The following is a 269,139-nucleotide window of genomic DNA, read 5'->3' as shown; positions in this document are numbered from 1 at the left end:
TTTTAGAAAATCCTTTATACGAATACAGAAAATTACTATTCTGCTGCAATTAAGGTACCAAAAATCAGAATTCGGGATCGGCTACTCATTTTGTCAGCGCAGTGTCCAGACTCCCTCTGCGACCGTCACTCTCTGACCCCCCCGGCTTGAGATGATTTGGAAGAAGAGGAGAAGCAGAAACTGCCGTTTGGGCCTCTGCAGGGGAGGAACTTTGGAAGAGAAGATGCAGGAGACGACTTTCCAGGCTGCGTTTCTCTTGAGCCCCCTGCGTGGAAGAGTTTTTAAGGCCCTCGAGGGAAAGAACGAAGGTCCCTGGTGGCATTTGTTCCAGTCAGCCAAAGGTGTACGCTTTTGAGTTCTGCAGAACTCTTCAGTTCAAGGAGGGGAGGGGAGCCAGAAAGGGACATTGGGGGTGGGGGGGGAGGTAGAATATGCCAGTAGCTGAAGAGGAACAAGCCCCCCTCCCCAGCAAGGAGGAAGAGGTGGCTGGCCCTGCCCGGAGGAGCATGCCCTCCCCTCCCCTGGCATGAAAACCCAGGACCCGAGAGGCAGGCGGTGGTCCCAGCAGGGCCCAGGCCGATGGAGCCAGAGCGGAAGAGCTGTAGGAGCTCCCTGGAGGTCTTGCTGCCCCCTCCCCACGCCGCCAGAAACAAAATTAGGTGGTCCAGGAGAAAGGAAGCCCAGATTCACAATATCCAGGCTGGATTCCGTTTTGTGAGTCGGTTGTGACATCACATTCCCAGGTGTATCATTGCAATCAATTGGACCCTTTTCCTGAGTTTTTCTGTTTGGCGGGAAGGCAGTCGTCTTCCCACCAGGGGGCGCTCTCCCACTGCCAGTTGGGGAAGCCGCTCAGCTGCTTCTCTGCTTGCCCCTGGGGCCCCCTCTGCCCCCCCTCTGGGTGCCCACAGATGCCAGAGAGAATGGGCAGCCCTGTGCGAGGCGGCTGCTCCAGGAGGAGGCCGTAGGGATGCCGTGTTTCCTCCTCCAGGTCAGCCCAGTGCTTCACTCGCACGCAGCTCTCCCGAGCCTCCCTGTTAGGAGCTGCACCGCTGAGAGGCAGAAGGTCTGGCCAAGGCTCCTGTCCTGGCAGTGTGGATGCCCCCCCACTCCTGTTCCCCGGCTGCGTTGCCACTCTTCCCCCAGCAGGGACAAGGGGAGCCCTTCTCCCTTCGCATCCTAGGCAACACAATGGATTCCTCTTCCTGGTGGAGATTGGTTGAAGCAGCCCAGCCAGAAACAGATTTTTGCCCTCAGGTGGGGACTTTCTCTCCGCCACGCCAGCTATGCTGCCGCCACAGGGGGCCTCGGGAGGAATAGAGGCCTGGGGCCGTGGAGATGCTGGCCTCCCCCTCCCTGCCCACCACGGCTCTCGTCACCTGAAGGGCTCCTGCCGCGGGGCCCTCCTGCCGCCTCTTCTCTTGGAAGTTGGCACTGGAGAGGTTTGGGGCCCCAGAAGGCCCCATGGAGGAGCAGGACGAGGCCGGCTTCGTGCTCTGTCTGCGCACTGTGTGCTCTCTGGTTCCAGTGCGTGTTGTGTCCTCGGGCTCCTGGGCAGCCCGGGGGCTTCATGGGTGGCCATTTAACTTTCATGTATACATTTGGTGAGTGGTTGTCTTAAGCGCATTTGATGGTGATCTTGACCATGGTTGAAACTCTCCTAAAATATATTCCTCTCCACGTTGCCTCTGAAGTCTTCTCTGGGCTGGGCTGGGTGGGTAGGGGAGCGTTGCCTTGATGGGGGCAGGGAGGCTGGCACTTGCTCTCAAGAGCAGCAGCTGGGGGCATGGGGGCTTTGTTGGAGGTCAGAACTGAGCCAGCTGTGATGTGAGCTGCCTTTGCACAGCTGGCAGGCTTGACCCATCGCTCTTTCAGAGCTGCTTTGCTGGGCGTTTGGGCTGCTTTAGGGTTAGGGGACAAGGAGCCCGAAAGCCAGACTGCCCCCTATTGACCCAGGAAAGAAAATGCAGCCCCACCCCCCAAGTGCCCTCAGCTGTGCGTAGCTCACCCGGGAATGGGCCAGGGGTGCACTTTCTCCTGCAGCATCGCCAGCCGAGGGGCAACCGGCTGCTCCAAGTGGGCGCCAAAGAGGACTTGCCCGGAGGCCTTTTGTGGCGTCTCAGGGCTGGTCTGGCCACCGAGGGCCCAGGGGGGGTCTTCCTGCTCTGCCCCACGCCTTGCGCTGCACCTGCTGGTGACAGCCGCCCGGGGGGGGGGGAGAGCACTGAAGCCCAGCAGCCTCCAACTCCCGTTTCCTGTCCCCAGCACAAGCCAAATTGGGGGCCTTTTCCTGTCCCTGCAGATGGGTTCTCTGTCCTGGAATTGGGTTCTGGCCGAGGCCCATTGACCTGAGCTGAAGCCGACAGGTTCTCCATAGAAGTTGCCCGTCTGGGTTTAAACGCTGAAGTGGCCCTTCGAAGGCCAGAGGGGCCGAAAGGAGTCCCTGCACAGGGAGGCGAGAGGGAGGCGAGAGGGGGGGCTGGTGCCTTGTCCTTTTTTGAAACTTCTCCCAGCTGGCAGCCAAAAATAGCTTCCATTCCACACCATATTTGTGCAAGGGATCTGGAGCCTTTGGAAGCTGATTAAGCCCAGCGCCCCGCGTGCCGCTGCCTGCTGCCTTTGTGCCACAGGCACCCCAAGGCAATGCGTTTGACGGAGCTGAACTGGGAATGCCTCCTGCACCTCTTCTCCTTCCTGGACAAAAACAGCAGGAAGAGGCTGGGCCAGACGTGTAGCCAGCTGTGGCGGGTCTTCCAGGACCCCTCGCTGTGGCCTCTGCTCCACTTCCACTCGCCGGCGGAACTGACCAAGGAGAACTTTGTCCTGGGGCCGGCCTTGCGCCACCTCTCCATCTGCTGGCATTCCAGCCAAGTCAAGGTCTGCAACGTGGAGGAGTGGATGAAGAACGAGCTCCAGAGGAGCATCTGCAGCCTCCACAAACCTCTGGTGAACGACTTTCTACTCCAGGTTTCCAACAGGTAGGAAAAGAAACATTGCTTGCTAGGCAGGTGCAGCCTACGTTATGCCCTGCTTGTGGGAATGGCTTTGGGTGCCCCCCCTCCCCCCAGGAAATGGGGAGAAAGCAGTTTTGTTTACACGCACCCCTAAACTGCTTCTGCGCCCCAGGAAGGTCCCCCAATGCTCCCCTCCCCAAGGATTCTTAAAAGCAAAAAACCAAGCATTTCAGTTTTCAAACAAGCTTGTTCTGTGCGTCCTAATCGCAGAGGCTTTTGTGCCACCAACTGCTGCTCCGGGCTCAGGCATTCCAAGCTTATTTCCAGCAGAGGCTCTTAGTCCCCTAGCTGGAGACATGTGATTTCTATCCCCTTCTCCTCCTCTCCCCCACTTTGGGAACGTTTAACTCTTTCCCTGGTCTGAACAAAGGGACAGCAGCACACCCACACACACCCCTGGTTAACCCTGGAGCTCTCGATCTTCTTTGTGACACTGGTGCCCGTCCTGGGTTGGAATGAAAACTATTTTTTGTCAAAAGGAGTTTACAAGCATCATAGCAGTTGTAGTTTTTCAACATTTCATTCATGTTATTTTTAAAAGGTGACCAGTACAAGTATTGGGGACAATAGAAAGACACCATGGATCAAAAAATGAAATTGTAAACTCTACTCCTGTTCCTTGAACACTACCTTAGTGAGTGAGCATCAACACAACCGCTTAGCTTGTTTTTAGAGTCTTTAGATGTAGCTAAAAATCCTTGATAGCCTGAAGGAGGAGAAATGACTCCAGGAGGACAGGAAGCAGCCAATCTCTCTCCCTCCCTCCCTCCCTCTCTCGGCTTCATTGGAAAATGTGCTCCAAAGACAATGCAGCCATTCATAGTTTTTGCTAAGCATGAAAAGCTTCCCAGGTGCTGAGCGTAGACTGACTTCTTATCCTCAGTTCAGGCTGGACCTTCCCGCTCCAGCCAGGCACGGCCGCTTTTGGCTTGGCGATATCCAAACCATCCTTACAAGCCCTGGTGCCTGCCTGTGCCTGTGAATTGACCCGAAGTCCAGGTGAAGGAAGAGACTGCCACCCACCCCTTCTAACCTTCCATGCTCCCACTTCTTTCAGGTCCCCCGGCTTGCTGTCTCTGAAGCTGTCTGGATGCGGCCATGTCACAGACGATTCCCTGGTGCTGCTTCTCAAAAGCTGCCCCGGCCTCCGGACTCTCCAGTTGGAGAACTGCGTCCTGATCACTGACCGGACCCTGGAAGCGGTTGCTCTCCATGCCGACTCCCTAAAAACTCTGCATGTGGACTTTTGCAGAAACATCACAGCTGCTGGGGTGCAGCGAATCCGGAAGATGCGCCCGTCCCTGACTCTCCGTGCGGAAAGAAGCGCAGACATGATTCCGGACAAGCGGCCAGGCGGCTGGGCCTTGGAGAGAGGCCTAAAGAGGATGCTGTGGCATTAGCCACGCAAGGAGCCACGCTGGGGAGGGGGGGGGCTGCTCTGTTCTTTCTGTTTGTGGATTGAGATGCTGTGCGCATTGCGAGAGAGACGTAAAACGGGGCTACTGGAAGTTAATTCTACTCTAACCTGCCATGGATGTAGCAAAGGGGCTGTTTGCTAACAAAAATTGAGGCTGTCCTTTTAGTGGGCTACTTGTGGTCTCTTCCATTTCTCAAACTAGCAGTGATTATTTTGTGAGATGGAGCTTCTAAATTAAAGGACAATATTTGTACAAACCATCTTTCCTTTTGCTCAGGTACTTCTTTAGTTAAACATGCTAGATTTTTAACACAACTTAAATCCAAGAATTGTATATCTCAACTCATACCGACTTAGTTTTTCCATGTGTGGGTGTAGTTCTCTAAATTATTCATTGTACATAAAACCTTCCCTCCCTCCCTCCCTAACTGCTTGGGAATGTCAATTTCATTTTGGAAATTGTGAGCAAAACCAAGAGAGAGCAAACTCAGAAACGAAGAAATTAAAAACAAAAGAAAAATAAAAGTGTCAGGGCAGACAGAAAGGATAATCATCAGAGGCCCTTAAAGAAGAGAACTATTTGTTTCTTGAATCTGCTTTATTTGAATAAGGAACCCTGCACAGGCATTTCAAATTAAAACAAAAATAAATATATGAATATTCATGTAAAACTGTCCTTTCTAATGAACAATTATACACAATGTACAGCTCTTCAGATTCACTGGGAAAGGGAAACAAGGCTCCATTCCCCACAAAGTGCACCAGGAAGGCTCCATGCAAACTTATCGAAAGTGAACAAAAAAGAGGGGAGAAAGGGGAAAACTTTACTGATCTCACTTTTTTGCATTTTTCTGCTTACAGTCACAAAAAATAAACACATCTAAATTTTGTTACATTTAGAGTAACTAAAAAGGTGGCCACTGTTTATATTCCTAAAACATCTATCTTTACCGTAAAACCATGTCACCACTGAAATCCGGTGTGGGCATTCTTTGAGAGAGATAGAGAGCGAGAGATAGAGAGGGAGGGAGGGAGGGAGAGAGAGAGAGGGGGGGATTTTGTCCACAGTTAATAGTCCGTGTCGGAGCCCTCGGCATTGTCCACGTTTCGGGACAGCATATAATTGTCCATATCGATCGACCTGCAATTGTTGATTGCATAGCGCAGCCGCTCGGCCATGACCAGCTGACTGGAGTAGGGTGGGAGACGCAGTTGGAAGAAGCAGGTCTGTGAGGTAGGCAAGCTGTCGTAAGGCTGGCGGGGAGAAGAGCGGGAGGGAGGGGGGGGGGCAGGTTAGGCCAAGCCCGGGGGGGGGGGTACTGGTCAATGGAGGCCCCCCCCCCAAACCTCCCGGACCTCCCGAGGCAGGTAGGAGAATGTCGGTGGGCCTTTGGAGGAGCTCAGGGTTCCCAGTTTAACAAGCTGGTTTAGCGTTTCTCTTTGAGATCCCACCCCGCTTTTGGGGGCGGAGCATTTGTTGCCCCAGACCCTTGCAATTCTGCTGTGGCCCTTTTGCTGAGCTTCATCCTCCCCCCCCCCCCACTCCCACCTGCTCAGCTTGTGGGGCTCCCCCTCCTCTCCCCAGGTGTGGCCGTAGCTGCAGAGCCCGGCTTAAAAGCCCCCCCCCCCCTTGAAAGCCCGAGAGCCTTGGGGGTCTGCTCGGCTGCCCAGGAAATGGACGAGTGGCCGTGTCAGGGGCAGGGCCCCCCCTGGTCTTGCTGCTGATCAGGCACCAGAGCAAGCGGGAGGGAGAAGCGCCATCTTACCCTATCGACCTTCATGATTTGGAACCGCTGAGAAATATCCGCCGTGTTCGCTGGCAGGCGAGATCTTCCGGACACGAACCTCATGAAAAGGACCCTCTCCTCGTTGGAGAACTCTTCCAGCGTGTGCCAGAACCACTGGACCAGCTGGTGCTGCTCGTCCACCTCGCGGTAGCGCACCACCTTCTTCAGCACGTCCACCGAGATCTCGGGCATCCCGCAGACCATCTGCTCCAGCTGCTTGGCCGTCAGCAAGGACAGCAGAGGCACCGGCACGATCCAGGACATCCCTTCCCGCACGGCGGCCACCTGCAAGGGGAGCAGACGCTCAGCGGCCACGAAGAAATTCAGGAGGAACAAACCGTCTTTGGGGACAAACTGGGAACCGGGATAAATCTTTCCATCTCGGGGGTGGAGCCTATGAACCACGTCCCTTCCATGACGCCGAGAGGCTGAGGCAGATTGTGCCGCAGGAGGGCAGAAGTGGCCCTTCAGGGGGCACCCAGGACGGCCGCAAAGCAAAGCAGAGACCCCCGCTGGGCTTTACCTGGCGATCCATTTCGTGCAGCCGGTACTCGATGGCTCTTTCCACGTACTCCTTCCGGTTTGAGAAAGTGAGGGGGATGCTGTTCCCACCGGGGATGATGGGCACCATTTTGCCATCGGCACTCTGGCCAATAAAGGAATCTAGAGGAATCATCTAGCAGGAAGGAAATCAAGCCACGTCCTTTGGTTGCACTCTGCAAAGCGGTGCTGCCTTTCACGCAGACGGATCCCTCCAACCCCCTCCCCCCCCCCAACCCCTAGGAAAAGCCCCTTCTGGAGACCCCCCTCCCATGCCCCACCCCCCAAGGAGTTCAACTGGCAAGAGCCGCAGGCCAATCTTGCTCTGTCGTCAGGAAAGCCATGGCCGTAGCTGGGCCCGGGCGTGGCCAGCCGCCTGGGGGCTCCCCTCACCTCGTGGAAGTTCTCCTCGGTGATGCCGCTGTCTTCAATGTGAAGAATGCTATTCAGCGTCTGCACGTAGAGCAGGTCCACCTCCTCCAGGTCCTCCAGGGCCAGCGGGATGCAGCAGAGCTGCTTCCAGGCCAGCGGGGCCAGGTGGAGGTCCAGGGGCTTCTTGGTGCGGATGGCCACGCCCATCAGGATGCCCAGGAACTTGAACTGCATCAGGTGCTCCTCCAGGCAGGCCGAGGGGTTCAAGAGAAGCCTGGCAAGACGCAAGGCTGCCATTGGCCCAGACCAGATCCCCGGGGGCAGCACCCAGTTCTGTGACCAGGGAGAAGCTCCCAGTATACAGAGCCAAGGAGGAGCCAGGAGATGGACTGGCTGCCAACGGCTGGGCCCCTTTCCCCTCCCCCGGGCAGCCGGCGGGAAGACAGAAAGTTGGGGAGGGGGAGGGGCTGGTGGCAAATGGCTGGGGACCAACCTGTCCACTCCTGGCCCACCTTCCAAAGGAACAAACTCCAAAACAGGCTCCCTAAGTCCCCTTCTTGCCTGGTCAGAAGGTCAGAAGCCCCCCCTCTCCCCCCGGTGTCTTTCAGAGGGCAGCCGGCTAACTTACCGGTCCCTGTTGTAGCCGACTTCGGCCGTTGCGTTTGGGGAAGGAATCAGCAGGTCTACAATCCCGGTTTCAAGTTCCTTACGAATGAAAGGGGAAAAGGGGTTTCTGAATGATTAAATGGCTCCCAAAAGCAAGTCCAGCAACAGCGAGAGGACGCAGAGCAGCCCCCGCGAACTCTCCCCCCCCTCCCTCCAGTCTCCCAACGCTCAACCGGCCTTTAGGGACCCAGCATGTGGCGGTAAAAAGCTGGGAAAACCTTAGCAAATGTTTTATATCCTTTTTCCCAAGTTGGCTTTGCTGACTGCCGGCTGCCCGGATGCTGGACTGCTCTGGGTGGACGTCCCATCAGTGTGGGGGAAGCACACCAGGCGCCCTGGGGCAGCTCCAGAGCTGGCTCAAGTACCGGCCGCTGGCATTGCTCTGTGTGCTTTGGTCCCGGCCCAGAACAATATGTTCACGTGCTCTGCCTACTTTAGAGTTTTAATTGGGGAGAGCAAAGACGTAGCCCCTCCCCTCCACTTTGGCCAGGAAGAGGAGGAGGAGGAGGGGGGGGGAAGTGCTGGCTATCTAGCTGGGTCCTCATTCCCTTTTCAGGGGCCGGGCCTGAAAGGGAAGCGATGCCAGCTGGCATCCTGGAATCCTGCCGCACCTGGCACATCTCTGTGATGGTGTCGTCGAAGACGCCCCCGGCATCGTCAGCGCCTTCGCCCACCAGCTTCACCTTCCAGGCCCGAGAGGGCAGCCGGAGATCGGAGGCGTTCAGCTTGACCACCTGCCTGGCGATCTGTACCAGGATGGGCTTGCACTTCCGGCCCCTTGGGAAGAGAGGGAGGAGCGGTCAGCCACCCAAGCGTGCCCGGCCACACCCACGTCGGTTGCACGTCCCTCCCGGGGCCGGAAGGCTGACCTGGTGGAGATCCTCTTGACCGTGATCTGGGGGCCGTAGTTCTTCCCCTGGACCATCGTCTTCCCAATGGAACGCACCATGGGCAGCGTGTAGACGCGGGGCGCCAGCAGTGGCCTCAGCTGCCCTTGGACGATCCCCCAAGTGCCGGCGTTGTAGTGGGATGTGCTGCTCTGTAACCGGAGGGAGACCGAGAGCTCTACCCGAGACGGAGCCCCCAGACGGAGGGCAAGGGGGGAGGGGCTCTGAATGGGGGCCACCATGGCAAGGCTGGCCTCAAAGGTCAAAGGTGGGCTCCTCTGCCACTTCAGAAAGCAACCCCTTTTCTTCCCTCAAGGGCCAGACTGACCTCCCTCCCCTCGGCCCCTCCCCCCTCCTGGGTCCGGCCCTTCCAAATGGCTGGAGGTCCTGTGCCCACCCTCCCTTCCTCAGCACCTCTGGAGGGCAATCTCGGTGCGACTCCTTGCCCAGGGGAGCTGCCAAAGCCTTGCCCCCCTCCCTGAGGCTGTCAAATCCCTGAGCAGGTTTCCTGGGAGGGGTGTGCATAGGGGGCTGGGCCTAGGGGCAGAGGCAGGGGCCTCACCTGATTGTTGGGACTGAGGTTCAGCAACCTCCAGGAGGAGTACATGAGGTCGGAGAAGTGGTAGAGGAGCCGGAGCCTGGCCCGGACGGTGTGGATGCTCACTTCCTTCAGGGCCCCGTACTGGGGAGGAATGGCGTCCGGCAAGCCCAGCTGCAACGGCACCGACACCCCTGCAGAGGGAAAGAGGCCGTCAGCCCCAGATCCTCTCGCAACGGCCGCCGAAAGGTCCATGGCAGGAGGGGAGGGGCACCATCCTCCGCCCACAGCCCCCTCCCCACCAGAAAAGCCTCTGCTCTTTGGGGGAGGGGGAGCTGCTTCAATGCAGATGGGAACTGGCGTGTGGCCCCTCCCCTCTCGAGGGGCCACAGCAGTGAGGCTGGCCCAATGTGTGTCCTGGTGGATGGACTGGCTGAAGAGCGCAGCCCCCCTTCCCCGCCGGCCCTTGTACCTGGCGCTCGAGGGGGGACGGGCGGGGCGGTCCAGGCAGCGCTGTGACATCGCCCAGCGGAGATCTGCCGGATGTTCTTCCCTTGCAGCCCGGTGACCAGGGTGGGCTCCCGGATGTGGTTGGTGTGGCCCAACCCCAACTAGATTCGGAGAAGGAAACGCTCAGCCAGAGCGGCCTCCACCGGGCACCTGGCCAGACTCTGACACGACACTTCCCCGCCTCCCCCCTCGCGTCTCCCGGGCCCACCTGGCCTTCCGAGTTGCTGCCCCAGGCGTAGACGTCTCCGGCAGAGGAGAGCGCCAGGGTGTGCTCTGCTCCCACAGCCACGTCCTCCACGAAGACCCCCGAGAGGGCCGGGACCTGCTGGGGCCGGTTGTGGTTTCGGGCTCGTCCTTCCGGAAGGCCAATCAGCCGGTCTGGAATAAAGGAGAGCCCTGAGGGAGCCGCAGGAAGCCCCCAGGACCGGCTCCGGCCTGCCTCTTGCCAGGTCTCCTCCCGCCCCCCCCGAAGGCCGAGCGCTGGCGGCTCTTTGCCTGGACTCACCTTGCCCAAAAGTGTAGATGTGCCCGTCCTTCGTCAAAGCCACGGAAAACTGGGTGCCACAGGCAACCTTCTTGATTCCTATGCCACAAAGAATGTCTACTTTCTGTGAGAGAGAGAGACAGAAAAAGGGAAAGCCTTAAAGAAAAATGGCAGAAGAACGGATAGCATGAGAGAGAGAGAGAGAGAAAAGAGAGGGAGGGAGGGAGGGACATTTTCATTTCTATTCAGGAGGGGATGCAGCGTGATTTGCACATGGATAATAGAAAACATTGGCAGAGACTCCGTGTTTGCTGCAATACAACAACATCCTCTCCCCCCCCCCTTGAACTAATCCTCCTTTCAGCTCTCATGACAGACAGCAGGGAGGGAGACCTTGAAGCCCCCCCACTAGGATCCCACCCCGGGGACAGACTCTCTTGGGGAAGCCCATTTCTGAGCAAACCTGCCAGGTGACTGAGGGGGGTGGGAGGGGCCACTGCTGCGGGGGGGGGGGGGCTCACCTGCGGGGAGGACTTGGCTGTTGAGTTTCCCAGGCCCAGCTTCCCGTAGTCTCCGTCCCCAAAAGCCCAAACCATGGAACCGTCGGTAGATACGACGATGGTGTGATTGAGTCCACAGGCCACCTGACGTTAAGAGAGAGCGGAGCGTCTGCTGAAGAGCCTCCCGGAGCCCCACGGCCGCCAGCAGGACTCGCTCGCCAGCTGCGGGGCTAAAACTCTGGAGGCAGCTCCAGCTTTCCCTACGAGGTTTCTAACCTCTCCAATCTGGTAGCCCTCCAGCGCCGTCACCCTCTCCGGAAGCTTCTTGTTGGAGGTGTTGCCCAAGCCCAGCCGTCCGTAGTCGCCGTTCCCAAAAGTGAAGAGTTTGCCGTCTGCAGTCACCACGGCCGAATGCTTAAAGCCACAGGACATCTGGAGAAAACGGCACCCCCTCATCAGTGGGGCTTCTGGGAGACACTGGGAGTTTCTTCAAGCCGGCTACAATTTTGGACTTTTCATCCCCTGAATTCAGAGCCAAGAGCCCCCAATTCTTGCCAGAACCGTTGAGTCGATGTACCTGCACGACTTCCTCTCCTTGCAAAGCTTCTATCTGCCTTGGCCGGCGCTGCCGGTCGCTGTTTCCGTGCCCCAGTTTGCCATAATCTCCGTCTCCCCAGCTGAAAACTTCCCCGCTCTCCGTCAAGGCCATGGAATGTCCATCAGAACCGCAAGACGTCACCAGCTGGGTGACCACAAAACCTTCACGTAAGCGGAAGAGCCAACATTAATAATTCCCTCCACTGCTCCCGCTCCCCCCCAGCCCAAACACTCCTGGATCCTTCCCCTGGAAATCCCGAGGCCCTGCGGGGCCCCTTCTGGGTTCCTCTCCAGCTGGACCAGGCCACCCTCTGCCACCTGGCGAGGGCTGTGGCAGATGCCAAGCTTAGCCAGGCCCTGCTTGCCCAGAGGTGGTTGGCCGCAGGCTCTGCCAGGGAGGAGCCTAGAAGGGACTCCGGGAACTTATTTCCGGACTGTTCCCGATGGTGCCATGTTGGACTCTTATCTTGGGGCTGCCCCCCTCTGGGCTCTGGAAACAATCCGGAGCCCAGTTTGCGGGATGGAGCTCTGGTCACTTGGTCGAATACGCGACGCTGGCCAAATCCTCAGTGCCGAAATATTCAAGCTACCCTGCAAAGCTGAAATGACGGTGAGCACGTGGAGATCGTCGGAATTTCCTTGTCCCAGCCGGCCGTAGCTGCCTTCTCCGCAGGCCAAAACTGTACCGTTCGCTTGGATGACAAATGTGCAGTTTTGGCCACAAATGACCTGGGGAAATTAAAAGAAAACTCGGTTCTTAAGGCAGCAAAAATCTGCATCCGAATAAAGGCAAAGCCCCCCCCCCTCCCTCCCTCTCTCTCTCCTTCCCTCTCTCTCTCTCTCTCTGCACAGGATCCCCTCCGGAGCCTCACACCTGCGGCAGTCCCCCTGCCTCGTCTGGCCCTGCTCTGCCCTCTCCGGGGGAGCCTCAGGATGGGTCTCGCGGGGGAGGGAGGGTCTGAAAACTCCCGACGGTTACCTGTTGTGCTTGTGAGAAGGAGGCGGCCAAGACGGGCACCAGGACGTTCCTTCCGGCCTCTGCCAGCTGCCCATGCCTTCCGGCTCCCCAGAGGCACACATCACACTTCCCGCCAAGGTGCCAGTCCTAAGGGGCAACAGAGGCTATTAGATCTGGGGGCCCTTTGGGGCTCTTTCCAACCCATCACCCACGGCACTAACCTCCGGGCGTGAGGTTGCCCAGGACATGATCTGCTCATCCAGGCTGTTCATCCATTTTCCGTTGTCCTGCAAAGAAGACACTTCTTGCCTTACGGTCAAGCCGGGCCCTGAGGCCGCCCCCTCCTCTCTCGGCCCACTCTGTCCCTGCTTAGTGGAAAGGATGCCCTGACTTTGCCCAGAGCTGCTTATGCAATTATGACACCCCAAACTCTAGTTCCACGCAAGGCAAGGAGCTGCCCCTGCCAACTCTGGAGCCCCCCCCCTTCCCCCCCCCTTGTGCACCCCACGGTTACCATGAGGAGGGCCAGCTCTTCTTCCGGCACCGGTTCCAGGTCTGGGACCGTGAAGGACTCTGGGAAGGTGTCTCCCTTGGCCAGAGCCTCCGCAGCCTTGACTGTGGTGGAGAAGCACTCCAGCCAGGCCCACTCGGTGGGATTCCAGGCCGAGGGGTCCGGGAGGCAAGCCTGGTGATGGGGAGGGACGGGTGGGCTGCACAAGAGCCGGTCCAGGCGCAGCCCCACGGCCAGGGAAGCCAAGCACTGCATGTAGGGGCTGTGAACCAGCTGGTCTCCACAAACCACGTAGGGCTAAGAGGGAGAGGAAGAGGAAGAGGGTTACCCCCCATGTTGTCCCTTCACTTCATTAACTGTACAAAGTCCAAGAGAACCGGCTTCCCTCAGCAAAACAGAGCCAGGATTACAGTCTCCAACGCTTCTTCAAAAGGAAACTGCGACAGCCAAGAGCCGTGTAAAAGGCGGCCAAAACAGTGAGCCACATAATCCAGCACACCCCTCTGACCCACTTGGGGGGCCCTGGAGCCCAGAACTAGGCTGGGCAGACCAAGTCCACTCTTTCCCCAATGGCCTCCGTGCAGGTCAGGAACAAGCCCCCCCCGGCCCCCTCCCTCACCCTCCAGGCCTTCCCACCTTCTCGTAGGTGTACTGTTCCTGCAGCATGATGGGCAGCCGTTCCAAGAAAGCCCTCATGCACGGGGCCATGTTTAAGCCGAAAATGCCCTGCTGTTTCAAAGCGCTCCTACATGTGGCTAAGACGTGGTTGGAGGAGACCCATTCCGAAGTGCAGTTCACCACCAGGACATCCTATCAAGAGAGGAGGAGACTATCGTGCCTGTCCAAATACCACGGCAACCACAATCGACTGCCCGTCGTGTGGCCTGGCGGCAGGTGAGCTCAGAGCCCCACCGTGAGGGGGGGGGGCAGTGAGGGCTTTGCTCGGAGACAATACCTTGGATCTACTGGAACAAGCAGCAACTCCAACCTCAGGGATCCAGACCACGGTCTGAATAGCTCCAGAACCGATCACCACACTCTGCAGGACGGACCCATCCTAAGCAGGAAGAAGCAGGAAGACAAGGACAGAAGGTGTTTGTGTCTGTAGGGCCGAAAAGGTATCGACAGCAAGAACAACGTCCTTGATGTGGGCTCTGCCCAACTCCCCAACCGAGGTGGTACACACCGATCAGACAATGAATTGTCTACGACTATTTGCCCAACTTGAGCCTGCAAACTTGTGTTATTTTTAGCCGCTGAAGAGGGAAGGGGAAATGGCTTCTGGGGAGCCTGCTTACCCGCAGAGACCAGAGGTTGATCAGCCCCCCGAGGCCCCCAGAGACCAAGGTGAGTCCGTCAGAGCTGAAAGTCAAAGTCCGCACAGGTGTGATGTGTCCTTTTAGCTGATAAATACACTTGGTTTCTGCTACTTTCCGGAAGGCGTCCTGGGAAGGAAGGGCGAGAAATAATCCCAGAGCTTTTCGTGCTGAAGAACTGAAACGCAGAGGCCTCTTTACGTAGGCCAAATACTTTCGGACACGGCCATTTGTCCAGCTAATGTGATTCAGCTTCCTCCACTTCTGCAGGGGGGTCAGTGTCCCTCACCCTCCCGAGCGTGGGGTGCTACAAGGAGCCTCTTCACGCAGCAGAGGAAGCTCCGCCAGAGCCGAGCGCAGAGGCCGCTTATTTCAAAAGCTGCCTCGGCTCCTCTCTGCCTTCCGCCCTGCACCCACTCGGGGCCGTCCTCACCTTCCCGCCGAGGTCTTCGTCCCACCACTCTTCGGAGCAGCCCAGGCTCGACTGCAGGAAGACCCGCTCGTCCTGGGGAACTGTCCAAACACAAACCAAGCCATTCTGGCACCCGCTAAAGAGAAGCGAAGAGGAGGAGAAGCTGCCATGAAGAGCCGCCGTCCCGCACCCGGCTGAGCGGGGCTTGTAGGCGCTTGCGAGTCACACGGCAGCCGATGGAAATGCGGGCGGGAGGGAGCGGAAAGGGAACCCCGGAGCCCAGAAAGGTCAGACTGGTTTTTATTTATAGCTAGCAAAAAATCTGAAAACACAAAATCCGACAATTTCCATCATGTGAGCAGGAGACGCGGCAACCAATTTGGACTGCCAAGCGCCCAAATTGGGATCGCGTGATGGCAGGGGCAGAGCGAGGGTGGTAGCTTCCGAGGATAGGTCAGAAGTCCCTTCTTCCAAGACCGTCCTACCTTTGAGCTGTCTTTAAATGAACGGTTGTAGGTTGAGGACTACCCGTACAGAATGAATCCTCTTTTGACTAAGGCCAGATGCCATTTTAAAATTTAAGAAACCCGTCAGTACCCCCCACCCCAGATCTTCTGTCCATGCCAGGCAGGTGCCACCAGGGGCATCGAATCTTCCAACTCACGTGGCCAGCAGCAGCTGCGGCTTGGGGCCTTTCCCTAGGAGGCTGCACCAGACCAGGGCGTTCACCACGGACTGGTGGGGGAGGCTGCACAAGTGCCGCCAGCAGCTCCCCGAGGAGCCCCAGAGCTTGACCGACTCTTCCTTCGCGCAGGTCATGAGGATCTTCCCCGTGGGGTCCCACTTCATGCTGACCAGGGTGTCCTGGAGGAGGGAGGAGCACAAAGGACCCCCATTCGGCCATTCGGTTCCCTTTAAGCACAAGACGGAAGGCCCCCTCCCCAGCTGGCACCCGCCCTCTTCTTCTTCCTGCCCTCCTGGATTCTCAGGCCCTTCAGGCAGGCCGGAGCAAGCGGGCTCTGCGGTACCTTGTGTGCGTCCACCAGGACAATCCCTCCGCTCTCCCGGGCTTCTCGCGTGCCTATCAAGAGCTTCCCGTCCACGTAGCCGACGGCAAAAGGGGTCTCCTCACTGAACCAGGCGAGGCAGGTCACTGACACTGGAGGCCAGCAGAAAGAGACGGCTGAGTCTCCCGAAGCCTTTTCAGCGCAGAAAACACTGGGGAAACGACATCTCCCCCTCCCCCCTTCACAGCCCAAAGGCCTGCAGCCCCCGATGGGGCCGGAGCCTACCGTCCTTCCTGTAGCAATGTTCCAGTTCAATCCTGCGCATGGTGGACACGTCCAGAACCTCAATCAGTCCCAGAGAGCCGTCCATCCGCCCCACCAGCAGGAATTCCGGCGCATCTCCGGTCCAGGCTGCAGAGGGGCTTTCTCCGGGCCAGGTGAGGGCAGAGACCCAGTGGGGCTGGATGTCCAGGAGCCCCTTTCCTCCTGGGAACAACACAGGTGGGGGCTTCAAGGACCACCACTCCCCTCACCCCGAAGGGCAGTGGCTCTGAGAGCCATTTCTAGGGGGCCTTTGCTGCCGGATTCTGCTGGCGCCCTGGGCAGCTGGAGTTTAGGGCGCTGCCTGGGAAACCCATGGCAACAGACGGGCCAGCCCACTGATAACAACCAGCAGAAGAGGAGGGGGCCGAAGGGCCAGAGGGGCTGCCGGTGCTTGACCAAATGGAAGGGCTGCACTGCAGGTGATGGGAGCTTCTCCCTCCCTTCCCCCCATTTCCCTGCCTGTTGCCTGGAAGCTCTGAAGAGGCAGACCCTCCCCCCCCCCCCCCCAATGGGTTTCGTTCTGGCCAAGAGACAAACCCAAAGAGAGGATTGGGGGGGACGGAACTCCTCGTTATTATTAGGCAGGACACAGGTTGGGATATTCCATTTCACAAAATAAAAACGCCCGTCACAACTTAATTCTGCTTAGTTTCGCCTCGCTAAAAACGGCTGCTGTTTGTACCGTTGACCTGCCAGATGTTCACCATCTTCTCCAGGGCTCCCGCCAGGTACTTGCCACTCACACTCCAGCAGGCGAGAGAGAAGCCGGGGTCACCAGGAGACCCCAAATTTTCTTCTGCATCTCCTTCGCTGCAAGACAAGGCAGAAACCGTCTCCCCCTCCTCTCTGTAGGCCAAGCAGTCAAACACCCTCCCTCCCGCCGCCCAAATTCCCCGGAGGCCGAAACCTCCGCGCGGCTCCTTCTCTTTGCCCCCCTGACCCACCGAGAGGAACCCAAAACTCTGCCCCAAAAGGGCCGACTTGCCCACTGGCTCTGTGGCTCCAGCCGGGGCATCCGAGGGAGCCGTCGCTCCTTCCAGCCCCGGATTCCCCGCCCCCCCCCTTTCGCTCGGCCCAAGGGAACCGGCCGCCCAGCCACCTACAGTTTGCTGAAGACGCAGGTCTGCTGCAGGGAGTACTGCTTCTTGGTGACGTTCCACACGCGGATGGTTCCGTCGCTGCCGCTGGTGGCCAGGAGGCCCTTCTTGTTGCACCAAATGCAGGTCATGACCTGTTCGAAGGGAAGGCGGGGGCCAAAATGGAAGGGAGGCCGGAATCGTCCCATCCAGCCGCTCCGGGAGAGCCCAGGTGGAAATCCGGCCAGATTTGGAAACCAGAGCAGGAGATTGAAGAGAGATCTCGGTCCTTTTGGGCCCCACCACATCCAGGTTTGTGCACCAGAGCCGAATCCAGGGCTGGGAACTTATGGAGATGGAAAAGACACACCCACCCCGCCCGCAGCTGCAGAAGGCTGCCTGGGGGTCGGCTGAGATGGGCGTCTGGAGAGACCCAAGGCCCTCTGGAGACGCCGTGCGTGTGTATGTGTGTCTGTGTGGGGACATTACCCTGTTCTGATGAGCCTCCAGCTTGATGGAGGAGCACTTGCGCAGGTCCCCTCCCACGTCGGCCAGGGTCTGCGGGCTGCCCTGATTGTCACGGTCGTGAGCGGCGAGGGTGCGCACCAGCTGCTGAGCGGCCCACTGCCGGTGCTGCGAGGACAGCCGGGAGGAGAGGCAGCAGGCGGCCAGGGCGTTGGCCAGCTCCAGGGGCCCTAGGGCAGGAGGAGGGGAGCAAGGCTGGTCATTCGGAGGGCCCACAGGGGCCCCAGGCCAGGGGAGGGAGCAGGACAAGAGGGCTGGGCAGCCTCCTCCCCACCCCCCGCACCCGAGGCAACCACCTTTCTTCTCCATTTCTGCTTTATCGTAGCTGGGCCTCAGTTTGGCCCCCTTGTCGGCCAGGAGGGCCACCAGGGCCTGGGTCACCACGAAGTTGGGGGAGGTGATCAGTTTGTTCTCCTCGGCTATTCCGCGCAGAAAGCTGGGCAAGAACTTGCGTTGCACGGGGTCGTCCACTGTCGTTAAGTTGACCCCGGTAGCTGCTGAAATCAAGTTCTAAAAGAAGGAATTAAAAAGCAACGATCAATTCTGACTTTTTCAAACACAGAGGCTCATTCGCATCACGTTGAGTTTTCCAACAAGACATTAAAGCAGATCCAGCATTACGTTGAAAGCAAAGTCCATTCTTATTACACATGAAAGGAAACAAGGAAAGGGAGCTGCTTTCAAAGAGACTGAATTTTTTCTCATCATTCCCATCATCAGGTATAATAGATTTCAGAGATTAAAAACGTAATCCGAATCCGGTGATTCAAATAAATTTACTCAGATTAAAATGATGCTAAACAAAACTACGTTCCCGTATTAATCAATTCGTGATGGTGTCAAGGTTTTCCTTCTTCAGGGCCTCTCCAGGTGGAAGGCGGCCTGAGGGCTGAATCTGTCGGGCTGAGAAAGGCTGCTGAAGCCGCTGGTTGCTTCCTCCCTTTTCCTTCCAGAAACCACTTCCTCTTCCCTCACTTACCGACCGTCCCCCAAGCGCTGCCTGCGCCAAAGGCCCCCTTCCCCTCCGGCCTGGCCCAGCCAAGAGACTCCCGGGGTCTTTAGCCCCGAACGCGGAGTGTCCCGTCCCCCCCCGCGAGCGAAAGGAGAGGCTGGGCAGCGGAAGCACAGCCGGCCCCCTCACCTGAGTGCACAGCTGGACCAGGAGCTTGGCAGCCCCGGGGGTGTTGGAGGCCAGGCAGCCGACGGCTGTGCTCAGGTAGGCCAGGCAGGAGATGGGCTTGGTCATCTGGCTCTGGATGCCTCGCGGCCTCTCGGAAGGGCCCAGCCCGGAGCAGGAGCCCGTGGAGAGGCCGGCCCTCCCGGCTGCGGCCAGGCACATCAGGCGGACCAAGGTGCGGATGTCCGTCAAGCCCAGGGACTCCAGCCCTGCCGCCAGGCTGCAGCTGGAGCCGCTGCAAAGGGCAGGAAAAGTCAGAGCCTCCTTTGGGAAGACCAAAGCCCCCCTCGCTCAGCCCTTCGCCCCCCCCTCCTGTGCTCCCCCCTCCCAGCCCAGCGGAGTCTCCTCACCTGACCGAGAGCAGGGAGAGCGCTCGCATGACCATCGTCCGGGCCAGGAGCACCTGGGCTGCTGCCGTCACCCGCCTCAAGGCCATGATGCGGTCGTGGGGATTCAGCAAAGCGGCCGCCTGCTCCCCCAGAGTCATCCTGCCCGAAGAGCTTTTCTCCACCGAGCCTTGGCAGCCTGTCAAGGGGCAAAGGGGGGCCGGGTCAGCAGAGGAAGAGACCCCACGGCTGCCTTGGAGGCCCCCTGGGGAAAGGCCCAAGGTGGTACCAGGTGCCCTCAAGGCTTTGCAGCCAATGCTGGGCCCCTCTGGCCGCCTCCTCTCCCAGCCCTGCTCTGTGGCACGAAACCTGTGTGGCTGCGGTGGATTCATTCCCTGAATCCCTTCCCTGGTTCCATTCCTGTCAGCTGGGCGTGAGGGGAGAGAGGCTCGGGGTCCAATCCAGGGGGCTCTCCCTGCTGCCCCCTGTCTTTTCTGTCGCTCTTCCCAGGGAACTGTGGGCTAAAGGCCTCTATTTCCGCGCCCGTCCAAATCCTCGGCTTCCCTGACCTGCCAATCCTCCTTTGATCATCCTGAAGAAAAAGGGCTTTGGGGGGCCCTTTCCAGCTTTCCACGAGGTCTCCACCCCCACAGGGACCGCCTCTGCTTCCTGCCCCCAGAGACGGCGTCTCAGCGTTGGGCGCACAGAAACGGCCCCTCCCTCCCCCCCCCCAGCTTACCTATTTGCATCAGGGTCTCCTCCATGCTGTTGATGGCCGTGACCATGGCCACAGAGGCCCCCAGGGGGTCACTGTCCGGGAACTGGACAGGTTCGGGCACGATGCGCCGGTCATTCAAGCCCAGGGGTCCAGCCAGCAGCTCAAACTCCTCTTCGCCGGTCAGCTTTTCCTCCTCGTCCACCTCCAGCATATCCCAGTCTTCTAGCGAGAGGCAAGCAAAGGGCGGTTAGGCCTTACCTCTCCACGGAGGCCCGAAGTCGACGCTCGTGCCGTGAGGAAGTTACCTTCGTAGACGCTCTCCTGCTTGCCTATCAGATCAGGGGCCTGGCCTTTGTACCTGCGCCCAAGAGAGAAGGAACCCAGGTCACCTTCACAGGCCCCACACCTCCTTAGCCGGCCCTCAATACTCAGCTCTTTCCCTGTTGTTGGCTTCCACACCCTCCTCCTCCTCCTCCTCCTCCTCCTTCCCTGCAGCCGATTCCACTCCTTCCGCAGGAAGAAGCTGCCCCATCGGAGGAGACCCCATCGGAAGCTCCAGCAGGGCCCCAGCAGGGCTCCTCCAGAGGCTCCTCGGTTTCCACTGGCGTGAAACTCCTTCTAAAGTTCCAGTGAATGGTTGGGCTAACTGAAGTTTCCCATAGAAAAACACACCAAACCTACCAAAACTCAGCCTATTTTAGACCCCCGATTCTGTCCCTCAACTCTGGGCCTCCCAAGAGCGCCTCTCAGGGGACGGGCTGAGCTTTGAGCCTCATGAAAGGGCAAGAGGAAGTCTGGAACCTTCTTCTCCCACAAGAGGAGGAGAGGCTGACCAAGATTGGCGGGTCTCCTCTTGGCCCCCTACCCAACCTTTGCCCATCCAGCCCCCTCTCTGCTGCCCCAAAGAGCTCCCAGGTCTGGCTGTTGGACTCCAAATGGCTTTTGGCCACAAAGGAAAGCCCAAGGGGCAAGAGGAGCCTGGACAGGCCACGAAGGTCAGCCTTCCCTCGGCCGCGCTCCCACCAGACAGCCCACGCACGGGTGGGGGGGGGGCAGGGGGCGGAGTGGGCAGGCCGCCCCACAACCTCCCATACCTCTCCGAGGCCGAGGACTTGTTCTTGCTCTTCAGGGACGCCAGGTATTTCTCCCGGCAGCTGCCGCAGAGCAGGTAGTAAGGGTTCCCGCTTCCACACTCGCCACCAAACCAGCCGTCCACGTAGGAGCCGTTGCTGCGGTAGCCCTGGCGGTTGGCACTGCGCCCACAGCCGGGGTGGCTCCTCTTCATGTGCTGGTTGAAGCTGGCCACGCTGGCTTCGCACAACTCGCACACCACCACTTCGTCCCTGTCTTCAGACTCACAAACATGCTGCACGACACAATGAGGCTGTTATGGTTTCAGGCACAAGGAAGCACCTCGCGTTCCTACTTTCTCCTCCACACCCCCATGAAAGCCAGCCGACGTGTTCCACTCCAGCTCAGTGCCAGAGGCGCAGGTGGCATTGCCCCTCTGTCCCCCAAGAGCTTCCCACCCCCCCCACCCCCAATAATCTCCTATAGACGCCAGCCAGAGGCAGACAAGAGAAAGACGATGTGCAAGGGAACCAATCAACAGCACCGATATTGGTGTCCCCATTAGGTGTTGCTCCTTGGTGGAAAAGTCCTCCCAAGTGCAGCTTAATACACGGTACAATCTCACGGGAGCAATTTCTACAAGTTCAGTTCCAAGAATTTTCTTTTCTGGAGGCCTTGAGGAAGAGACCCCAGGAAAGCCAGGCTAATCGCCTTCCTATCAGGCAGAGCTGAGCCTGCCTCTAGGCTGCCCTCTCTGTGGGGAGTTCTGCTTGGGACCTTTGACAAGCGACTCCTGGTTCTGCTTCTGGCCCAGGAGGGAATCTGCTCTGAAGAGGCCAGGATTCCCCAGCTTTGCCTGGATCCTTGACCTGAAGGAGGCGGCAGCGTTGAGCAACAGGGTGAACTGCCCGAGTTTAACTCCACTTTTAAAGCAAGCAGCCTCTCCGTGGCAGCTCCATTTAAATCAGAGAAAAAGCATTAGGCTTCTATTTCTGATTACTAAATCGTGGGGTTGCACCTATTTCTAAAAATGCTTTTAAAGAACGGAACGCCTGAGTCGCCCACAGAGAAGAGAGTTGGCCAACAGAAAGCAGCCGCAGTCAGAGAGAGAGAGGAGAACCTGTGCTAGTTTCCCACATTTTAGCCGCAGCCACGTTAACCGCGGAGGCTGAGCGAGGCACAGAGTTAAGTCACGTTCGACAGAGCAAGAAGGAAGCAAAGCAGCAGCCCCAGCTGCCGTCACACACACCCAGGTCGGCCAGTCCAGTACCTCTGGGATCCACATTCCCAGAATGTCATTGTCCCCGGCCAGGTCCGGCCCGAACATGGCTTCCATGGCCTCCTCGTCCAGCTCCAGCTCCAGCTCCTCGTCCAGGTTAAAGTCGTAGAGGGCGCCGGGGTCTTGCGGCAAGGAGATCCCTTCCCTCCGGCTCTGATTGCGGTGGGCCTGAACAGAGCGGTACAATCCCGCTTCAACCAGGGAGGGAAAACCACAGAGTTTACTGGGCAAGTCAAAAGCAGTCTGTGTGTGAGTGTGTGTGTGTGAGAGAGAGAGAGACAGACAGACACTTCCCAGGAATACTTTATCCCAAGCCTGAGCCAGGCCTCTGGGCAGGGAATGAAGAGGATGCCCTTGAGCGGCTGCTACCAAGGCTAGGTGTTGTAATATAGTTGCAGAGCCACGCTGAACCACACAGGAGAAAACAAACTCCTAGAACGCCATAACATCCTGATAGTGCATAACATAACAGTCTGAGATGTACCAATGACGTCCAGGATTTGACCATATATAGACAGAACTTCTCTGAGCAGTAGATTAGAAATTGTACTTTTACAGGCTGTTTTTAACCACATGCTATTGCTCCTCCTGCCTTTGTCCTATCTCAATAAAAGGGGCTCTCAGACCCCCAATCTGGGTCGTCGCTCCATCCCGAGAAAGGTTGTCTCCTGTCTTTTCTCAACATTGGCCTCATGGGCGAACCACGGGAACGTTACAGCTAGGATCAGAGGGGGCCCCAAGCCCTCAATCCCCAGGAAGAGGCAGCCCATCCACCCTTGCAAGATTCTGTTACTAGAGCTGCCCTACAGAGAGCAGCAGCTTTCGGTCTGCAGGGCGTCTGCTCCTTAGCCTGGCCATCTGGTGGGGGTACCACCCGGAAACCCCAGGAACGACTACGCTGGACTGAGAGGGGGAAGAAGGTAACTGCCCCCCGAAAGGAAGCTGGTGCCACATTAGCCTCGTTTCCTTAGGCAGGGCAGGCTTCCCACCCTCAACTCTGGGGCAGCCTTCATGCGTGGCCCCACAAAGCTGAAATCTTAACAATTTTCCTTCAGCTCTGGATGAGCAGACTTTATAGCTGCCTTTTCTGGCCCATTTCTTCTTTTACGAATAGCTGGTCAGCTCTAAAACAGGGCAAGCACCTTCAAGGAATCAGAGGAGGAGCGGGGAAGGTGTGATGTAGTATTTGAAAGACTTACCGGCACGGGCCAGCAGCGTTCGAGCAGCAAGATCAAACTTGTGCCTCCTGGTCACTGCCGAGCGGCCCCTGGCCACAGGCCCACTGCCGGACGCTGCGTTTTCTGCATGATCCGTGTTCTCCTGGCTGGAAGGACAAAAACAGCTCAGAAACGCTGGCGCGGCTTGAGGGGGAGGCACAACGCTCTGGACCGGAAGGCTGCACGATGGGCTCAAGAGACCCCCCAGCAGCCATTCAAATGTGGGCCTGGTCACCTTTTCATGTTTCTTTAACAGAGCCTGGAATAGTTTCAATCACCCCCCCTGCTGACGGATGAGGTGGCAAAGGAATCCTTCCATTCCGCGCAGTGAGCTCACCTTTCCCCAAAGCCTTCCTCCAATTCAGGGGCGTCAGCCGAAGGCATGTCTCCCGGAGACTGCAGGTAGTTCTGGTCGCTGGACTTGCCCCCCCCTCCTGGGCCTAATCCTCCCTGCCGGACATCCACCATTTCTTCTGACTGAGGCTCTTCATCTTCCTCATTCCCGGGATGCTCAATCATCCACATGGCCAGAACGGTGATGTTCTGGGCATCGGCTTCTCCTCGTGCACCTGTGGGAACCAGAAACCTTCACCTGAACGGCCCAGCAAAGCCGCCTGCTGCAGCCTTGGAAGGAATAAAGGGAAGCATCGTTTTGCTCAGCCCAGAATCCCCTACTGATATTTCACCGTCCGTAATTGTCCCAGAAAAACAGGATGAAACCCAGCACTAGGCGCAGAGGCACAAGATGCACACGCAGAATGAATTCGGGCCAAAGGAATGGCGGAACCCAGATTTTCTGGCCTTGTGAAATGCAAGAAAGGGGAGGACAAGGCTTCCCTTTGGGGGGCGTGATCCCTCCCCCCCCCCGTGCCACTCGTGGGCCCCCTGCAGGCCCTCTCCAGCAGCTCAGGTGGATGGACGGGCAGAAGAATCCTGCCTGGCCCAGGTGTGTCTGCTCACCTGTGGTCTCCATGGCTTTGGCAATCTGCCGGAGGGAAAAGCCCATTTCCAGCAGGGGCACGGCCACAGCAGGAGGAGGGGGAGAGGTGGACAGGCGGCTGCTTGGGTCGGACAAGGCTGGAAGGAGGAAGGGGGGACAAAAATGAACGCCTGCGTTTGCCAAACACAAAAGTCGACACTCGTTCAAGGAGAGCCAGGCGGCTGTGCTGGGAAGGCCCACCTGTGCGATTGGCGGGTCTGGCGGGCTGAGAGTCGGGGGAGGTGAGCGACTGGCGCCTGCCCACGTCGTCCGAGGGAGAAGTCGGCAGGGAGGAGATGGGGGGCGTCTGGGCCCTTCTGGTGGGAAGGACGGCCGTGGTGGGGTAGCTGGAGAACATCTGCCTTTGGGGAGACAGGAAAGGAGGCAGGGAGTAAGACGAGGCCGCCCGCCCGGCGGATGGCGGCCCCAAACAAGGAGGCCTGGGAATCAAGAGGTACCTCAGGAGGCTGAGTGGCAGAACCCCCGGGGACTCTGAGGCGGGCACGGTCTCCGTGTCGGTCACGGGGGTGGTGGCTGTGGTCGTGTCTTCCAGAGAGCTGCTCATGAACGAGGTGGTGCTGGAGGCAGAGGGGCTGGTGGTCACGGGGGTCTGGGCCTGCTGGCTCTGGTCATTCTCTTCGGTCTGCTGGTCTATTTCTGCAAAGCAAAGGGAGACCTTTCGGTCGTGCCTCCTTGCAAGGCGCTGGCCGGGGGCCCGGGGGCGATGGGCCTGAGCCACCGCAGGACGCCTGGCCTTTCCACTTGGGGCTTCAAATCAGCAGCACTCAGAGAGGAGGCCGGCTCCTCAAGGGCCGCCCGGAAGCAACTCTTTGGAGGGGAGGAGCAGCATCCCTGCCTACTGCTGACCCAAAGGGCCCTTCCGGGACCGTTTCCTGCGCAGCGCCTCGGGTCAGGGCCCTGCAGGAAGCACCAAGGGGTGTTGCCTCAAATCCAGCTGCTGCTGCTGCTGCTGCTGCTCTCTGCGCCTTCCTTCTGGCCCACCAATCTCTTTCCTCCGAGACCTTCGGAGCCCCCAGCCACCCTCACCTGACTTGCAGAGAGAGGCAGGGGCTCTTCCAGGTTTGGGACTAAAAAGCTCCCTTTGTTTTTCGGTAGCTGAGCCGGAGGAGAAAGAGGGGAGAGGGGCTCAGGCCAAAGGCAGCCACAGGCCGTGGGGCCAAGCCAGGCGCAGAGCCCAGGTCTGCGTGTCCTTCTGAGCCACAGGGGGGGCCTCGCGCTGACCTCCCACCCCCTGCAGCCTTCCGGGGACGCACCTGGCTTGGGTTTGGAGCCGCCCGGCTCTTCCAGCAGCCCCTGCACAACCAATTTGTAGATCATGGCTTGTGCCCGCTCCAGGTGTGCCAATCCCAGCGCCCTCTTGATGGGCGAGCGCATGACTGCCCGCTTCACCATGTGGCGCATCAAGAACTGCAGGGCCGTGCGCATCTCCACCTCCTCGTGGACCACGGGGGAGCTGGCGCAGTCGGAGTTGTGGCCGTTCTCGGCCAGGACTTTGGGGATGAGGAGCATCTCCGCGTACTTGCTGCAGCTGAGCAGCGTGCTGAGGGACTTCATGGCTCCCAGGTAAAGGTAGGACAGTTGGACGGCCCTGGTTTCCGACTGCGCGGCCTCGTGATTCTTGGCGGCGTGTTCGTGGTTCTTTTTCTTGCCCTCGGCGCTCAGATGCTGGCACTCCATGCCCAAGGAAATGGCGTCCAAAGAGAAGGAGGAGCCTTCGCTCTCCAGCCTGGCCCCGGGGCCCTTCGGCTCCTCCGTGCTGGGTGCGGCCCGTGCCTCGGGCGCAGCGTCGCCTTCCGTCTTCTGATCTGGGTCTCCTTTCTCTTCCGGGTCGTGTTTGTGTCTCTTCTCGTGCCGCTTAATACTCTGCTTGCCCGGGTCTTCGTGGATGCCGGTCAGGTAGGTGAGGTCCAGCAAGACGGTGGCCGTCAGTCCCCGGAATCTTGCAACGTCAAAAGGCAGCGGTTCGCAAGGTTCCAGGTTATAGAGCGGCGTATCACTAGGCGACCAAAAAGTTGGGAAGCTTTAATAAAGACCAGAACGACACAGGAAGAAGCAAGTGAGGGATAGACGAGAGGAAAGCACAGGAAATCACACAGGCAAAACCAGAGGCAAAATGTACCACAACCTCCTAGAGGGGTGGACGGTCTAAAGGTCAAGGTGAACCAGGGAAATGAGATTATGGGGAGGGGGGACATTCAACGCAAAAGTAACAAGCCGCCTGTCTCTCTCTCTAAAACGATGTATTTCATTCCAACTGCCTGAGATGGTTTACCCTGCACTAACTTTCCTAAACTGCCTTTGGAAAGTGCCTCTCAACAGCCACAGCCGCCCCCATGGCTGGCACCTACCTGGGGTATCACCCCCCCCCCCCTGGCAGGGCACAGCCCAGCCCTGTATTGGAAGAAGCCTCGGCCTCTGGGCGGTGCTGCACTACTCTAATGCAGTCTTTCCTTTGAGCGAATCGTAAACGATCGGCTCTCCGGACCCTTAAAATGCCAGAAGCAACAAGCCCAGAGATCAAACTCAACACCCCGTTTCCTGGACTCCACCCGCTGGCCGCTTGCTGAAGACCAGCACTGTACCTGATGGTGATCTCAGCCTCGTCCCACTGGACCTTGGCGGACGCGCTGCCTTCCTTGACCACGCCCAGTAAGGTGGCATGCCGCCCGGTTTGCTTGTGGATGCAGCGTCCCCCGACTCGAAGTCCGGCGTCCACCCCGCCAATCACCGCCAGCACTGGCCAGACCTCCACGCAGAGGGTCTTCAGCTGCTGCTCCGAGAGGTCAGCCAGTCCGTGTGGGCGGCCGCAGGGCTTCGTCTTCTCCTCCTCCTCGCGCACCTCGTTCTCCTCCCGGCTCTGCAGGGAGCGGCTTTTCTTCAGCCTCTGACCGCCCTCCTTCAGGCAGCCTTTGATTCTGCACAGCCTCTCCACCATCTTTTTGTTGATGCAGTGCGTCCAGCGGTCGGTCCGGTGCAGGATGCGGATCAGCTGGATCGTGGCCTCCGCCAGCACCGTGGCCACCGGGCTGCAGATGGGATCCCCCGGCAGCAGGTCCCTTGGGGTGCCCCTCATCTGCATGTCACAGATCTTCACCTGGGCAGACAGAGACACCCCGGAAGTGGCTTCGCTGCCCCTCAGGCCTTCGAGACCCCTGCACCGAAGGCCAGAAAGGCCCCTTTCCCAATTAGAGCCGCCCTTCAGCAGACACAGAGGTACCGGCCTTCGCAGTGCCCCGGGATGGCAGAAGGGAGCTAAGGCTGGGCATAATTTTAAGCGGGCGGAATGGGAAAGTGGGTGGAGGAGAGAGAAGGCAGGCGAGCTCAAGCAGGGAAGAGAGCCGGGCTCCTCACCGCTAAGAGCCACGGAATTTCAGGCAGCAAAGCTAGAAAGGTTCCTGGATGAGGCTCCAGGTAGATTTGGCCAGCCCAGGCGGCTTCCATGAGCCCAAAGGAATTGAACCCACTTCTGGGTGTCCCGGTCTCCCTGCTCCCTCCCCAGTTGCTACTTCTAAACCCGTTTCCCTTTCAAACTGGCCGGGAGCTCATCGGCTCCAAAACCTTGGAAGTCTCCACATTACCTTTTCTCCAGGGTTGCTACTGTAAAACATCACACAAGGATACAACTCTCCAGCATCCACGTCTTCAAAAGCCAGTTTGGGTTCCTAATGGAAAAAGAAAAATGAGGAGGGTGGAGACCTGCATTCACAAGGGAGCCCTTCTCCTTCGGCTCCAGGTTGGCTATGAGATTTCTGCCTGCTTAAGATGAGGCTGGGAATTCACTTCCCTTTCATTTTTGGTTAGGTCATCTGTTCACGAGATTAACTTTCCCATGGGAATGGACCCGCTATAGGCAGGAAATGCAGACTGTGCCACTCTTCCTCTGTTCAGGTTGAAACGTTGCCACCGAGGGGATTTTTCAACCTTCACCGTGAACCGCTTGTGAAGCAATAGGCAGATCTAGCAAGGCAGCACTAGGCCAAAGCCTCTCACCTCCCCATTTTTGCCAAAGGAAACGGTCCTTGCTTCCATATCCAAGACGCAGGTGATGAAGTCCCCCTGGGTGAAGCTGGTCAGGGTCAGGGCCTGCTCCCCGTTGTGGTAGAGGTTGCCACTGTAGGCTCTGTACAGCCACATGTCGGAGGTGGTGCGGTGGTTGAAATCATGAACGGGCCAACGAGAAACCCCCACGCACGTCCCTTCGTTGCCTCGGTTTTCCTTCACAATGTAAAACTAGAAAGTGCAGAACGACTGTGTGAACTTTAACTATGAACACGGGGGCGTCGCATGTAAGAATGGGACAAAAGAAAGAACATCTGGGTATGGCAACCCGCTCAAAATAATAGGACCCCCCCCCTTTTTAGCAAAGAAGCAACTCTTCGATTATTTCTTCCCAAAATTAAAATTTGAAATATATGCAGTTGAAATATATGTATTCCTGGGTGAAAACCTCCCCTTCTTGGGATCAAATACCACTGAATCCATTATTTCTAATACACTTTCGGCATCATCCTGAGGAGCCAGAAATGCCGAGAAAGCGAACCAGAGTCGCCCGGCTCCAGCTGTGATATTTTATCGTCCGCCGTAGGCCTGAGTCTGACCTGTTCTTTTCGGTCTACGCACCTTCCACTGGTAACACCCAGACGAGACGCCCGTGGATGCCAGCCCGTAGCCCTTTCCCCCGCTGCCGTGAGTGAGAATCTGCCCGCTTTCCACCAGGCAGCACTGGGCCTTCTCGGGGTCAAAGGAGACCTCCTGGATGGGGAGGTTCTCGTCCTCCTCTTCAGACTCCCCCTGCTTCTTCAGGAAGAGAGGGGAAAGCTCCGTCAGTGGGAGGCAGCCCACCAGCACAATTTATTACATTTCATTGATTATATTTGTATGCCGCCCTATCCCAAGGGACTCCGGGCGGGAGGAGGTGAAATGGTACCTGCAGCTTTATTTCTTGCTCTTTCTCTTTCATCTGAAGCACCTGCTTGGCTTGTGCGACTGGGCTCTCCCACATGCAGTCGGCCAGGAGGGAGAACAGCCGTTCGATCACCTGTGGGGAGCATCAGCACAGCGCATTCAGTGCAATGAACTGCAAGGGGAAGGCTGCAACTAGGCTTCTCCATTCTTCTTTCAGGTCGAAGGCCACCTCTGAAGGTCACCAAGGGGGCTGCGGGGGTCCCTCGTAGGCTACGTAAGGGCTTCAATGCACCCCCCCCATCCCCGTGGAAGGAACACCCACCAACTGTTGCAAAATACAAGGCGGCCAGGGATGACCCTGAGATACGGGATGAGGCCTCTCTTGCTGCCAACTGAGGTGGGAGACCCCTGACCCTGTTTGGGGGAAGGCAGCGTCTGATGCACAAGTGAGAAGTGAGCCAGAGGTGTCTGTTGGAGGCAGAGACCTAATTTTGAGCTTAGAGATGCAAATGCTAAATTCTCTCCAAAGTATCAACACCTGAGCCATCTGGTCATCCTCCACACCGGATTCACAGGCCGGCAGCACGGCTTCCAGGACATGGAGGGCCAGCAGCCTGGTCCTCAGTTTGCCAACCAAGGGCACACCTGAAAGGGAAAGGGCAGAGGAAAGGGATCTGAGCAAAGGGCAGCCTCTGTCGCCCAGGCGGTTTCTAAAGCGCTGCCCTAAAGCCCGAGCGCCGCGTAGCGATGGAAGAATCTTGGTTATTCACTTGATGCCAACGTTCCTTTGCCACCTGGGTGGGCCGTACCTGAGCAGCACTTCTGAGAAGCTATATTCAGGAGCACTTCTGTCCACTTTGGAGAAGCCATTTTGGACTGGATGGCTTTGGAAGAAACAACTCTTCGGAGGAAAACTAAGAAATCCCCTAGATGTAACTCTGCAGCGTGCTGTTTTCGGAGGGCAACTGCAAAACCAAGCAGAAAGAATGAATCTCTGCCAGCCAGAGGAGGCATTCGTGCCATAGATTCCCTAATCTGCAAAGCAGGGCAAGCGAGGGGCAGCAGGGATTGTTCCGCTGGCAATCACCGTGGCCCAGGAGATGGGCGCTTGAGAGCAGCCGAGGGAGCGTCTCCTGCTGCCGAGGCCTCCCGACCATTATTCTCCCTTCCTTTTAAAAAGTCCCGTACCTTTGAAGTCCTTCCTCTCAGGGTCACCTTTGGACTCTGTTTTCTTTTCATCCTGATCGCTGACTTCTTTTTCTCCGAAGGAAGAGGTCATAAGCATCACCCCTGCTTGTGACAGCAGGTTCTTCAGCTGGCTGCACAGAAGGTCCAGCAAGGACTGGACCACTTTGGGGCTCAATTTATCTGCGTACGTCCTAGGTGAGAAAGGTGGGAAGGGGGGGGGGGAGTCAAGGGTGGTCACACAGAGGCGGCCAAGCCCTGGGAAGAGATCTGGAGGACGTTCCCGGGATGGGGATTTCCTGCTCCTCTGCCTGAACTAACCGTCCATCGAGCTGACTTGCTATTGGAGGGGGACGCGGCTTCCTGAGGCTGCCCTCGTTCACCCAAGGGCAGCTATTCAGTGGCCTGAGGCTGACCCTGAAGCACCCACCATGCCGACCTCAGGCCCGATTTATTCAACCACCAGGATGTCCACTGGGGATCCGTCTTTCCACCAGGCTGGGCCTTCAAGGAGCCCCTCCCGAGGTGCCTGCAGACGGTGGAGGGATGGGGCAAGGGGCAGGGGGGGGTTGGGGGAGGAGGCCAGCATTTCCTGGTTTTGCAAAGGAGGCAAATTTGGGGCTTTCATCACAACTTCAGTATTTCAACCAGTCCGTTTTGGGGGGTGAGTATGACCTCGTGAGTCCTTACCCGGTGGTGATGGCCAGAATCTGTAGGAGCCTCGTGCTGGCCACTTTCAAAGCGGTGCTGAGCTGGGAAATGCCACTCTTGGGCAAGAGCTGCAGGGGCTGCCCAAGGACGGTGTCCATCCCGCATAACTGAGAAAGGACGTTCAGCAATCCGGTGGAAATGGCCAAGGAGACATCGGCCGGCTGATAATGCACACTCAGGGCAAAGACAGTCACCAACAGGAGCCGCTGTTGTGCCTCTAATACACACACACGCAGGCACACACAAACACAAAGGGAAAGCCAAGGAGGTACTTTGAGAGGGTTGAGCCAGAGGAGTCTCCGGCGTATTTCTTCCCAGGAATAAAAATAACGCCGGATTCAATCCGCTCCTCTTACCGATGTGGTGTTTATTTGCTTGAAGGGCCCTTTCCAAGGTTGCCGACAGCTGCTGGTAGATCTTGTGCACCGCCACTTGAATCTCGGTCTGGATGCTTCTCTTGGCTGCTCTGATGCCATCCTACAAAAAAAGGATGCCAGGGCAGTCAAGCCGGCCCACTTGAGGGCTGGCTCCAGGGGTGAAATGCTACCGGTTCTGACCGGTTCGCTCGAACCGGTAGCAAAAAAAAACCTTTGAAAAGTGAAAAAAAAAAGGTTCTGTGACTCTCAGCTGTGCCGGGCGATTGTTGGAAACTCCCCCACACACAAACGCACATTTTAAAGCACTTTTTACTACCGGTTCTGGGTTCCAACGACGGCAGGGCACAGCTGATGGCGACGGAACCTTTTTTTCACTTTTCAAAGATTTTTTTACTGCCTATTCGGCAGAACCGGTAATAAAAAAATGTTTTAAAAAGTGAAAAAAAAAAACGCGTTCCAACGATTGTGTGGATCAGCTGTGAGCCATGCGATTGTAGGAACCTCTTTTCTTTTCACTTCTTAAAGCATTTTTTCCCCCTAGTGGTCTGGACGAATAAGTAGGGGCAAAAAATGCTTTAAGAAGTGAAAAGAAGTTGGCCACGCCCAGCCAGTCACATGACCACCGCCAAGCCACGCCCACAGAACCGGTGGCAAAAGATTTTAGATTTCACCACCGGCTGGTTCTAAGGAAGATCCGCCCGCCAGTTTGCCATGAAGTCGAGACCAGCAGGCGCACGCACGACGGCCTCCTCTCCTCAGGGCTCTTACCTGGTAGTGGTGCAACCGGACGCTCTCCCCTTTGGCTCCCGCGTGCCCCACGCTTCCCAAGCCGAAGCAGCCGGCCAGGAACTGCAGCCTCACCGAAGTGAGAAATGAGGAAGACTGGAATCCCAGTCCTTGGCGGCTGCCGAGGGAGGCCGGGCCGCCCTTCTCTTCCATTCCCGAAAGCAAAACCAGGATCTGGTGCAAGGCCTCCAGGCGCAGCTGAGGGTGAGGGAGAAGAAGGGATTGGGGGCGGCTGCTTGGAAAGCAAATTGCAAGGAACAGCAACAGGGATGCTTGAGCCCCTGGCAAGTAACTGCCCTGAAACAGAAGGGCAGGTTTCCAACCGGCTGGGCTGCGCCTGCAGAACCCCAGAGGACGCTGGGGACAGGACTTAAACACGTGCGAAGGCACATCCCCTCCTGAGGTGCACAGAAAATACCCCGAGTCCGGGGTTTGGGACAGCAGCCACGTCAAAAGGAAACGGAATGCAGAAGCCACAGGGCCATGCCCGTGGCTTGGGGGGGAGGCGACTCTTCGTGAATCCCTGGGGGGCTCAGTGGCATTCAGTGTGCCGAGAGTCTCTGGTATTTCGTGGTGATGTATTAAGGCCGGCAGAGTTTGACCCAGAGCCTGTCGTGTGGGAAGGCCAGTCTTACTTTCCACAGCGCAAAGGCCCAACCAACCAACCTGCCAGAGTGGGGGGACCCGAAAGGGGCCCTTCCAAGCACAGAGGCCGCTGGCCACACACCTCTGCTCTCTGCTGCTGCTGCTCCATGGCCACGATGTAGGCCTGGGGGTTGGTGGACATGCTTTCTTCGGGCTCCTTGAAGCCTGGGGGGCTCCCTACATCCCCACTCACGAAGCTAATCATGTTGTCGATCAACGTGTAGATGCCGACGGACTTTGTGAAATCAACCTCAGACTCCCTGAACAAACAAGAAGAGCTGGAGAGCCAATCGCGCTGCTTTAGCCGAGTCCACGAGTCGCTGAGCGTTTCAATCGGGCTGTGGAGCGAGCCTAGAAACACACAGCAGAGTTCCGTCACCGGCAAGGCAACGCAGCTCTCCAACCGGCAGAAGTGAACGCGCGGCTTGCAGTTCGAAACGGATGGAAATGGGGATTCCTGTCAATTTCATGCGCATGGTCAGCAATGCTTCCCACATCAAAGGCCAAAAAAAATGAGAGCTGTATGTTTTGCTGGCAAATCTCCAGGCAACAGGTTTTGCCTCACCAGGAAATTAAAAGCACAAGCCACTCAAACTGTTTAGCTTAAAGCTGGAACGTTGGCAAAGGGCGATACGCAAATAAAACAACATAGAGGTAAAGAGGGGGAAAGAATATTTGCCACACACAAAGAAGAGAAACTTTTTTCTTGACATACAAATGCAGAAAAAGGTTTGTGTTCAACTTGCATCAGTGTAAAGCAGGAGTGGGTGATTTATAGCTTTCCTGGACGTTTATGTAAACAGAGGGATGCCTAAAGGTCAAGTAAACAGGCACGAATGGTGGGCTGGCTGCAGGCTTTGGCTTCAGAGCAAAGTGGCTGAGCTTAAGCAGCCACCTATAGAGAGTCCCTGACTCTCTGCCACAATTAAGCCCAGAATTGTGGTCGTAAGTTGAGGCATCACGTAACCAGATGCAGAGTTGAGAAGACCCTGTCATTTCAAAAAGCTGTCACTCTTTAAGTAAATGCACAGGGACCAAAAGAAAAGGAATGTTGAAGGGCAACCTTGTCTGCACAAAAAATATGAAACTTTCAGAAACCGGGGAGTGGGGCAAAACCCTCAGTTTTGCAATAATTTTAATTACTCCACTGCTCAAACTCTCATCAGTCGTAATTCTCCTGCATTCTAGAGTTCCAGAGCAGCGATAAGTGCATTCAACTCTACAAAGGCTTGGGAGATTTTATGTTGTGAGCCTGAAGCCACCTTCCTTTCTCTAAATATCTTATTATCTGAGCATTAGGAGAGCTGCACAAACATGGAAGCCGAAGGCAGATGCCAAATGCTGACCCCTCCTCAGTGAAGAGAGAGAGGGAGAGTGGTCTGAGGAAGGGCGAGGAAGAGGAGGAGGCAGGGGCCACATAGTATCAGGGCACGCAGCCACCACCACCAGGGCCCTGTGATTCCCCCCCTCCCGCAGGGGCTTCTTTGTGCTCCTCTGGGTCCTGGGAGGGGAGACGGGCAAGCTCAGCAGAAACCGGCCTTACGGTCTTTGCCCTGCATTCAGCAAGCTCTGAGGGGAATTCTCTCCCTTTCCTCCACCTGCTGGGTGGGTGGAAGAAAAGGGAGAGGAAATGGGGATGCTCCCTTCAGCATCCTTGATTTTAAAAAAGCAATGCCCTTTTTTTAACTGCAGAGCCCAGAAGAAATGTACTAGGGCAGAAGGGCCTGGGTCCAGCATGTTCCTTACCAAATATATTCTTCAGAGAAGGGAGAACCCACAGAAACCATCCAAAGAAGTGACTTTTCACACCTTTCACAAAAAGGAAAAGGCCACCAAAGGGGGGGGGGGTGTCTCCAGGGTCCAGCAGATTTGGGGTCTAAGCTAACCCACCCTCTCCTGGAAGCCCCGGCTGGGCAGCTGCTCTTTCTGGCTCCCTGGGTGGAGCCGCAGGGCCAAGAGGGCTCTGCCGTGGTCCAGGGATGCCCCTGGCAAGCGGAAGGGGAGGCCTGTGCTGGAGAGAGCCTGAAGGCAGCTCCAGCCTCTCCTTGACAAAAGGGGGGTGGGTGGGGGGGAGGGGAACCACCAATGTTTACTTGTCCTTTTATGCCACTTTTCTATAATGCGATATTCAAGATGGACGTGTACATATTTTATGCTTTATAAAGTATGTAGGCGAACTAGAGAGAGAATATAAAATCAGAACATGCCATCATGTACTTGCTTGAAGCTCTTCTTTTTCCTGGGGCTCAACTGGCCCAAAAGGAGCAAACACACTACCACACAAGAACCAGAAGACAAAGAGAGACGTTGGGTACAGAAGACAACATTCAATCTGCAATCTGTCCATACAGGGGAAATGGGAGGGGGAGGGGGGGCTGTGTTCCCATGCAAGCAAAGGCCATCAAGGGGCACTTCCTGGAACCTGAGAGCTTGGATTGACAGGGGTCTCCAGTCGGGGCCACCCGGAGGCTCCTGAACGTTCCCCAGCGTAGCCGGCTGAGGGATCTGGAGGCCGAGAGCTCCCCCTCGTAAAGCAACCCGTGGAAGCAGGCAGCCCTTACGGACAATCTCTGGCCATCAGCCTGCTCTCCAATGCAACTCTGACCGCTGCTGGGTAAGGCTGTGGCCAGCAAGGCCGCCTCATATGCTGGCGAACCCTCCGCTCAGCCCCTTCTCAGAACCTCCCACACTGCAACGGGGCCACACGACAGCCTCGGAAGGTCGTCTGAAGCTGCAAAGGGTCGAGGTCACTGCTTTAGAGCAGCCGTCTCCAACCCCGGCACCTTTTAAGGCCTGTGGACCTCAACTCCCAGCTGGCTGAGGAATTCTGGGGAGTCGACGTCCACGGGTCTCCCCGTTGCGAAGGCCGGAGAGCCCTGCTTCAGAGAGCGCCAGGGCTCCGAGGTGGTTTACCTTTCTTTCTATGCGACGATGCCAAATCCAGATCCACATTTCGCCTTCCGCTCTAAAGAGAAGAACAGAAAACGTTATTCACAACCCCGGATGACGACTGGAGAGGGGTAGCATGGAAGCGGACAGAGGGAAGCGAAGGCCAGGAACACCGGCTGGGAGAGGAATAGAAACACCGGTGGGGCTTTTGAACAGAGTCACCTTTGGGATCGCATCAGTTCTGCTCACCAGCGAGTAATTTTCTTCGTCCGATTCAGGCTGAGAGAGGTCAGATTCGCTCCTCGATTTCATCAGTTTATAGCTTGACGTAGTGTGGCCCGAACGACTTTCTGCGCTGAGACTTTCACTTCTGCCTCGCATAAAGGTACAAGAGAGAGGGAAAAAAATGACACAAGGATGCAAAGACCTTTTCATTTGCCTGGAGTCTCAGGGCCTGCTCTATGTTCCGTTACAGGCCGTGACCAGGAGAAGCTTCCCAATTCAGAGGGTTTCCTTCCATTTCCACACAGGCGGCTTCCCTGCCTGGCCAGGAATCGCCCAGAGCTCTTCCACTGAGCATACTTGAGAGACTGCCTGCTGCCAATTACCTCCCAAAGACCCATTAGATCACACAGAGCAGGCCTCCTCCGGGTTCCGTCTACCAGCCAATGCCATCTGGCTACCACCCGGGGGAGGGCCTTCTCTGTGGCGGCTCCGGCCCTTTGGAACGAACTCCCCGCAGAGATTCGGACCCTCACCTCTCTCCAGGCCTTCCGAAAAGCCGTCAAAACCTGGCTGTGTCGGCAGGCCTGGGGTTGATGAGCTCCCTTCCCCTCTCGACTCGTGTGGCTGTTGCTATTTTAAATGCTTGTCTTGTACTTTTGTGTTCCCTTTCCCCTTTGAGTTGTTCGCCGCCCTGAGTCCCTCTGGGAATAGGGCGGCATATAAATAAAACAAATCTCAATCTCAATCTCATACTGAGGGCTTCTGGTGGCATGAACTCAGCCACAACCTCCTCGCCTTTGCTTAAATCTACTCTCCCGCAATACCTAAGTGCATCAGACGGGCAACGACCCCACGGACAGCCCTGCGGGGAGTTTTTGAAAAAGAAGCACCCCCGCTCGGACAGCCACAAAGGGCTCAGGTGCAGCCACAGGGGCTGGAGAAGAGGGCCGAGCTGCTCGCACCTGGTCATGAGGCCGCCCCCTTCCGAAGTGCTGCCCGAGAGCGCCTGCGCCTGCCCTTCCTCCCTTCGCTTCTGCAGTTCCTCCACCACGGGGCTGACCCCCAAGATCAGCAGGGCACAGCGGTGGATCACCGAGTTGCAGGCAGCCGTGTACACATCCTGGCCTTCCGGGAGGTCCCTGCTGCCGCGCCGCTCCTGCTGGGCCTGGGGGGGCTGATCCTCCGCTTGCGGCCCCAGCCCGCCATTTATTCTCTCTCGGTCTCGAGTGCGAGCTACTTCACGGGCTGATAGGAAACATTGAAATATTTCTGTAACATGCAACACAAAAACAAAAGGTCTTAACTGCTCGGCAGAGCTCAAGGAGGAGAGTAATTCTTCAGCCGAATGTCTCGGTCCCCGGGCAAAGCTCTGCCAGAGGCGCCCGGCCCCAGCGCCCACTTACTGCCGGCGGTCATCACTTCGTGCTCTCTCTCTTCCTCTTCCTCCTCCTGCTCTGCGTGCCCCTCCTCTCGTTCCCTCTCGGCCTGCTCTTCCATTTCGGCTTCCTCGTCAATGGTGCGGGTAAAGGGGCTTTCCTGAGCATCGATGTCCGACGATTCTGGATTATCCGACAGCTGGAAAGAGGGCAAAGGAGAGGTGCTGTGAACGGACCCCCTGCTTCAATTAGACGGGGAAAAAGCCATTCCTCCAATGGAATAAAAATAACCCATTGGCTCTCACACCAGGCTTTCAGCCATCGCTTATTTCAACAGGATTCCAGTGTGAAATACTTCAATTGAAAAAGCAAAACACGGAGAAATGCTCACGTGGGTTTCAGCGATCTTTCACGTTAAAATGCCTTCCCTCTTTAAGAAAAGGAAAGGGCTGCCCGTCAGGCTTACCCATCTGTCCCTGGAAGACGAGCGGGTCGGAATAAGTTCCATGTTCTTGCAAGCAAGCAAACGATTCCGAACTTTATACACACAGCGATAGATTTCTACTAAGGTTTTTCCTGGCTGGTACCTAAAAACACAAGCCCCCCCCACACACATGGTTCAGGCCAGAGACCACATGACCCCAGTCGGAAGATAAGAACCTCAGACTCTGCTTGGGATACTTGCCTGCTTTCGCCACTTGCTTGACTGAGAAGATTCGTGTGCTTCAAAAGGGCAGCAAGAACGAATCGGGAGACGGTGTCCAGCAGGGACTCACTGCTCAAGGTTGCACTGTCCCAATCTGGGCCGGAGGAGAGGAAGAGAACAAAACACCTTGAAAGCATCCAGAGTGGAAACGGCCTCAGAGGATCCACAGTGGTTCCCTTGGGGGAACTCTTTGGGGAAATTGGCCACCCCCAGCCCCGCGAAGAGAATATAATTTGGGGAGGGGGCTCGAAGGGGACATTGAAAGTGTTTTGCCACCCAGAGGAGTCCCCCCCCCTCCTATTCCCAGCTGGATCAAAGCTCTCTGCACACAGGATGGAAAACTGGACGTCTGCTGAGGTTCCCTGGAGATCAGAAGGCTGAGTTTGCCCCCTTAGGAGGCTCAGGGGACCCATCCCCCGAGAGAGCCAGGAGGGAGGGGGGGTCTCAGGCTCCCTCTCCGTCTTCTGCTCCCCAGCGCTGACCTTTGCTCACGGCGTAGTCCTGCATGCTGACCCAGAGGCTGCGCGACGGCTCCTTTGCGCAGCCCAGGGCCAAGTCCACAAAGGTGGAGACCTCCGGCCGCAGGCGGTAATCGAAAGGCTTCTGCTCCTCGTTTCCGGAGAGGGCCACCTCCAGCAGGGAACTCACCGACTTCTCTGAAAGCAACAGAGACACAAATCCAGCGTTACGCAGCGTTACCAGCTCAACTTTCCAAATCCCTCTTGAGTTTATGGGAGCTGCAGTTATATGCGCCTGAAACAGGAGCAGATCAGAGACTTGGTGATTAAGGGGAACCAACCGGGGTTCGGAGGAGCCCCAGCATGGCTACTGAGCATGCTTGGCCTTCAACTGCTCCCTTTTAAAGCCACTGAAGCTGGTGATGTTTCTTTGGGGCTAACGGCCAGGAGAAGTGCTTGCTTGCTCCCATCTGTCCAAAATCCCGCCCTGATGAATTTCTTTTCCACAACCTCAATGGGTTCTAATACTGTACAATGAGGACAATGTTTTTTCTCTGTTTTCTCCAACCCGGTGTATATTTTTATACTTCTCTTATTCTGCCCCACTTTCCTAACCTAAAAAGCCCCCACCATCGCATCTTTCCACCCTTTCCCTCCCAATTCTGGAAACTTATTGGATTATTTTGACAAGCATTATTCCACTGTGACTCATTTCTGCAAATCTTTCAGGCTGTTGACCAGATTACCTAACTGGGGAACGTCCACTTCTACTCCGTCGCTGAACAACGGTGTTTTCAGCCAGTAAGCCGTGTCCTGCTCTTCGGGAGACATCGGCGACCCTTGCAGCATCCCACCCAGGCACCGTCCAATCAGCAACGCGACGGTTCGCTCGAGGTCCACAAGCCACACCCACACCTGGGCCGGCTGAGGTAAGGGGATTCCAGCCGGGTCGACCAGTTCAGGCCCACCTGGGAACGTGGAGCAATCCGCTTTTTAGAAAAGTGGGATTATAAGCCCATTTCCGCTCTGGAATCCCTCCCCCCCCCCCACACACTTGAAAAGGGAAATATTGAGTCAGGCTTACCATGAAGAGGCCACTGTAACTCCTGGTCTTCTAGAAGCACCGCAGCCGGCAGGAGTCTGTTAAGGCAATCCAGAGGGGGCAAGAGATCCAGAAGGTAGCTCAGTAAAGATCGGGCTACCGATACAGGCAGCAAAAGCAGGGAATTCACGATCTGGCAAAGCATGCTTCCTGCTGCAGACACATAGATGACATCTGGAATGGGGGGAAAAGACTCGTGAATGAGGGGCAGGCCTGGAAGGCTGCAGCAGGAGAGAGGGAGGGGGGGGATGATGTATCCCTGACTACAATTCCATGGGCAGCCTTGTCTCAGTCTGTCTGGACTTCAACTCCCAGAATCCTGGCTGCAGAATTCCTCCCTTCCTTCAATTGGAGGCAGGCAAGTCCCAAGAATCCCCCCGACATAACTTTGGCGCCCCTTGACCAGACCCAAAAAGCAGCCCCAGGGCTCCCATGTGGCCCCAAGACACAGGCTAAGCCTTTCCAGCGGTGACTCCAAACCAGGACTAGGACCAGCCAAGCCAGACCTGACCAGTTTTGGGGCATTTCAGCATAGAAACACTCAGCAAACCCAAGATAAATTGGAGAAAAAAAGAGTCTGATAAACGTAGTTCTGTCACTATAATCTCTGTTGAGCCCAGTCAGATGAACAGCGTGCGCACACACACACACGCACACACCCCTACCTCTCAGCTTGTCCCCTACGCTGCCGTTCCAGGAGCTCTCCTTCAGCAAAGTAGCTGAGCGGGAATAGATCTCCGTGGCGTGAGGCAAGAGGAGCTGCAGGTGCTTGTGAAGGAGGGCCACACTGCTGGAGTTCTGCAGACAAGAGGGAGCCGTGAGAAGGGGCTCGACACCAACGAGGGGCTCCTCTGCTCCCCCGATGACCTCTAGCCAAGAAGGGTGCACCTAAAACTCCCCTCCAGCGGGTCCTTTCCTCTCTGGCTTTCTCTGGGGGTGGCTGCAAGGACCGTGGCACTAACCTCGCCAACGCTGTTGATGTGACAGTAGGCCAGCAGCTGTTTCTGCAGGGAGCAAAGCAGTTCGTGGAGATGAGCAGGCTGGCTGTTCTCGGAGGAAGACGTCCCAAGGAGGAATTTGTCACTGTTTTTCTCCAGCTCTCCAAAGGCTTGGTCCTGCCGGGGCAGAAGATTCACACACACACACCCCCAAGTTTAATATGCCTCCCTGCGTGCATTTCCCCTCCTTCATTCCCACATTCCTATAGGAGCCTCGCGTCTATCGATAAAAATGCTGCTTTCTATACCTGCTTTAAAAAAAACCACATTGTGTCCTTGCTGTAATACAATTCTCACCGATTAGGAAAACGCAACCATGAGATGACATAACCAAATTATGAATCCAATTGAGAAGAGTGTGGACAATAAAACAACTGAATAAAAACAGTTGTTCCCCCCTCTGCACCCCCTCCCCCATCAGCCCTCTGGTCGGGCCAGTGTTTCTGGAATAAACTATTCCAGGGGGGGGGAGAGAGAGTAGGTTGAGAAACCCAGGCAGAGAACTCACTGTATAGAACCCCAAATTGCGCAGGAGAGTCTTCATTAAGATTTCGGCCAGGTGAGTATCGGGGTGGTGGCTCTGGGCCCCGTAGGCCGCGTCAGAGAGATTCCCGTAAGCGAGGCAGAGGGAGGAGATGTCTGTGGCGTCAGAGGGGGAGCTGTAGCCCAGCAAGGAGGCCACGTGAGTGTGGTCCTGCAGGCTGGTCAGAATAATATCCAACTGCATTCGCTGAAGGAAAAGAAGGAAAAGGGTTTCCTTCACTTAGAAATCTTCTGATAAGACCTCAAAGCAACATCCCTCACACATGGTTTCCAGCAATATTACAGCCAATTGTGTTGACTTGACCTTCACACTGCCCGGCAGCACAGAAGGTGGTTAGTTTCTCTGAAAGATAAATTTCACCCTCCCTTTTCAGCTGTTCCGAGAACTTGCAATTCAGGAGCAGAGTAAGCATCGGATCCTCTGCAGCCCCCGCCCGTAAACGCTTAGGACGCCTTACCTGCCCTTTGGACAAGCTCTCCCATCGGTCGGGGCCCTGGGGAAGGAGGGAGTGCAGCAGCTCCATCCTCTCCCGCAAGGGAGGCAGCAGCATCGTCGCTCCAACTGACAGGGTCTCAATCACCACCTGCAATTGGGGGGGGAGACCAAACGGCGTCAACCTTCCACTGAAAGCTGCAAAACAGACTTGATACGGTTCAGCAAACATGTTTTGAAATGGTTGCTCCTTCCCACTTTTTGCCAGGTTTCCCCTCAAGGCTGTGGTGAAATTCAGAGCTCGGTGCTGGGCGACTGCCGAACGGGTCGGAGGAGAGTCAAAGAGATCCAGAATGGAAGCTACAGTCTAAAGGGGGCTTCCCGACCGAGACTGACCTCCTGGATTTCATCTGGGACGGAGGAATCCATCAGGCGAAACAACAAATTCCGCAGGGGCCCGGCCTGCCTGCCCAGGATGCTGGTGGCCACTCCGCCGGCCAACGCCAGAGCCAGGTGGTTGGAGAGCAGCTTCAGGCAGAGCTTTAAGAAAGTGTGGTGCTCCCTGCAAAACCAGGCGTCGCCATTAACAGAGGCCTCTCCTGCCCCCCTTTCCAAATGGGCTTCCCCCTTTGACTTCACTGCTGAAAGCACGAATGGGGGAGCCCCCCACCCTCAAGCTCCGGTGGGCCTTGTCCCACGCTCTGTGCTCATGCTACGGCTGAAAGAGGAACTAGCAAGCGTCCTCTCCCACCCGGCAGCAAAGCCTCCGGTTGTTCACAGGAGAGCCCATACATTCCTGCTAAAAATCAGAAATCTTGAAAAGGAGGAATTCTAGTTCTGCATTCATGATAAAAGAAGACGAACATGCTGAAAACACCCTCCGTACTAGTAACGGTAACCGCAAGAGAAGCAGCCGGAAGGATTTCTATACCTCGAGGAAGGAAAAGGAAGAGGAGGGATCTCACTGTTGATTTTGTCACAATACTGCTCGAGGAAAGAACGGAGGTGGGAGAAGGTGCTCTCTTCAAGATCCACACAATACGGCCTGTGCCAGGCCACAACCTGCCTGCAATCGAAGAAAGGAAGGTTAAGGAACACAGACACCCGTCCCACTAACAGCCCCTGAAGGGCAGAACCAGGCACAGCCAAGAACAGGAGATCGGAGATGAAATGCATCTCCGGGTTCCTTCAAAGGCAGCTCGTCTTCAGGGGAACGTCCGAGCGGCTCTATTGGAAGCATGGCAGCAGAGGGTGCCACGGCCTTCCTCCAGGACTCTCAGCTGCCCGGTTCTGCCTCCAAACTGACCTGCTGAGTGTTTTCACCTCAACCCTAACTAGCCAGAGCCAAACCTAAAAGCTTCCTGGTAATTCTCACAGCCATTTCTGTTTCTCTTTGTCCTTCCCGTTTATTCCGATCTAGATGCTGTGCTGGAAACAGGTGCTTTTTTGGGAGGGAGGGGGGCGCTACCACTTTTCCCCCCAACAACCTTCCGCTATCTTTCTTCTGTGTCCAATACACAGAGTGGTTCAGAAATAAATACAAGCAAAACTGAAATCTAGTATAGTTTAAAATAGCAATAGCAATAGTTAGACTTATATACCGCTTCATAGTGCTTTTACAGCCCTCTCTAAGCGGTTTACAGAGTCAGCATATCGTCCCCCACAGTCTGGGTCCTCAATTTAACCAACCTCGGAAGGATGGAAGGCTGAGTCAACCTTGAGCCGGTGAGATTAGAAACGTTGAACTGCAGATAGCAGTCAGCTGAAGTGGCTGCAGTACTGCACCCTAACCACTGAGCCACCTCGGCTCTTAGAAGAAGGCAGTTAATGCAGAATCACACTGCGGTCCCTGGTGACGAAGGGTCCCAGGAGGAAAAGGCCCAGGGCTCAAAAACATCAGGCACTACAATTAGGCGTTGGCAAGGGAAACACGCCGCGGAAGCTCCCACGGGGCAGGGATGACTTGCCTATCTCTGGGAAGGGCTGTCCAAGCCAGGCTGTGGGAAGTCCCAGCCGAAATCTGCTGAATGGCGACTCCATCTAAGCCGCTGACTTTCTTTGGCTTAGTGATGGGGCCGGTGGAGTTCCCTTGGCCACACTGGCCCATGGAGTTGTTTCCCCAAGCGTAAACTTCGTTATCTACGGAGAAGCAGTTCAGGGTCGTCACAGAAGTCCTAAATGCCGGGTTCAACTGAGCCGGAGGACGAGGGGCCACATCCTCTTACCGTGCGAAAGGGCCAAGCAATGGCTGTCGCCAATTGAAATGTCCACGATCCGCGTGGCAGCCAGCTCTTCAATCAGCTTGGGCCGGAGGGCCGTGGCTTCGGAGGAGCCACACCCTAAGCATGCCCCGCAGCCCCAGGCAGACACCTGGATCAAAGAGGGGCAAAGAAGGGTAAACCTCACAGTCCAGACTCCATAAGGCCCCGACTACAACCCAGATAAGGACTCTGGCACGGTTACGGAAATCCTGCTCATTTAATTGACAAAATCCGTGCAGATGTTTCCAGAGTCCGCCATCGTCCCCTGCAAAGAATGAAGGCGGAGCCAACTCTGGGCACCTGTTGACCACTTAAAAGCAGAAAGAGGCGTTGTTACGCTTTAAGGCTCGGTTGTCTTATCAATGAGTCTTTGCCCATTTTTGGACTAAACAAACATCAGGGAAGCTCTTTATCGAATTATTTCTTCCCTGTTTTGCAAGTGGCTCCGACTGAGCGTGACGGGGGAAAGAAGGAAGCCAAGCGCAGCTTCCCTCCGGCCGCTGCGGCTGCTGAGACACAAACGCCTTCAAAGGACCAGTGACGCCGTTTCTTTTGTGTGCTGAGTCACAATTTGTTCTGCTTACTTGTCCAGTTGATGTCAGGGCCAGCGAAGACTGGCTTCCGGCACAGACTTTCCGTATGAACATCCCCTGCAGAGCTTCTATCACTTTCGGCTTATACACTCGGTTGGTGTCTCCGTGACCCAGTTTGCCTGTTGGGACCACACACACACACACACACACACACACACACACAAAAGAGAATTGACAATCTGCAGATCGAGGCAACTGACATCCAGCTAAAATAAACTGCCAACTTCAATCACAAATATTTAACCATGACATGAGAATTCAGCAGCAGCAAACCGCAACGATGCCACAATGACTAGAGCCAGGGTTGCTCCCCAACCTGCATGCCAAGCTCTTCCACGGATTAGCTGCACTGGCCGTCTCCGCAGTGGGCAAGTGCCACGACCTGCTGCTCTCTAGTTCACGTTCACTCAGAGTTCCCACCTATCTCCCAAGTGCGCATCCCTGGTCTTTGTGGTGCTAGTGAACCAGGATAAGATAGACCTAATATTAACTGATCTCAAGCTGCCTCTCTCCAGTCTGGCTATAGCAGGGACCTCTAGCCAAAGATCCGTGTAGAGGAAAGAGAGAGAGAGAGAGAGAGAGAGAGAGAGAGAGAGAGAGGGAGGGAGGGAGGGAGGGAGGGAGGGAGAGGGAGAGGGAGAGAGAAAGACTAAGCAGCAGCTACTGCATTTGTTCATGTTCAGATTGCTCCGTAATAAAACAAATGTTTACAATTGATGATGGCTTAAAACCTGAGCAAACCTTTCTGCAGATGAAAGCAACAGTCCAAATAGGAGTTTGGCCTTTTTCAGGCTTTGTCCTTCCTTGCCTCAAGCAAGACTGTCACCACTCAGCCGAGGCGCTTACCATTATCTCCTCCTCCAAAGGACCAAACCGTCCGCCCATCTTTGGACAGGGCTATGGTGTGAGAGCTGCCGCAGGAGACTTCTCCAACATTGCTAATATCTTTGACGAGCGTTGGGATGTTACGGCTGTTGCTGTCACCGTGACCTTGTGAGAGAAAGTGGATTTACAAGGTTGTGTCTCTTTATGCCTCGCATTCTACCAGGCGTACCTTAAGAGCCAGTTTCTAACCTGTTTTAAACGAATTCTTTTTAATTAGCGCTGTTCAAAGGAGGTGGGAAATGAGATTAGTCCTCTTACCTAGCCGGCCAAAGTCTCCTTCTCCCCAGGTGTACAATTCACCATCCTCGGTGACAGCGGCACTATGCCGGTAGCCGGCTGATACACAAATCACCACCTGGATAAGAGGGGAAGAAAGTTCTCCCTTTAGACTCCGGCCCCACATGCAGAAGCTCCTTCATGAACTGGGCGACAGGATGGCGACGTGCACAAAAGGGCAGAAGCAGAGGAACGAAAGCCTCAGGTACGCGAACAAAGGCGGGCGGTGGCTTCATTGCTACGGCATACCTTTCCCTGCAAAGGTCCCTGGATCAGCTTGGGGTATTTCTGGGTGGAGCTATTTCCGTGGCCCAGTTTCCCGTAGTCGCCGTCCCCCCAGCTGAAGACTTCTCCTTCGGTGGTGAATGCCAGCGTGTGGCCATCTGAGCCTTTTGAAGAAGACACCTTTTTGATGGACCGGTGAGGCTCAAAAGTCAATTTCTTCAGAGTGGACTGATTGTTGGAGTCACCCAGTCCCAGCCGGCCGTAGCTGCCTTTGCCACAAGCTCGAACGGACCCGTCCGTGGATATGACGAAGGTGCAATACTGGCCAGCTTCAATCTATGGCGGGGAGAAAGAAAACAAGAGACTTAGTGTCAGCACCTCTTCATTGGGTAATTAGGAAAGAAGACCACGAGACTTCATAGGTAGAAATCAAGTGTACTTTTACTAATTATAAATGATTAAAGGCGTAGCGAAGCGAAGACTGATTATTTAGGCGCGAAAGCGATTGATATATAGAATAACCCATTCCCCACCCCTTGGCATCCCAGTTACAGTCCAATCATAATTCTCCCAAGTGTCAGGTGTGAGATAACTTCAAAAGGCATCACGAAGATGGAATGTCGGTGCCGTTAGTCCTGGCGGGAACCTCCTCCGCATGCGTAGTCCGACAGGCAGCAGAGCTCCAGAATCTTCCTCCAGCACAATTAGTAAACCCCTCCCAAATACCATGCCCTCCCTCCCCGTTTCATGGCAGCCGAAGCAGCAGCAAAGCAGAGGCTGACACTTAGGCAGCCGGCCCCTTTTTCTACTACGCCAAGCGATCTACTCTCCCCGACCACAGATACTCACTGTCTGCGCATCAGAGAAACTCGGAGCCAACTTAGGCTGAAGGATTTTCTCCTGGGTCCCTTCCACAAGTTGGTGGCTGCTGTTGCTGCCCCAGACGTAGACCTCGCAGGTCTCGGAAACCATGGGAGTCTCCCCAGTCTGGATGCTGTCGGGACTGGCACACGTCCTGGAGTAGTCCGAGGCCATCCGGCAGACCTAGTCAAAGAAGCAGGCCTTACAGGAAACGTCTGGAGGCAACTGCCCAGCTGGCTGGTTAACTCAAACGAACCCCACGCCTTCCCCTACTTGGCCCTGGCTGTACTGTCAGGTTCCAGGAATTCTCAGACACAGGACTAAAATCTCGGCGCATCTGAGCCCACTTTTCCATCTCAGGCACGGAAGCCCACCGAGCGCATTAGATATGACTCTATTAAGACGGAACTCTCTTTTAAGCTTTAACCGAGATTTCTGTGCCCCCCAAGGCCGTTCTCCAAAAGGAAAGATCAGGTGGAGTCCCTTCTCCTAGAAATTGGCCTCGGCTAAGCAGAGGCAGGGCTGCTCTGACTGGTCTTGTTTTCATCCTTTTTACTCTAAAGCCAGGCCAAAATTCAATAAACATAATTTCTTCTATATTCTGTAACAGTTAATTACCTTGAATCTTGGGAAGGAGGAGGACAGGAATTCAATAAATATTGAAGTAAAACCCAGGAGTCAAATACACAGAATCAAGGACACATACCAAGTTCCCTTCACACTTTTAGAGGAGTGAGAAATTCACGACTGGAAGAATGTGAGATAGGCTTTTTACACCCTTAACTTGTGGCTAGGCAGACAGACAGACAGGCAGACAGACGTACCTCCTCGAAGAGACACAAGGCTGCCTCATAGAGCGAGCACAGTCCTTCCGAGGTCCTGGTTGGTTCCCTCCACTGGCTTCGGTCTGCAGACGACCCCTGCGAAATAAGTTGCAGAAGAGTAATGACTGAAGCATAACCGCACGCATATTAAGGTATATAAACACACCTCACCAGCCAAGCAGTAGAATATTTCCCCAAATAAAACAGACTTAAAAGGAATTTATTTCCTCAAAACAGCAGCACTTTATGGCACAACAGTCTGCGAGAGAGAAGTTCCCTGAGGATGAGTCCAAAAGGTTGGAAGACTAAACCTCTGGTCCCGGTGACCGGCCCAGATTGGATTCAACTCTTCATTCTTTTTGCAAATAATTGTATGCATCTTCTTCGGCATTCTACTTTTAATTTATTTTGGTTTCACACCAGAACGACTGTATTTTTATTTGCTTCTTCTGAACGAGAGACAGGCAGGACAGGGGCCAATGTTTCAAGCTACTAACATGAGAAGAGCATTTTTTTTTGCTATTAACTAGAAAATAAGCAGAGGCACCTCTCAAGTAATTAGGAATAACTAACGCAGTTCTAAGTTGCTGCTGATGCTATTTCTGTTTTGCCTATTTTATTTAACATTTTATTGTGATTTCCTATGTTCGAATCAGAAATAACTGATAGCAGAACCAAAAGCAAACATTTAAAGTGGGGCTTTAAAGACGATCAGCTCTTTTAAAAACGGTTCAAATGCCACCAACCACACACAGGTGAGGCCGACAGGACAGACATTATGCCACCTCTGGTTGCAAAGAAGCCACAGGGGCCTAGATCTGCTTCCGTTCCCACCCCCAGAACGTACGTACCAAGGACCGCCTCATTTGCATCAGGATCATCATGAAGCAATCGAAGCTGATCAGGCCTTCTGAGCTCTGCAGCAGCTTCTTCTTCTCCATGGTGTGGACCACGGCCGATGCGCTGAGGGCCATCTCAATCCACTCCAAGAGGTACCGCAGGGAGCCACGCTGAGCCGCCAAGCCCAGCAGCAGCTCGGAAGCCAGCCTCCGCCCGAGGGTGTCCGCCCCGGAGTTGGGGATGGTTACTCCTTTAAGAAAGACTGTGACTTGAGAGAGGCAGTCCAGGCCCATGGGGGGGATCTTGCTCTCGTTGGCCAGGGACAAAGGAGGCAAGGAACTGACCACCTCAATCGCCGTGTGGATGACGTCATTGCAAAGGCTGATCCCGGGCCCCGCGGCCGGCATCATCCAGCTTTGCCTCAGCAGCGCGAAGAGCAGGCTCAGCCCGGTCCGCACCCCCATTTCGATCAGCGCGTCCGTGCTCGACCTGGGCCTCTCGCTGACCGAGTGGATGTCCGTGGAGCCCGAGCTGCTCTCCGGCGAGTGCTGCTGCTGCTTCACCCGGCCTTTGTCGTGGTACTTGTTGGAAAGGGCGTAAAAGATGCGCTGCAGGACCAGCAGGCGCTTCCGGAGCGCCCCGGCGAAGGGGGAGTCCGAGCAGACCATCTTGGCCAGAGCCAGCTGGCTGCTAAGGAGCGCGTCCAAGTAGTGGTCCTGCTCATCGCTGGAGAGGGACTCGCGCTCAAAGTCCGGCAGCTGCGGCCCTTTGAGGCAGAAGACCTGCTGAGGGAGGGGCACCACCTCTTTGTTACTGACCAGCTTCGCGTAGAGGACGGAGACGCCTTCCCTGGTGGCGATCGACTCGCTGTCTTCCGTGATCCAGGAGCTGTTGAGGTGCTCCAGCCACTTCAGTTTCACAGGGGGAACCATGGTTGCCATGCTGGCCTACCCACGGGCCAGACGTCCTAGGACGCAAAAGACATTGGTGACTAAACGGCGGCCGTATCCTCCCTCGCCTTCGGGCAGCACGACGGGCGGCACGTACATTTAAGTAATAAGTTTAAGCAACAACAACAAACCACACCTTCCCGATTTGTGCATTAACAAGCAAAATCAAAGCCTGAATTAAGAACCTCTTTCCCTCTACAAGAGAAAATATTCTTGTGTATCTGCTGCATTAGGACCACAAAAGTAAAGCTGTGTGAAGGAGCCTAGTTGCCGTTTGCTCCGCTGACTCCTGACAAAATGACAGAGGAAGCAATTGCTTCAGTCGGAGGCCTTCTCTGCTTGTCGAAGTCCTACTGCAAAGCCCCCTCATCTACTAATTCAGGGATTCAGTGTTGAGACCGAGCAAAGTAAACCACCTATTTTGCACCCCTGGGAATCCCAGCACACATGCAATGCCTCCTTCCTGCAAATTGGGGATTAAGGGTTGGCTGGCTGAATTGTTGCACAGGCAGCAGGAAAGTGGTTCTGTCAGCAAGTCACCCACCACCAGCCCCAGCTTCTCTGAGCTCCCGCTCTTCTCCCAAATCCCTCTTCACCAACTCCTTAGAACTGGACGCTCACTGAACGTGAATGAAGCCTGGTAGGTTAAAAGAGCCAAGGTGGCGCAGTGGTTAAATGCAGCACTGCAGGCTACTGCTAGATCAGCAGGTCAGCGGTTCAAATCTCACCGGCTCAGGGTTGACTCAGCCTTCCATCCTTCCGAGGTGGGTAAAATGAGGACCCAGATTGTTGGGGGCAATATGCTGACTCTCTGTAAACCGCTTAGAGAGGCCTGAAAGGCCTATGAAGCGGTATATAAGTCTACTGCTAAAATGAAGCGGCAAGTGTATGTCCCAAAAACCCAGAGCTTCTTTTATGAAGCGGCATTTCCAGACCCCCCCCCCCCAATCTCAGACCTCCTGGATTTCCATTCTCCCTGGTGAAATGCTGACCACACAATTGCCAGGGGGAAGAAACGCCCACTGATCACAATGGCTGGGACTCTTCAGATAGCCACGATAAGGCTATAGATTATTCTCCCCAAATAACCCCAGAACTGGGCCTCCTTCGTGCAAACTCCTGCTTGCGTACCACAACCACACTGTCCTCAAAGCACAGTGTCATTCCTCTGCCCAGAGGAGCCGTCTTCCCTCCTTGACCCTTGCCTTGCTTGGATGACATCCCGCTGCATATGCACATATTTGTCCCAAAGTGTCAATACCACCAAACGGAGAGTTTTATTTGCATTTCAGCTCATTCCAGTCACCACTAAAACTAAAAACATAAAGGGGAGGCTAGCAGTGGGACAGAGCAGAGCTGTCCAACCATCGTTTTCCATGATGGCCAATGGTGCTTCTGAGACATTCAAGATAACCAAGAGTTCGTCTCTCCTCTTTTCCGTACTATCTGCTTTAAAGCAGCCGTTTCCTAAAATGAGAAGCAAATCAGATTGGAAGAGATCCACATAATAATCAACACAGCCAACTGGCATTTGGGGAAATGAGTATGACTGATCACTTGGTGTCAATGAGCAGAAAAGAAGATCTAAATTAATTCCCCCACTGGTGGTCTTATTATATGGATAGGTACAATGAAATGGGACAATCCTGCATTAAAACTCACACAGACAACTTTATGTACCTTCATGAGAAGGTCTGTAGATACGTATGCATACAGTTGTATGATACACCTGAATGCCAATGCAGACATACACAAAGCAAACGGGGGGGGGGGGACGGGGGACAGTAACCGCTGACATTAATACAGGAGGAGGAGGAGGATTTATGCTAGAGATTACACTCTTTTCCCTGCTTGTTGTGTGTTCTGCATACCAACACCCATGATGAGGACTGCAGAAAGAACCACTGTCACACGTCCATTGCTATAGCAACAGGGCTGTAAGGAATCCGCCTGAAAAGGCTCAAACAGGACAAGCTTCATTACTCGTCCCCAGAGGGATTCAGGGTGGGGTGACCGCACAATAAAATATCCAATATCTCCCAGGGTTAAAGGGTTAAATATGATTCAGTCATCAATATTTGTGTATGATACTAAGAAATGTCCTTGTTCTTTGGCCAATTAATGTTTAAATTATTTTTCCTGGGTTCATTGTTCTTTTTAAAAGGACAAGCTTTCTCGTAAACAACACTATTTATAAACAATATTTAATGAATAACTTCTTGCTGTACACTAAAGGGATTATAACCCAGAGACAGATTTTTTTGTCCAGAGTTATGAATAAAAGAAAAAAAAAGGATATTGAAGCCCAAATATGACTCAACCATGAAATTCATAACTCAACAATAGGCAAAGATATTGCTGGTATTTTATAATCAAACGGAAAGATGCTAGACTGCATCGGATGTCCCCAAAGAGCGCTTCCTTTATGGCGAAACCTCAGGAGCCAGAACCTCACCTGCAGGGCAGGTGCGTATGACATAATCCAACAACTGGAGGTTTCTTGCTTTGCCAAAGGAGACAGATAGCAACCTAGGGGCAGAATGGAAGAGTAACAGGATTAAAGCTTCCAACAGTGCAGCAGCTGATTTGTGACTTTTTATAGCCACATGAAATGGGCTTGTTCCACAGGAGAGAGAGCAGGGCAGGAGCAGAGCTATGGAGCGAGCACTTCACCAAAGGAGGTTTAGGCCAGACACCAGGAGGAAGGACCTTTTTAGAGAGAATTTTCTAATTTTGCAAAAATATTCTAATAAACAATGGATAATCGAGATATGCTAATGCAGTATAAATCCTATTTAGAGTTTACATTTCATTTGGACAGACTTGGGCTCTGGTCAAGCTAGGCAGCTCTTTGGATTAAAGCATTTCATGGACTCCTGAATGGTCAGGATGCTGCCCAATCCTTTACATTAAAATATATATATATCTCAATATCTAAAGTAATGCAGGGATCCCTGAGCTGAAAGCATCCATCTGGCATCTTTCCCCTTTTCACCAAAGAACAAAGCAGCCAAGATGATGTCATCACAATGAAAGTCCACCCTATGTGGATGTTACATCACATGCTGAGATACAGAAACTCTCCGAAAGAAATTGTAGCCGTACATTTTCTGAATTATCTAGTCTTCCTTCCAGTTACCTGTGATTGCATTAGCTGACTGTCATCCTTTATATTGTGAGCTAGCAATTTTTCTCACTCGTCAGCCTAACAACAACATTTAGGTCAAAACAAGGAACCACCTGCCTTTGTTTTGCAAAATTCCCTCTACAAAAAAGGACAATGCATAAATGGACAAAACCAATCATGGTTACCAACCACTACAAGGGTATTTTTCATTGGATCAACACATTTCTAAAGATGCAAGTAAAAAATGTCCTAAATGATGAGTCACCAATTAGGATCTGAACAATGATTATATTTTCTTATAAAGTGTTTTTTATTTTAAATAATGCAAAAGCTTCTCAAAATTAACGGTCTCTAAATCTTTTTAATGCTCAATGCCGAGAACTAGATGGCTCAATCGCCATCCTTGAAGTATGAAATTTAGTTACTACATAATACAGACATTTTTGGGGTCCATTAAGGACAAATTCCCAACATTGCAGAAGCCCAAACCAGCTGTCATTTCTGGCCAGATAACTACATATTTCTAAGACTAAAGAAGCAGAGGAGACAGATCTATATGTCCCAAAGAGGAATGAAGATTCAAGGTTAGCCACAATGTTCTAGCAAGTCTCAGTAGCCGCCACAAAGCTTGTACGGACTTCATAACAGAAGATAGAATTCTACTTCAAGGTGAATTCACCATTTTGATATTGTATTTTCTTTCCTCTGAGTTTCCAGCTCTGCATATGCCGAAAACAATTTAAAAATAGAGACACAAATTCAAAATTAAACATCTTAAAAATGGAGTAAAAACTATAATTTGTATTGATGCTGCTAATTACAATTTTCAACGTGCAGAAAGAGTTCAAACTAGCAGAGATTACAGAAAAGTTGGACTTGTGTCATCATCAAAACAAATACTTAATTAGAATCTGATATGTTGATAAGCTAAGAACGTCTGACACTCCTTCAGGTTAGAAAATATATTTGCCAATATATTCTCTGTGAAAACTGCATTTACAGGCTTGTATTTTGAAGAGTACGAGAAAAAAGAGCACTCACTTGTGCTTTCTCTTGCAGATATGCTATCCTGCTGTTTAAGACTTCTTACACTATATGTGTACACCAGAAATGTATGTGTGTACACACTTAAAGATTACATTTGCTCCGCTATCCTTTATTTATTCACAAGACAAACAAAATCGTTCCTTCGAAGAACAAAAACGAGGGCAATCGGTAAGACACAACGAAGGTGAGAGAGAGGGTTGAATTCCAAACCAACCTCAAATGAAGGCAAAGGAGTGACTTACAAGGTAAATAGAAAAAAAAACTATCCCTGTGGAATGCAGCTATATGTATGAAGGGATTAGGGGCTTGTGCGAACTGTGCATAGCAAATCACATCACCGGATCATCTAGTCCAGCCCTGGCTGTATCATCTCTGACAAAGTTGCAAAAGAAGTCTCTTCTCCTATTTATAACCTTTGACCGTTTCAGTGTTCTGCCATTGAATAGCCAACAAAGACCTTCCCACGGAGGAGCATCTGTGCGTCTTTCATGCTACGTGTGGATTTGCAAAGTTTAGTATCGGTTGCTACATTTCTATACAGCCGATTTACATAATTAACGATGCTTTCAAACTATGAAGTTCCCAACCAACCAATGTCAACCAACGTGGGCCTTGGGAGCTCTTTAAATGTGATGGCCCATCCCCTCCAGTGTTCCAGAGAAGAACCCTCTCACCAGGGTTGCCTGGAAACGTTCCAGTTGGCTCCATGACCCTGGACCGGTCACAAGAGGCAGGCACGGAAGGCAGGCTGCCATTGGCCGATTCCCAGGCTCCAGGGAACCCTCCCAAAGGGCCCCCAAAGGGCCCCCAAAGGCTCCGGGCCTTTCCCCTTCTCCTTACCAGCCTCCCCCCCCCCCGCAGGCGTCCACGGAGCCCCCAGGGGAAGGTTGAGCTCCAGAGGGTCCTTCCCCCCATTTCTCTCCTGCTGCTGCCGCCCCAGAATGAAAGGAGAGAGACGTCTGCCCACCCACCCCCCAAAGCGAAACCCCTGATTCTCCCACCGCAGGTTCTCCAGGGGGCTCCGGGGCTCCTCAAACTCTCCCTCCCCCCCAAAGCCTCCATCCCTTTGCTAAAGCCCGACCGGCTGCGGGAGATAAACCGGCCTGGAGAGACTCGCCCCCAAGGACGGAGCTCCAAAGGCCTCCCTGGGCGGCCTGGCCCACCTCGGGCCTCCCTCCCGTGGTTCCCCACCTCCCCTTCTCCCTGCGGGCCTCTTCGGGCAGCAGAAGCGGAGACAGAGCCGTAAGGACAGCTCCGTCCCCAGCAGCCCTGCCAGCCTCGGCCCAGGCGACCCTCCCTCCCTCGGGGCCCAGGGGCTTCGGCTGCCCTGGAGGCTCAGAGCACCTGGAGGGCGTCAGGAGCGCCGCCGCCGCCGCCGCCTCCCCGCCGCCCCGACAGCCCAGGCTGAAGGCCCGAGAGGGGCGCCGGAGGACGGGCAGCTGCCACACGGGAGCCCGGCCCTCCCTGGGCCCGTCCGGGGCGCCCGAAGGGGCCGGAGAGGCGCAGGATCCCTCCGAGGAGCCCCCGGGAGGCTCCCAGCCAGGCGGAACCGCTCCGGACACACCGAGGGCCGCCCCTCCCCCTCCCTCCCCCCTCCCCCCAGGAGACGCTCCTGTCGCGGGGGGGGCTGTCGCGGTGGGGGGGCTACCTGGGGGGGCGCGGGGGGGGCCTGTCCGGCGGGGGGGCCTCCTCGGAGCTGTCCAGCGCCGCCGCCGCCGCTCCCTCCCTCCCTCCCTCCCACAATGCCTGGCGGGCCGACGGGAGTTGCAGTCCGGCCGGCCGCCGCCTCAGCCCAGCCGCGCAGGGAGGGGCCGCCAGGGGGCGACGCTCCCGCCCTCCCGACCCGACGACCATCGCCCGCCCGGCCCTGCCTACCTGTCCCGCGGCCGCCTCTCGGATCCTCCCGCGGCTGCTCAGGCGGCAGGAAGCCTCCCGCGCGGAAGGGGGGGGGGCAGGGAGGGAGGGGAAACCCAGCCAAGCCTCGCGAGACTCGCCGCCGGCTCGCGCTTCCGTCGCGCGGCAACACCGCGCGGAGGGAGGGGCAGGCGGGCCGGAGGACCCCGCTGGCCGCCACGGCGCCCTCTGGCGTTCGGCGACTAGAGTTCCCATCCGCATAAAGGGAACGGCTCCGTCCCGTCCCTTAGCAAGAGGGGATGGGAGGGATGGGCTTTGTAGTCGGTCCTTCCCTCCTGCCTCCCCCGGACAAGCTGGGGCAAGTCCGTCTCCCATCAGCCGCCATCCAGTGGCTGTGGATGATGGGCGCTGGAGTGGGCGCCCCTGAGCGACACCCCCCTCCTCCTCCGCCATTGGGCTGGAATTCGGATTCCGAGTCTTCGTTGGATTTGATTCTCTTTTGCCTCCTTTGATCCTTTTGGGAGCCGGTTTGCCCCGAAGACCCCTCCCCACTTCAGGCCCCTCAATCCCCGCAGTTGGACCCCCCCCCCCGCTGCCCCCTTTGTCTCTGGAAGAGGCGGGCGTGGAGGGTCCGCTCCTGCATCTTTGCGTCCCGTTTTCCAAATGTGTACATTTTATATAGATATTGCATACATTTTTCAAATGCATTGTCTATTATGTGTTACATAAAAGAATGTGCAGCGTCTGTGATAACTGGTGGAGGAACCGGGGTTTGTAAATAGGTGAGGAAAGACAAATCCAGGTTGACAAGTTTGGAAAGTTGCTTTCCTGTGAATTGTTTCCTCCACTGAACTTCCGTGGGACACAAAGGATGTGTTGGGGTCCCTCCAGAGGGTGGACTAGGCTCCTTCCTTCCACTGGATCTTTCCTCCTGGGCAGCCCCCTCCCCAGAAGGCCTGGCCAGAGAGGACAGGGCCCTCCGTGCCTTCTCCTGGCCAGCCCTCTCCTTAGCTGGGTGGCCCCAGAAACGCCCGGCTGCGCATTGCTGCAAACATCTGCTGGTGGGCCAAATTCAGCCCAGAGGGACGCAGCTGCATCAGCACAGGGGGACGGGATGGGCGGGGAGTGTCCATGGGATGCCCGTGTCCCAAGATCCCTGGCCTAAAATCCAGAATCTGCTTCCAAACTCCATCCTCTGTTTGAGTAAAGGAGATCCTCAAACGAACACGGAGAGAAGGGCAGGAAAGAAGAAAAATAAAGCTAGTCTGGGGGGCTCCTTTCTCACCCCCAACGCAGAATCAATCCCAAGTGTGTGGGGGGAGGGGTTCCCAGGGAAAGTATAAGACCCCCCAGCCAGCCTCCCCTCTTCATTCCTGCCATAAAGGTGCCCCTTTGGCAGAGGAGAGGCTGCCTCCCCCTGGCTGCAGAGGCTCCAGGAGGGGTCCTGGCTGCAGAGAGCATCTCCCCTCCCCGCCCCAGCCATGAGCGGCTCAGGCGCCCTGCCTGTCTTTGGGGCAACCCTTCGCCTGCCAGGCTCCCAGAGGGGCAGCATTTGTCAGCTGGGGCTGCTTGGAATGGCAGCAGGGCAGCTCTCCCTCCTGCAGATGGCACAGGGTTAAAAGAGGCCGCCTTTCGGTCATGGAGATTGGGCCGACTCTCTTAAAGACGCTCCTTCATCAGGGCAGAGGACCCATGATGCACAGCCTATCGGGAAACCCAGACGTTTTAGAGACATGTTGCTAATAAAATTGCTGAACCTGCTACACCATATATAACTTTTATTTTTGCAGAAACCTCCTCATTAGAAGGAAACACGGGACGGACACACACACACATGGACACAGACAGACAGACAGACAGAGACAGAATCAAGAATGAAATCCACATGGGGAAGATCCCAGATTTGAAGCATGAATCTCACCAGGTTTACGGAAAATCCTGGGCTCCCTTGGGGGTTGCTGTGTCTTTCCAAAGGTGGCCGAAGGGATTCAGCCTGCTTGCCTGGTCATCCAGCTGAGCTTCCTTCCTTCCCTCCCTCCTTCTCCCCCCCCGTCCCTCCTTCCTTCCATCCTCTATGCCCAACATTGCACCATGTGTATTCTTAGCATTTAGGCTGCTGGCAAAGGGGACCCGGAGCAATCCCGTGGCATCCTCATCTCTTCCAAAGGTCAAAAGGAAGGGAGAGCAGGTTGTGTGCCTGTCCTTCCGCCCTCTGCCCAGGCTCCTCCTGTCCTGGAGCAGCTCCTGCAGGAAGCTTTGGGTTCTATGTTGTCCCTGGGTGGAAGGCCACCAGCCCAGCCCATGAGCTTGGCTCTGGGCTGCCACCGTCCAACCGTCGGGTCCCAGTTATGAGATGCTGCTCCTCCGCCTCAGGAGACAAGGGGAAGCCGCCGTTCGGCTGGGCAGGTCTTCTTCGTGGTCACTTTCGCAACGGCGCTGAAACAGAGAGCAGTGAGATCTTCAGGCTGGGGACCTGCTGCGGCTGGAGGAGAAGTCCTCTCTTTCAGGACAATCCAGCTGACGGGCACAAGGACCAGCCCGAGGGCCTCTTCCTTGGCAAGACCAGCAAGGGGAGCCTGAGCCAAACTCCTCACCAGGACCAAGCAGGAGTGAAATCCTCCCGGTTCGGTCTGGTTCAGCCGAACCGGTAGAGACGATTGTCCCTGGTTCTGCAAACCGGTAGTAAAAAAAAGTTTCCAACAATCGTGTGGCTCAGCTAGAAGCCACGTGATCATGGAAAGCCCCCCCTCCCCGCTTTTTAAAGCATTTTTTTCCTACCAGTTCGGTTGAATAGGCAGGAAAAAAATGCTTTAAAAAGTGAAAAAAGGTTGACCACGCCCACCCAGCCACGTGACCCCTCCTCCCACCAAGCCACGGCCACAGAACCCGTGGGCAAAAAAAACCTGGATTTCAAGGCTGGGATGAAGCTGGGTTGCTGCTGCTGAGAGAGTTTTGTCCTGCCCTACAAGCTTCTGGGACATGGAGGGGAAACTTCCGTCTCCCAGGAGGTGCTGAAGGGCATTCGGGGGGGGGGGGGGTTAGCAGGTGCAGTCCAGCTGGCCTGGGGCAGCCAGGTTCCCAGGCTGGTTCTAAAGTCGGCCACGTCCCTGCACCTCTCAAGATCTCAAGAGGAGGAGGAGGAGGCATTGCCAGACCCCCAGGGAGCCCAAGTGGACTCTTCACTTGCCAACTCTTTGTGCTCGACCCACTTACCAAACTGTCTTCTTGCATTAAGCGAACTTTCCGCACCAGCGAGCGAGATAAATGGTTGCAGAGAGCCACGATGCTGTAGGTGAGCTGGGGAGGAAGAGGCAGTCGGTCACAGCCCAGGAACCCAACTCAGGGACCCCCTCATGCTAATAAGCAATAGCCGCCCCTGGAAGCCACGGCAGGAAGGTTTATGCCACGCTCTTCCCCCACCTCTTGGCTGCCTCTCTTCCTCCTCCTGAAAGTCTAAGGAGCAAGGCAGGCCCTTCTCCAACAAGGCTTGAGTTCAGAAACCTTCCCCCACTTTACAACCAGGAGGAGGAGGAGGAGGAGGAGGAGCAGAGGAAGGCCATGCCCTCCTCAAGGCCTCCTCTGGCCAGTCCAGACAGGATCCAGAACAGCCTCTAGCCGAGGTCCCAAGGAGCCGGGCTGGTTGCCTTGACCATCGCTCTTGGGCTGGGGGCTTCCAGAGAAATCCTCTCCCTCTTTTGACTGGAGCCCCTGGTTCTCCCCCGGGAAGGAAGGCTGTTTACAGGCTCCCAAGGGAAGCTGCGTGGCACGGACTCCCTGGCAGCTCTTGGTGTCTCTGTTCCCTGGGGTCACAGCTCAGGTTCTTACCTTCCACCGCCTCCTGGCATACTGCTTTTTGAAGTTCTCCAAGTTAATGAGCGATTCTCTCCTTACCATGGCTTGGTGGCTGTCCATGGGCTGGAGACAAGAGGCGACAAGATCAGGCACAGCCTCCCCTGCCCTCCCCCCCCCCGGAGAAAGTGTTCAAATGCGCCGGCCATTGCCTGGTTCACATTTAGGTGAAGATAAAAGGTTCCCCTTGCACATGTGTGCTAGTCATTCCGGAGCTCATCTCTGTTTCAAAGCCAAAGAGCCAGCGCTGTCCGAAGACGTCTCCGTGGTCATGTGGCCGGCATGACTCAAAGCCAAAGGCGCATGGGACGCTGTTCCCTTCCCACCAAAGGTGGTTCCTGTTTTTCTACTTGCATGTTTTACCTGCTTTCAAACTGCTAGGTTGGCAGAAGCTGGGACAAGTCATGGGAGCTCACTCTGTTGTGCGGCGCTAGGGATTCGAACTGCTGACCTTTCTGATCGGCAAGCTCGGTGTCTTAGCCACTGAGCCACCGTGTCCCTGGTTCACATTTAGGCTGGCTTTTTTCTTAACCTCGGCCACCTTGTTCCCCCGTTTTCTCTCCAGTCCTTCCCATACAGGTGTGAGATTTTAATCTTCCAGTTCCTTAGAGGAAGACGCATCGCCTTGTTTCTGAAACGTGCTGGACACACTAAATTCCCCGTATAAAATCACCGTAGTACCGTCACCCTGCCCTAACTACAGATTTAAATGTTTTGCCCCTGAAATAGGAGCCCAGATCCAGGTATATAAATCTTGGCTGAGGAAGAGCCACAAACAGCTGACCAAGCTGCTCTCTCAAGGATTTGTTCACTTCCTGTGTTTTTATTTATTTACTATATTTATCTGCTGCCCAACTCCGCAGGACTTTGGATGGGGCATAAACATTAAGAAGCAGCACAGCACTCAGGTGGAGGAAGCTTCAGGCCCCAGGAGGACTTTGCCTGGGTTCAAGGCTCGAGAAGATCCGAGCTTCCTTCGGGGGCTTTCCTGGGCTTGAGAAGAAGGGAGGCCACCAAGCAGCTGGCGTCTCAGCCCCCCACCCACCCTGCCCCACTTATTTCAGCCTTGGTCCCCCCCCCTTATCTGCTAACAGTCCCCTCCCTTTTCACCCCCTTCATGGAGCATCTTTTGAACCTTGAGTGTCCATTGCAGCCGAGCCGAGAGGGGAAGGAATCTCTGCGTGAGGAAGGCGGGGCCTCTGAACACAAGCTCTGCCCAGAAAGCACATTGCACAAATAACAAATATTTATTGAGTCTCCTTCTCTGAGACGAGGAGCAGAGTCGGCAGAATGGAAGCTCCCTGAAGGAGGCGAGCAGAACAGCCATCCAGGGGGTGCTCCTCGCGTCTCGCTGCCTCTTTCCTTTCCCAATTATCCGAATACAGAAATCAGTTCTCCCTTTGCAGAGAGATCCGATGTCTTCCCTGTTGGTTGGTTTGGGGGGAGATGAAAGTCCAGGCTGAGGGTCCTGCCTTCCGCAGCAGCCCATGTGGGGGGGACAGGGATGGGAGCAGCTCCATTCGGAATCCTCCATTTATTCTCCAAGGTATTTGCCAGATTGGCGTTCGGCTAGAGAGCCTGCAGAGAGAGAGCTTTGCAGAGCCCAAGCGACTTCGCATCTGGCTCCATTATTAAAAATAGTTTCATACGGAATTTCAAAAGAAGAGGAAATCAATGCCTATTTACAACGTCAACTCAGCAATAAATAAATAAGCTTTTAAGGATGCTGAACTGCAGTCAAGTCTTGAGGAGGCCTGGAGAGGTGAAGGTAAGCCCGGGACATCTTCCTAAGGATAAAAATAGGGCCAGCTTTGAAAAAAAAACAGGCAAAGCCTCATTAGAAATTCATTGGGACCCAACCACAGCATCCAGAACCGAAGGCATCTCCACTGGGACGTATTTTCACAGGGACAAAAATATGTAAAAATGCGGTGGTAACAAGGGCCTGTCAAATAACATTGTTCAAAAATAAACCCAATCGTGTGAGTTCAACACGCAGGCCTCCTGAATGGGGCAGGCTCCCGTCCAGGCAATTCCTCACCGATTTGGACCGAAGCAGCAGCAGCAGCAGCAGAAATCTCTCTCTTTTCAGCAGCATCACTGGCTGGATTTTGTCATGCCCAGGTTTAAGGCCGCCAGGAATTCTTCGTAGCAGGACCTGTTCAGCAGCTCGTTGAGGTCCTTCTGGAAGACGCAGCCGAAGCTGGCCGGCGCGTAGCCCTCGTTGCTGCCCTCAGAGCAGAAGCTGCCCGTCAAGTCTTGGATCCACCGGAGTTCTTCCGACAGCTCCTTGCTCAGCCGTTCGTAGTGCGACTGCAGGCCCCTGTACCTCCCCGCCACCCCAGTGAGGTTGGTGCCCACCACCTGGACGTCCTCCTTCAGGTGCTTCTTCAGGGAGTCGATCTTGCGGTATTCGTACTTCAGCTGGGAAAGCTCGTGCTTCACGCTTTCGTGCTCCTCCTTGTACCAAGCTTCCTTCTCGTCGTAGATGGAGACCAGCGTGTCGAGATCCCCCTGCAAGGAGTCGTGGGAGGCGGCCAGGGTGCCGAAGCTCTTCTCCATGCCAGAGATGTCCTCCACCAGGCGGGCAAAGCGTTCGAAGGTGGCATAGGTGTTGTTTGGAGGAATGCTGGAGTGGCTTTTGATGGTGTAATCTCTCAGCCACTTGGTCTTCAGCGGCCTGTGCTCGGTCCTCCTGTGGCCTTGGACTTTGGAGCCTTCTTTGGACTGGAGAGAAGCCGGAGGAGGGTTATTGACCAAGAACTTCTCACGACAAGGGTCTAAAGACACCACAACACCAACATCATCATCATCACAACAGGGTGCAAATACACACACGTGCAGGTGCCAGAAGCAAGCACCCCTCCTCCTGCCTCCTCTTCATGCATTTGGTATCTTTCTTGCAAAATGTTTGTGAAACAGGAGCCTTCCCACAAGGGAAAAGACATCCACATCTCTACACAACTCTGGACTGACCTCTGTAAAAAGAGAATCATTTCTGGAACCAGAAATTTCTCCCACCAGCCTTTACAGCAGGGGGGGGGGGCCCAGGAAAAGCTAAATTCCAGCCCTCGAGAGGGAACACGCACTTGGGGCAGAGCCCGCCTTACACGGGATGCCCAGCAGAGAGAGAATTGTGCGCCAACTCATTTCATGGATATCCAAAAATAAAATAAAAATTCAGATCCGTTTATAGGTGACTGACTGCCAGCGTTGATAGGCTTTTGATATTCTACATTTGGTTTGGAATTTCCAAAATCCACCTGGGAAATGCTGACCTCAAGACGCCCCTCCCGGCTTCGGCATGCAGGCCACGAGGAAGGGGGGACTGACCCCCAGTGTGGGTCTCCCTTCCCCGAGTCCTTCCTGGAAAGTTGCACTTACAGGCAACCAGAAACGCCAAGAAGGGCAGGAGGGGAGAATTCGGCATTCAACGAGACCCAAACAAGCGAAGCCGAGATGACCAACTGCATCATTCCATGCCAAGAGCCCAGACGGGTACGGACAACTCCGTGTGTGCCAGGACAGAAAATTGTATCTCAAATATGGAATAAATAATATGTCCAAGAAAAGGATTTTTTTTTTAAAGCTAGGCCTGATTGCTTTATTCCTTTCCTCTGAAAAGGACCCCAGAAGAAGCCCCTGGGCAGGCTTTGCAGCCGGGAAGGATTCCCCCAAGGGGCAGCTGATTGGCCTCCCGCTACTGAAGGATGAAAACCAGGGTGTGAAACTGAGAGGAGGGGGGCTTCCCCTGCCCAGGTAGGGACGGCCATACGAAGTTCTGTCCCGCTTCAGCAGCACCTGGATGTCCTCCTCCCGTCCAGGGTAAAACCTCCGGGCCCCTTTGTGACTCACCCTGATCCAGGGGTGCTTGAGTGCTTCCTGGATTGTGAGCCGTTTCCTAAAAGGGGAGAAAGAGTGAGTCCCTTGTGGGAAAGAGCTGCCAGCGAGAAGCATGTGTCAAATGCCTCCCCCACCTGTGGAAAGGAGACCACCCGGTGCCTCCCTGGGCTTAAACAGGGGCAGTCCAGAAAGTGCATGGGAGGGGGGGGCACCTAAGCCTGTTTATCTACAACCGATGCATCTTCCATGGCTGAAAGCCACACAGGCGCTCACGGGAAATTCATTCTTAGATTCGGGGCCCAGGAAGAGAACCCCATCAATGCCCAATTCTTCCTTTTCGGCGGGTCTCTGGCAGCCCCGATCAGCAGAGCCCTTGGCCCCCCCCCCTGCACTGAACCGAGACGGCCTTCCCCTTGAGCCCCTTGAGCCCCAGTGAGGCATCTTTAGAGCCCCCAGAAGTTCTCCTTCTCAGATGCAGGGATCATCTAGGCACTGCCTGGGCTGGATGCCGGACCCTCAACCCAGGCCATCTTCTGTCCAAACGCTCAGGACGACGTACCGCGTATCTTTCACCAGAAGTTTCCGGATGAAGTCTTTTGCCAGGTCGCTGGTATGGCTGAAGAATTCTTCATCAAATTCATAGCTGACGGCGGTGATGTTGGCCAACGTCTCCTGCTTGGTCTCCCCCAGGAACGGAGAAGCACCACTCAGCCTGCAGGGGGAATTGGGGGTGGGGTGAGTGGGTTGCAGGGAGGGAGGGAGCGAGGAGGGGGCAGAGCATCAGGAGCAGATTTGGCAGGCCGGTGGAGGCAGAAGGCGCCAAGTACCATGGGCAGAGGAGAGGGCCCTGGAGAATCTGGTTATGAAACCAAGACAAGCATTTGTGTTGCCCAGGGAGGCTCCCTGGTGGCTCAGTTGGCACAGGGAGGGAGGAAAGGAAGGAAAGAGGGAAGGAAGGAAAGAGGGAAGGAAGGAAGGAAGGAAGGAGGGAAGGAAGGAAGGGAGGGAGGGAGGGAGGGACCAACTGCAGCCCAGATCCAGAGCTCTCTCTCCTCTTCCTGCCTTGGTAGGAATTTGGGCACACCCAACAGAAGCCAGGAAGAGGGGGGGGGCAAGTGCAGCCTGCTGGGCTGGGAGGTCCATGCCAGGGACCCCCAAAGCCCTCCTCCCTTGACAGGCAGCCGAGGTTCCTCTCTGGCCTGCAGCCTTCCCAAGACAGCTCCACACTGCCACCTGGTGAGCACCCTGTGCAACTGCGGCCAGGGATTCCCAGCGGCCTTGTGGGCTCACTCACCTGGCCAGCTGTGGGCATTTTGCTGCGGCGACTGAGCAGAAAGTGGGCAGCCCTTTATGGAGCATCTTCTCCCTCCCCTGCCCAAGGACCCTTGTGGGGCCAGCCTTGGCTTCCCACCACCTTGCTGGTCTATTAGGATGTTTTTAATTGCAACAATTAGTTCTATGCAACTCCATCCGATCTGCCTAATTCCTCCGTTTCGGCCTCTTCTGTTCTGCAGCTCAATTCTTGTCTTTTTTCTCCCAGCCCCTCCCCATAATTCCCTCCCCTCCCAGTGCCTGTGCAGGCTCTTTCTCGGGAGGGGCTGGGGGAATGGAGCCCACCCCCCACTTTTGCCATCAGCTGCCTGAGACAGGATTCTTAGTGACTGACCTTACTGGGTCGTTGTGAGGATAAAGTGGGGAGGGGCACTGATTGTCATCTTGCAGGAAATGTGGAGGTGAAAATAGCAGGGAAGAGATGAATGCATAGTAGAATAAATAAGGGGAACGAATAATCCAGTACTTACAATATATAAGTGATGACTCCGATGCTCCTGGGGAAAAGGGGAGAAGAAAGAAAACCCACAGATTTAGGCTAAAGCCAATCACTCACTCGGGTGGGCCGTAAGGAAAACAACAACAAACTTCTCTTCTCTTGGCTGATTTGCTTTCCGACCCAGCAGGCAATCCGTCAGCCGGACCGAAGGGGACCAGGGTCAGGAAGGAGGCAGGAGGGGCGGCCAAGACAGGCAGACAAGACTCACCACAGATCAGCTGCCAGTCCCAGCGGCTCGTAGTTTACGATTTCTGGAGCTGGAAGGAGAGTGGGGACCCCTTGGTCAGAGAGTCAAAGGCTTCCTGCCCCGACTTGAAGGCTCTCAGACGTGTTAGGGACAGACGGGACCCATCATCCTCAGCCAGGAAGGAAATTGCACTCCTGGCAGACAGAGGCAGGGCCCCCGGACTGAGGGAGCTTGCCACCCTGGGCCCTGGATCAGTGGAGGGCAAAAGGGCACCAACTTACCTACGAATTCTGGCGTCCCAAAAATATTCTTAAACTCCACTCCGTCTTCTATTTCGTGGGCCAGGCCAAAGTCGATCAGTTTTATGTGAGGGATGGGGAGGGTCTTGTCCAGCAGCATAATATTCTCAGGCTTCAGGAGGGGGAGGAAAGCAGAGAAGGGCAGAGCATCAGCCCTCAGGCTGAGCCGGGGAAGGGGGGGGCTCAGGGGGGCTGCCCCCCCGGCTGGACTGTCCGGACAGGAGGAAAAGGGCTGGAGCGGCAGCCGCTCCTCACCTTTAAATCAAAGTGGGCGATCTTCTTCGCGTGCAGGTAGTTGACCCCGTCCAGAATCTGCTTAATGAACTGTGTGGCTTCCTCCTCACTCAGCGACTCCTTCTGGGCCAGGAAATCAAAAAGTTCCCCTCCGGATACTCTGCGAAATAAGGGGAGGAAGCGCACGGCGGCCGCGTGTTCACTGCGTGTCTGACGATTCCTCCCAAGTGAAATAACATCATAGACAGACGGGGAGCAACTTATACAAATCTCAACTGGGGGAAGGAGAACAGCCGGGACGCCTTCCTCTGCCTTCCCTTCCCTGGCCTAGAAGATGCCCTGAAATGATCCGTCCTCATAAAAACACCCGGGAAGGTTGGAAGGGGGCTTCCCTTTCAGCCAAGGGCTGCTGCTGCTCCTGGGAAGATGCTGCAATTTGGATGGGGCTCCTCTGGTTCACGGCGTTTCCCTTCTTCTTTCCTCAGCTGAGCCCTCTGTGGTTGGGTTTAAGCCCTCCGGTTCGAGGTTCACGGCTCGTCTGGATTTGCTGGGACAGGTCCGTCCTCCGACCAACCCAAGGCTCCTTCTGCAACCCCCCCACCCCCCCCAGATTGGCAGCCTGCCTGTGGGAACAGCCTCTGGAAGGACACCACTTCCTTCCCCAAATCAGGCATCCTTCCTGCCCTCTGAGGAATGAGCTACAGCAATCCTGAGGGTCTCGATTAGTCCCAGAACCATCGAGACAATCAGAAATGCCCCAAATGCTCCTGCCTGTTGCAGGACTGTTGCCGGGTGACAGATCTGCAACTGTGACCAGAGACTTTGCTTTGCACTCCGTCAAAATCCAGCAATAATGGAGATCCGGAAACTTGGATGGAGGAATTTACGCTAAGCTTACGTGAGTGACGTTTATTGCAAGGCGATGCTCAGCGTTGATCCAGGCTTGTAGAGACCCTCTCTGAGCATCTCAACCCTCGCAGAGACCCCAGACCCATATTTACCTGGAAGGACTGAGAAACTTGGGCATTTTGCACTTCAAAGGACGGCTGGGGGTTTTACATCCTTCTCTAGTTTGGGTTTATAGCTTCGTCTTCCAAGCCCCAACCATTTGGGAGAGTCTCCCTTTGTTCTGAACCAACAACCTGGAACAGTTTCCTTCTTGTTGAAATGATATTCACTTCATTAAAACTTTATAAGTTTTATAAACAAACAAGGGCAGGGCAGAGGAGCCAAGTGGAGGCACAATGGGGTTGGTGGGAGGCCCACAGGTGGCTCAGCCATTGCCTGGGTGAAGGGAGAAGATCTCCATAAGCAGAGCAGGAACCCTCAACTGATCTGCAGCTAGATTGATTTTTATTCTAGGCAAACAAGAAGCAGAGACCCAGAATCGCCTCATAAACTGGAGGATTCTCCGTGTGGAGGAAAAGGGGTTTTCTCAAGCTTTAAGATCGGTGGACTTCAACTCCCAGAATTCCCCAGCCAGCAATGAAAGAGTTAATGCCCTCCACCTTTCCCAGAGACTCCTCTGAGAGGGGGGAGCAGCCGACACCCCCCCCCCCCAGAGCCCCCACTCACAGCTCCAGGATGAGGACCACGTCCGTCTTGTTCTCATACACCTCGTGCAGCTGGATGATGTTGCTGTGCAGAATCGGCTGCAGGATCTTCACCTCCCGCTCAATCTCCTCCCGCCGGACCCCGCGGCGACTGGGCCGGCTCTGCCGCTTCTTGATGAACTTGGCCGCGTAGTCCAGCCCTGTGGCCTTCTCCCGGCAACGCTTCACGATGGCGAATTGCCCGCTGCAAGCAAAGCCCCCCGGGGGGGGTTACTGGGGAGTGAGGCGGAGGGGCAAGGTCTGGTGAGGCAGAGGTGGGGGCTCCCTGGCTGCCCCCCCCCCCGCTGCACCTCCTGGCCGAGATCCGGGAAAGGGCTGCCCAAGGGGGAGGATTCCAAGACCCCAGTGAAGACTCCGTCATCCGGGCCAAAAGCTTCTCCCGGGTGATGCTTTTCGTGGCAACTGGACCAAAGTTGATTAAAACAGAGACGTTTCGCTGCTCCTCCAAGTCTTCCGTCCCAAGGAGACTTTGGGCAGGCAGAGAGTCCGAGTGTTATTTTCAGTCAACTTTAGTCCGGTGGCCACGATTGAAGCTTTTGAGGTACTTTTGGCCTGGATGATTGAATCCCCCTTTACACGTTGCTTTTCTTTTCTTTCTTTTTTTATTAAATTTTTTTAAAATTTTAATTTAAAACAAGTACAACATCTTTCTTTACATGCTATAGAAAGTGTATCAGTCGGTCACAAATAGACTTTTGTGCATCTCCTCCACAGTCAACAAACAAAACTCATGTTAACTCGAGCATTTTAACTCAGATATTCATACATATCACCATCATCATATATCCATTTTCATTTGACTGTAATTATTATTTAAAAATATTAATAATAATAATAATACTCTTGAACAATACATGCCCAGACCAGTGGGGAAAGAAAAAATCAAAAAGAAAAAAGAAAAAAAAAGAAAAAAAAAGAAAAAAGACAAAAAGAACAAAAAACAAGGCAGGGAAGAAAAAAGAAAAAAAAAAAACACAGGTATATATTATAAAAAAAAAGTATATCAGCTGGTTACAACATGTTTTGGTGCATCTCTTCCATTAATTCATATTAATTCAAATATCTTAACTCAAATGTTTACCATATTGACATCATTATACCTCCACTTTTAGTTAACTACAGTTATTTAAACATCCTTCAACCTTAACTATGCCAAAGAGTTAATCCATAACCAGCTGATCTTAGACCAACACAGCCAAGCAATAAAAGTGTCGGATCGTGAAGGGCCAATTTGTAGTAGGTTAGTTTTACAACCCACTTAGAAAGGACACCTTGCTTTTCATTGTGGGGAGAAAGGTTGAGAAGGCTGGACGGGGCAGCCTTTCTGCCCAGCTGCCCATCGGAGTCCCAAGGTCGCCCCCCCCCGGCAGGCCAAAGTCAGAAACAGGAAACCAGATGAGGGGGGGGGGCTCCCTCTTTCCTCCAGGTGTGGATAAATATTCCTCCAGGGGCCTCCTGGCAGGAAGCAGCTCAAAAGGAGCCCAGGCCAAACACGGAGGAAGCAGCTGCACAAACTTTCCTCCGATGGGCTCCAGAGTTGGGGAGGCTGGAGAACAGGCCCCCCTCCGACCCCTCCTCAGAATATCCCAACTCTCAAAGGTCCCAGGTGCACCAGGCGCCGGCTGGGTGGGCAGTGCAGGGATGCAACTGAGACACCAGATGGCGCTAGGCTTCAGGGCCTCCGGGGAATAAGCAAAGGGGGTGGGTGGGGGCTCTTTCTGGCAGGGAATAAGCAGAAGCCCCCCCACCTTTGTCTGAAACTGGGGAACTTGAGCGCTCTCAGCATTTGAGACCCGGGTTACAAACCCATCTGAACTGGGAAAAGCATATTCAGATGACAGGCGGCTGAGAACGCAGCTCTTGCAGCTCGCATGCCATCTAAACATCGGCATCACATGCTGGGCATGAAGGGCAGTGGGTATTTTTGGAGGCGCCTTAAGAGCCCCGATGCTCAGCAGAGGCAGCTGCTCCGAGCTGGGAACACAAAATCCCGGCTGGGCCAAAGTGATGCTCAGCTCCAAAGCAGAGAGGAAAGCCGGGCAGGGGAGACCCAGGGGTGGGGTGGAGGGGACTGGCAGCTGCAGTGGCACCACCCAGAGCCCGTCCGAGAGCCCCAGACGACAGGGGGAGGCTGTCCAGCCGCTGCCCTCTTTACGCTGGCCAGGTGACCTCAGCAGGAGAGCATTCACACGCTGCAAAACAGGCTCCTTGGCCCACCTAGGCTGGCTGGGGACGATGGGACCTGTTATCCAACCTAGCTGAGGTCACCCGGTTAGAGGCCCCCACCGCAGGAGATGGCAGGCCTTCCTACATAAAGGCGAGAGGTAAAGGGACCGAGGGGGGGTCGAAGTTGCACCGTAGATTGCAACCCCCAGCGTGGAGGCTGAAACCATCATTGTGGCTGTGCGAACCCACTAAAAGGGTCAGCCAGCCCCCCCCCAAAAGCAGGTCTCCCAGGTCTGTTAGGGCAAATCTGTCTGGGCTGCTCCTCTGTCAAAGGGGTCCCCTAAGACACCCCCCCTCCCCCCGATAGATTGGTCCCTCCTTAAGTGAGGCGGCTGGTTCTCTCCCCCCCATGGCCATGAGGGGGGGGTTCTTTCCCCCTGCGGGAGCAGAGCCCCCCACACTGAGCAGTGCCCAGACATCGTGGCCCACCCACCCGGCCCCCCTCGGCCGCCCTTCCGGCACTCCGGGAAGCTGGATTGGGTTGGCCAACTCCAAGGCTGCCCCCCCCCCGCCCCCGTTGCCAGCCAGGCTCCCTGGTGCTGCACAAGAGGCCTGGGGGTGGGGGTGGGGGAAGCTGATCCAGCCAGCCTCCTCTCCCCCCCCCACTGCCTTTCCTATGGCCAGAGTGACCCTCCCAGAGGCTAAAGATAGACGGGAGCTATGCTCGGAATGAGAGGCCGTCCCTCGGAGGGTCCCAGTGAGGCCAAGCGGAAGACCGGCCCCTCTGAGGGAGCCACAGCCGGACGGGGGGGTGACGGAGCCAAGGGGCAAAGGGCAGCCCCCAGATTCCCCCCGGGAAACCTCCAGAAAGAGCCCTCCGAGGAGAGGATGCCCAGCCCTGGCCCCTCCCTCCTGACACGGCTTCAGAGGAGCAGCAGCAGCAGCGAGAGCGGGGGGGGGGGGAAGCAGGGGGGGACTCTTTTATTAGTCCATTCATTGGCCCAAAGGCTGCCCACAAGGCGCCCTTTGTAGCCAAGAGGCTCCCTTTCAAAGAGAAAAAGTGCCAGGGGGGGACGGGGGGAGGACCGGGGGGGGGACATAGAGCCCCCCCCCGTCCGGCGGCACAGCAAAGCCGCTCCTGTGAGGCTGGACGGGCACTTTGTGGGCCAAATGCCAGGCTAGAATCCCACTCCGAGCCCAGAAATGCAGAGCAAATCTGACTCGGCCCCCTTCCCACCGAGGGGGAGGGCAAGGGAGGGGCTGGCCCGGCTCCGGGGGCCAAATCCTGCTTGCTGTGCTCTTTGCGCCTCTCTCAGTGGACCCCCCTTCGCCCTCCAGCCCCTTTTCTCCTGGGCCAGGCCGGTCACTGACCACCGAGGCTCCTCCAGGCTGACGGGGGCTTACGGGAATCTCAGCTGGGATGGGGAACCCCAGCCTGCCCCCCCCACCTCCAGACTGGGCCGGCCACCACCTGCCCCCGTGAGAATCTGCCTGCTCAGCATACGCCCAGCCATTGTTTGGTGGGACACAATGCTCCTCCAGGTGCTCCTGCCTCACCTGGGCGCCCAGTGACTCACCACACCTTCCTTTGCACAAGGCACCACGGCCTGGGATCCCGGAGAGAGCCAGCCGTACTTGAAGCCCCCCCCCCATCAGCCATTCCCAAGCCAGACCCCGCGGGGGCTTCTTCGGAAGCAGCCCCCGTCTCTCCAACCGCCAACATGAGCACCCCGGAAACCAGGCTCCTTGGGGTGGCCAGTCACCTGGCAAGGGGGGGTGATGGGAACTGTGGTCCCATCACTTCTGGAAGCTCCTGCCCGGTGTTCTGACTGTGCCTGGTGATGGCTACTCTTTGCCCCAATTCAGGCTGGCTTCCTTCCGGCAGCGGCCTCCGTGCTCAGGAGCCAGCCAACGCCCAGCGTGACCTTGGCCCCATCGCCTCCTCCTCCTCCCTTATCGCGGCTTTTCCTTTGGCGGGTTGGTTGGGATTCAAAGGGTCCTCTGGCAGGGGCTGAGCGGGGAAGGGATCTGCCCCAATCCACCCAGCCCTTCCCACTAACTGATTATTCACGGGATCCAGTGGAGCCCTTCGGGATGCCAGGAAGGACTTTCCCGCCCCAGAGGTCCTTCGTGGGGCGAGAGACGCCCATCTCAGGGGGAAGGAGGAGGGAAGTGAGGAGGAGGGCAGGGCAGGCCGGCCGAGCCTCCTTGGTCAACAGTTGGTGGCAAAGTCTTCCACCACCACGACACGCCCACCTTCTGACTGCAAACAGCCTCACCTGGAACCCCTCCAGAGTCAGGCGTGAAGACCCCCGGATGGCTGCTGCCCACAGAACCCTGACATCGAGGGCATCCTGGGTGGCACGGTCCTAGTGCCCAGTGCAGCCAGCCCCCTTTGGCCCCCCAAAAGCTGCTGAATCTGCACCAGCCTCTGGCTAACCATCTGGCAGCCCACTGGAGGGGGCAGAGTCTGAACTGGGGCGCCCCCAGAACTTCCCAGGCTCATCCTGCAACCGGCAAGGGAGGGGCCACCTGCAGTGGGGCAGAACTGCAATTCCAAAACCTTTCGGGGCTCAGGAAATCAGGGGACCGGAAGAAGCTTTGATTCATGCTCTGAGCGGCTTCCTCTTCCCACCACTTGACAAAGGCTCACAACGCTGGCAGGGGCAGCAACAGGCCCCGAGCGCCCAGGTGCCAGGACAACTTTGGGCAAGGAGCACCGACCGGCCGCTGCCCCAGAGGAAGCCCCTGCTGTGGACGCCCTTCCACGGGGAGTCAGGTTGGGCTCGGGGGCCCATGCCAGGCAGGGGCTCCTGCGGGGGCCTTTCGGAAGCGACTGCTGTGCCAGGAGAAGGCAGCCTCCGTCTCTGGTGCCAAGAACAAGGCGGGCAGGGCAGTCACCCCACTTCCCGACCCAGTCAGCTGCTGGCTGAGAGCCTCTTCGCTCCGGGAGGCTCCTGGCAATCCTTTCGCTGGCCAGACGCAGCTGTCACCGCCTGGAGCTGCCACATGCCCGCCGGGGAGCCCGCCAGAGGCTCCCTTGGAGGAACCAAGCAGGAGGCAGGAGTTTTCTCTGATGCTGGCTCCTTCCGACAGCATGGGGGCTCTGGCCCCAGAGAGCCACCTTCAGACCCCAAAGGCCAGAAGCTCTGCAGGTTCCCACGAGGAGAAAATGCTTTTCCATCTCTGCCCAGGGAGCCCAGGATGGGGGATCACGCAGCCCAGTTCAGGCCAGCGAATGTCTTGAGAAGGTGCATTTCAGGGATCTTTCAGGGCCCCCCCACTCCTCCCCCCATCAGTGTTGAAGTATCAGGCAAGAATCCAGCAAGAGAAAAATGAGTTTGCCATCCGAAGCTTTTGCAGCCCCAAAGCTCTCTAAATAGACCAGCCAGCCTTCCACACAGCCAACCATCATTCTCCCTCACCTCTCTCCAGGCCTTCCGAAAAGCCGTCAAAACCTGGCTTTGCCGGCAGGCCTGGGGGTGATGAGTTCCCTCCCCTCTCGACATGTATGGTTGTGCGACTGTTGCCTACTTTTATTATTTGTATTTTGTCTTTTATGTTCCCCCCTTTTTTCCCCCCTTGAATTGTTCGCCGCCCTGAGTCCTCCCGGAGAAGGGCGGCATACAAATAATAAAATTCCAATTCCAATTCCCTTCCCCTTAGCAGCCTCTCTCTGCCAGGCAACCCCCTGGGAGCCCCCACCTTGGGGGCTGCATTTCTGTGGCAAGGAAGTGGCTGAATTGAGACGAAAGGTTGGAAGCGGGTGGGGCCAAAGGGAGGTTCGGGCTTACCTGCCGAGCTCCTCCCCGATTTCGTACAGGTCGTCCACCTTCTGCTGCTTAAAGACGGCCATCCCGGACTCTGCGCAGAGAAGCTGGGAAGCGAAGGGGCCTTTTTAAGCCTTTGCTCCTTTCCGTCTTCCTTGGCTAAACGTCCCTCCTGCTTCCCCCCCAGGAGCTTAAAGGCCTGCATGGAACGTCAGGCTCCCCTTTGGATTTCATTTCCTGGACTGATGCACATCGTAACAATCCAGTGTCACAAAAGCCTGGATTAGTACAAGAGGGGCCGGGGTGGCCTGCTTTACGTGGGACCCCCCCGGAGGCCACCCCACAGCTTGGCCTGGTGGGGCTGGGCAGAAGCCAAAGCTGACTTCCGGGACCCGACTCCTGGCCCACCCCTCGTCACAAGCCCCTTCCTCTCCCAGGGTCTCCCTAATCGGCCCTCCCGCCTGAGCCGCTCTGGCCAGGAGAGGCTGAGCTGCCTGCAGAGGGAGACTCCTTTCGGGGAGAGAGCGCCGGACAGATGGGCCCCAGGGGGGCTGCAGAAGATCAGAGCCACAAAAGAGAAGGGGCAGAATCTCTTCCTGGGCACCTCCTGAAGCTCTCTGGGGCAGAGAAGCTTCCTTACTTAGCCTCAGTTTTCAAACTGCGAAATGGGGATAACCTAAGCAGCCTATTTGAAGGGGCCTGTCTGGGTGGGTGGGGGGGGCAGGGCCTCTGAAGGACCAGGCATTTCTGCCAAGGTGGGTTTAATCCGGCAAAGGGCCCCCCTGCAGCAGCATGGTTGGTGCTGATGCCCCTCCTGACCCCTGGAGCCCTCCAGCTTTTTATGACCCAGTTCTGACTCAGTGCAACCAACCCCCCTTCGTTCACCTGCCTGAGCCCCCCCCCCCAATTCTCTGATCTGTTGGATCTCTAACAAAAAAGGTCTCAGCCAGATTGGAAGATTCCCTTTAAGGGGCCTTAAAAATGGATTTTGTTCTAATCTCCTTAAAATGTGGCTGATCCACTTTTGGAAGCCCTGGAAGAATGAATACCTGGGATTATCTTTGGCTGAACCAAAATGAAGCAGCAGCCGAAAGCGAGGGACAATGAATTGGGGGGGGGGGAAATGGGGCATCCAATCAGGAAGCAAAATACAATGACGGCCCAAAGAGGAACCACAGAAGGACTCGGATCGGTCCTGGCAAAAACAAGGGCGCCTTGGCTGAGATGCCCTCTGAAGCGGCAACGAGGAGGGGGTGAAAGTCCCCTGAGAAAGGTTGGAAGGGATCCGGGGACCTCCTTGGGCTGGGATCCTTTTCCCGGAAACTCTCCGGAGTCTCCTTCCTCAGCCCTTCAGCCTAGAAGGCAAAGGGAGAATCTGGTGCCCACCCATTTCACGGACGTTGGAAGGAGACGGCTGAAGCCGACAGAGCCTGTGCCAGATCTCTAGTCAGGGGAAGATTGCAAGTCAAGACAGAAGGAAATGAATCAACCGCTTCCAAGATCCTCTCGGCTTCAGCCTGTCGGGACAAACGGCCTGGGCAAGAGAGAGCAGCTCCTTTCCGACCCTTTGCCAAAAGCCGCCCTTCCCTGTTGGCAGTTCCCCTTGGGGGGCCCTGAGGGCCTCCTCCTCCTCCTCCTGCTTCCTTTCTAGGAGACTCCCAGCCTCAGGGTCCCATCAGCCTGCAGGGTGCAAAGCCTGGGAGACCCCACAGCCTGTGACGCCTCCAAGGGCTCCTCTGTCCCAGCACAGGACGTCCCCAGCGGGGGCCACAATGGGGCCCCCGTCCCGCCTGTGGTAACCAACTGAGCCGAGGGAGCCTTAGGGAGCAGAGGGTGGGAGCAGAGCCCCCGAAGGGCCTGGGCAGGGCTGAGGCAGCTGGGCCCCCTGCGCAGAGTCCATCCGACGCCCTCAAGCCACAAGAGGAGACAAACTGAAAGAGAAACGAGCCGGGCGGCTCAGAAGCGCCTTACAAGGCAAAGAGAGAAGCTTCCCTTTCGAGGGGGTGCTGGGTCTCCCCCTCCAACGGAGGAGCTCCGGGGTCAGCCAGGGGGCTTTGGCCCCAGGGAGGAAGGGCTCTGGCGAGGCCCCCGGGGGGCGCAAGAGCCACGGCGGCCAAGCTGCCTTGCAAGTGCCTGGGAGAAGCCCCCCCCCCCAGCACCCCCCCCCCCCTGGGCGTCAGGGGATTCCCACCAACTGAGCTGCATGGCCGGCGGTGCCTGAGCCGCTCTTCCCGCGGGGTGGGGGGGTGGGGGGGGGTCTGGAGAGGGGCGAGCCCCTTCGCCGCCTCCCGCCCGGGGATTCTCCGGGAGCAGAAACGGCCCGTCCCCGCCGGGACTCCCGCGACCCTCGGCAGCTCCGCTCAGCAGTTCGCCCGCTTCGCCCTTCGACGGCTTCCCGCTCCCCGGCCGTCCTCCCTGCCCTGCCGGGGCCAGCGCACCTGCAGACCCGCCCGGAGAGCCTACCTGCGCGGCACTGCGAGCCCAGGACGCCCGGAGCAGGAGCGGTGGCGGCTCTCCCGTCCGCCTCCTCCGCCTCCGTCTGGGGCGCCGGGGCGCGGAAGAGCGGCGGGCGGGCGGCGGTCCCGGGCGCCCCCTGCAGGCAGGCAGGGGGTCGCCCAGCGGAGCCTGTGAAGGGCGGCTTCCTTGGGGGCGTCCGAGCGGATGCAGCCCCCGCCGGGACCCCCAAGGAAGGGGAGGCCGGGGGGATCCTCGGGGGCTGCGGGGGGAAGGAAGGGGGTCGCCTCCCCTCAAACGACTTGGGCCAAAAGGGAAACTCTTAGGAAAGGCGGGCAGAGGCTCCCACGGGCGGAATGCGGGGCGTGAGATCCGACCCCCCCCCCAAGGCCATTTGCTTCTGCAAGTCGTTTCTGCTTTCCAGAGGCTCCGGTTTCAGTCCTGGGGGGGCAGGAATTAGGCAGCGCTTCTTCAGGCTTAAAAACCGCTTCAGTTTTAAAGCGCAGAAAGCTTGGGCTGCATCCACGGCTCTCCTCTTACTTAATTCCATAGATTAAGCCAGGATTAAGCCAGGTTAGTCGTTAACCAGGGAAGTGTCCTGACCTGGGTCAAGGGGGCTTAAGCATGAAACTAGATGGCTGGCTTTAAGTCGGTTGCTTTCTCACAGGGAGGTTGTGATGGGGAAAATAGCAGGCATCGGGGTTAGGAATGTCCCCTGCCTTGAGTTCCCCCCCAAATACCCCAAGCATCACTTGGGCGTTGACAAAATGGTCAGCTTCAGAAGGTGGCTTGACTCGGAACCGCTGCCATCTTGCAAAGCCATCTGGAGCCCCATCCGTCACCCACCTCTGCCCATGCTTGGAAGGGCTCCGTGAGTGGACAAAAGGGCCAAATCCAGCCTGAACATCCGGCCGTGGACACAACAGCTGCCGACCCGAGTGGGGACGAGGCTTGTAGGTAAAAGGCGCAAACAGGAAAAGCTCCTTTCTCCCCTTGGCCAGAAAATCCCTCCCGTTTCCTGCCTTTGGCCTGGACTGCAGCCGCCGCACCCAGCCGGGACCCCTCGTGACCCCCACAGGGGCCCCTGTGCAGGGAGGGGGGAGGCAAGCGGGCTGGTTCTTTTGCACCAGCGCCCCCCCCCCCCCGGGTGATTGGGCTCCCAGCCCACCATTGTTCCCTGATGGCCCCTCTGGCCCCTCTGATGGGGCAGAGGCTGGCTGGGCTTCTCAGATGGGCTCAGTGGCCACTAGCAGGGCATCAGCCCCCCCCCACACCCCCAGCCGGAGGGCCTCCAGTGGCAAAGGCTGAACCGGGTCGGGGCAAAGCTCGGCTCTACCCTGCAGGCCACGTCGGTTCTTCATCTGCCACGGACAGTGGGACCCACCAGCCCCTGCTCCTCCTGGCGTGGGACCTTTCGGCCTGCAGGTGCCACCCGCTCCTCTGCCAAGGGCGCAGGAGAGAGCAGCCCGCTCGGCCCCCGGGGCGCAAAAGAAACGTCCAAAGGCAGCAGGCGGCCGATGCATTTTTTTACTAGGATTGGTCAGACAAAACCAGACAGGAATGAAGATCAGAAATCAGTAAGAATCAAACAGAGGAAATGCTCTATTCTCAAGAGGTTGCAAACATTTGGCAAATGAACTCAGGGGTTCTGAACCCCAAAGAACTCTCAGGATCCCCGACTGCACTCGCCCCACGTGGAAGAGATGCTGCTCCACCCCCCCCACCCCCCGGTCTTCTGGAGCCTCTGCCGGGGGTTGCACCGGCCGAGGCCTGAGATGGTCCCTCTCCACAGGATACGGGACTTGCAACCCCTCCTCCAGGGCGAAAGGGCCTCTGGGTGCGTGTGGTTCTAGGGCCTCCAGCAAGAAAGGCAGAGAAACAGACTGGACCTCTGTGAAGCTTGTGCAAACTGCAAGAGGAGGAGGAGGAGGAGGCTGTGCGTGTGTGTGTTACATTCTGCCTGTGCATAAAATACTTGACCTATAAGATACAGAACAGAGTTCGGGATTCTTTATAAAAAGGGAAGCAGGAATTGAGGACTGAATACTTGGAAATTGGGTGTTTCTCAACCTTGGCAGCTTGAAGACGGCTGGGCCTCCCCTCCCTGGACTCCCCAGCCAGCAGAGCAATTCCGGGAGTTGGCGTCCCCCCATCTTCAAGCTGCCCCGGGGTGCCTGCGTGGCTTCAGTGCTGACCGTCTGGGAGGCCTCTGGATGAGGGAGACGCAGAGGGAGGGGCCCTTGTGTCACACCACTTGGGGCAGCCCACGGAGCCCCCCCTCCGAGGAATCACACCAGACTGGCCGGCACAAGGGCAGAGGACACGGACGTTGATCCAGGGAGCCACAAGTCGGGCAAAACTCCCCCAGGGAGGATTCGGCCTCCTCTTCTGCTGCAGCCTAAGATTAGGCCATGATTCAAGGCATTCAGAGTCCCATGCCGGCTCTGGATTCTGTCTGTCCCAAAGCGACCCTGGGCTGTGGGGTGCCTCCTTTGCCCCCAAAGTGGCCTGGATCCGGCTGGGAGCTGGCAAGTCCTGGGCTCCTGGCCCCCCAACCTCTTCCCCAAGGAAGATTTGCAGAGGAGGGGGGGAAGGTTGAAGAACAAAAGCTGCCCGGAAGGAAGGCAGGAAGGCAGAATGGAATGACTGGATCGTTCTGGGATGAACTGTCTCCTGGCTCCCCAACAGGGACTTTGCTGGGCTCCCCCCCCCCCTCTGCTCTCCGTGGAACAACGGCTTCTCAGTGCCAGGACCAGGGAGGCTGGTGGAGGAGAGACCCCGGCGGGCGTGGATGAGGGTTATCCTGGAGAGAAGCATGGCACCTCCGAGAGCCCCAGGCCGGGGAAAGGAGCCCGGTGGTCTCCAAGAGAGACGGGGACCCGAGCCCAGAAAGGAGACGGCGGCAGCTGTCCGGAAACCCCCTCAGTTGTCTCCTGCTTCCCCAGGTGGGGAGACTGAGCGGTGGCCCCCTGGAAGGTCTCTGAAGCCACACAAAACCTGCCGGCACCCGATGAAGCACCGCGACTTGGCTCGTTTTCTTAAGACGAGGAGCGAAGAGTCTCCCAAATGGCACAACTGAAAGACCAAGGGTTTGGCCCGAAACGAGGGGCCTCTGGGTCTTGCGTCTGGGGGCCCTTCGGGGGCTCTGGAAGGGAGGGAACCCCTGGGAGGAAGTCTGAAGTGCTGGCTGCCCTGAAGGACGCCCGAAGCAGGAAGTGCCTCTGGTGGAAGGCTGGCGTTGCAGCTCTGCCCTCCGATCTCCTCCGGGTTCTGCGCTGCAGAAAAAGCCCCACACCGAAGGGGCCCCCGGGCTCCCTTCAGCCGTCCTCCTCGTCCTCGCTGATCAAGTCCCGTTTGTCCGGGTGGGTCTCCCGCTCGCGCAGGAAGTCCTCGCGCATGGCCTCCAGCTCCAGCAGCTCCAGGCGCACCTTCTCCAGGTGGAAAGCCCTCCGGTTCCTGATCTGGCGCAGGGGGAAGGGGTTGAGGTCCCTGAAGGCGATGCCCATCAGCTTCCTGGAGGAGGAGGAAGAGGAGGAGGAGCACCAGGGAGGCCTCATTGGGGGCCCTGCAAAAGAGCCGTATCCTGTGGCACTGTCAGTGAAAGCGAGGGGGGGGCTGCAGCTGGAGCCCCCAGAGAAAGTGGGCTGGGATTCAGTGAACTTGATCTCTCCCTGCACCCCACCAAGTTCTTGAAGAAGGCCCGGCTTCTCTTGCTCAGTTCTTCTTCCCTCCCACGGAAGACAAAACCAGAAGCTCCTCCTAGTAAAACCTTTGTGGACGGCCGAGCAGAGGCGGCCTCCTCACCTGGCATCCAGGACGGTGCGGGTGAAGGACCGCAGGTACTTGAAGACGGAGGTGGAGTCCTGGAGCTTTAAGATCTCCTCCTCCTTGTACTTGAAGAGGGCCAAAGCAAACCGGAAGATCACCTGGGCGGCCAAGGAGCTTTCGGTCAGAAAAGAGAGCCAGGCGCACGGAGGGATCCCCTCCCAACTCCAGAGGCCCCCCGGGAACCCACTCGGGGGTGGGGGGGGGGGCTACCTTGGGTCCCTCGTAGAGAAAGGAGTCCCATATTTTGAAGAGGAGGTCGCTGACCACACTGTCCACGAAGACCACCAGGAACCAGTTGAAGGTGATGAGGGAGAAGTCCACGCGGTGCTGCTCGAAGTGGCCGTGCAGCCGCGGCAGCTTCTCGTTCATCAGGTCCTTGAAGACGCGTTGGTCCACCTGGGGGGGGGGGGGGAGGACGGCAGCTGCAGACCCTGAGGACCCCCCTCCCTCCCTCCCTCCCTCCCTCCCTCCCTCTCCCGCTGGATGGGACATTCGTCTCCCCAGGCTGTTCATGGGGGGGGGCGGGGAGAACCTCTTTTTTCTCCAACTTGTCTCCCCCCTCCCCAAAAGGGATTTAAGGCCTGGAGCTCCGGCGGACGCTCCCGGAAGCTCCTCCCACGCCCACCTGGGAGCCAAGCAGCGTCTTGGTGTAATAGTCGCGGGGCATGAAGACCTCCACAATGGTCACCAGGCACCAGAAGGCGTCTTCCTGCTCCAGGTAGAGAAGGGCGATGGCCGCCAGTCTGGAAGAGAGACCACGTCGGAAGGGCCGCTTCCCCCACAGAGTCCACAGACGGACGCCCGGCTGTGCCGAGACCCCCCGAGAAAGGCTCCAAAGAGGAAGGGAAAGGTGGCTTTGCGCCTCTCTGTCCCCCCCCCCCCCCAAAGAAGGCTCTTCCCCGCATCAGGTCAGCCTTTCCGGGCGGGGAACCCGGCTAGAGAAGCTTCTGCTCCTTTCCTGCAGCCGAACTTGGCAGCTCTGAAGGTGCAATTCTCCCCCCTCCCTGCCTTTACAGCCGGAGCAACTAGGGAGAGGCCCTCCTGAGCCCCTCGCTGGGCCCCCTGGGCAGCTGTGGGGCTTCTCCCCCATGGCTGTGTCTCTTCCCCTCCATAAACCCAGCTGCCTCCACAGAGCCTGGAGGTGGAAGCCAGAACCGTTTCCTTTCCCCCTGGGGACCCCTAAGGGGCAGGCTAGGAGGCATGGAGTGCCACCCTAAAGGGCCTCCTGGCGCAGAGCCAGGCAAGTGAGCCACTTCTGCCCTCTCTTCCTCTCCTGGGAAGGGGACATACAGAGGGGGACCCGCTCCTCAACCTCGCAAGCAAATCTCAGAGTGGGCTTTGGAGATGGAAGGAAGCAGGAGGGAGGAGCTCGGGTGGGGCGGGGGGGAAACGTGGGCAGGCCATCCGGACCCCATTCCTGGGACCAGCGTCCTCTCTGCTTCTCAGCCTGCCTGGCCTGGAAGGGCTGCCCACCTGTTGAGCCCCTGGCAATAGCCGATGTCCGGGTTCCGCCAGGAAAAAGCCAGCAGGACATTCCGCAGCTTCTGGATGCCCTCGGAGGCGGGGGAGGAGTAGTGCTTGTTGTTGGGGAGGGTGCGCAGGAGGTCCAGCTCAATCTGCTTGGAGGCCGGGTTCTGCTTCTTCAGCGCATCCTGCAGCAGGGCCTGGAAGTAGCCGGGGGGGCTGCCCTCCTTGAACTTCTTCACGTGGAGGCCCACGCACCACTTCCAGATCTGGCAGCGGTGCTCGTGGGGGACCCCGGCTCGGACGAGGGTCTTCAGCTCTACCGACCGGACCAGCTCCCTGTTCAGGCTGGCCGCCAGGAAGTTCTCCCACTTCACGCCGGTGGACATCTCCTGGTGCTCCGTGAGGGACAGGGACTTCAGGTCCAGGGCCCGCACCTTCGCCACCAGCCTCTCCTCCTCCGCCTCGTCCTCCGGCACCGTCTGGAAGCCGTACAGGTCGTACTCGCTGGGAAGGAGAGGGAGCCGCTCACTCGCCGGAACCACCAGAGGCAGAAAAACCTCCCAGGGAAATGGCGAAAGCTGCGGCTGGCGTCCAGGGCCAGAAAAGGCTCCGGCCTGGGATAACGCTGGGCGGGATTCCAATCCTCTGGCTGCACAAAGCTGGGCGTGGGTCAGCTTGACCGGGGGGGGGGGGTAAGGCGCTGCTGCCAGTGGAAGGAGGGCCCAGGACCCCTGTCCGAGAGCGGCCAGCAGCCATTCTGACCCCTGCTGACGGCCGGGCTCTGGGGAGAGCCGCTGCTTGGGCCCACGTCTCCCTCCCTCAGCCCCTCCTGTGGGGGGGGCCCCAAGCCGAAGGTCGGACCGAGGCTCACCTGACCATGTGGGGCTTGAAGTAGGCCTGCTCGGGCTGCTCACCGCTGTCCACCTGCAGGGCGTCTGCCAAGAGCCGGGCCACCAGGTCGCTGTTGGGGTTGGGCTCCTCCGAGCAGACGGGCCCCTTCCTCTCCTGCAGCAGAACCAGGTACCTGCTCTCCACCTGGCACATCCGGGCTTCCAGGCTGGTGTGCTGTGGGGGCACCGAGAGAGCGGCTGAGGCAGGCAGCAGCGCCAGGTAGCCCGAAAGCCAAGGGAAGCCCCCGCCCCAGCAATCCTGCTGCCCCTAAACCCCCCGAGGGAGCCCCGTGGGCAGTCAGATCCCCCCCAGGGGGGGGCAGAAAGACAGGTCAGCTTGGAAAGCACTGGGTCTCTGCCCCCCCTCTCCCCCCGAATGGGACACCTCTCAGTGGCTCCGATCCCCTGCTGGAAATGGGGAGGGTCCCAGGGTGGGCTGCCCTTCGGCTGACCTTTGCCATCAGCGCCTTCTCCCTGTTCTCGGCATTCCTCCGCAAGGCCGAAAGCTCCAGGATCTCCTTGTTTAGAAACTTGTTCTGGGTTTTGTAGCCCTGCAGGGTGTCCTGCCGAGAGAGAGCGGAGCCCTTGGAGAGGAGGGGCCAGGGGGGGCAAAGGGGGCAGTGCAAAGGTCTTGGCCTCCTGGCCTCGGCTTCAGAGCCCAAACCGACTCCTGACCTGCAGCTCAGCCAGGAAACCCAGTGAAGGGCTGGGTGTCAAGTGGGAACGCAGCCACTTGTGTCTAAGCAGTTGTGCTTAATAAAACCACAACAGCACAACGCAAGACCCCCAACTATTCCTATCCCTCTGGCTCCAGGCCTTCCTTCTGCTCTGCCCTGCAGCCGCTTCAACCAGCCCCCCATCATCTCCTGTCCCTGCCCTCTTCCCTTCCTCCAGCCCCACAGGCCCCAGCAGGCGAGCCCTTACCTTCAGCCTGTCGAGCTCCTGCTGCTCCTTGCTGACGGGCGGGGAGGCCTCGGCCGATCCGCTTTGCCAGGAAGATTCGCACTCGCTCAGCTCCCTGGAGAGCTTCATGATGACCTCGTCCTTCGCCTGGATGGTCTCCATCAGCATGTCCAGCTTCTCGCCCAGCTCCCCCACCGTGGACTTCAGGCCGGCCGCCTCCTGCTGCAAGTCCTCCTTCTCCAGGTTCAGCTTCTCCAGCTGATGGCTGAGACCCAGAATCTGGTGGTCCTTCTGGTGAAGCAGCTCCAAGTGGCCCTTGGTGCTCCCGTCGCAGAGGGGCCCCGCCAGGTACCGGTCGTACTGGGAGGACCGGACCGTCTGCTGCAGGAGCCGCACCAGTTCCTGGGACGAAGCGAGGAGGCTGTTGGGGAACCAGCAGCTGCTTCTCCTTTAAAGAGGGAGCCCGGTGGCCTTGTGCTTGAGGTGCCAGACTAGGAGTGGGGGGAACAAGGTTCTAGTCCTGACTGTGGGAACTAGCTCCGGAGGTTCCTGGGCTCGCCCTCCCTTCCTCCCTCTCAGCTCAGGTTCTGCGACCGATGCGGGAGAAGCCAATCGCTTCTTGCACTCTGCACCGAGCGCAGGGAGGGCGTGTGGAAGCAGGCAGGGCCTCAGCCAGGAGGGCTGGATGCAGGGGAGGAGGGCTCTGTGCCGCCCCACAGGAAGGGCTTTCCTACCCTGGGTGCAAATGAGGGAGGAAGCGAGAGGGAGCAGGGCAAGAGGATGAGCCTCCCATCCAGATGCCCTCAGGTCCTTCCCCACCATAGCAGGTGGCCAAAGCCCCCCCCCCTTCACACCGGCCTACCTTCTGGCTGGCCAGCTCCGTCTTCAGCTGCTCCAGGTTCTCCTGCTGGCTCTGCAGCTTCGGCTGCGCCTCTGGGGCCGGCCGGCCTCCATTCCACTCCAGAGGAGAGGCCTCCAGGCCACCCCGGCCTCTGCTGGAGGAAGCCATGGGGTCCTTCGTGGGACGCCTGGCCTTGTGCGGGAGGCGGCCAAAATCAAAGGGGAACGCTGAGCCGGTCCCACCTGCAGCATGGGGCGGGGGGGGGAGGGGGCAAGAAGGTTGGCCAGTTTAGCAACAGGGGCCAAATCCAGAGAGCCCTGAGCCACCCACCCATCCAAGGAGGAGCCGCCTCTTCCTTCTCCTTTCCAAACGGTCAAACAATCTTAGGAGCAGCAGCTGTGAGAGAAGCCGGGATGGGAAGCCAGGCATCGAACTCCCAGGCTGCTGCTGGGAGCCCTGACCCCCAGCTTCCCAAGCCCCTCGCTCCCCACTTTGGCCCTTCCAGCTCCCAGCTCTGGGGGAACAAAGATTCTTGCGGTGCTCAGAAGCCAACCTGGGATCCTTGGGTCAGGCCTCTGCTCAAAAAGGGAGGCAAAGTGCCCCCCCAAAAAGTCTGCAAAGCCAGAATGATTCTGCAAAAGCAATGAAAATGGGGGGGGGGGGAGAACGGGGACCTTTGCTGGTCTCGGCTGCCAGCCTTCGCTTTTCCTCCTGAGCCGCCGACTCCTGCAGGTCTTTTGGGGAGGGGTCCAGCATTTCCCATTCTTCGGTGTAAAAAACACTCCTGCGGTTTTCCCCACTTCCTTTCCCGGTTCTTAAGGAAGACACAGAATTCCTGCAAAGGACAGATGTCCGAAATGGCTGGGAGGGCAGAGAAAGGTTGGCTGCACTCACAAAACTGCAGACGCCAAGAGCCCAGTGACTTTTCTGAGGGCCTCAAAGCAGGAAACCCCCCCCCCCAATCAGAGGCAGAGAGCCCCCCTGGAGAGCATTGGTGCCCTCTCCCTCCATGGGCCTCAAAAGCGCCCAGGACAGGAGGGCTCCATTGCCCTCCATCACACACACACCCCTTTGCTCTCTGGAGCTGCCTGGGGGAGGCGCTTGCTCTCTGCTTCCCAAGAGCCGAATGCCAGGAGCTCCGGACCCCTCCCGCCTCTCTGAGCTTCGACGTAAACAGCAGGCAGGAAATGGCGCAAGCCTGACCCTCCGATGGCCGCCTGTGGTCAAGCTTGAGCCCCTTCCCAACAGTGAGGCTGGGGGAGACTAGAAGCCAGGGCAGGGACCCTGATGAAGGAGGGGCTTTTAAAGGGACAGTTGGTGCCTCTGAGCAGCCCAGGACTCTCCCTGCCTGGCTCCAAAGCGGTTCTGCTTCGGTCACCCTGAGACACCCCCCCCCCCACCCGCTTTCTCAAGAAAGCCACGCAAGACTTTTTAAAACCAAGGCGGCCTTTCCGGAGCTCTCCGTTCTCCAGGCACCCCCGTCCCCCCCCCCCTTCCAAGGAGGAAGCGGGTTCAAGGCGGCTGCCCCAGACCACGAGGAATGTGCGCTTGCAAAATCCGGCCTCTGTTTACCCCACAGAAGGGTGCACTGGCGGGCAGGCTGTGAGGAGGATCGGCAAAAGAGGGAAGCTTGTGGCAGGCAGATGCCCAACAGGGGAAGTACAAAAGGCAAACGCTCCTCCCTTGGCAGCTGCCGTCCGTCTGCCGGGCTCCTGCGGCTACAGTGGCCACAAACAGCTGGGCTGCTTGTCCAGGCAGAGCTCAGGCAGACGCGGGTGAAGGGCCGGGACTTCTGAGGAACAAGGGGGAAGTGGGTCGCACACGGGAAGCGGAGTCTGACTCACAAGCGTTTGCCAACGGTTGTGCCAAAAGCTCCACCAGGGCCCGATCCTTCCTCATGTCCTCCCAGGCCACCTCCCAGCCAAATGCCGGGCAGCAGGGACACTGGCTGTGCGCTCCAGCACCTGGCACGAGGGTGGGCAGCCTCTGTGGGGCAGGGAGGCCCCCGCTTGCCCCAGACCAGGGGGAGAGAGCCAAAGGGGTCTGGCTGGGGAGAGGAATTGGGGGGTGCAACAAGGGAGCCTCTGGAGAAGTGGCTGGATTGGGGGGGTTGCCATTTCAGAGGCTTTCGGTGGCTCTCAAATGGGAGCAGTTCGCCTGCCACAGACCCTGGCGTCCATGTCTATTTAAAAACACACACACACACACACACACACACACACACACAGAAAAGGTCATTTTGCTGCCACATTTGCAACCTCTGGTTTCATGGATTCCTTCTGGATGGCGGATTCTGGCGTCCAGTGAGACGCTTTGAGTGCAACCGCATCACAGAACCGTCCTTGTGCTTCATAGGACTTCTCTAGGGGTGCGAGTTCAGAACACGCTGGGGGATTTAGCCGCTGGAAGCCACTTCCAAAGCCTGCTTGCTCACTCGCCTCAGTGCCCAGCCTTAAGTCCAATGGCCCCTCGGAGGAGAAAAGCGCCTTCTCTAGCTGCCCCCGCCAGGACTCACCTGATCTCGGTGCCCAGCTGCCTGAAGGAGAAGTTGATGGGGCCGGGGTGGCCCGGAGCGGGCAGGCAGGCGGCTTGCTCCCCCACCAGCTCCGTGGGGGCGATCTCAACGGCGAGGACATGGCGGGCTTTCTCCGCTGAAGCGTTTGCGGGCAGCGCCGTGCAATCTGAGGAAAAGCCAACCCTGGAGGTTATCTGCCAACCGACTTCCAGCTTCAGGCTTACCGGAAACCATCCCAAGAGCCCCCGGGTGTCTCAGCGGAGGCCTCGAGGGGAACCACTGAGCCCGCTGATCCTGCGGCTCTTCAGGGACCCTCGCAGGAAATGCAGGAGGCGCATACATCAGCTGCCCCGGTCACACTTCCTCTCTGCTCTAAGCTCCTGGCAGGAGCAGCGCTGGCAGCTCAGCAGGCACGCCCATGCCCACGCTGCTACCCACCCCATGCAGCGGCCGATGCCTTCTGGAGAGCAGCGTGGCCACTACCAGGGCCCCTCTCTGGGCTGGTGGGAGAGGCGACTTTCCCCAACCTGTCCGCCGCACAGAGCGACCATCCGGGGCTTCTCTGCTTACTGAGGAGAAGCTGGCGGGAGGCCCTGAAGTGGCTTCCTGTAACTTTGCAAAGGCTTCCCTGAGGAAGCCACAGCCAGCCAGAAGGGCCGGCCCAGCTCTTCCGCTGCAGCTCTGCGAGGAAGGAGGCGGCTGTTTCTGGCTCTCCTGGCCCAGCAGGGACCCCGTCTGAGAAGCCCAAGTGCAAGGCAGCCCCCTCCCCCTTTAGCCGACCCCCCTCTTCTGGCCCACAGCCGTTCCTGAGCTGCAGGAACTGCCCTTGGGGGGCACTGACAACAGGAGGCCCACCCACCCTCCATCACCCTCCGAAAAAGCCCCATCAGCCGTCTAATCAGAGCAAACGCCTTGCGGGTTCCCTGACCCACAAGGACGCCATGTGTTATATTTACTGCCCACCTCTTTAAAAACATGGCTGTTAAAAAGAGGGAAACCATGAATGACGTTATTGTTGCAACTGGATATTCAACAGGATCCACGCTTGTACGCATACCCTCCCTTGTATACGTTTGAAAAAAATCAACGTTTGGCCAAAGAATTCAGTTAAAAATCCAACCTGACCCAAAATAAATCAAAAAGCTGGCTTTGTGTGTATTTGTTGATGTGTATGTGTGTGTACACATGCACACAGACACACACGCACATAAGCGTACACACCATAACTTCCAATTTGCGTTATCTTTAAAGTAAGCTTTAAATAAATGTTCGCTGCTGTTGTGGAGAAAAATGAAGGAAAAACAGTCACCAAATCAAGGAAGCAGCTTCTTGTGTCGCAAGGGGAAAATGTGCTGAGGCAGAACAGTTCTGTGGACAATCACTGGCTGGGAATCCTGGGAGTTGTAGTCCCAGCACAACTGGAGACCTTGAGGCGAGGAAGGCCGACGGGGTCCGATTCTGCAGGGGGCCCTTTTCTCCCTCCCATCCAGCCCCCAACGTGGACCCTGAAGCCGGCGTGAAAGCAACACGCCACCACGTGGAAGTGGTCGCAGCCGTGGTCTCACCCCCTGTGCCGTCCGGGGGGACAGCGAGAGATGCGTCACTTACCGGGACTGTCCTTGGCCACCAGCCCCCTGGAGCAGCCGGCTGGGGTCGGCGACGTCCGGCTGTAGTGCTTGGCAGCGTCGAGGCTGTGGCAATGCTCCCACCTCTTCTGCTGCAGCTCCTGCAACCAGTACATCATGTCCTGGTGCGTGGCAGCCTGTGGCGGAGAGAAGCCGGCAGCCCTGACGGTTACAAGCATTGAGGGAGGGAGAGGAAGAGAGGATCGGAGCAAGCTGAGGGGAGGCTTCCCAATCCGCTGGAAACACAGACAGCCCAGGAGGGCAGTCATTGCCCGTCTCGGCAGAGGGGGGCGGGGGAGCCTTGGAAGCCATCTAGTCTGACCCAGGACGGAATCCTGCTACGACCGCATAGGCCAACCGCTCAGCTGTCGTGCCACAGAACGAGTAGGGAGTTTCCAGTAGCAGAGTTTGGCTTCCCCTGTTTCACACCCAGCAGTCTACGGTTTTGCCTTCTGCACTGGGGACTCCGGGAACGGAGTCAAGGTCTCTCTCAGGGGCCGGTGTTGACCGCATCATTTCCCACAACTGGCATTTTGGCTTTGGCCTGGGTGACCTCTGGGACTTCAGCAGGGCCATTAGGCAGCGGCTGCCAGCGTGGAAACCTCAGAGGTGCCCCTGGCCAGCCAGCCCCTCCTGAGCAGCTGCAGGCAGGGGGGGAGGGCCGGGAAGCTGAAGGCCTCCTGAGGTGGGGAATCCTTTCAAATGGGGGGGGGGTTGACTTTGAGCCCCTTTCACCTTCCATCAGCCACAGCCCCCCCACCCACCCCACCCCCGGGTCAGCCGAGCGAGGGGCCTGAGTGGCTGCCCTGCCGGGGGCTTGAGAGCCAAACTGCACCCAAGAGGTTGTGCCAACCCATCTGGAGAGGCCGCCCTAAACATCTGGCGCCGCTCCTCATGCGGGGAGGAGGAGGGAAGGGAACGTGCCAGCAACCAACCCGGGGTCTCCAACGGGGCCCCGCCTGGAGGGTCCTCGCTCGGCCAGCCAGACCCTCCAGAGAGGAAGGCTCAGCCCAGGGAGGCGGTGGCGGCCTTGGCCTGCCGTGGTGGAGGGAGGGAGGCCGGAGCGGGGCCAGAAGGGGGCTCCTGGCATTGGCCCCTCGGAGAAGGCCGGGACACCCCCCCCTCCATTCTGCAGCCTTCTCCCGTCCTCCGCCCCCCGGGCCAGGGGAGGGCCAGCCGAGGGCCGCGGGGGCCTCTGCCAGGGAGGGAGGAGCTCCCCCTCCTCGGGAAGGGCCGAAGAGCCCCGGCGCTCCCAGCCACTGCAGGGAAGCCTCCGCGCGGGGCAGCCGCGGCGGTGGGCAGGGCCGCCTCTCCCCTCCCTCCCTCCCTCCCCGCCCGTCTGCTCACCCGCAGGACCGCCACGTCGCCGCCGGGCCCGTGGATCTCGAAGGCGGTGCCGGGCGCGCCGTCCTCCTGGCGCCGCTCCTCCTCGGCCGGCGGCGGCTGGAGCTGCGGCTGGGGGCCCGGGCCGGGCGCGGGCGCGTCGTGCAGGCGGAAGGCGGCGTGGGCCAGCTCCAGGCGGCCCAGCGGCTGCGCCTCCCGCGGGCCCTTGTAGTAGCAGAGCGCGCAGCGGGGCGCGTCGAAGGCGAACCAGCGGCTGCGGAAAGCCCGCAGGGGGCCCTTCCCGGAGAGCTTCTGCAGGTAGCCGCACAGGCGACGGCCGCCCGCCGCCCCCTCCTCGGCCGCCCCCTCCTGCTCCGCCGCCGGCATCCCGCCAGCCGCCGCCGCTCGCTCCGCCCGCGCATCCCTTCCGGCTCGGCCCCGCGAGGAGGAGCCGCCGAGCGCCCCGCCACGCCGCCGGCCTCCGCTGGCGCCTCGGAGAAGAAGGGCGGCCGCGGCCGTGAAAGGTTCGCTTTTATTGAGAGTCGGGCAACCCCTTCAGACAACGAGCGCGCAGCAAAGGCTGGAATCCCCCGGGCGCTTCACACACGGCGGGCAGCACGAAGATTCAGGTCTCTCCTCCCCAAGGAGAAGGAGGGTCGTCCTCTGCGCCCCCCTCCCTCCCCCCCCAGCGTCTCCCCTCCACTATTAAAAGCTCCACACCATCGCGCAGTTGTTGAGCCCTTGTTTATAAAAGGCCGGTCGTTTGCCCGCTAAGTAGCCAAAAATTACATAAATATAGACATGTATTTTGCTCTCAAAGACACTTAAGAAATACCTAGAGAATTTTACCCATTGCGATTATTGTGGATGAATTCACATTTCTTTTTTAAAACAAATGCCTTTCCAGGTGAGAGGAGGAGGAGGAATGGTTGGGCACCATGCCCTGCCAGCCGCTGCTTCAACCGGGCAGTCCCTTGAGCAAGGCAGAAGCTGCCCAGGAACCTCCCTGGGCTACCCAGGGGCTCCTGCGAAGCTCCCAGCCTGGGCTAGGGCTGAGTCCGGCCATCTGCTTCCCAGGCTGGCAGTAGAGAGAAGGAAGGGGTGCCCACCTTCTGCTGGGGCTTGGCATGGAAAGGCCAGGACGCATCTCCTTCCCTCCACCACTCCAGTGGTGCCCTCCCGGACGCTGGCTGGGAATCGGGGAATCTGGGCAGTCCCAGAAGGCTGCCCCAAGGCTGCCAGAGCCCCAGCTTTTCCTCCCCATTGCTGCATCCATTCCCGGCTCTCCCCGTGCCAGCTGTGGGGCAGGGAGGGTTCCCAAGTGGGGGGTGAGGATAGTCTGCTTGGTCCATCTTTTGTTGCCTTGGTGACATCCTCCACGGGCAAGCAGTCAGCGTGTGCAAGGAAGGGGCTCTTGGGGGCCAGGCAGGGCTGCCAAGTCTCTGCAGTCAAATGAGGAGAGAAGCGCACCTGAGCAAGGTGAGCCCGGCGTCTGCATAGATTCATGGCCGTTGGGTTGGAGCCAGGGCCTCAATTCAACCGGCATGCTTGGCTGAAAGGCCCAGAGCCCCGGGGAGCCTTCCTGATGAGGGCTGGCTGCCCAAGGCGAGGGGCGACCCGAGGAATCAGATGGGACCCAAGCTCAGCGTTTCTCCTTTGGGGAAGGGGCTACCCTTCTATTTCTCCAACGCCCCCACCCCAAGGAAGCCTTTGAGGAAGGGGCTGAAAGGTCCCTGGCTGGGTCAGGTTTTGCTGCCAACTTTCCATGACAACATTCTATATTTTACCAACTTATCTCATTTCTGCAGGAGGTTCGCATTCTGAGGAAAAACACTGCAAGGTTCTTCCACTGTGAGATGTTGCAAAAGGAAAACGTTACCTGACAGAAGGTGAACTGAGAAAGAGGCGGAAGGGAGCAAGGAGTGTGGTTTTGCGAAAATGCCACTTTGCTTAAAGATCTGAACAAAAAGCACCTGAGCTTCAGGTGAAGGCAGAACAACCCCATCCCCGGACAAGCTTCCTTGGGGGGAGCTCCAAGCCTCAGGGCCCTCGGAAGGAAAAACCCTCCATCTGCCTTCCCTTCCTGGGTCCAGTCTGCAGGAGCCCAAGGGGGCTGGGCCAGAGCCGGGGGGGGGTTTCAACACAGGAGAGGCTCCCGGTACCTGTGGCTGGCGGGATCCTTGAAGAGGAGGGCAGGTGGCCCTCTGGGGCAGCGCAGAGGAGGGGAGTCTCAGCCCCAGAGACACGGAGGGCAGGGTGATGCTCTGGCTGGGGCAGGGAAGGCCTGCAACCAGCAAGGATGGGGGGCACTAGGCATGCAGGGAGGCCTTGGGCACACCTGCAACCGCTGGTCCTGTTTGGGAAGCGACCAGGGTCCTCCTGCCACTGAGCAGGGCCCCGGCTGCAGCGGGAATACGTTGGCAGTGCTCAGCTGAGATGAACGGGCGTAGGAGGAGGGAGGTGCTGCCCGGGCCGGCAGGAGAGCTGCAGGGAAGCCAGAGGCAGATGGCACGAGGCCCTCCGAGGGCAGCTGGGCTGGAAAAGGAGCCACCGTCCTGACACGCAGCTGTATTCAGAAGCGTCAAAAAGTGGGGGAATTGGGGAGAAGCGGCAGGGGGGGGCGCCAAGCAAGAATGGGGTTGACAGGCCGTGTGAAGGGCAAGCAGGCGACAGCCACGGGCTCCCCGGGGAGACCTCCTGGGACCTTCTCCTGGGACCAGATGTTGGGGCGAACGCTGGAGGAGGAGTCAGGCGTGGAGACCGAATATATGCCCAGGGGAGGCTGCGGTGGGTGGCACTTCCCTGCCTGGCTGGCACCCTCTTGCCACTTGCAAAGCGCCCCTGCCCTGCTCAAGGGAAGGAAGGAAGCGGAGTTTCGGAGTCTCTTCCATCGGCTCAGGTGTCCGGATCTCTTGGCCTCGATTGCAGAAAGGCCAGTTCCAAAGTCCAGGGAGGCAGCTGAGATCCAGAAGGACCCGGCCGTCATCCTGTCCGGTTCCCCTTGCGAAGGGCAGGTTGGTCTGGCCACGCTCGGCCTCTCTTATTTACAGTAAATGACTTGGCCCAGACGGCGAGTGTCCGTCCTGCTGGGCCAAAGGGAGGGAGGGGGGGTTGCTCCCTGGCCGGGCCCCGCCAGCTGCCCGTCACTTCAGCCGCTGGATCTGCTTCTGCAGCTCCTCCTTGTCCAGTTTCATTTTTGATTCCAGGACCTGCTGCAGGGATCCGATGCTCTCATAGATGGTGCTGAGTCCTGGAAGGGGGGGAGGAACGGGGGGAGCTGGGCCACCCTTTTCCCAGAGGAGCCCCTCCCCCCGAAGCCAGCCTTGTCCAGCAGCAGGGAGGGAGAAGCCACGGCCAATGGGAGAAGCCCTGGCAGTGTAACTGGGGGCGGGGGGGAGTTTGCCCCATTACTCTCTGCTGACACCCCCCCTCCCCCCCCCAAGAGACCTGCCCAGACACCTGTTGCCAGCTGGGTGTCCCCAGGTCGCCTTACCGGCGCTAACCTCTGCCTTGACTTCCTTGATGTCCTCAGTGAAATCGGACTGGAGTTTGCTGAGCTGGACAGTCATCCTGTCCTCGGCCGGATTCGCCTCCTGTTCCTGGGCTGAGCCCTTTTGTCCGGCTTCCATTTTCTGCAGCTTCCCGTGGATCTCGCTCAGCTGCGTCTCCAGGGCCCTGCTGTCCACCTCCTGTGGCCAAAGCAGTGGGAGAAGCAGCCGTCACCCCCCCCCCCCGGCCCCATTTGGAGGGTCGTCTGAGCCCCGGAAGCCCCCGCCTGCCCTGGGCAGAGGGGGGGTTATTCCCAACGGCTCCGAGGAGAACCTCAACTTAGGGGCCATCAAGGAGCGGCAGTTAGTCAGCCAAGGAAGAGGCACGTTCACTTCGGTCTACAGAGTGAGGCCTTCCCCATACATCTTGGCTAAAACAAACCATGGCCTGGTGCCGAGTGGAGCCAGTTTGCAACCTGACCCCCGTTTGCATTGTGTGCAGCCGACCGACTGGCACAACTGACGGAGCTCCTGTGTCCCTCCGGGGGTGGGGGTGCTTCCCAGGGCCCCCCAGGACAGAGACCTACACTCTTCTCCTTGATGGCGAGGAAGAGGTGGTCAATCTTCTCCAGGAACTTCTTCTCAAAGCGCTCCTGTTCCTGCTCCATCTGGCTGCGGGCGGAGGAGATCTGGCTGGTGAGGTGCTCGATGGCGTCCTGCAGCCTGGGGGGGGGGGGCAGAAAGAACTCAGCCACCCCCCAAACAAAGGCAGCAAGAGGGGCTCAGGCCCCCCGCACGGCTGAGACGGAGCTCCTGGGCAGGTGGGAAAGGGCTCTGGGAGGAAAGGCGGCATTTCCTCCCCCAGGGGCACCTTTCAGGGCGCAGAGGGTGTAGCCCTACTGCAATGGGTGGGGGAAACGGTGTGAGCCCCCCAGGCTGGATCCTTGGGGGAGGGCACCTACTTGGCCTCCAGGAGATGGAGCTGCTGGTTGCTCTCTTTGTAGGCCAGCTTCAGCTTTGCGTCTTGTTGCATCACCGACTGCTCAATTCTGCTCAGAAGGTGGGAAATCTGGCAGGGAGGGAGGGAGGGAGGGGGGGGCAAGTGGCGGCTTCTTCCACACGGAATTCCCCTTTACAAAGAGCCTGGCCCAAACTGGGGGGGGGGGGGAGAAGCCCCAGGTGCCCCAACGGGCTGCCCATAGTCGCCGTTTCTCCAAGCCATTTGGGAAAGGGTTGCTTTTTACGCAATCCACACGGGGGGGGACTGTTCCCATGGAGGGGGGGGGAAGCATTTGGTGGTGAGGTCTCTTCCCTGCCAAGGGGGGGGGGGACATGGCCTTGCTTCTAAGCAACCCCCCCACCTGCAAAGCAAAGGGCGTTTTTCTCCAGCTGCCACCTTCAGGTCCCATGAGCCCCAGCCAGGATGGAGAGGCTCCTCCTATGCCCACTTGCCCCTCTTGCTCGCTCTCTACCACCCCCATCTCCTCGGGACCCTCTCCCCCCAAACTCTCCCAGGGCTTCTCTCTGCAGAGGCTGGCCCAGAGGGAGGGGGAGCCCGGGAGCAGCCTCGCTCAGCCAGCCCCAGGGTAGCCCCCCCCCACTCTGAACTGGGAAGATTCCCAAAATAGATGCCAGGAACGCCCTCTGATCTCCGTCAGCCTTTTTCCTGACGACGGGAGGGCACAAATGGGCAGATCGTAGGGGCTGGAAGGACACGGGATCCCCTCCCCCACTGGCTCAAGTGGACCAGGGGCTGCTGACCAGGGGGAGCAAAGGATTTTCTGCATTCCTCTGGAGCGATGCCCCCGTTTCTCCAGGGGGAGAGGGGGCTTCAGCACAGCTGGCAGGAGGGTCTTGGGAGAGGCGGGGAGGAGGGTGGCCCGGCCTTTCCCTGACCGGCTGCCAGCCCAGAGGGGCCCCCGGGGGCTTTGGAGCTCCACTTTCTTTATCCAAAATGCCCACCCGCCCCCTCCTTTTCTCAGCTAGCAAGATAAATACCCCCCCCTTCACAACCTTTTTATGCAGTAATAATAACAATAGCTCAGCCGTGCAGCTATTGCGTCTCCCATGGCAACCGAAGCCATCTCAGAACCCCAGCTTTCCTCCCAGAGGGGACTCGGCCCACAGAGGGAATTGCGGGGGGGGGGGGTGTTGGATCCAGCGTCCCCCAACCCCAAACAAATGATCTGAACTGGGCCCAGAAATGCACTGAAGCTGATTTGACGACCTTCCTCCATTGAGTTTCTGCTTCAACCCCTCCCGGCTCCTCTGGGGGCAAGGAAAGAAGCCAGCAGACTAGGATGAGAGCCAGCCCCCCCCCCCCCCCGGGGCCCCCAGACCAGAACCAGCTTCAGAGGAGAAAGGCTGCGGGGGTTCTGCTCCTGTTTTGGGGGCTGGGGCCCTGCATAGTCAGGCTGGCCAGAGCAGAGCCGCCTCTGGGCCGGGGCTTCCTGACCCCGTTGGGCCTGGCTGAAGGGCTCCCAATCTCCCTGGGGCTCCCGGGCGATGCCCACCCTGGAGAGAGGAGCGGGCGACCCGGCGCTTCAAGCCCCTCACCTGTATTTCCGTCTCCTTGATTTTGGACTCCAGGATCATTTTGGTGGCCTGCTGCTCCTTGCTGAGGCTCTGGAGTCTCTCGTAGGTGACCTTGTGCTCGGCGGAGACCCTGGCCAGCCCTGCGTCGCACCTGGGGCGGAGAGAAGGGAGAGGGGCTGCCGGAGATGGCCGAGGGGGAGCCAGCCGGACTCCGCTCCTCCCTTTGGCCAGCCACATGGACTTTAGCTCAACCCAGCAGATGGGCTCCTTCTGGGCTTCCTCCCCAGGCAGGCAGGCAGGCAGGGGAGAAGCAGGAAAGGGGGGCCAGGCAGCCACAGGTGGGGGCTTCAGGGGAGCAGCCGAGGGAGATCTTGGCAGCCATGGAGCAAAAGGGCATCAGGGCCAGAAGAAGCCGACTCTCCTTGGACTGGAAGCCCGGGGGGGGGGGGGGAGGGTGTCAGCCAAGTACTTCCCCAAATGAGTCCCCCTGTCTGCAGGGCGGGTCCCTCGTAGGGGAGGGGAAGGCCCCAGAGCAGACCGTGGTCGGGAAGGAAGAGTCTGGGGCCAGTGGAAAGCCCCTCCCGCCAGACCCCCTCACCACACAGCCTTGCCAGGGAGTCAGGCCAAATCAATGGCTGGGTGAACCGAAGGGAGCCATGAGCATGGAAAGAGGGCCAGAGTGGAAAATGCTTCCTTTGCGCGGGCTCTTGTGAATTTAGTTTGCAACTGATGGCCGGAAGAAGCTGCTCTGTGTCGGTGGGTTTTGCCCGGGGCCACAGGACCCCAACTGAGGGGCCCCAGGCTGACCACAGAGGCTCCGATCCTCTGCGCACCTTCTCAACCGCCTCATAACCCATCAGCAGGGTTAGGACTGTGGCTCCCAAAATCCCCTGCCTTCTTCCCCAGCTCCTCCTCCTCCTCCGAAACGGCCTTCTTGCATTCCCCCGAGAGTCTCCTCCCCCACAGAGGGCCCCCCTGCTTCGAGCCCTGGGGAGCCTCACCTGGAGACCCGTCCACGAAGGTCTCCCAGTCCAGACAACTGCCGCATCTCCAGACTCTTCAGGGTGGAGTTTGTTCCGTAACTCAGGTTGTCCCTGACCCGGATTTGCTCCTGCAGAGCCTGAGAAGCGCAGGAAATAGGATCAGGAATCCCCCCCCCCCACAGCCCCTGGAATGGGGAAGGGCGAGAGGGAGCTGCGGGGGCTTCCTGCCTATCCCAGGGCTGGAAGGAACACTGCAGATAGAGCAGCGTGGCCAGGAGCAGTCTACCTCTCAATGCCGGCTGAGAGGTCTCTGCGCTCCCAGCCGGGCGCTTCCTCTAGTGCAAGGAAACTTTCTCAACCTGGGGGAATTTCGGAAGCTGCTCGGGTGGGGGGATCCTGCCCCAGGGGAGCCTCACTCAGCGTGGGGGAGGGCAGAAGAGGGAGGGTGGTCCTGGGACGACGTGGTTGGGCGAGGCCTGGCTGTTCTGTGGTCTCCAGCAGCCCCTCCTTTTCCCAAGCAAGCGTCCCTTAGTGGGAGCCCCGTGGCCCGGAGCGGCTCCCCCGGGCGTCCAAGGAGCCTCAGGGGCCGCAGGAGCCGCCACTGACCTCGATGTCCCGGTTCAGCTGCCGGACGATGGCGGTGATGTTGCGGATGTGCTCCTCCAGCAGCTGCCTGGCCAGCCGGTCCCCGCCGCCCTTGTTCTGCATCCGGTGCAGCGTGGAGACGATGTCCTCCTTGATGCGGAAGGCGTGCTCCACCAGGGCCGCCGTGGTCTTCTCATGGCTGAGGATTCGGTCCTCCAGCTGGTCCATCAGGCGGGCGGAGCCCAGGGGAACCGCGGTCAGGGCCTGGCTGTGCAGCGGGAAGTTCCGGATGCGCCTGAAGGGGAGAGCAGCCGAGGGGCAGCAGCAGCGGCAGAGGGAGCCCACCTTGACTCTCTCGCCTCCCGGACACCCACCCGCCCACCCACCCACTCACCCAGCCCCTATCTCAGCTCTCTCCAGCCTCTGCTATGGCTTGGCAGGGGCCTCTTCTGGGCCTGCCCTCTGACCTCAGGCCAGGGCCAGGAGAGGGGCAGAAAGGTGGCCCGGAAGCAGCAGGGAGCAGCTACCCCCCCAGAAGCCCTCAAGAGCAGCCCAGCCCAGCCAGGGAGCCCCACTTGAGGCTGGCCAGGACCCTCCAGAGTCCCCCTCCCTTCCCCTCCTTGGGGGTCTCGGGGTACCTTTCGGTTGGGCCGAGGGTGGAGAAGTTTGGGCTCCTCTGGGCCATCTTCTCTCGGCAGGGGTCTACGCCTGTTGGGGAAAGGGAGCCCAGAGGTTGGCGGAGGGAGGGAAGAGGGGCGAAGGAATCTTCCTGAGCCAGGGAGGGGACTGTGGAAACGAGAGGCCAGCACGGAGGGGGGCTGACCAGCCTTTTGGGGCCCCTGAGGGTCCCAGGGCTTCCTCTGCCCTTGCTGCTTTCCTGGGGGCTCCTTTGGGGCGCATCTATTCAAGCAGCAGCGCTCAATTAATGGCGCTGGGGGGGGGCAGGTGTTGAAAGGCCCCCATTAGGGGCTTCTCTGGGGGAGGCTTTGCTGGCTCTTCCTAAAGCAAAGCAGGCAGGAGCAGAGGGCAGGAGGGGCGCATCGCAGTCACCCGGGAGGGTCTCCACGGCAACCACAACCAGCGGTCCTCGGAAACACCCCCGTCTGAGGGCCCCCCCACTGCCTGCCTGCCAGTCCAGAACCTCCGAGGGTCTTCCAGCTGGGCTGCCTCCCATTGGGCTGGCCCAGCACAGCAGGAAGGACGGAGGGTCTCACCCACCCCGAAGGATAAAGCTGGGCTCCAGGAAAGCCCCTCCCAGGCTGAGCTTGGGGGTCCCAAAGGCCCCCAAGTGGGATTCAAGCAGATCCAACCTGTGGGTGGCAGACTGCACAAGTCTCCCTATTCACCCGTGGGGGGGGGGGGTAGAATATCCTCCCTCAAGCGCCAAGATGGGTATTTCTAGCCTGAAAAGGCGTCTTTGTATGAAACCCCCCACCCCTTGCAACAAGCAAAGAGCTGGAAAGGGAGAAATTGTCTGAAGGGGCCAAATTCCAGAACTCCCTCTTCAGCCCCCCAGCCCCAGCCCCCAGCCGCCTCCTGATTCTCCAGGGAGCTGCTGGGGAGACCTGCCCTCCCCTCCCCTCCCCTTTTAGGGCCAGTAATGCAGAAAGAAGACGGGCCTTTCTTTCTCCCGGGGAAGATCCCCCCCCCCAAGGCAGCTCAGCAACTCACAGCACCACATGCCACATCTGCATCCAGAGCCCCACATGATGCTCTTCCCAAGACCTCAAACATGAGTACCGGAGGGAAAGGCATCGCCAGAGGGAGGGAGGGGGGCTGCTTGTCTCTGCCCATCTCCAGAGCAAAAGCTTCCCCCGTTCCCCTCCCCCTCCCCTCCCTCCCAATCTGGGCACGATGCCTGCTCACCTGAGGAAGCGGGGTGGCTGGCAGGACCAAAATAGCCTCGGGTGCCCCCCTTCCCAGACCGAGGGAAGAGCGAGCGTGTCTGAACCCTTTCTTACCTGTGGGCAGCAGGGCAGGGCTGCCCCAGACCTTTGCCTAAGCATCGCCTCCTTTGCCCACTTCCAGATGTGCAGGAATGCCAGAGCCGTTCCCTGAGGCTGGCATGGCCGTCCGGCTGGGGCTGCGCGGCAGAAGCGCACCTGCCCTCTCGCCTCTTTGCGGGTGGGGCCTCTGCCAGCGTCCTGGAGGAGGGAGGGAGGAGGGAGGCAGGGAGGAAGGAGCGAAGCGCTGCGAGCGGTTGCCAGGACGCTGTCGCTATGGCAACCCCCATCTCATCCTCCACCAACCGAGCCCCTCCTGGCGGGAGAGGAGCAAGGGAACTTATTTATGGGGCGCAGCAGAGCCGAGACCAGCAAGGCTGCCTCCCCAGCGGAGCCGGGACCCCCCAGCGGCGCCCTCCGAAGAGCCGCAAAGGAAGCAAGAAGGAAAAGCCGGTATTCCCCGCAGATTCGCGCCAATAAAGGACTCGCCTCCCTCCCTCGCCAGGAAAAGCCGAGCAAATCCGGCGGCGGATAAGAGCTCCTCGCCGCGGCGGTGGAAGAAGCGGAACGACACCGCGGTTGGCGGCTCCCGAGGACTTGTGGGGCCCGACGGAGCAGACCAAAAGGCGGTTGACCCCGCCGGGGATGGCCTGCTCTTTCGCCCGCGACCGCCAGGGGCCGCTGCCGCCCGCCCGCCGCGTCCCGGGACTGCCGTCCAGTTCTGCAGACTGCCGCTCAGCCGGACGGGAGCGAGGGTTGGGTGGCCGGAGCTGGCAGGGGGATCGCGGGCGGGCGCTGCCCTTCGACTGCGGGAGTCCCGCGGCTTCTCCGGGTGGTGCAGTTCCCCCGTCCCCGAGCCGAGCAGCCCACCTGGCGAGGCTGTTACGGGGCCGGGGCGGGGCTGGCGGGCCGAGGCACCTTGTATGGGCAGAGGGGCCGGGCGGGCGGGCCGGGCAGCGGGAGGAGCGCCGCGAGGAGCCGCCTTCTCGGCCCGGCTCCAAGGCCCGGCGAGGGGCGGCTCCAGTCCGGCTCCCTGCATGGCGCGGTTGCTCCGCCGAGCTCTCCGTGGCGGCGCCCGGGCTGCAGCTGCGCCCTGAGTCCGACGGACCCGGCGCCGCTCGGCCATGGTGAGTGGGGGCCAGGGGGGCGGCGGGACGAGGAGCTCCGCAGATTCGCTGCCCGCCGGGGCTCCTGGGGTGGAGACGCGCCCTGTCCGTACGTCCCTGCTGCGGGCTGGGGGGGGGGGCTCGGCGGCGGCTTCGCGGCTCGACCTCCCCCGGGGGAGAAACGCGCGAGCTTCCGAGGGCTCCGTCCGTTCCCGTAGCGCCTGGAGGGGGCGGTTCCCCCGGAGATGTTTTGCTCCGTGCGGAGGCCAGACGTTGCGCCCGGGAAGGGCTCCGTCGCGCGTGGTGAAGGGTGCCAGTTCCAGGACCGGAGGGCAGAACGGCGAGGGCCGGCCGGGAGAGGGAGGCGAGGGGCACGGCCGACCTTCGTTCTTGGGGCGAAGTGGAGTTGTGTCCGTCCTGGGTCTCCCTCCCTCCCGCTCCCGCCTTTCCTTCTGCCAGGCGCCCACGGCGCTGCTCTTTCCCCGCCGGCCTTTCCCTCGGAGCCCGGGGGCCAGGCAGGCTGGTTGTTGGTGCTGCTGGCGGCGTCCTTGGCACAGCATCCCTCCCGGCAGGGCTCCTCAGGGGGTGATGCTCCCTTGCAGGCTCCGAGGGGCTTCGCTCCAGAGCGGAGAGAGAGAGCAGGGCACTCTCCTGTCCGTGTTGTCGACCTTGGGCTGCCCCGAAGGGAAGCGGCTGAGCTCCCAAGTGGGCAGGCAGGACCCCCCAGGCCAAGGAGAGGCAGGTGGGGAATCCAGCTCGAACGAAACTGGTGCCATTCGCAGCCTGAGGATCCTTCCATGCAACTGGCAGGGCTGCACGCAGGCCCCCACCCGGGTCCCAGATGACTCCGCTTCCTCCCAGCCACAAGGGCTGGCCCCTTCCCAAGACTGGGGAAGGCTTCCTGCCAAAGGTTTTGCCCCGGCTGGCCTGCTTGGTGAAGGCAATTGGAAACCCGGGCTCCAGTTTCAGTTTGCGGCAAGCCTGGCTTTTAACCGAGCTGGCTGGCGTTTCTGGCGCTCTCGGCCCAGGCTGCTTGGAGTGGGGGGCTGGGAGGAGGCAGCCTCCTTAACCCCTGGCTTCTCGGATCCCTCGCCTGGGAGAGATGTCCAGCTGCTTCTTGAGTTTCCTGCCTGGACCTTCAGGGCAGCCCAGGACCATCACCTTCCCCTCTCCAGAGCTGCAGGAGGAGGCAGCCTTTGCCGGAGTTCCGCCTCTCCGCTGTTTTTCAACTTGGCAGCATCACTTTGTGCATTTCTTGCACATGGAAGCTTAGATTTTGACCCCAACACCCCCCCCCCGGATCCTGGGGTCAGCTTGGGCTGCTTGGAAGTGGTCTGTGCTGGCAACTCTGCCTAAAGCTGCCCACCCCCAGAATTGCCTGTGGGTTGCCTGGATGCCTCAGGGGATCAGGAAGCCGAGGGTCAGTTGGAACCCCCTGAGGAGGAAAAGGGCTGCCTGTCTGATGCTCAAGACGCCACATGGGAACCTCTGGCTGGGAGCGCCTGGGATTTTCTAATTCCGTCTGGCTTTGGCAAGCGGCTCCTTTCCTTTGCTGAGTTGCCACGACCAGGGCCTGGTGGAGAGGGGAGACTGGAGAGGAAGGGGCTCCCACCCCCTGGGCCACTCCCATCCTCCGCTGGCTGGGAGGCTCCCAGGTGACGCCAAACACCTGTTGGAGCAGCCTGTCCCCATAAAGCCTCCGCTGCGTCTTGACTCGTGGCGCTGCAGCATCCCTGCGACACGGACCTGGCCATGCGCTCCACCTGCCCGTGGTGGCAGGCCTGCACACTCCCCCGGATGGAGGCCCCCGGCTGTCCTTCTGCCCCCTCCGAACCCCAACACGGGCCGAGCAGGGAAGAGGTGGGTACCATTCGGCTTGAGGGTGGCAAGGTTGAGTTTGACTTTGGTGGCCGTCCTAGTGAGTTGGTCAGACTGAGCCAGACCGCGTAGCCCCTGGACGCACAATGGGTCTTGTGGCTCCGTGGCCCAGGCATTCTTTCTCCAAAGCCAGCTTGCTCCCTGCCAGGCCAGGCCCTTCGTGTGTGGGGCGTCTTCATCCAGCCGCAGCCCTGGGCATTCATGGGATCGGCCGCCTGGTTCTGCTGGAAGGAGCCACGGCCCTTCCTGCCTTCGGTCCTGCTCCAGGGCAGGAAGCCGGAACTCCCTCGGCCGAGGAGGCGTAGGTGGTGCCCCCTCTGAGTGGTGGGGACAGGAGGAACGGTCGGTGGCCTTGGGGGTCTGGGGGGGGGCTGCCGTGGTGGTGCAATTGAGCAGGGCTTTGGTGCTGTGCGTCTGCCCTCCCCTCAGATTCCCAAAGCAGCTGTGAGCTTCAGAGGGCTCTGAGCTGGAGGGAATCCCCAGCAGGCCTTTGGCTGCAGGCCCGGCGGCTGCAAAGCTGGGTCTCTCAACGGGGTCCAGCCGTTTCAGGGCCGGCTGCTGCTGGTTCGGGCGCAGCTTTTCCGATCTGTTGTGGTCTCTCCTTATTTGCTTTGGTGGAGCGCAGGGCCTTCCTTTCTGCTGCTCCTTCAGAGGGAGGCTCTGGGGCGGGGAGGGGCTCGGGAGGACAGGCAGGGACCCTTTCAATCAACACAGTTGGATCTGACCTTACTGGAGGTTCTGGTTCAAAAGAAGAAAGAACACGCCCGGCTGGCTTGTCTGCAGCCTGGCTTCTCGCTGGCCGGAGAAAGTGGCTGGAGCAAGGCCTCTTCTCCTGGGAGGCAGGGGGTCTCGGCTCCGTTGGGCTGCTTACGGAGGAAGCCCTGGTGGCCTTCAAGGGGCAGTCCTCAGGCCAAGCCTGGCTGGGAAAGCTCCAGAGGGGGAGACCCCACAGACAGCCCCCTTGGTCGGGAAATCCCTCCTTATGGCAAGTTTACATCTGCTGGGTCTCCTCGTGTCCTCTTGGAGAACCAAGGGAAAGTGCCACCAGAGTGCCAGTCTCGGCCAGGGCAAATCCTTGGCACGGCCACTTCCGGCCGTTCAATTCTGCACCGTTGCTGGGCTGGGCCTGCTGCACGAAGAGGTTGAGGAATCAGGGAGCCAGCCTGACTTGTAGCCTTTTGTCCTTCCTTCTTTGGCCCTCCTGGCTGAGGAGGCGTCTTTGGGCTTAGGCCACCGGCGCATGAGGAGGATCCAGCAGGCTGGGGATTATGGGCCATGTCTGAGTGGGAACTCCAGTTGTGGTTTTCACCGACCTGCCCTTCGCTTTGTGGTGGAGAAGAACCCCACCAGGGTGGCCGCTGTGAGGCCGGTGTGTGTTGCAGGGCAGGGAGGATGTGAAGTTAATGGCATTTCTACTTTTCGTTGGGGAAGGCGCATCTCCAACTTCCTCCCACATCTGTGCTCCTACGAGAAAGGCCAGAATTCCATCATCATTCATCAGTTTTATTTCTCCCCAGCATGACTTACTCATCCCACTCCCCCTGCCCCCCCCCTTTCTTTTGTGCAGACACAACTTGCAGGCTTCCTTTTCAGAGGAGCCGATTTATGATTCCCTTTTTCCTTCAGCGCCTGCCTTCTGTGGCTCCTCAGCCCTCGTTGCTCCTGGCTGGCTGGCTGGCTCAAGGGGCCTGCAGGAGGTTCCATCGGGGATTCGGGTTCAACTTTTGGGGGCGGCAAAAATGTGATTGAACTTCAAGGGCGAGTTTTCCTTAACCAAAGAGCCTTTTGTGCGGCCGGTGCTTCCTCGGGGGCCAAGACCCCCCTCCTCACTGCACGTGGGGAAAGCAAGCCAGGTTTTTTTTGGGGGGGGGGGTTAACAGAGAACCAGTTGAACTTTCCTTGGTGGGTACAGCAAGTCACCCCCTCATTTTGCTGCCATTAAGGAAAGGAGCGACCGAATCCCCGGGTGTGGCTGAGTTTCCCCTTCAGCGAAACCTCTTCGTGTCTCGTGCGGAGCCTCCCATCTTTTCAGACAATAGGAGGGACAACTGGATCAGTGGAACCAAGGACCATGGGAGCTGTAGTCCAAGGCTTCTTGGGAGTGGCCGGCCCCACCTGCACCTTTCCAGCACCTGCTAGATAAGGCGACTCCCTTTTCCACGGCCTCTCAACCTGCACTGGGGTGGGGGGGGGCAGCCTTGTGCTGGAAACGCCTGTGGCCGATAACCCGGGCACAGGATCAACAGGATATGCCCCCCCCCTTCACCGTCTCTTCGGGACGGTTTAGGTCCGGATTGGATGGTCCTGCGACCCGAATTCGGCGGCAATCCCAGGGCCCTGGGAAAGTCCGTCGTTTCACGGCAACATCTGGCCCATTTGTCGTGTCACTTGGATCCCTGGCATTGAATGATTTCCCTTGCTGGGAATAGAACTTCCTCTGGTGCCAGTCTGATCAAAGGTTTCCATTCCAGGGGACCATTCCAAAGCTCCTGGTTGGGCACCTTTCTCTCCTCTCCCCAACATTCCTCACGGCCAGCGAGGCCATTGCAGAAGTGGGAGTGAGTGTACAGCTGCCAGCCCCTCCTCTCGGGCAGCGCAGGTCTAATTTTACTAAGTCCTCCTTGTGCCTTAAATGCTGCAGAGCAATCCGAGGCCCTTGGCCACCCGTGTTGAACAGGCCTTAAAGGGGTGGGGTGTGTGTGTGTGTCCCAGTCTTCCTTGTTAAAAGGACTGAGGGGTCCCCGGTGGCCTCAGTGGTGGGAGGGCAGCATGGCACTCCCCTTCCCTCAGCGTTCAAGGGCCTTGGGAACAACCGGTGCTGCTCTCAAGGGATGCTGGCAGCTTGAGGAAAAGCTGCTGCCAAGGAGAGGCTGCGGGGGCACATCTGGCTGAGGCCCCCCCCCCTCGCTCCCTTCCTGCCTGAAATGGAGCCTCGGGAAGAGGAGCGAGCGAGCGAGGGGAAAGGCCCTTGCCTTTTATTGTTCCCCTGAGGCTGTTGGCGCTCTGGGGCATCTCTCCTGGCACAGACCCCCCAGGGTGAGGGAGATCCCGGGAGCCCTGCCTGGAAATGATCCCGCTCCCTCTTTGCCAGCCTTGGGCTTCCAGGGCCCCCCAGTCCAGGCTCCATTTGCTGGAAGAGAAATGGCCCCTGGAATCATTGGGCAAAACAGCCCTTTGTGGGGGGGAGTTCCTGTTTGGAGCGACCCAAGCAGACGAGGCAGCCCGAAGGGAGACGGTGGGCTTCCTCGGCATCTCCAGGGGCCTTTGGGGACGCTGCTGCCTTGGGGCGGGGTGCCTATGGCAACAACTGTGCTGTGTTTAAGCCAGCAGTGTGTTTATTTGCAAAGGCGGGAGGCGGGGAGGAACGGCAAGGGCTTTAAATACTCTCTGGGTTGCGGTGCTGCCAATGCTTCGCAAGATAAGCTAGAAAGCTTGCTAGAAAGCGTCTCTGCCTTGCGGGATCCAAAGAGAATAAAGATGGGGGGAGGGCAGGAAAGTCCCTTTGATTCGCAAACATCAGAGCCGAGAATGAGCTCTGGGGGCTCCTTGTCCCTCACCAGAATCTCCTGAAGGCTGGGGAAAAGGCATTTTAGCCAGTAAAACCGTTCATACTGCCTGCTCCATCACTCCCGAAAGCCCCCTGTGGGCCTAGAGGTGGGTCCGCCCTACCAGCTGATGGAGCCTGTTGCAAGGGGGCTGCGTGGGGGTGGGCTGCAGGGAAAGCCTCTTGAGGGAGGACGGCTGCCCACCTTCCAAGACAGAGGCGAGATATTTGAAGAATGCTTCCTCCTTGAAGCAAACTTTCTTTTTCTTTTTTGCACAATATAGAAATATGAATAGGTTTTGTCTGGGTGATTTTAAAGGCTGATTATTGCTGACGCACTTTGAGGAGTCTCTGCTTATTTTGGCCTCTGTGGGGAATTCTTTGGAAGGCCGTGGGGCTGGCTCTGGGGCAGGAGCTTTTCTGGGAATCTGCATTTTTCCTCAGTGCCATCCAGGGAACGGTTTTTCCATGGCTTGGGATGATGATGGTCATGCACAGGATGGCAGGCCCTGGAGACTCTTTCCAAACAGATCTGGGGACAGACAGACAGACGGCTGGGTGGATAGATGTGTCTCAGGCTCCCCCGTCCCTCGGCCTGGCCCTGGATTCGGCACTCTCCTTCCAACAGCTCTTGGTGGCCAATGGGACAGCCGGAAGGGCTAGGGAACCCACTTCTCTGGGAATGAGTGGGTCTTGAAGCCCTCCGCTCCCTGGCCCTGCTCCGAGCCTTCTCGCAAAGGGCCAAGCGGAAGCTGCCCCCTCCACGGCCAGAGCTGCTTTAAGGCAGGAGGGGGGCTTGTGGCCCCTGAAGGCCTACACGTCACGTGGCCTGAATGGCCCCCAGGCAGAGCCGTCCGAGGTTTCCGTCCACTGGGAGCAGAGGGCCGGCTCTGCTTGGTTGGTGGCTGTGAGTCAGACAAAGAGCTTGATAAGGAAGGAGGGGAATGGCCATTGTGTGGGCTGCAGGCAAAACCTTTTTGGCAGATGTTTCGCAACAAGGAGTCATGATAACCAGACGCTGTAAGTTAACTGGCATCAGTGATGAGGAAGGAACCCTTCGTCCCAGTTATGGCCAGAGATGATAGAACTCAAGTTCGGGGGTCCCTTGCAAAGGAGCATTTCTCTGTCAGGGGGCTTCCAGGCCCCCCCCCCCGGGGTGAAATCCCTTCTATCCCAGGGTGTCTGTAGCTGGCAGAGCCCTCCTTCCCCCCCCCGCTTTGTTATGAGACGAGCGACTTCCTGCTCTCCGGTCCCCAGTTTTGGTCATCAATTGTCCTTAAAAGGAGCATCTGGAACGCTGCACTGGTAGCAGAGGCCACAACTGGACGGTGTGTCGTGTTCTATTTTTATCCGCTGACACAATTCTGTCGAGCTCTTTTGAGGCAGGGGGCCAAGGAGCTCTTCCTGTTGGCCCTTCTGCTCCCTTCTTTAGTCTCGCCCACCTTTAAGCAGGAAACATGTTCTGAGCACAGCTGGAAAGATGCCTCCTGATTAGGAAGTCATCACACGCCACTAATTCCATTTTTGGCTGCTTTTATCTTGGGAAGGAAGTTCTGTTCACTCGCTTTATATTCTCGGCACTGCCGGGGCTTCGGACTGTCTCTCCGGCGGAGGAAGCCTTTATTGTCCAGCAGTCGAAGGCCTCATCAGAATGGAGAAGCCACCTAGCCTTAGAGCAGCATCTGAGTCCTATTAGCTGTCAGTCAATGGACAATGAAAGGCCAGCGGGGCAGGGAGGTCACCTTTAAAAGATGCTCCAGTGAGCCCTGAACTAAGCAGATGCTCGGACCATGTCACATCTAAGGTCCCTTCTGCACCTCCATCACTGTCTGGTTTGGCTCTGCAACCCAACAAGACAGACAGACAGACGGAGACTTCAGAGGATAATGAGAACTACAGAAAAAACAATGGCTGCCAACCTGCCTTCCATTGAGGACCTGCACGAGTCCAAAAGGGGGCTGTGAAAATGTCTACAGACCCCTCGCATCCTGGACATAAATTGTTTCAACTCCTACCCTCAAAGCGACGCTATAGAGCACTGCACACCAGAACAACTGGACACAAGGACAGTTTTTTCCCCAAACGCCATCTCTCTGCTAAACAAATAATTCCCTCAACACTGTCAAAGTATTTACTAAGGCTGCATTACTATTACTATTAGTCTTCTCATCGTTCCCATCGCCCATCTCCTCCTACTTATGATCGCAGGACTGTAATTTTGTTACTTGCATCCTCACGATTTATATTGTTTCCTAGTATGATCTGATTGCTTATTTGTACCCTATGACTATCATTACGTGTTGCACCTTAGGATTCGTGACGAATGTATCTTTTTTCTTTTATGTACAGTGAGAGCATCTGCACCAAAGACAAATTCCTCGTGTGTCCAATCACACTTGGCCAATCAAGAATTCTATACTACTTCCAATTCCAAGGGTTGTGTATCTTGCAGAATTAATTTATATACACACAATTTGTTAACCGTGTGGCTGCTTGTACTTTTCGTTCCATAATTGTTACTGGCAATGCTGTCCCCCCCCCCATCTCTTGAACTCCCCTCCTTGGGGATTCTGTCTCCCCACTGATGCACCGTTTGTGTGGGTGGGAGGGGAATGGAGGGCGTATGCACCACCGTTGCTCCACTTAACCTGCTGCCGGCCTCTTCCTCTCTCGCAGGGGAGCAAGGGCCACTATCGGTATCACTGGCAGAGCCACAATGTCAAGCACAGTGGTGTGGATGACATGGTCCTCCTCTCCAAGATCTCCGAAGACTCCATTGTGGAGAACCTGAAGAAGCGATACCTGGACGACTTTATTTTCGTATCCTTCCCTGCGTCTGAGGGGAACCGACTCTCTCCTGCCCGGCCACATTGATTCGCCAGCTTTCCAACCAGAGGGAGGGGGGGGCGGGCAGAAGCATCTCCTTTCCTAGCCAGCCGCTCGGTCTACTTTCTTCCTGGCTGGAGGCTTCTTCCAGGCGGTGGATGCTGGAGGCCTCTCTCAGTTCGAGGGGGTGGAGAGAGCAGCAACGCAGGCGGGAGAACCGGCTCCTGGCCCTGCCGCCAGACCTGTTTTACTGCCGCCAAGGCCGCTTGAGAGAGGGACTCCATTGGCCTGAAGAGGCCTCCCCTTCTCATCCCGCTCACACACACGCCCCACGGGCAGCATCTCAGCAGCCAGGAAAGCCATCCGGAGCCCCTGGGCAGGATTTAGCCTTGGACTGGAGAGGGACAGAGCGGGGCAGAGTCTGCCCTTCCCTTGGGGGTGTCACTGAGCCCCCCTTCCCCCCCACAGAGGGAGCGCTTGAGCCTCAGGGCCCAATGAAGGCTGAAGGGGAGTCAGCTGAGGATCAGAGATGGAGGGAAGCTCTTCTTCTTCCCTGGGAAGGCAGCCCTCACTCGCTGCTCCTCCACCCCCCACCCCCACAGCTGCCTGGGTCCCCCTGGGAGTTGCTCTTATCACAAAGCAGAGTGGCCTTGTTTACCTGGCTCCCTTTATAGGACAGGAGAGCAAATAAGCCGCCTGCACATTGGGAGATTGCCTTGCCTGGGTGTCTGTGTCTGTGTGTGAAGTGCTCAACCTTTGGGCCAAGGAGGGAGCTGTCCTTGAAGAAGAAATGCAGGAATGTTTGTGTAAACAGGGATCTGGCCCTGGGAGGAAGGTGGGGGGGGAGTGGGGAGGAGAGCCAAGGCTGCCTGGCCCTCCCTTCATTCCAAGGGGTTTGTGTGTGTGTGTGTGTGTGTGTGTGAGGTCCTTGTTTCCCGACCACTCCATCTTGAAGTCCTGAGTGTTGGTTTCCTGGTTGGAGTCCAGCATCAACGGAGGCTCCGGCTGGGCCGTTTCATGCTTGGACAGGCATGGCTCCTGCCCCTCCCCCGCCTGTCCCAATCTTCCCAAAAGTGGCACCCCCAAACTCTCCCCCCCCCGGATCTGATGTGGGCCAGCAGAGACCCAAAGCAGCTGAAGCTAAGTGGCTGCCTCCCCATCGCCTTCCTCCGGGTTGAGCTTGTCTTGTCTTTCCGGCTGTTCAGCCACCGTCCCTCCTTCCTGGAGAATGTTGACAAAGCAGCCGCCCAGCCGGCCAAAGACTCGGCCTCCTCTGCTCCAGGGTGCTCCGACAGCCAATTCCTGAGCCAGATCCAGAGGCCCCGGGTGGATCTCTCTCTCCCTTCTCTTCCCTTTGCCTGGGTTTTCTTTTCTGAAGTAGTGGCATGACATCATCCTGCAGCTATTAACCCCAAACAATGGGATTTTGTTGGCGAGACTGAGGGCTGATTGTGCCCGTGTTTGCAGGGCCCAAGTATTTGCATGGCAGGGGGTGGGTGTGGTTATCTTGGGTGTGGTGCCAGTGTGGCGCAAAGGCTAACAGGCGCCTCCCAAGCCGAAGCTCTGCACCGGTTCTGCTCTTCGGTGGGAAAGTATTGTGGCTGACCTAGAAAAGGGGGGGAGGGGGGAGCCCCCGCGGCCTTGAGTGGCTTTCTCCTCCTCTTGCGACCCCAATGCTTGCTTTCACTCCAGATGCCAAGGAAGCGAAACAAGGGGGCAGGGACCCATTAACCAGGTTTAGCAACAGAGCTAAACCCTCAGCTCCAGGCAGCCCGTCCTCTGCAGGCCCGCGTTGTCCGGTTGGACTCCTGGCCTGCCGGGTGAGGGAGCCGAGGGCGGGCGAGGCAGCCCTTGGCCCCCAAGGCTGGGCTCCAGTGGGCTGGCTCGGTGAGGTAACGGAAGAGCTGCCGTTATTGTCCGGACGCCACCAGCAAGAAATGGGGGAAGAACCCCCCCCCCCACAGGCTGAGTCCTCCCTTTGCTTTTGAAGGCGCAAGTCAAAGAAATGAAAGTTCCCATCAGGTGGAACCTGGGCAGGAGCTCAAGGCCCCCCTAAGAGGAGGGGGCGCTTCTTCACCTGTGCTTCTTGAAGGGCCTTGACTTTTCCCAATGCAGACGTACATTGGATCCGTCCTCATCTCCGTCAATCCCTTCAAGCAGATGCCGTACTTTGGAGAGAGAGAAATTGAAATGTACCAGGGAGCCGTAAGTCATCTTCAAAACTTGTTTCCATTACAAAACGAATTCACCAAAAGCTCCTCCGCTTTTCCCGTGGCTCCCGGCTTCTTGCTCGCCGAGCCTCGTCCTCCACGTGCCCAGGTGGGAGGGGAGGGCAGGTGACGTGGGCCGCTCTCCTCCTCCCTCTTCAACAATCCTTGTGTCGGCCCCACTGCTTCCTTCTCTTTAGGCACAGTATGAAAACCCACCGCACATCTACGCTCTGGCAGACAACATGTACCGAAACATGATAATTGACCGAGAGAACCAGTGCGTGATCATCAGGTAACGACCCGGCTTTCCTTTCTATCCCTGGGATGGGCTGAGGGGACCGAGAGGGGGGGGACATCGCCTGTGGCTGGGTGGGTGGGTGTCTCTCCGTCCTGTTGTCCAAAGGAGCTTCGAAGCAGTGGGGGGGGGGGTGTCAGAATTTTTTACTACCGGTTCTGTGGGCAGAGGAAGGATGCTGCAAAATCCCCACTTCCTCCCGATCAGCTGGCACTCGGGAGGCAGGGAATAGATGGGAGCAGCCAGAGGTGGTATTTGCCGGTTCTCCAAACCACTCAAATTTTCCGTTACTGGTTCCAACAATTAGTTTCTTCTGCAATTCCTAAAGGAGAAAGGAGTGGGAAGAAGAGACGAGAGGCCTCCTCTCTGCCGTCTTCGCTTGTGGCCTACAGACTCAGCCTGGAAGCAGCTGATTTTGGGTTGTTTCCCCCCCAACTTGTCATTATTGTGGCTTTTTTATTTCTATTTCTGGTTTCTTACGCTTAAAAAAAAAAGCAGTATCTGCCACTTACAGGAACTTGCCCTCCGTGTGGCTGAGGACGGAAAGAGAGGCTTCTATTTGAAGCTTGGCACTGGGCAATTGTCATCAGGCTGCGCGGGGCACAGACAACTTGGCTGTGGTGGGACAACACGGGTGTCCTCTCCTCTGCATGAGCATCCTGACATTCAAAGTGCAGCAAATGCATTTGATAAATGAATGAGTCCATGTCGAGATGCCTGACACTCCAAATGCCTCGGAATACACGTAGGCCGCGAAATGAGCAATGGCCCTTGTCATGGGAGGAGCTCCTGGGGCAAAGGAGCTGGCAAGGCTCACCTGGTCCCAGAAGAGGCTGCTGGCAGGGGTTGCTTCGCAGAAGGAAGTTATTCACAGGATCTCGGGCAAAGAAAGGGCCGACGGGGCAGAAACCTGACATTTTCTAGAAGTAGCAGTTGGATGAAGGTGGGTGGGAGCTACTTTTGGGGGGGGGGCGGTCTAAGAGGGTCCCCCTTTTGGAGGCCAGGAGATCCATGCTTCTTTGCAAGGGGGAATGCTGCCTAGTCCAGAGGAGGAAGCTCCCCTGGGGCTGAGAGCCCCTTTCCCCTCCTGGGTAGCCAAGCCTCCATCAAGCCCGCTGGCCGCCAGTGGCCGTTTCTCTTGAGAACCATAGAGAAGCATGGCTGCCCAGCAACAGGGCAGCTTGGACTCGGTCAAGATTGCAAGCTCCAGCAGCCAAAACCTCTTTGTTCTCGTAGCAAATGTACATTTGATTTTTCACTTAATTCAATGACGCATTGGCCGTGATTTATTTTAGCATATAGCTGAGCCTGGCTTGGCAGGCTGATGGCCTGCATCCCTCTGGCTGAAAGAGGTTGCGTCCTGAAGAGGACTCGCCAAATCAAGATTGGGATCCTAATCATAGTTTCCCAGGGCAACGAGCCTCCTTGATCTTGGTGGGATTGACTTCTGGGAAAATACGTGGCAGATTTTCTTTCAATCACAAGTTTTAAGTGTATTCTTTGGCTGCATTCAAAGATGCTAAACAAGGTTTTTAAACCAGGGTTTGTTGGAGAAGCCCTCATTCTTGGCCCAAGATGCTAAGCTGCGGTAGCTGTGTGCACAGTCATCACACCAAGCCAAAAGCTTTGAGTCACACTGTGTTTTTTCCTGCTGACTTTTTTCTCTTTGTGTTGACTTTCAGAGCTCTCCAATGGGCACTGCAGCATTTTTGTAACCGTAGATGGGAACAGCTAATGGCTACCAAAATAGAGTCCCCATAATATTTCTTTCCCAGTGATATTTTAGTCGCACATCCTAGCTTTGTTTCCGAAAGGCTTTTGCAGACCAGGCCTGGTGGGGCAGCCCCAAGAGGGACAGAATTAGACAAGGCCATACATCTGCCCGCCACTTATTGGAAAAGCAATAGAAGGCAATTGCCCTACAAGGAATCTTTGGCTGCATCCTTGCCAGGAGGCCTTCCTGGACACTCCTGGAGGACTCGGGAGGACTCAAGGGCCTCGGATCTGCTTCTTGTGGCTCATAAATATTGCATTCTTGTCCTGCTAAGTTTTGTCCTGAGCAAATTCACTGGGATCCTGATCGATAAAACCGGGCAAATTGGCAAAAGGATCTCAACAGCGCCCAAGAGGGCAGCTGCTCAGGATGGGCCCCTCCTGCCATGGTCTGCCCCCTTGGAGGCAGGAAGCCTCTGGTGCTGGTGCTTAGGGCGCAGCTCTTGCCACACCCAGGGTTGCCTGGCGATGTAACATGGGACCCTCCGCTTTAACCCTGGCTCCCCATGGATGGAGGGGACGGGAAGCCTCGGCCATTCCTCAGGGCTCAGGCAAAACGAGCGGTGGGGAGGGAGGGGTCCTGATCTCCCTACGCAGGGCAGGGGGCACTGCGGGAGGTCAAGGCTTTGGGGACGTAGATGACGCTGCTTGGGGTGGTTGCAACAAGAGGCTCCTCTTCATTCTCCCCAGTGGCGAAAGTGGTGCTGGGAAGACGGTGGGAGCCAAGTACATCATGAGCTACATCTCCAGGATATCCGGAGGAGGCCCCCAAGTGCAGGTGAGAGGAGCAGAGGAGGGGGGCTGCTTTCCTTGGGTCTCGGACCCCTGTAATTGGTGGGCACTGTGAGAGCCTTGCTGGCGATGCCCTTTTCCCGCGTTGCCATGGAAGATCACAGCCTGCCTCTCTTTGGATCCGTAACCAGCCAAGGAGGGAGCAACTGTTGTTTTTGGAATGGGCTCAATCGCCCTCTATAAATAAGCCGCTCAGTTATTTCTAGGAAGGGGAAGGGAGCCATTTTCCCACTGGAAGCCAGATTTAGGCAGCCATGCAGCCAGGAAACGGGCAGCAGCAGGGCAGGGAGCCTTCCTGACTGCAAGGGAGATAGTTGGTCGTTGAGTTCGGTTCTGGGGTCATTCATGGCAACCTTGTTAACACCTGTGATTTGAGCTGGAAAGGGCCTCCATTCAAGGGGGGGCTGAACAACTGAAGGGTCTTTTGATACCCCATGTTGAGGGGGGGCATCCCTGGGTAGAAAGACCCCCCTTTGTTGAGCCAGAGGCTGAGAGCTTTGGCTGCAGAAAGGGGTCAGTGGCCCCCTCGCCAGTGCTTCAGTCCACTTGACTCAAGGCGGGTGCCGGGTGCCTCCTCTCCTCTGTGGCTGTTGGGGAGACCCAGCTGGGCGACCCAGCCAAAGGGGGAGGGGGCAGGACTTCCATCCAAGGCCCAACTGCCGCGTTCTGGCTTTCAGCATGTGAAGGAGATCATCCTGCAGTCCAACCCCCTCCTGGAGGCCTTTGGGAACGCCAAGACGGTTCGCAACAACAACTCCAGCAGATTTGTGAGTCGGGCCGTGGGGTCCCTTGCCAGAGCAGCTCCAGATGGGCCTTCGTTGCTTCCTTTCTGCCCCTGGGGAGGGGGAGGATGTGGGGAGAGATAAGGGGAGAGCCAGGCATCCCCCGTTCCAACCCCCAGGAAGGAAGGCGGGGAGCCTTCCCTCCGCTCCAACGGCTGGGCCCTTCTTTCGCCCTCCTCCTCCCTCGGCTGCAGGGGAAATACTTTGAAATCCAGTTCAGTCCAGGTGGGGAGCCGGACGGAGGCAAGATCTCCAACTTCCTGCTGGAGAAATCCCGGGTGGTCATGAGGAATCCCGGGGAAAGGAGCTTCCACATTTTTTACCAGGTCAGCAGCTGCCTGGGGATGGGAGGGGGGGGGGAGGCTGAAGAAGAGGCCCCCGAACCTCTGGCCAGGCTTGGCTGATCTTGGGCCTTTGGACTGCTCCCCCCATAATCCCCCAGCCGGCAAGTCCCCCATTCGCAGTCCGGATGCAACTCTCCTGCATAAACCCTTCTGGTCCAAGGCCGAGCCTTTCTCCCTGGAGGGAGGGGGGCGATTCTGGAGAGCCCACATTGGCGGGGATTCCCTGCCCAAAGGCTGCCATCCGCTCTCAGGGGGGAGTTTTCATGGGACAAAGAAATGGCTGTTTTCCTTGGAAGCCCTGGTGAAAGCAGTGCTCCCCCCACCCCCACTAAGGGAATTCTCTGCCCCTCCCAAACACAAGACGAAGTGGGCTAACTTACCGGGGGGTGGGTGGGTGGGTGGGTTATCCTGCAGCTGATTGAAGGCGCCTCCCATGAGCAGAAGAGCAGCCTTGGCATCACCCACATGGATTACTACCACTACTTGAGCCTCTCCGGATCCTACAAAGTGGAAGACATCAATGACAAATCTGATTTCCAGGAAACGCTGGTAGGTTTTCTTACCTGAGCCCTCCTCCCCCCTCCCAGTTTGAGGAGAATGGTTTCTGTGCGAAAATGGTCCTAATGGGAACCAAGACCAGTTGACTCTCTCTCGAGGGGCTTCGGCTAAGGAGGTCTGAGAGGGACCCCTTCCCCTCATCTGCCCTCCTGATCTGACCCCAGGTGCAGCTTTGAGACTGGCCAGGTGGCTCCAAAGGACCGAAAGCGGGTGGGGGGCAGCAGTGGCCCCCGTGGGGGTCACTTACGATGAGGGTGCCCGAGAAGCCCCCGGCTGGAGGAAGCGCTTGAAATGCATTAGCCCCTCTGGAGAAAGGAGGGTCGCTAAGGAGCCTCCCTTGCCTGTCCCTGCGCATGGCCAAACCTCCTGGGGTCTCCCCGGTTCATTTTCCCCTCCGATTTTCTGCTCTGCTCCCTGAGAAGCCAACAAAATGAAGAACGATATCCTCAGTCTCAAGTCAAATTTTAATATGTGCAAGCAAGCAAATATAAAGGATATATTTAGCCGTTTAGGAAGGTCTTGAAGCAGATGATGGTTCTCTTCGGCTGTTGCTCAAATCCCTCCTCTGCCTCGCAGGGTCACGTAGAGAGAAACAGCCGCAGAGCATCAACTCTGAAAAGCAGTTTTTGCTTTACAGTTCCAGAGATTTATACCTTCTGCTTTTTGCTTATTGTGTTTTACACTATTTTTTAAAAGGCCTGGAAAGCCGCAAGCTGAATCAGCTTCTTGTGGCAAGAAGAGGCCGCCTGCAGCCTGGAGCAGCCAGGCCGTCCCATGGGCCCCCTTCTCTGCTTTCATTCGGTCTCCCCTTCTTGCCCCCTGAGAGGGAGAAAAGCACAAGCGAGGGGCTTCTCCAGAGGGGCTTCTCACCCCCTTTCTCCCACTCTCAACCTTTGCAGCACGCCATGAAGGTCATCGGCATCTCCGCCCAGGAGCAGGCGCTGGTCATCCAGATTGTGGCCGGGGTGCTTCACCTCGGCAACCTCAGCTTCAAGGAGGTCGGCAACTATGCCGCTGTGGAGAGCGAAGAATGTAGGTAGCCCCTCTCGGGCTGGGCTGGGGCCGTGAGGGGGCCGCGGGGGTCAGAGGGCCGTCCTCTGGAAGGGCCAGGTCTAGGGCGTTCCATGGGCGTCCACCAGAGGCCCTCCAGAAGGCCTCCAAAACTGAAGAGTGGCCGGGAGGAGGGGCCTAAACCAAAGAAGACCCCCTCCTCTGCCTCCCCCTGCAGTTCTGGCCTTCCCGGCTTTCCTTCTGGGCATCGACCAGGGCCGGCTGAAGGAGAAGCTGACCAGCAGGCAGATGGACAGCAAGTGGGGGGGCAAATCGGAATCCATCCACGTGACCCTCAACGTAGAGCAAGCCTGTTACACCAGGGACGCCTTGGCCAAAGCCCTTCACGCCAGGCTCTTCGACTTCTTGGTGGATGTAAGTGGTGCCTCAACAGGCCAAGGGAGGGGAGGGTCCCCCGCGAGGCTTTGCCATCCTCAAATATACCCCCAGCAGTTTACACAGAGCTGCAAGCAGTAAAGGAGATGAAACCTTTCTCCACTGATCCGCAGGGAGAGAATCTTTCTCCTTTCCCCCCTCAGCAGCAGCTTTTCCTGGAAGAGGTTTCAGGAGGAGGAGGAGGAGGGTCTGCGAAAGGCAGCCCCTTGTGGGGACCCTTTCCCAGCCCCCTGCTGCTCCGCCTCCCTTTGCAGATGAGATTCAAGGCCCTGGTGCCCGTTGGGAGGGGCAGCGTCAGGAACCCCCCGGCTGGTGGGGCACAAGAACTGGCATCGGTTTCTCTGGGCAAGAGGACGGGGAATGCTCTGCCCTGCAGGGCTTCAAGGGCACCTAAAGTGGCATTTGGTAACCTTTGGCAAGCAGCCTTTTTGCTCAGGTTTAATCCACTGGGTCCCTTTGATTTCAAAGTCGCGTTCTTGTTTCCAATACGTTTTTCCCCATTTTGTTTCAACAGTCCATCAACAAGGCGATGGAAAAAGATAGTCAGGAGTATAATATTGGAGTCCTGGACATCTACGGCTTTGAAATATTTCAGGTAAAGGCCCACAGATCGATCAGGACGCTTTGCAGCGGCAAAACCAGCGGTGCTTCTGCGGGAAGGAAGTCGGTCGGCTGTTTTGGAGCAATCCCTCCATCTGTTCAGGGGGCCGAAGCCCCAGTAGGGGTCAGTTGGCTTGAAGCAGAAGGCGCTGTTCCTGCTGTGTGGCCGGTGCCTTTGGCTGACCCAGGGAGGATGGATGGCCTTTCCTCTCTGCCCGTCTCTTGGGTCCTTCCCTGGCCGAGAGCGGAAGTCAGGGCATCGAAGTCTGTATTTTTGGCCTGCAAATCTTCTCCTCAGGCTGCTCACCGAGGAGCGACGGCCACAAACACGGCCGCTATTTCTTAGCAGACATGCCCAGGATGAAACGGCTGGTCATGCTGGGCTAGCTGGAAGTGAGGTCAGGCTGCTGGCATGGGTTTTATTTACATTTCGGGACTCCTTTACTAGCCTTCCCTTTTTGCAATAAAAACATCTGTGGGAGGGAGCTGGGCTAAATTCTGCAGTAGGATGATGTCAGCCCAAATGTGCGGCTTCCTATAAATGGAAGCCCCAATTAATTCAGACAAAGGCGTCCATGTAAGCTGGGGCAGAATTCAGGGCCTGCCTGGAGCTCTTCGGAAAGGGGCCCTGAAGCGCTCTGGCAAAAACAGAAGAGAAGCCCTGAGGCCTTTTGGGCAGAGAGCCAAAACCAGCTGCTGTTCCAAAGGAAATTCAAATCTTGGAAGCCGTTTTGGAGAACGGAGGCCACCGATTTCCATGAAAAGGCGGATGGCAGGCAGTCAAATCATCTGGAAGGTCACTCAAATATTACGCTGGAAAAGAGAGCTGAATGGGGCAAACCGAGGGGCGGGGATGGGGAGCCCGGCATTAATCTTTCCACGGTTTGTTTTTTATTTCAGAAAAATGGTTTCGAGCAGTTTTGCATCAATTTTGTCAACGAAAAACTGCAGCAGATCTTCATCGAGCTCACCCTGAAGGCAGAGCAGGTACCCCTGAAGGCCGGGAGAGAAATCCCGGGAACCAACGGCCGCTTCTCCCTCTCCCTCCGGACAGAAGCTGGTCAGCTGACGCTTGTTTTGAAAGCGCCTTGCAAAGCAAGAGAGAGTGGTTCAGCCCGCCCAGCCAGGGAGTAAACAGGAGGATCTTTCCCCTCTCCTCCAGCGGCCTCAGAGGGAGCCTCCCTCGTGAGCCAGAAGAGTCATCGCATCGTCAGATGACTTCCCCATGGAGGCTGACTCGCCAGCCCAGGCGGGAAAGCTGGCTGGCTGGCTGGGCGTTTGCCTTGGACGGGGCTCCAAATTCTGTCCTCTCCATTCCCTGCCGGCCTCTTCCAAAGAGAAGGGCCGCCCTTTCCCTTTGATCCATTTTGAACAGCAAGGGCAGCATTTGCTTCTTTTGCTCCCTGAAGTCCTGGTGGGAAGAACAGGCGTTGCTTCAAAACGGTTTGGTGGGTCTCCTTCCTTGGGCTGTGCTGTTTCTGAGGAGGGGGGGCTTGGAACTCTTCTCCCCCCCTGCTGGGGGGGGGGACCAATCAAAGGGAGCTGAGGAAGACTTCTGTGCAATGGGAAAACGATTCCCGCACACAGGGTGGGTCCCCTGGACGTAGCCCAGCCTCAGAGGGGACTCCTAGAGCGCCCCCCTGGGAAAAGAGGAAGCGCCCTTTGCCACAGGTAGCCTTGGCCTCCACCTGAGGGATCCCATCCTGACCCCAGAGGGATGCAAAGCCCAGATCCCACAACAATTGGACGGGATCCTAGCAGGTAGCTTCCTCCTTCCAAGCCAACAGATCCCAAGTGCCTCCAAACCAAGCGATTCGCCATGGGCACCGAAGGCCAAGGGACAGAAGGAATCTTGGCCCCTGTCCTCTTCTGACCCCGCCCTCCCCACACTCAGCCTCTCCCCAGGGGTCCTCTGGGGTCTTCTGACACCTGGCAAGTCAGAATAATTCTTGCCGCCTCACTGAGCAAGTCCAGAAACCATTTCTCGTGGATGTCTTGCCAAGGATGTTTGCCCTGCAGCAAGTGGGCCCTTGACGCAGCGGGCCAGCGGATCTTTCGGCCCCGGGCTTTGGAGCTGCTCTTTAGAGGAGGGGGCTTAGACCGGGATGCTGTTAATCAGTGGACAGAGGCATCTTCATTTGGGCTTTGGCCTGGGGCAGAGGGGTCCTCTTTGGGCCGGAGATGTGCCTTGCTTCCCGCAGGCTGCCCATTGCATTGAGGTTCCCAAGCTCCTGAGTCCAGCAGGGTCCTTTGGGAACTTCTCTGAGCCTTCCTTTCCGCATTGCAGGAGGAATACATTCAGGAAGGAATCCGCTGGACTCCCATAGATTACTTCAACAACAAAATAGTTTGTGACCTCATAGAGAACAAAGTGGTAAGCCTGGGAGGGCCTCGTGGAGGGCCCCACATTCGTCCCTCCCGCCCCTCCTTGCCTCCGTTAACTGCTGGGCCAGGAGCGGAATTCAGTCCCCTCCTTGGGATCCAGAGCCCTCTAAACCGACTCACCCGACACCCTTCGATCCAAAACGGAGGCCAAGCGCCCGGCCTAAGTTTCCGTTTCCGTCGTCGCCCCAGAATCCACCCGGCATCATGAGCATCCTGGACGACGTCTGTGCCACGATGCACGCGGTGGGGGAAGGAGCAGACCAGACTTTGCTGCAGAAGCTGCAGATGCAGATTGGGACTCACGAGCATTTCAACAGCTGGAATCAGGGCTTCATCATCCACCACTACGCGGGGAAGGTACCTTCCCGGGGGGGGGGGGACCTTCGGGGAGGGCCGGTTGGGATTTTTCTCCACTTGATCTGGAAAGTCCCAGGAAAGGTTCTTTACCTGTGATTCCATCCCGGGAGCCCCTCCTCCCGTGTCCTCCCGGCCAAGGAACTGAAAGTGCCTCCCCTGCCTTTCTGCCCTCAGGTCTCCTACGACATGGACGGATTCTGCGAGAGGAACCGAGACGTTCTCTTCATGGACTTGATCGAGCTCATGCAAAGCAGCGAATTGTACGTGAGGCAGGTTTCCCCAGGCGGCAGGGGTCCCTTGCCGGGGCTTTTGCGGGGTCCTCCATGGAGATCCTCCCAAGACTGGGAAGACACTCCAGAGCCCAGACCATCACAGCCACTAAAGCTCTTATTCCAGGCACAGAAAGCTTCTTCCTTCCCTTTGGGGGCATGGGGGGGGGACTCCTAAGCAAGCCAGGAGGAAGTGCAGAGGGTGGGGGGGGCTGGAGGGGCTGCGATCTGCACTCCCACTTTCCTAAGGGGGCTCTGAGTGACCTCAGGGCTTTGCTCCACCGTTTCCCTCTGCCGCCTGCTTAAAGATGGAAGGAAGCTGCACCCACTCTTTCTGGCCAGGGGGTCAGCAGAGGCTCTGGGGGCTGCCAGTTGCGCATGGCAGAGAACTAAACCCAGCCGCCTCCATCCTGGTCTCCTGGCTGCTGCCTTGTGCCAGGTGCTGATGCTCTCCTCCTCCTGCCCCCCTTAGGCCTTTTATAAAGGCTCTGTTTCCAGAGACTCCCCAGGCGGAAAAGAAAGGCCGACCCACCACTGCCGGCAGCAAAATCAAGGTGGGTGCTTTGGGGTGGCAGCAGAGGCGGAGATCTTGGGGATTTAGCACCCGGAGGGGGGGGGGGTGGCTGCTGGTCGTTCCAGGAACAGCCGAATTTAAACACAAGGGCCCTGCAGCAATTGAGTGGGAAAACAAGATTCGCCCAACTAGGCAGCCGGAAGAGCCCCTGTCCACCTCACTCACTCACTGCCTCTTCCTCGGCCCCTTCCCTTTGCTCCTCCTGCAAAGGGCAGCCCGGCTCCCTGTGAGCGTGTGGAGTGTGTGCGGACTTGGTACGATCTGCCCTCTCGCTCACCTGTGTGATGTGGTGTCAGCCCTTCCCTCCCGTGTGGTCCCTCTGGTTGGGCTGCTCTGCCCACCCCGGGGTCTCCCACCCGAGGGGGAGCAGAGGAGCCCCCGGCCTAGATGCAAAGGGAGCGGGGCTGGCCAAGCGCAGAAGTTTCGTGCTGTTGGTGGGGTTCCCCTGGGCGGGGGGCTTTTGTTGACCTGAGCACAGAGCCTTTCCTCCCACCTGCAGAAACAGGCCAACGACCTGGTGGGCACCCTGATGAAATGCACCCCCCATTACATCCGCTGCATCAAGCCGAACGAAACCAAGAAGCCTCGCGACTGGGAGGAGAGCAGGTGAGCCCGAGGAGGCGGAGGCCAGAGGCAGCTCCCACACCAGAGTGTTATTTGCCCAGTTGTGATGTTATCACAATCATTTGGACTTTAAAAATCGCAGTCCTGCCCTTTTTGCTGTGATAACACAGCTCCCGCATTTTTGAAGTAATTATTTTCAACTGTTCCTCTAAAGGGATGGTTGTAAAAAGAGCTGACGGTGCAAAATAGTTCACGGTTTGCTGCCTGCCGAAATGGGAGAGCTGCTGGGCAGAGGGACGGAGGCACAAGCCCTGGGACGCTCTCCCTTTCTGAAGGGCTTTGCCAGTGCGGGTCAGTGTCCAAATGGCAGAGCCAGAGAAAAGGCCGTTTCCCATCCGTCTCTCAGGCAGTCCTTCCCTTCTTCCTTCCTCCCTTCCTCCCAGGGCAGCCGGTCGGCCCTTGAAAGGGTTGTGCTCCCCCCTTTCGGTCAGTTTCTGGCCACTTGCCCCCCTCCTTGCAGGCCAGAGAGCAGCCACGGGCCCCTGTGTTCCGTGTGTGGGGCTCCATCCTGAACCTTCTTCCCGCAGGGTGAAGCACCAGGTGGAGTATCTCGGGCTCAGGGAAAACATCCGGGTTCGCCGAGCGGGTTACGCCTACAGACGCGCCTTCCAGAAATTCCTGCAGAGGTAGCCCTTCCCCCACGCGGCTGTGTTGAAGCGGGAGGGAAGGGGAGCCAAAGGCCCCCAGGGCTCCCCTCTTCTGCCGAGCATAACGTGCAGGGGCTGTGGCCCTGCTGCCCACCCTGGAACTGGCCCTGCTTGCTGATGTCTACCCTTCTCACTGCCCTCCGGGTGGGGTCCCGGCTGGCTGAGCAGGGAAGCAGCCGCCTCGCCAAGGGAACCTCTCCGTCATGTGCACTGGGGGGCGGGGGGGGGGAGTGGCTGGCAGGGCAAAGAGGAGCCCCGTGGCCGGGACAGCGCTTGCCCTCTGCCAACCTGGGCAGGCCAGGAGATTCTGTCCCCGGAGCCAGTGGGTCACCTTCTCCCTCTCTGGCTGGTGGTGACAGATACATAAAAGCCCACGTGGATTTTTGAACTAAGCCCTCGTGGCTGTCATAACTGATTAATTCAAAAGCCCCTTCTTGCTTTCACGAAGATGAGGAAGAGAGCCCTGGCCAAGGTGGGGGGGTGGCAAGCGACTGGGGGAGCTGCAGTCCAAGGTCTGCAGAAGGTCCCTCCTGCCCCCTAAAAGCCCAGCTGGGGAGGCCCTGGGAGCAACTGCAGAACAGCTGGATTCAAACGCTTGGTCCCTCCTCCCAGACGCAGCCCTCTCCCCATCAGGCCTTCTGGCCCAGTCAAAAGGGAAATTAGCCTGGGAGCCATTCAGCGCCCCCACCCGGGGGGGGGGAGGGGGGCTGTGACCGACTGAGCGCCTGGGTCTCTCCTTGAAGGTATGCCATCCTGACCCCCGAGACCTGGCCCCTCTGGAAGGGGGATGAGAGGCAGGGGGTTCTGCACCTGCTCCGCTCTGTCAACGTGGATTCTGACCAATACCAGCTTGGCAGAACAAAGATCTTCATCAAAGCCCCAGAATCCGTGAGTACCAGGGAGAAGCTGCCCGCTCTGACCCCGGAGCCATCCGGGAAACAACCCCCCACCCCAGGGAATGGAAGCACTGGGAACCCTCCTCCGCTGGGTCCCCCTTGTACCACTTCACAATGAGCTGTGGGACAGATGTGCCCTGGGCTCTCTGCGCCAGGCCCCCCTTCCCTCCTTGCTTCCCTGACGTGCCTGATGGGACACGGGACCCCCATGTTTGAATTGGGGGTCAGCCACTGGCTCTCCAAGAGGGGAGTCCGCCTGTTTCAGAGACATTCCCAATTTCCCGTGGAAACCTGATGATAAGACAGCGAAGACTGTACAATTACTGGTTGTCTTCACAAAACCCAAGAAGGTTGGGATGATTTGGGCCTGGGAGGTTATCTGAAAGCAGCCAACTGTGGCTTTCTTAACACCTGGGGTGAATCCGCTGTGCCTGTTCAATGGAGGAGGAGGAGGAGCAATGGAAACCAAGCCTTTCTCTTCCTGCCTCTGGACACCGGAAGGGGCCTGGGGGGTGGAGCGCTCTTTGGATGGGCAATGGGGGCAGCTGCAGGGAGTGAGTCATGCCCATCACCTGCCTGGGGCAGCAGGAGAAACCCTGGGGGAGGGGAGGGGGGAGGAGGCAGCCAGGGTTGGGAAGGAAGAAAGCCGCCCACAGCCGGGGGAAAGACGGCTGGGTCATCTCCATGTGACTATGGGTCACAGAGGAGCCCTGGACGGCCGTCCCCATGCCTCGAGACCACAATTTCCATAACTGAGTCAGCTGGGGAAGGTGGCCGTGTGCCAATGAGGCCACAGCTGCCGGGCGAGACGGAGGGGTGGGGCTTTCTCAGGACCCACCCAACCTCCCTTGCTCTTCCTCCTTATTTGCTGCCTCAGGATGGAAGCCTTGGAATCTGTTCAAAACCTGCCTCTGCAGTTCCCTACTCCATATGCCCCCGCAGGACCCTCCAGGCTGGTCCCAAAAGCCTCCCTGGAGGCAGGGGATGAGATGGGCCCCCTCAGCGCCAACGCTCGGCGTGCCAGAACTTCAGCAGCGCCCACGCAGAACAGATACCGGATAGCCATTGGTCTGAAGTGGTGCAGGGTTTTCTGCCTAAGCAGGGGGTTGGACTGGAAGACCTCCAAGGTCCCTTCCAGCTCTCTTATTCCGCGATTGTGCTTGGCTGGGGGCAGAGCGACTCCCTGGCTTGGCTTTCCATTTCCCCAAATAGCTTCCTCTTATCCACAAAGTATGTTTTCCCTTGAAGTAGATAAATCTCAGTTTATCTAAGGACTTCCTGAATTGTTCCGTATTTTCTAAATTTGGCAGAGTGTCCTCAGTCTGTTCTCCAGTAGTTACTTTTCAAAGCAAAGAGAAGAAACAAGGAGGAGGAGATTCCCGGAGGGGCTTCTCCTCCTCCACCACCCGAGAGGCAGCTCTCCAGAGAGGGTCCGGGTGGCTTTGATGGAGGGAGGACTTGGGGATCGATGAATGGTGCCAGGATCCCCTACAAGGGATCCCTGCCCTGCCCGCCTCCCCTGGAAAGCAGCTGCCCCTTGGATTTTGGAGGGGGGAGGGGACCCTCCTTTGGGAGCCCCAGGGCAGAACTTCTCTCTCCCCCTCGCAGCTGTTTCTGCTGGAGGAGATGAGGGAGCGGAAGTACGATGGCTACGCGAGGGCCATCCAGAAGGCCTGGAGGAAACACGCGGCCAGGAAGAAATACGTGCAGATGAGAGAAGAAGGTATTTGGGGCGATTCTTCCTCCATCGTAAGGCCGGTAATGGGGACCAAGGAAGAGAACGACCCCCTGCCTGCCCCCCCCTCTCACCATCGTCTGGGGCTCCTCTCTGGCCCCCACCCAGCAGGCCTGCCAAGGGCAGCTGCGGCCGGCCAGCTTCCTCCTGTGGTTCCAGGCGATGGGTTGAGTTGCAGCCTCTGAGAGACCGACTGCCGCTTTACCCCTTCTTCAGCTGGCTTCCAGGGCACTGCCACGCTGCTTCCCTTTGATGGGGTGGAGGGGGGGGTCGCATTGCTTGCTGGCCCTTTGGATGCTGCCCAGAGTCCCTCTGAGTTGGGGGGGGGGAATAGAAATGCAGTCAATCAAGCAGTTGGTCCTGAAAGGCTCGAAGGGACCCTCCGTGAAGCTCTGGCTCCAGCCCAGCTCTGTCCCCGGAGTCCGCTTGGCCCAGAGGTTAAAAGAGCCAGGAGCAGGCAGGCAGAAGCCACACAGGGAAGAAAGCTTTGAGGCTGGCAAGGGGAGGAAGTGGCCCAGGGGGACCTTCTGCAGACCTTGGCAGGGGCCGAAGGGAGGAGGAGGCCCAGTTCTTGGGGGCTGTCGGGCTCTGAGGTCCGAAGGGCCGGACTCCCCTTTCCTCTCTGGGGCCACTAAGGAGGCTCTTCTTCCCCCCACGAAGCCTCCGACTTGCTGCTGAACAAGAAGGAGCGGAGGCGGAACAGCATCAACAGGAACTTCGTGGGCGACTACATCGGCATGGACGACCATCCGGAGCTACGCCAATTCGTGGGCAAGAGGGAAAAGATTGATTTTGCCGACACCGTCACCAAGTACGACCGGCGGTTCAAGGTAGAGAAGCCAGCCGCCTCGTTTGCCTTTCTCCCTGCTCGGGCTCGGCTTTTCCGGGAGGCCGCCAGACCCGCTGGCAGAGGACATGCAGAGGAGCCAGCTGTGTGTTCTGGAGACCCCGGACCCCCGCAGCTGGGCTTTAGGATGGGAAGCTGCTGTCTGTGCAAGTTGATGCTGTCGTGCGCAACGCACACCCCCTCCCCCCCCCAAGGCAGGCCTACCCGCCATAACATTGTACCTGGCCAAAGGCCGTGTGCAGAGAGGCCAGCTTCCGGGCTATCACAGGCCAACTGACCATCCTGTCCAGGAGGAAGGGGGGAGAGCAAGGGAAAGCCCTCGGCTCCGGGGTGGGAAACGTCCCCTAATAAAAATCCCTGAGCTCCCCCACCACGCCCACTTCTCTACGGGAAGCCTCGGGGCGGGGAAGGCGGGCAAGCGGCAGCCACGGATGTCTTCTCCTTCCAGGGCATCAAGCGAGACCTCCTCCTCTCCCCCAAGTGCCTGTATCTGATTGGGCGCGAAAAGGTGAAGCAGGGAGCAGAGAAAGGCCTCGTGAAGGAGGTCCTCAAGCGCCGGATCGAAGTGGAGCGCATCCTCTCGGTGTCACTGAGGTCAGGGCTGCCTTGATTGACAGGGACCTGGGGGGGCAAGGGGGGGGGCAGGAGGACCGGGGCTTGGAGAGCCATTTTGCAAAGTATGTGATCTTGCTTCCTGACTGCACGGTCAGAGGTGGGATCCCGCAACCGGTAGTGGAAATTCCGCCCCAGCTCAAGGGCATCCCATTTAGGCCCCCTTTTTCAGCCAAAGCGCATGCATGGAAGGCGGAGCGTGCCACCGAAGCGCACACAAGCACTCACATTTGTGAATCGGTAGGGGAAGTAAGTGAATTCCACTCCTGAATAGGCTGCGTGCAATTAAGGCACTACATGGATCAGAAATTGGGTAGATTCTCCCTAATCCCGGATTCTGATTAAGGAACTGAAATGATTAAAGTTAGAATAAAAGGTTTCTGATATTCTGAAAAGAAGTTACCATCGCTATCTGTTTATTGAAAGGCGTCATCCCAGGAGTCTGGTTGCTTTTTGAAAGAATGCTGCAAAAGTGATCAAATGGAGGCCTTGTGTGTGTTACTGAAATGGGGAGGCCACCTGGCCTTCGTGCTACTTTAGGGGTGATTTTTAGAACCCCCCGATTTGCCTGCAAAAGCTAGAAGCCTGGTCTTTGCGCAGAGTCCTCCTCCCTGGAGAGGCCGGCTCTGAATTCCGGCTGCCCCCCGTTTCCTTCCCCAGCACCCTGCAGGACGACCTCTTTGTCCTGCACGAGCAGGAGTACGACAGCCTCCTGGAGTCCGTCTTCAAGACCGAGTTCCTGAGCCTCCTGTCCAAGCGCTACGAGGAGAAGACGCAGAGGCGGCTCCCCCTGAAGTTCAGCAACACGTGAGCGGCCCTTGCGCCAGGCGCCCCCTGGCGGCCTCACTCCTCCGCTGCTGCGTTGGGAGGGAGGGGAGGACACATTTGGCTGCAATCCCTTGTCTGAGATGATCAAATACTGGGGGGGGGGGGGAGAGGGAGGGGCGCTATTTTTAGCTTTGCTTGAGATAGCAAATTCATCCATCACCACGCTTGCTCAGTCAGCAGCCCACGTCCTGCCGGCAGAGACAGCCGGGCTCTTAGCTGAGCTTCCTCCTCTAAGCCCGTCTGACTTAGTCCCCGCGCATCTTCTTAGAAACGGCCCCTCACCCAAGAGGCAGCGAAGATGGGGAGCCTCGGGGGCCCCAAGAAGACCCACCCGGGGGGGGGGGCACTCCTGGGCGTCACCTGCTCTTCTCCCCTTTCCCTGCCAGGCTGGAGGTGAAGCTGAAGAAGGAGAACTGGGGGCCGTGGAAGGCTGGCGGCTCTCGCCAAGTGCAGTTCAGCCAAGGTCAGGGCGACGCGGCCGTCCTCCGGCCAAGCAATAAAGTGCTGCAGGTCAGCATCGGGCCTGGGCTCCCAAAGAATGCCCGTAAGTGCAAACGCCCAGGAGTGGGGGGGCGGGGGGAGGTGTACGTGGTCACTGCTTGAGCGAATTCTGGGTGCGTTTCAGGACCCACCAAAAGGGGCGCGAGCCAGCCCAGAGGGCTCCCAAGCAAAACGCACGGCCAGAACTACCCACTGAGGGCTGCTCCTCCACCGCCCGGGAAGCTCTCTGAAGGTACGCTGTGGGACGCTGCCCCTGGGCCTTGGTCCCCGCAGGGCGTTCTCTCCCCCCGTCCCCAATCAGCAAGTTATCAAACAAAGGGCACTTACAACCCCTGGTCCGCATGGCGGCTTAAATGGATTGTGATCAGAGCTCCCTCGTGCTACCGCCACCAAGGAGACCTCCGTGGTGGAGAGGAGGCGTGAAGGTGGCTCGCCCGGTCCGAGTCATCGGTCGAAATCAGCCATGGATTCAAAATGCACTACGCCATGTTTTAACCTGGATCCGTTGTATCAGCCACGAAGGCTGTGTTTGCGCAATAAGTAATACGCAAGCCAAGTGGATCAGCTTGGATTCGTGCCACGTGGGCATCCTGGAGGAGGAAACTTCGGTTCAAGCCTTCCAGACCCAGGGGAGGACGGGGGGTTTGGGGGCAGCTGCACACTAAATGCAAGTGGCTGGGAGTCCCGGCAGCACCCGAGGCCTAGTGGCAAAAGGCCTGAGGCCACGAAGGTGAGGGCTGCTCCAAAGTCTGGCAGCTGAACCCCTCATCTGGGAAGGAATTCCCGGGAGGCTCTTCCATGGAGGGGCCTCAGGATTTCCCTTCTGAATTCCTTCCAGGCTTTCCGAACGGGGTCATCAAGCTCCAGCAACACCCTCGGCAGCCTTCGGGCCCAGCAGGCCAGCGGGCTAGCCAGAAGAGCCTGTACACCTCAATGGCGTGCCCACCACTGCCACGAGTCTCGGGGGCCCCAGGAAGGGTATCCCAGCAGCCCAGCAGCTTGGATTTCCTCAAAGTGCCCGAGCAAGGGGCTGCCGGGTAAGCCTTGTGCCATGGCGGCTGGGTCGAGCGCCTCGGTATGAAGCAGTTGCAGTTCCTTCTTGGGGTAAAGAGACAGATGGCTGGGCTGGAGGGATGCTGCCCCTTCCATCTCTCCGCTGGACTCCGGGCGAAGGCCCAGGGGTGGCTGCTTTGCCTGCCTCCCCTTGGCAGGTCCTTCATCCAGTTGAAAAGGCCCGCCCAGAACAGATGCTGGGCGTCTTTCCAAGTCGAGGCTCTTTTATCGAGGCTCTTTTATCTCACTGAAGCCTCTTGTGCACGATGGTTTAAAGATCAGGAGAGATGCCCTAATTAAGTTACGAGCTGAGCCTCGAGCCACATTTCAAAAGAAATCCAGTTATTTATTAGGAACAACATTCCATACCCGTGTGGAGTCAGATCTGACCTCAATTAAGTTATGGCTGAACTTTATCCCTGGTTCTCCCTTCCCCTCAGTCTGTGTCATAAATCACATTCTCCAATGAGGTGCTGCAGCAGGTTGTACAATTCCATGCCTCACAAGCCTGCTGTAGTAATCTGAGATCGGACTCTAGCCGAAGATATGCGTGGAATGCTCTCCCCCCTTTCCTCCCATGTTAACTCCATAACAGACATTGAAATGCCTTGCGAGTTGACAACTCCCTCATCACAGCAGCATTTCCTGTACCCATCTCTCTCTCTCTCCCTCCCCCCCCCTCTCTCTCTCACACACATCCCTAAATGCCCAAACAAAAACACCCCTTCTGGAGAGATCATCCCTGCTTCACTAGATGGCCTCTTGCAGCAGAGCCTTCCCCACCCCACCCCCCCCGGCTTATTTGCCATAGTACAACCCGTATCACCACCTGCTAGAGGGAACCACCTTCTATCATGTATGTTGTCATTGAATGGCTCCCCCTCCATTAAGTCCACCTTCCCCTTCTGGAAACATTCAGTATCTCCTCCCCTCATTCTGAGTATTGGCAACGGTGGTCCAGGTTGATAGGCACTGTAGTCCAAGGCTCAGAACTACATCTGCACCTTCCCGTTACAACAGTGACTCTCCATTTAGAGCTCTTGGCTTACTCACCCCAGGCGCCCTCTAGTCCTCCCTGTAAGATAGGCCATTTCACGCATGAGCAGCAGCTTGCGGAGGAGCCGTCTGGACTGTGGAAGGCCCAGTTCTCCAGAGGTGTCTCTCCCCTCGGGATGCCTGGCGTTCTGCAAGAGAAGGAGGGCTGAAAGGCTGCTCTGCATGGATGGCCCCACCTGCTGTCCCCCAGGAAATGTATCCCCCTGGGCAGGCGCATATGTGGTGGGGACAGACAACTCAGCCCTCCTCTGTCACTCCTCCGCAGTGCTTGCAGGCAGACGACAAGCCGGCCGCCACCCGCCGGGGGAAGGCCCAAGCCCCGGCCTCAGCCCCAGCCCAAGCCCCAGGTACCCCAGTGCAAGGCACTCTATGCCTACGATGCCCAAGACACCGACGAGCTCAGCTTCAACGCCAACGATATCATCGACCTCCTCCGAGAAGGTAAGGCTGCTCCTGCTGCATGGGGGCCACCACTTGGGGGGGGGGCAATGAACTGGGCACCGGTGGCTGCTGTTTGGCCTGTTGCCCTCTTAGCTGGCTGACATTCAGGAATCCCCCTGTAATACTGTGAAAGCTGAGCTTCTAGACGGTAAACCCCTCCCCCACACCCAGGGAACATCTACTATACTCGGACTGGCCAATAGTCAGATAACGGTCAAGAGGTCTCCGTTCTGCATTGCCCGAGATGCAGGAAATGCATCTCCTCACTTGTCCATCTCTGCCCCATCCAGAATGGGCACAAAGCAGCAGTTAGGCCTCTGCTCTCTGCCCTGGCGCTCCTCAGGGAGGGCATCGCCTGCCCAAAGCCAAGGGGTGCAGGTGGCAACCGTTTCATCAGCCTCCGGTTACTCCCTCTGACACAGGGCAGGGCCTCTCGACCCCAGCTACTCCTTCCTTTTACTCCATGACCCAATGTTGGATCCTCCATTTGGATGCTACCCGAAATGGCTTTTCCCCTCACCTTAAAAAGAGACAAGGAAAAAAATGGGACTTTGGGTGCTGTGACTTTGCAAATGTCCCACTGCAAAGCATCTTCTTAGGTCTCAAGGCTGGGGAGGGGTAGGGGTGGGAGGTCAGGGCCAGGCCGTGATTGCTAGCTGACTGTCTTCCTTCTTTCCAGACCCCTCAGGCTGGTGGACAGGGCGATTAAGAGGCAAACAAGGACTTTTCCCGAATAATTACGTGAGCAAGATATAACTCCAGGCTCCCCGAGGAAACGCTCTCCAGGCCCTGGAGTGAGCCGCTCTAGGCAGCCTACAATAGGCGCCTTCGCTTCCTCCATGAGGTTAGGAAGAGGAGAAGCCAAAGCCCTCAAAGCCAAGGATTTATTTATTTTATTTAACTCTTTTCTTGCGAAGAGGAATGTGTTGAAATTGCATTCCATTATTTTTTAAGAAACCCAGTTCTGGAAACCATCAGGTGCTGCTCTGTGACGGATTCAGCAGAATTACGACGGAGGGTTGGGTTTTTTTCTTTTTCAAGTGCCTTTAGTTGCTCTACCGTTTCTTCCAGATCATCTAAGAAAGCAATGACACTCTGCACACGTCCTCCTCCGTGGGCAGCTTCAGAGGGGAAAGAAAGTCTGCTGCTGGTTCTCTCCTCTTTCCCCAAGAGCCCACCTGCACACTCCCCTCTCCCCTCCGGTCGTGTCTAGGAAGACACCAGGACCAAAGGAAAACAGTATTCTATGCTGCAAATAGTTCACCTTGCTCAGTTAACGTGGCTGGCCCACACTGACTTATTATTACTGTATCTGTGCATTACCCTCCACCCCCTTTGCCTCCAAGGAAGCTATAAACTCCTCATTGGTTTCATCTGGCGCACCTTTAAAAGAAACAAGTCACAGGCAAAGCTGCACTAATGTGCGCCATAGCTCAGTGGCTTGGGAGATCTTTTGGGGCCCAGGTACTTCATCCTAGGAAGGCCTCAGGATGGTTAGCAAGACGAGACGTTTCCAAAGCTGGTCTGTGCTGCTGTTGGCCTCCTGCATGTTGGTTTAATTGCTCTCCCCCCATCAATAAAAAGAGAGACTGCAATTCCTGTGGTGAGGGGCTCTGTGGGAGGTGGTCTCCCTGCCCTTTGGGGACACGAGTTCAAGGCAGCTTCGGGGCTTCGGAAGCAGAGAGTCTGTCCCGTTGGCTCGAGGAAGGCCCCTCATCAGGACAGATCCTGGGAGAGAGGAATCCCACCCACCCGCTTTCCTGAGGCGATGGTGCAGCGCCTCACAAACCTTCAGCTTTAAGACCTCTATTTATTAGAAAGCCCCTCTTGCTACTTTGCGAGGCAGAGGGAAATATGGGCGCCTCCCCTGAGGGCTTTCAGGGGGCGTTTCCCCGCAGGGTCTTCGTGAAGCCTAAATACGTGGCCTGCTGGCTGCCTTTGCCCTCCTCTCCCCTGGCCAGAGGTCAGCACAAGCACGCGCCCCTCCTCCTCCCCCCCCCCCGCGGAGCCCTGGCCCAGCCCCGCTTCTCCGGACGCCCCCGGGGGGGGGGGCCCAAGGGGGGCCTCAGACTGGCGCCGCTGCCCCTCCCCCACCGGGACCCCGGCCTCGCTCCCTGCCGCCCCGGGGGGAGGGGGGAGGGAGGGGCCTTTCCATAGCCCCGCCCCCTGCGTCAGAGAACGGGGGGGGGTTTACAAAAGGGGGAGAAGTGGAGCTTCTCAAAGGGGAGGAGACCCCCGCCCGGCCCTCCCTCCCCATTCCCCGGGGGGGGGGCTCCGAGCGGCCGCCAGACCCGCCTTCTCACTAGGAGCCTCCCCGCCCACCGGAAGTCCCCTGCCCGCCCGCGGTGCACGAGCCCGGCTTCCTTCACCGGGAGGGGCCACAGGAGGCCCCACCCCCACTGCCCGGCGGGCCCCGCCCAGCCGCGCTCACCCGCCATGCGCCGGCGCGGACCTCCAAGGGAAGGCCTCGCGACGCCATTGGTCCTCCGCCTGCAGGAGGCGCGCCCGATTGGCTGCCGCCACGACCGCCACCCTCGCGCAAGGCCTCTGGGAGCTGTAGTCTTTCTCCGCGAGGGAGGGGTCCCTGGTTAGGGTAGCCTTCCTTGCTTTGTGGCCCGGTTGCAGCCTGGCTGCTCGGGAGGGAGGCCGCTGCGTTTCGGCCGTTTCCAGCAGCGGGCAAGGGCAACTCCTGCGCGCTGGGCTGAACGGAGGGGGCTCTTCGGAGGGTCGCTCCCTGCGACATCCCCCCCCCACCCGCTTCGCCTGCAGGCGGCGCGATTTCTGCAAAAGCCTCACGGGAGTTAGCCCCCCCCCCTCAAATAGGCAGATAATAGCAGAATTCCCCTTGTAACAACACAACGGCAATCAATCTTGAGAAACGACACAAGAGTCAGATGGATTCAGCTAACTTTATTAATTGTAAAACTAAAAAAAAAACCCCACCCAGATCGCCCAGAGAACAGGGATCTTCATAAAATCTATGAATTCATGGATATTTGCCTTAAGAAATGATATTTTAACTCCTGGTTTCATCCCCGTAGTGGAGTTTTCCTGTCTGTGCAGATCAGTAGATGAACTTAATGTAGGACTGAAGAACAAGAAATAAGACAGACAACATCCCTGCTCTTCTCCTTGTCCTCCTCGTACTTGTTTTATTCAGCCTGCCTCTATCTACAGTGCAGCTAGTTGAAATCCAATATTTAGTGTTCAGTAGAGCTGTTCACAGCAGTAAACTTTTTATATTAGCGATTCAAATGGCTAGACATTAAGAAAATGGTACATACAATCAGACAGCAGTCTAAATGTTTTAATATTGACATTCAAAGGTATCTGCATTGTGCTGAAGGTTTAAGAACATAAAAATGTGATCCAAGAGGAGGCCCCATTAGTCTGGCGTTACAGGATGGAGGCCGATGGTGCAGACGGTGGGGGGGAGGGGGCAGGCAGCCCCGGCCATGCTCCTTTCGACAAAGCTCGCCCAGGACAAGGCCCTGGCGCCTCTCTCCCACACAAGAATACAGCAGCTTTTTTTTTTCCTAATTAAGGAATGTCTTAAAAAAAATATCCTTTGATCTTTATACATTTAAAACTAAAAGACTTGATTAAATTAAGGACTCTGAGGTTAGTAATGAGTGAAATCATACTCTGGAAAGTTGACTTTCGATACAAATAAAAAAGGGAGGGGGGGACCACACAGCTCTACTTCCTAAAGCAGATAATCTTGCCTGCAAGTTTGGGGGGAGAGGGGGGGTCACTAAGCCCATAATATGTGCAAAGAAATGCAATATGGGGAGCGATCCATGCAAAAGGGCAGGGAAAACCGGTTAGGGATCTGAAAGGGCTAAACAAACAAACCAAAAATAAGCTTTATAAATACACTAACTGTAGGGTTAGCATCAGGTATACCACAGAGCAGACAAACGGCACTCTAGCAGGTTCAAATGCTTCCCACAACTGCACAGCGGAGTCAGGCCATCTTTGGTTGGCTGCAGTACCCGGAAGGAGGAAAGCAAGAGGTTGGAGGCCAAAGCCTGTCAACTTTCGCTGGGCAGCTGAGCCTCAATGTCCACTCTGCAAATGGGGCACTTCTTGTTGGTAATTAGCCACTGGTCGACACACACCTGGTGGAAGAGATGCATACACGGAAGGCGCCTGGAAAGAAAGGAAGGGGAGGGTCAGCAGTGCGCAGGCTGGCCAATGGGTTGGGCTCTTTGTTTTTCAAAAATAGGACCCTGGGGAAGATTCTTCTCTAGCCGATTAGGAAAGCCATCCCTTTGGACTGGGCATCTTCCCCAGAGCTACGGCCCTTGTAACAACAGATGTCTAAATTTGGCAAAAGGACCACGCAGGGCAAGAGCTCTGAGCCCATTTCTCCTTCAGGGCAAGAGTGGGACTGCAAAGGGCAAGTGTGCGCAGGGCCCGAGAGATCAGTTCCAGTTGGGAAAGGAAAATAAATTGGTCCTGGAACTGCAGCCTCAAAAAGAATGGTTTCTCCTCTGCCCAGTGGAATTTTTGGACACCCACCCACGCCAGTGCCTGAGACAAACTGGTCGCAGCTGGCCGGAGCCTCCACCTCTCTAAATTTCCAACCTTCTGCAGTAGACGTTTACAAAAAGGACTCCTGGCCTACCCCTGACCCACACTACTAGTTCGGTATCTCCAATAGATTTCCTGCTCGGTTACCTGACATCTTCCCCTTCCTCTAATATAGATAAACATATGGTACACTTTTCCTCGGTGTCCTCCTCAGTCGCTTCTTCCCCATCATGTTTGCAGTGTAGTTTCCTCTGTGAGAACCAATCAGTTGTTACCTTATTAGCAGAGATGACATTATTGGCAAACTGAATGAGATCTGTTTTATACACAATTATCATTTCTGTTACACCAACCCACTATGCATTCCCAGCCCACACATGGTACTTTAAAGAACATACAATTAAAATTCGATAACAAATTTATCCAGCTGCTATTTCTGAATTCCTAATCTCTGGTACAATTATTTCAGCGTCCAATACAATTTTTGACAATCCAGGTATTTGTTTCAAATTGAATTATTTGGGGGGATCCAAATTCTTTTTTAATTTTAATTTCTGAACAGGATCTTTTTTATGCAACTGTAAAAATGCCCAAGGCACATTTAGAGGAGAAAATGACCCCAACGCACAGTGGGTGGTATCATGAAGCTGCGTTACGTTCTCAGTGACACAAAAGAGCTGATTTTTAAAAGTTCAAGCTCACACGCAAGCTGTCTCAATCAACTCAGACTATGTTTCTTTGTAACACAACCTGACAACTGAGCAATTACTCCCAAGGCTCCATGATCAGAGCCTTCAGTCTCTTTTCTGATTTCAGGAGCAGATCTCCTCCTATTTATAAGGCTGTTATTTGTCAAGTGTTTTAATTGTTTTCTGAGCAACAGACACAATGGGAGTCGTTAGATACCACATTCCCAGCACAGCCTGTGCTCCAACCCATCCAGAAAGGATCCGCTGGAATCTCCCTTTTGCATGCAGGGAACCCAGAGAAGCACCAGAAATGAAGCAGACACTCAATGGGGGGGGGGAGTTCTCTGAATGCCCCCGAGCCTCCTCACCTTCTTGTACTTGTGGGGATAAGTGCATCTTTCAATGGTTCCTTGGGAAGCTCCGCGATTCACATTTCCCAAACGTTCTTCCAGATGGATTAATTCCTGGAAATCAAAGTGGAACCAAAGATGTTGCCATCTCGGTGCTCTCTCCCCAATTTACTAATTAAGGAATGAGGATGCCCCTCATTTGACAAGCCACAGAGAGCAGCCTTTGTTGCCCAATGGCTCTGCTGGGAGGGCTTGTCCTGGCCCTGCCCTCGGCTTCCTCTTCCCACGTCCTGAAGGCGGGTGAAGTGGGGCAACGCAGCACAGCCCACTAGCAGGGCCTGGAGGCCTGTGACTCCCGAGGCCAAGGACTGCAGGCAGCCTCCATGAAGTGGGGGAGGCCAGTCACTTCGGCAAGTGAGATCCCCCCCTCCTTGTGGGCGGGAAGGTTCACTCCGGGGCTGCTTGCTTAGTGAGGACTGCATTTCCCCATCCCACCACCCTCCGTGGGGAAGGATGAACCGGTTCGTCTGAAGACCCTCCCTTACGTCGTAAACTAGACCGGGGAATTCATTAACTCTCTGCATCTGATACTTCAGTTCCTCGCTGCCACCGTGAACCGACTGACAACCAGGCCCGAGGAGGAGGAGGAGGAGGAACTGACCGATGAGCACCAACTCTCCCCTTCCCTGAGCCAACTTAACACTCCCGGCCAGGGGAAGCCGGAAAGCCTACCTGTCCCCAAACCACAACAAAGGCAAGCAGCGTGTTCCCCTCCCCATGAAGCTGAGGGTGATTCTATTACAAACCTCAAAATTGCCCCTGAAAGGGCCTCTGAATGAAGTTCCATCCAGTCCCGATGAAATGTAACGGATGTGAGGGTAGCCCGCCATGTCAGGAACCTAGTCGAATAGCAGAAGGGGGTTAAGTCTAATTGCAGAGCAGCTCCGTCACCTACTGAACGGCTCCCGTGGCAAAGGGAAGGGACTCGGCCTGGCCGAGAGCATCCCTTCCTTTTCTCGCTCAGCTGCTGGGCCGCCACGGTGCCCAAGCCGAAGGAAGCGGCCAACCGTCCCGCTCAGGCTGGACTTGGGCTGGTGCTCTGGGCCTGCCTCACGCTCAGGCCACAGAGGAGGAGTGAGGAGGAGAAACACCTTTCTACCCACAAGGACCTCTGGTGGTTCCTCTGCCAGCCGGCCTCTTCTTACCTTTCGGAAGACCGTAATTCAGACAAACTGACGGCGCCTACTTGCAACGCCGACATGTATGAGGGTCTTCAACATGCCAAGAACTGTCCCAACATCGGAACAAGGCCTGAAATACCACGCTGAAAACCCATGTGACACCCCCCCCGCCCCACCCCAAAAATTCCCTTTGCTGTCCTACAAGTAGAATCAAGGCAAGTCTCCCTGAATTTAGACCGGGATAAAACTCCTCCTCCTTTCATAAAACAAGCCGGAATGCAGCAGGCACCTCCCGTAACAACGCAAAGAGGCTGCGGAGTGACCAGCATCATGTTCAGAAAGCCAAAACCCCCAAGCCCCGAGTGAGACTTGAGTGGAAGTGCCCCCCCCCCCCCAAAAGCAAAGGCCAAGCCCAATGTCCCCGTTTGGGAGATCCTATCAACAAGGGAGCAGAGGACCCCCCACCCACCCTCTGCTCTGCATCTCCCACCCTCAAAAATCCATTCAGCCGTTTCTGCCTTGAACAATTTCAATGTGGGATGAAGCTGCCTGGGGGCCTTCGCCTGCAAGTAAAATAACAACCTGACAAAGAGCTTTTATCCAGCGATGAGCAGGAATTCTTTCTCCCCTGTCTCTGTCTCCCCAGGCCTCCCCATGTTCCCCTCGACGTTTGCATGTCCCTCCAGAGGTCACAGCGTGTCCAAACCAGCCATCGGCTCCCCAGCTGCCCCCCACCCCCCAGGAAAGAAGGAAGGAAGGCCCCCCTGTTTCCCCTGTTTCGGCCTGTGGCGGAAGGGATTTCTCAACTCCTGCCCAGGGCAGAAGCCCCCCTTTTCTCCCATCCCCAAATCAAGAGGAGAGAAAGCGGCGGCAAGGCCTCCGGGAAGGAAACCCCCAGGACAGCTGGCAGCCCTGAAGGCGGCTGCAAACCTCCACCTGGGAAAGGCACGATTCCAAAAACACGGCTATCAAGTTCAACCCCAAATAGGACTGCTTTAGGTAGTAAACTCGGATTAGTAACTCCTGACTTTCTCACACTAATCCGGGTGTTTTCTAGTTCAGCCGTCAAACGCGATGACTGGATGGAGAGCAGAAATCAGATGCAGAGGGTCAATGGGCTACTGGAGAAGGATTTCCTCAAACAAGACAGGTGGGCTTCAGTTCCCCTGCCAACTGGAGTCAGACCACCCCTCTCTTTTTCTCCTTGGGGGCCCAGACTCCCCCGGGAACAACCACCCACCGCCAGAGCCGCTTGCAACCGTCTCGCTTACCATTAAGGGAAGAGCGCCAATCTGCAAGTGGTGAAGCCGAGGGGGTGTGTGGTAGTGGGCCAAGTGCGGGTGCATCGGACCCGGCGGGTAGGTCGCTGCGGTCACGCCTGCTTCGATGCCCAGTTCCCTGCACCCAAACAGAAAGTCCACTCTAGGCCAGGGCTTTGCTCCCTCCGTCCACGCATCTCCCCCGTTTGGGACCTGGACATTCCCAGGCTGCCTCCAATTCCTTCCGACTGCTCCCGGCTGCCAGATTCCCCTTCTTTGGGAAGACCCTCCCCCCACGCAGGATGGGAGGGGGTCGCATGAGTGAGACTGGTCTCAAGTCAGCTTCGCAATAGGCGGTGCAAAGCTCTGCCAACCGACACCCCCTGGGTCCAGATAGCCCAACCGGGGCAGGTTTCCCTCGGACGGGGCGTGCACGTTTCGCATCGAAGGGGAAAGGACGCATGGATCACTGTTACTAACCAGGCCGATCTCTCTGGCGCTTGTCGAGGGTGCGAAGACATGGTCTGTGGTACGTGAATGTGGTGGCCGTGGCCGTAGTTGGGATGCATCCGGTGGGGATGTGGTGGCGGCCGCTCGTGTGCTCGCCTGGAGGGGAAGTAAAAACCGATGGCTGCTCCTGCACCGGGTGCCGGAGTCTCAACGGGGAGGCCCTTCCTCCTGCATGGTCCCCGCAGGGCTGCCCCTCCCAAACCAGCTCTGAGCCCCAGCCAGCATTGATGGGGGTCTACCAAAGGCCAAAAGGGCAGTCCTGGCTTGCCACCCAGAACACCGAGCAGCCAAGGAGAGAAGCTCGCTTGCCTCTCCGGCCAATGGAGACGCGGCTTCCGTTCGCCTATCAAGTTTGTGCTTTTCTACGACGAGTGAAGTTCTAAGGCTGCTTGGGCCACTTCTCAGCGTCCCAAAGAGGTTCCATTGTTTCTACAAGTCCTATCTGGACCTCCTCCCTGGACAGGCGGCTTCCGACGCAGAGGGAGGCTTAAGCCACCACCGGGCATCTCCAGCTGTGTAGCCCTCAGCCAAAGGTGGCCAAGGAAGGAGGATGCTCAGGCCGCCCTTGCGCTACGGAGCGGCTGCCTTTCCTTCTGCAGCACCAGAGAGCCTGGCGGGGTTGGCAGTGCCGCCGTGGCAGCAGCCTCACGCCCAGCTCCTCCCCGCCTTCCCCCAAGGGTGCCTGTGGGGGGGTGAGGGCTCGCCCGGTCAGCTGGAAACCCAACCCCTTTCCTCTCCCAGGGCTGGTGGCTCTCCGGCTGACGTACGTGGGATGCTGCATCAGGCGCCGCCTCTGGACCTCCATCCGCTGGATCACCTCGTGGGGGTGCAGCCGCTGGGCCGAGGGGGCGGCTGTGGGGAGGGGCTGGGGAATGGGGGCTGCTGCATTGGCCAGCGGGTGAGGGGGTGGCTGGGGCGGGACCGGGTGGGAAGAGGCGTGGGAGGAGATGGAGGGGTGGAAGGGATGGACGGGGTGAGGGATGACGTAGTCCACCTGGGGGGGAGCCTGGGGGGGTGCCGGGGGAGGGGGGTTGCCATGGGAATGCGGGCAGGCTGCAGCCTGAGGGTGGAGGGGCCGCGTCAAGGAGGCATCTGGAAGCAGAGGGAGAAGAGCAGCCCCGTTACTCCTTGGGGGGGGGAGCCGAACCCGCCAGGGTGCTCTCCCCTCCCTCTCACGCGCCCCACTTACAAGGCGAGTGCAGGTAATGGCGGCAGGAGGACAGAGAGGCCTGGGTGGGGGGCTGCGGCTGGGGGACCATGCTTGTGCTGTAGCCATCCATGCTGATCGGCTGACTGGCAGCAGCCCCCGCCTGGTGCCCGTAGAGGGAGGTCCGGGAGGAGGAGCCCGGGCAGCAGGGGTCGAAGGCCGAAGCGCCATGGAAGGAGGCTCCCCCGGGGTTCCTGATGCCGCTGCTGCTCAGGTCCACCGGCAGGGCCTGCTGTGCAGGGAGAGCGGCCAGGAGGGAGAGAGAAAAGGGTCCGGTTAACACCCACAGCCCCCCAGCCAGCACGAAGAGGGGTCAGACCGCCTCACGCGGCCCTCTGAGCGGGCTTTCTGCCATCCATGCAACCCCACAAAACCTCCCGGCCGAATTCAGCCACCCATTCCAGCCGCTCTGGGAGGGGAGGAACCCAAGGAAGGGGCTGGTGGTGGCAGCCCGAAGGAAAGAAACGCCCGGTGAGGGGCCACTGTCCCGACTTGCCTGGTCGTGGAAGGCGGTGCCGGTGCTGCTGCTGGGGCCCCCGGGGGCCGGGACAGGAGGAGGCCTGTCAACGGGACAGCTGGAGTCGCTGAAGGGGGGCGACAGGGGGACGCCGGCGTGGGGGCTGTGGTGATGGTGGTGGTGCTGGAAGTGGTGTCCGTGCTGCTGAAAGCAGCTGGCGTGGGGTGGGCCCAGGACGTGCTGGTTCTGCGAGGAGACGCTGCAGGGAGAGTGCTGGGGACAGCAGGAGGGCAGACGTGGCATGGCCGGGGGCCCCGGTTCCAGGGCGTGGCTGGAGGCGTTTCCTCGCGCGTCTTCTGCCAGGGGGAAGGAAAGCAGAGGGGCTGAGCTGAAGCGATCTGAAGGCGGGGGTGGTGAGAGCCCATCGGGAAGCACTGCAAGCTATGCGACAGGCTGGGGGGCCCTAGGCGGACTGAAGGGGGCGCCAATGAGGACAGAGAGGGGCCCCGTGCCGGGCTCAGTGTGACTCTGCTGCCCAGCATTCAGATTCCTCTGCAATGCTCAGCATTCCCTCATCCGGAAGTACGGTCCCTCTGCCCTTTCACTCAGAGCCAGGGTTTCCCCCGCCCCCCCCTCCCCTCCCCATGTGGATGGCTGCCCTCAACCTCTTCCCTGCCAGCAACAGGGCCACCTTTGCCTCCTCAGTAGATGCAGAGGATGCCTCGTGCCCTCCAGTCCCAACGCAGGGGACGAGGGCAAAGCCAGGCTCTTGGTCCATCAGCCCCCTCCCTTCCCCCCCCCCGAGACCCCCTGCCCTGCCCTGCAGCAACCAGAGAGTGGCCCTGGTTGCTCTCTTCCTTTGGCCGCCTCCTTCCCTGGCACCAACCAAAGCCAGCCTGCCCTCTTCACTCCCAGAGCCCCACCTCCAAGCCAGCAGAAAGAGGCTCAGGGCTGGATCAGGGGAGGCTAACGCAAACCCCACGGACGTACAACACAAATGTCCCTCCAGCTGCGCCAGAATCACAACTCCAAAGACGGATGGGATTCTCCCACGGGAAGAGAGGCCTCGGCTTCCTACCTCCTGTCGAGTTCCCAGCTGCGCTGCCGCTGTTGGAGAGGAGCGCTGAGGGCTCCGGCTGCAAGGGGGGCTGGTTGCTGGAGATGCCCGAGGCCCCTCCGGGGACCTGCTCTGCGCGGGGGGCAAAGGGCCCCCCCTCGGAAGTGGCACTGGCGGCCTGAGCGTCCACTCTGGAGGAGGTGGTCGGCACCATGGCTGGGTCTGCAACGAAGGAGAGACGTGGTGGTTTGCGTTGGGGGCCCAAAGTGCGTTTCTTGGCCCAAGTCCCAGGTGGCCAGCAGAGGCGCTGAAGGGAGCCGACCGCCCTTCGCAGCGGTTGCCATGGAAGTGCTTCCACCCAGAGGTGGCAGAGGAGGGGCGGATCCGGGGCTCGGCCTCCCAGCCACCTACCGTCCTCATCCACTGTGAGGTCCACGACTTCAGCTGCATTCTGCCTCAAGGGCTGGATGACCGTGGAGACCCGGCTGCGGTTCCGCTGCTCTGCTGGCCGTGAAGCGTGGGAGGCCGAGCTGTGGCCCCAGTGGGATCTAGGATGCCCAAGCGAGGATCGAGGTCTGAGCGTGGGCAATAGAAAAGGGGAGACGGGTGGTTTAAAAGGGGCCCTTTGGAGGGGCTGCGCTTCCCCATCTCTCCTCCCCAGCCTGAGCGAGCAACACACCTCTCTGCACCCAGGGGAACCCATTGCCAGATAGGGAGGGTCGGAACCGAAAAGGAGGCCTGGGTTTTCAGCCTCCAAAAGCAGGGTGTCAACCGAGGCTAAGCAGGTAACCAGGGGTCCCTGCCAGGTAAGAGTTGGTGCCTCGGCAGAACGACTGGTTCAAGGGCCAAGGTCAGGGGGTTAAAAAGAAGGCGACTCCACCATCAAGGGAATGATGTTTCCAGGGGGGGTTCTTCCGCCTGGCTCTCAGAAAGCGAAGGCGGAATTTTAGGAAGGTCCCCCCTGTCTGAAACCAGAATCCGCAGCTCTTTTATCCAAGCCGGGGCTGCTTCTGGGTGACCAGCAGATGGCCAGAAGTAAGGCGAAGGGGAAGTAGCCACAGGGAGTCTCCACAAAAATTCCCCTTGCTAGGCAAGACACAGTTGTTAAGCCTATTTTTCCCTATCTTACGGCCTTTCTTCCGCAGCTTTTGTTAGGCGCATTTGTTAAATGGATCTGGCTTCCCCACTGACTGCTCATTAAAGGGAGGGAAAGGGGGCCACGAGACCCAACACACGGCAACCGCCATCAATACATGCTAGTTGCCAAACGCCTGGACTTGGATGAGGTGTCCGTGGGGAAGCTACCACAGTTGCAAGTGGGGAGAATGGCCAGAAGTCCCTTTTTCCAGTCCCACTGTCATTAAATGAATGGCTGTAAGTCGAGGACTGCCTACGCAGACAACATCGTCCCTGGCAGAGTCTCTCGATTCAGGCGGAGGTTCCAATTGCCAGGAGGAGGAGGAGGAGGAGGAGGAGGCGAAAGGAAGTCTGTCTGGGGGAATCTCCGTCTGGGTCTCTGCAACAGGATCCGGCCTTCTTCCCCCCCACAGCCGCCCCAAGAACCCAGCTGGCCCGTCTCACCGATAGCTCTCTCCCACAGTGACAATCTCTACTTCGCTGTCTGTTGAGGTAACGTTGATTTCTTCATTGGCCGTGACTTGGGGAGTTGAAGACGCTTCAATCACCACGACGTCTTCATCCAGGCTCCCTGAAACACAGCAGCCAAGGGGGGGGAAGGGGTGAGGTGGGGGGTGGAAAATGAATCCTCCCCGGAGTGACCTGCCAGAGTGGTGAGGGATCTACTGGGAAAGGCAGGCAGACAGAGATCAGAGCAGCAACGCAACCTCTGGCTCTTCCTGCGAGGGTCCCCGTCTCCAAGGAGCCTCCCCATCAGGCAGGGCAGGAGAAGCCCTGCCAGAGCCCCAGGGAGTCATCGCACACAGCGGGAGTCGCACCTTCCTGCTGTAGCATCCAAAGGACTGACAAGACACCCTCCTGCCCCAGCACCAGCAGCCCCATCTCTGCCCAATTCCAGCAGGGCTCAGCATCACGAGAGCGCCTCACAATAGAAGCCAACAGCAGGGAGCTGCTTTGGGGAACCGGGCCAAGTGACAGCTGGGAGGGCCGGGAATCCTGCCACGCAATCTTCTCTCCCTTCCTGTCCTCCAGCCTGTGGACCTCAAGCCCTAGAATTCCCCAGCCATCCGGAAGCTGCCGTGGTTGGGAAAGAGCCATCTCAACACAAACCCTCTCGGGGAGCTCTCCCTCCCTCTCCGGGTGCAGGCATCGACAGGGGCTGTGAGGGGCGAACGGGAGACCCAGAGTGGCGCTTTTTTACCTGAGGGAACCGCAGTGCTGGTTTGGTGGTTCTCCCCAGCCGACACAAAGAGCTCCTCTTCTCCTTCGGTGGAGGAGCTGGAAGAGGATGCGCTGCTGAGGTCGTTCTCACTGGTGCTGCTGGAGCTGGGCAGCAAAGCGTACTTCTGCCGGGCAAAGACTTCCCTTTTTTTCCGCTGCATTAAAATCCGCTCTTTTTGGTTCTGTGTCCGTTGCGCAGAGCTAGTTTTCACAAACCGCTTCCTATAGGGAAGTCTTCTCCGAGAACTACTGCTGTGGAAACAGGGCCTTTTCAGCAATATCCCTGAGACGGAGTCCGCCTCTGTCCGGGGCCACTTTTGTGGCCGAGAACCGTGGATTCTGCTGGAGGCATTTAAGACGGCCCGGGCCTGCCGCACGGGGGCCGCCTCCTTGTCCTCCTCCGATGTTTCTGTGTCGGAGTCTCCAAAATGCAAGCTGGAGGAAGGCGAAGAGGCACAGTCGCTGAAGGAAGAGTCGTTGTCCTCGCTTGGTGTGTCGAGACGCTGCCTCGCCCCTAAAATGGGGGGCGTCTCTTTGCCCCCACAGTTCAGAGCATAGGAAGGGCCAGCCTGCTGGCTCTTGCGTTTCTTCCTTGCGACAACGGCTTCTTGCGCGGGTCGCCTTCCGTTCACGTCCTTCTGCTTCTGGGTGTCACCACAGAGGTGAGAGAATTCATCCCCCACTTTGCTGGCAATCATCTCGACTTCTTCCCCGGGGAAGTTTTTGGCTCCCTCGGAGGGTGGAGGAGGGTTCAAGAGGATCCCCTTCAGGTTTTCCTGGCTCTTTGGTGCGCCAGAAGAAACGTCACTCTTCATATCCGCTTCTAGCGTATAGACGCTACGACATTGAGGGGCCCATTGAGACATGGGAACACCACACAGGGGGCCTAGAGGGAGACAGACGTTAAGGCCCAGTTACTCTCCAATGCCCAGGTGGGACTGCTAAGGAACCTCCCAGAATTCCCCAGCCAGCCATGACTGGCAGACATTGGCTAAGAGGCGCCTAATCAGAGGGGCTTCTACCTTTCCCTGAGCAGCCGCAGATCCCTGGTCCTGCAGCCTTCTCTGCTCCCCCCAGAGCAGCCCCCCCCCCCAGGCTCTGGTGTCTCAAGCCAAATGAAGCCAGAATGGGAGGACAGGCAAAGACGGGGGGGGGGGGGGCACTAGAAAGTTTTTCATCTGTGAAGGAACTGCTAGGAATGTTAGGTTTTCTACTTATATATGCTAGTTATATTTCTACAAATACCACTGTTAAAATGCTGTTGATTGTAGTGAGGATAGTTTAGGTTTTCACACAAGTCTAATCATCTTATCCGTTACAGTAACTTGAATAAACTAAATTAACTGTAAAATATTAAAATAATTCCTAATAATATTAGGGAACACAAGATTGCTTCCCAAATATAGTTGATGCCAGAAACTAAAATCCCAAGGGGGGAAATGATACAATCAAGCCAGAGAAATGGACTGGAGAACTGGAACTTGTTTTATGAAGGGCAAAAGGCATAAAGGATTCATGTGCTTTCCTTCCTCCACTCTTACTTGCAAAGTCTCTCTCCCCCTCCCACCCGAATAAGAGTAAAGGACCGGAAGGGATTTCACTAAACAGACCATCATTAATCAGCATAACATCCTATGTTGCAAATTATGGACTGCAAACCACTATGGTTTTGTTCCTACAAAACGTTAAGCCAAAGCAGCTGCACAAAGGCTCATTGGCTTGAACTGAGTAGTCCAGTTTGTCTTTTGTTAAATTGTGAATCCATGAAAAATTGATATTTACCCACAATGCAAAGAGAAAATTCAGGATGTGAAGTTTAGGTAGGCCTGGGCAAGCCTCTGCTTACAGAGGGCCCTGCAAGGGGCAGGAGAGAACGCCTTGGACACCTGCTTCCCAAATCCCGCACCCAGGTGAGCATCGGCTACTATTGTCCTCCTTCTCCTCATTTTCCTAATTAATAGTTTTATTGCTTCTCCAGATTTGGGCAACACTAGCAATGAAAAGGTTGGCTATTAGATCCATCTAGGCGAGAGCATCCATCCAGGATGGCTGCGGTAAAAAGAGTCAGCCAGTAAGTCTAGCTTAAGAAGGAATTAACATTGCAGAGCCGTTAACAATTTCCTTTATTTTACACCTTATAGGATTGTGTTAGACAAACGTCTCAGCCAGAATTCAATAAGGCCTCGTTACTAGTTGAGAGCAGAGTCATACCCAAAGCATTCCAATCTTTCTGGCAAATGCATCCATTTCTCCCAGAGGCATCGGCCAGAGTTTTATAAACTTTAGCAAAATGGTCCAGGTTACACCCAGACTTCCCGCCACCCCACATTGTTTCTCTAAGTATCCCAGCAATTCAAACGGGTTGCATTCATTAGAAAAAGCACTTGGATTGAAAGTCCCATTTTTACATCAGGGAAAGTGGGATGCCCAGGTTGGTTCAAATCTTCCTCTGGGAGCTGCCCTCTCCTGTGCCCACAACAGAAGGGCACAGAGAGCCTCTGATGCCACAGGCCCAGCTCCATCGCATTTAGGGTAAGCCAATCGTTTTTTCTAGCCAGTCATTCTGGCTCACCCTCCAATCCTGTGCAAAGTCCGGATTTTGCTCCTGCCAGATTTGGCCTTGAAGGCCCAGTTGTTTTGCTAGAGAAGCCATCTACGGTACCTGGTGCTGCCTGGACTGGCTCAGGTGACCCTTCAGGGGCTTCCTGTGTCCCCCTGCCTGCAGTGGGGGCAAGCGGCTTTCCTAAACCTGTAATTCAGCTGGGGAAATCCTTGCATATTGCCCATTAACAGCCCCCAGCCCACTATTTATACAAGCCTTTCCCACACGTTACAGTCCTTTCTTTTTCCAGCTTTCCCCCAAATTTTCTGTCAGGTGAATTTTTTCACATGATTTAGAGCCTTAATTGTCAACGATGGGAGAAATAAAGGTTAGAAACTGGTTTCTAAAAGGTCTGTGTCTCTTTGTTTATAGTTTATAGCCAGCCAGAGTCACCTTGCAGCGGAGATTGGTGATGTGTAAAAATGTAATAAGTAAAATAAAAGTTTCCCAACTTTAGTCTTTTTTTTCTTTTCTTTTGCGGAATAGTACATTATTGCCAACTGTCATTGTTCTACAGAAACCTCGGCCTCAGGGCTGCTGTCACAAGGTTGCCCGTGAATGGTTGAAGAAGCTGGTACAAGTGAAATGGAAGGCAGTTCGTGCATCCCTTCACCTGAAATCTCCCCTTTGGGGCCTTAGCAACTCGGCCTCCCTTTTCCTGGCCGAGGGATTGGGGGAATCTCATAACGTGAATTGGCACCAACCAGCCTTCCTATTGTGGCCTCCCTGGTCCCCAGGAGCTCCCCGGCGTCGCCCTCCCCGGCTGCTTAACGCCACTGGGGTCACCCAGGGAGGGAGGGAGGGAGGGAGGGGAGCCTACGCTGCCAATTCAGATCCCCCCAATAATTAGGGTAGGGGGCGAAGAGGGCGGCCCCCCTGGAGCCACCAGCCTTGCAAGGGAGGCCGGATGGGCCGCAGCCCCCCAGGGGCCTCGGGTGGAAACGGCTCTGTCAGAGGCAGGAGAGCCTGGCAGGAAGGCCTTGGGGGGGGACCCCATCTCAGGCGCCCCCACCCCTTATTGGAAAGGCAGGGAGCGACCGGAGACTCGGCCGCGGAAGGGCCCGCGGGAGGGAGGGCCGAGAATCCCCGTTAGAAAGCGCCCCCCCTCCGCAGGACCGGCCTCTCCCGTGGCTGGATGCGGGGAGGCCTCCGCTCGGCCGCCCTTTTGTCTCCGGGGAGCGACACCCACCGGCCTGAGGGTCCCTCGGGGCTGCCCCGCAGCCGCCTCCCCCGCTGGGACCCCCGAGCGGCAGAGGCCCCGCCCGTCCGCAAGCGCCCCCGCCCTGTGCGGACCATGGGCCTTGTAGTCCGGCCCGCGGCCTGCCACACGAAGCCCCCCACCCCACCCCGGTGCGCGGCCTGCGAGAGCCCGGCGGCTCCCGCCCCGGAGCCTACCTGAGGGGGCCGAGGCGAGGGGCGGCGGCCTAGTCGGGCCCAGCAGGCGCCGCCGCGCCGCCACCGCCTTCCTGCCTCTGCGGTGCGAGGCCGCCGTCCAGCGAGGGCCGCCGCTCTTCTCCGGCCCCGCTGCCGCCGCCGCCGCCGCCGCCTCGCCCGCCGCTCCCGTCCTCCCTCCTTCCCTCCCTCTCCGCGGAGGCAACAGCGCGACACCCGCGACGCTTTACGGCAGGCCGCCCGGCGCCCCCAAGAGGCCGCGGCTCCCGCTCGCGCCCGCTTCCGGCTCCCCTTGGACGCCGCGGGAGGGGCTGCCCCCGCGCTCCCCTAGCCGGCTCGGAGGGCTCGCATCGCTCCCTCGGGAGGCCCCCGCGCTCCGGGCCGCCCTCCGCGGCCGCTTCCGCCGGGGGACGCCGCAGCGCCGCACGGAAAAAGCGCCGCCGCCCCCCCGCAGGCGTCGCAGAACCCGAAGTGTGGGGGAAACACTCTGGGCGGCCGTCTCGGCCCCCTTGCCAGCCAGGGAAAGGGCCCTTCTAGGCCCGCAGGGAGCGCCCCCTGGCGGCCGGGGGAGAGAGCGCGCCGCCAGCGCCGCCCGCGGAGAACGACGGCCCACCTTTCCGGGTTGTTGTGCGCGTGCTGCGATAAAAGGCGCCGCGGGCGGGCTCGGGCAGTCGACCTCCAGGGCTGAACCGCGGCGCGCTGGGAGAAGCTCAGAGGAAAGGGAAGCGGGGCCCGCGGGTCTCCCTGCGGCCGGCGGAAGCATCGCGCGTCCTGGTGCCGGCGCAGAGGCTCGCCGCGCGTCCCCGCCAGGCTGACCGGCCAGCGGCATTTGCTGGAGGCGTTCGGCCCGGCCGCTCCGGCCATCGGCAGCCCCGCCGCCCCCTCTGACTTCAAGCGCCCGCCCGGCGCCGCGCCGTCCAATCGGCGGCCGGGCCGTTCTGCGCAGGCGCGGTCGGCGGCATCCGGGTCCTTCGCCGAGGCGCGCGCCCAGCGAGGGAGGGAGGGAGGGGGAGGGGAGCCGTATTTGTGGCCGCCGCCGAAGCGCCGCAAAATGGCCGCCGCGCCGTCTGGAGCCGCCGCCGCCGCCGCCGCCCCCGGAGTGGCCCCGCCGGAGGGAAAGCGGATCGCGGAGCTTCGCGTCATCGACCTCAAGTCGGAGCTGAAGCGCCGCAACCTGGACGCCACCGGCGTGAAGACCGTCCTCATCGCCCGCCTCAAGCAGGTGCGCCCTCAGGGAGGAGGCCGCGGGCCCAGCAGTGGCGGCCGGACAGGCGGGGAGAGGGAAGGGCGCGCCGGCTGCGGCCTGGGCCTGCGAGGAGAGCGGAGGGCCGTCCCTGCCTCGGCTCTCACCGGCCGCACGGCCGGCCGCGGCTCAGCAACGGGAGAGGCCCAGCCTGGCCTCGAGCCCCGGGCAGGCAGGGAGGCGGCCTTCCCGCCTTCCGATGGGCCTGGGCGGATTCAGGCCGAGCACGCTTCCTGCCCACCCATCCCTCTCAGCCGAGGGTTTTTCTCCTTGCTGAGCGAAGGCTCTTCGAGGTCAGAAAGTTGCTGGGAGAGTCTGGGCTGAAATTGAGCAACGTTCCCAAAGCCTCAAGGCCGCTCTTCTTCCCTTCTTCTCCCTGCCGTTAGGGATCTTCCTCCAAAAGGCATCTAACATGAACGCCACACTGTTTTAGGGGCAAAATGCAAGTTTAGAACCATCTATTGTTCTTATTTTCTATTAGGCTATTGAAGAGGAAGGAGGAGACCCTGATAATATTGAAATAGCAGTTCCGACAGACGCCCTGAATAAGAAGCCAATCAAAGGAAAAGGTTAGAACTTAAGTAAAAACTTTTCTGTTAATGATGATCAAGACCGGCTGTTTGCTTACAGAAAAATGTTTCAGAATAAGTAAAATTGCCTTCTAGGCCTAGGGTGCTAAAATGCCATCTAACTTCGTTGGCCTTGATTGGGGGGAAAATGACCACCGATAGCAATTGCACTTCTGCTTAAATGCTGCTCCACAGCGTCAGCACAGGGTCCCAAATGGACTTGCAGAAGCGCTATGGCATTGATTGAAGGGGATTGATTGAAGAACCACGTTTGTAACGCTCTCCAGAAAATTAACAAAGATTGAGCTGTTTTAAGTTCCAGTCTATTTGTTTAAAGTGTTTACCAGTATGCCATAATAAAAGATTTTAATTAGTATGTCCTGGCTTCTAGGTAAAAAGCAGGAAATTGACGAACTAAGCGGTGATGCTTCCATGGAAGATGACTCCTTGGTTAAGGTAATATTATGAGAAGCAAAGGTGGGGATTCTGAGCGTCCTTCCTCGGGAAAAGATCATTAAGAGCTTCTGATGCACATTCCTGGGTTTCCTCTGCACACTTGATAATTGCAGAGTTTAGTTTGATTTCTAAATAAATATGAGAGCTTCTAAACTGCTATCCTTGTTCTAGCAAACTATAACTGGACTGTGAATCTAAGCAGCAGTGTGATAGCAGGATATTATGAAAGCTCAGTTCAGGAAGCATAAACAGCTTCCTAATCTCCTGGAGAAACCTCACTAAATTGGCCATTTCCCTCTGCTGTGTCAAATATTCATATTGAAAGGAGTGTGAACTGGAAACCCACGATGCAAGTGATCACGATGGAAATGATGAATTGAAAGACTCTGAAGAATCTGCCGAAAATGAAGAATTCTTGAATTCTACCGTGCTGCCTCGTGCTGATAAGAAGAAATCTAATTTAAAGCAGATAGAGAAAGAGTTGGAAAATCAGGTACCCTACAAAATCCCTTAAACAGACACTATTCTTCCAATTTCCAGATAACAGAAGATGGCAGTTGTTACATGCTGTGAACTAGTAAGAAAGGCCACCAAGTCATTATTGTTTCCTCCTCCTGCAATGTTGTTGTTAGTCTTTTCTCTTGGTGATGCCTCGGAGGTCTTAGCTGAGTGCCTTTCCCAGTGTGTTCTGCTTCAAAAAGGTGACAGACCTGATTGTCACCTGGGATCTAAGGGATCATAAGCTCCAGAGGTTCTTTTACCAGGCTGACTATTTTGCACCTGCTGTCCTTCGGGATAGAGGTAACTGGCCGTGGTGATTTGGCATTAAAAGGTGAAGCATTAGATATCAGTTTGCCTTTGGCTACTGTTAGCAGGGGGCAAGGCCCAGGTTTGGCTTTATTGCTTATCAAGTAAAAGACATAAATTGTAATCTGATGGCCAGCCTTAGAATATAAATTTTATTTTTAGTCCATCAGCAGAGACAAGAAGATAAATAGACGTTTCTTGGATTCATGGGGTTTAATAGTTGATGTTCTACATTATTTCATCACACACATAAAGGTAGAAGGTAAAGGAATCCCTGCTTACTCCACTAGTAGTTGCCGACTACTAGAGGGGTGGTGCCCACCTCCATTTCAAGGCTGTTGAGTCAGCATTGTCCAAAGAGATTTCCATGGTCATGAGGCCAGCATGACATCACGGAACATGCTTACCTTCCAACCGAGGTGGTACCTGTTCATCTACTCGCATTTGCATGCTTTCGAACTGCTAGGTTGGCAGCAGCTGAGGTGAAGACGGGACCTCGTCCACTTGCATGGCACTTGAGTCTTGAGCCCTGGGCTGCCGAGGTGACAAGCCCAGCATCTTAACTGCTGAGTCACCACGCTGCCCCCATCGCACATGTTCCCCATTCCCAAATATGCATTTCATGAAAGAAAAACATGCAAGGAAGGGAAAAAATACCATGTTAGGGATCCAAGCTGAAGAAGAAATGCTCTTTTTTCTTCCTGAAGAGATGATGGCTGGAAGTCTTTTTGTCCTCTGCAGAGCTAGCAGTAGACCCTGGTGTACTTGATGATCCTGGCTCAGCATTCCTTGTGCTTTGCTCCAGCTGCAGTTTGTGAACTCCCATGTCGAAGGTTACTGTCCTTTTGAGTGACTTACATTAGTGTAGCATATGCCTAAATGGTTGTGTGGAGGTTAGCTCTTCATCACAAAAATTTGGGTGAAGGCAAGGAAAAGAAGCATAACCGTCTTCTTCTCCTTCTCTTCAGTATTGTGTTAGAGCTTGAGGAAATTCCTTGTTTAGGGTATTTTTGTGGCTCTACATTATTAGCTATAACTTAGTTTATGGGGAGACGGTGATCCATTAACTAAGCTGTCCTGCTTATTGACTTCAGTGTGCTTTGAATGAGCTCAATTTTCTGAAGTGCCGTAAACATGTCTGGAAAGAAGCCGAAAGTGGAATGTGCAGTAAGTGGAAGCTAGAGATGTTGGAGCCTCTTTGGGGGCTCATCGCTGGCTAGGCAGGGCTGCTCCTTCAGAGGAATCCCCAGGAAGAGTTGGCCAGATTTCCAGGTCTTCTTGCTTGGATGCCTTCCGGGGGACTCAGTGCAGCAGCTACTTAGAATCGGTTGTCCAAATGCAAGTTTACTATTAATGCATCGATGTTTACGTATTCCTAGTAAGCCAGCTTATTTAGTCTGCTTTGGTTTATTTCTTCCTTTTAGTGCATCGATATTCAAGATCTGGAAGATGACAATTTTGCTCCCACTCATGTAAGTTCCTAAATAGCTTTTGAAAGATTTATTGAGAAGCTGGAAGTAGCTGCGTTTAACCTACTGTAGAATAATAATATTGGCCTGTTTGAAGTCTGATATTTTGTTGCAGTATCCAAAAAGATGTGTACACCTCTGGCTTATGTCAGGTTATCTGGTGCTTCTTATGAATGGTGAAGTCACTACCTCTACGTTTGTGTAGGAGTGACTAGTAGGACAAGCCTCCGTTTCTGACGTAGAATGACACAAAACCTGGTATTTCTTTAAATATTCATTTTCTGTTGGCTTCATTTCTAGGTATGCCTGCTTTTATTGGGTCCCTCTCCCTCTTCCCCCTTCATGATCTGGAGTGCTTCTGATAAAATAAGGGTGTGATGCCAGCTTTTGTGATCATGAAATGTTGCTCACATTCTGTTGAAAAACTGAAGTGATTTAATCAGAGAAAAAGGAATGTTTGCTGATTTTCAATACCCCAAGCCTCAGTATTCACAAGGAAGTACCAGGTTGCTCAAACGCGGAACTCAGCACAGATAGACTATCTGATTTTTCTCTGAGAATTTCTTGATTGGTCACAGAAAAGTGGCAGTGCCTCTCCCAGCTGCATCATGTTATAAGTTTTGAATATCCTTTCTAGATAGTAGAAACAATGGACTAATTGCAGCTGTGATTAGACAACAAAGAAATTCAATTGCATATAGATTTTTATAAAGGGGAAAACTCTAATTGAGCACTCCATAGTGTTCAAATCGCATATCTTTGCCCCTGTAAATGAATGGCAGTTTGTTTTCTTGGTAACCCGAACTTCATTTCAGAATGTTTATTTCTTTTTTCTTTAATTGGCAGGACGGAGAAGAGAATGAGAGAGGTATGTTTTAATTTCAATAGAGTTTTGAATGTACTAACATACTTCAGGTTGCTCCCACCCTTCCCCACCCTTTGGAAATAACAAGTACCTTGGTTTGCTCCTTAAAAGTCGTCTCCATAGTAAGAGCCGTTGCCAAGGACAGTGGCTGAACCTCTGCTCGATTGGCTTTGATCCTCCCAACGTCACTGACTTCACTGGATCCGTACATACGGCCTTACTGGACAAAAGATGCTAAATTCTTTCAATTTAAGCCTTGTGGACAGGGTAAGTCTTGATGTCTACGCTGCACCTTGCACTGCAGTAACCAATAGCTGCCCAACGGAAACTAAATGCTCTACAGAATGGAATTGAAAAGCCCTTCAGACTGTGCACCATGCCCTTCCTCCATGCTCTGGCAATTGTCGTGCCCTCCTTTAAAGCTATAAATGAGAGCCATCTCCTCCGTGATACTCCTAAAAACCAAACTGGATGAAACTCTCAAGACTCCGGTGAAGAAACCCCTCTCGTGAGCTCCCTTCAGGATCTTGCAGGTTGTAGTCTAAAGGACATGATGGAATCATTGTGACTTCAACGAAAAGATGCCATCATTAAATGGACCCTTAACAGGTGCAAGCTCAGGCTCGGCCTTTCGAAGGAGTCCCACAAGGGACGAAGCCTCTTCGGGGAAAGCAAGAGTGCCGCCGGGAGTGAGCCCAACGGCAGGATTGGGGACGTTGACCGGCTGCCCTTTGGATGAAGACTGCCAATCCAGGGTGAACTTTGGCTGGCGTACATGAAGACGTGCAGCCAGTCTTTGGAAGGACAATGCAGCTGGCAGCAGGAGGCAACACCGCGTGGGTGGAGGCGTTGGGGCCTCGGAAGCGGACAGGAAGATGAAGCCCTCGATCCCTCGACGTGTAGCGGCCTTGACTTTGGCTGTTGCTGCCTCCTTAAGCCACAAAGAGCAGCAGATCTGCACCCAGAAGCCCGTAATGGAGGCCAGGCGCCTGTACTGAAGAACAGGTGTCTCCCGGACGGCATCATTGTCTGAACCCTGTTCAGGGTTGGTGTTTTTATCTAGAAAATTTGTTTACCATGAAGAATGAATGATCCTGGGTTTATATGTTAATGCCCCTTGTGTTCTTCCCTAACCTTCCATCGGTTCTAATAACTGGCTTTGTCTTTTCTAGGTCCTCTCTTCTAGCTTATGCATGTGAAAATGTTTAAACTTCTTGTTTTGCCATATTTATTCCTGTTAAATCCTCTTAGATAAAGCAGGTTCTGGTGATGGTACACAAGAAGTATCTAAAGCTCTCCGTTCAGAAGGGAGCCTAGCTGAGGCTGAACACTCGGCTGCTCAGGAAGAGATGGAAGCCAACGTGTCTCTGAAAGAAGCTGACGATGATAACATATCGGTTACAATCCAGGCCGAAGATGCCATCACCCTGGACTTTGATGGGGATGACCTTCTGGAAACAGGTAAAAATCTGAAAATTACAGATTCAGAAGCAAGCAAGTCCAAAGACGACGGGCAAGATGCCATTGCGCCGAGTTTGGAGAAAGAAGGCAAAGACTATGAGATGAGCAAGAACCATAAAGACGGTAAGAAGGAGGACGGCGCGATGGGGGAGCCCGTCAAGAAGGAAGCCCGAGAAAGCTCGAAGAAAGCAGAATCTGGAGACAAAGACAAGGACTCTTTGAAGAAAGGTCCCTCGTCCACTGGGGCCTCTGGTCAAGCAATGAGGTTTGTCTTTCTATGTCCGTTCTTTAAGGCTCTGCCAGCATTCAATAAGATCACTCTGCATTAAGGTGGTAGCAACAAGAAACTTATAATTAGTATCTTATGCTCCTGCCTGTAAAATATTTTGATGGCTGTAAGTTACCCGTGTGGTTTCTTTTTGTTTTAAAAAAAAAAAAATCAGGATCTTCGTATAAGCATTGACGAATTGACAGCATTTGATTTTTTGTTTTTTCAAATAGTCAAGTTTTAAGTAGCCTTGTGATGATAATGAACAACTCTCAGTTCTGAGAAACGCCAAAATGAAGCCAAGTCCCAGTCCTGAAATGTGGAGAAGATTACCATATATCCACTGAATAAAATTGTCAGAAAATCTAGATCTTCAGGCATCTTAGGGAGAACCTGCAAGAAGCCATGATGCGGGGAGATCACTTATCCTCCAATTGCAGTGCATTCCTGCTTTCACTCACACCTCATTCTCCTCTCTCTCCCCCCCCACCCCCTTTTAATGATTGGGTTAATAGCGTAAGATTCTCAACAAGCAAGTTCTGCTTGTTCAGTCTCTGATTTGTTCCTCCTCCTAGCTTGGCCAAGGAGTCTAAAGAAAGCAAGAGCACCTCCAAAGATGACAAAGGTAATGCGCTTCTGGGTCTGCGGAAGAAGCAGGCGCTTCTGACTTGGGGAAGGGAGCAGGGTCTCCTTGCGGGGGAAACACTCCTTCAGCTGCTTCCTTTCTGGCAGAAGGTTTGGCTGACTGTTTCTCGTTGCCTGATTTGAAAACTCTCTTGAACAGAAGGCTGCCTTTCAGTTGGGAGATTCGGCTTTGGGGGTATCTGATTTTGGGTGGGGCTCCTTATTCTTGAGAATGTAACTGATCTCTAAATTTCAAAGAACCCTGGAAAAGAAAGAAGGGATGGAGAATTAGGGGGTGACTGGCTTCCCACTTGGGGGCTTTAGTCATGCTTTCTGTTTGGTGATGCTAAGAGAAAGCCACCTTGCTAGAAAACTGATTCCAAACTGTAGGAGTTTCCTTTCTGGTGCTGAAATTGGTTTCTCTAAAGCATTGGGAACCGGGATTCTCCTGCTGAACATGATGTGTTTTCTTGACTGATGATGCAGTTATAAGCACGTGGTGCATTTTTGCTCTCTTGTATTTCCACAGTAAGAGGAGTTTGTGGAATGCAAGCAGCTAAAATAATATTAACGCTTAATATTAATGATTTCAAAAGGAGGTTTTGTATAGAAACGTTTCTTGAAGAGAGTGAAGAAATATTCTTTGTCGAGGCATGAAAAATAATGCTTTGATTGTAAAAAGTTATTGAAAGAACAATTTTAAATGTGAATTATATAAATTGTTCATATGGATGTTTAAATGGTTTGGCATATATCCTACAAGACTGAGGTCAGCCGGTTCATAATTAAAACTTACTTTGAAAAGATAAGGATATATAACAAAATAAAAGGTACCTGGCTCTTTTAAAAAAGTGGGAAGCAGTCAATTCTTCAAGCAATGTGGGAGGGGGAAGAAGAAACTGAAGCTGACAAGAAGCAGTCATGTCACAATCTAGGGCAGTGGTCCATCCCCAACCTTTCTAGCTCTATGGACCAGCGGCAGGGGGGGAGAGGGGATGGAGGGTCTTTTGTGCGTCTGTGTGTGTGCGTGCGCACTGCTTGTGCAAATGCACCTTTGCTCACCCGCCACTTGCGCAACCCAGTTCCCAATGGGCTGCAGCCCAGGGATTGGGGACCCCAATGTCTTTTGCAGTTCTAGCTGGCTTCACTGTCACTGGCTTCACGAAGCTACAAAGTAGAGTTGCCAGAGACCCCAAAGGCCGCATCCTGTACTGGCAGGCTAGAGAATTTGCCCTCTGCCTCTTCTCAGTGCCCTGGTCTGACAGCAGCTCTCTGCCATCTTGCCTGCAGTCGAGTTGTGTGCGAAGGTGGCAGGGGGGGAGTGTTTTTCCCCATGTTTTTCCTTTAAAGAAAAGCCTTATGCAGGTGGGGATTATCTGCGGTTTGGTATATCTGCTGTAGGTTGGAACTAAGCCCAAAACCTACAGTCTCATCCCTTGTTCTCTCTACACATTGCTTCTTATCAGAAGAAAACAGTTTTTGCTTCCCTTGACTTCACTGGCGATGTTTGTGTCAATTGACCTTGAAACATTTTTCTGCCGAATTTCACTGTAGGAAGTGCCAGCAGCGGGAGCAGCAGCTCCACTAAGAACTTATGGGTTAGTGGATTGTCCTCCAACACTAAAGCTGCTGATCTGAAAAACCTCTTTGGCAAGTATGGCAAGGTACGGCTCGGCTGGAGACGGGCGACTCCAATCCAAGGTTGCGCCAGAGAGCTGCGTAAACAAAGGGAAAATGTTTTGCTGACTATATTAACAGTCTACAGTGCAATACGCTATGGTGCGCTCATAGGATCCTATAACTAGTCTGATCAGCAACCCAACCCTTGTGAGAAGAGGGGCTTATTCTGTATTTGCCCAGATGAATGAACAGGCTAAAAGATGTGAGACCATGAATGGAATTGTTTTTTTGGCCGGGGGGGAGGGGGGGGGTTGGATGGTCGTTTCCCATATCCTTTGACCCATAGCTCTGGGGAAAGGGTGGGTGTGTATTTATGCTTTGTCATATACTAGGAAATGATGTTGCTCTTCCCTTCTATGGGCTGTCAGGTTTTTTTTTGGTTAAAGAAGCAGGGGCAGTCAAGGCTTAGGAAAGTATTGGCTGGAGTTTAAAATACTTTATATTTTCATTATTATGACTTCTAAGATGAAGCACATAATTTATATTGCAAAAAGGACAGCTAAGGAAAGAGAAGGGCATTCTTCCTGGGGTTCTGTTCTGTGTCTTGTGTGCTTAAGCATTTGAGGGCACAGCACATGCTAAAAGAACTATAAGAGAAGGAGCAGAGATTTCCACACCTGCACTCAGGTAGTAACACTGTGACTCTTGAGTAAACCAGAATAGCCAAGGGGCTGAGATAGTGGCCCTCTTCACCTGGCCAGGCCACCCTGTACAGCGTTTTGGCCCACCTAAACAAGCAGGCTGCTTGCAATGGGTTCCTGCCCTTAAAACTCTTTTCCCTTTTGGTAGCATTCCTACAAAAGGGGCCCAGGAAAGGTGAAGAGAGAAGGGGCGATAGAGCCCCCAAGTAGGACTGGTTTCTCCCAAATGAAGACAGGCTGCTAAAGCCCCCCTGGGGGTTCAGTTGCAGGGCCAGAGTAGCAAAATGATACCTTAATGTCAAAATGCGCTTCATGGTTGTTCTTGGCTTTTGTAGGTCCTTGCTGCAAAGGTGGTCACCAGTGCCCGAAGCCCTGGGGCAAAGTGCTACGGCATCGTGACCATGTCCTCGAGCACCGAAGTGGCAAGGTGCATTGCCCACCTTCACCGCACAGAGCTCCATGGGCAGCAGATTTCCGTTGAGAAAGTAGGTGGGATGACGCACGGCCAGAGTCTCTAGAGCGAGGAGGAGGAGGAGGAGGAGAGGAGAGTTTGATTTTAACAGCAGCCTCTGTGTGTTTCGTTCAAGAAACCTTGGGCTGCTTAGCCAGTTCTCGTGCAGGAAGCCTGCAGAATTGAGGAAAAGGGTTCCTGTCAACGGACTTGGTTTGAAAAAAAGCCTGGCGATGGGCCAGATTTGAGAAGTGGGCTAGGCAGGCCGTTAGCGGCTCAGAATCCTGTGCAAAAGTTGCAGTGGAGAAGCTCCGTTGTGGAGGACGGACCCTCTGGAGAGTGTCAGGGCTCCCTTTGGAGCCTGGTGGGGAGGCTACTCTTCCCACCCTTCCCTTAAGAGGAGAGGGAGGAGCCCCTGTCAGTCAGGTGATGGCGGGAGCGGTCGAGTTCAGTGCAGAAGGATTCTTTGGGCTTGGCGTTTAAGACTTGATGCTCCCTTTTCTTCACAACTGTGCATGCATATGAATCTCTCGTGTGTGTACATAATGCATGTCTCTACAGGTCAAAGGTGATCCTTCCAAAAAAGAACTGAAGAAAGAAAGTGATGAGAAATCTGGCTCTAGCAGGAACCCTGGAGAAAAGAAGACGACGTCGAGTGACAAAAGCAGCAAGTAAGAGCTCTGCACACCCCCAAATTTTGTTGCCTGTCTAAAGTGTTTGCAAAGAGCTAGTTGTTTGGCACGTAAAAGGTTTGGAAGCTCTGCGGGACATAACCCCCCCCAGAAAACACACAACACACACACACCCCAGCTTTGACTCTGTGGTTTCAGAAACCTGCCTTAAAGAGAATACATAACTTAGCCATATCTAACTGATTCGCCTCCCTTCAATAGCAGTTAGACTTCTATACCGCCTTCATAGGGCTTTCAGCCCTCTCTAAGCGGGTTTACAGAGTCAGCATATCGCCCCCACAGTCTGGGTCCTCATTTCACCCACCTCGGAAGGATGGAAGGCTGAGTCAACCTTGAGCCGGTGAGATTAGAACCGCTGAACTGCAGATAACAGTCAGCTGAAGTGGCCTTCAGTGCTGCACCCTAATCACTGCGCCACCTCGGCTCTTCAGATCGACTGAATTCTTCTGGAAGCAAGTTCTTCACTGTGTGTGTCCTTACTCCTATTTTTTAACAGAACTCCCTCCAAAAAGGAGGACAAGAAAGCTGATAAATCTGAGAAGAAAGAGAACAAGGACGTGAGGAAGCCCGATGGGAAGGATGAGAAGAGCGACAGTGGATCCGGCTGCACCAGCCAAGAGCCTGCTAAGACCCCCGAGGACAGGAAGCGGCCAAGTACGTCCAGGGGCTTCCTTACCTGGGAGGCTGGGGAGGGGGGCAATGGTTCTTAGTCCAAGGGTCAGCGGTCGTCCTAGGCTCTCTGTCCTGAACTGTGGGGAGGGGGATGAGGAGGGGGATGCTTGGGGAATGGAAAGTAGAGACTCAAGCCCCAAAGTCACCCAGCTGGAAGTAGGAGGGGCCTGCATGCTAAGATGCACTTGGACTGACCTTTATGAAAACATCTTGCGTGGATTTGATCGGTTACATGGGCTGGGCAGCAAGGGGCAGTTGTCGGGGAGTAGAATCTGGAGATTTGGGCACACAATTCTGAACTCTGGCTACACGCTAGTAATAAAATCATACTTTTCTCAACAAATGGAGCCAAGGATCATCTCTATTTAGAGGTTTAGGTTGTGGCTAGTCTGACACCCAAGTCTTACTCAGATTGGCCATTCTTGGCAAATTGCTCCAGATGTATTGTACTGGCCTCTCCCTCCGGTTTGGTCAAAAGGCCCACTGCTCTGGTTCCTGTTTCTAAGGAGAATACATCCAGCACGGCTGGAGAGCATCAAGCTGTTTTTCTGCAAGCAAGGCTGCAGATCCATCTGGGAATTTTTCCTTCGGTGTTAAATGTGTCTCTTTCTCTTCTAAAGGTGTAAAAAGTCCGAGTCATATGGTCATTTTAGACCAAACTAAAGGAGATCAGATTCACCCAAGGACCATAAGAAGAGGGAGATTTGACAAGGTACATAAAAATGCAACCCTCCTCGGCGAGTGACAATGAAGGGAATAGTTGCTACTTTCTAAACCTGTAGGTGGAGGTAGCAAGATTTGCCAATATATCTAAAAGAAGAATTCTGAGGTTAGTTTGAAGAGCTGGAAGGCAGAGATGGTCAAATGAGCTGCCAAAGACTTTTCCTCCCACCGGTGGGCAGGCTCACCAAGCGCTTCTCCAGCAACTGGACAGCACAACCCACAGTGCTGATGCGGAGACCCAAAACATTTCTTCTCATGAAATGCTCTTAGTGGCCAACTTGTTTTCCTTTCTGAAATTAGAGAGAGCGTGTGAGAAATGTTCTCTTTTCGACTATCTTAAATGTGAAACTTGACAAAATGGCCATTTTTAGCTCTCTATTAGAATTGTTCCAAGCCCTCAACTGAGTGCTTTGACCTCAAGAGGCATCCTGAGTATTTGAGGGTGTTTGAAGGATTTTGCATTCGAATCAGCAGCTTTGCCCAACATCAAGCTTTGCTGTTAGGATAGTTCAAAGTGAAACATTTTGCACATTTGAACTTCCAATGCATTAATCCATAGTAAGGATTTGAACAAAGGGACGCAGTGGCTAAGAAACTGGACTTGTCGATCAGAAAGGTTGGCAGTTCAAACCCCTAACGCTACATAACGGAGTGATGTCCCAACTTCTGCCAACCTAGCAATTCGAAAGCATGTAAAAAATGCAGATAGAAAAATAGGAACCACCTTTGGTGGGAAGGTAACAGTGTTCCCTGCGCCTTCGGCATTGAGTCATTGGAGAGTGCTGGCTCTTCGGCTGTGAAATGGAGATTTCAAAGTTGGGAATGACTAGCACATATGTGCGAGGGAAATCTTTACCTTTTAAGGATTTCAACAACTGTTGTTAAATCTGCATTTGTGTAACTTGTCTCCAGCCACCAATGTTAAGGAACAAAGAGCGCTTTCTTCACGATAAAATGAAGTTCAGAGACTACCGAGGCAGAAAGGACATTTTGCCTTTTGAGAAAATGAAGGAGCAACGCATGAGGGAACACATTGCGCGATTGGAACGAATACGGCGTGCTGTGGAGCTCAGGAGGTAGGCTCAGAAGTGGCTTTTCCTAAAGCGCCACAAGGACAGATGAACAACTGCCAGAAAAAGAAGAGAGTTTTTTTCCAAACCATCTTGTGTCCCGGGGGAGGGCTAGACAGCCTCCTTTTCCATTCAGGTGCAGCCTCACCTGGGACGTCTGAGGGAGTTGTAGGGACCTGATACACAGGAGGCAAGCCTGTCTCGGGGCCTCCTCTTCTGGGGTGGGGTTCGAAGTAGGAAGGTGGCGGGGGGGGGGTTTCTAAAGCATCCTATAGAATTTTCCACCTGCCAACTTTTTAAAATATGTCATGGTCAAATAACTGTTCTTTAGTATTACTTGTAATATTCATCAGGATTCCTTTATTGTTGAGATTGTTTCTCTTGGGCCTTGTTGGGTACCCAGGAGAAGAGTTGGGAACTGAAGCCTCTTCTTTTCTTGCTGTTCTGTGCACCGGGCTAATCCGGGGCGACCTCTCTCTGCGACGTCTCCTTTGCAGGCGAAGGGAAATGGCAGAGCGCGAGAGGCGGGAGCGCGAGCGGATCCGACTGCTGCGGGAGCGTGAAGAGCGGGAGCGGCTGCAGAGGGAGCGGGAACGACTGGAAATAGAGCGGCAGAAGTTGGAGCGGGAGAGGATGGAGCGGGAGCGCCTGGAGCGGGAACGCATTCGGATTGAGCAGGTGCGCTGGGGGCTCCCATTCGTCTCGTTTACCTCGGGAGCGCCTCTAATTGCGGAGCGGTGTACACAACATTTCAAACTTCTGCGAGGTGTTTGAACCTCAGGGCAAAATGGCTGTTTCGTCGCTCCAACTTTATTGGAAGTGTGCCAGCCCAGTTTGGATGTTTAGGAAGTGTCCGAACCCAAAATGAAGCTTTAGAAGAAGGAATGTGGGAGCTGCGTATCTGCCGTGCCAACTAATGAACCTTTTGCTCTCGGTGCAGATCAGCCCTCAGAAACAGTATTACCAGCTGTCCTTGCTCTGGCTTTTGGAAATCACTTCTTCTGTGCTAGTCTTGCTGCAATATGTTGGATAAAATGTGGACATTACGCGCCCCGTCCCTAAATTCAGTGCAATTTGCGAAGCTGCAGAGGTCTGAGGCCTGGTGCAGAGCCGGGGCCTCCTCTCCAATAAGCGTTTCTCTCCTGCGTAGGAGCGGCGTAAGGAGGCAGAACGGATCGCCCACGAGAGAGAAGAGCTCCGCCGCCAGCAGCAGCAGCTTCGCTACGAGCAAGAGAAAAGGAACGCCCTCAAGCGGCCTCACGATGTGGATCACCGGTGAGTGGGTGCCTGCCACAGGAGGCCTCCTTCCTGAGCAAGTCTGGACGGCACCAGCAGCCCATCTGGCTGTCCCGTGGGGTGTGGTTCGTGTAACTAGCCGAGCCCCACGCGGTTGGGCGGCTGTTTGGGTTCCCACGGGCTGTGCCCAAGAGCTCTGAGGCCTTTCTCCCCCTTTAGAAGAGACGAGACCTACTGGAACGAAAGCAAGAAGATGACTTTGGACACAGACACCCGCTTCGGCCACGGCTCTGACTACAGCCGGCAGCAGAACCGCTTTACTGACTTTGACCACCGGGAGCGGGGCCGATACCCTGAGGGTTCGGCAGTGCAGCCCTCGTCCTTTGAGAGGTGGGTGCAGAGGAGGCTCTGGGGGTTCGGAAGGCCAAATGACCTTCAGCACGGGAGGGCAGAGAACGGGCACCTCCGAGACTTCATTACACCTGGCGAAGGAACTTCAGAAAAATAGGACCTTAAAACCAGGGAAGTAGAGAGCAAACCTCTCAAGAATAGCTAGGATCCTCATGCAAAGCTTTGGCCGAACGTCTTTCTTACCATCAGATTACTTATCAGTAAGGATTATTTTACAATATATTATATTTGAATAAATATAATGCTGGTAAAATAATTGACTAAAAATTGCCTTGCAATATACACCTTGAATCCCCTTTCGCAAGGAATTGTGTATGACTTGCTGCATAAAAATTGTACAAAACGAGCACGGACCTCAGGCTTGTTATGGAGAGGCAGCTTTTGTGTAAGCCTGAACATTTTTATTGGAGGCCTGGTCTTGCGTTGCTCTTCTTCTGTGCCAGTGACGTAGCTTTGCCCGTCTGCCAGACTCCTCCGAGTTTCTGCCTTCGCTGGGCTGCTCCCCGAGGCGTCCGAGGGCCCCTTTCAGTGAACCGAGGAAGACACACTTTGCTTTTCTCATCAGGCGTGAACGATTTGTCAACCCAAGTGAGGGCAAAAAGACTCGTCCGACTGGAAGAAGGGAGGAGCCTGCGTTTGAGAGGTACCCCAAGAACTTTGATTCAAGAAGAAACGAAGCCCCCCAGCCTCGCAACGAGCTCCGAGACAGCGACAGGAGAGAAGTGAGGGGAGACCATGATGAGAGGAGGACTGTGATCATTCAGGAGAGGCCCAAGATCCCTCATGGCCGGCACCCACGGGAATCCGGCCCCAACCCCTCCCGGCAAAGCTCTTGGAAGGGGGAAGGAGGCATGAACCCCGAGAAACGGGATGCCAGGTGAGAGATGGACGGGGGCCCTGAAGGAGGTCGTTCCCTCCCCTCCTAAAGGCTACCTGTGACTGAAGCAGGGCCGGGCGCTGTGCTGAGGAGGGCTTTGGTTGGGCTCTTCTGGCACAGCCGCATCCCGCAGCTTGGGCCCAAGGACCTCCGTGGAGCAGGCCAAGGGACCGTTGCCTTCGGTTCAGCCCTTTTGGAGGCAGCTTAGAGTGCCAGGTTGACGTCTCCTTGTTTCCCCAGAGAAAGGACGGAAAGATCCGGCCGAGAGGTCTCTGGACATGCCGCGAGAGGGGCCCCTGCAGGCAGCCGCAGCGGCGCATCTGGCTATGGAAGCAGAGACACCGAGCGGGGCGTGATCGAGCGGGGCAGTGGCGGACAGGTGAGCCTCCGAATGGGCTGGCAGTGAGCAGGGCCTTGCCCGTGTTCCTCCCGCTTAGGGAGGCCGCTTCAGCAGGGATCTGGAGGCCCTCCCCTTGATATAGGCTGCCTTTCTAGCCCTCCGAGCGATCACTGCGGCCGTAGGAAACGGTCTAAACTCCTCCGTCCAAGAATTGCACGTGGATAACTATTTCCTGAAGCCAATCTTGAGTGTCAGCAGCAGCAGCAGCACCTTAAAGGCATCGTTTCTCCTGTCTCTCTGGCAGTGAAGGCCCCACTCAGCTCCTCCTCCTCCTCCAGTCATAAACCAGCCCTGGGAGACGCTGCTGCAAAGGGTTCAGTGAGGCCGGCCAGCTCTCTTCCAGGCTTTCCAAAGGGTTAGATTTGTCCCCCTGCTGCATGATGCCGTTCTGCTCTTAGATTAACCTCCCTCCCTTCCTTCCCTCCTTCCCAGCATTATAACGAAGACCGCCATGTGGTTGAGCGGCATGGCCGTGATGCCGGACCAAGGAAAGAGTGGCATGGCCCCAATTCACAGGGCAGCAGTTACCACCACGAAGCGAGGAGGATGGGAGAGCCGAACCGGAGGCGGCACGATGTCTTCTCACTCAAGGTACCTTTGATGCTGCTTCCTCCCACCCCCACCTGAAACCTTTTAGCGGTTGACAGTCAAGCGTGTGGCCCTTGGGGGCCCCCAATAAGCAAATCCTTTCAGCCGGGAAATGCTGGCAGTCCCAGCTCTTGGAAGGCTTCTTCCACGGCACGGGTTTACCCGTCACACGGTCCCTACGCACACACACCCCCAGAGGCCGCCATTTCTTTTCTTCCTCCCACAGCCGCCCTTTTTGGCACCCCTGTTGGCAGTGTCTTCAGTTTAGTCTTCAGTTTTTCATTTTTCAAAAGCTCATAGCTGTTTCTCTTTAAAATTTATTCCAGTAATTCTTCACCCATTAACAGAGTTCTACAAATTGCCGGCAGTTCCAAGCAGAGGGAAGCGGTTCTGGATTTAAGCAATTTAAGAGTGGACCTGCACGAAGATTTTGAGCCCTTTCAACCTGCTCGCTCCTTGGTCTCAAGATAACTTATTGGAAATCTCTTGTGAACAGAAAGCTTTGGATGAGAAAACTTGTCTTTTTAAATTTTCATTTTAACATAGTTGCATTTTCCTCACTTCGGAGGCATTCTAAGTAAGTTAGGCTGTTGGGTTTGGGGTAGTTCAGGATCTCTCTTGAAGAGCGCTGCTCCCTCCAACTCCAGGACCCCCCGAGCGAATGGGGAGCAAAGACATGCGCGCTGTACAGAAACCTGGTAGTTTTCATTTGCCAGCAGTAGCTCTGTAAATGTCAGGCTTGAAAATTAGGTCCTTGCCACAAAATATATGGGTAACTGAAGCTGTACATCAACCCCCCTCCCCCCCCCCTTTGCTTTTTGGTGTGTAGAACAGGATGGTGGTTTTAATTTCTGGGTATTATGTAACTATTTTTGCAGAACCTGTTACACTGAGTGGATCCTTATCCAAACCAATGTAGCTCCTTTCCAAATAAACTTCATAATCTCTATAGTACCTGCCTGGATACCTTGGTGTGTCCAATCCCGCCCTCTGATCCTCACATTTCCCTTTCTTGGGGAACTGAGCCCAGGTGGCGCAGTGGTCAGAGTGCAGTACTGCAGGCTAGGTCAGCCGACTGCTAGTTGCAGTTTGGCAGTTCAGATCTCACCGGCTCAGGGTTCACTCAGCCTGCCTTCCTTGTTGGGGCCCTATGCTGACTCTAAACCGCTTAGAGAGGACTGTAAAAAGCACTGTGAAGCGGTTTGTTTTTATTTAAGTGCTATTACTATTGGTTTAAAATTACTATTGGTAAAAATGAAAGGATGTCATACTTTCTGGAAAATGACGTAGCTAAAGGTATAAAAGCACTTTCAAAAAAGGCAGTCCACCAACAAAGCGCGATTGCCGGTTTCCTTGCAGAGATTCTGCTGCTGATTAATTGCTGTCTGCCGTTGGTCTTCCTCCTGTCCTTCTGTTTGGTTCCCCTCGGCCAGGTGGGTTTGCCTGTTCTTGCCCAGGTATGGCAGTGAAGTGCTTCTGTTAGTGGCTGGAGGGGCAATCCTCAGCATTCCTGGGCAGAAAAGTGAGTTTCTAACAATAGGCTCCACCTGAGCCCCAACTCCAGCTACCAAGTGGCAACTTGCCAAAAACAGCTTGGGTTGCATTGCGTTTTCTTTGGCGTACTCGCATGGCGATAGCTGCTGACTTGTTGAAAAGTAGGGTGACGTTGAGCTGGCATATTGACTGAGGGTCAGCAAAAACGCTCTGGCTCATTTAGGGGTGAGGTCAGTCTCTACCTGGTGAAGGTCTTGGCCAAAGCAGTGACCTTCCACAGGGGGCTCCACCCCACCGCAAGGGCTTCTCAAACACCACATAAACGCTAAAACTTGAATCAATTTTTATTACATGAGAATGTCACTTAAATCTGTTAAAAATTATAAATATATATATAAAAATTAGACGAGACTAGCAACAGGTGTCAGCTCAAGACATCAAAGAACATGGACAGTATTCAACAGAAAGCAGCTAATCGCTGATCACAGTGTAAACCCATGCAAAGTGTTGGATTTGCTAAAAGGAAGCTGGTGATTGAGCCACAACCTCATCGTCCATAAATATGGAGGACCGAACAAAACGCTGCCTGAAGCTTGAATGTGTCGCATCTAACTGAGGCAAAAGGCCACGGCTGCCACTGCCACCAAGCCAGCCGAAGGCCACTCTGGGCCGAGGCTCTGCAGTGGGCGATGGGATGGAGCCACTGAGTTGGCCCGGCGGCCCTTTGCCTTCCTCTCCACGGGTCCCATGCGGCTTGCGGTCTACAGTATCGTGTAGAAGGGAGGCGAAAGGGCTGCTGTGGGGAAGAGCCAAGCCATCAAGTCACCCGAGTTGCGGAAGGAGGCTCCTAGCCCAATTGGCATGATTTGGGGGTGGGCGGGGTGGGGTTTTGGCAGGATCTTACAAAAGGATTTGGCAGTGCTGAAGAAAGGTTTTGCTGATGGACTTCCTTCTGCATGCATTCCCACAGCAGAGACCCTCGGCTGCTTTCCCTCCCAGGGTGCCCCTTGTGCATCTCCTGGGCACCTGCTACGAAAGCCCTGGTTCCCTGCGGAGGCAGAGCATGCTGGGTTAAGCTCAAAACGTGTGCGTCGTCAGGCAGGGCAGCATCAGGCGGAGGCAAAGCAAAACAAAGGTTTCTGCAGAGATTAAAAAGGCAACTTACACCGACAGTAACTTTGGGGAGAGGTAGCCAACATGGAGTTTGCTAGTAAGGCCTCGGGGACCGCCCTCCAGCTGCAGAAGCAACCCGACAGTGGGGAGAACGAAGGGCCCCCTCCCGGCACCAGCCCCTGCCTGGCTACCACTTGTCGAGTCTTCCCAACAGAGGCTGCCACAAGGACGGCTGTGCTGGCAAGACCCAGAAGCAGACTAAGCTGCTACTGCTTGGCATGAAAGATGCCCTTACTCTGTGCACTTCTAACGAGAGGGAAGGGCCACTTCTCCACCCAAGAACCACACAGCAGGCACAATGCTTCACCAACACTACAGCAGACGAAGACCAGGCCCTGAAGACGACCCCGGGCACAATTTGGGCAAGACCATTTCCCCTGAAAGTGGCACACGGGTATGTGAAGAATTGGGAAACGGACGTCCTGGTTCGGCTCTCAGAACGTCACTTCTAAAGCAAACTGCCAGCTTGTCCTGTGTTTGCTAGAGCTCCGTATTTCATAATTGTCAAACACCACGCAAAAAAAAGGCGGTGCAAATGTAAACCGCAAGGCTGATTTTTTTTTAGGATAAACCTCAGTCTGACTTCAGTGGTAGGCTGTCAAAAGTTATTAACACGGGACGGCACTCGGTCTAAAACAGATCAGGGTGATGGGCAGATATCAAAAAGGATTGGAAATATGTAAGAGATCTGCTTACATATCACTCCAACATGATACAAGGTAAATTCAGTTCTGCCAGTGTTAGCCAGGGCGCTTCGTACTTAAAAATGCATACACAGCAGATGCAAACCTCACATGTGGAAACGTCGCTAAAATTATTCTTTTCCCCCTTCATCGTCCTCCGGCTGAAGGTATTTAAAGGACTGTAAGGCAAGAGTTGGAGACCGGTCACTGCCTTGCTAGTTTGGCCTCCATCCCAAAAAGGAAAACGTATGAAGCTACAGGGCTTCCATGACATTTCAATCATCTCCTTCCCTGCCCTTTAGATGGTCACATTCTGTATGAATGTTGCCGTGGGACCCAAATCTGGGTATCGACAGCAAAGGCTGGCCTGAAGTCCCGTCTTTAGAAGTACAGCAAACATCGTCTAAAGCGTTTGCAAAGTGCTATGAAGTTATTGAGAGGATGAAGGTCGCTGCCCGCCCGCCCTTCCTTCCTCGCAAAAGCCAACGGGCAATTCCAGCCAGGAGGCGATGCATCCTATGACATGTGGCCTGCGGATTTATATTGGGGCTTACAACACTGGATTCCACCCCCACCTCCAGGGGTGACCCCTTTCCTCCCAAGACAGCACAGCCGCGCCTTCCAGGAGCCAGCAAGGGCCGCTGGTGTCCAGGGGACTCATTTGTTCGGATCCGTGTCCTGGAATGATCCACCTGGCAAGAGACAAACGATGGACCTGCAGCAGTTCACCTGTTGTGGCAGGTGGGCGACCACAGCGTCACGCTGCTCACACTTGAGGCCCCTTTCAAACGAATGGGAGCATCCCCTTCCTTCCTCCCCCCCCCTCCCTCCAGAGCCCGGCAGTTGATGAAAAACGTGGGGAGACCCCAGGGGACCTGGGCTCCTCTTGCTTCAAGGGGTTCTGAAGCCTGATTGGTGGCCGGGTCAGCCACAGAAGCTCAGCTGAAGCCTGTTGAGGGGCTCCGCCTGCCAGTCCAGGGACCCCCTTGCCTGAACTCCGTCTGCGGGGCGTCTTGGACCCCACACTGCATCTTCCCGTGATGATCCAGAGGTGCCCTCGAGGCAGGCGGTGAGCTGCTTCTCTGCCACTGCGGGGCCACGTTGACCATCGCCCCGCCACGCTCCATTCCACAGCAGGCTGCCCAGATCCCTTGGCAAGGCGGTGTTTGTGGAGATCTTCAGGAGGCCTGTGGGCTCCCCAGGCACTGGTGGCGGGTGGGCCCTCCCGCTCACAGGATCCCTGGTACTTCAAGCGGACGTGCTGGGCTCCAGAGCCACCCTTCTCCCGCTACAAAATGGCACAGGCACTCTTCTCCTTCTCCCGCGGCTCTCTCCTCTTCCGCTCGCTGCCCCCCCCGGGCTGCCTTTCTGCTGAGGGAGGGCTGGCATCGTCCTGGGCTTCCTGTTCAAGGGGGGAATACAAAGGGGGGAAAGGGGTGCTTACTGGCATCCTTAGCTGAGCTTCCATGAAGCCAAAAAGACCCCGAGGGCTCCGTCTGCCAGCTGAGCAACAGCTGGAGGGGCTGCAGACGTGGCAAATCCCCCGGAAGCTTTGGGACAGGAGGAGGCTTTAGCATCACTATTTTGAGATGGGAAAATAACACTTTCTCTCATGGTGTCTCAACAACGTCCATGGAAGAAAACCTCATTTTCCCACGAGGAAGACGATTCCCACCGTAGCATCAGAACATGCCAAAGCCAGGACAGAAAATGAATCTGGAGGCCAGGCAGAAACCCGGCTTGAGCCTCTCCCCAAGGCACAAAGAGCTTCCAAGGGAGATGCCGGGAATCCCAGGCACCGCTTTCGGCCCTTGAGTGCCCAGAACCACTTGGAGATGTGCCAGGAACCAAACCTGGGATGCCACGCGTGGAAAGGGCCCACTGAGCCACGGCCCCTCCTTCTCCAGCGGCACCTGGAACTGCTGCGGCTGCCCGTACGCCTTTACCTGGTCTTCAGCCGGGGTGGCGGCAGGGGTGGCAGCTTGCTCCTGCTCCTGGTAGTACTGCGAGGCCTGTCGGTCTTCTTCTTCCTGGAGCTTCTTGGCCAGCTCGAGGTCACTGATGTCTTCCGGGAGCTGCTCCCAACTGAGGTCTCGGCTTTGCTGCTCTTGTTGCAGAGATAAGGCCATCAGGTAGTCCTGGGATGCAAAGTCGCCATCAGTGAAGGAGCTGCACAGTTTGGCCCTCCTCCCACCGTGGCAGGCGCCTTCCGTTCAGAGGGAAGCAGAGCTCCTCAGGGAGCACCAGGAGGCCCCAGGTACGAACCCAAAACCCTGGATGAGAGAGGAGGAATCCTAGGAGCTTCCGCCCCATCCCCCCTCTCCATGGACAGGAGGCATCGCCAGAGGATTCCTGCAAGGCCTTTCATAAGGACACAGCAGGTGGCGTTTTGGGGAAACGGAGTCCTGCCCCCCCCCCCGTTTATTAAGGGGATAAAGTTGTCAGAAGGGGGGTCGGGAAGGAGAGAGAAATCGACCCCTGATGAATAAAGTCAAAAGGACGAAGGAGCTTCCCACGGATACCTGATCAATCTGATCCTGCTGCCCCTGATACACCGTTTCCGGATCCGAAGGAGGTCGCAGGTGGAATTCAGAATCACAGAAGTTCCCATCCCCGTCCACGTTGTGCAAACTTTCCCAAACCACCTTATCTTCTGTAAGGAAACCTTGGTCGGTCACCAGAAGGTAAAGCTGGCCCTGAGGGGAAGGGAAAAATCCGCTGTTAAGGGAGAACAGGCCCTGTTTGCACTGCGGTGAGCAAGGCTGCCCCCCCTCCCCTGTCTTCTCCAGAAACCATTCGGGGGAGGGGGTCTCCTTTCTTGACAAAACGGCCACTCTTTCTTCACTCTGACAGCCACCGCAGCGAGCAAAGACAATAGCTTGGAGTGCATAGGACACTCCGCTTCCTTCGTGAAAAAGATATTCCTGGGCATGTGTTGTAATATAGTTGCAGAGCCACGCTGAACCACACAGGAGAAAACAAACTCCTAAAACCCCATAACATCCTGATAGTGCATAACATAACAGTCTGAGATGTGCCCTACCAATGACGTCCAGGATTTGACCATATATAGACAGAACTTCTCTGAGCAGTAGATTAGAAATTGTACTTTTACAGGCTGTTTTTAACCACATGCGATTGCTCCTCCTGCCTTTGTCCTATCTCAATAAAAGGGGCTCTCAGACCCCCAATCTGGGTCGCTCCATCTCGAGAAAGTTCGTGTTGTGTCTTTTCTCCACATTGGCCTCATGGACAAACCACGGGAACATCACACAGGTGTGCAGTCTGAGCCTTCGAGAAGCCCGAGCCCATACTCACGATTTGGGAGGGTTCTCCGTTCGCTGATGGCCGGCCCTGGTTGCGAGACTTTGCCCAGTCGGGGGTGAGTGAAAGGCTGGCGACACAGGTAATCACGTCGGGGTCACCAAATGTCAAGTAACCATCCTCTGCTATCAAATGTGATGTTCCCGTGGTTCGTCCATGAGGCCAATGTGGAGAAAAGACATGACACGAACTTTCTCGAGATGGAGCAACCCAGATTGGGGGTCTGAGAGCCCCTTTTATTGAGATCGGACAAAGGCAGGAGGAGCAATAGCATGTGAGTAAAAACAGCCTGTAAAAGTACAATTTCTAATCATCTGCTCAGAGAAGTTCTGTCTATATATGGTCAAATCCTGGACGTCAATGGTAGGGCACATATCAGAATGTTATGTTATGCACTATCAGGATGTTATGGGGTTTTAGGAGTTTGTTTTCTCCTGTGTGGTTCAGCGTGGCTCTGCAACTATATTACAACAGGCATGCACAAGGCAGGCAATCACAAACTAACTGGAGGAGCTTCTACATCAACCTTTGTCACCTGAAAACTCTCCCCACCAGCACCCCCATGAAAACAGGGCTCAGAGCTCCCCACCACTGCAGAAGCAGCTTTCCTTCCCTGGGAAGAAAGCAAAGGGGAGGCTCTGCGATCCAGCCAGGGGGTGGAGCAGCTGCAGAGGGGGATCAACAGCCCCTCCCCCCGGAAACAAAGTGCTATCTCAGCCATCCTGCCGCACAGCGCCAGAGGAAGTCCTGCTTCCTGGGCAGAGGGGCTCAGCGAGCACACCCAGAGAAACAAACACGGAGAAGCCCAACCAGGAAACGTCTCAGGGAAGGGACCCTGGTCGTGGGATGTGCTCCGCCCTGCTTTGCCACGTAACATGTTTAGTGTGGCTTGTGTCCCATTCCGCAGGCCGCAAGCTTGTCGTTTTGTCTGATTTTTCTGGTGCCAGAGCATTTGAGAGCCTCTTATCCTAGCTGCAGGGGCAGGAAAGAGCTCAGTGGGTGAAGCAGCAGGTGGAGAAGACCAAAAGAATGTGGAGAGTAAGGAACAGAGGGGGAGAGAGAGAGAGAGAAGCTGGGAAAGCAAAGCAGAGAGAGAGAAAAGTGAAGCCGGGCGAAAGAGGCATGGGGAGGGTGGGGCATGCAACCCCCCCACCAGGCCCCCAGCATCCAGAGGCTGTTCACTTTTGCCTTAGTGGCCCCTCAGGCTGCCATGCCAGGCAGACCCCGCTGGCCTGCAGAAGGGAAGCAACTGAGGGCCGCCTGCTGACCAGGCAGAAGCAGCAGTCCCGGTGCTGAAGGCCAGCCGGGCTCCCAGGCGAAAGAGCAGTGCCGTTTGTGGGCAGCTACCTTGTGTTTGGTCATGGTGCTGAAGTGGTTGTTTCTGAAGAACACGCACAGCTCTCCTTCTTGAACGGTGGATGTCAACTCACACAAGCCATGGTAAGTTAACTGAGTGGCTGTGCTACTGAGGAACTGCTCTGCTATGGAGCCTGCAAAGAGACACCACTGCATGTGAATGCGCACGGATTCGCCCCAAGGTCCCCACTCCGAGGAGCCATTCCCCACTCAACCTCCTAGACCAGCCAGCTGCTTTGCTCTGCTTTGCTGACATATCTGACGATCCAAAGGAAGCGTGAAGGGCAAAGAGGCAGCTGGAGAAGGTTAGAAGGGGACGCACAATGAGCAGAAACCGAGCGAGGAGACACACAAATGTAGAACCAGCACTAGGCTCATCCGCACAAGCAGGTTGACCAAAGGGTAGCACCCCTTTCCATGAAGAACTGATGGACACCCCAAAAATCAAACTCCAAGATCAGACAATCCATCAGCCAAGCTTCCCTTGAGAAAATCAACCGTAGGAAAGAGCTTGCGGAGAGGGAGGCTGGGCTCTTCGGAGAATCCTTAGGAGAGCCTGTCCCAGCCAGAATGCCCTTCCCCTCCTCCCCTTTCCTGAGCTGCAGCAGCGAATGGGAACAAAAGCAGCCTTTTTCTGGCCAACCATTATGCTGGATCAGAGGAACATTTGCTCCGAATCGCAGGGCTCCACGCGCTCAAGAGCGCCGCACCCACCTTCCTTCCTCAGCTCGCTGTTGTCCGACTGCTTACAGCAGATTATTTTTTCCACCAACTGGTTGTAGCTGCAGCTGCCGACTGCTTTCACGACGTCTCCAACCTGCAGCAAAAGAAAAGGGCCAAAAGAAAAGGGTCAAACTCACACTCTGCTAAGCCAAACAGACACCAGTAGAAAGGTGCGGGGCACGGGGCTCCTGCCTGCTTGCCAGGGCAAAGCGAGCATTCCAGTGGACCCGTCACTCAAAGGGGCGGCTTCTCTCAAATGCACCTCGGGAGATTTTGGCCACAATGTTGAGATCCGCCTTTTGGCGCCCCAAGTCATCCTGCCAGCCCCGCCTATCACTCAGGGAGGGGGTCTTCCAGCCCCCTGGGCGATGAGGCAGTGGCCTGCATCAAGAAGGCCAGGAGCCACTGCAAGCAGCTGCCTGTGGACTGAGCTCTCCTCCCACCACTCTGCCTTCCCAGGGAGGGGCTGGCTGGGGGCCCTGGGGGACATCTTTCCCGCAGCGGCTGCTCGCTGAGGACTTCCTGCAACCCCGTTTTGGAAAAGCCAAACTCTGATGGCCATGTCCTTCCAGGCGCCGAGCGCCAGAGAACCTGGGCCTTTTCTTGCTATTTCTTGGGCCTTTAGCAAAGCTTGTCCCACGTGATCTTTGGGGCCCTTTAACAGCTCGGTTGTTTTAATTGCTCTTAAAAGCCTTGCTAAATTGAAATGGCTCTTCTTGTTGGTGCTTTTGGCATTAAATATCAAAGCAGCGCTTTCCCGCCCTAAAACTAATCACATAAACAGCCTCATTCTTACCTGAGGATCTACTAACCACCCGTGATATAACGGAATATCAAGAAGATCGAATACAATGCATTCGGGCGTGTATTCAAATACTCGTACCCCAGTGAACTTCACATTCACATCAAGGCCGGTCTGAAACTTGTGCAGGATTGCCATCGCATCGCTCACGTTCTGTTAAGACCAAGACAAAAATTAACGAAAAAGCTGAAGTCAGTTGAGGGCATAAAGAGGCCAAAGGCTTTGTCTGCCCTGTACTACGGAATCTCTAGACCGCCTGGCGTGAAAGAGAGCGACTCGATTTGCACTGCAACATTCTAGATGATCAGCGGTTGGCAGCGAAGAGTTGGAATTTTCTGAATCTCTTTGCTGCCATCTATGAATCAGGGGCATTTTTGAAGTCCCAATCTAACTGCCCTATTGTGAAACAGGACTTCTGTGCATCGCCACAGAGACTACGTCACCAAAACCACCTTTCCCTTCACAGTGTGATAAAAGTATACAAAAATGTGGCTGTGCGTCCCTGCGTATTTTACGGACAGGAGGAGGCTTCCGTACTTGGCATTTGATGGGGCATTTATACCAATGGAAAAATCAAAGCATTGGAATTCACTGTTAGGAAATGCCGCTTCAAGTTAAGCTTGTTACCTGTTCATAGTTTAAACGCTGGATTTCAGAGATTTCTTTTGGTTTTGAATCAAGGATATAGTCTCCTGCAAGAAAACCAAAAGTTCTCATTTGAAAACCATCACTCTGCAATCCAGACAGATTCACTCTGGCTACATACAGAGACGGCCCTCCCGTTAGAAGAGGGAGCCGACCCACACCCGCACGGGCTCTACGATGCTGAGCCGGCGCTCAATGCCAGGGAACTGTTGCTCAGCGGCACCAAGACGCGGATTCGCTCGGCCTGCTTGGAACCGTCCCGCAGCCCGAGCGGGGAAAGGAAGCCCGGAGGACGCCACGACTCCGGACAGAAAAGGCGGAGGGGGGGGGGATCTGCACTTCCTGCCGGCCGGGGGGCTCTTTCACCCCACGGGGGGCCCAGCCAGGGTGCCTGGCGGCCCTTCAGGAGGGGAGAGGCGGGCAGGAGGTCGGCGCCTCTTTCTCGGCCCCCGAAGGTCCAGCTGGCAAAGGCGAAAGCCGTCTGGGCGCTCGGGAAAGGGCGCGGCCGCCTCCCCGCCCCAGAGAGTCCGGGGGGGGGGCAGAGGAGCCAAAAGAAACGCAGCCCCAGCGCCCACCCAGCCCCCGCCCGAGAAGCAGCATCACGACCGGCGTCCTCCCTTCCGCGAGGCCCCGATTCCCCCCCCCCAGCCTCTCCCAAGGGGCCGGTCCGGGGGGAGGGCTCGGAAGGCTCCGGGGGCCTCTACGGGGCCCTCATCCGCCGCCCCCCCCACCCGGCCTGGAGGGTCCCGGGCAGAGCGCGGGTGCCGGGCCGCCCCTGGCGCGCACCCACCCAGGTACTCCATCAGCTGCTCGGCGGTGATGAGCTCCATCATGGGCGGCAGCTTCACCTTCCAGCCCAGCAGCAGCGCGTTCATGACGGCCAGCAGCGGGCAGGGCCCGTTCTCGTTCTGCGTGACCACCGGCGCGCTCGCCTCCCGCCACCGCACCCACTTCAGGTGGTACACGGCCTGCGGCGGGGCGCGCTCCCGGGCCGGCGCGGGGGGCGACGGGGGCCGCTCGGGCGGAGCCTCCATGCCGCCGCGCCCGCACCGGGACCGGGGCCGCTACCGCCGCGCCGCCATGACAGGCGGAGGCCCCGCCCCGCGGCCGGGAGGGCGTGGCGCGCAGCCGCAGTCGGGACGGAGGCGTCCGCTTGGAGCCGCTCTCCCATTGCCAAGGCGGAGCGGGGCGAGGAGGCGGCCTTTGCTCCGGACTCTCCGGCTCCACGGCCTCCGGGAGCTTCGCCAGCTGGAAGCGCCGCTTGGCCCCCTCAGGCGCTCTTGCCGTGTCCTCCGGGCGGCCGAGGCTGCAGGGGCCGCTTGCGAACTCTCCGGGGCTTCTGCGAGGGTCCTTTTGGCTCCGCTTCCTTCTCTAAGCCCCTGGGAGGCTCAACTGGCCCACCCGCCCCTCCTCTCGCCTCTTCCCCCGCCACCCCCGCCCTGTGAGCTGCGTTGGGCGAGGCGGCCCTGGAACTCACCATCCCCCGGCTTCTAGCCTGGACCCGTCGCCCCCAGCCCCAAGCGGCCTCTGTTGAGGCTCCACTGCCTCCCTTGGGGCCGACTCCGCACCCATCGCTTCCAGCCTCTTCCTGGAGGGCAGGCCTTCTGCCCCCACCCCACCCCCGTCGTCTCAGGAGGGCAACACGCGGAGCGGCGCCGCCAAAGCAAAGTCGGCCTCCCAATCGGAGGGGACTCGTTCTTGGGGGTTTCCAAAGGAGCCGCCCGGAATCGGCCACTCGCCAGAGGCCCCGAGGCCGCATCAGGCTCAGCCCGCGTAGCCCCCTCGGGCGAGCAGCCAGGAGGCTCCGGAGACAGGCACGGAAGCCCCGGGCTCGGGCGGCACAAACGGCCATCGGTGCCGGACTGAATTGGCAGCCGCCGTGGCTGATCGTGCGGGGAGAGTAGCGGGAGCCACCTCCAGAGCACACAGGGAGGGAGGCTGCTCATCCCCGCCTGGACTTCCAGTGACTTCAATATAAATCCCCCGTTTTGCACCGATGAACATCCAGCCCGCCCGGCACCCCGGGGCCTCTAAGCTCGGGTGGGAAGCTTCCTGCGCGCCTTGCAGAGAAAGGGGATCGGGATGAACCCGACCTGGCCAGCCGCGGCAGAGCAGCCCACGCAGGCGCGGACAGCACGCGGCCCCCTTTCCCTTTAAGGCCGCTCCCGCCCACGGAAAGTGGCGCACCACCCCGCCCCGCCCTCCCTCCGATCAGGTGACGACGGGGAGCGCGCGTGAAAGGGGAAGAGAGCGCGCCCTCGGAGAAGCAGAAGGGGCGGGGCCGGCCAATTCTCCCTGGGGTGGGCGGGCTCTGGCGGAGCCGCGCCTCCTTCCCTCTCTCGGACGCCGCCTGTGACTGGCTGCGCGCCGAGGGGGGGGAGGGCAGCTGCTGGCCGCGGCGGCGCGCGCGGCGGGCGCTGACTGACCGGCCGAGCGGCGTGTCAGGCGCGCGCGCGCGCGCCCGTCCGCCTGAGGGAGGGAGCTTGTTCTGAGGTACTTTTGGTGGGAACCGGAGCGAGGCCGCAGGCGGGCGGCGGCGGCGGCAGGAAGAAGAAGCGGTGCCGCTCGGTCTCTCCGCCCTTCCTTCCCCGGCCGGGCGGATGCTTCGCGGATAGGCGGCGGCGAGGAGAGGCGGCCACCTGGCTGTGGCTGGCGGCGACGGGGCCTGGCCGGGCCGGGCGAAGATGGTGCTGCTGAGGGTCCTCGTCCTGCTCTGCTCCTGGGCGGCCGGAGCCGGAGGTAAGCCCGGCCGCGGCCCCTCCCCGTCCCGAGCGCCCTCCGAGGCCGGGCGGGAGGCCGTCGCGAGCGCCGCCGAAGCTCCGCTCGGCCGCCCGAACTCGCCGGCGCCGAAGCGGCTGCCGGGCCTGGAAAGTTTCTCCGGCCTCGGCCCGGAGCCCGGGCGGCGCCGCGGCGGACGGGCTCCGGGCCGAGGTGCGCCGCCTCGAAGCGGCCTTGACTTCGGCGGACTTCGCTTCCGGGAGCGAGGCGGCTGCGACGGGGCCCGGAGCCGCCTCGGAGGCCCCCGGTGCTCGGGCCTCGGCCGGGACCCCCGTCGCCTGGGGCCGGGCGTTGTGGGGGGATCCTGCGGGGCCCCGCCTGCCGCCCCCTCGGACGGACCTTCGTACGCCTGGCCCGGGTTCCCCAAGGGCGGATCTGCCTTGCAGGCCCTCCGGGAGTTCCCCTGCCGAGGGGCTTCCGGAAGGGCCCCGGGTGTGGCGGGGATGGTGCCTCCTCTCCGGTGATGTAATGGGGCTGAGCAGGGAGGGGCCGATACCAGGAAATGGGGACGGCGGGCGCGCCTGGGAGGGCGACGGGGAGCCCAGCGGAGCCCTTGGCTTGGCTTGTGCCCAAGGCGGAAGGGGGAAAGTCCGAAGCTCCCGGGAGGTGCTCGGGGGTGGGATTAGGTTCCCTCCGCCATTGGGAAAGTTCCTGGCTTAAGTTTGAAAGTTCGGCTAGTACTTTATTAATTCAGCAATAAGGAATCTGTGGTTTCGGCAAGCTGAGAAGGTAGCAAGGTGAAGAGGGTCAATCCTTCTCCCCGGCTGTCTGCCCCGCCATCCAAAAAGGGAAGTGTAAATGTGGCAAGGAAACGTTAGGAACAGAAAGTGATAGCAAAAATGAAATCCTCCGAAGGTCCCTGGTACTTCAGCACTTTGGACCTAGGTCAGTTTAGAGCGGTTTGATACAATAATCAGATAAAGAAAATCTGTGCGTGTGGGCTGCTCTGAAATACATTGCAAATCTATAAAATATATGATAATTGCCTTGAATATTTTATTGAGATGAAACCTAGCAGTGCTAATATTATATTTACCTGCTTGTATTTACCTTTATGTCTTCAAATTATGCTCAAAACGGCTACTAAACACAAAATGCGATATTAATGAATTCGCTGATGTGGTATATTTCCACATGGAAATATTAGTAACATTATCAAACTAAATATTTCAGAATACTAAATTAAAAACCTCACCTGATGATCTTCCTGAAAGAGTGGGAAAAGCTAGGGTTCCAGCTAGGGAGTGAAGTAGAAAAGAAACATCTTACAGGGCTGTTAATCAGGGGACACGTTATGGATAAACAAGACCCTACTATCTCTGAAGATAGAGAGGTTGACGTGCTGTGTATAATCTGTTCCTTTTCATCCTCACTACATGGAAAGGCAAGAACAGGGATGAGCTGAGGAGTTTCCTCCAAACAGTTATCTTAAATTCTGAATCATAATATATCTACATCAGAAGACATTACCCTTGTCTGGATTTTAATTCAGCTAGTTCACCTTCTTGTATTTGATTGGTAACACTATTCTTTCTCTTGTAAAAGGTCCATTGCTTGCATTTGAGAATTTGCAGTCTTCAGTTCTCTCAAAATAAACTTTCCATATCTCAGCACATATTCAGAAGGGCCAAACTATTCTTAAAAATGCCTAAAGGTTGTTTATAAAGTTAATATCACATTATTCTTTCGCTTTCATATTCAGCAGTAGAACCCACTGTTTCTAAAAGGGAATCCATGGTTGCAATTATGAGTTTTGGCAACAGTCTTCAATATATTTCTAAATTGGACTAAATACTGGATTCATATAGTGTTTAAAAACAACCAGCCAACCAATTAGAACTGAGTCAGAACTCAGGGAAAAAGACAAATTCTATGCACTTCTATAAATAGAAAGTTTTCTTATTTTTATTAAAGAACAGTTGAGTAATTGGAAGACTTATGATTGTTTAGATACCACTTTATGCTAAGTACGAGGAGAAATTTAATTCTATTAATCTGAAGGCATCTTTGGTATTTTCCCTCCCTTTCCTTTTGTGCAAGAAAGAGCAAAGGCTTTTGTTTTCACTTTTGAACTAAACATTATTTTGTACCATATTACATCTAAAATCTGCCTAATGCTGTAGGCAGAAATAAACTGTTAGTTAAAGGCCTAGTGTGGTGGCTAAGTGTGGTAGACTATATCACATATTCCTTCTGCCATGGAGTTTGTTAGAGTTTATTTCAGATCATCTTTGAAAACATGACTTGTGTGTTGATTCTGTTGGAACATGCTCATTCCTAAAATATTAATTATTTTCTCCGTGAAGAGTGCAAGTATGTTTGTTTGCTTTGTGATTAGAAAATCAGTAGGTTTTAAAGGTTAAGGCAATTAAAGGTAATTCTTCTTGGGAGTATTTGGTCAGTTTTCAACCAAGAAATCAATGAAATGATTACATATTTCAACAGCTTGCCTATTCTTTCAACAACAGGCATTTTCAAGAATTAACTGCACATGAGGGAAGTATCTTCTTAGCGTTAACTAAAGGAGTAATGGAGAAGCAGTCTTAGATTTTCTTCACTTTTGCTGTTGGTTAGCTGAGGTGGAAGCACCATTTTGAGCCCTTGGAAATTTCTCACCCTATAGGATTCTTATTTTTTTACTAGATGAAGTTTAATAAGCTAAAACTAAGTAGTGGCATTATATTATTTTGTTACCTCTATTGCTCCTAGAATTAAATACACTTTCCTTTAGGAACCTGTTACACAATTATATGAAATAATATTTGAGATACTAATTAACAAAGTATTACGCCCCAACCCATAATGCAGGAAAGATGGTCAGAGTGTGGTGCATTGAGTCATGAGCTTGCTCTCAGACACACTCTGGAATCCTGTAAACATATCAACTCCTTTGGAAAGTCGGAGCCTGAAGGTTGATCTTAAGAGCCTTATGATAGGTCAGATTCCACTCAGTTGAATCAAGTTTGTCAAGCCATTGTTTCTTATTCTTGGGCAAAAACACTGTCTATAAGAGTTGAGGTTAATAAACAAATAGCTGAAAAAATATTGTTCAATGTTTAGACTAAAATAAATACAAGTGTCGGAATAATATATTTTTTGGTAACAATTTCCGAAGTGTTTACAACCTAATGTTTCTTTTGACACGATGAAAGTCTCCAGTTTGTAGTTACTCTGCAACAAGGGATGGGAAACCTTGGAACTAGCACATAGGCAGAATAATTGTAGACTTTATACAAACAAGTAAAAAATATTCTTCCACCACTAGACCAAAGAGGCATGCATAGGTATTGCTGGTTAAAAAAAAAATTAACGTCTTTCATCTGAATCATAGATTTAGTAGTGCTGATTGATTGGTACATTGCATGCATCGGGCAGATTTGATAACTACATTTTCAACTGATATCAAACTGATATCTTAAATCCTGCATTCGCTTTTATAATTACAAAGGAAATAAGAGAAATGTTGCCCTATTTGGTAAGTGGAGGTTTAGTTTTTTACTTAAATAAGTTCCCAAAGTAAGATTTGTCATAATGCACTGAGATTTGCCAAGTACAGTACATTTGTATAAACCATGTGTTGAGAACAGGAATTGAAAGCAAGTCCAGCAATTATTGTATCCAGTGACCAAAGAAGCACAAATGTTTTTGGGGAATTGCTGCTTCCCTATAAGAAAGCAAAGCAGTGGTACCGAATTCCACTGTCAACCTGATGCCCTACAGTCATTGCATCTTGCTGCTATTGTGGCTGATTGTTTGAATGCTTCATTAAAAATGGAAGAAAGTTTGGATTGAATGGAGAAATGTAGTAGAGTTTTATAATCCAATTCTTACATCACTCTGCAAAGATGAAATTGTGTACATGTAAATGAAATTAGCTGGTACTTGATCAAGTGACAATATACAGTATGTTTAGTTTCTGTTTGAAAAATAATTACAAAAATATCCAAAGTCCACTTGCACTCTCTAATAAATAAAAAAAACCCAAACTAAAAATAAAGTGTCAATATAGTTAATAAAAAGACTAGTCTCAAATGTGGCATAGAGATTCCAACCTTAATGTAGAAACAAAACATTTATTAGATTAATGTATTTGCATTGCATAAACTGCTTGTTTAACCTAAGAAATGGGGAAGAGTCTGGCAGCATTGTTAGTCTGGAGATACAAAAGGATTCTTTCTTTCTGTGCTAGAAAAAGGGGGTTACTAAAGGCTGGCAGTGTTGCGTGCAACTGTTCTTTGCGTAAAGAAGAGCCTGATGATAGCTAATTTACAAACTCGCTGTCAGTGCATTTGTCCTTTTAGACAGGAAAAAACATGTCCTTCAATTTGGGGACAAGAAAACACCTTGACCTCAGGTGGACAGTGGCACTTGTGTTTGAAAATCCTTTGTTAGTTGTACCTGAATGGGAGCTTTAGGATGGGACAAGGGCAGTGCAATTTGAATATGCTTGAGATTTCATGTTGTCCACTCATTTCATGATTTCTATTTTCTGCACACTCTTGTGATTTTTTTTCTGCTACGGCTTTAATTGTATTATCTCCATTTCCTTGTTCTGCCATCACTCACATTTCTCTTTTATGCTTTTTAGATCTCTTTTATGCTTTTCAAATAATGTAATTGCTTTTTCCCCTATTAATAAATCATTCACTTTTGTTAGCAAAAATTTGAATGTAGACTGTGCTTCTGATTAATATATCCATCCACTCCTTTGTTTGCAGGTCAATATGGAAACCCTCTAAATAAATACATAAGACATTATGAAGGATTGTCATATGATGTGGATTCATTACACCAAAAACACCAGCGTGCCAAAAGAGCAGTATCTCATGAAGACCAATTTTTGCGCTTAGATTTTCATGCTCATGGGAGGTAAATACCATGTCAGTTAATTTCCTTCATCACCGTTAACTGCAGTTGAATATAACTGAATAGTAATCATAATTTCCACTTTGTCGAAATGTAAAGTTAGCATTTTTTTCTACTGAAGTCTGATATGGAGCAACATTCCATTCTGAATCTTTTTGTTAGCTCCGAGGTAAGTATTTTGGTAATATATGTGGAATTGAGTCATTGAATATTCCAAAGTCTGCACATGTAAATCTCTTTTGGGGTGCTCTTGTCAGTATTCAAGGTACACATATGAAAGAATTGTGTATTGGCAAATTTTCAGATAAAAGAAAATATATTGTCCCCATCTGTGAGGTTTTCCAGACTTTAAAATGGCTGCAACGTATTCAAATATGATACGTTCTTCAGTTTTTATATCTGCATAAGGAAGCCAAGGGCAAATACGTGCAGTAAACCTGCCAGACTTCCCCTTTCTACTTACTGAACCTAGATAAGAGCTTAGGTCAAATGTTTATAAATTCTGCAAAATTAAGAAGAGCAATCTGCTTTTAAAATGTACATCAAAGCATGTATAAGCAGAGGTATAGACATTTGGGGCACATAGTGGTGACCGGCTGGCTTGCTTAATGTTATCAGTGCGGAGCAGCCTGTGGCAACCCCTCTGCAAGTGCCAGATGAGCCAGCATCACTGTTGCTGTTGCTGTTGCTGTTGCCTTACTTGAATCTGGTTTTCCTGTAGCATTTTATGTCTTGCCATGTTTCTGGTGTTGGAATTGAACTTGGCTTAAAATGAGTATTTGTAATTTATGAAACCTATGAGCCTCCGTGTTCAGATAAGGTGTTTTCCTGTAAATAGTTGAAATGTGATTATACTTAAGGTAACCAAATTTCCTTGGCTGCATTTATGATGTGAGTGTTTGGATGGGGCTTCAGGTTATGTTGACCCCCTACAAACATTCAGGTAAATGAAAGTGGGGGGTAAAAGCTCTCTTACTGTGTTTAGATGTAAGTGCATATCAAGTAAAAATGCCAACATACAAAAATGGAAAATACTTGAGGACGTTCATTTTTATCTCTCAGCCCATGGTAAGAGGTGTTTTTGTAAATGCAATCTGTCTTTCTTCCCTTTGCAGGCATTTTAATCTCAGACTGAAGAGAGATATGTCTCTCTTTAGTGACGACTTTAAGCTAGAGATGTCAGATAAAGTAATTGATTATGATACCTCCCATGTTTACACTGGGCACATTTATGGTAAGTGCAGGAACTGGGATTTCTGTTTTGAACTAGCAATCGCTCTTTGTTTAGACATTCATGCAGTGCAGAGCAACAGGCCATTTTCACAGTAATTGGAACAATTTTAGAATGTTGATTGTTGTCTTTAAAAAGTTGCCAGAAAGTACAGTTAAATTTCACATACCTTTTTCCCATTCATTTTATCATAATTCTGTTTTCTTTCTGAAGAAAAAAGTCTGATTTGAATCTTTTCCATGTAACAGCACAGTATCTTAAAAGATCCTACATTTATGTGATGCTGCATTCTTTGGACTGTTCAGTTTCACACTAAAAGCTTTTGTACTACACTCCATGTAAAAATGTGGCATACTGGCATACTGTGTTTTTTCATATGAGAGACTATTGTTTAGGCTACATTCTGCGGCTTAAGAATATCTGTGCTCCATGGTATTTTGGAATATAGTGCTGAACTATTAGTTATCACAGTGCCAGTTGAAGGAAAGCTACAGTTGAATTACATTTTTAAAACATACTTGGTAAAAATTGAAACAAAAATGTTGCTTATAACTTTTTCAGGGGAAATAATTTACATGGGAAGCAAACGCAGTAAACTAATGTTTAAAGATGTGGGAAGTAATATAATAGGGCTTAGACTGAAAAGTAATATAGCATAGGAATGAATAAGTAGATATGTTTATAAGAACAAACATCAGGAATATTAAAATCACATTTAAATATATATGTACTCCACAACTTATGACACAACAACTCCAAGTTAAGGTGGCCTCGGAAAAAGTGACCTATGACCCATTAAAGTTACCACCAGTGCACAACCCCTGTGGTCACATGGCCACAGCTTGGGTGCCAGCTCACATTTATAGCAGTTGCAGCATTTGCAGTCACGCAACCATGGTTTGCAACCTTCCCAGCCTGCCTAAGCAGGGTTTGCTTAACCCTGTGATTTGTCTAAAGGCAGCAATAGTTTGCTTAACGACCACTGTAAAAATGGTTGTAAAATCAGATCCAGTCATATGATGACTCACTTAACTATATTGACCAAAGAACCAGCAGAACAAATGTGAGGTATTTATTGATACTGGTGATGACTAGAACATGATGCAGGCATGTTCATGAATGCTGCATTAGTTTCCTGATCACTTGCAGAGAAGTCATGTTCAGGAAACTTGCCTATTCTTGCTGGGAATTGATGCTGATGAATAACAGTTGCCGGAGAATTCTAAAGCTTACATCCTTTTTTAAACAGGTGAACAGGGAAGCTTTAGCCATGGATCTGTTATTGATGGAAGGTTTGAGGGATTCGTTAAGACTCACACTGGAACCTTTTATATTGAGCCAGCGGAAAGATATATTAAGGACAAAACCCTGCCTTTTCATTCTATCATGTACCATGAAGACGATATCAGTAAGTGTTTGTTCTGAGTTGAAAATACGCTGGGAAGAACCGTGATGTGAACCTGAGGCACCTGCACCACAGGTGGCAGCAGAGCCCTCTCTGCGGACATACAAGCCATTGCCCCAGCTCAGTTCTGCCACACAGGCACGTGGGCCTCCCCCCAGCCAGCTGGTTTTTTGGTCTCTGCCTTGCATGCTTGAGGGCGGGGCACATGTGGGAGGCACGCGCATGCGCAGGGGATCGTGTGCGCACGGGCGGGGCGCGTGGAGGGGTGCACATATTATATTATGGGTGCTTTTGGCCCTTGACACGAAAAAGGTTAGCCATCACTGATACGGAATGTGCTATGAGCAAGTGAGGTTTTCAAGGCACTAAATCTGAAAACGGAATGCTCTGAGCCAGTGGTTCTCAACCTGTGGGTTGGGGCCCCTTTGGGGGTTGAACGACCCTTTCACAGGGGTCACCTAAGACCATTGGAAAACACATATTTTTGAAAAAATATGGAAAACAAAAAATAATTTTATGGTTGGGGGTCACCACAACATGAGGAACTGCATTAAAGGGTCACGGCATTAGGAAGGTTGAGACCCACTGCTCTGAGCATTCTTCCTTCCACTGCTATCGAGGGACACCTATCCTGAGCAGGGTGAGTCACGTTGTTGCTTAGAAAATGTTATAATCCTCATAGGACCGACTCTAGTGAGAAATGTTCTTTCAAGTGTTCGCACAAGTTCCCGAGCTTCATTTCACATTGTTCAAAGTGTCCCTTGAAGTACTCAGCTAATATAAGCAACAAGCACCTAAATCAGGGGCCGGCAACCTTAAACACTCAAAGAGCCACAAAGGTCCTAAATGGAAGCCCCCGGTTCAATTCTGGAGCCGACTGGAAGGCTGCTTCCCCCATCACAGAGTTTCCTCCTAGCACGGCATCCTTTTTCCTCTACCTGTCCTAACCGAAAGCCCTTTTAATTGTGGCCCCGACTGGCGACAGGGAGCCGCAGCAGAGGGATGAAAGAGCCACATGAGGCTCTCCTGGCCTAAATGCACAAAATGTTTGATATTCTGTTAGATATCACCTTTCAATTGTAATTATTAGTGGTATTACATGGAATTAAATCAACCTGTCTGAAGTAAATTTGTTACTTCCTTACCCCCTTCTATTTTTAAAAAGGACGGCCTTTTGCTCATCAGATTTGAAAATGAAATGATTCATGAGTCAAACAAAGTATTTAGCTAATCCTAGAACTTTCATTAGAAAGCATAGGCCATGGAACGTGGTAGGGATTCTGTTACTATTTTATTATTGTTTTGAAAGAAAAAGAGCAGAAGGATTGTTTTAAGTCAGCACGGTTTAGAGGATTTAAGCAACTCAATGGAAAATACTGGATAGATTTTTAACAAATACATCAAGAGGCTTGGTAGTTTTCCACAGAGACCCCCATGTCTTTAATTCGGTATGTTATTTAAAATTCCAAACATTTTGTAATGTTTCAGCTCATAGAATAAGATGTAGTTAAAGAGATTTTGAGAACTTTGTACATAAAGCGTACATGGTTATGGTCAATTCAGGCAAATGCCTCTAATCAAGAAATCTGTGTTGTTCATGCGTGAGCCCTTCCATAGCCCATATTTAATTTTTGCAAGAATATTCTGTTAGCGCTTTTGGGACCCAACAAAGGGGCATATGTTCAGCATGACAATGAAGTCTTATTCAGAACTGAAACAAAAGCCAGTGCTAAAAATGAGGATTATATTGTACTGTTTCCTACAAAGTCCTTTGTTCGTGTTGCTCTCTCTTAACTTAATGACCAGATAAAGGCAACCCTTTTATTCTGATTTAAAGGATAGGCCAATTATTTAAAATTCTCACTCTCAGTCTGTTTTTATACATTTGTGAGATATTATTTATTGAAAAAATGGTTTTGCCAGGAGGGAGAGAGTTACAGTTCTTTCCACAGTGACTGAAACAAACTGTCTCGTTTGGGCATCACTTGGATCCTCCCAGAAGGGTATCAATCATTGCAGAAAAAGTTGGCAATTGAGAGCAGCAGCCATATGAAAGCTCTAGAAGCAGTGCTGGATACGGCAAACAGCATGTTCTTGCTACTGAGGTTGAATTGTGATAGCAAATGGTAATGCTTACTAGCCGTTTCGTTATTCTCAGGGTAACCTGTCTCTGAACGTATAGGAGAAGAGATATAATGTAGAAGCTAATCCAGATCAGCAGATAAAGATCCACAGGTTGAAGTGGGGGGGGGAGGGGACGACACACAATCCTGTAAAATAACAAATGCAAAGAATTTGCTCATGTTACTCTGCTTATTCTTTTGAGTGGCATAGAGCCAGGTTATCTGTGGGGTGACCTCTCCCAGAGGGTATCTGCCCATTCTCCCAGACCCATAGGTGGCCATGCTCCAGGTGCCTTCCCTTAAATGCTCTTGTCTAGAAGGATCTAGGCAGCAGGCCTTCTCAGGAGCAGCCCCTGCCCTCCCCTGAAATCCAGAAGACCCCTGCCCTTCTCTCCAATAAATACAATATGTGCAAGGTATTGCTATGAAGGAAAGGCATTGTCAGAAGTGGATTGCTTTGTGTCAAAGGACCTACTTTTGAAAACAGCTAAGAATAATCCATTGATTCAAAATTGCACCCAGGTTGATTCTTATGCGTTGGTTTAAAAAGGGAAGTTTCATTTGACTGCTGCTTTATTTAACTATGCAGATTAGAATCGGCTTGTTCTTGTCCCAAAACTGTTTTTAGCCAACAAGGAGTCAACAATTAATCATTGCCAGGGAATATCTGATCCCTTCCTCGAAGATTGCTTGGATCCTGACTTCTGTTTTAGAAGGTCTTAGTGCTGCTCACTTCCACTAGCTTTGAATGACTGACAATAATACTGCAGTCCAAATATCCATAAAAGCCACATTAAAAACCATGACCAATATATACAGCAGGTAAAGCAATGGCATCACAAAATCTTAGTTAATATATTCTAAACTCTTCTAAATGGTAAAAAGAGGGTAAATCGCTTTGTTCTCGATGGCAGATTGTTCTACAACATGCAACCCACATGTATGATTTAGCCAAAAATGAGATGTGGCGGTCAAGGGGACCCGCAGCTGCTTGGGGTTTGTGCCAAATTTATAGAGGAAAATATGTGCCAGCAAGTCTTTCTGTTTTAGAATACCCACATAAGTATGGACCACAAGGCGGCTGTGCAGATCATTCCGTCTTTGAAAAAATGAGAAAATACCAAATGACTGGGAAAGAAGAGCCAAGACAGCAGGTATCAAGCATGGAATAAATGATTTGATAAAATACCTGTTACCTTTTCTGTGTATCTGCTCTTGACATGATCTGACTTAAAACAAGCTACTGATTTATTTAATTTTGAATTGATATGTCATTTCTACGTGTTTCTTACAGTTTTTTTCAGTTTGAATTTGGTTTATGTTATGAGAAGGCTTTGGGCCTTTTGCAAATATCTGCTATGCAGAACTGCCTGAAATTTGCATGTAATAATATGAGAAGTTTACATCCCCCCACAAGAGTCTTTAAATTATCTGTAGCACAACCCATAGTTTGAGTTAATTTGTTAAATTTTAAATTTTTCTACTAAAATTAATGGCAGGTTGAAGAACATTTTAAGTATCTGATAGTAACATGCCTAACAACCTGCTAAGAATCTCCTCAGGCTGCAGAAATGTCATCTCCTATATATCAACACGATTCATGCATTCAAGTGGCTCCTGAGGTATTTTGCCTCCTTTTAGTCCTCGACTAAACTTTCTATGAGGCACGTTAATAGGAGACAAATGTTCTCCAGAGCAGAGTTACTCTAGGCACATAGAGTTACAGGAATGCAGCTGGCTGCAAGCAGCTGTAGCTGCACAGGATAAAGATGAAGGGAGCTGCGATAGGATGGAGAAAAGCTGACCTGAACGTGGCACGTTCTAATGCATCACTCCAGAAAATGAGGAGGTCCAGGCTTTTGTGTTTAGTCCTCTTATTCTCACATACAACTTGGACTCTGAAGTGTTTGAGACGGAAGGCCACATAAATACCTTGTACCTAAATGTTCCTTATGCTTTAGCAGCCATCTGAAGAAGAGGTCAAAGGGGACCCTGGGCTCTTGAGGAAAAAAAGAGCTGCACAAGCTGAAAAGAACACTTGTCAACTCTATATTCAAACCGACCATCTTTTCTTCAGGTATTATGGAACCCGAGAAGCTGTGATTGCGCAGGTAAGCTCCGGGTGGTTCCTGCAAAAGGTCAATTTCCTTGTCAAAGGGCAAGAGAGTGGAAGAGCTTTCATTGGCCATGATACGACTTTGAGTGAATGACAGTGAGATTGTCCCAGGGCATTTAAAAGTGCACTACTACAAGCATTTTTTTCCAGCAAGTTATGTGTACAAGTGTGATAATTGCAGAATGTGTGTTACTTCATGGATGTGCACTGCAGCATCTTTAGAAGAAAGATGGCAAAAAAATGGAATATCCAGTGAAATTTATAAGATTGATAATATTGTCGTCGTTCAGATGTAGAGGACATGCTTTGCCTATGGAGAGGTCTGGGTTATGTCTGTGGCTCCGGCAAGAGGACTGAGAAAGATTCCTGCCTGAATCTCTGAAGAGTTTCTGTCAGCCACTTTCCCAATGTGAACCCCGTAGAGAGCTGTGACCAGACACAATACTGTATAGGGGCCCAGAAGAACCTGGGAAAGCCCTGCGTGGTATGCACCCTTCTGCCCCAGAGCCTAGGAGGAGAAATAAGGGAGATTTTAGTTTCACTCGGTTTCTTCTAGGCCAACCAAAAATCCAAGTCCCTCTCTCGGATCAGCTCACCTCATATAGGAGGAAGGAGTATTATGTATTAGCTTCCTTGAGTTACTTATAGAGTAATAAAGGCAGGGTAAAAATAAAAACAACTTTTTGGATGGAAAATCAAGTCCCAAGTCTGTTTGCTTTGTTCTGACAATTAATTGTGATCTCTTCTAAATCCTGATACAAAAACAAGCCAGGAGGTCACTCAAGTGAAGCTGAAGTCTGTGCATAGAGGCGGCCTGAGCCAAAGGCTGTGCAGAGGCTGCTCTCTGCTTGAGGGCAAGCGCTGGAGCCTAACAGAGACACAGACCAGTTAGAGTTAGAGAAGGGATCTTTTAAGTTGCAGAGGAAAGTGGATCTACAGCCAACCTCTTTAACTTCCTCTTTCTTTTAGATTTCCAGCCATGTTAAAGCAATTGACACAATTTACCAATCTACAGATTTCTCAGGAATCAGAAATATCAGTTTTATGGTGAAACGAATTAGAGTAAGTATACAGAAATGTAACATGGGAAGTCTTCATGCACTTGCTGATTTAATTGTATTTTCCTCTTTTTATTGGCCCTTGCCGGTAGAGGGCTGGGTTTCTTCTTCCACTGACAAGCCTTATTAGCTAGTAAATTTATTTACACGTTGCTCTGTTTTTCCTAGTGCTTTTATGTTGCCATCTTTTACTTGAAAATGTTGGGGAAATCACAGTGGCTTCTTGACCTGGCAGTTTGCCCAGGCGAAGCTGAAGGATGTCTCTGCTGCCCTGTTAGTTCCATATCCTGGTTTCTAGGGAGTGGATCAGTTCAGGTGCTCATCTTTCACTGTTTCATGACAATAACTCCAGGCCATCACTTGTGCAAAATAAAATGAAAACTGCACAACCAAAACACTGCAGAATCCTTACCTCATCTCTGTGCTTTTGGGCGGGTAATGTTCACACTCTTCTCCTCTGAGTCATTTCTTGTGAAAACAAGTAGGTGTAGATTTTTTTTTTTTACTTTATCCAAAAGTGATGTCTAACAGTATACAATATATTTTGTTTCAGATCAACACTACCCAAGATGAAAAAGACCCTACTAATCCCTTCAGATTTCCAAACATTGGTGTGGAGAAATTTCTAGAACTTAATTCTGAGCAGAATCATGATGATTATTGTTTGGCCTATGTCTTTACTGATCGTGATTTTGATGACGGTGTCCTTGGCTTGGCCTGGGTTGGAGCACCTTCAGGTAAATAATCGTGAAATATTTTCTTGGATGGAAAAGAAGGATAAAGCATTATTAGAGATTACACTTAATCAGCTAAAAGAAATGTTGGGTGTCTGAAGAATTGCTGCAGGTGAGTATTCTTTGTTTTGAAGTTTATGCCCATCTTGGATAAATTTGCTTGAAAGAGTTTAAATCTCCTCGTCCTAACCATAATCTCCTGCATGATTATTTTACTTCTAGAAAGTTAAAAAATCCTAACCCGTATCTTTAAAAATATATTTCAAGACTGCTCCAATTTTTCCGGCATCAGATACATTATTTACAGCTATAACATTGTGAATTGTTCAGTTTACAAATTCCCTGAGCACACTTTGTTGTTGCAAAATACTCAGCCCAAGAATAGCTTACCTCAGCAAGCAGAGTGACTCATTCTTAAGGGCATATTTACAGACAAACTGTCTTTGAGAAGTTTCAGTTGAAACCACAGAGACTAAAATCCCTAGCCACAGAGATTAAAAATAAAGAATTCATGGCTGCAGTACTACGCAACACACCCAATCTGGCTAAATACATTTAAGATTAGAATACTCAGTATTATGGATCTCATCATCCTCTGCCTCACTATCTACTTTCAGTTTAAGGGAGAAGTACACCCGTATTGCACTCCCACACATACCAGCAAACCTATGGCTCCAATGCGTATGCGACCCATTTCTCCTCATGAAATAAAAAGAAATCATCCACAGCATCTTCCAAAGGAAAAAAAAACCACTAGAGAGGAAGAAAACACTAACCCACCGTCTTCCTGGATATCCTCATCAACAGAGGAAACAATGGCAAACTAGGGATGCAAGTGTGTTGAAAAACAACACCAAGGGCTCCATTACCAAAATAACCATCCATCCTCCCATAAGAGGAGCTATGTAGAAACGTAGCAACCAGAAAAAGAAAACAGGCGGCCTATACAACATTTCCCAGGAAAACGGATACCCAGGCAGGCAACTTTATCAAAAAGTGCCTGACAACTCAAGCACAACACCAGCTATGGAAAGAATAGCATTGCCAGACATCAGAAATATCTCAGAAACAGCCAACAGACTGTTACAACCACATGGTATCACCAACCAGAGCATACCAACCAGAGATGGGTTCCTACCGGTTCAGCCAAACCAGTAGTGGTATGCCGGCCTGGGTCACAGAACCGGCAGCAACCCAGGCTGGCCACACCCCTGTACTGGTTCCTGGTCACCGCAGTCACTTCCGTCATCTTGTTTTTGAGTTCTGTGCATGCGTAGGACAATTTCTATTGAACTGACATGTGCGTGTATGAAGCACGCCCACGGATGAACCAGAATCCACCCCTGATACAAACCAACTAACGCCCTCCAAAACATTGCAAGTAAAGAAAAAGACCCAGCAGTTCAGGAAGAAGCAAAAAGGAATCAGCTACAACATTCAGGGTAAAGTTTGCAACAACAGCTATCAAGGACAAACTGGCAGGAGATTAGCAGATGCATCCCTGAACACAATTAGCAGTCAGAAGAGACGATGAAAATACCTTCTTCGCACAAGACATGGGCAGACTCGGGCGTAGTTTCAACTGGGAAACTGACATCCTGAACCAAGTTAAATCCAAACCCGAAGCAATTCCTGGACGCTTGGCCTTCAGACAGTAGAGATTAGCCTTTGAGGACATCAGCCCTTGAGGTCTGTTTTGCCTGAAAGCCAAGGATTTTGCCTTCACGGTGCCAGAACAGCTCAGAGAGCTCTCGTGATTTCTGACTAGCTCACAGAATCAAAATTCAGAATAAGCTGATACATTTGAAGAATATTTTAATAATAAATTGATCTCTTTAGATTGAAAGTGCTGCTTTAACTGCTGCTTAATGAGAAAGTTTTTTTTCATCATTTTCTAATTAGCTTTGTTAAAGGTTACTGTTTGATTTCAATTACAGGGAGCTCTGGTGGAATCTGTGAGAAAAGCAAGCTTTATTCTGATGGGAAAAAGAAATCCTTAAACACTGGCATAATCACTGTGCAAAACTATGGTTCCCACGTCCCTCCTAAGGTCTCCCACATCACCTTTGCGCATGAAGTGGGGCATAACTTTGGTTCTCCTGTAAGTATATGTGTTCCAGCTTTCACAGCAGATTCGGGAACCCTTAAAAGTTGTGACCAAACCATCCCCTCTGCCCACAGAATTGACCTGCTCACTGCAGGACGGAACAACCTGATGAATTGGGCCATCTCACCTGCCTAAAGAGTCTTCCGTCTCCTATTGCAGCAAAAGGCATCTGATCTAAAGAAAGAAATTGTGGCTTTCAGTCTGTCAATCTCTCAAAATGCAATGGTGAAAACGTGGGCCAGGCTGTCAGCAAAACAGCCCTTGAACTCACCTGCATGAGAATTGCGCACCTTCATTGGACTCAGCAAAGCCGGTCCCTTTGCCTGAGTTGTCAGCTTCTCACCTGATACCTCAGGGCCCTTCCTGTTTCTGAAATAGTTTGCTGCAGTTCAGTACCAGTCTGACTTCAGTTATTATACGATCTCTTCCAATCGTGTAAAGATTGTAAGCCAGACTCTCACGTGGTTGTTAATGGATGAATCAGGATAATAAAAGGAGTAGTTTTTGTGCACTGAATTAAAGAGTTCTTTATCAGTGGCTGTTTGGGTCACATATTGCAAAGGTGTTTAGAGTAAATCATGGGGACGCTGGCTTCTTTCTCAGCTACCTCACCTGCTTGCCATTCTACCGTTTTTCTGGGAGGCTTTAAGCAGCTCCTCACCTGAACACAGTGGCGGCTTTGAGGAGCAGCAAATCACAGAGCTTCTAGTGAGGAAAGCTGACAAATTTTGTCTCTTGCAGCATGATTCTGGAACAGAATGCACTCCGGGAGAGTCCAAAAACCCTGGGCAAAAAGAAAACGGCAATTACATAATGTATGCACGGGCAACCTCTGGTGACAAACTGAACAACAACAAATTCTCTCTCTGTAGTATTCGAAATATCAGCCAAGTCCTTGAAAAAAAGAGGAATAATTGTTTTGTTGGTAGGTATTTCTTCTACACAATTGTCTTTATTTTTCACAGGACGGCAATGAGAAGATACAGGGAACAATCCTGGGGCCAGATTGAAATTCTGTAGCTTTTCATTTTCTAAAAGGGTGCAGCCTGAGATGCAGACGAAGGCCGCTCTTCATCTCCTCCAACCCACCCTTGGAATGCATCAGCTGGGATTGTCCCTTTGTCAGTGGCCACCAGGATCTGCCTGGCTGTCGCACACTCTTCACTTTCAGAAGTTGCCCATCTGAATGGCAAAATGTTTGGCTGACCGTGAGCCAACACACTTGATGCCAAAGAGCTGTGTGCACACCCTTGCAGCCCAAAGTGATTTAGGCTCCTCTCTCCAGGCCCTTTCCAAAAATGTCGCCACTGCAGGCTTAGTGCTCTGACCAGGGTCTGGTAGCATGGAAAATGTTCTGAGTACAGTTTGCTCATGTACTGAAAACCACAGAAATTATCCTCCTTTCTTCCTGTTTCAGGGCACTTCACCTACTCTAGCAAAAAGTGCCCCCAAATCTCCCCTTTGCTAATGAGTTCTTAGGCAAGCTCAGAGTTTTTGTGTTATATTTTAGATTTAGATTTAGATTTTAGATTTTATTTAGCATTTATAGGCCGCCCTTTTCCCTGAGGGGACTCAGGGCGGCTTACAATAATAAGGGAAGGGGAGTGAAGACAAAATATAGAAAAAAAATGTGAAATAACTAAAAAATACTAAAACACAACATTCACTCAGCATTCGGGAGGGGCAGAAGAGTTTATCCCCAGGCCTGACGGGCTAGCCAGATCTTAAGGGCTGTACGGAAGGCCTGGACTGTGGTCAGGGTACGAATCTCCACGGGGAGATTGTTCCATAGCGTCGGAGCAGCAACTGAGAAGGCTCTCCTCCGCGTAGTCGCCAGTCGGCACTGACTGGCGGATGGAATACGGAGGAGGCCCGCTCTATGCGATCTGATGGGACGCAGGGAGGTTATTGGCAGAAGGTTATTATATACAGGATGAAACAATTGATTGTAGCTCTTGAACTGCCGCCAAGGCTGGGTCCACTGTTTCCTCCTTTCCCGGGAGGCATCCTAGAGAAAGCTGGCAATCTCTGGCTGGGCGGCTGCTTTAGAGAAGGGATGCAGGTCCTGAAAAGGAGGGAGGGGAGGTCCCGTCTCCTGCTTCAGTCCCACCTTCAGAGGACCTTCCTGTTTTTCAGAATCCGGCCAGCCCATCTGTGGAAACGGGCTGGTGGAGCAAGGCGAGCAGTGCGATTGCGGCTACAGTGACCAGTGCAAAGACGAGTGCTGCTACGATGCCAACCAGCCGGAGGACAAGAAGTGCAAGCTGAGACCCGGCAAGAGTTGCAGGTTGGGAGGCTTTTCTGCTCTTGAGGAGGCCTCCCTCTTTGGCCTTGGCCTGGAAGGAGGCAGGAGAGCCTTGGCTTGCAGGGGCGGGTTGCTTCCTCATCAGAATTGGCAACCCAGGCGTCCCAAAACCCCCTGGGTGGTCAAAAGTTTACTGGCAGGCAAAGTTAGGAGAAACGAACCCCCTTTTCATGCTCAGCTCAGGCTGGGAAACACATTCTACTAGCGAATCTGGCTTTTGAGAACTGGGCCACGTTCATTCCCTTCCATTACTGGTGGATTGAAATTATTGATTGCTGCTTCCAGAATTGGAAAGATGCCTTATTTATTTAAATAAGGACTGTGCTGGACATCAAAGACTTAAACTGATTTGGGGGAGAAGCTCTTTTTAAGTCCCACTCAAGGCACTCAAGCTTTGGATTGTGGGAAAAGTAAGCTGAGCACAGATTCTCCTGAGGCTTTTCAGAGGGAAATCAGGCAGATCTGCTGGGTGGCAGGGATTGGGGCTCTCACAGAGGATAAATACAGGTCTCCTTTGAAATGACGAGGCCTGTTGGAATGACACTAATTTTTTTCCTCCCTTCTTAGCCCCAGTGAAGGCCCCTGTTGTACACAGAATTGTGAATTCAAGAAAGAACGGGAAAAGTGCCGGAATGACTCTGAGTGTGCAGAAGAAGGGAGGTGCAATGGTAACTCTTCTTTCTGCCCAACATCTGCACCAAAGAAAAACCTGACCGAGTGCAACAGACATACCCAAGTTTGCATCAATGGTGTAAGTTAGACATCCTCAAACTAAGGCCCGTGGGCCACATACGGCCCACCAATGCAAAGTATCCGGCCTCTGGAGTGGTGGGAAGAAAAGCAGCTGCCAGCTTGTAAAGAAGTGTTTTAAAAGTCATTAAAAACAGCCTTTCAGATGCTTTTCTCAGCCATGTGATCCATTAAAAGTCTTTTAAGTCATTAAAAGACTTTAAAAACAGACTTTCAGATGTTTTTCACAACCATGTGATCCAGGGCCAGTGGGTGAGTAGGGAAGGGGCTGCTTTTAAAGTAGCGCTTTTTGAGTGAGTGAGGGGGCGGGGAACATGTTTCCACATCTCCTACTTTTTCAAAATCAGCTGAAGTTGGCTAACACTAATTCCAATGCAACCACAGTATAATGCCTGAAGGAGAATTCACCCACTGCTTTGATTCTTCCCATATATAAAGTATATCCACCAAATTGGTTGCTGAACAATTTTGATAGAAATTCATGTGTGTATATACACAGGCACATGTGCAGCAAAAAGTAAATCAGTTTGTGAATTCTCCACCAGGCTTAAAAGACCTTTAGCCCTGTAATCCCAAATAAACAGGCCCACACTTCCCATTGAATTAGTAGTATATTTATGTTGGTTAAAATAGTTCTTCATTTTAAATATTGTATTATTTCATGTTTTTTGCGCTATAAATGAAGATATATGCAGTGTTCATATAAATTTGTTCATGCTTCTTTCAAACTATAGCCCAGCCCCCAACAGTCTGGGGGACCATTATCCCTCCTTAATTCACCATTGGAGGCTGGGTGTGTTTGTGTGTTGATTCTCGCCTTCTTCCGCCTGCTTCCATTGTCTCTCAGTGCCCATCTTGGCGGTTTTAGTTGCTGTCTTAATTGGTGCAGTTCTCAGCCTGGTTTATTGTGTGGTCACCTGAAACATCAGGAGATATTTTGAAGGAAATCCTGTTTGTTTTTTTGTTTTTTTTTAATGGCCTATTTTAAGAAGCCTGAAGCTGCTGTTGTGAGGAAGTTAGGCAAGTGGCAAGAAAGTTTGTGCTGTTTTTTCCCTTTGGAGGGAGGGGGGGGGAGACTTAAGTAAATAGATTCCTTGGATTGAGCAAGTACAGCAAGGACAAAGGCAAAATGGACTGCTAAATTGGCCACGCCCACCCAATCACATGACCACCTGACCACACCCAGCCAGCCAGTCCACCCCCCACCCCCCCAGGGAAAAGGAAGTGTGAAGGAGCGTGAATCGGCCCCCTGTTCAAAAGTATGAGGATCCCTGGTGTAAGTCCTAGAAGTGTTTTTACACAGCAGACCACTCTGCTCCAGTGTTTGTGTTCCCAGTGGATGGCACTGCTTTCTGTTGACCTGTTTCCGCTGCCTTTCTTGGACAGCCAGGAAAAGCAGCCTTTTTCTTTCCCTCCGCAGTTCGATAACCAAAATGTTTGTACTGACTGTTTTTGAAACAGATCCCCCATTTGTCTGTGGTCAGGCCAAGAGGCTCCTTGCCCCACACACTCTTTGGAGACGAAGGAAGCCTCCAGTCATCTCCAGCCTTGTCCTAATGTCGGCGGTGCTGGGAGGGAATTGTGTTCTGGGGAGGTGAAGTGGGGAAGCAAACTCTTTCCCTTTTCCTGCCTCTGCTTTATGTAGCCAGGCAGATTTCTTATTTGTAGGAAAGAAAAGGGCAAACCAGGTGAAGTTCAAAATGGGCCCCCAGATTCATTTTACTATTTTGTATGGTTTAATTCTGAGCTTGATGAGATAAAACATCTCTGGTCCGTTTCTTCCCCAGCAATGTGCCGGCTCCATTTGTGAGAAATACAACTTAGAAGAATGCACCTGTGCCAGCTCTGATGCAAAGGACGACAAAGAACTATGCCACGTCTGTTGCATGAAGAGAAGTATGTTCTGTTAGGCTGAGCAACTTAAACTTGGATTATAGCACCCCACCTATTTCAATATCTGCAGGGGTGTGAGAGAGCAAGTCTTTCAGTACCTAAGCCTTCTTCGTGGGTAAATGGGGGATGCTCCTCCTTTGTAAGAGTCCTTGTGCCCTTCCTTTTCGTGTCTGGTTGGAGCTGAGCAGATGCCTCTAGAGTTGAAATAGTTTTCAGTTGCCATCTCAGACCTGAAAAGTACAGAGGCATCAGCATTTCAGATAACCATTCTGTTCCATCCTTTTTTTTTTAGTCCCCCAAATCATCTCTTGCTCAGCTTTTAAAAAGAGGTGTTTGTCTCAGAAGAGTGGTGCCCCCCCCCCCCTGGTCCCAGCATGAGAGGCTTGGCACATGAGGCATAATAAGGTTTGGGAGACTCTTCTGTCCTGTTGGGAATTATGGATAAATACTACCATCTTTCTGCATAGTTCTCATTTCTTTCATGGCCATGTCCTGATTTGGCCGTTCCATGCCAGTAATTTTTCTCCTTTGAACAGCAAAATCCTGATACTTCTCTTCTGAAAAGTATAACATTGAGGTGCAAGTTGTTTATGTTTTCTTCAGTGCATCCGGAAACCTGTGCCAGTACAGGCTCTGAAGCATGGAAGGCTCACTTCAGTTTCCAAACCATTACACTCCAGCCTGGGTCTCCCTGCAATGATTTCAAAGGCTACTGTGATGTATTCATGCGCTGTCGCCTGGTAGATGCAGACGGCCCCCTGGCCAGGCTAAAGAAGGCCATTTTCAACCCGGAACTCTATGAAAACATTGCCGAATGGATTGTGGTGAGTTGAAAGGAACTCTCTGAATAAACCTTGCCAGTTTCTTTGCAAAAATAAGAAATTTTATGTTCTGAAGGTGAGACAACAAAATGTAAAATTGATATTCAGTGTTCAAAAGGGATATGAAGAAATCTGGCGAGAATGCCTGAGGAGAAAGCCTCTTTCCCTGTGGGTTGGTGCACTGCAAGGAATGAAAGAGGAAAATGCCCAGAGCCCCCATTCTACTTCAAGGGCCCCCTCTGAACACTGTTGCAGGCACACCAAACACAGTTTTCCCTCTCAGGGTTAAGGATAGTTAGCAGAGAGGAGATCTAGCAAGTCCCAGAAATGAAAGACAAGGAAAAACCTAGTAAAAGGTAGTTTACACCATCACCAGGCTGGGTCTCTGTCAGGTTGCCATTTTTGCTTTTGGACATTCCCCAGCCCAGGTTAACATTTCTTCAGTTACCTCATCCACACCTGTAGCCTTTCGACCGGCAACATTCTCGGATCACTTGCCACTTTCTCTTCACTGCATTTTTCTCTTTATAGCAGCTGCTTCAATCTCTCTCTTCTAATGTCGCTGACTCCCACAGCATCTCTAAATACACCTCCGAGCAATTCTTCAGCTTATCCCAAATCCTCCCTCATGTTTTCAATTCCATTTGTTCTTCTGGAGGCCACCTCTTCATCTTCCAAAGCAATATTTTATTTTCATCAAAATCACTCTGCATTTCCTCTCTTTAACTCCCTCCATGGCTGCGTTCCTTGCGACTGTCCTTTTCCCAATGGAGCGGTGTCAAGTGCAGCATTCCTGTTGCATTCCTGCTCAGGGTGAAGGTTGGGCAAGTTAGGCCCAGTTGGCCAGCAAGCCCAACGTCACCACCATGGAGTGGCTGTGGAAGGTCACTATCCAAGCAAGAGACTAAGTTGCGAGAGTTTTAGCTTGTTATGTTTTAACTATAAATGTAACTCTGAGCCACCCAGAGCTACCATTTGATAAGATGGGCAGCCAATAAAATTTATAAATAAAAGCCCCTTCTGCAGGGGCTGGGCACGGACAGGCTGCCCCCAAGGGAAAGAAGCTGTTAAAGGACCCAGATTGGTGGGGGCAAGAGGCTGACTCTGTGAACCGTTTAGAGAGGGCTGTCAAAGCACTGTGAAGCGGCATATAAGTCTAAGGGCTATTGCGAAAGGAGCCTGTGGCGAAGGGTGGCATTTCTTCTTTCTGCCTGGAGCCTTCATGGCGCCCAGTCAGATGGGGAAAAAATACCTCTTTGTTCTGTCTCCAGGCACATTGGTGGGCTGTCCTGCTCATGGGCATCGCGCTCATCATGCTGATGGCAGGATTCATTAAGATCTGCAGCGTTCACACCCCAAGCAGCAACCCGAAGCTACCGCCACCCAAACCCCTTCCAGGTGAGGCTTTTGCTGGCTCTGGGCACAGGGTGAAAGGTCGCCCTGCACAACTTGGGCTGAGAGGAGAAAAAAAGCCCACGGGGGGAGCCGGAGGGGCTACGGTTTGAACTGCATGAAGAACGTGGGTGGCTCATGCCAGGGCTGGAGGAGGGACGGACCGTGAGAGGGCTCGGTTCTGCCCTGCCTGCGGGGGTGGAACCAGTGGGAGGAGTAGCTGAGCCGTCAGGCAAGCGGGGATTTGGGAGTGGGAAATGTGTTTTGTGTGACCACTCCTGGTCCTGTGCCTATGAAAGAATCCAGAGCGTTGGCAAGTGCTTCCGTTGATGTGGCTGTGCCTGGTGCTCGGCGGTGACCCTTGTTTTCCAGAAAACCGTCTTCCTAAAGCTTTGGCTTACGGCTGCTGAGCCGCAGTCGGCAGATCAGGATCACAGCTGGCTGGGCAAAGCAGCTTCTGAAGATGCCTCTCCCCCTTTTTTTTCTGCAGGCACTTTGAAGCGAAGGAGACCCCCTCCAACAACTCAGGCCCCTCCACGCCAGAGGCCCCGAGAGAACTACCAGATGGGCCACATGAGACGCTAAGGGCTGCTTTTTGCCTTGGTTCTTCCTAGTGCCTACAGTGGGAAAATTTCACTCCAAAGAAAACCTGTATTAAGTCATTGTCCCTGGTCAACGGAGGAGGCTCTCAGGCCCTGAGACCCCCTTTCCCTGCCCTCAAGCGAAGTGGCTGGCCGTGAAGCAGATCTTTAGCAGTTTTAAGCAAGGCGTTTCTCTCCTCCTCCTCCTCCTCCTCAGCTCTTCACGGAGGCCTTTCCTCACCTGCAGGCAAAGGAACCTCGATGGAACCTCTCTGCAGGAATGGAAGCATCTCTTTCGGCTGCCCTGGCTAGGAAGCGAGGCGTTCCTTTGCCAATGTACATAAGTGGTCATACACAGACATTGTATTTCTAACGTACACCTGTACTTCTGTGTGCAATTGTAAAACAATATAATTGCAATATGGATGTTCCTTTATATTATAAACCTTTTATGCTCTTAATGAAGAAATTACTGTTTAATTGACATACTCAGGATAACAGAAGGTTGACGGTGTATAAAGGTCCAGGATTCTGTAATGCTTTACACAGGAATTGTGAATCACGTCAAGTCCATGCAATTTTTATGCATCTCTGTTTCGCTCAGAATTACCGCTGAGGCCCTGTCCGGGTGCTGCGTTCGGGTCCCCTCCCGGCCCGGCTCTGCTGAAAGGATTCCAGGCTGCTATGGGAAGAGCTTGTCCGGGCTTTGGCTCGCCTGCCTGGGATGGCGCTTCGTGGCTCGGTCGGTCGCCTGACCTCCTGAGAGGGCCGCAGAAGGATTCAAAGAGGAAAAAGAAACCTTTGCCCGTTCTGTCATGGTTTGGTAATCGGTTCCCCTTGATAAGTGGTAATAAGGATCCCGATTCTGAAAATTTGGGAGAAAGTGTTGTTTTGTTGTAACAAGTATTGGAGTAATCTTTCGGCATGAAACTGTTTTAAAAGATAACCACTAAAACAGAAGCCACTACTGCGGGAATTGCTGTGGTTGTGTAACTATTGTAGGCTGGGGAATGTGGAAGGCACTAAAGAGGATCTCAAACAGCACAATGGCCCAAAGTTTTTACTGCAAGTGTATATAATTGGCATTTTTTAAAGGGAGAAAAAGCAATGTCACAATATGCTTAACTGCTATGCAGGAAATGGAAGAGGGCATTATTCAAGCTTGACTTCACTGCTTCTGTTTTTCCAAAAGCGCCAAGCTGATCGGGAACCAAAAGGCTGAAAATATTTCTGGCTTTGCTTAGAAACCCAGGTGTATTTTGGGGGGGGGGGGGGGGGGAAGTGCTAGCCAAGCTGTGGATTTTGTTTTGGTTTTCCAAGAGTATGAGATTTAGACATTTCTGTCTCATCGTGTGACTCGCAAGCCAGCAAGGCAGAAAACTTTAAAAGAATATAATGGGAATCTCTTCCTTGTAAAACTTGTACAGTATGTGGTGACTTTTTTCAGAATACAGGTTTTTTGTACATGGTTTAGAGACAAATTTTGTACATGAATCCCCCAGACTAATAGATTATAAATAATTCTGAAGGATCTTAACTAGCTAGAAGTCTCTGTAGTTGCTTTTAAATCATTTTAAACTACATTTTGGGATTTTTCTTCTTCTTCAAACTGTGCAAAGACTGGAAGCTTAGGTTTGCATTTCTGAAATGGTGGCTTTTATTCTACAAGAGGTCTTAGTAACTTCTTGAGCATGGTAGATCTTGGACCATGTAAATTCTTTGCTTGTGATGTTATCCTGTGGCAGGCAGCCGTGCTTGGCAGAGAGCCAGCCGACTGCCCGGTTCTTACTAGGGCCGAAGTTTCATGTTTTCTGCAAAGAAAAAATGCACTGAACTCTCCATTGCAAGTCAAGATGTGGTAAAATAAAACTATCAAGGCAAATTGCGATCTAATACTACTGTCAGTTTAATGTCCACTGTGTTTTATACAGTATTTTTTGTTCACTTTGGAAATTTTTACTAAAAAGTTGCAAAAAAAAAATGAAGTATTGTGCAAACAGATGTAAGGGTTTTTGAAACTTGAAATGCATTAATAAATAGACCTGATGAAATCACTCCAGCAGTCGTCCTCTTTCTCTTGAGTCTGAAGGGAAGCGGAGCGAACCCGTCTAGGGGCTGCGGCAAAAGCCCCTGCAGCTCCAACCCCAAGTCAGCTGCCGCCTTGCACTGGCAACATGGGCTGGTGACTTCTGTCCCTCCTGGGAGGACCCAGGACAGCCATCTGGCCAGCTGTTATGCCCCGCTTGGAAAGGGCATTTCCCAGAAGGGGCCAAGGGGCTTTCCTTTCACCCCCGAGACACCCCGGGAAAGGGGACACCCCGGATTCTGAGGGGCCTTCGGAACGGGGGGGAACGTGGCTTCCCTGGCTCCTCAGTCACAAGTTAGGAGTGCTGACGGAGCCCTTTGCCTACTGTCCTTCCTGCTCCCTGCAGGGGATCCTTGTGGCTCAGCAAATGCTCCCCCTTCGGACCGGAAGGGAGGCGGGAAATCCGGTTCTTCGTTTGCTCTGATGGCGGGGGATGGGGGGGCGTCACAGGTGTGTCAAAAAGGGCAGCTACAACCACCCAAATGGGCCCCCAGCCATTTCTTGCAAGCATTCCCACACTCCCCAAAATAGGAAGTGCTTTGATCAGGTGGGCACAGCAGCATTTGAGGGGGCTTTACTCTTGTGGGTCCCCCCCACCGCCCACATTCTTCCGGGACTCAGTGCAACATTAGGGGAAAGAGAGCTGTTAAGAAAGGCAGGCTTGGCAAGGCAGCTCCTGTGGCTGGACTCTTATTGAAAAGGGAGAAACCAATTGGAAGATAAAGCCTTTTGCTTCACCTTTCGGAAAATATAAATTTGCACAGCTACTATATTCTTTGCACTCTAGCAACTAGATTGCTGCTATTATCCTGGAATTCTGGACAGCAGTCGGCAAGAGATGCAGATTGCGAAATATTTAATGTAAGATACGTTAGTGCCATATGGCAGAGGAGGGGTACGGGCGTATGTGGAATGCAGCTACGCCTCTCCTTCCCCCAAGTGTGTGGCGCAGCCCTTCTTAGCCAGGCCAGCCTAAACTCTCTGAAAGCGGTGCTTGCTAGCCTTTGGCTGGGCCTCTCCTAGAAGCCCCCTCCCCTCTCTTCATTTCCTAACTGAGAGGATGGTCTTCAGAGCTTCAGTCCCAGGTTTCAGCTCGGGTGGAGCTTCCCCGGAATGCTTTTCCCAAGGGAGCTGGTCCCTCCCCAGGGCTCCCTTCGGGCAAGATGAAGCCGTCTCTTCTTCAGAACTCCTGCTTTTTCAACCCTCCTTTTTAACAAAGTATTTGACCTTACTTTGCAAATGTGTTTGCGCATCAGAATTATCCGTTCAAATGTTTTTGGAATCCAGTTCTTATCTGCCAAAGCCAGCATAGCCAAAATAATAGCGATTCACACCCACCCAGCCAGACTAATCTTACAGACGTCTTAACAGCCTAACCTCCCTTTCAAGGAAAAATAATAATTTAGTCCAAAGATGTGGATTGTTAATTGTCTTTCTGCACAAGGCCGATTTAGTTTCAGCTTTTTATTCACTTTTTATTTGTTTACTCAATCTAACCTTTAATGTATACAGTTTACAGTACATCCTGATCCATCCCTTTTCTTAGGTTTCACGTTGGTGTGTCTGTAGAAAAAAAGGGTTCCTTTCTTCTTTCCTTTTTCTAAGGAGAGACGCCTCCCCCCTCCGGAGCAGCTTTTTCAGACGCCGGCTTATCATCCATACTCTCATCTCAGCTTTTGGGAACTGACTTCACATCTCACAAACATTTTCTCGTGACCTGGATAGAGGTGCAAATTATCTACCCGCTGAGAACAGAATGTCATTCTGAAAAGAAAGAAAAAAGAGATAAAAATGAATGACTAAGCCAAGAGTGTGTTTCTTCTGCCCGGCCAAGGGCAGCCCGAGAGCTGTGAAACAAAGAGGATGATGGGGTTTTGAGCCCCTTTTCCCACGCTGCTGCTGCTGCTGCTGGGCCTGGCTGTGGGAAGGAAGCCCCTCTTGCAGGGGTCTGGGCCCACTTACTTCTGCTGGGTTTCTCCCGCCTTGACTCGGATGGAGGTCACGATGAGTCCTGGCCGACGGTCCCCCTTTCTCCAAGGGATGATGGTTTGGAAAGTGTCCCAAATGTTTTCCCAGATGGCCGTCCCTTCCCACTTCAGTTTGATCATCATCAGCTCTCCAATATCAATATCCAGAGGAACAAGGAAAGTGTAGGTTTTATTCTGAGTGATGCCTTCGATTCTGACGGAGAGAAGAAGAAAGCCTTTCAGAGCCATCGCCTGGGGCTTCGCCTGTCTGTGTTCGGCTCTTCCACCAAGCGGCCTCTGCCAGGGGCCACTTCAGCAGCACCGGTGGCAAATTTCCCAATTTAAAATGGTGGGGTGTTCAATGATTACAGACATGCGTTACTAAGAGGATTGATGGATCTCGGGTTTATTGACTTAAAGGAGAATGATGCAAAAAGACTCTGTGGATGGAGGATAGTACCAAAGAGGTCGAAGCGGAAAGGATGCCAGGTGTGGACATCCAGGATCTCTGCATCCCGGGAGAGAGGAGAAGCTATAGAGGTGCTGCTACCTGCGCAGGTGCCGTTTTGTCTCCCCATGAAGGGGCACTTTGAGGAAATGAGCCTCGGTGAGAAACATGCCAAGGCACCTGGCTTGAGGTGAAGCGTGGCTTCTGTGCCAAGGCCTAGGACACCAGCCCCGTTGGGCAAAGTGTGGAACTCACAAAGTGATGGAGAGATTTTCCACGTCATCTTTGTTGCCAGTCAGCGAGATAGTGAACGTTGGATCAATTCGTGGTTCTTGGAATTCGTGGATGAAATGGATTTTAAACTGATAGTGATAAACTGTGGAGAGGAGAGGAGAGGAAGCTGAGTTTTTACTTCCACAGAGACACAACATACATACATACATCTCAGTTCCCCCTTTATTTCTCTCTGAAGAAAGTTCAGTCTCCCTGATCAACATCTACACCCTGAGCCTCTCTGCAGGCAGGGCTTTCCCCCATCAGCCCTTTCAGATGAGCCTCCCCAACTCTGGTGGGCTCCGTTTCCTGGCCAGACTGCCCCACAGGACTGCAGCACCCACACATCTGGGGGGTGCCAGAGTGGGGCCTCTGCAAAGGCTGCCGGCTTCAAGGTCCTCAGAATTTAGCCAGGTGCAGATCTGGCAGGAGAGCCTCCTGGCCTCTTTGCAGAGGGAGCGGGCAGGGCTTCGGAGCTGCCTCTGCCCACACCAGCCGCTTGTGTGGGGAGGCTGACCCGAACACCCAGGGCCTTCTCAGCAGCCTGCCCTAAGACTGAGGGAGGGGCATTCTGGTGCTAGTTTTTCATTCTTGCTTCAGCTGCCCTCGTGGTCTTGGCCACATTCAGAGAAAGGAATCGCAGGTCACTTGATGGAGCCTAAAATAATAGCTGCTTTGTCCTTCTTGTTAGCCTTTGTGAAAGGCAACGCTTGTTCTGGAGAGCTTAAGGCGTCTTTTCTTCCCTCCGCAGCACAGCCAGGCCTGGCAAGGGAGGCACGTGGGGCAGGCTAAGAACCGAGGTGGCGCAGTGGTTAGGGTGCAGTACTGCAGGCCACTTCAGCTGACTGCAGTTCTGCAGTTCGGCGGTTCAAATCTCACCGGCTCAGGGTTCACTCAGCCTTCCATCCTTCTGAGGTGGGTAAAATGAGGACCCAGACTGTGGGGGTGATATGCTGACTCTGTAAACCGCTTAGAGAGGGCTGGAAGCCCTATGAAGTGGTATATAAGTCTAACTGCTATTGCAGGCTGGGCCTCGGGAGAGGAAAGCCCCCCTCAATGCTTGCGTGGACAACCAGCCACTGCCCCGCTGGCAATCTGGGCATCCCTCCAGGTAGTTTGTGGTCATTTGTTCCAGGCAATCTTTCCGAAACATTTTGAGCAGCCAGGTATGCCCGTCTGCTTAGGAAGGGGCCAGAGATCGGGTCAGGGGCTCCCCTGCCTTTCCTGGGGTTTCAAGGGCTGTAGACATGAGCTCCTGGCATCCCCCGCTGGCACGGATGAAGCTGTCCGGCCCCAAAGGCAGGATCTCGCCCAGAGGGCTGGCCATCTCCTTTGGGATAAGGCCAGCCTTGTGGTCAGCCTGTTTCCCTCTGGGGCCCATTGGAATCTCTACAGCCCACACGGAGCCCATCTGCAAGAGCCCCTGGGGCTGCCCCACCACTGCCCCCTCCTCCTCCACCCGCCTTTGAAGGGCATCTGAGGCTGGGTCTTCAGGAAGAGCCTCTGGCTGCCAGGGATCCTGGCCTTCCGAATGTGGTAGCCCAGGGTGTTGCACCGGTGGGCCCGGCAGTCCAGGCAGCGTCCCTTGTCAAACATCTCCATGTTCTTGCACCAATAGCCTGTGATCTGCTTCTGGCTGTACCGCAGGGAGTCGATGAAGAGATGGACGGACCTCTCGTGGGCGCACTTCACCGTCTGGGTCAGCCCTGCAGGGAAACAGAAGGAGGCCCTGAGCAGCTCAGAGGCTTCTCAGTCCCGCCAGCTGCGGAATTGCCCATTCCTCTCCAGCTGCTGCCGCCAGAGTCCCCCCACCCTCTTTGCCCTCCTTGTGAACCTTTCCACGGGCGGCCTGGGAGGGGCCATCTACTGATCAAGAGGTTCTTCAAGCCTAGGTTGGCATCCTGAGTCGGCAGCAAACTCAGCATTGCCAGAGCCCCAGGAACCCAGGTCCCTTGGCCTGCCAGGCAGTGCCCTGCCTGAGAAACAACGGCGGCCTCTGCTTGGAGACCCCCATTTGGCCATCTGGGAGCAGAGACAACCTCTCCTTCTGACTTGAAGGCTGTCACAGCATGGAAGGTCAGGACCCTCCCTCCCAGCCCCCCCCTTGTAGGTTCCAGGGGGAACTGGCCACGGACATCTGTGGTGCTTCCTCCCAGGACTCTGGCGAGGCAGAGCAGGCGGAAGGCCAAGTCAGTGAGGGAGAGAGAAGTGAGAAAGAGGCCCAGTGGTTAAAGCTCAGAGCCTCTGGCTTCCTTGCCCTGACCTGCTCAGCGGCCTGCCTGCCTTCCACTCCGGGTTCTGCCTCGGGGCTCCTGCCGGCCCTGAGGGACTCAGCTGGAAGCGCCCCCCCACTCCAGGGCCTCCTTTTGCGCCCCCCGCCCACCTGTGATTCCGTACTGCACGATGTGGCTGTAGACGTGCATGATGTGGCAGCCAGGCTGGAAAGTTCCGCCGTTGGGGTAAAAGTCGAAGTGCGCCACAGGCTGCTTGATGCCGACACTGAGGCCCATGTGCTGCTGGGTGAAGGTGTGGATGGCGTCCACAAAGTCAGCGTCGTCTGGCGAGAGCCGGTCTGTGGGGGACATGCCCTCAAAGAGGGGGCCGGCAGGGTCCAGGCCTGCAAGGGAGACCCAGGGAGGCTTGTGAGAAATGCGGCCCAGGAAGGAGCCTCAGCTCTTGGCCAAAGAACCCACCTCCGGGCTTTGGGAAAGGAGGGCAGCCGGAGCTTCCCTGGAGCCAGCTAGAGTGTGGGGAGGGGCCGAGCTGCCGCCTGAGTCCCTGCTGAGCCAGCTGCCCTGTGAGCTGGTCAGTAGAGCCTCCGGGGAGAAATGCTCCTTCCCACCCAGCTTGTGGCTCTATGGGAAGCCCGGGAGCCGCCCTCCTCCCCCTCATCTTTGCCTTCCTTTCTCCGCGTCCAAAGGCCATGGCCGGTCCTGCCCACCCAATGGAGCTGCCCAACGGCCGGGTTCACCCTGATGCCGGCTGATGGACTCACCGGTGATCCGGCCAATCTTCCCGTTGCCTCTCATGGAGCTGCCGGCAAAGCCAGCTACGTGGGCCCCCAGGCTGTACCCCACCAGGTGAGCCTTGCTCCGGTGGAACCGCACGGTTTCCTGGAAAAGGGGGAATGGGTGGAGGACCAAGGCAAAGCGGTGAGAAGCTCCGCAGTCCCCTGAGCCGGCCCAGAGGCCTAGGAGGCCCGAGCTGGTCCATGGGAGCCACCGTGGTTGTGACCACACGGCCCACCGGGGCAAACTGTGGCTGCAATTGCCCTCTCCCCAGCTGGAGGGCCGTCCTCCTGAGTAAGCCACCTCCGCCTTTCTCCTCTGCCTGCTTACCTCCAGCCATTCCAGGAAGCGAGCGATCTCTTGGCCGACGTCCCGCGTATTCTGCACCGCAATGGGGTAATGTGCGTGTGCTAGAGAGAGCCAGTCGGTGATGATGACGTTGGTGTCAGGCAGTTGGGTTTTGAGCTCTTCGGCCAGTTTCCAAATCCAGCGTTCCAGTGTCCTGTCCACCTGCAGCCATAGGAGGAGAAGGGAAGCGCCTTGGCCTGGGGGTCAACGTCCCCCTTGCAGATTGCCCAGAGTGTGCCAGCAGACCAGGGCACCTCTCCGTTCCCAACAGCCCTGGGTGGACGATGCCAGCCCACCCGCAAAGGCAGCCTTGACCCTCCAACGTCCCATTTGCCCCTCTGCCATTGCAGGAGCTCTCTCGAAAGGAGCGAGATGTGGGCCACAATTCCAGGGGAGTGGGGACACGTTGTGGGGGAGGGGCTGTTCCTTTTAGAGAGTCATGTTCCTCCTCGTGAACCCCTCAAGGGGAGGGGGGCCGTGTTTCAGGACCACGCGTGGCAGATGCACGGCCCCTCCAGCCCAGGGGAGGGGGAGACAAGGAACAGACGGAGGGGGCAGCAAGACAAGCCCTCCTCCCTCCCTCCCTCCCTCCCGAGACACGAGAGCCCTTACCGACCACCCATGGATGATCATCACCAGCGGGAGGGAGGCGTTGAAGGGACACTGCTTGAGCGCCTCCTCCTGGCCGGGCTCAATCAGGCAGCCCTGCTCCGCCCTGTTGGAATACAGCAGGAACTTGGCCTCAAAGCGGGAAGAGCCTCTCCTCACGGGAAGCAGCTGCCGATGGGAGCCTGGAAGAGACAGCCAGCAAAGGGCGTTGGCACCGCTCGGCCCCCCGTTGACTGGCTGCTGGATTTGGGCAACCCCTTCACGACTTACCTCTGGCTCGGTTCTTAGCTCCGCAGCTGCCCAGTCCTGCCGTGGCTCTTCCTCCAGCAGGCGAAGCCCAAGCCAAGGAGATTCACCTCCCAGGACAATGCCATTGCTGTGCCAACCAAGCCCAGTTTCTCCCCAGCTCTTCCCCTGGGATTAGGCCAGCAGAACTCAGGATGGGGGGGCAGGAATCTGGGGTTCTGTCCCCAATTCTGAGCCTCCTGCTCCACCCCCAGCCAGCAAGGATCGTCTCCATTGCAGCCAGAAGCCAAGATGAAGCTGCTTCTGCTCTCTGCCAATTTGTTAATCCAGGAAGGGTGCAGGCTGTGTTTATTTATTCATCAAATTTTTCTGGCTTTTGCATTGTGTTTAAAACCCCTTTATTCATAATTAACTAGGGTGAATTCTTCCCACGCATTTTTTATTTGTAGGTCCAGGATAATTGAATGCAAAGCCTGAAGACTCAGGAAGAAATTAAATTGTCCCATTCATAATTAACCAAGGCAAATATTTCACACACCTCTGGCCTCTATTTCTTATCTGAGGGATTTGTAATAAATGGAGACTGAAAGGAAAGAGGGAAATAGCAGGTTGGGCAGTAGCCTCCTCTCTCAGGGCAGCCGATTGTCCTTCAAAGCTCACAGCAAACATCTGCTCCCAACATCTGCTCCCAAGGGAGATCATTTTCACTTAGGGCCTCAAAGGGCTGGCTTGGAAAAATCATATCAAAGACCCTTTGTTTAATCAGATTGGTCTGGAGGGCACATTAAGGGGCTTGATATACTAATTGCCTTTGCCACCCAGAACCACCGTCTTCTTCCTCTGCTAGCTTCCTGGAAGGCTCCACCCAGGACCTGCAGCTGACCTTGAAAACAGACCCAGCCAAGGCAGGAAACGTGGGGTGCTCTTGAGGCACGGAGGCCCTGCAGGGGCTCCGGGAAGACGGTGCCCTGCGTGAGGGGGGGGGGGAGGCTGGCACAACTCAGCTGCTCAGAATGAGGAAGCAGCGGGGGCCCTTGAAGAAATCCTGCCAGGGCTTCCCGCATCTTTCCCACAACCACCCCAGTATCAGCCTTTTGGAACCCCAGCACCAAATCTCCCCTCGGCCCAGGCTGGAAATGGAGAGACTGAGGGTTTGTTTAATCAGTGGGTGCCGGGGGGGGGGGGGGAGTCTGCTTGCTTTCAAAGCCCCAACAAAGAGGGCTGGTTGTTTTCTTTTATTTGAAATATCCTCATTCGCAGAAATGACGAAGGGGGGAAATTAATTTTCCTCCAGCCCCAGCCTCAGTTTAAATTTCCAACTAGTCCTGCAGTGTTGCTATCTTTTATTTTGCACCCAAAATAAAATAAAATAATAGTTTGCTTCTTAATCCTTCCGGCCGCAGACAAAGCTGCCCCCCTCCAAATCCCTGCCTGAAAGGGAGCCCAAATCAACATCCTCAGTGCGGCTGCTAAGCAAACACCGCAACTCCTTCGTGTCCGGAGATAAAAGCCGCCTGTCGGGCCGGTGTCCAAAGTCCTCATGAAGGGCTGGGGAGCCCTTCGCTACCCAGGACTGGCCGGTCTGGGCTCGGGGGTCCCGGGTGGCTTCCAGTGGCTGCTGGCGAAGGAGCTTCCCATTCTTGGCGCTGGGGAAGGAGGAAACCTTGTGCCGGACTGCCCCAAACGGCCTTGGGGGATTGAGAAGGATGTGGGGCCATCTGGGCTAAGCAGAGAGTCTGTCTCTGCTCCCTGTTTGGGGGGACCTGGATTACCGTTCCCCACCCCCAATATCTGGGAGGGGAGCAAGAGATTCCTCCCAAGGAGAAGAATGGAATCGGAGGCTCGGCTGGGCCTTCTCCTAGCTGGGTCTGGTGAATAAATGCAGGGAGGATCCATGCCCCAAAGGGTGGGGCAGCAGCTGATGGCCAAGAAGAGCCAGGGAACCAGGGACTCTGAAGGAGGCTCATGCCAGGGAGTCAGGCTAGAGAAGGGGCTGTTGGGGGGTGGGGGGTGGGATGGGCTGCTGCTAATCCAGGAGGCCAACGCAGGTGAAAGTCTTCTTCCCTCCTGCCAGCTGCCATCGAGGGCGGGAGAAAAGGCTCCCTTTCCCACCAGGTGGAGGGAATCTCTGCTGGACTCCCTCCCTCCCTCCCTCTGGATGAATGTGCCAGGCTCCCTCTTCATGCGGAGGAGCCTTTGCTGCTCCTAACCACTCTGGGCGGGGGGGGGGGGAGTCAGCCCCCTCAAGGCCTCTCCTGTTCTCTGGATGGGGAGCACCAAGAGCCCCCTTGCCTCGTGGAAGCTGGGGGGGGCGAGGGGGGCTGTTTGAGCCTGACTTTCTGCCCAGTCTCCCCGTGGCTGCTGGAGATGAGCCCCGTCCCAGAGGCTGCTGCTTACCTTTCCCCCTCCTGCCCTCGGGCTTCCCTTCAGCAAGGAGGACGCAGAGAAGGAGCAGCAGCGGAAGGGCCAGGCGGCTTCTCATGGCGCCTTTGCCCACAGACGCCAGGCCAAGCTGGTTCCCAGGGGTGGAGGGACGGAAGGGGCCCTCTTGTCGCCAGTAAGTAGTGAGGACTAGCAGCTCATTAATGATTAACCTTTTGCATGGAATTGTCTGTTTCTCTCTGTGCCCCCCTAGACAAATCGACTCTCAGATCAAATCAAGCCGTGTTTGGTTCCTAGAAGGCTTCCCCCTCCCCCCCCCCCCCGTCCCTGGGGCGTCCCTGGGCGGGTGAGACGGAGAAAGCAGCCCTGAAAGTGGGGGGGGGGGGAGAAAGTCTGCTGCTTTCATTGACTTTTCTCCAGAGATATTGCGCAAGGCCAGGTGGGAGGGCAGCCTTTGAGGTGGTGCCCCTCTTCTCCCGCCCAAGAGAAGGTGGGGCTGGCGTCCCCCCCCACAGCGGCTCAGAGCTGGTTGGGGCACGAGAGGGGAGCCCTTCGGCTCCTCTGGGCGCCTCTCCTGTCCGGTTGGTCAACATGCCCTTTGGCACCTGCTGTTTGCCCTTGTCTGGCTTCCCCTCCCCCACCTGCCTCTCATACTTTTTCTGCACCCGCTTTGACCATCCTCTTGAAATCTCCCCAGGCCCCCAGGATTCCCAGCTCCCCCTCCCAGCATTACCGCTTGGCTTCAGCTACTACCCCCCCCCCCGTGGACTCATGACCCCCGCTTTAAGGGTGCCTTCCATCTTCACCTGTACGTCCACCTGTGTTACTGATCTCTAAAACTAGGATGGGGGGTGGCATTTGGGCAGCAGCTGAGCCGGCACCGGCTTCCTTGACCAGTTGGAGAGACACACGGAAGAGCCCAGGGCTAAAGGGCAGCTTGATGGGGGGGGTTCAGGGCACTCGCCCCTGTTGCAAAGACTCAAAGCAAACAAGGGAGTCGAACCAGGGACACCTTTGACTTCTCAAACAGAACCAGACCCGCCTTCTGATATCGGGGGGGCCCAATCCAAGGGGATCTGCTGGGCTGAACAGGCCGGCATCACCGTCCACACCACCCGCGGGCAGGAGGGGCAGAGAGCCTGGCTCCCCGGAGTCTGGAGGGGGGCAGTGGGCTTTGTGGATTGGCACCCTCCCTTCGCTGGCCAGCTTGGCTCACTGGGCCCTCAAGAGGTGGACCGGGACCACCAGAAGGGAGGGGCCCCTTGGCTTCTGGACAAATGGGTCAGAGGGGGCATTTCTCTGTGCTTGCAAATGCCCCTTGCTTCTTCCTTGGATGCCCCCCTGGGGGGCATCACTAGCACGCACACACATACAGGAACGCACACACGCAGACCCAGAGCCCTCCTAGGGAGACCATTTCTTCCCAAGAAGACCCCGGCATCGTGATTGGGAGAAGATGCTCTTTATTCACCGTCCCTCCGGATGTCCCTCTGGAACAAGGCAGAATTCCACCCTGGGGCTGGAGGCAGTCGAAGAAGCCAGTTCGAATCCAGCATCCAACACCTTTGCTGAAGCCACAGCTGCTCCATCGGCTTGACAAGAAAGAGGCGGCTGGGCTGGGCTGGGGGTTCCGGATCTGTTCCTTTGGGGGTCCTGACAAATGCTGCGTTGCCTATGTGTGCGTGCATGCGTGTGTGCGTGAGCATAAGCAAGAGAAGGTTCTTTTTTAAATTCTACCCCATTCCTTGACCCACAAGAGACACTAAAGGCCTGGAGTAGGGGGAGCTCCTATCTGTCCCTGGTCTGGGAGGGTTGGGAAGTGGTTTTATTTGGTAAAAACAAACTAATAAAAGTGACCCAACTTCCTATATTCCATTCTATTGCTTTCTCTATACTGTTTCTATGGACGTCCCTGTTACAACATACCCTGACAATGTTTATACTCATTACTATTCATTATGTTATACTCCATACTACTCAATTGCTACTATTGCTACTCCCTATTATTCTACTACGATTTCCTCTAAACTATGCTCTTCACTAGCCCACCTCAGGGCTTCTCTCTGTCAGAGCCCCCCCCCCCCCCCGGATTTCTCTGCTGCTGCTGCTGACCCACCCACCCACCCCCACTTCACGGAGCTGCCCTCTCCTCTGCCTTGGGCTTCTCTGGCCAGGGTCCCTTGGACTTCCCTGCAGAGCTCCAAAACATGCGTCCTCCCGCACCTGAGTCAAGGTTGTGGCTTTGTTGGCAACTGCTGGGCTGCGGCTGGGGAGAAGGCTTCCAGGGGGCGTGGGGGGGGGGAGCAGCAGAGGGGCCTGCCACTTTTACTAGGCAGCCTGCTTTTCCACAAGCCCCCCCCCCCCTTCAGCCATTCCCTGGGCAGCAACCATGGCTGGCAACAGCTCAGGAAGCCCCATTCTCTGGGCAGCGCCCTTGGGGGAACCTCGGTGCCCAGGAGGCTGAGCTGGTTCTGGGTGCTGCTCTCCTCCAGCTGCCCAGATTGAAGCCAAAGCGGGTTTTCAAACTCAGGTGTGGAAGCGGCTCTGCCGACTGCTCAAGGGGAGGGGGTCCAGCACTGGAGGCTGGGGGTGGAGGGGAGGCGCTGCCTGGGTTTCCCCAGACGCCCTTTGCTGTTTGCAGGGGGTGGAGGTTCAAGACTTGAGGGGGGGGAGGGGGAGCAGAGGCCCGCAGGATGTCAATGAATCGTTTTCTGATTGGAAAGTAGCTTTCCTGAGGGTGGCCTCCTGCCACTTGTCTTCTGGGAGGGCGTTTCTTGTGGTCCTCTGGGGGGGACGGACTGGGAGCTTCGTTGGGCCCTACTTCCCCTCCTCCAGGTGGGCCAGTTCGTGTTCGTGGAGGGCGTCCGTCTTCTGGCAAGGGGAGGGAGGGAAGTGGTGGATCCCGATGAAGAGCATGTAGGTGGCAGCTCCCAGGGCTGCCCCCACCATGGGGCCGGCGATGGGAACCCACCACCAGCTATTGCCGGCTCTGTGGGGAGGGGGGGAAAGAAATAGGCAGGTTTCATTACCAGGGATTTAGAGAGTTGCTTTCGGGGGTGCTTAAAGCAATAGCAGTTAGACTTATATACTGCTTCATAGGGCTTTCCGCCCTCTCTAAGCAGTTTACAGAGTCAGCATATTGCTCCCCAACAACAATCTGGGTCCTCCTTTTACCCACCTCGGAAGGATGGAAGGCTGAGTCAACCTTGAGCCGGTGAGATTTGAACCGCCGAACTGCCGAACTGCAGTCAGCTGAAGTAGCCTGCAGTGCTGCATTTAACCACTGCACCACCTCGGCTTAGTCCTCACTAGCCCCCAGACCCCTTGGGGTCCGCGTTTCTGCCTAGAACCCACCGACCTCTTCCCTCTTCCTGAGGCTTCCGAGGAGAAGAATTAAGCCCTTCAGTCGGCAAAGTCTCCTTCATTTGGAAACGGACGTCCAGGCAGAGCTAACGGGCCGCCGACGGGCCAAGGGCCGGACGCCTAAGCAAAGAGAGGCGCTGGGCGGTCGCTCTGCTGGAAAACAGCCGCCGGGATTGGCCGCCAGATGGCAGCCTTGCCACGCGCTGGCTCAACGGGCGGCTTCCGCGGAGAGCAGCGCCCCCCAGCGGCCCGCGGGGGGAGGCGAGGCCGGGCCGAGCTGGACCTACGAGGCCGCGGGAGACTCTGCGCCCGCCCTGCTCTTTCCTGACTTTGTCCCAGCTGTAGGGGAGCCCCCCCAGCCTGCCCAGCTGGGCCACGCTCAGGTCTTCCCCTTCCACGGAGGCCCATGGGGGGACCTCTGGCAAGACCCTCCTGCACAGCCCCCCAGCCCCCCTCAGGGCAGAGGGAACAGGCGGCCAATTTAACGCCCCCCCCCATGGAAGCCCTTCTGGATGGGGTGGAAATGGCTGGTGGCCCAGGGGCCCCAGCGCAAGGGACTCACGTGAAGACTTCAGGCCCCCAGCCCAGCAGGTAGGTGAAGAGGCGGGGGCTCAGATCTCGGGCTGGGTTCATGGCGCAGCCACTGTTCAGGCCCATGGAACAGGTCAGCAGTATGATGAGGAGGCCGACGGCAATGGGCTCCAGCCCCTTCGGGACCCCCAAGTTGTCCGTGTCAAAGATGGCAAAGACCCCCAGGATAAGAAAGGCCGTGGACAGCATCTAGCAGAGAAAGACCAGGGGTTCATCTCTCCCCCGATGGACCCCAGGCTGCCCCCAGCCCTCGAAGGCAGCTGCGGGGAGGGATGGGACAGGAGGCAGGGCCCCTCAGGCGAAGATGGGAAGCCTCTCTTGGCCCTGATGCCACCTTTTCCACACAGGTGCCTTGTGTTGGCATTCAGAGAGCCCCAGGTTCGGTCCTGCCCCTTCCTGGGGCTCAGGGTAAGTCTCAGCCCCTCCCAAGAGAAGAAAAGTGGGACGCCCTCCCAAGCAGCCTGCCTGCTCCCTACCTGATCTGCGAAGCCGTTGGTCAGGGACAAATATTCCTGAGGATAAGTCGCAAAAATGTGTGCTGTGGGGTTGGCCCCTCCGACAGTGAAGTTGCCATCCGTGTAGAAGATGAGAGCGTCTGCGGAGGAAGCGACAGGCAGCAGCCTTGGGGGAGGGAAGGGGCAACCCGCCTTGCCACAGGAAAGCCGAGTCGTGAGGGAGGGGCGCTCGGAACGGGTTTCGCGAGAAACAGGAACGGACGCCCTGCTCAGATGTGGAGAAGCCCCTGACCGGTTCCAAAATGGGATGCTGCTCATGGCCAGTTCAGGGGTGGGAAACTGGCTTCTCAGGCAGGAGCTCCCGGGGGCCGGGAAGATCTCTGCTCCCCAGGGCCTCCATGGGGTTTCCGTAATGGCCAAACGGGGCACAAATGTGGCCACAAATTCTGGCCCGTCTGGGGCAAAAGTCACCTAATTTGGGGTTTTTGGGTTCCTGTGTAAAATGCCAGCTGGGGCAAAGGAGGCTCTCACTCACCATAGTTGATGCCAAAGACCACAGCAGCTCCAAGAAAGGCACCCAGAAACTGTGCCAGGACATAAATGGGGAATTTGGCCCACTTCATCTTCCCAGTCAGGCACATGGCGAAGGAGACGGCTGGATTGATGTGACCACCTAGCGGGGGAGGAGGAGGAGGAGGAGAGGAAGAGGCTGGCCGATGCCCCCTTCTTGGTCCCTCAGATCCCTTCTGCTCGGCATCGGCTGCCAAGGTGATGGTCTTGGGTTGGGTCAGAAGGAGCTTTCCCGGGAAGATGGGCTCAGCTAAGCCCCCAGCCCAGGACAGGCAGGGCAGTCCCAGAGCTCTCATCCCAGAGCCTATGCTGGACTATCCCGCTGCCCAGGCCGTGGGGTGGGTCGATGCTTGCAAGATGCTCTCTAGGACTCCTCAGGACAGCTTGGTCTTCATGGGGGGGAGGTCTAAGCTGAAGGGCATCCCACCACCCAATTTCCCCACTGCCCGCTTGACCAGAATATCTGTGTCCATCACCTGAGAGATGCGAAGCTCTCTCGGCTTCAAGGCCTGATTATTTATTTATGGAATCCAATTATTCCTCTCCTTTCTTTAAGCCCTGGCCAAAGGTTAATGGTTGATTTCGGAAGAGCATCAAGAAGGATGAGTAAGAGATTAGCAGAAATCACTCCGGGGTCACCGGTGGCTCAGTTTGGGCAGACGGGGGTCGTGGCCGAGGGATGACCCGGGGCTGCTGCAGTCAGGTTCAGGATCACTAGATCTGCAGGTGCCCAGCCACCGTCTTCCAATCACAGGGGAGGGTTCCCGGCATCCCCTCCCCCAAATGTAGGTATCCAGTGTCATCTGCCACAAGGCCTGGAGTCCCAAGGAGGCCGAGCCAAGCAGAGGCTCCTCCGACCGAGCCCTCGGGGCCCCTTCCTCCCCTCCGGCCCCAAACACCTCTTGGGTTGCAGGCACAGTTAGATCTTGCCTTCCTGGGGGGGTGGGGGGAGCCTTTGCAGGGCCTGTTCCTCTCTGATAAGGAAACCATGCAAGGCCAGGAGAGCTGAGCGCCTCCCCCCCCCTCTGCCCCTCTCCTGTCTCCAGCTCTCTCTGCAAAAGGCAAGGAAAGAAACGGGGCAGAGATTTTGAAACCCCCCTCCCCTGTTTCCATTTGGGCCACGAGACCTTTTGGCTCACAGAGACAATCGCTCCCTGCACCGGGGGCTTTCCTGGGGGCCCTTGCAGCCTTCACGAGGTGCCCTCTGGAGCCCCTTTGTCTGCCCGACTTGCCTTCCCCAATCTGGGACCCAGCCTGGCGCCCGCCCCCTGCTGGGACCAGCACGTCCGAAGCCTGTTCTTCTGGCCAAGGGCTGGTGGGGCTCCCGGCAGGAACCACCCCCACGCTTTGGTGCCCTTGGGACCCTCGGGGGAAGGAAGGCCTGGCCTGAGCGAGGGGCTGAAGCTCCAGCTGAAAGAACCGGGCAGCGGCCCATCCCTCCTTTCCCCAAACCGATGGGTGGCAAATATCAGCTTACCAGAGACGCCTCCGGCCACGTAGATGGCCAGGGTGACGGCCATGGCGAAGCCAACGGAGATCGTCAGTGCTCCTCCCAGGGCCCCCCTGCTCAGGACGGTTTGTGCCACGCAACTGCAGCCCAGCGCCTGTAGTTTCAGAAGGAGACAGGTGAGAACAGGAGCTGCCCACCAGCCGGGCAGTTGGGCCTTCCCAGCTCTCACTCGGAGGGCCCTTCGCCTGCTCACCCAGAGGGCGCAAAGGCCCTTCTGGAGCTCTTCCTTCGCAGGAACTGGGTGGCTGGGCCAAAACACAACAACTCTTGTCCGTCAGGAACCTCTTCTATCTCCCGTCCACCAGAGGTGCCCCTGTTTCTTTCTGTGGGAAACAGGCCCCTCATCCCTAGGGGTGGATTCTTGCCATGAAGGTGGCATCATCTGAACATAGATTGTGTGGTGTGAGAGAGAGGGAGGGAGGGAGGGAGGGGAGAGGGAGAGAAGGAATTTTAAGACTATAGAGCACCTTTTGCATATCTTCGCTTAGTGCTCTGAGGTGCCATAATTTTTGTGCATAGTTTCTGTCAGACAAATATTTGTTGGATGGAAAACCTCTTTTGTTTAACAGATAAGGCTGGAGATTAATGGTTCTGCGAACAAAAGGTCCAGATTCTCAGGCACACCGCAGTGGTTCCATTGGGGTTTTATGGGATGGACATATATTTAAAGACAATATGGATTTTTTTATCCATATTGTACTTAAATTCTTTCTCTTTTAATCAGTCACGAGGATTAAATCATTTGAAAGCCATTAGGCAAAACGGGGCGTGGCGTCTAAAGTTCAAAAGTGCCTCTTTCGTCAGCCTGACAGCTTTTGTTGAGAAGGGTGTGTGTGTGTGTGTGTGTGAGGGAGAAGCTTTTCAGCCAGGACCTCCAGAAGGAAAGACAAGATTCCGAAGGGAACTTCCTCCATGAAAGAGGAAATGGAGGCGCCTGGGCTTCTCCAGAGCCTTCCCCCCACCTGCCCTTCCCTTCCCTGGCCCTCTGTGTGCACCCCCTCCCGAGAAGAGAGTCCGCTCCATGAGGGGAGGGCTCTCCTCTTTGAGTCCCTGGAGAGGGGGGCAGAGAGGGAACTTTGGGGGCGTTTGGAGGAGGCTGTGCTAGAGAGTAAAACTAGTTCATTATTAAGAAGTAACTGGCGTTTTTTGCAAGCTGTGGGTTGACTTTATCGATCTATTTATCGTATTTATTTGCTGCCCATCTCGCTGTCCAGGCAGCATTTGTCTAGATTAGCCTTGTCTTTTCCTGCAAGAAGTAGCGTTTCTTTTAGCAGCAGCCAGCAAGGGCCAGAGGGCTCCCCCCCCAAACCCTGCAGACAAGGGGCTCCTATGCTGACCAGCTGACCGGAGGCGCCTGGGACTCTCTGGTTATGCAAGCAGGGCCCTCAGGGGGAGCAGGGAAGGTTTGCCAACAGATGGGAATCGAGGAGGAGCAACTGGTTAATAGACCATTATGATGTATTATGGGATGGCTTTGGCGTATGTGGATGTGTGACTGTCATTTGGTGACCAATCGGCCCTTCTTTTCCTTCCCCTGCTTCACTGTATAAAAATAGCGGCCCGTTTCCTGGTGGGCTCCTTGGGGATGAAAGGCTTCCCCTGCAAAGGCTTCTCTTTCCTCCATCTCCTCACCCAGGATCAGGCGCTGGGGCCCTCCAGAAGAGCTTCAGCTCCTCCACTGGGGTCCCTGCAGACCAAGAGGCCTTGGGGGGGGGAGGCCCCTCTGCCCTGTTGGAGACCTCAAGGGAAGGGAAGGATTTGGAGTTGAGCATCCCAGCCCTACATTGTAATTGTAATTTGATACATTCATATGGAATTCGGAGCTTCCCAGGATGCCAGAGCAGGCGCTGAAAAGGTTCTCCTCCTAGTGAAGCCACGGTGACCTCCGGGTGGCCCCCAACTCACCCTCTGCCTAACAGGAGAAGTGGATGGTTTGGAGCTGCAGGGAGTCAGGAAGAGGACCTTGATGGAGATCAGCAAGAGGAGCCACGTGGGAGGCACATATGCCCCCCTCCACCCTGCCCACTTCATCTCCCCCAACTTTTGGAGCAATTATCAAGTCCTCTGGGGGGGTGGGGGGGGTGTTGGTGGCCATAATTCCTTTCAGCGACCTGAGCCACCTTTTCTGGGCAAATATCCTGGTGTCCTCCGGGCTTCCCAAGGAAAGTTGTGTGCCTGCATTCCACCCGGATTGTATAAAAGCCGATGCCAAGGCAGCCTCGGGGTTGTGTCTCTTCTGATGCTGAGAAGTGATTTCTTGCAGCTCTCCCTGGGCCACACCCTGGCAAGCTTTTTCCCCAGCACTTCCCATCCCCCCCTTAATTGGACCCGGAGCCAGCCTTGGAATGGGCCAGAGGGCAGAGACTGGGAGACCAAGCCAAACAGGTGTGGCAGAAGGCGCTGCTGAGAGGGACGGGCTTCTCTCTGGACTGAGAGAAGGAACCAAGAGAGGCGAGAAGAAAGCTGGCAACTTGGGCAAGCCATGAGTTCCTGGGCAGATGCACCACCTGGGCATCGGCAGGGCCAATTCCTTTCGGGCATGGCAGTGGTGCGTTCTCTCTCTCTCTTGCCTTGATTCGTCTTGTGAAACAAGTTAAAACCGAACCCTCCAAATGGTGGAATCTCCAAAACTGGGGATTAGTAAACTCCCCCTGGGGGCACTAAGCTGTCAGCAGAGTGGCATCAAATCAAAGAGGCATTCAGTCCGCTCCTCATCCACCCACCACTCATGCGCCATCCGCCTTTGCTCTCACCCACAGGCCCGTCTGCGGGAGGAACCGAGCGGAGAGGAACGTTGCCTTGTGCAACAAGTTAAAACAGAACCTTCCAAGGGTGAAATCACCAAAAATGGGAGGGAAACAATGGCATCAAGTTGCCATCCAAGGAGCACCAGATCGAACCAGCGTTAAGCCTCCGGCCCAGCAGGTAGGGGGAAGATTCTGCCAGCCAACTGCCACCCCAATGGAAAGGCCCAGCGGCATGGCTGGTGTGGGTCTGGAGGTCTTCTGCTCACCCCAGTCCCAGGAGGCTCCCGTCCCCTCTGGGCCCCATCTTCCTGGGCTCTTCCTGTCTCAGAACGTCTCCCCTCCCCCCTTTTCTCTCTCCTGGACATGGGGGGGGGGGCAGCAAAGGCAAATAAACCGGCCTCTGCTTGGCTAACCTTTGACTGACTGGCAGCCCCCGGGGTCTCCTGGTGCCTGTTTGGGGTTGGGGTCATCAGGGGTCACCTGTGCTGGAAAGAGCCAAGAAGACATCCGGGAAACGATTGGCCTGGAAACCGGCTCCCCAGAGAGGCCGCTCGGAAGACCTTGAGGCGTGGAGACCAGGCTGCAGAATTAGGTTCTGGCCCATTGGGAGCCCAAGACTGGGAATTGGGTGCCAGTTGGGCAGAGCGAGGTCTGCAATGGGCAGGAGCCCCCCCTCCATATTTTCTCGTGACCCAGACGGTTCCTGCTGAGAGCTGATGGTGGAATCGAGCAGGAAGACTGCAAAGCACTTTCCACAAGGAGGGTCTGCCTTCAGGTAGCAGAGGGGGGGTCTTCCCAGGGCTGGCAGGGGAGGGGAGGGGGCTGCTTGGGAGGACAAGCCACACCAAGAGATGCCCTTTAGCTGCCAAGTCAGCTGTCCTGTTAGAGCCACCAGGTCCCCCGGGACTCTTCCATGGTGGTCTCTGAAGAAGCGAGCCTCTGCCAAGGGCCAAAGGGGACTTCCACAACCTGGACTTTGGATCTGGTCCCCCTTGATCCTGTTGTGGGTGCAGCTATGATTGTACCTCCAACTGCAAGGCTGAAAGGGAAGGCCTCCCACACATTAGTAAAGCAAATAAATGTCTTCAAACAAAGGTCAGAATCGAGCCTGTAGCTTCACCCTTTCGTGGCTGTGTCCAGTTCTGGGATGAGATCCTAATGGAAGTGGGCATCTCGACAGAGGGGGAAGGGCTGCTCCCCTGTGCTGTGGCTGGTTCACCTGAGGAGCAGTTGAGGGAAATGTAGAAATGTGCAGAGCTAGGAGCTCTGTGCCTAACAGGAAACTCAGGATTAGCTTAGAATAACCAGCGTTCTTTATTCCAAGGAGCTCCTTTTGCAACATCTTGTGCAACTCCAGCTCTCCCACGGAGCCCTCGGGATCCCGTCTTGGGCAAGCTCTGCAGAAGGTTACTCAAGGTCCCAGGAGACCCTGTCTTCACGGAGCCATGGCACAGACTGGATGGTAGCTGCACCCCTGAGCAACGCCGTCTGCCTCTTGGGCCGACCTTGGCCAAGGGCAACTCAAGGTCTTGCCACCTGGCAGGGGCTGGGAGCAGCGGCCGGAGAGGGGGCGGTCACGGGAACAGCCCAGTCTATGCCAGTCCAGCTTTCTGCCGCCTGATGGTTGGTTAGTGAGCAGTTCAACCAGAGCCCCATAAGCCCTCGGGAGGTCCTGGCGTCTCTTCTCCAGCATACCTAACATCTGTTGCCGAGGGACACGAGGAGGAATGAAGGGAGCTGCATTGGCACTCAGGGGGCTGTGCATGGTTGGTTCCTGATGGAGCGCCCCCCCACCTCAGCATGGCAGGGATCAGGTTTTATGCCAGAGCCAGAAGTGGCCTAGGCACAGCACCCCTTCTTCGCATTTCCCTTCCTCTCTTTCTGCTTTGTAAGCCCGATCACATCTCGCCCCGGGCACCAGCTCGGATGCAGAGAGAATGCCCTCCAGGTAGCAGAGCCCCCCCAAGGCAATCGGGGCAATGGGTGAAGGATAGAAACAGACTTGGGTCTTCTTCACAAACTGCCTGACAAGCTGCAACAGGAATTTCTGTGTTCTTTGGTTTCTGAGCAACATTTCCAGCCCCCCCCCTCGCTGCGCCTGGTTTGGGGGCCACCAATGTTGCACAGGGGGAGGGAGGGGGAGGCCATACTTACAATCAGGATGAAGGTCCCCAGGAGTTCTGCCAGCGCTTCCTTCAGCAGACTGTTCCTGAGGGCCACTTTTTCCTTCAGGCTCTTTCCTGCCTTCTGTGTCATCCTGGCGTCTGTCCTTCCTCCGACTTGGGAAACAGTCAAATGTCCGTCCCGCTCGGGGTTTTTTTTTTTTTTTTTGAACTTTGGCTCCTTCCTCCAATGGTTCTATCCACGCCCCGACCAGCCTGGGGGTTTCTGGGCCTCCCTTTGCCTTCCCAGATCACTGCTCAAGAGACCCCATCCTGTGCTGCCCGCTTGGCATGCACCAGGCTATTTATAACAGGCCGGAGATAAGGCCGGGCAGCCCCTCACTTGCTGCCAGGAGAAGCCAGCCAGCTGCTGATTGCACAAGTCACACACACACACACGCACACCAACTGATGGCTGAAATCTGCAGGGGAAGAAGGAGAGTGACGAAAGGGAGCCTCTCCTTATATACCTGCCAGAGGCCAGCTGGCGATTGGCTGGTGCTGCAAAGCCTTGGTGGGGAGGCTGCCAAGAGGCGTCTTCAGCCACGCCTGAGCCGTAGGTTCCACACCTGGCTTGGGGGGGGGGTGCAGACTGTCTCCACATGCTCTGCTGAGAACAGGCCCTTTTCTCCAGACCCAAAGCACGGAGCCTTCCAGAGGCTGATCCTGTGCCAGCAGTCGCCACGCTCCCTTTAGCCATTGCCATGTCTTGTGGCAGGGAGTTCCATGAGTGAATTCTGCACTGCCTCGCCTCCTTTCGTTCCCAAAACTCATCTTGATGGTTTCATCAGCTAACCTGTATTCTAGACCCAGAGAAGGGGGGGAAGCCATGTTCTCTCTACGTCCTTGTGACAAACATGGTTTTGTAACATCTTTGATCAACATTGATTTTTCTTAGCTAAATAAACAGCTCCAGAAACGGGACTTTCCCCCACTTGGAAGGCAGGCAAAGCAGCTTCTCGTGACTCACTGCAGGTCCCGGTTCCCTCTGTCTTCACAAACAAAGGCGCTCAGTGGTCAGCCTGCTGTCCATCGGCCTTTCGTTCACCCAGAGAGCTCCAGCGCAGGGAGGGCGGTCCGGTTGGCTCAAGGCCAAGGGTGTCGGGTGGGGGAGGGGCAATTCCAAAGAGACCCAAGGAAGCCTTGGCAGGTGGGGGCCGGTGGGCCCCCCAAAAGCAGCAGCCCAAAGGCTGCCGCAGCTGCATTTCAACCCCCAGTGATTGACGGCTGTCCTTCTGTCCTCCTGCACTCCCACCTTGTTGATGCCGGAATTCCCCCATGCCGGAAAGGGTGGGGGGCATTTGCTTCTCTTCTCTGGGGCGCGTGTGGGGCGTGTGCAGGGCTTTGGTTGCCAGTTTTTCATGATGGAGGTGCAGATGTTGTTTGTTGCCTTTTGTCCCCAGTTGCTGACTGGTGTAGAAGGAAGCCGGCCACGAGGGAGAAAGGAAACGAAAGGAAACTTCCTGTGCGCTGCCACTGCCCGGCCTTTGTCCCCCTGCCGCCTTTCCCATCGCCTGCCTGCTCCCCCCGTTTCCTTCCTGGAACAACAACTCTGCAGGGGAAAAGGGCCAAACAGCTACTCTCCCCCCCCCCCCTTGAGCCTCCGGGCCAGGCACTGCTGCCGCCGCCAGAGGGGAAACTGAGGCCTTGGGTAGCTTGGCCCCTCCCTCTGGCCTGGCCTGGGCAGGGAGGGGCCTAATAAGGGAGGGCAGGCCTGGCCGGTGCCTGGCCCTCAGTGGGCAGGGGGGGGTTGGCTGTGCCCAGCCTCCTCCCTGTGGCTGGAAGAGGGGGTCGGGGTGGAGAAACGGGGCCCTTGCTGGCAAGACCTTTGTCTGCCTTCACCCGCATTCATTAAGGCATAATGACTGTATTAATTGAATGCGTAACTTTGCCTAATTAGACCAGAGAGTTATTCCTTTGGCCGAGAATTGAAGGGGGAGAAGAGAAGGCGCATTAGCCATGATGGATGGGGGCGGAATGGGATGTTCAGGGAGGAGCGTGGTTGATGGCATCTGCTCATTAGGCAGCCTCCATTAGCCAAAAGGTCACCCCGTTTCCAGGTTTGATGCATTTCTCACAAAGTCGATTTGGGGCAGGGGTGGGTGAGGGGGAGGCAAAGAAGAGCTGAAAATAAGGGAAGTAGTAAGACATCAGCAAGCAGCAGCGCAGCCGAGGCTGCAGTGGCTGTGGCGTGTGAGTGCTGGGAACGTCCTCTTCAGGTCCCTGCCCATCCTGGGGGCAAAAGCACCAGGGCTTTCTCTTCTCTGACCCCTGGAACTCCCTGCCTCATGAGAAGTGCTCAGTGCTACCAACGATCCGTGTTTGAAAGGTCATCTCCTTTCTCCCAGGAGGGGGCACTCTTGGCTGCCTCCCTCCAGCACAGGAAGAGTCCCCAGGGATCACCTCCACCTTCCTGGTGTGTCCACGGGCGCCCTCTGCTCACCAGGCCAACCGGAGGCTGTACTCCAGGGCTGGGCTGGGCCGGGGGAGCCTGCTTCCCTTTGCCCCGCTACCTCCCGCATCCCTCGAGGGAGCCCGGGCAGCCAGATCGGCGGAGCTCTCCATGGTGCTGGCTGCGGAGCCCTCCGCTCAAGGGGGCTTCTGCCCCGACGCCCCGCCCGACCTCCGGAGGAGCTTTGCTGGGCTTGACAGAGCCGGGGTCCGCTCCGGTCAGCCTGGGCTGGTGGCGGACGGGGCAGGCGCGCTTTGGGGAAGGTCTCCCCTGTCGCGCAGACTCCACTGCGGGGAAAGATGTCGGGAGCCCCGGGAGTCGCCTCTGGGCCTCTTCTGAGCCAGAACTCGCCGCCTCGCCTCCCCCAACCTGAAACCGAGGCAATCCTCCGACTCGGCCTCCTACGATTCCCCCCCCCCGACTCCGCGTGGCTTCCCCCGGCCTGAGTGGCCACCGAGCGCCTCTGCCCAGCGATCAGGGCTCCGACAAGCGCCGGGAGAACGGGAGCTGCGGCACGCCGAGCTGCTCCTGACCGAGCAAGCCCGGAGCCTGGAAGGGACGCCGGGTCCAGGCTGGCAAGGCAGGGCAGTGCCGGCTGGCTGACTCAAGGACGGGCAACTCAGGAAAGTTCCGGAGGAGTAACGTTTGGGCCGCGGAAGCCTCTGGCTCTCCCGCCGCGACTGCCCTTCTCAGTCAGCCAAGGCTTTCAATTCGCGGGGCCTTTCAGTGAGTGGCTCTGAAACCAGCCCGGGTTCAGAGGCACTGGAGGAATTCACTTAATTCCGGCGCGTCCCGGGCCGCGTGGAAGGGGGGGCCCAGAAGGGCTCATTTATCCCGGCCCTACACAAGTCACTCACAAGTCGCCTTTGAAAACCAGCCAGGGGATTAACGAGAGAGAATAGGCAGCGTTGAAACGCCGAAGCATAAGAGAACTTAAGGAGCCCCAGGATGTAGGCAGCCCTTGCCCGATCTCAGGTGGAGACGGAAGCGTCACCTGCCCTCCAAAGGTAGACTGCCTTTGAAGCGGTGTGTGTGTGCGTTTCATTTCACTATTTGTCAGATTCTCGCTCAAATGTCATCTGGATGACTTCCTTCCTTCCTTCCTTCCTTCCTTCCTTCCTTCCTTCCTTCCTTCCTTCCTTCCTTCCTTCCTTCCTTCCTTCGCGGTGTCCCATCACTTCGTCTTGCAAGTTAATGAAAATCGTCCTCCCCTCTGAAAATCACGTTCTTCCTCGGGGGTCCCTCGGATCGCGGAAAGGCTGGAGAGCCCCGCAGAGGAAGCCTCCCCGCTGAGTCCACGGCACCGACCGCCGAGCACTTCGCAGCCAGCCGGGAGAGAAAGGCCACTTCCGTCCGCGTCCAGCAGAGGGCGGCAAATGCGCGGGAGATGCCGCGGGTGGCACTGCGCCCAGGTTCGGGGAAGCTGCGCCGGGCGGCCGCGTCCACCTGGGCCAAGCAAGCCCCCCCAGGGGCCCGAGCCGGTGGCCCCCAAGATCTTCGGCCCGCTGGCAAGCGGTCACTCACGGCGAGCAAGAGCCTTCTGTGGGGTACGGACCATGAAGGAGGGTTTCTCTCTTTTCATGCAGAGAGCCGACAAGCTCTGGACGCCGCTTGGCGACTCTCAGGGCAAAAGGGCCCCCTGGGGGCAAAGGCCGGGGCGTTTCCACAAGCCAGAGGGGACACCTTTGCTCCCTGCAGAAGATGGTAGAACAGCAGGAGTCCTTCACCCCGTTCCTGGCGCTCTCTGGGCCTTAGCCCCCACTGCCAAGCCTTCCTTAGCAATAGCAATAGCAATAGTTAGACTTATATACCGCTTCATGGGGCTTTCAGCCCCCTCTAAGCGGTTTGCAGAGTCAGCATATCGCCCCCAACAACAATCCGGGTTCTCATTTTACCCACCTCGGAAGGATGGAAGGCTGAGTCAACCCTGAGCCGGTGAGATTTGAACCGCCGAACTGCAGATAGCAGTCAGCTGAAGTGGCCTGCAGTACTGCACTCTACCCACTGCGCCACCTCGGTTCCTTCTGCCCCTCTCCGTTGCCTCCGCTGCCCGAAGCGCCTCCCAGGCGGCCCACTGGCCCTGGGGGCCCAGCCAGCCTAGTTCGGGGTCAGGGGGCGTCCCTGCAAACTCGCCCAAGGGTGTCTTTTCCCCTTGGCGGGTGAGGTGGGGGGGAGAAAAGCTGCTTTCACCCTTTTGTGCCTTCGGGCTCAGCGGGGATTTTTCTTCATCTGCGCTGTAGCTGCTCTCTTTGTTCTCAGCCCCACATTTGTTCCCGTAGGATCTTCCCATTTCACAGAGGGGAAACTGAGGCTGAATTCCCTCCAAAGCGGCACCAGAGTTTTGCACAGCCGCCACCTACACCGAGAGCGCAGTTGCAGCCCTGGAGAGAGTTTCTGGGTCTGACATCTTGATGACTCTCCGCCCCCCCCCCCGTCCGCCCCGCAGTGAGTCCTTAATTAGGTCCCTAAATTCCTCCTGGACGGCGCGCAGGGAGCCCCTTCTTCCCCTTCTGCAGCCTCTCTTAGAGACCGCTGGTCCCCGGCTGGCTTTCGGCTGCGCTGCCTGGAAGACCGAGGTGCTAATTTTCTTTTCCTTATCCCAGGGGAGCCTTCCCCTTCCCCTGCTCTCCTCCCCGTTCCCCCAGCCCCGCTTGCATCCTCCTCGCTCTCCCCTTCCTCCCACGGGGCGTCAGAGGAAGCCCAGGGACGCTGGATGGACTTGAGGGCCAGCCGGGAGGAAGACTTGTTGCCTTTCGAGCCCCTTCCACGGGCGGGGCGGGTGGGGGGGGCCGAGTAAGCGGAGAGCCTCCATTCTAGGTAGGACGGTCCGGCCTCTTTGGCCCTGCCCTCGGGTCCTATAAGAAGCGGCTGCCTTCACACCTGCCTAGATGCGCTGAGGAGGACAGCCGCGCCTTCAGCACTCCTCTTGGGGGACGGGGAAGAAAGTAGATAAAGTCCGCCCTCCCCTTCTCTCTCTCTCTCTCTCTCTCCCCCCCCCTCCCCATCCGTCATCATCATCTTCAGCCAGATAACGGGGACAGAAGTGCGCTGGGAAAGGCAGAGGCAGGAGAGGCGATGACTTCCAGCAAAATCGAGATGCCCGCGGGAATGAAGGCGGACCCGGCGGCCCTGATGGCTTCTCTGCACTTGCTGCCTTCGCCCACCCTCAACCTGGAAATCAAGCACACCAAAGTAAGTGGCCCCTCTCGCCCCTTCCCCCTTGGGAAGCTTTGGGAACGAGGAAGCCCTTTGGATGCTGAGCCGCCTCCAGAGGGACCTTCCCCTCTGCAATTCCCCCCCGAGTTTCTCCGGAGCCTTGAGCACAAGCAGTTGGTGGCTACTGAATCGGAGAGGGAGACCCCCACCACAATTCTTGTAAGAGAGAGAAAGAGAAGGAGAAGATTGCTTTGCATTTCAGTCTCCCAGTCTTCCTTTTAACCTACTACGTCAGATTTTTCTTTCTTTCTAAGAATTTTTCTTTCTGAATGTCATTTGTTCTAGATGAGTTTGGGGGAACTTATTTGTTCCTTTGTCTGAACCTTGTTCTTTCCAACTAAAGCTGCAAATATTTTGTTTTGTTTTCTGTTTAAACTGGTCAATTCCTGGAGGAGATGCAATCCAATCAAGCCTGGCGAATTTGGAAGGAGTTCTCCTTTGCGGAGCTGCTTCTTAAAGAAACAAATAGGAGAGACTATCAGGGAAATGCTCGTTTCTTGTTTTTCAGCACTTGGAGTTTTTCAAAGGTTGAGATAATTACCCCAAATTGAAGTTCTAGTGGCCGGTTTAAATTTGCAACGTTCTGGCTGTGAAGTCCTGTTTATATTTCACAGCGGTGTTGGACATGATCTTCTGGGAAGATGCCTTGCACAGGTTTCAGGGTGATTTCATCTGGGTGGAATTTTGCAAGAGATGCTCCCACTAGATCATAGCCTAAAATCAAACCTTCCTCGTATTCTAATCCTGAAATGCTTTAAAAGGAGATCCGGTGCTTCAAACTTGAACAAATAATTGATCGCACTTGAAGAGAAGTACCGAGCTGGAGATAGGATGGTTATGAGGTGTGTTTTTAGTCCCATTTGCTGAATAGCATTTTACTTTCAAAATGAATTTCTGCATTTAGTAATTCATTTACCACTTCTTTTAAAAATTAAGCAATAGCTAGGCTAAGCAGATTAAAAAGCTCTTTTGTAGCCCTGCAGATCATTTGGCTCAATTATCCACATTCATCTTAAAAATAAACCCTTCGGTTTGTTTGCAGTATTTTTTTTTAACACCCGCTGTAAATCACTGAGCAGATTCCAGGGAGGGAATGCAGGGAGTCCAGCCCCAGTGAACTTTGCAAAAGCAGCTTGTAGGTCCTCTGGAAATCAGTGGGGTCTGGGGCTGTGGGTCCCCCCTCCCTTGGATGTCTACCACATTTGCTTAATCCTTTTGTCTGAAATGGAATAGGGCTTCCTGGCTAAGCAGGGGGTTGGACTAGAAGACCCTCAAGGACCCTTCCGACTCTGTTTCTTCTTCCTATTTAACTGTTCGTTTTAACTGGTGGGGCCAACATTAGTGCCCCAACACGAGTTCTTTTTTCTGACTTTGACCAGAGCCCAGAATCTCTCCAAGTGTCTTGAAGTATCTCCTCTTCTGACGTATTTCTTCCCATGAGCGTTTACAAATGGCTAACGTGGTTGCCCTGGCATCTGGGTAGCAGAAAGAAGGTGGAGCTGTTGGTCCAGGCTTGCAGAGTGCCCGGCATTCTTCCTGGGGGTAGAGCTCTGCCCTCAGGCCCCCCACTTCAGGACGGAGGTTTCCGGCTGCCTGTTTCATGCAGGAGGAAGTCAAGGCTTCTGCTAATCCCTCCGGGGTGGGCCGTGGGCAGGATGGTGACTGGCGGCTGCACTACGAATCCTAGTGTCCTCCCCTGTGGGTTGTGGGTCATGAAGGATGGGGCACCTGGCATTATAACTTAGCACACCTGGAGAGGTTCCTGCAAGTGAGGCAATGTGAAGCCAGAAGGGAGGACCGGAAGAGGCAAAATTGCCACCTGGATCTGCTTTAAGGGCCCCTTGAACTCTGGGGGCTTAGTATAAATGGGGGTTGAGCTGGTGCAAAGCTCCAGAGGAGGGAGGTGTCCCAGGAGGAAGGTCATGCCCCTTGGCAGAGGAGGCTCAGGCTGTCCTGGGATCCCCCAAGCCGAGCCAGGTGGGACCGGACCCTTTCCTTCCTGCAGAGGCTTCCCTCCCGCAGATGCCCAGATTTTGCTCTACAGAGCTCCATTTTGGGTGGTGATCAGTGGGACGGTCCTCTTCCCAAGGTCCCCAGAGAGAATCCGAAGGGAAAGGATGAAAGAAGCGAGTTATTCCTTGATTCCCCACCCCCATCCCGGGTGTTTTCCTTGGGCTCCCTGCCTCTCTCGCCCGGATCCTCCTCTCTCTCTCTCGGCTTCTTCCCCCTGGGCAGGCCTGACAAATGATTTATAGCTAATTGGAGCCTTTAATCGAGGGTCCTGGCTCTCTGGCCAGACTCTCATCCAGGCCCAGATCGCCTTTCTCACTTTGGGGAAAGAAAAACAGTGAGGGAGAAAAGAGCCGACTGGCTTCCTTCAGGCGTTGGGCTCCCTTCGCCCTCTGAAGTGACAACTTTTCTAAACAATCCTCTTCAGAAGCAGAGTTGGGAAGGCGGCAGAGGCTTCCCTCCTTGGCATCTCAAAATCTCTCTGTGTGTGTGTGTGTGTGGTTTCTCTTGCTGCTTCCCCTGTAGGAGAAGGCAGGGAATCCGTGGGAGGCTCTGTGCTCGCGTAGCCGGCCAGGCCAGGCAGCCTTCCCACACCGGGGCCTGTGCCTCAGTCAGGAGCTGCATCAGAGGGTCTGGAGCACCAGAGCCCTCGGCTCCCCCCAGGCCTTTTCAGCGGGTTTTGGGCAGGGCCCCCGCCAGGGAGAGCAAGGGTCTCCTTTGGGGCTTCCAGGGGCTGCTGGGCAGCGCCCTCCCTCGGATGCCCCCCTCCCACCCTCCGGCCGATCCCCCTGCCTGCCTGTGGGGCAGCGACATTTGTTCCCCCATTTGTTCCCCACAGGCGCCTGCCAAGGGAGGGCTGGGAGGTGGGAAGAAAGGAAATATTTTGCTGACTCTAGAAATGGTCGCCTAGAAGTCTCCTTGTGTTAAATAAACCCAGCCTATCGAGAGGAAGGAAGGAAGGAAGGAAGGAAGGAAGGAAGGAAGGAAGAAGGAAGGAAGGCCTCCTTGGTGACTCACCAGTCTTGGACACATCGGCTGTGGGACTGAGGCTTTGCTGGAAGAGGCTGCCCAAAGAGGAGGCTCCCTCTCAGCTGCAGCTGTGCGGCTCCTTCTGGGCTCTTGCCAGCCCTAACCTGGGGCAGGCAGATTAATTGGGGGTCAGTCCGCTGGAGAAAGGCAGCCATTTGAGGCTGGGGGGGCTCAGGGTGGCGGGGGGAGCACATGGACTGTGTGCTTCCCCTTTCAGAAGCACTTTGGGGCCCTGGACCTGCTTCCTTCTTTGCTCTTGGGGATTCTGGGGGGAGGGGAGGGGAGACGGCTGCATCTGGACCATTTGCAAATGAATTCCAAGGGTTTTGCTTGGCAAGGCTTCCCAGGAAGTGAGCTCCAGGACATGTGTGTGCTTGTTTGCAGACAGCATAAGTGGGGAGGCGTAAACTATTGGGAGCAAAGCCCATCTCCATCGCCCAGGACTCCAGCGAACGGTAGGCAGAGGCACAGAAGTCCTGGAGCCGCCCAGAAAATGGCAAGTGGCCCTTCAGCAGGGAGCCAATGCCTCTCCATGACATCAAAGGAATCCCTGTCTGAGCCATGGCTCTTTCGGGGGGGGGGGAGCTGTGCCTGCAGCCCCCACCTGTTTGGTTGAGATTCTCTGCCCTGGAGCTCTGGCTTCCTGGCTCTGCCAGCTGCTCTCTTGGGGTGGCCCCTCACGGGAAGAGGGCCCAACTAGCCCTTGGTCCCAGTGGGAGGGGAGGGGGCTATACTACACATGGCTGTCCCTTCAAAAACTCCTTTGGCTTCATTTGAATCCCACCTGGATTGGCAGCCTGGCTGCTCCCATTTCCCAGCCTGGGGGCCCCTTTCACATCAGTGCTGCCCCCTAAATGATCCTTCTTCAGGAAGGGCCCCCAGGGGTCTCAGATAGGATGAGGCAGGATGGCTGGGGTGAGAGATGGCCTCTTGTGGACCTCAGGGGGGGGGAGGAAGGGGAGAGAAAGGCTGGAGAGATGAGCGTAGGCAGGGAAATCCTGCTCCCTTTGCAAACCTGTTTCTAAATGGCAATGGTGGGACCAGTTAGCACATCTGGCCTGGAGAATATGACCCTTTTGTCCAGCTGTGATGTGGAGGCAGGACACATGGTTGAACCCCTTCCCCATGGTGGATATGGGGAGCCAGCCAGCTCTCCTTGCAAGGGGGGCTGTGCACCCCACCCCCCCAGTGTGGCTGCTGGGACAGGCTGGGATAAACAGCCCCTCATTGGAAGACAAAGTGTGTTATGATGGTGGAGACAGCCCTGTTGGTCTTCCGCCCGCTCTGTGCTCAGGGTGAAGAAGCGCCAAGGGGGGGGTCTGCAGGAGAGCCAGTGCCCCCCCCTTCAGCTATGTAAACCCAGTTAATCACTTTCTGGAGCTCTGCTGGGAAGAGAAATCACAAGCTTAGAGTGGGTGGCTTCCAGTGGGCAGAAGTGAGGGGGGCGTTTTTTTTTAATAAAAAGTTTTTTATTGTTCATTTACAAACATAAACATTCCATCGGTCTACCTGCAATGTGTCCTCTGGTTACAAACATCTCTGTGCAACATCATTCACATTTTCCATCTCATTCACATTCATATAACATTATTTCACTAAGCTTAATATTATAGTAGACACGTATAGTAAAACATTTAAACATTAGAATGCTCTCCATTTTCTTCTTGATATCTTATAATAATAATAGTTTAAAATTAAACATCCTTATTCTCATTATACACACACACAATATCCTTTTTATTTACATCTCTATCTTAATATATTTTTACTTACTCTTTAATCTTCATTTCCAAACTCCTTTTTTATTCTCCAGCCATTGATAAAATACCTCCCATATCACATCATATTCAGTTTGTTCTTTCTCTCTAATTGCTAATGATAATCTGTTCATTTCTGCACATTCTAATAGTTTTCTTATCACCTTTTCATCAATTTCTCCACTTTTCTAATGTTGTGTAAATACAATTCTAGCTGCGGTTAATACATGAATAATCAAATATACATTCCACAGGTAAAATTCCTAGTAGAAATATTTCTGGTTTCAGTTCAATACACTGTTGTGTCATCTCTTCCAACCATACCTTGATTTTTATCCAATACTTTTTTACTTCTCCACATGTCCACCAACATTTCCAACATTTAGCTGATTTGTCCTTAAACATTTTCGCCAACCTTGCCAGCGGTAGATGCCATCTGTAAAACAGCTTATACAAATTCTCTTTATATCAGTTGACATTAATTTGTAATTCCTATCCCACAATTTCTGCCATTTATCTAGTTCTATCGTGTAACCAAAGTTTTTCGCCCATGCTATCATCATCTCTTTTACTTGTTCCTCTTCCAGTTTTATACCCAATAAGTAGCTGTACAATTTCTTTATTAGTTTTTCTTCTGTTTCTCTTAAGATTTTATCTAGCTCCATTAATTCTTTGTAAAATCCCTGTATTTTAACATTTTTTTCATATTTTGACTGTATCTGCACAGATGAATACCACATTATATATGTGAAGGGCAGTGGTGGGTTGCAAATATTTTTTACTATTGGTTGGGGCACTTTATCTGTTTTTATGGATTTCGTTGTTTTTGTAAAGCATCCAGAGTGGCTTGAAGTTGAGTTGGGCAGCTGTAATGAATGCAAATGGTTAATTAAATACATGATGGGATTAAGGGTCCTGGGGCCTAAACTGTATCCTTCAGATCCTGAGGAAGGTTTCCTTGCTCTTCTCCCTCTGAGCAACTCTATTAATTGTGAACCATGACTTTTCAAACACTGCCGGCTACTAGAACTGGCGGGGCCCTGGGAGGGCATCCAGACCAACCTACTTGTTACAGCCACAACCCTCCCGACAGGCAGCCTGGTTCCACCAGCCAGGCCAGGCCCAGCTGGGCAGGCCAAGAGCAGGATCAGCTGAGCTTTCACCCCGACTGGGCTCCCTGTCCAGCAGTTGTCAGGAAGGGAAATCTGCCCACCCCAATCTGTTGGCCAGCTGATTCTCTTCCCCCGCAAGAAAGGGCTCCAGCTCCAGTGCAGGCTGGACCACCCTCCCCATCCTCCCCAGCTGGCAGGTGAGCAGCCAGGGAGGCCCATGAGCTCTGTTTGTGCCGGCTGAGCCCCAAAGCCAGTCCGTGGCCGCTTTCTCTGCCTTTCTTCTAAGGACGGCTGGGGGCATCCCGGGGACCTGCCCCCCCCTCCAGCTTGCTTCTTATGTTTGGCTGTGGAGAGGATGAGGGGAGGGGGCTGGGGTGGCCTCCATGCTGGCTCAATGGACTCCAATCTCCGAACTCCATGCAGGGAATTTGCTTCCTTCTTAAGTTAAACCCAGGCTCCTGCATTGTGGCACCCGGAGTAGCAGGGCTGGCCGGCTGCAAAGAGAAAGCCGCAATGTGGCCCCATGGCCGTTCTCGGAATGGCTGGGATTGTCTGCCTTTGGCAAGTGCCTTCCCTGGCCCAGGACGCCTCTCCATCGAAGGGATCCTGCACAGAAGAAACAGCAGCGCCGCCAAAGAAGCAGCCACCATTCAAAAGCAGCTTCTGCTCCTCTTCCCATTCCCTTCGGAGCCTCCGAGCGGGGCCCTCTCTCCCTCCTGCCCGGGCCCTGCTTGGCCCCTTCAAAGGGCGGGGAGGCTGTTGGACACAGCCGGTGGAAATGGCAGCCAAGAACTCAGCCTAATGGCGCAGGTGAGAGGCGAGGGGGAGGGGCAGGAACCAAGGACAGGCACCTCTGGCACATCTGGGCACATCGAGGGGGGGGGAGGTCCGGAGGAGGCAGACCCTCTGGGCGGGCAGGCACCGTTCGGCAGCAGGAGGTCCCCGTCTTCTCCTCCTCCTCCGCGCTTCGACAGTTGCGCTGACGGAAAGCATGGAATCCCCCCCCCCCCCAGTTTATAGCCCGGAGTAGCGGGCCGCGTCTCCCCCCCCCCCCCCGCCGTCCAGGCGTCTTTGTTGCTTGCTTGGGTCTCTGCTCTCCTTCCGCGGAAGCCACGGGGGAGCGGAGCGGAGCGGGTGCCGGTGCCAGGGAGAGCGGGGAGCGGAGAGAAGGCTCCGGGCAGGGACCAGCCGCCCGAGGGAATCTCTCGCGCCTTTGTAGGCTTGGGAACCGGAGCAGCGCCTGCAGCTGAATTGCGGCAGGGAGGCCGGTTCCGAAAATGGGCATGCAAGGGGCAAGGCCAGGGCAGCCGGCCTCCACCTGGCCTGCTCCAGACCAAGGCCCTCCGGTGGGCTGGCACACCCGGCCTCTAACCCTAAGGGAGGGAGGGAGGTTTGGTGGAGTCCGCAGGTGTCCTTGGGCTCCGCGATCCTCTTGGTCTTCTCCCTTGCAGGCCCTTGAATGGCTGCTTTCACAGCCAGCCTCGTGGGGCTTCCAGGGATGTTGCCAATTCGTTGCCTTCTGGTGTCGCCTTTCCAGCAAAGCCGTTTTATTTCTAATATGTTTCTGCTGGGCTGTTACACCGAGGACCCTCTGGAGGTCCTTGGCACAAGACCCCCTGAGCAGCCCCCCCCCCCGAAGCTCACCCACCCCACCCTTCTGGGGGGCTGGAGGGGGGGGGCTCTTGGAACCGGCTTCCCCAGAGATCCAGCCCCTCCCCTCTCGAGGGCCTCCTGGAGGTTCTTCAAAAGGAGCCTTTTCCCAACAGCTTTTGTGCATCTTTTGCTTTTTATTTTTAGGCTTCTGATGAGAATGGTGGTTAATTCATTCTTGTAGTTTAGTTTTTATTTCCTTATAATTCAATCTTACGAGGTAGGTTTTCATTTTTCTTTCTCATTCCTTGAAGACTTCTGAGAGCCATGAAATTGTGGCAAGACGTACGGTTAATGAATAACTAAGCAGCAAAGTTGGGAGACAGTGTCAAAATGAAACAGCCCCCCATTAAGGAACGCCGTGTGGACGGCTGGAGAAGGCGGCAGGATTTATCGCCCCAATATGCCTGAGACGCGCATCCCGGTTCTCGCGGCAAGACAAAGAGCCCGTCTCTGACCCACACGGCACCCAGCGCTCCTCCCTCACCAGCCTGGGCAACTTTTCCAGCTGTAGGGAAGCAGGGAAGGCTTTGGACCACCGCTGGGTGAATTTCAGATGAACATTAGCTTGTAGTCCGTCTCTGTGCAACGTCGCCTGGATCCCTGCCAGAATCAGGAACGTGCCCAGCGTTGGGCAGGAAAGAGTGGAGGGCCCGGGTTCATGGAGCCCCAAGGGAGACCCTGCTGGCCACGAACGTTTGTCAGGCTGCCCGACTCAGACGTTCAGGAAAGAGGGGGTTAGGTGCCCATTCAATGCCCTCATGGAAGAAAGGGCTACCACCACATGGCACTACGCCATGCCTCATGCGTTGATGGTCTGTGGAATAAGCCAGGTTCCCAAGTTGTGTTGAGCCAAAGCCAACAGCCAAGGGATGCGTCCGGCGGTGCGAGGGGCTTGCACTGGTGCGGAGGGCCTGTGACTCCCTGGGTGCTTCGGAGGGTGGGAAAAACCCGGCGGAGGGAAGGAGCCTTTGGTTTCTGCATCAGGGGGCTGGATCACCTTTTGGAACCAGCGCTTGGACAGCTCCGGGAGTCCCCCCTGCAGCCCCCTCTTTGACCTGCCACCCTTGGCTGAGCCTCCAGGCCAGACAGAGCTGCAGCAGTGGCCAGGCGGGAGGGAGGGAGAGCAAAAGGCTCTTCCTCTTCCTTGCTCCAGCTGTGCAGCTGCAGGCGCCCCCCCCCATTCCTTCTCCCCCCCCCCCCAAGGCTGCCTGCACAGTCCTGGCCAGTAAGCGGCCGGGATGTTCTCCACAAGCACCAGGCGCTGTTTGTGAGGAAAGTAGGCCAGCAGCTGCAGAGAGCAGGGCCAGGAGCTGCGGAGGAGGCCACAGGCCTGTCTGGGCTCACCCAACCTTCTTCCTGGGGGTCGGGGGGGGGGGCTGAGGGGGATGCCTGGGATGCCCACCTGAGAAAGCCCTCCTCTTGAGGACTTGGGCATCCTTGGGGCTCCTAATGCCAGCCAGGCCTGATGCGTACCCCAAAGGGATCACGGGTGGCCAGCGCCAAGGCCCCATGGATCAGCAAGGATCCCACCTGGGCGGATCCAAAGATCTCTGAGCTGCCTGCAATTCAGTTCCGTCTCAGGGCAACTGTGATGGAGAGACCCCCTTCCGAACACTTCTGTGGCGCTGCCACCCGGGCCAAGCTCTCCGCAGAAACCCTCCTTGGCAACTGCCGGAAGATGCTTTGGCCCCTCAGGCAAAATCTTGGGCTGGGGGCGAATTGACGTCTGCAAGCTTGGCTTTTGCAGGAGGAGCGCTTGGCTGTGAGGGTGGTTTGGGCCGGGGGGCCCTTCTTTAGGACCGGCCTGGTCATAAGCCCCCCCCCCGCCCCCCGGATAGGCTCGGCTTGGGAAAGCAGGAAAGAGGCCGGCTGGCTGGCAGAGCAGGGGCTGTGTGTGCTGGGCCGTTCTGTGGGCTGGGCCTCCCCCAGGTCAGGGGGCTCTGCGCTCCTCCGTCTCTGCCCTATCAGACCTGGAGTTTTTCACTTCAGAACTGAATCTTGCTGAGCTGAGATCAAACAGGCAAGGTGGGCGCTCGGCCGGTGATTTATCACGCGAAGGAGAAGCATCGGGCCAAAGGGGCCGGGAAGGACGGAGCCAGCGGCATTCCAGCCGTTCCTCATCTCTGTGGAGAAAGCGGCTCCCAAGCCAGGCGGAATGGAGGGCTCCCCCCCTCCCCGTCCTTTTCCCATGGCCTGCCTTTGTTTTGCTTTTTAAGAGATAAATATTGAGAGAGATTGTGTCCTCCCTAAAACGATGAGGTGTCCTCTAGTAAAGAACGGCATTTCCAGAAGCTGATTATTAACAGGAAGGCTAGAATTACTCTCTTCACCTAAAACAACACAGAGAGGCATAATTCAACCCTGTGTTACTGAAAAGGGGCCCAATCCACCAGGAAACTCTCCCAGCAGGGCCTGGTTGGTGTCAAGCTGCTCCCTGCAAACAGCCGTTGAATCCTAGGAGTTGAATGAGATCCAACGGCTGGTGGTTGGGGGCCTGCCCTCCCTCCTTGCTTTGGGAATGGATTCTTTCTCTGTCTCCAAAAGTGGGGGTTCTGGAGTGATGTGCAGAAAGTCCCCCCTTCCTTCCTTCCCCCTGACTCGTCCCAAAGGGCTGCTTCCCTCCTCCTCTCCGCACCGGGAAAGGACTGATCTTCCCAGGGGAAGGTGGAGGACTACTTGGAGGGGGGATGTCCCATCTCCCCTGCTCAGCTGAGCTCAGGATCTTCCCTTGCGTGGAAGTGGCCCCATGTGGATCAGGGCAGCCACCAGGCCCACAGCAGAGAACAACTTCTCAGAAGCCGGGAAGCAGGGTGGCTCATCCTTAGGAAGAGCACCAGAGTCCATCTGCCCAGAATGAGGACAGGAAGGCTGGAGCATGGCCAGAGGCGCAAGTGCTGGCCCAGCGTCAGTGGGATTATGAAATAACCACCAAGGGAAAGGGAAGCTGCCGCATTTTTTGCGTGTTTTCAAAATTGTCCCAAAAAAGTACCGTTATGTACTCAGCTCCAGCCGCAGGATGGACGCTTGGGGCCAAACAGCTGTGATTCCTCCAGAAGCGTCTCTGGCATTCGTGCCCCTCCCTCCAATTTTACAGGTTTGGCCTCAAAAACTCTCAGAGGATCAAACATCGTATGAAAAACGAATCACTTGGATGGAACTGAAACTGTAACCAGCTACTAAATAAGTGAAAACTGGGAAATTCTGATTCATCCAAAAACCTGCTTTTCCCCCGAGGGGGGAGGGGTTGGGGGGGCTGTTATTAAGTGGATGCTGAAATCCCTTTCCTGTACAGAAGGGGGGAAATCCTTCTGGAATGTCAAAAAGCTGAAGGACGGGGCTTACTAAGACCAGAGAAAAGCAAGGCCCAGGGAAGCACATTCAGTCTCCACTGCTGACCACCGGCCAGGGCTCTGCTGGACGTGGGCGGAGGGTCCAAGAGGCAGCCCAGCGACATCACCCCTAGCGGCACGGAGAGGATCGCGCATCCCATGCAGAGCACGGAAGAGTCTCCCAGCAAAGGAAATGGGAGCCAGAGAGCGATGGGAACTCTGGAGCCAAATGGATGGCAATCTCCATCTCTCTTTGCAAAGTTCTCCCTTTGGGAGAAACGGCCCAAGTGAGCCAGAAGCATCCGGCGGCCTCTCCGAGCTCCAGGCCACAAAGAGGAGCCATTGCAAGGTGATGCTTTCCGCTGGTTCGTCAAAAAGAGTGGAAGATGTTTTTGCATTTGAAGTTATTCCATTTCTCTACCCTTAAAACTGGCCACAATCCCATTGACCTGTGGCCAAGAGAGGGACGATGGGCACCAGGTGGCATTTGCCCAGCGGGTTGGAGCAGCTGAGGGCTTCAGTCAGAGCCCAAGGGACGGAGTTGGGGGCCCGAGAGCTCTTTGCACCCACCCTTTCCAGGATGATCCCCCCCACATACACCAACCTGACAGAAAGAGCCTGCCGCCAGAGTCAGGGCTTTGGATGACAAGGCCCGTGGCTAACTGCTACTCCCCTTCCCCTTGTTTTCTCACTCCAAGAGCTGTGACTCTGGGTTCAGCCCAAAACACCCGTCTTAGCAACTCTTGGGAAACCTGGTTAATCAGTTACCTTCCATACATTCACCAGCACGCACTGTGGCTTAAGGCTGAATTAAGCTGTAAAAATCCCCCAGCTGATTTATGACTGCAGCTAGCCTTAATTAACCCTGATTCCAGGGCAATTGTGAGAGCTTTCCCCCTTGAGAAGGAACAATGCCCCCTCTGGGCGGTGCCAATCTGGGCATGATTTACAGAGGGGCCCTTTCTCCCTGAGGCCGTCCCTTTCTTCCTCTGGGCTGGGGAAGAGCTGGATATAATTCACTGATAGCAACATTTGCTGTCAAATAGCCGCCTTGATTTAACGTTGCCCACTACAATGGCAGCAATAAATAAGAGCAAAACAAACCAGGGGAGCGAAAACCCCACTTGAGGCTTTGCAGGGATCCCCGTTCACACAATGTGTCATCCTTGTCCGAGCCGGTGGCATTTTTACGAACTGGCCCTAATGAAAGTCAGATCAAATGTGCGGCTCTCGGCATTTCATCAACGTCCACTGGAGGTTCTTAAAAGTCCTGCCAAAGCCTCATTTATCCTTGGAGAATCCTCCAAGCAGGGAGGAGGGGGGGGGGCTTGTGGCGTGGCACTACCTGACACCAAATGCCTACAACTCCCCAAGAGTGAGTTATTTCAGCATGAGATCGGGCTTGTAAAGCCGCCAGCTGCTGAATTTCAGGACTTGGAGCCTTTCCAAGACGTTGGATGAGGAGAGAGTAAATATTCCCCCTTCGCAGCCAGATCGAAGGCAGCCCATTTACAGGAAGGAGCTGGCAAAGACTGAGTTTTGTTTATACAACGTCCTGGGACAGGAAGAAGCGAATGTTAACCATTAACAGTAGCAACTCCTCCGTCGCCTCTTCCTGCCCTGCGAGACTCCAGGCCAGGAAAAGCCCGTTGTGTCCGTGAGAGGCAGACGCCCGAGAGGCACCCCTGCCACGCTCGGCAGCCTCGAATGGGGAAGGTCCCTTGGGGGGCTTTCAGCCTGCTTGTGGCCGGTTGCTTTGGGGAGCATCACCCCAAGGAAAGCCGGATCCACTTTGGAGGTTCGGGGGGCAGATGGGGAGCCTGAGGGAAGGACCCGAGTTTTCCCCCTCCTCCAAGCCAGGCACAGCCGGGTGTTCTCTGCCGGTTGCAAGCCGTCCAACAGGGCAGCCTCCGTCCTGGCTCCCAGAAGGGAAGCCTGAAACCAGGGAAAGCAGCCTGGGGAGAATTTGGTGCAAGTGTAACTACGACTCCCATGACCCCCGGGGAGAAATAAGGGATGCTGGGAATGGTAGTCCTGAAAGGGCTCCGGTGGAAGAGGGGGGCTGGGTGGGAAAGGCCCCTCCGGGTGCCAGGAGAGGTGAGGGGGACCTCTGCATTTTAGCCAGAACCAAAAGGCCCATTTTTTTCTTGCCTTTTCAGATATTTATCAACAATGAGTGGCAGAATTCAGAGAGTGGGAAAATATTCCCCGTATTTAATCCTGCAACCGGAGAACAGATCTGTGACGTGCAAGAAGCTGACAAGGTAAAGATAAGTGGTGTTTCTAGCCTGCCCTTGCGTCTCCCCACAACACCCCTGTGAGGTAGGTCCGCCTGAGAGAAAAATGCCCAGATGCCAACGGCCTGGCCGGCTCCGTGGCCGGAGAAGAGCTGACACCCCCCCCCCCCATCTCCCCGGGCCCCGTCCCAGAATGCAGAAACGGCAGGTGGCTGCTTTCGGGGGGGGGGGGGGGTCCAGTTGCCAAGCGAGGGGGGGCCTCTCTAGCCCACCTGCTTCTCCCATTTCCCAGGCTGACACAGACAAGGCGGTGCAGGCTGCTCGGCTGGCCTTCTCCCTGGGCTCGGTGTGGCGGAGGATGGACGCCTCTGAACGAGGACGCTTGCTGGAGAAGTTGGCTGATCTGGTGGAGAGAGACCGCGCCCTCCTGGCTGTAAGTCCAGCGGGTGGGACATTGTGGGAGGAGGCCAGAGGCTGCCGAAGGAAGCTGCCTTTCAAAGTGCTCCTCCTAGGCTTTCGGGGGAACAGAAGGAGGAGCCAGGGTGCGAAAGGCTGCATCCCGATCCCCCCTGGGCAGCTCTGGGTCGTCCCCCCCCCAGGGTGCCCAAGAGCCGCTAAGCTGCATGGTCCAGCCCACGGTGGTGGAGCACGTGGTGAGAGCCGACATGGTGGCATAGCTAATGTTATTTTCCACACGTCAAGCGCTTTGAACTAAGCCAGCAAACATCTTAATTCCAGCTTTGTCAACACTTAAATCATCTTACCACCAGCAGACGCTGTAAAATCACCCCAGGGGGAAGGGAGGGGCTCAGCAAATCAGTCGGCCGCCGGCCGGTGGCTGCGGTTCCTGAGCCAAACCTTTGTTGAATTTGTCCGCCACAGATGCCGCTGCTGCCGGCCTCACCGGCAGGGAAAGGGAGGAGCCACCGCCCTCCTGCGCTTCAGCTGGATTTATGGCTCTCGCCCAGCGGCTTCCACAGATGCGTTTCCTCTGCCGCAACCTTCGTGGGCAGATAATGGGGGCTCTTAAAAGTGATTTAAGCCATGGCAGCGAACATTTTATGGGGCTCCTTAAGAGGAATATGGGAAGATCGCCTCCACCAGGGCCCGCGGCGTCTTTTGATTGGCTTGGGGCCTTGGTGGGGAAGGGCACGGGAGCTATCTCCACTGCCAGAGGAGCCTCGGGCCGCAGCTGGGATGGGCATTCTTGAGCACCCTCTCGGCTCTCCCTGGAGGGACCATCCGCCTCCTCTTTGGGAGCTGCCACCTGGCAGCTGTTTGGTCCCAGCATCCAGAGGGCCGGAGGACATCTTGCCTGGTGCTGAGGCCGAGAGGCTGCTCGGGGTGACCTGGGCGGGGGGCAGCCCTCAAAGAGGAGATGGGTCGCACCTCCGGCCCCTGGGGAGCCAGGCTGCTTCGGGGAGGGTTCACCACTTTTCAGGGGTACATGCCAGAAAACTGCTGCCGGAAAGGCTTTGAGGAAAAGCCTGTGGGAAAAGACAGCACAGAACTGCCTGAGCACCTCAGCGTAAGCCTCAGCCGTGTCTCAGGACTTTGGTCTTGCAAGCGGGGCCTCCAGGTGAATCACACGGGGCCCCACCTGCCTTGACCTGAATCAAGGCTCCTGGTTAGGCCTCTGGCGGCTTTCGGCCGTTCGATGGATTGGCGGTCGTGGGAAGCCCTGTGCCGCCTCCCTTCGCGTGCACCAGGCCCTGAGGGCATGCTGGCTTGGCCCCGGCATTGGCGGGGGAGCCCTGTGTGCAGAGCCCCTCCAAGAGAGCCGTCCCTGCCGGACCCTCCCCACAGCTCTCTCTGTTCCCAAGCCCAGAAGGAGGCCTTGATTCTTGCTCCGCTTGGCCTTGCAGACCATGGAGTCGCTGAACAGTGGGAAGCCCTTCCTCCAGGCCTTCTACGTCGACCTTCACGGGGTCATCAAGACCCTGCGGTATTTCGCCGGTTGGGCAGACAAGATTCACGGATTGACCATCCCGGTGGGTAAGTTAGAATCTGCCCTGCATTCGTTCTGTGGCATCTCTCCAGTGCCAGGTAGGGGCACTGCAGGGGGCGGCCGTCTGCTAACACCCCCAAACTCCTTTCCTCCTCTGAGCCCAAAGGTCCATCCTTCCCTCCTTCAATTCAGAGCCATTTGCCATTTCAGGATCCAGCAGCATCTCCACCTGGAGACGGGTCACCTCTGAGGAGACACAGGGCAATCCTCCGCTAGAGGGGCCCCTTCCATGCCCCTGGTCCTCCTGCGGACCCACTGTTCTCTGGGGCAGAGCCTGCTTGGCGGGCTCTCTTTAGCAGCCAAGCTGATCCCCCCAACCCTCAGCCCCTTCCCCTGAGCCGGAGGAGGCTGGGAAACAGAGCCAGAAGACGAGGAAACGGCCTGATGCTCTCCTGCCCCAGTTTAAGGCAGGATCCTTTTAATTTCAGTGGTTTTATGGAAACAGTAAAGCTTTCAGCGCTGCCTGGTCAGATTCCGCCCGGGAGGGCGATTCGCAGCCGCAGAAAGATCAGCGTTTGGGCAGAGCAGCCTGTTTCTGTCAAGCCCTGTTCCCCGGCCTCACTGACACCCCGTTTATAGGGCCCATCAGGTGGGCAGGCAAGGTGTGGAGAAGACGGCCGGCTTTCATCTCTCTCCTCCCCAGAAAGCCTCCTGCACGAGGGACGCTTATGAAGTCCGCCCCTTATAGATCCCGGGAGTGAGGAAAATAATTATTTTATTTTAAAATAGTCTCCCTGGGAATCGGAGGCTGGCATTTGCCGCCTGCCTCTTGCCAAGCGCCAGGGCCCCGTGTCTCCCAACGGCTTCAGAGCCGCCCAACGCAGCGGAGAAGAGGGCTCCTTGAGAGCTGCTCCTCCTGGCTGGGGGTCCAGAAAGGGCTTCCCGAATGGGGTTGGTCAGAAACGCTCCAGTCCCAAACATCGCTTGGGGGTGAGGCAGCCCCTCCCCAAGAAACAGCTGGCTGCAGCTGCACGGCCTGGTATTGCCTGCCCACAGCTGATGCCCTCCAGATGGCTCTGGCTGCCGACTGGCCTACCCTACAGGAGGATGGGGAGGGGGCTCCGTCTCCTTTTATCTCCCCTGGGCCTTTTCCTAATTAGCCTCTCCGGCCCTCCCCTCTCCCTCCGTATCTGCTCCGGCTTCCTTTCCCCACTCCCTTCTTGCTGATAACTGGCCATTCTTTATGTGGCTCCTGGGAATGCCTTGAAGACATCCCTGCTCACCAAAGCGGATCCCCTTCCCTCCGGCCCCCTCCCCAAATTGCTCAGCGTGAAGGAGCGGGAAACATGGCGAGGCACAGAAGGCCCCGTGGCTGATCCCAGTCAGGCCGGAAACAAGGCTGGACCTCGGATGCTGCCGGGGGTGCCGTGTTTTCCTTCCCAGAAGCTCCCTGGAGAAACGTCCCAGAGAGGCCCTCCCACCTGACCTGAAGGCACGAGTTCTCTCCCCGTTCCCTGGGGTTGCTCTAGACGACCCAGGGGGTGCTGTGCCCGGCATCCCCCCGGATCGGTTGCAGCCTTCTGCAACAAGGCAAGCGATGTCCGGCACTGCCAGGCCCTGCTGGGTCGGTCTCTGAGCAAGACACGCCTGGCGGGCGCCTGGTCGGATCAGCCTCTCCAAATGGAGCCTTCGCAGGCAGGGAGAGGACTGGGCCCCATGCGAAGCAGAAGAGCCAGGAGGCCCACCGAACCAGCCGAAAGGTGGGGGGCTTTGGCAGTCCCCTCCCAAAGGCAGAGTCCCTGGTGGACGGGGGTTGGCTCTGGCCCAAGGGAGGAATGCTCAGGGGAGGGCTTGTGTGGGCCAGAGGACGGGAGCAGCTGGGCTTTGTGGCTGGTTGTGTGATGCTCCCCAGTGTCCCCCTGGAACCGCACGCACATGCACGCGCACGCACGCACAGGGTGTGCTGCGCGTCTCCCTCCGGTTGCTCCTCTTGGGGTGCTGGTGAGAGTAAGCAGGCCCCTCTCTTCCAGACGGAGATTACTTCACCTTTACGAGGCATGAGCCCATCGGGGTGTGTGGACAGATCATCCCGGTGAGTCTCTCTGCTGCACCTCGTATTTATTTTCATTGGAATCGGCTCCCTTGAAGGGGCTTCAGCCCGAGTGTGTTTCTCATTAGGGGCGGCTGGGCCGGGGGAGAGGCAGGGGAAACCCACTGCAGGCGGATCCGTAGCTCTTCCACTGCTTATTTGCACATCTTAATAGAGTTTTAGGGCAGCCTTCTTAGGCAGCCCACAGCCTCCGAATTCCCAGGACCGGAGCGAGCAAAGCCAAACAATCCGACAGCCTTTGGTGGCTCTTGGCCAAGAGAGAGACTCACACAGGGAGGTGGGAGGGAAGGAAGGAAGCAAGTGAGGAGGGGAGGGAGGAAGAGAGAGGGAGAGAAAGAAAGAAGGAAACAAAGAAAGAAGGAAGGAAGGAAGGAAGGGAAGGAAGGAAGGAAGGAAGGAAGGAAAGGAAGGAAAGGAAGGAAGGAAGGAAGAAAGAAAGAAGAAAACTGACACCCTCGTGGAGGTATTTCACCTTTTGTCTTCAATAGGTCCAAAATGTTTGGGGCATCCGGCACAGAGGCAGTGGGTGCCATATCTTGTGCCTCCATTCCTGAAAGGCCCCAGGACAACTGGGCCAGACCTCCCAGGGGCCCCAGAGGGTCTCTTGACCAGTGCAGCTAAAGGGCCACTATTCCCCTCGGCCGCCGGCCGGCCTCTTCCTCCCCTTTGGGCACCAAGCAGAACCGCAGCACTTTGGCTTTATGTTTTTGGCAGGAAGGGTGCCGAAAAGTCCGACAATGGAAGGGGGCTCCCAAGGGGCCCTCTGTTTGTGTGGCATCTGCTCCCCCCCCCTCGTTTCTTGCAGGAATTGGCAATGAAGCTTTTTGGAAAAAGTCATTCCATGTGTCCCCATCGCTTTGCCCAAGTTGTGTTCAGGCTGAGCCCCAGCGCAGAGCGGATTGTGGGCATGGGGCAATCAATGGGGCAGGATCACAGAATTGATTTGCATGCCCGCTGTCCCCCATGACCGTATAAAAGGAGAGAGCATTTTTCTTCTTCTTGACTGAGATGATGTGCTGACTAACTCACAACAAAAGCCTTTTGCTTGCACAGTGGAACTTCCCCCTCCTGATGTTTGCGTGGAAGATCGCGCCAGCCCTTTGCTGTGGCAACACAGTGGTTCTCAAGCCGGCCGAGCAAACCCCGCTCACCGCCCTCCACCTGGGCACCCTCATTAAGGAGGTAAGGAGCCCCCGGCACATACGTGGCCCCGGACCCCCGAGCTCCCCGGCTTTCGCTCAGCCGTGCTCTCTCTCTCTGCCTGCCCCCTTCCTTGACAGGCGGGCTTTCCTCCAGGCGTGGTCAACATTTTGCCGGGATTTGGACCCACTGTGGGGGTGGCAATTGCTTCACACCCAGGGATTGATAAAATTGCCTTCACGGGCTCCACAGAGGTAAGAGTGGGTGCTGTGGGGGGAAGGTGGGTGGGGGAGAAGAAAGCATCACCCCATCCCTTGAATTGGCATTCAGGAACTGAAGCTTTCAGGAAGCCCCCATGGCAAGAAGAGGCCGGGTGCCAGGGGGTTGGTGTTGCGGCCGGTGCTCAGCGCCTCTCCAGCGATGGCAGCCCCTCTCCCCATCATTTCCCAGGCCCTGCGTGTCATTCCCCGCTCCCTGCTCCCAGGGTGCCAGCCTCAGCCCCTCAGGGCACCTTCATGCAGGCTGTGCGGGAAGGGCTTCCCCCGTCCCTTCACGCTCCCTTGGAGTCAGGGGGAGCGACCGTCATGTGTCCTGGTGAATTTGGTGAAGGGCTCCAGCCCGTGTTTGGTTAAGGAGACTCTGGCAGCGGCTGACTTACTGTGGGAAGGAAACACCGAAAGGTTCAGAGCTGCCAATGGCAGCCAAAATAAATGTTCCCTGTCATTTCAGAGGGATTTCGTTTTTAATAGGCCTTTAAAATGAAAATTCTCTGGATTTTGCCCAAATTCGGTATTTGCTTTGAAAAGCTGGTAGCAGGAAGTGAAGAGCATTGCGGGATGAAACAAAGCCATTCTCTCAGAGCCCAAAGCAGGAGCAGCAGCTGGGATATTTTAATCCAACGGGAGTGTAAACTGCTTCAGGTGGCTTTTGATTTCCTGTCCTGCGGAATTCCTGGAGCAGCAGGTCAGCCCCGCTGCTCCCAACCAGAGTCCCTTCCAGGGATGTCGGGAGATAACGCTCCGTGGCCTGCTGGGCCCCCAGAAGCCCCCTTGCTTCCCCACAGCCCCTTTCCGGGGGAGGCTCTGGCTCTGCTCCCGGCTACCCGAGAGGCTCAGAGCAAGACTGACTAGGCAGGGGAGCCTTCGTCTCAGGCCCTCCGATGCCTCAAAAGAGGCCCTGCAGTGGGGCTTGGGTCCCCCCCGGAGGAGGCTTGCTGGTCCCTGGGGCTGGCAGGCAAGAGGAAGGGCTCTGAAACAAGCTTTCCAGCCCCCGAAGCCCCTTCCCCTCGTTCTTTCACTCACCCCGTGGCCCCCGAAGCCCCTTCCCCATAATCCTTGGACTGCACAGGAAGAGACCCTGGGCTGGCACATCTTCCCTCTGCTCCTGGACCCTCTGTGGGCTCCGCTAGAGAAAGGGGCCGCCCAATTCAGGAGGCTCCTGGTGAAATCAGGGTCTCTGCCCGGGCTGGCAACGGGGAGGCATCCCGCAGTTACGGTTTGCGGCTTCTCCCAAGGTGATTCTGAGCAACGCTCTGCCCGCCTGGGACAGAGACAGGTTTGGCTCGGCCTTTCCAGGACCCGAAATGCCTCTTCCTCCCGCTTGGGAGGAGTAGAATGGATGCCCCTCCTGGGAACCTTTGATGTGCCCCTTCCAAGCCCCCTCCCCCGTGCAGGGCTCACCTCCCGCAGGTGGAGGGCTGCGGCCCATGAGCCTCTCACGGCCAGGGACTGTCTTCCCCAAACTCCCTGGTCATGGGTCACTTCCCCCCCCAGCCCCCCTCCCCCATCGCCAGCTTTTCATCTATGGCTCATTAGAGATGGTGCTGCAAACCCCAAGCCTTGTTCTTCCCAAAGACCCCCAGGCATCAGAAGTGGGGGGATGAGCCAAACGGCCAGAGGGACGGTTCCTCCCAGCCTCCCCTCTTCCTTCTGCGGCCGGCTTCCTCTGCAAGGCAGCATTGGATGGAGCTCAGCCTGGGGGAGGCAGGAGGCTTCCCTCTTCCCTTTCCCCTCTGAGGGCAGCTCCTTTGATCTTCGTCCTTCAGCTGCTGGGCACCTGGGCCGTTTTGGAGTTGCGCCCCCTTTCCCCGGGCCCCCAATGGGATCGGGCTGCAAGGTTCGGGGCCAGGCTGGGGCTGTGGACCAAGCGGGTCTCCCCCAAGTCAGTCTTGCTCTGCAGGCCCCACACGGGTGCATCTGTGGGTCATTTCCCTGGGGACATGGAGTGCCTCCTGCCCCCTTTCCATTGCTGAGCCCAGGGGCAGAGGGGGCTTCATGGCCAAGCAGGCAAAAGGGCACCTTATGTGGGGTTGCCGAGTGAAGAGGTGAAGCCTCGGGAGGGAAGATCTCCCCTGAGATCTCTTGAGCAACCGGAGGAGCCAAGGAGAAGGGCTTCCTCTCTGCGCTTCCTAAGCCAAGGGACCAAAGGCCGCAGACCCTCCCAAATCAGGGGGCCTTGCAGGGCGTCGCTTAGGCCTGGCATTCGGGAGCCATAACCACCATGGCCCCTTTTGGAAATTCTTGGTCTGCGGCTCATGGAAGCCAAATGCTGGATGACTGGAGCAGCTGACCTGAGCTGATCCCTTTGGGGAAGCCTTGTGGGGAAGAGACAGCAGCGCACTGAGATTTACTCAGGAAGCACTAATTCATGCTGGATGGCCACATGGCGGTTGGCTCCTCTTCGGAGAGCTGTGTAAATTTCCAGGGCTTAGCTGGAGTTTCTGTCCCAAAGCCATGGCATTGTTGTTTCCCTCTCCAAAGATGATTTACGTTTCCTCACCCGCGTTCTGCCTCCCGTAGACAGAAACTCCAGACTCATCTCAGAACAATTGAAGTTGGATCCAAGTTTACTTTCCCTCGGCAATCCGATGCGGCTTGTGTGCGGAGATGAATGGTGGGGGTCTGGGTGGTGCAGGAGAGACACACCCCAGTGAGGCCGGACTTCTTCTGTTTTGCAAAGCTGTGCTTCTTTGTAATGGTTTTGGTGCAGGGTCCAAGATGCTCGGCCAGGTCCCTCGGCAGCTTCGATCAAAGGCTTGGGAAAGGCTGTGCCCGCCCCGCTTGTGCGCGTGTTTTCTTTATGCCGAGAAGAGCTGAACAAAGCATGAGTTCATCATTAGTCAACAAGAAATGGGGCAGGACCATCAAAGCAAACTCCAGGAGAGGCCAATGTTGGTTCACGCCAAGCAAATGTTTGGAGCAAACAGCTGTCTTGCTGCTGATCATTGCGGCCCTTCTCAGCAGGCACCTCCTGCCTCTTTGCCAGAGACCGGCCAGCCGGCCACCTCCGGGAAGAGCAGCAGGCCTGGGCCTGCACCTTTCCCAGGGCATCTTGTCCTCCAGGCTGGGACACCCGGAGCCAGCCCCCCCTCCCAGGGAAAAAGCTCTCTGCATGGCTCCTGGGCCTGTTTTCAGACCTTCCGGGGTCTCCATCTCAGTGGCCACCTGGAACGGGGGGCCCTTGCGAGGCTAGGAAGTGGCCCCCAGCCATGGAAGCCCAGAAGCCAGTCGGGAGTCGGTGGGTGACATCAGGGAAGCTGGCTTCTTGGTGCTAAGGAAGCCCTTCTGCCTAGAGGGTCTCCTTCTCCAGTCCCACCCTAACATACGTACAGAACCTCCCCTGGCGAGCGACTCCTTTCCGTTTTCCACCTCGGCCCTAAAATGTCCCAGTCGATCCTTCCACCCTCCTTGGCGACAACCCAGTTCTAAGCATCGAGAGGTCAGAGGCTGCCTCTGGGCTTTGTGGTGGCTGGTCTGGCAGGATGAGCTCAGCTGGGCACCAGGGTTGCGCACCAACTGTTGGCTGGTTGAGGGAGCAGATTTCCATGTCAGCCCGAGAGGGGGCTCCTGTTTGCCCAGCAAATGGCCCCTCCTGGAGGCTGGCATAAGCCTGGCGTGCTCCACAAGGCTCCAGGGAGGCCTCCAACACTTGCAAGGGCCTCCGCTTGCCTGGGTCACATTCTTCCCTTTTAACAGAACCATTTTCCATTCGGCCATAAACCACGTCTCCAAAGCAGCTAAAGACAAATTTAAAGCAGAGTTTTTAACTAATTACCAAGAAAGCAATTCAAAACAAACCGGATCAAAGAACGAATGAATGAGGGTAGAAAACAAATAGGATTTTCTCAGCCGACCCCTGAAATTGCATGAATTTATTGGGCTGTTATTTGGTAGTCCTTGGTAGTCAGAGAAACCTCGCTCTGCGCGAATCAAACAAATGCCGAATTTTCACCAGGCCTCCTCTAACCGAAGGCAACGGGTGCCAGCCGGTCTCTGAATAAAAGCTCAGCTTCACCCGAGAAGAACCAGCTTTTCTTCCCAAGACCAGCCGGCCTCCCACAGGCGGCTCCGTACCTCCGTGGCCAGAGCCACTCTCCTCCCTCCTTCCGGCCCATCCAGGGGTTACAGCGGCAGCCTCTGCCCCGGGCACTGGCTCCCCTTCTTCTCCCTTTCAGGTGGGGAAGCTGGTTCAAGAAGCCGCCGGCAGAAGCAACCTGAAGCGGGTGACGCTGGAGCTCGGGGGGAAGAGCCCCAACATTATTTTCGCAGATGCCGATTGTAAGTTGCCCCTTTGCAGGCTTCTCCTTTCTCTCCCCAGAAGAGAGAAATAATGTGTAAAGAGAAAAGAGATCAAAGGCCAATCTGCAGAAAAAAGAGAAAGGAAAAAAGTTCCTTTATAGCAGTTACAAGTGTAAATTAATCTCTTCTTCTGTGATAAGCCACAGGATGCCCTGGCCTTTCAACCCCCCTCCCTGGCCCAGCCTCCCCCCTTGGAGGGCCGGGCAGGGCGTGCTGGGCGAGGCCTCAGGGGTCTCTCTGGTCTTGCAGTGGAGCAGGCGGTGGAGCAGGCCCACCAGGGGGTCTTTTTCAACCAAGGCCAATGCTGCACGGCCGGCTCCCGCGTCTACGTGGAGGAGCCCATCTACGAGGAGTTCGTCCGGAGGAGCGTGGAGCGGGCCAAGAGGAGAGTTGTGGGGAGCCCCTTTGACCCCACCACCGAGCAGGGGCCACAGGTGGGTGGGTGGGGGATGGAGCCCCACCCTGAGCCAACCGCCAGGAGAGGCTCACAAGGGCAGGGCGGGAGGGCAAGCAGGGCCAGTGGTGCCACAGAGCCTCCCCTCCCCTCTTCAGATCGACAGGAAGCAGTACAAGAAGATCCTGGAGCTGATCCAGAGTGGCGTGGCTGAAGGGGCCAGGCTGGAGTGCGGGGGGCAAGGACTGGGGCGCAAGGGGTTCTTCATTGAACCCACCGTTTTCTCCAACGTGACTGATGACATGCGCATCGCCAGGGAAGAGGTACCCAGCTGACCCCCCCCAACTCCCTCTCCCCCTCCCCTGCTGTGATTCCAACCCCTCTGTCGGGCTCAGCCAGGCCCCCAAGGCCTCCCGAGCTGGGAGGCTACAGGGCCCTGCTTGGCTGTGGAGCTCCATCCAACATCTGCATCTCTTCCTGGAAGGGCCACCAAGAAGCCCATCACCAGGGACAGCTGAGCCTCTCTTCAAGTGGCCGGAGGCGCTTCTCCCGCCCCTCCCTGGTCCGAGGAGGCTTCACCGGGGGCTCCCCAGTCTTGCAGCTTTGGTCTCTTGGGGGGGTTGTGTGTCGCTTCCTCAAGGGAACATCTCTGGGGCACACCCTTCTCTGCCATCCCATTGTTGGTCTCTGTTCCCTTGCCCCAGGCTGAGAGCTTCACCCATTTCTTTTGTGTGTTGTCCTTTCCCATGTGCTGCTGGAGCCTCACACGGGGGTGTGGGGGGGCTACAAATCTTCCTGGACTTCTTCCCATCCATGACTGTCCTCCTTCTGTTCTCCCCACTTCCCCTCCTCCCCCGTGAAGATCTTTGGCCCCGTGCAGGGAGTCCTGCGGTTCAAAACCATGGAGGAAGTGATCGAGAGAGCCAACAATTCCGACTTTGGCCTGGTGGCTGCCGTCTTCACCAGCGACATCAACAAGGCGCTGGCCGTCTCCTCTGCCATGCAGGCGGGAACCGTCTGGTGAGGCTGCGAGCACAGCTGGGCAATGGTTTGGTGGGTGAGGCGGGGGCCGCCCTCACGCCCCTCTCCCTCTTTTCCTCCAGGGTCAACTGCTACAATGCCCTGAACGCCCAGAGTCCTTTCGGGGGCTTCAAGATGTCCGGCAATGGAAGAGAAATGTAAGCACCTTGGATAGAGAGTGGGCTTGCAGGTTCTGAGGAGGGGTCCGGGGGGGTCGCAGGGGCTGCCGATCAAGATGGATTTGGGGGTGGGAGAACTGCTACTCAGGAGGATTCCCTTTTTTCCTGGAACTGCCCAGCTGGACGAGAGTGCCCTGGCTCCTCTCTCCTTCCTTCGGGGGCCCTTGAGTCCCAGCTGTCCTTCTTGGGGCGGCCCTGCTCCTGCCCGTGGGGGGGGGGGGCTGGCCCTGCCCGTGGCCCAGGCTCCGGGTGCTGGTTGGGGGTCCTGGGCCCGGCCTTGACTCCCCATCTTCCTTGTGCGGCCAGGGGAGAGAGTGGCCTGCGAGAATACTGCGAAGTGAAGACGGTGACCATCAAGATTCCCCAGAAGAACTCCTAAGAGGAGGGGGCTGCCCAGCACCAGACGCGCCCCTGCCACTATCCAGAGGGACTGAGCACTCAGGAAGTTTTAAAAAGTGACACTGATGTTTGTTTTTAAAATAACATCGCAACCAAGTTCATTATTCAACTTGAGGGGTTCTTCTCCACTGCTGACACCGCACTCCTTTGATCTTTTGAAAGGCGCTCGAGCTGGATGGCCGATTCCCCTGCTGAGGGGGCTTTTCCTGGGGAGGAGCAGGCAGGAGGCAGCCCCTGGCCGGGAAAGCCGCTCTGCTTTCTGGTCAAGGCAGGCAGCAGCCTGGGGCATCTTGTGGGCACCCGTCCCGCTGCCTGTGCCACGGCCTTGGGAGGCTCTGCTCGCTCTCCTCGGGGAAGGAAGGAGGGGCCTGGCCAGGTGGGCTTCCTGGGGGAGGTTGGAGAGGCGGCAGCCACTCCTCCCACTCCCTCTCCTTCCCCCAGGGGTCACCCAGAGGCAGCCCCCCTCAGCAGCCCTCACTGCTGCTTCGGGGAAATGGGCTTCCTGGAACCTCCATGTGCTCCCCTTGCCCGTTGGGGGAGGGGAGGTGCTTTCCTCCCCTGCTCAGGGGCCTCCGTGTTTCTCGGGGAGCTGACTCCCAAAGGCCCGGCCCCCCAGGCAGCCCTCTTTGAAATGGCTCCCCTGGGTGGCCAAACAGCTGCCCCACCAGCACTGGCTGAGGGTTTGGGGAGGACCCTCCCCCAAAAACCTCTGCCGACTGACAGCCTCAGGAGGCTGGAACTAAAAGGGGCAGCCAGAGACCCATCCTCCTTGGCTGCTTTCTGCTTGAAATGATCTTGGGCAGAAACTTTTCTTCCAAAAGAAGGAGCCCTCAACTCACTCAGTGGCCCCCTGAAGCCTCCCCCCTTTCTGGCTAGGGAGCCCCTGGGAACCCCATGGCCAGCCACAGCGCAGCGCTTGGCCAGATCTGGCCAGGCCTCCCCAGGAACTGGGCCAAAGCCCAGGATTCCCTCTGAGGCTTTGGGAGCCCAAAGGCCGAAGGGGCTGCGCTGAGCTGTGGCTCTTGGGAGGACAGCTGTGCATTTTCAGCTGCATTCAGGGGAGGGGTCTCCCCAAGGAGTCTGTGTCAGAAACACCTGGCCTCTTCGGAGTCAGCCAGCGCCCAAGACTGGCTCCAGGCAGCCCAGGGGCCTCCGTCAGCCGTGGGACTCACTTACCTTCCCTGCCGGTGCGCAAATGTGGGCACACTCGCTGCGTCTGCGCGTGTGCACTGCCTTCTGCGCATGGGCAGTGCGCGCGCATTATGTTGGGGTGGGTGGGCGGAGCCTCCTGCAGCCGCCGCTACCGGCTCCCCCGAACTGGAGAGAACCAGCTGAATTCCCCCTCTGGTCTCCATGGCACAAGACAGGGTGCCCCCCACCCACCCAGGCCACATGGCCCAGAGCAGCAGGCGTTTTCTAGGCAAGCCTCATTGCACACAGATGGGTGTCCATGCAGGTGCCCTCCATTTCCACCTGCCTGGCCCAGGAGAAGCTCCCTCCGAGTGCCAGGGCTGCCTCAGGCCTTTCGGGGGGTGGGGGGTGGGCAGCGCTCCCTCTGGACACTCCCCGCCTTCCAGTGTTTTCTGCCAGTGATGCTTCTGCATCCTCCGTCCTTCTTCTCTGTCAGTGGTGAAGCACAAGCAAGATACAAGTATTGTTCCTGAGCTGGATAAGACGAACGTCACGTCCTACAGTGTTATAGCAGAAGGTTGTGGGGTTTCTTTGTTTTAATGTTCTAAGAAGTGAGTTTTCTTCTTCTATCCAATATTCGTGGTGAAAGGAGTGTTTCTCTTTCTCTTGTGTACCTTCAGAAAGACCTGTGCTAGCAATAAGCATTTATGCTCTATACTCTGCATTATACGTGTGGTGTCAGTGTGTGTAATTCCAAATAAACAATTATTATGAAGTCACAAAATGACCATTTCAGTTTCAAGGCTGCCGGAGCCTCTGGAGTCTCTCGAGTTCACCTAAAATCTGGCACTTGGTTTTAGGAGCAAGCAGGGACCCCAAGAAGAAAGCCCCCATTTCTTCCCTTCTAGGGCTCGTCCCTTTCCTCCCCGCCCGAGGCCTCCTTCTCAGTAGCACTATTTTCCTTTCGGAGCTGAGGTGGGGGGGGGGGGGGGAGAAGAGATTTGGGAGGGAATGTTATTATCGCAGCTGCGTTTTAGAAAAGAACGCTCCGGAATCGCCATGCAGCTCGGAGGAGCCTCATCCTCACCCACTGCGGCCATAAAGTTCAGCTATCAGCGAAAGTGAAACCTCTGCAGTCAAGAGGGGCTTCTCCTCCGCAGGACGCCTGGACGAGGCCTGGGGAGGGGGGGACGCTCTTCTTTCCTTGGTGGAGGAGTCAGGGCTGCAAACCTTCTCCATCCATCCCACCCCCACCCACCCACCCGTCCTTGGGGGCCCAGGAGGACCAGGGAGGGAGGGGCGGGCTCTCCTTTGGGGCCTCCTGCCCCTCCCCCTCAGGGCCCCATCGTGGCCTCCGGGGGTCCCATCCCGCTCAGCCCGGGGAGGGGCCTGCCAGCGGTTGAACCCCGGAGGAGGCCTGTCCGGCAACAGCCGAGGAGCCCAGGCCAGGCCCAGAGGCCGGTGCTTTCGGGAGCCTCCTGTGCCTGGGCTGGACTCGGAGAAGCCCCCGGTGCCTTCAGGGGTCCCTTCAATCTGCCTCTGAGCAGCTGCTCCTCAGCCTAGATAAATGGGGAGAGGAAACGCTATCCAAACACCGTCCACTTCAAAGGCACCATTGCAATCTGTCCATTTGCCAAAGAAAGACTCTGAAGAGAGCCGAGATCAGGAAGGGCGGCCCAGGCGGCTCCCCCCCCCCCCCAGCCTCTCCTACCAGTCCTGCTGCATTTGATGTGTTAATGGCTTGTGTGCCTGCCAGCACCACAAACATTGTGCGAGAGCAGCACCCAGGCGCCCCTCCCTGCCCTCCTGGGGCGTTTGCCTCCCGGCCAGCTGGGCCTCCTCGGGGAGAGTTGTCCTCACAGGCCTTCCCTGGGGAAGCCGTGGCTGCTGTCCCCGGAAGGGTGTGCCTGGCCTGGGAAGCAGCAGAGGGCCTTTCAAGGGGCCCGGGGGTGGGAGCGGAGAAGGCGGCCACGGGGCAGAGCTCCACTCCGGAGGCGCCTGGCCTTCCAAACCTTCCTGGCTTGTCAGCAGCCCCTCCATCCAGGGTGGCCGTGGCCTAAGATGCTTTCGTTGCCTTTTGATGGGCTTATGAATGCAACCAAGTCCTCGTCCCTGGGAGACACTCAAACACGGGTCCCTCTCGGAGGTGCAGGCAGAGGGCTAAGCTGATGCCCCAAGAGGAGCCCAGGAGCTCCTGGGGCTTGAAGGGCCGGCCTGGGAGTCCTTGCAACGGACCTCCAAATCCAACGGCAGCTGTCGTGAGGCTCCCCCCCCCCCCGCCCCTGGTTTGAAGCCTCTGCTGAGCCACATTTTAAAAGAGCCGCTGGAGGAGATCCATGGATCCGGGTCTCCTCCGGTCTCTGCCTTGAAGGAAGGCTGGAGCAGGCTGGAGCATCGTACATCGTCTTTTCCTTTCACGGCAACTCATTGGAACAAAAATGGCTTTCAAAGGGCCCCATCCAGCCTCCCCTCTGCCTTCCGGACCGAGACCCCTAGAGGGGAAGTGGGGGGAGGGGAGGGGGTTCAGAAGGAGGGGCAGGAAGGCAGCAGAGAAGGAGCCACCCTGCCACTCCAATCCAGATCCCACCCAATGAAGCAGAGGCCTGGGCCCATACGCTCCCCTATCATTAAGCAGCAGCTCCCCCTGTTCGGAGGGGGCTCTCCGCTTCGGTCCCTCCCACCAAGGGGCCGTGGGCCTTCAGGAAGCAGAATGGGCGAGCAGAGGCAGGGGGCCCTCCCTTCCTTGGCTGCCCACCTCTGCAGAGATCACGGGGTCTCTCAAGGGTGCAGAAAGAGACGGCCTCCAGGGAGGGACTCCTGCAAGGGGCATCTGCTCAGCCAGGGTGACTGGAGGGATTGCTTTGGACCGCCTTCAAGGCTCCTGCTGGATCCTTGGATTCCTGAGGATGGCCAGAGGGCAAGCTTGCTGGATTTCCGAGTCCCTGATTTCTCCCAGTAGCTCCCTTCAGGATTCCGTAGTGGTTACAGGAAGATGAACATGCTCCTTGCGAGTGAATGTCTTTTTACAGCATAAAACGTGGCCCTCAGGCAACAGCACCATCATAAATCTTCTTGACTGGCTTGGCATGGGAGAGCCAGAAGTTCAAAGCAGATGGTGGGGAGTCCGGCAGGAACAACATTCACAGGCTGCCAGGATCAAATCCGCTGAACGGAGGAGGTCTTGGGAACGCCAGGGCTAAATAAGGGGGCCTTGGGAGGTCAGCCTCGGCCCCAGTCGCTCCAGGCCTGAGAGGCCGGAAAGCCCAGCGGACTTTGGGAATGTTCTTCTTGCAGACCTGTGGAGGTCAACGTGTGCAGGGCTACGTTTCTAAGAAGGTCCTCAGGAAAAGGCCCCAGCCAGCCTGGTCACCAGGGAGCTCATCCTGGGAGCTCAGGGTAGGGGCTCTGGGGCCTCTTCAAAGGAGGGACGGGGCTCTGGGGTGCTGGGCCTCCCTCCCTGGGTCGAGCGAGGAAGATGGCCAACCGTTCATAATTCTGAATTATGCCAAGGTGAGCAGTTGCGACCCAAGCAGAGCTGGCACTCCCAAAATCTCCTTTCTTTAGGCTCTGGGCTCCCTCCAGAGCCCCTCTCTTCAGGAGTCCCCCCACCCCACCCCCGGCCATGGGCAGAAGGCCAGCCTGCAATCTCCATCCCCTCCCAGAGCCCATTCAGAGGAAAGGCCCAAAAGGAACATATCCACAACACCCCACCAAGCCTGGGCAAGAGGAGGGGAAAGGAAGGCCACGGGTCAAGGGAGGGGAGGGAGGGAGGGAGGAGGCGGGTGTGGGTCTTGCAGTGAACACCCAGCAAGGCAGTCATCATCGCTGGTTTCCAGTTGCCTCAAAGTGGAGACCCTGCAGGCTCATGGGACCACCTTCCTGGGGGTGGAGGAGGCATCCGGGAGTTGGGAAGACAAGGAGGCCCACAGGATCAGGACAGGCAGCCTTGCCCTCTCCCACGGGTTGGCCAATTCCAGGAAGCCGGAGGGGGGGAGGATGGCCAACCATTATCCGCCCCTCCCCTCCCCTGTGGAAAAGGAGGCCAATGCCCTGGAATCTGGGAATGACAGCCTGGAGGTGGGATGAGGCTTTCCAAAGCCTTCTGGGCGTCTGGCTGAGGGGGATCCTGGCTGACCTGCCATTTCTGTCACAAAGAGACCTTGAGAGGCTCATTTGGTCCCCAATCAGTTGCCATGAGCAACGTGGGGGAGGCGGGAGCGAGGGCTTTCCCTTGGTGGGGGCTCTTTCGGTACCCCCCCAACCCCCCCCCCTTGAGCTGCTTTCCAGAGGCCTCTGAGTGCTGCAGGGAGGGGGGGGGTGCAGGGTCCCTGGAAGCTCTGCTTGGGCTACCAAGAACCGCCCAGCAGGTTTAGGCAAAGCCGTCCAGAAGGCGGAAGGCTGGAGGGAGCAGCCAGCTGGGACTCTGCGAGGGACAACCGACGGCTGCCGATTAGGGGCCGTTTGCCCTGCTTGGAGAGGTTGCCCCACCGGCTGCCTCCGTTCCCTTCTCGCTACACCCGAGAGGCTTCCATCCTTGGCTCTCGGGCCGTGGGGGAGCCTCAGCCAAAGAGAGCCATCTTTGGCAGAAAAAGAGCAGGAGCTGCTGATTTGGGGCTGGGCAGCTCAGAGCCCAGGCAAGGGCACACTCAGGAGGGGGTTCTGCCCTTCAAGCAAGATGCTGCCAAGGGAAGATGCCAGCCTGCAGAGTGGCTGCCTCTGTGCCGCTGGAGAATGGGCCGGAGGGAGCTTCCTGAATAGCGGGAACTCCCCCGGGCCTGGGGGGAGGGTGCTGACTGGGGGGCAGTCAAGGGTGAGAGGCCCGGGCATGGCCAGCCTGAGCCAGCTTCTCCTCCAGGCCCCCCCCCCACCATGGCCTCAATGCCAGCCAGGAGCAGTGGGCAGTTCCCAGTTTGGCAGGGCATCCATCCTGGAAGCCCCACCGATTTGGCACTTCCTCGGCATCCCTCCATGACCTGGTGTTCAAAAGGGCATCTCGTGTCCCATTGCAACTGCTTATTTCACACGCCTTTCAGCCCTCTCCATCAGCAGCATTTGCTGCCTTGACCAGGCGCCAAGGCCAGAAGGGCAAATCTACCCCAGGGAGGGAGGGGGGGAACCCCCACCCCAGTAGCCTGTTCCTGTCCAAAGAGGCTCAGCAGGGGCCGATGGCCACGATGGATCCATTTGGAGGGTCCGCCTGTTCTGGCCCTTCTCCCATCTCTGACCCTTGGCTCTTGCTAGCAGCAGCAGAGAGGTTCCTCTCCAGAGACTTCCAAGCAGCTCCCCCAGATCAGAGGGGGGAAGGCGAGGGGAGGCGACTGAGAACAATCTCCTTTTGTCAGGATGGGGATCTTGGCCTGTAACAATGGAACCGAAGGGAAACAAGGCCCTGGGAGGAACTCTTGATAAGAAAAGCCAACAAGCTCCCACTTCTCCTCTCGACTTTAAAGCCAGTCGGCCACTCAAGGGAAGGTGCTGAATTATTTCACCGGTTAATTATTCAATCGACAGAGGTTTACCAAGACGGGATGAGTCTACGGATAAACAGAAACTTGTCTTCTTCATTTTCGATCAGGTGGGCAGCGATGCCCCTCTCTCCGCTCCGTCTTCAGGAGGCCGAGCGATTCCCCCCACATCGAGGAAAGCCATCGCCAGGCATCCCTTGGGTCTCCCCACCTTCTTCTGCTGCTGGACATTCCACCGCCCAGCAGGGGTGGCAGCACCCAAGGGGAGGGGGAGTCAAGGAGGTGGTGGTGCTGAAGCTCAGCCCATCTCAGGGGTCCCTGGCTTCCCTCCTGTCCCGCGTCAGGCCCCATGCAAAGCTGCCCAGGAGGAAAAAGCTTTCTGGCCATGGGGCTCCCTCCAGTTCCTCCGCCCGATCTTTCTTTTACCGGCAGGTGTTCACAGAGGAGAGCCAGGCATCTCTGGCCCTGGGCAGCCTTTCTCCTGCATCCGCCACCATTTTTGCAGAGAATTGATAAATGATGTGTCAGCCTCCAAGGTTAAAGGGCACCAAACTTCAAATAACTACAAGATCTGATAACAAAGAGGGATTTTTTCCATCATTTACAATCCAAACACTGGGAACGCAGCAGCCCCCGGGGCCCCTCGTCCCTCTTGCTCAATTGTAAAATCGGATGAAATGGTTTGCAGGTGTCAGGATTAAAAAGTATTTGCGGGCTAGAGAAGCGAAGCAGGAGTCCCCTTTGCAGGCTTCCTGCAGAGAGCGTGGATAGTGGGGATGCTTCTTGGAAGGAGACAGAGAGGAGTAGAGCTGGGCAGCTGGAGCTGTCCTGCCCTCTTCAGCATACCTGCCCTGCCCACCTTCCTTTACAGCAACTGCCTGCACCACCCTCCGGGCAACCGGTTCCCTGACCCTTTTGCCAGGAGGGAATGCAAGGAGATCCGAAAAGAGGCCTCCCCTGAATGCCCCCTGAATGCCCCCTGAATGGCTGGGTCCCCAGGCAGGACTGTGCTTTGCCAGGTCCCCACTGCAGCACAGCTGGAGTTTGCACTGCTTCCCCCCCCCCCTTTCATCTGCTGCAGGAGCTCAGGGGCAAGGAGGGAGCTCTTCTGCCTGCTTGGGCATGGATTCCCGAGAGCGGCTGGCTCAGGAAGGGGCAGGGTGGGAAGGAGGAGAAGCTGGTGGTTGCTCAGGGCCAGGAGGAGCTGCCCAGAGCCTTTCCTTGGTCTGAAGGGCAAATGAAACCCAACAGCCTTTACTCTTCCGTGTTCTTGGATGGCCCTCTTGGCTGAGGACCCGACAGGCGAGTTCAGCCTCTTCCCTTTCTCCAGATTGTGCCTGCAAGCTTTTCTTTCGGTGTCTGGGGACAGGCCCTGCAGGAAACTAACAAAATGTTAAAAAGTGATGTTCATGTAGTTATTTACCAAGCACATCTAAATTATATTAACGTAACCAAAATATCGTTACAATCCTCAAGGCATGTCACAACGTTTGAGCACCCCTGATGTTTGGAAATTGAAAGTTGAAAAATTTGGTCCTCTGTACCACAAGTGGATGATGGACTGGAGCCTTCTGAGCTGTCTGGCTTGGGGCTCCCCAATCTCCCCCCCCCCCTGCATTTCTCTTTGCTGTTGCTCTTTCCCTGGGAGGGACCCCCACTCGGCTGCCACTCAGCGGATTGGGAAGCGCTGCAGGGTTGGCATTAGTCTACACAAAGGAACAGATGCACAAATGGGCACTTTTAGGGAGAACGTCTATCGCTGCCGTTCTGTGATTTTCTTGATTTTGTTCCTTCTCAGCAAAGCATTCAGTTTTATGCTTCAAACCATTTCAGTCTCTTTGTCCTGTCCCGATGCTTTGTTCTGCTTACACACAAGTGAGATCATTTTTACGTTGATATAAAAAATAATCTTTCCGGCACTTTCATGCCGGTCCATCCGCCTGCAAAATGCACAATGATTGTGCAGGTTTGTATCGGCAGTCAACTGGCGGCGGCGTGAATTGGCTCTGCGGTGTGTTTGGAAACAGCACTTGGTGCCAAAATGTAGCGATGCGGGAAGACGCCTGGAGGAGAGGCTGATCCCATTACAGGCATGGAAGCCGCATGGAGGAGGATGCGGGGCTGGGCCTGCAATGCTCTGCCTCCCGCTCTTCAAACCCAACCATCGTCTGGCCCAACACATCAAGGGCCAACGCCCAGCAGGAGGGGATCAGGTCCATAAAGCCTCAAGCCACTGACCCAAAGGAAAGGCAGCGTCTGCCCAGGGTGGCTCCAGGGTGAATTGGTGGGAGCAGCAGGTGCCCATTGCCAAGCTCAGACACCCTCACGAAGGCCTATCCCCCCCCCCCCGGCTGCTTTTAATGGTTTTGCGGCTCTTTTCCTTGGGCAGAAGGGAGGGCGGGCAGGGCTCCCTTCCAGACAGGCCTCCCCCGAGTGCCCCCTCTGTCCTGAGGGGCCATCAAGGCCGTTTTTCCTGCCGGCCACTGCTGGCGGTGCCCCTTGCCAAGCCGGGTTCTCTGTCCTGGGGCAGAAGACCGGAGAAGGCCTCCCCACGGCCCTCCTGCTGCCATCCCTCTCCTCCCCATCTTTCTCATTCCCCACCCAGCTTCCTCCTGGCCCTGGCTTGGGAGCTTCCTAAGATAATTTGCATCTGCTGAAATAACACATCTGTAACAACCACGGAGGGGCGGCAGGCAGCCCCAGCCTCTGCTTTGATTTTGACAGAAAACACTTGGAGAAGTGTTGCTCTTCCCCCCCATCTCCCCGTTGAAGGCCCGGCTGAGGAAGAGGGGGACGGGAGAAGCCGGAGGTGTGAACCTCCACACACAACTGAGAGGAGGAGGAGGAGAGCTGGGTCCCTTCGCAACCCCGCAAGGTCCCACGATGGGTGGCCCCCACCTCTGGGACACCCCATCCATCAAGGCAGACAAGCGGAGAAGGGCTTTGGCCATCACCCTCACAGCGTTGAAAGATGACGCCGACCTTCTCAAGGATCGGGCAGCCAGTTGCTCCGTTGCCATGTGGGGAAGGGGGCAGGGAAGGGCTCGGCCAGGAGCCAACCGGTTCTGTGGGTCAGGCAGCCGCAAATGGTGGGGCACTCCTGCCCTCTCCTCTGGGACCATAGGCAGGCTCCCGTCTTCACTGGCCTTTTCCGTGGCTCTGGCCTGGCACGTGAGGGCATCTCTTCTGCATTTGCACATCCATGGCTGGATGCCCCCCCCCAATGCTCCTGGAAACTGAAAGACCCCCCCCCTCTCCCCCCTTTTTCTTTTAAACAATAAAGAACAGCAGATTTTCAGAAGTTCACTTGCTTCCCTCCTGGACTGAGATCTCCTTGGCCTTCCTGTCCGTTTGCTTCAGAGAAGGGAAAAGGCTACTTCAGAATCATTCAACCTTTACACAGACCACGTATATTTAGGAACACCCCAAAAATGAAATATGCATGCAGTTTTAAGCGTCTCTGGCATTGCACAGCATCCAGACACATCAAAAGAAACAAAGCTGTCCTTGCTGTAATTCACCCCCCCCCCTTCCCACCACATCCCACTCCAGCCTCTGGCGGCCAATATCAGCTCTGCTGCTAATCTGCATCCAGGAGGGGAAATTGTTGGTGGATACAGAAGTACTTCCAATCAGCATGTAGGATTTCACAAATGTCTAACTACATTATTGTCAAATGGACATCTTCCCCCTGCTTTTTTCATTCTTCTACAATAATTTTTAATTCCAATTGAGTTAATTATAAATTGATTGCTTGTCAAAGAAGATTCCTTCATGCACATCTTAGAATGTAATGTTTTCTGCCTGAAACTTGCTTCCAAACTCTGATAAGCTGCTATCCTCCTGTGCTGCCATCTTTTTGGCGTCCCTCCTGTGTCTGGGGTACCTTTGGAGTAGCTCTCCCATCCCCACCTGGATGTCTAAATCAAAAGGCATCACTTCTTTTATTTGCCTTCACGCGCTTCCTTTCCCCCAAAGACCGTCTTCAGATGCTTTAAACTCTGACAGGCAAGAACTGTCTTCTGCTTCGGAACCACCCAAAGCGAGCCAAGGCGGAAGCCAGCAAAAATGCCACCTGGGTGATGAGAGGACGGGGCTCAGCCAGAGCTGCAGAGAACGTGATTTAGGCCGTCAGTCCCTTAATCGAAGAGATCCCATGGATGCTTTCATGTCTTTCCTTCTGTTTTTGAGGCCCAGGGAACTGAGCGGGGTGGGAGGGGACTGCGGAGCACAGAGGATCTCACTCAAACTCCTGCCCAGGTCTCCCACCTGCCCTTGGCCACTGAGGGGCAGCCAAAGGCAAAGGCCCCTCCTTGGGCACAGCATGCCCTGGGCAATCCCAGTGCCCGGCCTCTGGGCTTCAGTTGGGAGGAAATGGCTGTTCATGGCTGGCTGCTGCCCCTTTAGCTTCTATGCCCCGGGCCTTCCTTCCACCTGGGCCTAGTCAGGCTCATTCCACAGGCCAAGCCAAAGCACCCAGGGCCTCTCTGGCCCCTGCGCCCAGGCTGAGGCTGCTGCAACCCACTCTGGCCACTGGACGCTGCAGCTCCAGAAGGGCTGCCCACGAGGGGTGGGGAAGGGTTGGGCCACGCTGCCAAGAGAGGGCAAGCTTGGCTCTCCTAAGCGCTCGAGGGTCTTCTCGGGTGAGTGGAGATATCTGGGCATAAAATAGGAGACCAGGATTAAATCCTACAAGCAAAAAGTTTCTCTTCTTGCTTGCAGGACTTCAGACTTGCCTGAAAATCTAAGTGGAGGCAAACATGGGGAAACGGCAGGCAGGAACTGAGGGGCAGCTGTTGCTTCCTCCCCACCCCCACCCCCACCCTACCCCCACCCCCAGGCATCTTCCTGCTTGGGGAGGGGCTTTAAGTTGGGCACCAGAGATGTGAGGGAGCCTCCCTCTGGCCTCAATGCAGCTGCAAGGGGACACCTGCTTGTTTGCTGCCATCTGCTGGCCAGGCAGGGAAAGAACTGGCCCAACACCTGGTCAGCCCTCTGCTTCTGAATAGAGTTGGAAGGGACCTTGAAGGTCTTCTAGTCCAACCTCCTGCTCAAACTAGACAGCCACTTGTCTGAAATGGTATAAGGGGAACCTATACCGTCTTCTTAAAAACCTCCAGTGATGAAGAACCCACAACCTCTGAGCCAAGCCGTCCCAATGGTTCATTGTCCTGTTAGGAAGTTTCTCCTTAATCCCAGGTCGCTTCTCTCCGTGATTAGTTTCCATCCCTCGTTTCTTGCCCTCTGGTGCTTTGGATAATAATTTGACCCCTTCTTCTTCTTTGGGGCAGCCCCTCAAATACTGGAATACTGTTATCATGCCTGGGAAACCCAGAGCGGGATGGAGCCATTAAATGTCTTATGTGATCTGCTGTTGCCAGGGCGGTGTGTCTCTGTGGTTTTATTATACTATATTAATTTATTTGTTTCTTTTTATTAGTTTCATTGTTTTATATGGTTGTATATGGTTTTATATCCTGCAAGCCACCTTGAGTTGCCATGAGTGAATAGGTAGCAATATAAATTCAATAAATAAGTAAATAAATAAATCATGTCCCCTTTAGTCCTTCTTTCTCTGGCCTAGCCAAGCCCAAATCCTGCAATCGTTCTTCATGTTTTAGTCTCCAGGCCTTTAATCGTTTTAGTTGCTCTTCTTTGCACTTTTTCCAAAGTCTCAACATCTTTTTTGTAATTACCAAAACTGGATGCAGTACTTCAGATGTGGAGACCGCCTGCTGCCAATTACCTCCAATAGACCGATTAGATCCCACAGATTAGGCCTCCTCCGAATTCCATCCACTGGCCAATGCCGACTGGCGACCACCCGGAGGAGGGCCTTCTCTGTGGCTGCTCCGGCCCTCTGGAACGAGCTCCCCGTGGAGATTCGAATCCTCACCACCCTCCAGGCCTTCCGCAAAGCCCTTAAAACCTGGCTGTTCCGAAAGGCCTGGGGCTAATGAGCTTTTGTCCCCCCTCGAATGGTATGGTTGTTGTGCGTTTTTAAATTGTGGTATTGTTTTGTTTGTGTTTTTTTTCCTTATTTGTACCCCCCCTCCCCCTTGACTTGGGTTGTGAGCCACCCTGAGTCCCCTTCGGGGAAAAGGGCAGCATAGAAATATAATAAATTCAATTCAATTCAGTCTTACTAAGGCTTTATGAAGTGGTACTAATGTGTCACGTTTGATTCCATGCCTGCTCATACAACCAAGGATGGCATTAGCTTTTTTGATTGCTGCTGCACATTGAGTCATGTCCAAGTGACGAGGACTCCAAGTCCCCCTGCCAGTTACTGTTTTTGAGCCAGGTTTCTCCTAATCTGTCCTTGTATCTTTGGGTTTTTCCTGCTCAGGTGTAAAACTTTTCTCCACATTAAATTCCATGTTGTTGGATTGGGCCCATTGTCTGTCAGGATCTCTTTGGATCCTGAGCTTGTCTTCTGGGGTGATGAGTAGTCCAAATTTGATGAGTTCCCCTTCTATTCCCTCATCTAAGTCATTTATGAAGATATTGAAGAGTCTTGGGCCTAAGACAGAACCTTCTGGTACCCCACAGCTGGCTTGCCCAATTGCTGTTCATCTAGCAAGCATGGTGAAGAGCTCGCTATGCTATGATTGAGGAGGCCAAGAGCAGCTTCTGGCGTTGTGGGGAGATGTGAGGGGAGCAGACCTCCCACCTCCTCTTCAAAAATTCTTGCTCTGCCACCTGGAGGCTCCTGATTTGATTTGATTTGATTTGATTGACATTTGTAGGCTGCCCTTTTCCCTGAGGGGACTCAGGGCGGCTCACATAAAATCAGGGAAGGGGAAATGCAGACAATAACATAGACACATATAATAAAAACAGTAAACAACATGCATTCATCATTCGGGAGGGGCAACTATCTTCATCCCCAGGCCTGACGGGCTAGCCAGTTCTTCAAGGCTGTGCGGAAGGCCTGGACGGTGGTGAGGGTACGAATCTCCACGGGGAGTTCGTTCCAAAGGGTCGGGGCTACAACTGAGAAGGCCCTCCTCCTTGTGGTTGCCAGCCGACACTGGCTGGCCGATGGGATACGGAGGAGGCCCAATCTGTGTGATCTAATTGGTCGCAGGGAGGTAATTGGCAGAAGGCGGTCTCTCAAGTATCCAGATCCACTACCATGCAGGGCTTTATGGGTGACTAACAGCACCTTGAAGCGCATCCGGAAATCGACAGGTAGCCAGCGCAGCTCGCGGAGGATAGGTGTTATGTGGGTGAACCGCGGTGCGCCCACAATCGCTCGCGCGGCTGCGTTCTGTACCAGCTGAAGACGCAGGATGCTCTTCAAGGGCAGCCCCATGTAGAGCACATTGCAGTATTCCAGCCTAGAGGTCACAAGGGCCCGAGTGACTGTTGTGAGTGCCTCCCGATTCAGGTAGGGTCGCAACTGGCGCACCAGGCGAACCTGGGCGAATGCCCCCCTAGCCACTGCCGTCAAGTGATGGTCAAACGATAGCTGTGGATCTAGGAGGACTCCCAAGTTGCGGACCCTCTCTGAGGGGTATAGGATTTGACCCCCCAGCCTGAGAGATGGAGTATTGGTGGAATCTTTGGGAGGGAAGCACAACAGCCACTCGGTCTTTTCTGGGTTGAGCACAAGCTTGTTAGCCCTCATCCAGTCCATAACCGCCTCCAGACCTCGGTTCATCACGTCTGCCGCTTCATTGAGTTGGCACGGGGCGGACAGATACAGTTGAGTATCGTCCGCATATTGATGGTATCTAATCCCGTGCCTGCGGATGATCTCTCCCAGCGGTTTCATGTAGATGTTGAATAGTAGGGGGGATAAGACCGAGCCCTGAGGCACCCCATATGTTAGGGGCCTAGGGGACGATCTCTGCCCCCCCACTAACACCGACTGCGACCTGTCCGAGAGGTAGGAAGAGAACCACCGCAACACGGTGCCTCCCACCCCCACCTCCCGCAGTCGTCGCAGAAGGATACCATGGTCGATGGTATCGAAAGCCGCTGAGAGGTCAAGGAGAACCAGGATGGAGGAGAATCCTCCATCTCTGGCTCTCCAGAGATCATCGGTCAATGCGACCAAAGCGGTTTCTGTGCTGTAACCGGGTCTGAAGCCTGACTGGAAGGGGTCGAGATAGTTTGCTTCCTCCAAGGACCGCTGGAGCTGAAAGGCCACCACCTTCTCAACAACCTTCCCAAGGAAGGGAAGGTTGGAGACTGGACAATAGTTATTAAGGACAGCTGGATCCAAAGATGGCTTCTTTAGGAGGGGTCTCACCACCGCCGCTTTCAGTGCGGCGGGGAAGTTCCCCTCCCGAAGAGAGGCGGTCACGACCGCCTGGATCCAGCCTCGTGTCACCTCACTGCTGCTGGTAACCAGCCATGAGGGACACGGGTCCAGTACGCAGGTGGAGGCACTCACAGCCCTCATGGCCTTGTCCACATCCCCGGGGGTAACATCCTGAAACTCAACCCAGAGATGTTCCGTCTGATCCTCTTGTGCCTCGGCTGGAACTGCAGGGGTGGAGTCCAAGTCCGACCGAAACCGAGCAATTTTGTCCGCTAAGAATTGGGCATAATCCTCAGCTCTGCCCTGCAAGGGTTCCCCCGC

At 55.5% G+C, this 269,139-nt stretch overlaps 14 protein-coding genes across 36 annotated transcripts in view; 6 read left to right on the top strand and 8 right to left on the bottom strand.

The window, feature by feature from the left end:
• Positions 1-4, top strand: part of USP3 (ubiquitin specific peptidase 3) — a 12,511-nt gene extending 12,507 nt beyond the window's left edge. For both annotated transcript variants that reach the window (XM_032232669.1, XM_032232670.1), the window contains exon 15: positions 1-4. This exon is cut by the window's left edge and continues 787 nt beyond it. The gene's annotated coding sequence lies outside the window, so the exon portion shown is untranslated.
• Positions 5-1,732: 1,728 nt separating this feature from the next.
• FBXL22 (F-box and leucine rich repeat protein 22) lies at positions 1,733-5,291 on the top strand. Its single transcript, XM_032232684.1, has 2 exons — positions 1,733-2,978; positions 4,072-5,291. Exons 1-2 carry the CDS (start codon positions 2,644-2,646, stop codon positions 4,412-4,414), a joined length of 678 nt encoding a protein of 225 aa, XP_032088575.1. The 5' UTR covers positions 1,733-2,643; the 3' UTR covers positions 4,415-5,291.
• On the bottom strand, positions 5,279-55,417 carry HERC1 (HECT and RLD domain containing E3 ubiquitin protein ligase family member 1). 7 transcript variants are annotated; one of them, XM_032232650.1, is made up of 78 exons: positions 55,333-55,417; positions 48,345-49,300; positions 47,494-47,589; positions 46,658-46,852; positions 45,833-46,144; positions 45,566-45,662; positions 45,269-45,412; positions 44,414-44,541; positions 43,794-43,938; positions 43,536-43,707; positions 42,500-42,634; positions 41,965-42,130; positions 41,594-41,719; positions 41,101-41,322; positions 40,557-40,709; positions 40,260-40,392; positions 39,577-39,768; positions 39,239-39,460; positions 38,517-38,690; positions 38,014-38,128; positions 37,795-37,915; positions 37,356-37,527; positions 36,915-37,221; positions 35,950-36,097; positions 35,752-35,803; positions 32,921-33,189; positions 32,176-32,391; positions 31,387-31,507; positions 31,010-31,247; positions 30,323-30,513; positions 29,944-30,099; positions 29,673-29,779; positions 29,157-29,267; positions 28,850-29,026; positions 28,220-28,459; positions 27,808-27,891; positions 26,812-27,323; positions 25,483-26,249; positions 24,667-24,865; positions 24,410-24,570; positions 24,190-24,306; positions 23,567-23,798; positions 23,212-23,336; positions 21,983-22,203; positions 20,757-21,028; positions 19,968-20,020; positions 19,684-19,884; positions 18,969-19,143; positions 18,583-18,853; positions 17,738-17,951; positions 17,406-17,611; positions 16,944-17,071; positions 16,523-16,650; positions 15,802-16,002; positions 15,538-15,668; positions 15,174-15,373; positions 14,531-14,645; positions 14,080-14,226; positions 13,737-13,838; positions 13,418-13,591; positions 12,785-13,078; positions 12,492-12,557; positions 12,292-12,417; positions 11,903-12,041; positions 11,293-11,474; positions 10,992-11,147; positions 10,737-10,859; positions 10,237-10,339; positions 9,940-10,109; positions 9,694-9,832; positions 9,246-9,415; positions 8,666-8,835; positions 8,408-8,573; positions 7,759-7,835; positions 7,152-7,404; positions 6,742-6,894; positions 6,198-6,503; positions 5,279-5,685 (listed from the first exon to the last, which is right to left on the bottom strand). In XM_032232650.1, the coding sequence occupies exons 2-78, from the start codon at positions 49,272-49,274 to the stop codon at positions 5,500-5,502; spliced, it is 14,598 nt and encodes a 4,865-aa protein (XP_032088541.1). In that variant the 5' UTR covers positions 49,275-49,300; positions 55,333-55,417; the 3' UTR covers positions 5,279-5,499. The 7 variants fall into 7 exon arrangements, with proteins under 7 accessions (XP_032088541.1, XP_032088544.1, XP_032088545.1 ...); XM_032232653.1 differs by having other exon boundaries at positions 22,004-22,203; XM_032232654.1 differs by having other exon boundaries at positions 25,483-26,225.
• A 1,584-nt stretch (positions 55,418-57,001) lies between these two features.
• DAPK2 (death associated protein kinase 2) lies at positions 57,002-76,470 on the bottom strand. Of its 3 annotated transcripts, XM_032232677.1 has the most exons (12): positions 75,567-75,649; positions 73,128-73,210; positions 67,130-67,351; positions 65,576-65,714; positions 65,303-65,432; positions 65,043-65,091; positions 64,806-64,832; positions 63,563-63,715; positions 63,016-63,061; positions 59,137-59,226; positions 58,525-58,608; positions 57,002-57,747 (listed from the first exon to the last, which is right to left on the bottom strand). In XM_032232677.1, exons 2-12 carry the CDS (start codon positions 73,187-73,189, stop codon positions 57,658-57,660), a joined length of 1,092 nt encoding a protein of 363 aa, XP_032088568.1. In that variant the 5' UTR covers positions 73,190-73,210; positions 75,567-75,649; the 3' UTR covers positions 57,002-57,657. The 3 variants fall into 3 exon arrangements, with proteins under 3 accessions (XP_032088568.1, XP_032088567.1, XP_032088565.1); XM_032232676.1 differs by lacking the exons at positions 57,002-57,747; positions 58,525-58,608; positions 59,137-59,226; positions 75,567-75,649 and adding exons at positions 60,248-61,887; positions 76,404-76,470; XM_032232674.1 differs by lacking the exons at positions 57,002-57,747; positions 58,525-58,608; positions 59,137-59,226 and adding an exon at positions 60,248-61,887.
• A 600-nt stretch (positions 76,471-77,070) lies between these two features.
• On the bottom strand, positions 77,071-89,428 carry TBC1D2B (TBC1 domain family member 2B). Its single transcript, XM_032232666.1, has 13 exons — positions 88,974-89,428; positions 87,610-87,763; positions 86,002-86,167; positions 84,161-84,321; positions 83,508-83,728; positions 82,667-83,047; positions 82,195-82,305; positions 81,724-81,917; positions 80,859-81,356; positions 80,011-80,128; positions 79,596-79,781; positions 79,362-79,483; positions 77,071-79,070 (listed from the first exon to the last, which is right to left on the bottom strand). Exons 1-13 carry the CDS (start codon positions 89,334-89,336, stop codon positions 78,875-78,877), a joined length of 2,871 nt encoding a protein of 956 aa, XP_032088557.1. The 5' UTR covers positions 89,337-89,428; the 3' UTR covers positions 77,071-78,874.
• Positions 89,429-89,666: 238 nt separating this feature from the next.
• On the bottom strand, positions 89,667-114,493 carry FAM81A (family with sequence similarity 81 member A). 3 transcript variants are annotated; one of them, XM_032232680.1, is made up of 10 exons: positions 114,414-114,493; positions 98,502-98,684; positions 97,179-97,248; positions 96,562-96,835; positions 95,974-96,092; positions 94,994-95,123; positions 93,400-93,506; positions 93,025-93,160; positions 92,443-92,638; positions 89,667-92,199 (listed from the first exon to the last, which is right to left on the bottom strand). In XM_032232680.1, the coding sequence occupies exons 3-10, from the start codon at positions 97,223-97,225 to the stop codon at positions 92,093-92,095; spliced, it is 1,116 nt and encodes a 371-aa protein (XP_032088571.1). In that variant the 5' UTR covers positions 97,226-97,248; positions 98,502-98,684; positions 114,414-114,493; the 3' UTR covers positions 89,667-92,092. The 3 variants fall into 3 exon arrangements, with proteins under 3 accessions (XP_032088571.1, XP_032088573.1, XP_032088572.1); XM_032232682.1 differs by having other exon boundaries at positions 92,453-92,638; XM_032232681.1 differs by having other exon boundaries at positions 93,025-93,109.
• MYO1E (myosin IE) lies at positions 99,533-130,228 on the top strand. The gene is made up of 28 exons (XM_032232658.1): positions 99,533-99,610; positions 107,688-107,831; positions 109,953-110,042; positions 110,245-110,339; positions 112,806-112,893; positions 113,585-113,674; positions 113,884-114,015; positions 114,448-114,582; positions 115,491-115,623; positions 115,820-116,016; positions 116,552-116,632; positions 117,538-117,624; positions 118,925-119,011; positions 119,212-119,379; positions 119,554-119,639; positions 120,121-120,202; positions 120,722-120,828; positions 121,374-121,472; positions 122,237-122,381; positions 123,998-124,112; positions 124,785-124,954; positions 125,420-125,565; positions 126,244-126,390; positions 126,798-126,955; positions 127,037-127,144; positions 127,751-127,949; positions 129,287-129,462; positions 130,142-130,228. The coding sequence occupies exons 1-28, from the start codon at positions 99,608-99,610 to the stop codon at positions 130,216-130,218; spliced, it is 3,345 nt and encodes a 1,114-aa protein (XP_032088549.1). The 5' UTR covers positions 99,533-99,607; the 3' UTR covers positions 130,219-130,228.
• A 2,129-nt stretch (positions 130,229-132,357) lies between these two features.
• Positions 132,358-147,954, bottom strand: RNF111 (ring finger protein 111). 5 transcript variants are annotated; one of them, XM_032232662.1, is made up of 14 exons: positions 147,674-147,954; positions 143,047-143,952; positions 142,290-142,416; positions 141,120-141,283; positions 140,730-140,930; positions 139,691-140,007; positions 139,177-139,426; positions 138,755-139,079; positions 137,958-138,083; positions 137,490-137,616; positions 135,844-135,936; positions 135,056-135,151; positions 134,146-134,273; positions 132,358-133,614 (listed from the first exon to the last, which is right to left on the bottom strand). In XM_032232662.1, the coding sequence occupies exons 2-14, from the start codon at positions 143,930-143,932 to the stop codon at positions 133,497-133,499; spliced, it is 2,958 nt and encodes a 985-aa protein (XP_032088553.1). In that variant the 5' UTR covers positions 143,933-143,952; positions 147,674-147,954; the 3' UTR covers positions 132,358-133,496. The 5 variants fall into 5 exon arrangements, with proteins under 5 accessions (XP_032088553.1, XP_032088554.1, XP_032088551.1 ...); XM_032232663.1 differs by lacking the exon at positions 147,674-147,954 and adding an exon at positions 147,064-147,443 and having other exon boundaries at positions 139,177-139,423; XM_032232660.1 differs by lacking the exon at positions 147,674-147,954 and adding an exon at positions 147,064-147,442.
• A 140-nt stretch (positions 147,955-148,094) lies between these two features.
• SLTM (SAFB like transcription modulator) lies at positions 148,095-165,214 on the top strand. The gene is given in 23 exon segments (XM_032232659.1): positions 148,095-148,282; positions 148,785-148,872; positions 149,264-149,328; positions 149,654-149,821; positions 151,560-151,607; positions 152,451-152,472; positions 153,721-154,195; positions 154,774-154,823; positions 156,377-156,486; positions 157,479-157,628; positions 158,156-158,265; positions 158,783-158,940; positions 159,579-159,670; positions 160,594-160,757; positions 161,249-161,429; positions 161,902-162,026; positions 162,207-162,377; positions 162,964-163,275; positions 163,516-163,654; positions 164,108-164,229; positions 164,231-164,266; positions 164,590-164,633; positions 164,636-165,214. Coding segments are annotated over 23 exon segments (3,063 nt in total). The 5' UTR covers positions 148,095-148,111; the 3' UTR covers positions 164,698-165,214.
• Positions 165,215-166,083: 869 nt separating this feature from the next.
• MINDY2 (MINDY lysine 48 deubiquitinase 2) lies at positions 166,084-175,869 on the bottom strand. 2 transcript variants are annotated; one of them, XM_032232679.1, is made up of 8 exons: positions 175,254-175,869; positions 174,446-174,510; positions 173,900-173,971; positions 173,008-173,110; positions 172,285-172,427; positions 170,136-170,309; positions 169,560-169,751; positions 166,084-169,015 (listed from the first exon to the last, which is right to left on the bottom strand). In XM_032232679.1, the coding sequence occupies exons 1-8, from the start codon at positions 175,495-175,497 to the stop codon at positions 168,902-168,904; spliced, it is 1,107 nt and encodes a 368-aa protein (XP_032088570.1). In that variant the 5' UTR covers positions 175,498-175,869; the 3' UTR covers positions 166,084-168,901. The 2 variants fall into 2 exon arrangements, with proteins under 2 accessions (XP_032088570.1, XP_032088569.1); XM_032232678.1 differs by having other exon boundaries at positions 173,813-173,971; positions 175,254-175,866.
• A 1,017-nt stretch (positions 175,870-176,886) lies between these two features.
• On the top strand, positions 176,887-202,677 carry ADAM10 (ADAM metallopeptidase domain 10). Of its 2 annotated transcripts, none has more exons than XM_032232668.1 (16): positions 176,887-177,202; positions 181,960-182,110; positions 183,223-183,341; positions 184,588-184,746; positions 187,917-188,020; positions 188,831-188,977; positions 189,952-190,044; positions 190,594-190,777; positions 192,712-192,875; positions 193,623-193,806; positions 195,018-195,168; positions 195,754-195,937; positions 197,724-197,832; positions 198,433-198,653; positions 199,922-200,048; positions 200,533-202,677. In XM_032232668.1, the coding sequence occupies exons 1-16, from the start codon at positions 177,148-177,150 to the stop codon at positions 200,625-200,627; spliced, it is 2,247 nt and encodes a 748-aa protein (XP_032088559.1). In that variant the 5' UTR covers positions 176,887-177,147; the 3' UTR covers positions 200,628-202,677. The 2 variants fall into 2 exon arrangements, with proteins under 2 accessions (XP_032088559.1, XP_032088558.1); XM_032232667.1 differs by having other exon boundaries at positions 188,828-188,977.
• A 1,481-nt stretch (positions 202,678-204,158) lies between these two features.
• On the bottom strand, positions 204,159-212,290 carry LIPC (lipase C, hepatic type). 3 transcript variants are annotated; one of them, XM_032232671.1, is made up of 9 exons: positions 212,006-212,289; positions 209,366-209,544; positions 208,736-208,915; positions 208,393-208,510; positions 207,781-208,014; positions 206,861-207,103; positions 205,380-205,500; positions 204,672-204,890; positions 204,159-204,473 (listed from the first exon to the last, which is right to left on the bottom strand). In XM_032232671.1, exons 1-9 carry the CDS (start codon positions 212,088-212,090, stop codon positions 204,374-204,376), a joined length of 1,479 nt encoding a protein of 492 aa, XP_032088562.1. In that variant the 5' UTR covers positions 212,091-212,289; the 3' UTR covers positions 204,159-204,373. The 3 variants fall into 3 exon arrangements, with proteins under 3 accessions (XP_032088562.1, XP_032088563.1, XP_032088564.1); XM_032232672.1 differs by having other exon boundaries at positions 209,366-209,468; positions 212,006-212,093; XM_032232673.1 differs by lacking the exon at positions 206,861-207,103 and having other exon boundaries at positions 212,006-212,290.
• A 1,146-nt stretch (positions 212,291-213,436) lies between these two features.
• On the bottom strand, positions 213,437-223,833 carry AQP9 (aquaporin 9). Its single transcript, XM_032232683.1, has 6 exons — positions 223,381-223,833; positions 218,447-218,573; positions 216,935-217,072; positions 216,421-216,539; positions 215,916-216,133; positions 213,437-214,979 (listed from the first exon to the last, which is right to left on the bottom strand). The coding sequence occupies exons 1-6, from the start codon at positions 223,480-223,482 to the stop codon at positions 214,808-214,810; spliced, it is 876 nt and encodes a 291-aa protein (XP_032088574.1). The 5' UTR covers positions 223,483-223,833; the 3' UTR covers positions 213,437-214,807.
• A 4,913-nt stretch (positions 223,834-228,746) lies between these two features.
• ALDH1A2 (aldehyde dehydrogenase 1 family member A2) lies at positions 228,747-255,859 on the top strand. Of its 4 annotated transcripts, none has more exons than XM_032232881.1 (13): positions 228,747-229,032; positions 242,106-242,210; positions 242,476-242,616; positions 244,049-244,178; positions 246,162-246,223; positions 247,295-247,423; positions 247,522-247,635; positions 251,835-251,937; positions 252,208-252,392; positions 252,511-252,675; positions 253,215-253,372; positions 253,456-253,530; positions 253,858-255,859. In XM_032232881.1, the coding sequence occupies exons 1-13, from the start codon at positions 228,916-228,918 to the stop codon at positions 253,928-253,930; spliced, it is 1,557 nt and encodes a 518-aa protein (XP_032088772.1). In that variant the 5' UTR covers positions 228,747-228,915; the 3' UTR covers positions 253,931-255,859. The 4 variants fall into 4 exon arrangements, with proteins under 4 accessions (XP_032088772.1, XP_032088773.1, XP_032088771.1 ...); XM_032232882.1 differs by lacking the exon at positions 228,747-229,032 and adding an exon at positions 241,553-241,744; XM_032232883.1 differs by lacking the exon at positions 228,747-229,032 and adding an exon at positions 241,771-241,923.
• Positions 255,860-269,139: the final 13,280 nt, after the last annotated feature.

Source organism: Thamnophis elegans, chromosome 16, assembly GCF_009769535.1.
Source record: "Thamnophis elegans isolate rThaEle1 chromosome 16, rThaEle1.pri, whole genome shotgun sequence".
In the NCBI taxonomy this organism is placed as follows: Eukaryota; Metazoa; Chordata; class Lepidosauria; order Squamata; family Colubridae; genus Thamnophis; species Thamnophis elegans.
The sequence above is the reverse complement of the archived record's forward strand: the minus strand, read 5'-3'. Positions and strand labels throughout refer to the sequence as shown.

What these genes read in the sequence shown, in the direction of transcription:
- TBC1D2B (XM_032232666.1), bottom strand. Translation starts at nt 89,336, where the DNA reads ATGCCGGCGGCGGAGCAGGAGGGGGCGGCCGAGGAGGGGGCGGCGGGC. An exon ending in GCGACGTGGCGGTCCTGCGG is followed by an intron (nt 87,764 to 88,973) that starts GTGAGCAGACGG and finishes TCTCCGCCACAG; the next exon opens with GCTGCCACGCACCAGGACAT. An exon ending in TATTGCCAGGGGCTCAACAG is followed by an intron (nt 80,129 to 80,858) that starts GTGGGCAGCCCT and finishes TCTCTCTTCCAG; the next exon opens with ACTGGCGGCCATCGCCCTTC.
- DAPK2 (XM_032232676.1), bottom strand. Translation starts at nt 73,189, where the DNA reads ATGGCCGTCTTTAAGCAGCAGAAGGTGGACGACCTGTACGAAATCGGG. An exon ending in GGACTGGCAGCTGATCTGTG is followed by an intron (nt 64,833 to 65,042) that starts GTGAGTCTTGTC and finishes CCTTTTCCCCAG; the next exon opens with GAGCATCGGAGTCATCACTT. An exon ending in GGAGTCATCACTTATATATT is followed by an intron (nt 63,716 to 64,805) that starts GTAAGTACTGGA and finishes TTCCCCCTGCAG; the next exon opens with GCTGAGTGGTGCTTCTCCGT.
- LIPC (XM_032232671.1), bottom strand. Translation starts at nt 212,090, where the DNA reads ATGAGAAGCCGCCTGGCCCTTCCGCTGCTGCTCCTTCTCTGCGTCCTC. An exon ending in GAAGATTGGCCGGATCACCG is followed by an intron (nt 208,015 to 208,392) that starts GTGAGTCCATCA and finishes TCTCCCTTGCAG; the next exon opens with GCCTGGACCCTGCCGGCCCC. An exon ending in GCGGGAGAAACCCAGCAGAA is followed by an intron (nt 204,474 to 204,671) that starts GTAAGTGGGCCC and finishes CTTTCTTTTCAG; the next exon opens with AATGACATTCTGTTCTCAGC.
- MINDY2 (XM_032232678.1), bottom strand. Translation starts at nt 175,497, where the DNA reads ATGGAGGCTCCGCCCGAGCGGCCCCCGTCGCCCCCCGCGCCGGCCCGG. An exon ending in GGTGGTTAGTAGATCCTCAG is followed by an intron (nt 173,111 to 173,812) that starts GTAAGAATGAGG and finishes CTTTTGCTGCAG; the next exon opens with GTTGGAGACGTCGTGAAAGC. An exon ending in CAGCGAGCTGAGGAAGGAAG is followed by an intron (nt 172,428 to 173,007) that starts GTGGGTGCGGCG and finishes GTCTCTTTGCAG; the next exon opens with GCTCCATAGCAGAGCAGTTC.
- FAM81A (XM_032232680.1), bottom strand. Translation starts at nt 97,225, where the DNA reads ATGGCCCAGAGGAGCCCAAACTTCTCCACCCTCGGCCCAACCGAAAG. An exon ending in AGCTGAACCGGGACATCGAG is followed by an intron (nt 96,093 to 96,561) that starts GTCAGTGGCGGC and finishes TGCGCTTCTCAG; the next exon opens with GCTCTGCAGGAGCAAATCCG. An exon ending in TCAAGGAGACGGAAATACAG is followed by an intron (nt 93,507 to 94,993) that starts GTGAGGGGCTTG and finishes CCTCCCTGCCAG; the next exon opens with ATTTCCCACCTTCTGAGCAG.
- FBXL22 (XM_032232684.1), top strand. Translation starts at nt 2,644, where the DNA reads ATGCGTTTGACGGAGCTGAACTGGGAATGCCTCCTGCACCTCTTCTCC. An exon ending in CTACTCCAGGTTTCCAACAG is followed by an intron (nt 2,979 to 4,071) that starts GTAGGAAAAGAA and finishes CACTTCTTTCAG; the next exon opens with GTCCCCCGGCTTGCTGTCTC.
- ALDH1A2 (XM_032232880.1), top strand. Translation starts at nt 241,758, where the DNA reads ATGGGGAGCCTGAGGGAAGGACCCGAGTTTTCCCCCTCCTCCAAGCCA. An exon ending in ACGTGCAAGAAGCTGACAAG is followed by an intron (nt 242,211 to 242,475) that starts GTAAAGATAAGT and finishes CCCATTTCCCAG; the next exon opens with GCTGACACAGACAAGGCGGT. An exon ending in CCACCGAGCAGGGGCCACAG is followed by an intron (nt 252,393 to 252,510) that starts GTGGGTGGGTGG and finishes TCCCCTCTTCAG; the next exon opens with ATCGACAGGAAGCAGTACAA.
- MYO1E (XM_032232658.1), top strand. An exon ending in TTGAAATGTACCAGGGAGCC is followed by an intron (nt 110,043 to 110,244) that starts GTAAGTCATCTT and finishes CCTTCTCTTTAG; the next exon opens with GCACAGTATGAAAACCCACC. An exon ending in AGTACGACCGGCGGTTCAAG is followed by an intron (nt 124,955 to 125,419) that starts GTAGAGAAGCCA and finishes TTCTCCTTCCAG; the next exon opens with GGCATCAAGCGAGACCTCCT.
- ADAM10 (XM_032232667.1), top strand. Translation starts at nt 177,148, where the DNA reads ATGGTGCTGCTGAGGGTCCTCGTCCTGCTCTGCTCCTGGGCGGCCGGA. An exon ending in GATTTTCATGCTCATGGGAG is followed by an intron (nt 182,111 to 183,222) that starts GTAAATACCATG and finishes TTCCCTTTGCAG; the next exon opens with GCATTTTAATCTCAGACTGA. An exon ending in CGTCTGTTGCATGAAGAGAA is followed by an intron (nt 197,833 to 198,432) that starts GTATGTTCTGTT and finishes TGTTTTCTTCAG; the next exon opens with TGCATCCGGAAACCTGTGCC.
- HERC1 (XM_032232650.1), bottom strand. Translation starts at nt 49,274, where the DNA reads ATGGCAACCATGGTTCCCCCTGTGAAACTGAAGTGGCTGGAGCACCTC. An exon ending in TACTGGACTGGCCGACCTGG is followed by an intron (nt 21,029 to 21,982) that starts GTGTGTGTGACG and finishes TGTGTCGTGCAG; the next exon opens with CATGTTTGTGAGTCTGAAGA. An exon ending in CTTGTTCCAGTAGATCCAAG is followed by an intron (nt 13,592 to 13,736) that starts GTATTGTCTCCG and finishes CTCTCTTGATAG; the next exon opens with GATGTCCTGGTGGTGAACTG.
- AQP9 (XM_032232683.1), bottom strand. Translation starts at nt 223,482, where the DNA reads ATGACACAGAAGGCAGGAAAGAGCCTGAAGGAAAAAGTGGCCCTCAGG. An exon ending in CGTGGCCGGAGGCGTCTCTG is followed by an intron (nt 217,073 to 218,446) that starts GTAAGCTGATAT and finishes CTCCCCCGCTAG; the next exon opens with GTGGTCACATCAATCCAGCC. An exon ending in GGTCTTTGGCATCAACTATG is followed by an intron (nt 216,540 to 216,934) that starts GTGAGTGAGAGC and finishes CTTCCTCCGCAG; the next exon opens with ACGCTCTCATCTTCTACACG.
- RNF111 (XM_032232662.1), bottom strand. Translation starts at nt 143,932, where the DNA reads ATGTCTCAATGGGCCCCTCAATGTCGTAGCGTCTATACGCTAGAAGCG. An exon ending in CCTCACAGTGGATGAGGACG is followed by an intron (nt 140,931 to 141,119) that starts GTAGGTGGCTGG and finishes CCTTCGTTGCAG; the next exon opens with ACCCAGCCATGGTGCCGACC. An exon ending in CGCCTGATGCAGCATCCCAC is followed by an intron (nt 138,084 to 138,754) that starts GTACGTCAGCCG and finishes CTTCCCCTCCAG; the next exon opens with GCGAGCACACGAGCGGCCGC.